The sequence below is a fragment of the Megalopta genalis genome, chromosome 1, assembly GCF_051020955.1.
Source record: "Megalopta genalis isolate 19385.01 chromosome 1, iyMegGena1_principal, whole genome shotgun sequence".
Classification (NCBI taxonomy): Eukaryota; Metazoa; Arthropoda; class Insecta; order Hymenoptera; family Halictidae; genus Megalopta; species Megalopta genalis.
In genome coordinates, this window is record NC_135013.1 from 19,173,335 (window position 1) to 19,461,692 (window position 288,358).

At 41.3% G+C, this 288,358-nt stretch overlaps 1 protein-coding gene and 1 long non-coding RNA gene across 7 annotated transcripts; one reads left to right on the forward strand and one right to left on the reverse strand.

Annotated features, from left to right (window-relative positions):
- Positions 1 to 16,848: 16,848 nt before the first annotated feature.
- klu (zinc finger protein klumpfuss) lies at positions 16,849 to 226,701 on the reverse strand. Of its 5 annotated transcripts, none has more exons than XR_013033684.1 (3): positions 199,683 to 200,943; positions 94,512 to 94,668; positions 16,849 to 18,188 (listed from the first exon to the last, which is right to left on the reverse strand). XR_013033684.1 is itself a non-coding variant. In XM_076522956.1 (2 exons), the coding sequence occupies exon 2, from the start codon at positions 108,783 to 108,785 to the stop codon at positions 107,247 to 107,249; it is 1,539 nt and encodes a 512-aa protein (XP_076379071.1). In that variant the 5' UTR covers positions 108,786 to 108,869; positions 225,774 to 226,701; the 3' UTR covers positions 102,706 to 107,246. The 5 variants fall into 5 exon arrangements, 3 of the variants coding, with proteins under 3 accessions (XP_076379071.1, XP_076379070.1, XP_033323793.1); XR_013033682.1 differs by lacking the exon at positions 16,849 to 18,188 and adding an exon at positions 89,270 to 90,504; XM_076522956.1 differs by lacking the exons at positions 16,849 to 18,188; positions 94,512 to 94,668; positions 199,683 to 200,943 and adding exons at positions 102,706 to 108,869; positions 225,774 to 226,701.
- LOC143259682 (uncharacterized) lies at positions 100,060 to 102,727 on the forward strand. Of its 2 annotated transcripts, none has more exons than XR_013033685.1 (4): positions 100,060 to 100,155; positions 101,350 to 101,468; positions 101,806 to 101,898; positions 101,985 to 102,727. It is a non-coding gene; the product is annotated as an uncharacterized LOC143259682 (long non-coding RNA). The 2 variants fall into 2 exon arrangements; XR_013033686.1 differs by having other exon boundaries at positions 101,350 to 101,454.
- Positions 226,702 to 288,358: the final 61,657 nt, after the last annotated feature.

The following is a 288,358-nucleotide window of genomic DNA, read 5'->3' on the forward strand; positions in this document are numbered from 1 at the left end:
TAGAGTCGTTAGTTTTTCGTTGCGAAAATTAACCGAAAATTAACCTTTTAGGTACGACGCGCCACTATAGTGGATCCGCGGATGTCATCTTTCAGAACGACACGCCACTATAGTGGCTTTCGCGGATGTCATCTCTCTGAACAACGCGCCACTATAGTGGCTTGCTCTAGTAGCTCACTCGCTCATCGTTTGAATCAAATAATCGTCTTCATATGCATTCTTTCACACTTCTTTTATCTTCGCATCGATTTACAACAGTCTACAGGGTGTCCCAAAAATGTCTCGCAATCCGGAAATGGCGGGTTCCTCGGATCATTTGAAGCAACTTCTTCCTTTACAAAAATGTTCTCCGAGGCACCGTTAACGAGTTATTAACGAACAAACAGTGACCAATAAGAATCGAGTACGGCTGACGCGAGGCGGCCCAGCCAACCAGCGCGCGAAGCCCAGTTCCGCTCATTAGCTCGATCGCCTCGCGCCAGCCGAGCTCGCCTCTCATTGGTCACTGTTTTTCGTTAATAACTCGTTAACGGTGCCTCGGAGAAAATTTTTGTAAAGGAAAAACTTGCTTCGAATGGCCCGAGGAACCCGCCATTTTCGGATTGCGAGACATTTTTGGGACATCTTGTATATACAGTATCAGACTCTGCCGTCCAGAGAAATAGCCTCGCGCAGAATTCGGCCGTACCTAAAAGGTTAATCGCAAAAATTCCCCGAAGTCATGGTAATTTAATTAATGAAATTGAAACAAATAAAATTGATCATAGCGAATATAATTTAACTAATTCGCATCCTGAAAATTCTAGTACAATTCAATTCGTTCGAGTGTATTAAGCAAAGGTGAATTTTTGAAACTAATAAAAAATTTGCGTCACCTGTATGCGACGCCAATACGGCACTCGACGCGTGAAATTACCATGTGATCCGAGAATCGCTTGTAATTCGAACGCTGTTACATAATACAATTAAGTGACTTTTCTAAACCGTGCGGCGCACACGGCGTAGGACTTGACGAAATTCCACAGTCGGTTGATTACATTGTCCTGTCGGCGAGCTCGTATCGTCCGCCTAACCACGATCTCGTGTACAGCGGAACAATCGTTTCACACATATCACACAGGTCCGCCGAGCGAACAGCACGCCAGGAGAATAAAGATATCGACTCCCGACAGTTTCATCTTGACATGTTGGTCTTGTTAGAGGTACCTGCGCGCGAGGCCGATGGGACCATTAGGCCCCCGCGCTGCGCCCCGTCCTCGGGTGCACGGGACCGCCAGAAAATAATTTGAGGCGCGCCCTAAATAATTTTATACAATTTCTTGCAGCCCGGAGCAGCACGGCGGCGGTATCAGGGTCCAGGGGGAGCAAATGGAAGACGACTTCTTAGAAGCCCGGGTACAACGTCCTAGCGGGAAACGTTTGAGGCCCACGCTCGGCGCTCGAAGCGGCCGTGTTCCCCGGCCGTCCCCGCGTCGCGACGCCGGTAGATCGAGTACCACGAAGAGCACCATGACCTAGAACCATGAATCACATCGCGGCCGAGAAACTTCAAGATCTCCCGGGTACCTCGGGGAACAACAACCGTCTCTTATCCGCAATGATCTTCGTACGCCGAGGTTTCAAGAAGCGTATAGCAGCGGCCTGCCTCGGGACCAGCGCCATAACACCTGATTTTTCTTATCTGAAGAATTAAGAACAGGCCGATGATGAGGCCCGCGTCGGAATACCCGGTCCGTGGAAGTGATACCCTTCGGCGTGGAGCAAAGGGGCCGACCAGGCCCGGCGAGGGTGTTAAAATCCTCGTTATGGCAGTGCAAAGGGCCGTGAGTAAGTTCAACGACCAACCGGATTCATGATCCCATTCCGGATCGTCGTATCAGATTCTGGGAAGACTCGTTCCCCTCCACCGTCGCCCGTCGACGACGATTACCTCCGCCATGGAAATCTGTTAGAAATTCGACCTTTTCTCACGCTCGTGACAACGAGCGACGCGTCGCCGTCACGTTTCCACGTGGGGATAAATACCGGATGAGTTATAAGGGTTCACAGGACGAAACGGTTGGACGAACTTCGGTTACGATTCCGTTCTTCCACGGGACAAGGATCTCGCGGACGCCAGGAAACTGTTTCCCTTCCGGAATGCGCGGCGCGCTCGATCCGCGAAATTAACTTTCACCTTGAAATTCGGGGTCACATTCTTTTGTTCGCGCCGCGTTCCCCGTACAAAGTTGACTGAGAGCCTTGAAATCAAGTTTTATTGTCGGTAACCCGGCTTTCTTTCGCAAGAACGTTACGTTGATTAGCGTTTCATTAATCTTTTCACCGGGCTCTTTACAATACGTGATTCAGTATTTGCTGCAGATAATGCACTCTTTATCCGTAATTAGTCACGTCCGGCAACGTCACTCAACGAATTGGCCAACTTTTTCATTCGAACGCTGAGAATGTGAAAACGTCGTGCGCATTAATTAGGAACATAAACCGCGTTGTCTCGTCGTAGAACGGGTATCTAAGTATCATGCACGGGTATCGTCGTTCTCTACACGGATCAACGAATTGATTTCTATCGCGATTTGAGCCGTTTATTTTGAAAGTGGCATAAGTCACTTTACCGTAATGAAAAGTGGTGATTTTTTAATGTTTGTACGAAATTATTTATACTGAGAATAATATCGGTATCCTGAGATAACAAATACAAGTAAATCTTCTCGAAAGTTAGCATCCATATTTTGAAACGTGTTAAAACGCAAACCCTTAAATATATCGACTTAAAAACAGAGTGACTTATGCTACTTTTGAAATAATATAATAATATAAATATAATATAATAATATTATATAATAAATATGTTAAAATATTATATAAATAAATTACATAAATATTATTAATTTATTATTATATAAATCTAATCTAATCTAATCTAATCTAATCTATTATAATATAATATAATATAATATAATATAATATAATATAATATAATATAATATAATATAATATAATATAATATAATATAATATAATATAATATAATATAATATAATATAATATAATATAATATAATATAATATAATATAATATAATATAATATAATATAATATAATATAATATAATATAATATAATATAATATAATATAATATAATATAATATAATATAATATAATATAATATAATATAATATAATATAATATAATATAATATAATGTAATATAATATAATATAATATAATGTAATATAATATAGTATAATAATATAAATAATAAAATAATATAATAATAATTTGTTTCAACGAACCATTGAGATCCGTAATCCAAGATCTTCGCGTAAAATAATAATGTTTCGCATCGATTGCAAGAAACGAAGGTTGAATGAGAATTGAATAATTTGAAACTTCAAAAATTTAATAGTATTAACTTCAAGTTCTTGGAACAGTGCCTTGAAACTCTTCTAATTTCTGTATAAGTTGTTATCTTGCATACACATTAACAAATCTAATGAACTTCAAATTACCAGTTACGGTTTCTTCGGCCGAATTTTGACGAACTCTGATTTCGTGGATCTTTCAGAACGATTTAACGGTAACGAACATGGTAGAACTAAACATACTAATCATCGAGACTCTGAAACAAACGCAGACCTAGCTGTTAAATCGGTGTCACAGGTAGAATAACGAAGCTGGTTACTGTGGAATGACCTGTGGAATAAGACAAATCGAAACTTTTTCATTCGTTTATTTTGTTCATTTTTGTATAAAACAGTCAGCGCCGAGGATCGTTGGGGGACAGTTCTGCGCGATCAGGCTCGAAAGTGTCGGCGTTCCGGGTCGCGTCCCGAGTCCCGCGCGAGATTGATAGAACGCGTGGCGTGACGAAATCTTGATAGCGTGTAAATTGATTCCTTAATTACCCGCGAACTGCCCCGCGGAGCCTGCAACGTTTTCCGTGGAGTTAATCGATACGGCTGGTCTAAGGAAGTTCGCCGGTTCGATGCTCACCGGTGAACGTCACGCACCGGTGAGCCGCGAGTATCAGGAACGAGGGACGGTCGAATAAATTCATTTTCGAAGACAGCATCACCTCTCGACCGTGGCTACTCTCGTTCGTAGATCGTATCCGCCGCAGGCGGAACGAGGAGAGCGAGTCGGAGAGAAAGAAAGAGCCGAAGAGACGAAGGGAGACAGAACGGGGGAGCGACGGAGCGGGAGAGACGGAGAGAAAAATTGTAAGGGGAAGCAAGAGAAATAGAACGAAGAGGGAACAACCGATCTGCCTACGCCCACGCGGCTCGCCCACAACCCCCGCGAGCACACGGAATTGCCTGGAAGAGAATTCCTCTCGATAAGCCTTCCGTTCATCGGTCACGTCTTAATCGACGCGGGGCTCTCCGACAGCCGCGGTTGGGGGTCGAGTATCGACATAACCGAATCGTTCGTCGAACCGAACGATGCCCGCCGCTCGTGGCACTCGTGGAATGAACAAAACGAGAGAGAAAGGTATTTAAGAAACGGTCGGAAACGCGGCCCGGACCGGCCAGGGTCGAAGGGCAAGGGCGCTGGCTCCTCCGCTGTTCTACATGCATCGGCCATCAGCTTCGCCGGATACGCGACGACCACCTGTGTGCGTTCGATCAGGCCCAGTCCTCTAATCGACGGGGCCGCTTATTAACTTCGAAGGAGAAAGCAACGCGGTAAATGAATATCCTAACGTCGTTCTAGCCGTTTTACGTATCGCTCTCAGCTGAATTCTTTTTGGAAGCGACATTTCTCTTTTCGATTTTCATGAATGACCTGCGATTCTGCTTTCGGGGTGAACACAACTTCGTAATTCTGCACTAAAAGTTGTAGTTGAGTCTGCTTTTATGTAGTCAAAATGATTGGTTTCTGATTTTGTGTTTATAATTTTTGGTATTATGACAATTTATCTATTGGGAATTTCTGGATAAACTTCGCTATTCAAGTATATACAGGTAACCCTCCTATAACACGGTAGATAGGTTCCTAGAAAATGCCATGTTGTGTTATATGAGACACAGAATCAGTATAAAAAAGGAGGTTACGTACCGAAAACTTATAAAAAACAAACATTTTCTTCAAATTCCATCTAAACAACTTAATTTTTGTTAAAAATATAAATGTATGTATAACACAAAACGAAAGAGAGAACGAAAAATATTATTTTCATTTAATGTAACCTTAATTTAATACATTTCTTCCTCGTCACTACTCAGTTCAATTAAGCAAGAACGTTCATTTTTTTTTGGTTGAACGATATCACCTTCGCTTTCTGAACCTTCTTCTTCATTCAGATTTTTGCACCTTCTATCTTTAAAAAATCTGTAATTTTGGTTTGTTTGCTTACAAGGTCATTGTAGATTTCATGGTACGAAGATAGACAATTGTTCAGCTTCCTTTTTTTATTATATATTTATATACCCTTAATTGTAATGATTATATTTCCATGTAAAGGCACTATAGTTCATTATATTCCTTCCTATCATTATTTTAAGGTAACTTAGTTTTTAAATATGTTAAACAAAAATCATGTTATCCAGTGCTGTAGAAGTACAGTGTCGTGCAAAGGTTTTCGCAATTTTCTTATCGTATATTCTTATATATATTATATATATAATATAATATAATATAATATTCTTATATATATTATATATATAATATAATATAATATAATATTCTTATATATATTATATATATTCTCGTATATATTTCTTATCTTATAAACAATATTATAGGTTGCAGTGCTATACGAGGGTTCCCGCAATTTATCCTATCGTGTTAAAGCGAAATCTTGTTATAATATGCGGAGTTGTAGGGGGCTACCTGTATTATGATAGAAATTGTACAAAATTTGAATAGATCCAATCAAGCTCACGTTTAAGGCTCGGCAGTTCGTGTTAAGCCAATGTCAACATTCCTTTGTGTGTAGTAGATCTGATCTCGTTACCATGGGTTTGAAAAGTATCATAGAATCGTGGTTGCTCTACCTTTGCAATACGAAGTGTTTCCTAAAATCGAGGTATTCAGTGGAATAATAAATGACAGCTAATGAGAAATCGATGCTACGGTGAAACCATAAAAATCATTCCAGCTGTTTGAGTCGCCTCTGGAAGGTTAGGAAGTAATTCCTAATCAGCAATTCTCCGAATGAATGAAAAATCTGTGCATCTTTATAGCCATTGCCAGAGTTCTTAAGACGGTAGCAACAGTAAAGTGAATCATTCTGGAAAAAAAAGGTGACGCCGCTTGATCCAACGCCTCGGGGAAGTGTGTTTGACTTTTTGTTTCCAGCAATACCGTACATCTCGTATTAAGTTGCTCCAACATATAAGATCCTTGATAAACATCCATTAGAATCACGGTCTATACTTATTGGCTTAATATTATACTTGCCGGGCGGTACGGGTGGGAACAGTTCCGCTCCAGGCTGAATGGAATTCTTTCTCTTTATCCAATGGGAAACAGATAGACTGGATTTATGCAGCAACCTGATATTAGCTTCGGCCACCCTTGGAACCAGTTATTCGACTTCTTCCAGTGGTACTTCTGCATCGCTTTTTAATCGCAACTCGAGTCCACTCGAAAACGTACCCTCTCAACGTTTCAAGGCAAAAGCCGGCGTTGCGACAGGTGTGGACCGTAGAAGGGTTGGACACGTCTATGTATGCGTTTGTGCGTGTGCGTGTGCAACCACTTCTGGAGATCTTGATCGGAAGAGACAATTCTCGTTCTTAAGTGTTCTAAATGTCACGACAGAAATTTTTCGTCCGCGCAACACAGGTTAACAGGTTGTTCCCCTGTTCCCTGGTCGTCGTTCGCCGACGCCAGCCGTCTCGTCCCGTAAACGAGGCGAGATTTTACGCGGGATGAAAAAGCGTCGAGTCAGTGAACGTCGGAACAGACTATCGAAGGCGTCCCGGCGAGTGGCAGATGGGAGATTAGCGGGACGAATCGTATTCTCTCGACGGCGTCAATTAACCGATAGCTGCAATCGAGTCCTCCATTCACCGTTTTCATCAAACTATACACATTTTAACAAGAGCATGACCGGGCATAATTTAATAATTGCCCGGTATAGCGGTAGAAAAATTATTCTGTAAATCTTACCTTTTAAATGGCTCATTGTTGTTGGACAGTTACCTGCACCTGCAATGTACGCTTTCATACAGTAAATTGTATATTCTCGATTGTGTATCATCGAGTAATGTCGGACTGGTCGTTCTACATTCAGCAAATTTGGTGTTCAAGGTTTTTCGATCGAATTGAATTTGACGACTGATATCGTGAACCTAGTAACTTAGTAATGACAGAAGTAATTAGAAGAGTAATTTTCTAGAAATTAAACAGGAATTTTATCTGTTAGACGTTCTTGCCAAAAAGATCTTTAGGGAAGTTCCAATTTACGCGGATTGTTTCAATAGCATTGAAATTAGAACAAAGTTTTCTCATTGATCTAAGTTTTTTCATTGATTAAGGATTTCTTTAAATAACAACGAACGAAATAGTATGAAGAATCTTCGCTTAAATACAATGGACAGGCAAACGAGCTGGCCCTTCCACGCGTTATCGTGGATTATCCGCGCGATTGCGTGCTCGATAAGGTTTTCTGTCCTGATCGCCAGGTAGAAGTTGCCCCGTGTTCGTCCATGTTGGTTCGCGGAGCGAGGAAGTCGCGCGGGCGAGCGCGGCAGGCCGACGGTCGTATATTTTCGTCGTTGGATAAGCGTGGGCCCACTCTGGACCACTTATCGCGCCGCACCGGCTCGTATTATTTAATTAATGAATACTCAATCGGCGCCGATTGACACGCAGCGATAACTGTTATTACGATTTTTACACGCACGGGTGCCGGGGACTACGTGTCGCCGCGATATCCCGCGATAACTCACAGCCCCGCACAAATGGAATCGTGGGACCACTTAGGGCCACGAGGAACCGTCCAGACCCTCGGCGATCGGACGGTCCCCCGAATTCATTTTTCCGCTGCTTTCCTCCACCCACCAGGCGATTGCGTTCACGCCACGTCGTGGCTCGCGACGAAACCCTCCGAACGGGGCCCACTAATCCGTGAGGAGAGTCAGTTCGGTGAAAGGCGGCCGTAGGGCCGCTTAATGGCGCGTCCTTTCGCTGCGACTTCGCTCGTTATCTTTACGGGATGTTTCAATTAGCTCCGTCGACGGGAAACGACTCCAATGTAGGTAATGTTTCCGTGGAATGCGGCTTTATGGACTTTAGACGTAATAGATTGGTCGCGGCATCGTCACTGTCGATAGCTTGACGCCGAGGAAATGAAAAGAGAGGCCCCTTCGGGGTCTAGAAGCCTGACAGTCGGCTAGTCTGTGAAAGTCCGAAGGGATCTGATTCTTCATGATCCGATGTCAACAAACATTGCAGGAAAAATGTATTGGGTTGGCAACTAAGTAATTGCCGATTTCGGTTATAGATGAACTTATACTCTAATTTTACAAAATTTTCACCTTACCGACGTGTATTCAATAAATTGTTAAAAATTCAAGTGTGTCATAAGTACATGTTCAATTCTGCGTGCAAAAAGAGAATAAAAATCGAGAAAGAGTATAATTCTTCTAGGTTGAAGATATGTATGTATGTGATATATACATCTGATATATATTGGGTTGGCAACTAAGTAATTGCCGATTTCAGTTATAGATGTCTCTCACTCCCATTTTTATGATATCCGTAAATGTTATATTATAAAATTATTATTATTATTATTATTATGTTATTTTTTATTATCCGTGAATGTTAGCAACTGGACAAATTGAATGCAGCGGTCAAGAAAAAGCGACCAGAATTGGTCGATCGTAAAGGTGTCATTTTCCAGCAGGACAATGCTAGGCCGCACACGTCTTTGTCCACTCGGCAAAAATTCATGGATATTGGTTGGGAATCGATGTTACACCCACCATATAGCCCTGATCTCGCGCCATCGGATTACCACTTATTTCGATCCCTGGACAACTCCCTTCGTGGTAAAACTTTTAATGACGACGACGCTGTAAAATCTCACTTAACTCAGTTTTTGGCCGAAAAGGATCAGACTTTACACGAGCGTGGAATTTTCAAGTTGTCGGAGAGATGGCAAAAGGTCATTGAACAAAATGGAAAATACATTGCAGATTAAACTTCGTTCCAAGTCAAAAGAAAATTTTTTATTTCATTGAACAAATCGGCAATTACTTAGTTGCCAACCCAATACAGCGCAAAAGGTCAGAATATATTGCTTATTTCTCTAATGATTAAAGTTATTGATACCTGTATTACTTTTATCAGGAAAATATTTTTATTCATTCTTGTTCGAAGCTCCCCGTCCGCACCATTGTCCTCTTGGGGCACGTTTCCGAAAACGTAGCCAAAACATAAAAACGACCCGGACTTGATTGGATGTTTATGGTCGGAGGTTCGCATGATCGATGATTACGAGTGCTGGACTGAAAATTTCAGGAAACATTATACAGGTTGTTCCATAATTATGTTAACACCCGGAAAGGGGTGATTCCTGAGGTTATTTGAAGTAACTTTTTCCTTTGCGAAAATGCAATCCGCGGCTTTGTTTACGAGTTATTAACGAAAAACGCTGGCCAATGAGAAGCGAGCTCGGCTGGCGTTAGGCGGCCGTGCCTATGAGCGGAACTAGGCTTCGACCGCGCGTTGAATGGCAAAGAGATGGCAAAAGGTCATCGAACAAAATGGAAAATACATTGCAGATTAAACTTCGTTCCAAGTTAAAAGAAAAATTTTTATTTCATTGAACAAATCGGCAATTACTTAGTTGCCAACCCAATATCATTTGGATACCGCCTGCTCTTTTTTGCATTCCGTCCAACCGGTTGACACTTTCGCGATTCTATGGTTTACATGGAATTCATGACGATTCGAAACGAAAAGCTTACTAACCGAATGCTGTCGAAGATACAAGTACTACACGAATACAGTAGGACACCATTTATACGAACTCGGCGGGATACAACCAGTTCATATAACCGGGTAGGTTCATATAATAGAAGTCCGCCGATCACCCCGACTGCTTGTAACTATTCGTTCAAATAACCGGTGTTCGCGTTCAGGTAAACGGATTTCACCGAACACATAATACATTTCTCAGATGATAACGATGGATGTTCATACAATTGCAGTAACGCTGGTCGATATTTCAGATGCAGTGAATTCTCCCTAATCGACGCTGTGCACAGAAATGGACAATTTGGGAAGAGGAGATACGATTATTCGACTCGTTTTTCTAGTTGTTGACAATTGGTAACTATAAAAACGTGCCGCGAGATTTCTGTGTTCAATCTGAGCGTCAATCAGGGAGAATTTACTGTAATGGAAATTCTGCAGAAGTTCGCAACATCGGGGATTGCCGAAAATTTCGTTCCATTAGATCGAGTTGTACTGTAATTAACAACGCAAGCCACTTCGAATGAAGCGGAATACTGTTCCTTATCGTTTAATTATAATATAAAAGCAAGCACAGTGTCTTGTTTGCAATACGTCGTTTGCAATGCTGGTTTAACTTAAAAAACAAAGTTTCCCTTTTTATGGTAACGTTAGAGCTAACGGATCAGACGAAACCGGCTGCCACAAAATTTCCATTTCGTAATTACTGAAATCGCAAAGGACCTAGCCAGTTTCACAAAGAGTGCCGTAACAGTCGTTCGGCCGTAGAAATCGGCAAGTAAATAAACAATCAATTCCCGTCCGAGCGTTCCCGAGAGCCAGGATCAGCAACGCGGAGGAAGTCAGGTCTTCATCGCTGTGTTCGGCGACGACGTTACCCTAATAAAATCTCGAGAGGGGCTATTGTATGAATAATAATTTGATGAACACATTACAACCCGCTGAAACGCAGTAATAAACAACGAAGAAACCGGCGGTGCATCAGCCCGGCGACTTTTATTAACGATCCGTAGGATCCACGCGGCGGATTTCGACCCGCGGAGTGATTCATTACGAATCCATCGACGGTTCCGACGGGTGCCTCGTGAAATCGATATTCCGTTCGACGCGGGTTTCAACCCCGTGCCGGCCGGTGAAATAATAATCGACAGGCAGCCGACCGGCCGGCGGGAAGGAGGAGGCGGACCGGTGGGGGGGAGATGCGTTCGCGTGTGACTCGCGTTAATTACTCATGACCATTAGCATTTAAATCGTTTTTTAATTGCAAACGCCGGTGCTATCTCGCGCAGCCAGCGCCCATACCTGTTCCCGAGCTGCGAGCAGGATTTCGGGTAGCGTACGCGCCACGGAGAACTGGCCATCCGTCGATTATTTATGGTTCACCGTGAGATATTAAGCACCGTGGGATCTCCGTGGAGTCTGCGTAGAAACTAATCCTCCTCCGGGTGTCACCTTTTCCCTCGCATCCCATTTCTTTTTTCACTCCGTCTCTTACTATCTTCCTTGTCCCTATTACTTGCCGCTTCTCTTCCTCCTCGGCCGCCTTTCTTCCTACGCCTCCCCCCTCTCTTTCTCTCTCTCTTACTTTTTTTCTTTTACCTTTCTCTCTTCTCTTGCTCCGCGCGTCTCTCCGGTTCGCTCGTTCTCCAGCACGATCCTCGGTCGCGTTCAACACCGCGAGACCTTGATGACAAATCCAAGTACGTCGGATAAAGTCGGCAGGTGCTCGAAACGCGGTCCTCGCGAGGTCCGTGGCGTTTTCTAAGGAAACTTTCGAAACCGTGCCGTGACGTAACTCCGTATAATACGCTCGTTTTTATTAATGTATTCTAACGGTCGGAAGGTGTCCGGCGCGGTGAGGAGGCTCGGTTTCGCGCGGGGCCCACCCACCGCCACGTGCGAACGACGGACCCTGGACCGGGGTTTCTCCTGTACCCAGTCAAGCGGACGCTCGATGTATACGCGAATTTCAGACGAGTCCCATTGTATGGTTTCTGTAATACGTATCGGCCGAGAGAATGCCCGGGACCGGAATTCCTTACGGCCAGAACACTCGCGTATAAACGTTTCACAAAGTTCGGTAACCCGAACATTCCGGCTTCCTTTCGAGCTTTGGATGCTTCCAGAGGACGTCGGCGGTAGCATCGATCAATACTCTCTGCTATTTTTCTGCTCCTCGGGGCTTGGAAACACATTTCATGTGTAACTTAATATTCGCTTTCTTAATTACGTTTACTCGCTTTCGAAGCGGAAGTTGAAGAAAATTGGGACGAAGAACGTTCCGAATTTTCCATGTCAGTCAAATGTGCTAGTTGGAGGATAATGATAGTAATTGTACGACGAAGTAATGCTTGTAAAATATTTCGATGCGATTTTGATGAGACTGAAAAATTTATGCGCTTCAAGTAAATTATTGTACCATGAGATTTACCTTTAAATTGCTGGCTTTCGGACTGTGGTAGGCAATTCGTCTAAAATAGATTCTGATTTGAATTCATTATTTTTGATAATTTAGTAGCATTGTCTTTCTAGAGCATTTTCTCTCCACTATGTTATATCGTGTTATATGGTATTGTTGTTATGTTATATATGTTATATAGTATTGTTGTTATGTTATATATGTTATATAGTATTGTTGTTATGTTATATATGTTATATAGTATTGTATTATATATTGTATTATATAGTATTGTTACTATGTTATATAGTATTCATCTTCCATAGATTGATTAAGACCTAGTCGGCGTGATTTATGATGGGATAACCACTCACGGAGTACATATTCAGATAGCCTATATATCCAATAGAAAATACAGAATGAAATCGCTACCGAAGATGAACGAACACGATTAATTATCATCGTCACTTAATTTTTAGTAACAAACTTGGCAACTTCGGGCAAACCGAAACTTGAGCTAATCGTATCATTCTTAACACTAGAACTATCAAACGAGTCGAAACGACTGATCATGGATCACTGTTTAAGAAATTATTAACAAATTGTTTTATAAATTCCCAATCGTAAATTACGTAACTTCAAAGAGAGTTACAAACTTTTATAAATAAATTGATAATTTCCATCAGAAGATTAATATTTCGACGTGAAACGCAAATATGTTGCAGATGGTTAACCCCTCGACATACTTCGACGAGTCTGACACATGATGGAGATTTCTAGTAATAACCTGTTAAATATGAATGCTATTCCGTTCTCTTCAGTCTGAATAAAATTCCTATTTCTTGTAATCGGTATTTAAACATTTAAGTAAATGTAAACACACGATAAATATAAATTATCTTTTTCCTTCTTAGAAGTTATTACAATGTAAAAACTTTTGATCATTGTAATGAATAAAATGACACGACAAGGGGTTAAGGATCGAAGAATAATCAAGAATAATATAATATAATAATAAAGAATGGTTAACCCCTCGCCATACTTCGACGAGTCTGACACATGATGGAGATTTCTAGTAATAACCTGTTAAATATGAATGCTATTTCGTTCTCTTCAGTCTGAATAAAATTCTGATTTCTTGTAATCAGTATTTGAACATTTAAATAAATATAAACACACGATAAATATAAATTATCTTTCTCCTTCTTAGAAATTATTACAATGGAAAAACTTTTGATCATTGTAACTATGAAGAAAATGGTACGGCAAGGGGTTAAGGATCGAAGAATAATCAAGAATAATATAATATAATAATAACATTTCTAGTAATAATCTGTTAAATATGAATACTATTCCGTTCTCTTCAGTCTGAATAAAATTCTGATTTCTTGTAATCAGTATTTAAACATTTAAATAAATGTAAACACACGATAAATATAAATTATCTTTCTCCTTCTTAGAAATTATTACAATGGAAAAACTTTTAACCATTGTAATGAATAAAATGACACGACAAGGGGTTAAGGATCGAATAATATTGGTCCTTTCTTTGTCGATTAGACTGAACGCTCCATGGATCGCGCGGGCTCGGAAATTTGCAGAAGCTGGTGGATGAGTTGTTGCGAGGACCGTGTCACCAGTAGCTGTCGCGTGAAGAAATGAATTACGATTCGTCGTAAAGCGCGTACGTGCGTGACGGCCGACAGATTTTCTCGAGCGGTTAATTAATAGCCAACAACGAGGAGATCGTACGCGTCTTTCTTACCGGCAGCGCCTATTATCCAGGCTCCGGCTCGGATTAACGCGTACGACCGTTTTTGCGACCACGCCGGAACGACCGCCAATCCCTTTCACCGTATTGATTGACCGCACCTGCCGCTCTTACCTGCTTTCCGAAATTCAGCATACGTCTCGGCGACGTATCGGCCGCGTTCTACATCGAGCCGTCGCATCGCGCGTCGCGCCGCGTCGCGTCGGAGCCGCACGGGAAGATTATACTTTTCCGAGCAGGTTAATCGTGAAACGATCAAACTCGAACACCGCTCGAGCGAACGAGCTTTTAATAGAATAATCGCGAAATTTAATTAAACCCGGTCACCGGCCGCTCGAGATTCGCGCGATAAACGCGAAACGATTACACTGACACGATCTTGCTAATAAGTACAAGGATAGCCGATCGATCTAATTTCGACGTGTTTGCGAAATCGACGAGTAATTGAAGCGGGTAATTGAATTACTTCGCGCGACGTATACCCGGAGCTGTGCAAACGTCCCGTCGGCGATCGCCACGAATCACGAGCGAAACGGGCGTATCTCCGCGATTCCTGACTATTTTATGCGACGTTTCCCGATGCTCGAATCGCCCGTCACCCCATTCCGCGGGAATTAATTTCGCGTAACGCAGCTAGCTCGTCACGAATGAACGAGTTAATGCCGCGATAATAACTACGCCGGGCCGACTAAAGTTTGCAACGGCGCGTCGAGCGTGAACGTGTGGACTCGGGACACACCCGATGCACCCGATACAACCGATGCAGCGATGCTTTGCATAAGCCTGCCCATCGGTAGCCGCGATAGAGTGGCCGTTGAGACGCGGTTATTTACGATCGGCATCGATCTAAAGAATCTCAGCGAATGACGGAAACGGGTATTCTAGAATTTGTTGCAGTCTTACGGCACTAAGAGACATTAGGAGGCACGATCGCGTGCCTGTTGCGGTTTATAGTTAAATTTATGGGTAATCGGTTATGGTCGTCGACATCGCTGATTATCATTTTGCTATGATGATAGATCGTTAGATTTATTTTTTTAAAACCTAAGTGTGATTCTACTGGACTGTTCACATACATTCTTTTGAGAAGTTTGAAAGGTTACAAGCACAATGTAAATATTTTTTAAACCCTTGCACGCATCTCGGAGACGACGGGACCAATCGACCGACTTTAATCGACCAATTATATTAATATTATATAATATTATATATAATATTATACATTAAATTAATAATATTAATTAATAATATTAAATAATATTATATATAATATTATACATTAAATTAATAATATTAATTAATAATATTAAATAATATTATATATAATATTATACATTAAATTAATAATATTAATTAATAATATTAAATAATATTATATATAACATATATTAAACAGTTGCATCATACAACACAAACTTAAAGAAATCATACGTTTGAGGGTCGATTCACATCTACGTGCCAGGCTCGGGCCGTGCTCCAAGTCTGAGCAAGGCCGAATCATTCTTACATTTGATTTATTGGGTTGGCAACTAAGTAATTGCCGATTTCAGTTATAGATGTCTCCCACTCCCATTTTTATGATATCCGTAATTGTTATATTATAAAATTATTATTATTATTATTATGTTATTTTTTATTATCCGTGAATGTTAGCAACTGGACAAATTGAATGCAGCGGTCAAAGAAAAGCGACCAGAATTGGTCGATCGTAAAGGTGTCATTTTCCAGCAGGACAATGCTAGGCCGCACACGTCTTTGTCCACTCGGCAAAAATTGATGGATATTGGTTGGGAATCGATGTTACACCCACCATATAGCACCGATCTCGCGCCATCGGATTACCACTTATTTCGATCCCTGGACAACTCCCTTCGTGGTAAAACTTTGAATGACGATGACACTGTAAAATCTCACTTAACTCAGTTCTTGGCCGAAAAAGATCAGATTTTCTACGAGCGTGGAATTTTCAAGTTGTCAGAGAGACGGCAAAAGGTCATGGAACAAAATGGAAAATACATTACAGATTAAGCTTCATTCCAAGTAAAAAGATTTTTTATTTCATTGAACAAATCGGCAATTACTTAGTTGCCAACACAATACATTGGAGCGTTCGCACAACGCGAGCCGTGCTCGCAGCGTGCCAGGCCGTCCTGCACCATCCAAACGTGTTCACACTTGCAGGCAGGACCAGGCTTGCTTCGTCCGTAATCAAAACAAAGCGAGACGAAACTACGGAACTGGTACGATGCGGACAGAGTGCGCAATCTTTCGTTCTAACGTTGCAGGCAATAAACTCGGGAAAGCGTTTCGACTTGACAAAGCATACAAAAAAAAAGGAATCTATGAAGGCTAGATGGTGGCTCGACTTTTGATGACCATCTGTGGGTCATAATTCAATAAAATGTTAAATTCTGAAGAAAGTAACGGCTTTTCAGAGAAACTGGTTTGTATTGTTTGACGAACAAATGCACGACCCGAGCCTAGCACGTAGATGTGTATTGACCCTTACTGTATCTATATAACAAGAAACTGGCTGAATATTTAGCATGAGGGAGATCTGAAGGTTAATTCTGTATAAACGATGAAGACGAATTAATAATAATAATTTATATAATTATGAGTAAATTATAATTATTGATATAATTATAATAAAATAATAATAATATTACAATATAACTATAATATTAACGTTAATTAATTATGAATTATGATTCATTTATAATTTAATAATAATTTTCAATAAACGTGCACGGTTTACTGATATCTGCAGGAATATTTTTATTTGTCCATCGATTTCCTATGTCACAATTTTGCATAAAAATCCGCCCGATTATCATTATTTGACTTCACGTCGCATTTTCCGGTATAACTTAAAACGTCTTCAACAATGAAGGATTTCAATCAACCTTCTCAGCAACGTCTCGGTCACATAGGCCGCGAAACCACCCAAAGAATCATCAATTACCGTGGCTTTGCTCCGAGAGATCATCGAACACCCTTCGATCACAGTTAATCCCTGCTGTTCAGGTGGCAATCTCAGGTGTAACTACAAGGCAGGCGGTAACGGCGCGCGGGGAAAAGGCGGGGAAACAACGCTGCCTGAAATATTAATCCCGATAAAGCGTCTGGGCGCCCGGTCTACAGAAAATTGCCTCAATTTAGTCGCTGAGATAGCTATCGGTGGGTTTTTTCCAGTTTCAAGGTATTCGTATCCTGTTGCTGATTATCCGCGAGGCGCGGTGTTGCGTTGCGTAGAGGCTCGAGACAAGTCGGGTCCCGGGCCGGGCCTGATCGGGGCCCCTCGTGTTCGTTGATCGTCATGCGCGTTGCGGCATCGACGCACGTGCGTTCGTGCGGCGAGCTCGACACGGCGCCGCGGGAAAGGCGCGTGCGGATTACGAAATAACGAATTTAACGAAGCCGGATAGAAAGAACGGGAGACAGAGAGGGGGGAGAGAGAAAGAGAAAGAGAGAGAGAGAGAGATAAAGAGAAAGAGAGAGATAAAGAGAGAGAGAGAGAGAGAGAGAGAGAGAGAGAGAGAGAGAGATAGAGATAAAGAGAACAGATGTACTGGGCACGATATTGGAAACTTGGGCCGGCCGAGCGTCTTTTAATACTGTTTCCAGTCTTCTGGGCCGCCATAGTAACCGAAGACAGGTACCCGGGACACGGAACCGGGTTGGCAAGCCGTACACGCGATTACCCGCGAAATAATCGGCTGTTTTATACGTCCCGCGAACCGGTATTCCGCTGACAGATAAATCGAAACACGAGGCGGCAATGCTCGAGGAAATCGTGGATGTCCTACTGATAATGGTCGTCGAAGTATCGTGATTATCGCGTTGCTGCCCCGCGGGTACCGCTTCGATCGTAACCGGGCGGCCGTTCCCTGAATCATCTAACGGTAGCAACTCGTTCCCTGCTCCAGAATATTGGGTACGCTAACACAGTTCTCCCTCCGTAACGTCGCGTCGCCCAGAGCGGAAGACGCGGCTTGACCTCAGACAGGATATAGGATGATGCTCGTCCACTGCCGCGCGCTGTCCTTGAAAATCATCGTTTAAAGCTCAAGCTCGTCGTAATATCCGCGGCTGTAAAGAAAAACGCCAACGATAACAATTAATATATAATTAGTATACAATTAGTATACGATTAATGTACGACAATACGACAACAACAAAAAGCATGTGACACGCGATGTTCTCCCTTGCAACCACAGATACGTTTAATCAAATTCGTTATTACGGTTTTGATTTCATTAGTTAATTTTCATTTCTGTTGGAAATAATTTCCTTTGAAGCATTTGCATGAAGCATTCGCATGAAGCATTCGCATGAAGAATTATATATTATATGTATATAGTATATATATTATAGTATATATATTATATACTATATATGTATAGTATATTTTAATCATTTATTGTCATATCAGATCGATAGGTTTGCGACCTTTAAAAAACAAATGCACGGTATTACAGACAATTATTGTCAGATTCAGGAGCAGTACCTTGCATGATAACAGATTGAGATTCAATTTCTGGAGTTTGTAATGAGAATTTTTCTTCGGTCGTTGAATGGATAGCATTACAATAGTGGATGATCAAAGTCCTGTTTCGCAACCGCAATGACATTTTGGATCACGATTATTTCTGATGATTTTTCCCGATAAACCAAATCTTGGATTGTTCCTTATACAAGTGTAAAAAAATTGTTCTTTTATTCAGCTAATCGGTCCAAATTAATTAGAACCATACATACATGTATATCAATTTCTATTGTTTGAGTAGCTCTTATCAAACCCAATTACATTCGTTTGAAATAACATGCGTTGTGAGACGATGTGAAAGGAGAAACGCTCTATTAACCCTTTGCCCTACAACCACGTCTGAGAGACGTGGTCGGGCCAGATAATCGGGCCAGAAATGATTATTACGTCTGAAAGACATGGTAAAAAAGATCGCATAACTAGTTAGGTTCGTGTTAGACTAGGAGATACGTGTTTCGTGGTTTTTCATTTTTTCTCATTCAATTGTTTTATTAGTAGCTAAAAGAGGTGACGCAGCAATCAGCTTGACACGAGCTGCGATTTTTGCGATCTTTATCGCAATATATATCGTTCGAATATTAACCGGTGTCACTGTATTTGCATTCTGTAAGACGTGTGCGATTGGCACAACTTCAGACGTTACGTTTCCCGCAACCGTGAAAAGACTCGGCTTGTGACCGACCTTGTTGTTGTTTGTGGCACACTTATTGAAACTTAAATCGTAGGGCAAGCGAAGCAGTTCCTCTCGCGAATCGTTTTCACGAAGCAGAAACACGTACGAGTGAAGAGACTTCGCGAGCATCCGCCGCTATTCGAGGTTGTTTCGCAAAGGGGTGGGGAATACGTAGGCGCCAACGGTAATAGATACGCCCCGCTGGATAATTCTGTCGTATAAATACTGTGATCAGACCGCCGCGCGGTGCGGCGCTTATACGAGCTTCCGGGACAAAAATCAAAGCTTCTAAGCTAATCAATTTTCGACTAAAATGCCTTAATAATTTGTCAGAGAATATACAAAATGCTTCGATCTGCATACAAAAATTGTACGATTCCTTTAAAAAAATTCTTGTTTACATTTTATTGAATAATCAATTATCTTATGTTTCTACAAGTGAACAAAGCTGTTGACTGGCTATGGCTACGTATTTTGTTGGCAACTTATCACAACAAACTTTTAATAGCATCAAAATGTACTATCTGACGAGTATGTCGAAATAAGAATTCCAGAATATTTTGTGTGCTGTTCTTTCTAAACCTTATTTAAAGTGTACGAAAATAAATCGAACTTAACCATTTCGTTTCGTGTTAGTGATTATGTTGCATATAAGCATTTCAAAATTGCTATAGTTCAATTTAATTTAAACTTTTATAAAAATTATCTCGTAAATGTTCTTCTGTTCATAAAGCAAATTAAACAAGCTACTAGATATCAATTAGACAAGCTAGAAGATGTGAACTAACGTGCTATTTGATCCTTCTAATATTCGCTCAGCGGACTCATTTAACCTTTTGATGTGTGATAATAACGATAATAATGATGTGATAATAATGATGTGTGATAACCTGATGTGTACTGTACAGAGTTTGATACTGTATATACAGGGTGTCCCAAAAATGTCTCGCAATCCGAAAGTGGCGGGTTCCTCAGGCCATTTGAAGCAACTTTTTCCTTTACAAAAATTTTCTCCGAGGCGCCGTTAACGAGTTATTAACGAAAAACAGTGACCAATGAGAGGCGAGCTCGGCTGGCGCGAGGCGATCGAGCCAATGAGCGGAACTGGGCTTCGCGCGCTGGTTGGCTGGGCCGCCTCGCGTCAGCCGTACTCGATTCTTATTGGTCACTGTTTTTCGTTAATAACTCGTTAACGGTGCCTCGGAGAACATTTTTGTAAAGGAAGAAGTTGCTTCAAATGATCCGAGGAACCCGCCATTTCCGGATTGCGAGACATTTTTGGGACACCCCGTAGACTGTTGTAAATCGATGTGAAGACAAAAGAAGTGTGAAACAATGCATATGAAGACGATTATTTGGTTCAAACGATGAGCGAGTGAGCTACCAGAGCAAGCCACTATAGCGGCGCGTCGTTCTAAAAGATGATATCCGCGGAAGCCACTATAGTGGCGCGTCGTGCCTAAAAGGTTAAGATGGATCCGCTACTCAATTTTTTGAATATTTTATTGCTAAATACGATTATTTGGATATTTTAACACATCATGCACACAGTTTTTAACAGATATGGAGCAGTGACATATTTTAATCTTGTCCATTGACGTTCGCACTGTGCGCTGCGCGCACGGTCGTTCGATTTTACTGTCCGCGATTTCTCCTTTCTGCCCGAAGAGTACTAGTCTGATTCCCAAGTGGACTGTCCACGTGCTTGAGATTCGAGTTATCACCGCGAACATTGTCGTATCGCGAGGACAGGTAATTATCCTGTTATCGGCGACCGGGCGTTCGTATTTCTAGAAAGCGTTTAGGCGTAGCGGGCCCCGCCTGAACGGGAGAGGAGAGACCGCGAGGCTGATTGATAACCGCCTGGTGCAAATATCGCGATTATCTCGCGTAACCTGAGCACGAACGTCTGTTCGCCACGCTGGTACACGGTCTTCGCGCTGATGTCGGGATTTGTGTAGCTCGGCCCCTCTTCTTTGTTGCTCGTAAGCGAGCCAGTCGGCTGCAGTCGACGAGCCGTGGTCCCAATCGAAGCATTAGCTGTTCACGACGATTTTAGCATTGTTTTAACCCTTTTAGTGCCGGGCGAAAAAGAGGTGCTTATGCGAAGATAACCGGCCGAATTTCACGATTTTACTAGGATTCGGGAAAAGGCTGATAAAAACCAAACGAAAAGGAATATTTAGATAATTCAAAAAGCAGTGTATCAAGGACAAAATAGAGAATAAAACAGTGACGCTAATTTTTCTCTCGTAATGAAATTAGACTATTTATAACGTATTTATTTACTTATAACGCTACAAGGTGCGGGCCGATATATCGGCCTCCGGCACTAAAAGGGTTAAGATTTAAAGACTGCTTTTATATAGGTCGTTGAATTTGTCTCGACGCCAGCTATAACACAATTAAGTAAAAATACATAGTAACAATTTAAAAAATCAATGTCACTTTAATTTTTTATTGAAACAGGATTTTTTTTAACTTTTTATATCGATGGAAGAGTGAGCATTAATTAACTTTTGTTGGAAACATTTTTTCTAAGAGCTTCGGTAATGCCTGAAAAATTGCGATGACATGTGAATAATAAACGATATTGAATATATTATTTAAACAAGTGATGATATTTGAAATCTGTCTTCACTAGTGTATTCCCTATAATTGATTTCGGATCAACAATGGAATACCAATAATATTACAAAAGAATTATATGACAGTCTTAGGATCAACTTAAGGCTTTTCACAATTGCGGCCGCAGAGCCGCTTTAAGCAATAATAATTTTCATTTGTGGACATTTGTGGAAGTGATATTGGTAAAATTATACAGATAAATGTATGTAGAAAATATTCCACTTTAAAAGAAAGCGGGACAAAATATATTCATTGTAAATTATTTAAAACGCCGTCTATTCTCCATGATCGATACAATATTAATTATTATTTTTATATAATTTTATATTATATTATATTATATTTTATTTATATTATTTATATTATTATTATTATTATTTTATTATTATATTTTATATAATATTATTTTAATATTATTATTATTTTTAAATAAATCATTAAAAAAGAATTGGTAAATATTGCTAAATACGCTCTCCAAGGTATCAACAAGAAGATGAGCCATTTTCACGGTAAAAAATGGTACTTACGAAATGTTCACATTTAAACGCCTTTTCTAAGTATATACAATGTTTAAAAAACACCACCACCATTTCATCGTTTTCAAGAATGATGAACATTTGAAAAGTGAAATGTATTTGATAAAAGTCGACATGAGAACAATGATATTTTTTGCAAATGAACAGTTAATTCTTCGATTTGGACCATTGCGAGCCGGGCCGGGATGAATCGAGACGCGCAACTGGCCCGAGCGTGTTCCCCGTTTCATGCAAGCGGGTAAATATCGAGGCGATGAGTCGCAGTAAATTTCCATTTCGTAATTACGCTGCTCCGACCCGGCGTACGCGAGGCGAAAGATCGAGCATCGAGCGATACGCTAATTTGATCGGTCTATTCAGCGGGAACGGTTCGTTAAGGATCGCCACGTTCCTTTTTCCGCGCGCAAGCCCGTTTTTACCGGACGCCACTTTGTCGGCCCGCCGAGCCTCCGTTTCTTCCCCTTTACGTTTATTATGCAGAAGCGGTCCCCGACGCGATCCAATTTTTTCGCGCGCCCTCCGCGATCCGATCCGATCCGATCCGATCCGATCCGATCCCGTCCGATGATCTCGGTTCGGCCGGCTGCCCGTTCCGGTTATGCGCGCCCCTTGCTCGCTCCTCGCGTTTTCATCATTTTACGCTCAGCTCCCGACGATCGCGATCCCTCCGCAAGCAATCGCGGTTTTTGCCCCTTGCTTCTGGAACATTGTGGTTTCCGCGCGGCCCGATATTTCGCCAATTCTAATACCTCCGCGTCGCCATTTTTCCCGGATCTCTATTCTTCTTGCCCTTTTTCCCTCCCCCCCTCCTCCTTTGCCGATGTAGCATCGTGGCGGTTTTTGCCCCATCTCGACAGGGGGGGATTGTTCATGGCCGCAGAAGATATTTGCGTAAAACCGTGAACGCGGATCTCCGCAATCGTCGCGATAATAAAGTCCCGGAACGCTCAGGAATTGGGTTTACCTATCGGATCGAATTGCTCGCTTCCTTCCTCGTGTAATTACGCGTACCCTCGCCCGGATGATGTATAATTCAACGACAAAAGGGTATCACTGCGCTTCCAGGCGAGACCAAGCGGTCTCGGGGAAAGATGGCAGATCTCCTTATATTAATTGGCGCAATTAACGCCGTGATGTATTTCTTGGCGAAAAATTCCCGACGTTCAAACTGTGTTTCAACTTCGCCGAAATACATCTGACGGTCTCTACCCGGGCCTCTTCTTTCGCATCCTTCTTCGATCATTCTTCTCGGATATCTGCGTTTACGTCAATTAATGGCCGAAAGTGTGGAAGTATTCTCGTAATGAATTTTGTGCGATTTTCTTTGCCGCATTTTTTGACGGGAGGGAAAGTATCTATCGGGTGGGCGACGAACTGCAGATCTTGAAAACTGTTTCTTGTTATTTAAGCTTTTAGGCACGACGCGCCACTATAGTGGCTTTCGCGGATGTCATCTCTCTGGACGACGCGCCACTATAGTGGCTTGCTCTAGTAGTTCACTCGCTCATCGTTTGAACCAAATAATCGTCTTCATATGCATTGTTTCACACTTCTTTTGTCTTCGCATCGATTCACAACAGTCAACGGGGTGTCCCAAAAATGTCTCGCAATCCGGAAATGGCAAGTTCCTAGGATCATTTGAAGCAACTTCTTCCTTTACAAAAATGTTCTCCGAGGCACCGTTAACGAGTTATCAACGAAAAACAGTGACCAATAAGAATCGAGTACGGCTGACGCGAGGCGGCCCAGCCAACCAGCGCGCGAAGCCCAGTTCCGCTCATTGGCTCGATCGCCTCGCGTCAGCTGAGCTCGCCTCTCATTGGTCACTGTTTTTCGTTAATAACTCGTTAACGGCGCCTCGGAGAAAATGTTTGTAAAGGAAAAAGTTGCTTCAAATGGCCTGAGGAACCCGCCACTTTCGAATTGCGAGACATTTTTAGGACACCCTGTATATACAGACAGAATATACAGTATCAGACTCTGTACAGTACATATCAGACTCTGCCGTCCAGAGAAATAGCCTCGCGCAGAATTCGGCCGTACCTAAAAGGTTAAAAATATCCTTTTATTGTAAGTGAAATATAAGTGTCGTTGATATTCGTTCAGGTTGTTTGCATACCATACAAATGCATCGAAAACCGCGGTCTACAAGAAAACTTTCATAATGAAAGATTGTCATTGATATTGAACCTATGATCCTAAGGTTAAATTTCCTAAATCAAGCGTAAGTATATCATAATAAAAATGGCGAATAGTTTAAACGAATTCAATCTTCTTATCCTAGTAAAGCACCCGTAGAGTTCGGTAGGTTTAGCGTTGAACTCATTGCAGACGAACGTACAATGAATCTACGCCTACGACGCGCATCTAAAACTCCGTACAGTAAATTCTCCCTAATTTTCTTTCAGCTTGTAAACAAAAATGGACAATTTGAGAAGAGAAGATGTGATCATTCGAGCCTTGCACCTCGTTTTTGTAATTGTTGACAATCGGCAACTATAAAAATGATGAAGGAGAATTAGGGAGAATTTACTGTATTATTGCTGGACACAAATGAGCCGTTTATTTTGAAAGTGGCATAAGTCACATTGTTTTTAAGTCGGTCACATTGTTTTTAAGTCGATATATTAGGGGGACCGGAAAGTTATGTCGTTTGTTTACATTAAATTCAAACACATAAATATGCGCAGAAACGACATTACTTTCCGGTCCCCCTAATATTTAAGGGTTTGCGTTTGAACACGTTTAAAAATATGGATGCTAACTTTCGATAAGATTTACTTGTATTCGTTATCTCAGGATACCGATATTTTTCTCAGTATAAATAATATCGTATAAACATTAAAAAAAACACCGCTTTTCATTACGGTAAAGCGACTTATGCCACTTTCAAAATAAACGGCTGAAATACGGAAAGGAAGAAAGGCCTCTCCGTTGTGTGTTTAGCATTTGAAACGACCGCAGAGCCCTCCGGGCTAATGATTCTATTCCCACAGGAAGCTCTCTAAAAACGCAGCGGCCCTATCACTCCTCTCAATTCCGATCGCTAAACAAGCGAACGAAAAAATCCGACATCAGCTTTTTCTGCATCCCATTATACTCGTTCTCTTCAATCTTGTTTCGCTATAGCGATTACCGGGCGGTGCTGGTCAGCGTGTATACATCGATCTTCTTGCCTTGTTCCGTAGCTGGCTCGATCAACGAGAGATCCGCGTCGATCGAACGAAATCAAACAGCGGATGTAATTCAAGCTGGATACGCGCCGATAAAGAGCATACAGCCGAAGGTTGCGGAGGGCGTTAATAAACCGTGTCGTTAATAAACAACAGGAATCCATTATAGGAAACACTTTCGAGCACAATGTAGTTAATGGCCATAACGATGCAACGATGCCGAGCAAGCGGGCGAGCACACGCGTGCCCCATGATCGTGCGCGCGGCCGTGTCGTAACGCGAGCACCGTGCAAGGGCATGTATGGTAGTTTGTGCACCTTATGCTCAGTCTCGGCTCGCTATCTACACAGCATCGTGCCGTGCCACATACCGGGTGACTTTTTTTTCCCTTACCTTTTCTCTCTCTCTCTCTCTCTCTCTCTCTCGCACCCGAGATGCCGGCCGCCGATAGCCAGCCTCTAATTGCTTCTGCTCTCCGACGCGCGTTCCCATCCAGTTTCATTTAGATTAATTGCGGACCGTTTACACCGGGGGCCTCTAAACATTTATTCCGTGACGCCGTAAAAATACCAGCGCCCGGGACCAAAACCGCGGACGCAGCAGAAAACTCTTGGTTTCGATTGTTTCGTTCGACAAACCGTAGCGAACACGAATCCCTACCCCCAACGCCCATCCCAATTCCCAGGTCTTCGTTTAGTGGACGCGAGTTCGCCTCCCCGTGACTCCCCTTGGGCGCGAGCGAATGGAAGGAAACCGAAATTCGCTGGCGGCTAAAGAACTCGCCCATTGCAAACGACCTCAACGGCACATGCGGATTTTCCCTCGGCCCTTTCCCTTGAACGTGGGGCCGCAGGGGGTAGACGGAAACCTTAGAGATGTGTATGCCCGAAAGGGCGAGGAAACGTATCCGCGTCACCTTCGTGGTGGCCGGATTCGCGCTAAATGCAGCGAACACGACGGGAAGACGGCGGTGTATCGCGAGGACAACGAGTTGGAAGAGGGAGACGGGGTACACCCGTTAGACGGAGCTCTCAATTCTTACGGTACGCGGGTTAGGTGTATCTACCTGTTCAAGGCCCCTCCCAGTTCACCTGTAGTGAAAAAGGGTCAATAGCACACGGAGGCCGAGCACCGCGAAAGTCTGGACCGGGATGCTGCTCCGAAAGCTCAGGCCTGGACACAAACGAAGCCGGACAATACTTACGCCGTGCGCGATCAACGCGGCGGTTCGTGCCGGGAGAAATAATTAAAACAAAACGAAAAGCCGGCCGGTCGGAGAAAAAAATGGAAAGGCAGAAATCCAATCGGGAAATGGCCCCGTCGCTTTTATTCCTCCTCTTCCCCCCCTCCTCATCCTCCTCCTCCTTCTTCTTCTTCTTCTCTTCGTTTCTTCCTCGCCGCACAACGGACGACGACGACGCTTCTATCCGCGCGAGAGCGCGCGCGCGCGCGGCTGTACCCGACAGCGACAAGGTACTCGTGATTTTCGTCGGACAGGTGGGGGAAGCGGCTCGAAAGTCTGTCGAGATGACATCGGCCGATAATCCAACGTGTACTGTGGGAAACGGTGAAATCCGAAAATAATGATATTCATGGATTGCGTAACGGGACGACATTGTAGAAAAAAATGAAACCTTCTGTTTACGCCGGCCACGCGGATTACCATAAACATCGAATTATCTACGTTTCGATTTCGGGACTGCCCTTTGAGATGCCGCGACACGGTCCTTCTTAACTAGCTTTTTTTTCTCTTTGGGAAACTTGGCCGACCCGTGGGCCCCGGCATTCGGACAACTATAGATAATAGTTCTCGCTCCTTCTGGAAATTTATCTAACGAGCTCAAGTTCGACCGTACCCGCGGCCTGCTCGTTGGGTAAGAGCAACCGGCCACGCTGTGCAGGTCCGGGAAATGTAAGAAGTTGCTCTCGAACGTTCGCGCGAATATGATCTTAATAAATTCCGAGACTCGTTAGAATCAATCATATTAATTCGACTGTGTCGAATTTTTCACAATCGCGTGCCCGATGTCCGCGCGGTTCGGTCGTTATCGGATAAATGATTTCCAACGGATTACTTTCGCTGCGCCGAAACGACGATATATAACGGCGATTTTATGCATTAACAGCGTACACGCGCGCGGCAACAAATCAAAACGTAATATCGTCTCGGAAAACCGCACCGAACCGCGAATTAATTCAATTAGCGCGAACGAGTCCGTAATGCAACGGAAAATGCGTTCGAACGGATGCCGTTTCCATATCGCGTGAAATTTGTTAGCATACCGGGATCGTTCGGTGGGAAGAGACACGCTTTCATTGATTTCGATTTCAATCGAACACACTCCGCAAAGAACGTCGAATCGATCGCCGACACTTTCTTCGTGTCCGCGGGGAGTTAAGAAAGCCGGCGCGCCGCGAAGAATCAATAATCGCCGCGTCTACGAAACTATCGTGGCTTGTCAAGCTTTTCTTCCAGCACGACGATTAAACGGAATATCCTGCGTAATTACATAGCCTCCGATTGATGGATACGGTAATTGATTATCGTCTTCGCTAATTGATGTTCCCGGCAGATTTTGCCGTCAACTATCGAGCCAACAGCGGAAACGTGAATTACGCGTTCGAATGGTACACACAAGGCGAATCGTACGGTACCGACGGGTCCTTATTGCCCGATTACTTTTGACGAACGGCTTCATCACCGGTGATCCTTTTATCTCCGCGGGACAATCAGTCGGGGCTGACGTAACGAGAGGTCGTTAAAGTTTCGTCTCGCGTGACCGCGATACGTCCCGCGAGCTAACGGGTCCTCGCGCGCATAATGAGCGGGCCTCGGCGAGAGTATAACGAACCTTGACCGGATAAATAAGGGCCGCGGCAGTTGTCAGATTCGCCACGCTGCAAAGTGGTCCCAAATCCCGGAGACCCGGTCGGGACCCACTAAAAATGAATTTTCTGGTTGGTTCGTTTTAACCGTTTATTAGGATACTTTGTGGCTATGGTAGGACCTGGTAAGAAATTATCAAATTTTTATGTCGGGGTATCGATTACGGTGTACACATCAGTTAACGTTTTAATTGGCGCGTCAATAATCCTAAAAATTTCATCAAATCAAATTATTTTCATTTAATCGAATTGATATTTAAAAGTTGAATTGCGTGATATCCGTTTGCGACGGTCTTACGTTACGCAAATCTGAATCAAATTTGCAAAACATAATAGATTAGCGTAAAAAGTAGTTTTGAAATATGAGTTAAACAGACGAAAATGAATAAAAGTGGGATTTATTCGGTGTAAAGCCTACAAATTCTTTTCGAAAATATGTTATTCGATTCTGTGAGATGGATACTGTTGCTGGAAGCAAGTAGAATGTTTTTTGGTATTGGCGTTGTAAAAATCGTTAACCATGAAACGTGTAAGTTAGTAACAAACCGAGGTACAGTGTGTTACACATGAATTGTAAAGATATAGAAAAAAGTTATACATTTTTATCTTGCAATATTGACGAATTGGCTAATATAGCCATATTGTATAATACAATGTAATCAATGGGTAATAGTTTCACCCATGTTTCTTTCGAATATTATGATAATAATATTCAAAAGTGTCTCAGAGAAGAGTTATACGAGTTTTGCAGAGTTTTCTAAGGCAGACGTATAAACAACATATGAATGTTACATTTCTGTTTAAATAATTTGTATACCTCTTTCAAAATCGTCACATTGTCTTTTACAATCATAAATTCAATTTTTGTGGAAATCAAATAAATTCTACAAGTACAGTAATTTCTCCCGAAAATGTTAAATTTGAGGTCATTTGGAGTAACTTTCACCTTAGCGAAAATGCAATTCGCGGCTTTGTTTACGAGTTATTAACGAAAAACACTGACCAATGAGAGAGGAGCACGGCTGGCGGTAAGCGGCCAAGCCAACGCGCGGTCGAAGCCTAGTTCCGCTCATAGGCACGGCCGCTTAACGCCAGCCGAGCTCGCTTCTCATTGGCCAGCGTTTTTCGTTAATAACTCGTAAACAAAGCCGCGGATTGCATTTTCGCAAAGGAAAAAGTTACTTCAAATAACCTCAGGAATCACCCCTTTCCGGGTGTTAACATAATTATGGAACAACCTGTATAATGTTTCCTGAAATTTTCAGTCCAGCACTCGTAATCATCGATCATGCGAACCTCCGACCATAAACATCCAATCAAGTCCGGGTCGTTTTTATGTTTTGGCTACGTTTTCGGAAACGTGCCCCAAGAGGACAATGGTGCGGACGGGGAGCTTTGAACAAGAATGAATAAAAATATTTTCCTGATAAAAGTAATACAGGTATCAATAACTTTAATCATTAGAGAAATAAGCAATATATTCTGACCTTTCGCGCTGTATTGGGTTGGCAACTAAGTAATTGCCGATTTGTTCAATGAAATAAAAAATTTCTTTTTACTTGGAACGAAGTTTAATCTGTAATGTACTTTCCATTTTGTTCGATGTCCTTTTGCCATCTCTCCGACAACTTGAAAATTCCATGCTCGTAGAAAGTCTGATCCTTTTCGGCCAAAAACTGAGTTAAGTGAGATTTTACAGCGTCGTCGTCGTTGAAAGTTTTACCACGAAGGGAGTTGTCCAGGGATCGAAATAAGTGGTAATCCGATGGCGCGAGATCAGGGCTATATGGTGGGTGAAACATCAATTCCCAACCAATATCCATCAATTTTTGCCGAGTGGACAAAGACGTGTGCGGCCTAGCATTGTCCTGCTGGAAAATGACACCTTTACGATCGACCAATTCTGGTCGCTTTTCCTTGACCGCTGCATTCAGTTTGTCCGGTTGCTAACATTCGCGGATAATAAAAAATAACATAATAATAATAATAATAATAATAATTTTATAATATAACATTTACGGATATCATAAAAATGGAAGTGAGAGACATCTATAACTGAAATCGGCGATTACTTAGTTGCCAACCCAATATATATCAAATGTATATATCACATACATACATATCTTCAACCTAGAAGAATTATACTCTTTCTCGATTTTTATTCCCTTTTTGCACGCAGAATTGAACATGTACTTATGACACACTTGAATTTTTAACAGTTTATTGAATACACGTCGGTAAGGTGAAAATTGTGTAAAATTAGAGTATAAGTTCATCTGTAACTGAAATCGGCAATTACTTAGTTGCCAACCCAATATACAATCGAGTTATATGGTTGTCAATTCTGGAATAATACGCACAACGACAACTGATGCCGTCGCTATTTCGAGATTCATTCGCAACGGGTTAATAACGGGTTAAGAACATCCGAAATAATTCGGCAATTACGCGTTAGCGACGCCCGCCAGCCTCCGCGTTACGTGCCTGGTAAACGTCGTCCGTGATACAATCGATCCTGGCAAAAACTATAATCGCGTCGACACATTCTGGGTCGACGCGAATCGGGTCGGCCCCGCGCGGGCAACGCCGGAGACCGCGATCATTCTTCTTACGCAGGTCCCCGGCTGGAATGTCGTTCAGAATGTAAGCGGTTTATTAATTACAATTGCCAACGTCGATTACCTTCTAATTACGTTAGACACGGTCTTAATGCTGACGCTAACTTCACCGCCTGGACACGCGCATGCTTAATCGCGGTGACGAGATGCAAAATGGATTTGTCGTAACTACCGGTGTGTCTCTTCAGGTCGTACCAATGAGCTGTTAATTGACCGCGCGTTAGTCCTATCGGAATTATCTTTTCGCGGTTGTATGCGCCGGTTACGTAACATTAACATAATTATATGTTTCCAGAACGTCGAGTGAAAATGTAGGTTGGCCGCGGTAATTAGCAATGTTCTGACCATTCGCGGGTACCGTAAATTACTTTTATTATGTCGATAACGTCTCATACTTCGCATTCTGCCAGCAATCATGAACATTCAACGGGATTCGAACCTTTCATTGAATCACTTACGAAACGAAGCCCGAAGGGTTGTTTGTCGCAGTAGTCATTATTTCTGGCAGCGTGCAAATTGCAACTGAACTTGGTGCACTTAACACGTTAATTTAAATGGTTCCCTTTTTAGCGTGACGATAATGAAATATTCAGCCAGCCGAGCTCGCCTCTCATTGGTCACTGTTTTTCGTTAATAACTCGTTAACGGTGCCTCGGAGAAAATTTTTGTAAAGGAAAAAGTTGCTTCAAATGGCCCGAGGAACCCGCCACTTTCGGATTGCGAGACATTTTTGGGACACCATGTATATACAGTATCAGACTCTGTACTGTACACATCGGACTCTGCCGTCCAGAGAAATAGCCTCGCGCAGAATTCAGCCGTACCTAAAAGGTTAAAGCCAATAAGGTGCCCGAGAAGCAGCCAAATATTTTATGAAACCGGAAGTTACATCGTTCGACATACAGGATTGAATTACCGAAGATAATTACGTTCTCGAAAACCGGCGTTTCGCAGCAGTCATACGCGAAGTGACGTGCGCGGACACAAAGGAAAGGACAACGGAGAGCCCGATGACTTCCCATCTCCGTGTCTCCCATTGCCACCCCCGTGTTTCCCGCGAGCCACCTGAAACTCCTCCGTAGGAATCTCTCGGCCCGCGTGCGCGCGTCATAAAGATCCGACGATTCCGGAGAAGTACACCTACGTACCTTCCTCTTAACGACCGTTTCGCATACTCGTCGGCGGGCCAGCCTAACCGAACCGCGCGGCTCGCCGGTGGTTCGCGGGAGAGCCTAATAACAAGCCGAGACGAGCGCACGGAAAGACTAAGGAGAGACGTTAAGCCATGCTCGCCGGATTGTAAAGGCCGTCGTTTAGGGTTTATGGAGGGAAACATAACGGAATCCCGCTGGAACGTGGCCCCGAGTGCCGAAAGTAACGCGCGAGCGCCACGCGGAACGGCGTGTATCCTCTAACGGCACCGTTCGCAACAACCGAGCAGGCCTAGTCGGTCCCGGCGGTCCCCGAACGCGCTGTGGACCCACTTCCCCCCGTCGCGAGACGGAAACAGGAGAAAAAGGGCAGCAGGAAGAAGAAGAAAACCGCGACGAGCAAAAAGAGGAACGGGATCGATCGATTCACCCTCGTCGATACTAATTCGACTCCCCGTTAACAGGCCTGACGTTAACACGGTTCACTTGATCAGGACAACCGGGGCCCTCCACGCCTTTTTTCCCCCCGGCGAGCCGTCCCTGCTCCTTTTTTTCCTCCTCGTCGTTCTCCTCGTCGTCCTCCTCGTCATCCAGAGACGCGGCGAGATGCTATCGATGCCGGTATCGCCTGCCACGCTCGCCGCGAGTCCTTGAACCAGTGGAGGAAGAGAAGGTGGAAGGATGGAGGAGGTGCGTGCTGCACGCAGCGAGAAAACCAGCGTTAATAACGAACGCACGATCCATCTTGATTTCTTCGGCTCCTTTCACTTTCGACAGTGTTCGATTCTGCCCGCGGACGAACACGCCGAAACCGACAGACCAGTCGGATGAGAGCGACCGAGACGCTGAGGACTGGATGCTCAAGGTGGGTCAGCCGAAGTTATCGTACTGATCTACGTCATTATTATTATCCGCGGAGGAAGGGGATGCAAGTTGTTTCAGATAGGGTCGGAAGGTGCTTCGAACGAAATCTCCTTCGCGCAGATGGTTCGGAGATCCGAGGGAAAACTTCTGCTTTCGCAGGTCTAACGAAAGATTAGGTATTTGGATCGAATATCTTGAATATAGTGCAATGTGACTCTGTGCATTACTTAAATGTTAAATACGTAATCCGTGACTATGTGAAGAAATGTACGATTTACCTATGCATTTGTATCGAAAATAGAGCAGACAAAATGTTGAACGTTGGATTTCGTCATATTTAAACGTCGCGTTTATGATATTACAGTGATTTCTTCCTAATTTGCGCACAAAAATGGACACTTTGGGAAGACGAGATTTGATTATTCGAGCCTTGCATCTATCGAAAATAAAGCACACAAAATGGTAAACGTTAGATTTCGTCATATTTAAACGTCGCGTTTATGATATTACAGTGATTTCTTCCTAATTCGCGCACAAAAATGGACACTTTGGGAACAGGAGATACGATTATTCGAGCCTTGCGTCTCGTTTTTATAGTTATTGACAATCGGTAACTATAAAGTCTCGAATAATCAAATCTCCTCTTCCTAAATTGTCCGTTCTCTTGAGTGCAATCTAAGTGTGAATTAGGGAGAAATTACTATATTCTTTCTTATCTATACAAGATACATAGAATTATATCGATCTTCTCTGTGAAAACGATACTTAAAAAGAGCAAAACTAACATTTGAATGTACGATAGTAATTAGTAGAAAATTAAATAAGTGGCAAATATTAAACGTTTCCGTAGCAGATAGCTTGCGATGTTCTCAAAAAAAAAGTTTCGTAATTTCCAAAACTTATGAATAAACCGAAGGTTCAGATTTAAACTTCTAAACGCAGCTAATTATGTTTTATTAAATTTTTCGATGCTTCCGTCGATCCGCCGATGAACAGGATAAAAATGATTTTTCACGCAGTTATCGTTACAACTAATCGATAAACCGTACGTCCGAAAACCATATCGGAATTCCGAGTTGAGAACAATTTACATGCGATTCTTACCGAAAGTCCCGAGCTAGCAATATCAAGTGAAACACGTCGGTGAAAAACACATCGGGTTCATAAGGGGACGAGACGCGAACCGAAGCTGGCTCTAGAAATTGTAGGAGGGGCGGACGGTTTCGTATCCGAGGTACCGCAAAAAGCGCACTGGCTACCAGAAAAAGGGGAATAATTATGGGGTATCGATTCCCAAAGCCGAGAGGCGGTGGCCGGTTGCGTGACTGGGGAACCTGGTGATTCCCCGGACAATTCATTTCGTACACAAATAATGAAAGGAAGACCGGGGATCTCCGGTCGCGAGATGCGTGCACGAGGATAGAAACGGACGGGGGGAAGGAGGGGGGAAGCGAGCCGCGGGAGAGAAATTTCGGGCGAATTTACTCAAAACCGATCGATCTTTCTCGGTCAGCGGGAACGAACACGGCCGATTTTGACTGGCAGACCCGACCACGTGACTGGCCGTGAGATTCGTCTCGGTCCGAATTCAATTCGCCGTTTCCGTTCCGTGCGTGACCGGCAACCACCAAAAGAGTCCCGATTCGTCGTGCTCGTTAAATTATCTCATTATAATTCGAGCGTTCGTTCGATCGCCGAAAGGGAAGCGAGTCCTGTCGCTGGACCGCGCGCGAAATTTGCATACGAATCTACGGTAGTGCTCGCCTAATGGATTCGAGCGCTTTAAAGATCGATTCGGTGCCCCTGATAACGGTCCGCATCCGTGGTTTAATCAACGTTCGTTTCACCTTCTGAACAGCGAAATCGCTAGAACCGGGGAAGCGATTCAAGCGAAACCATCCTGCGGGGATTGTGGTGTGGTACGATGAAAGAGTTATGTTGCGGAAACTGATGGTCGACGGGGGCCCGGTGATCTTGCATTTACATAAATGATTCTTCGAAAACTGCGTTCGCGATCGGAGCCAGTTGTTCTGCCGCGCCGAAGAATACGGCGAAGTAGAAACGGCTGGTAATGCACAGACACTGTAGGCAAACAATAAGTAGAACTAGAATACGCTGGTCAGGCGACGCGTGCAGGATCGTCCGAAGTAGTTTCACTCTCGACATTCAATTCGCCTGTGCCCGTGTACAGGATGTCCCGAAAATGGGAGGTTCCTGGGGTGATTTGAAGCAACTTTTTCCTTTGCGAAAATTGTCTCCGAGCCTTCGTTTACGAGTTATCAACGAAAGACACTGACCAATAAGAGGCGAGCTCGGCTGGCGCGCGGCGGCCCAGCCAACGAGTGCGCGGAGCCCAGTTCCGCTCATTGGCTCGGCCGTCTCGCGCCAGCCGAGCTCGCCTCTCATTGGTCACTGTTTTTCGTTAATAACTCGTTAACGGTGCCTCGGAGAAAATTTTTGTAAAGGAAAAAGTTGCTTCAAATGGCCCGAAGAACCCGCCACTTTCGAATTGCGAAACATTTTTGGGACACCCTGTATATACAGTATCAGACTCTGTACAGTACACATCAGACTCTGCCGTCCAGAGAAATAGCCTCGCGCAGAATTCGGCCGTACCTGAAAGGTTAATAACGAGTGTCTAAAACTACCAAGCCAGTCAAAACGATTGGTTTCTGATATCATAAAAATGTTTCTATGAATACCAAGATAAACATTATAATAAAAATCGTACGAAGTTTAAATAAATCCAACCTCGGCATTGTTATAAAACAATATATTAGGGTGTCCCATAAGTTCTTTCCCCGCCGCGCTATGAATGACTCTAACTGGCTGTGTTTATACAAACACGCAGGCTTATTTCTTGGCTGTTTCAGTTGTCCCAGAGCTCGTTCAAGAGTGCGTTTCGTTGGCGACAAAGTTCCTCAGACAATTTTTTCTGCGCCGTCGTTTTTCATCACGACAACGCGAAACCGCATGTTCCGTTGGTCGTAAAACAAAAATGATTGCAGTTCGATTGGGTCGTTCTACCTCATCCGTCGTACTCCCCGGACATTGCTCCATCCGATTATTACTTGTTCTTCTCGTTAAAAAATTCTCTCCGTGAAAAACGGTCTAAATTCGTGAGCGAAATAAAAACGCACCTTGATCAATATTTTGCAAACAAGCCCCGAAGACATCATAATGAGGCCTCGTGAAAGATGGAAGAAGGTAATAGAACAGAACGGTTCATATATAACTCAATAAATCAACCTTAAACAACAAATATCGTGTAATGATTTCGCATCAGAAAATAGGAAAGAACTTATGGGACACCCTAATATATATCAATTATGTTTATAGTCCGGTAGTTCAGCTCCTGTTCCTTGCAATCGGTACAATTTTAATTTCGCACAAAGATCCGCAGCGCACTTTCTACCCTTATGATAAGAAGAAGATTGTAAAAACATATGCGGCGAGTAAATAAAAATGAAAATAGCGTAACACATCCGCCGTAGCGCAAGTAGATTCCAGTTAAAAGTCACGTTCCCGCTGCCTCGGAACAGCAAATATTTGTGTGATTCACCGGTCGACCGGGACAATTCCCCACCCCCTAATTTGAAAACCGCGCTAATTTCCCGCGCCGAATGATCTCGCCTCTGATTGGTCACTGTTTTCCGTTAATAACTCGTAAACGAAGCCTTGGATCGCATTTTCGCCAAGGAAAAAGTTGCTTCGAATCGCCTCAGGAATCCCCTACTTTCGGATCGCGAGACATTTTTGGGACGCCCTGTATATACCGGCCGGAGTCTATTAAATCGGCGTGTTTGCCATTTCAGAAAACGATTCAATAAGATAACCGCATAGAAACAGTCGGTCCGAGGCAATCTGGTCCGAGGATAGTTGCAGGCGAGCCGATGTTAACTCGGAACGCTCGGTGATTCCGAGCCTGGCATTCTCGTTATTCCGCGAACTCTTTACCTATACTTAGCGGACAGTCACCTGCCGGTTAAGACGGCGAACGGTAAAGTAAAGGAGTAATTTCTGTTTCGTTTCGAGTGGAGTCTTTATTGCTATCTGCCGGTGCCGGATTGCCGAGCCTGCCCCGGCTCGGTGGCAACCTGTCGAAAATCATTATCCGGTCCCCGTCTCGGGCTGGCTCGGGCCCGGCTCCGCTGGAACGAAGTTAGGGCAGAAAAACGCGGTTTCCGATAGGAGCCGGGCGCATAGCGAAGGAGTAACGATCGGTACGATAACAGCGCGCATTACGACAATACCAGTCGTTACGGGCCCGAGCCGGTCCAGGAGAGGTCTTTTGCTTAAGGCGAGCTCTCTCGCGCAGTTTCTTGCCCGACCCCTTCTCGTCCGTTCCAACGGAATCGATTTACGAGCAAACGCGTGCACCGCGCGGCGCGCGTTGCGTCAGTTGCCGTGGAACAGCGACCAACAGCAGCGCGAAACCCCGGCCTGCTCCGCTCCACTCCGCTCGCGCTCCGAAGCGGACGGCACGTGTGCGCACGCACACAGCCGAGAGCAAGGTGCACCCGTGATTCTAGACACGGCCCGTACACGCCGGGGCTGCACGCGTGAGCACCTCTAGACGGGAGGCAAGTGGCCTTACAAGGACGTGCCACGATACGCACGGCCTGCAACGAGCCGCCGCTAACGCCACCGCGCATAGGCGATCCGAGTTAACGGGACGGCGCATGCGCGATCGCTGCCGCCTACTCGCGCACCGGCACATGCGCGCTAGTTCGTAGATCGGCGCGGCTCCAGTCGAACGCTCACCGAACCGGAAGGCTGGATCCGCGGCCGCAAGGACGCGTCTGATGGATCATGGGCATTACGGTGCGTGAGCCACGATGCCGGGCTTTTCTAGCTGAACAGTTTCGTAGGTACAAGGTTGTTTTGAGATCATGCTGCAGGTTTTCCGCTCCGAATTCGTCCTTTTGCAGATCGTTGGCGTTGCTCGGTATCGCGCGGACCGAACGGAAAACTCGTCATGGTCGGGTCGGCTGCGATTGTTTCGGGCCCTCGATGGTCCCAGGAGAACGCGCGTCAGGGGACATACATTTCGCGATTTCTATGAGCGACTCAGCGACAGGCAATTCTGAGAATTCAGATTTATTATCGATAGAGGGTAAGTGTAGGTATTACTGCGGTTTTTCTATGAAGGTGAAGTTTGATGGAGGAGATAAGAACTTTTATGCCGATAAATTGACAAGTTGAACTGTATCTATTATTCTTTAATTTGAATACTTACTTTTATCTAAATATTGGATCTCTGGAAGCACAAATTTCATTAAAAAGCGTAATGTAAAGTGGTTATGTATCTATTACTGCGAGCCAAATACTGCGGACGTTCCAATTCCTAGGATCAAGATATTCTCACTGTAGCACTTAACAAATTAGGTATAGGTACTCTACGGTCAAGCGTGTTCGCACCGCAGTAATGTAGACACATAGTAAAAAACGATGCGCCAAATACTGTGTAAGTAAATAATATCGGATGATAGATGATAGTGATAGTGTACGTCGTTTCTCTTATCAAAGTAATGATTACTTTATCTAAAAATAACGCTAAAATGAATAGTTTTGAATCATCGTTCACAGCTGTTGTTACAAGTATTTCATAAGACTCGACGTTTTCATAAGCTTTCGAATATGAAAAGACAATAAATGAATTAGAACTGTGATTGTCGTTACTTGCATGTTATAAATTATAAATATTAAACACATAAAAAATTTTGAGATACATTTTTTGAAGATTACATGTTATAAAATGTTAGATTTTATTACTTTTATAAAATACCGCAGAGTATTTGGTGCGTTCGCAGTAATACCCACATTAACCCTAGATAGAAAAACATTTCCACTGACAGTTTCCGGTTCTTTTAACTGAACCGATTTCAATCACGTCTATAAACCATTTAGAACATTTGGAAATAACCACCCAAAATTTATCAGCAATCAATCAGAATAAAATTATAAAATCACTTCTTATACTTATTCGCCAGCTTTTCTATAGCTCTAAAGTCCTCGGTAAGTTTTAAGGTACAATATTATTTGATTATTATCAAATGGACAAATCATTCTCATTCGAAACCGCACGTAGGTAAAACCCTGCTGTTAATGTTTCAATAATTAAACATAATCTCGCCACTTTAACAAACGTTTAACAATTAGTTAACCAAACCGATTGACGTGTGTTGCTTTTTAAAAACGATAAACACTGAATTTACCTAGAATCTGTGTCATTTTCAATATAATTACGAATTAAGAATAGTGAAAATGTCTCCATAGTTTCAACAATTTCAAAATGACATACGACACAATAGATACACTCACACCAACAACTTTTCGTCAAAGTACTGATGCAAGTTACACATGCAAATTTATGCTAATAATTTCGCTAATAAGTTCTTGTCGATCCACGATTTTTCCATTAAACTATACCTTCCCCGGATTCCCCTGTATCTCGATGAAAGCAGTCATTATACGACAGCCATTAACACCATTCAATAGCCATCGGCACGTGAAACTAACAATATTGACGCTCTCCGTGTCCGTACAAACAGCACCGGCGGCAGTTTCGAAACTCCGAAAAAACAGTTTTCCCAAACAAACCGCGCGCAGGAATCTTAAAACGCTTTCACCGTACAAACAACGCTGACCGAACACGTTCGACGAAGATATGTACACCCATGGGCGCGCAGTGGATTAGTTCCACGAAACCGAAAACCGCGTAAGAACTGCGAACGCGTGCCAAGAAACCGCCGTTCCGATGACGCAACGCGTATCGCGATGGAACAAATTATAGTAAATTCCCCCCAATTCTCCTTCGGCGTGTAAACGACCCAATTCATAAATTGTACTTGGTGGAATTTAATTGGTGATCCAATTTAGGTAACGCTTAAGTAACACTCGTCAAACCTTGCGATAATATTCATAAAAATTCGAAAACGGTTTGTACGTCTGATATAAAATTACATCTGTTTGCACCGAAAAAAACTCTGCAGAGTTTTGATTTAATACCGTCGACAAGCAGCGTGTCGATTCAATTGCTCTCTAGTCCAGTTCCTATGGCACGGTGCAATTTAGGAACTGCTCCAAATTAGAGAATTACAGTAAATTCTCCCAAATTGACGCTCGGATTGTACACAAAAATGGACAATATGGGAAGGGGAGATACGATTATTCGAGCCTCGCGGCTCGTTTTCATAGTTGCGTATTGTCAACAATTATAAAAACGAGGCGCAGGACTCGAATAATAAATATAGTTGCCTATTGTCAACATATAATAAACATAGTTGCCTATTGTCAACAATTATAAAAACGAGGCGCAGGATTCGAATAATAAACATAATTGCCTATTGTCAACATATAATAAACATAGTTGCCTATTGTCAACAATTATAAAAACGAGGCGCAGGATTTGAATAATAAATATAGTTGCCTATTGTCAACATGTAATAAACATAGTTGCCTATTGTCAACAATTATAAAAACGAAGCGCAGGATTCGAATAATAAACATAATTGCCTATTGTCAACATATAATAAACATAGTTGCCTGTAGTCAACAATTATAAAAACGAGGCGCAGAACTCGAATAATAAGCATAGTTGCCTATTGTCAACATATAATAAACATATATAATAAACATAGTTGCATATAGTTAACAATTATAAAAACGAGGCACAGAACTCGAATAATAAACATAGTTGCCTATTGTCAACATATAATAAACATAGTTGCCTATTGTCAACAATTATAAAAACGAGGCGCAGGATTCGAATAATAAACATAATTGCCTATTGTCAACATATAATAAACATAGTTGCCTGTTGTCAACAATTATAAAAACGAGGCGCAGGACTCGAATAATAAACATAGTTGCCTATTGTCAACAATTATAAAAACGAGGCGCAGGACTCGAATAATCGTATCTCCTCTTCCCAAATTGTCCATCTTTGTTTACAAGCTGAAAGAACATTTTGGAAAATTTACCATATTTCCTTCTAATCAACGTTGCAAAAGGCAGACGATGGCGTCGAAAGCATTATCGCCGGAGCAAAATGTTCTCAGCTTCCATTTGATATAATTGTTCGAATCACTCGCGTGTCCAGCGATGCGGTTGATAGAACGAATCCCGGCGTTGATTGCATTCGTAATTTCAAGCATCAAGTGCAGCAACGTTTTCACGCCGAGCTCGGCCGATTTCTTTCGGGAAGGCCGCGAGCGATTAATAAATTAGTCGATCCGGCGTGAATCATCGTGTCCGTTAAGCGACTCTCGGCCCAGGGACACGAATAATAAAGACTTTTCTCTTTAAACGCGTTTTAACTGCCTCCTGCGTGCGCCTTTCTCTCCCGAGGAGCCCGGCCAGGCCCGAATCAACCGTAACATCATCAGCGAGCTGGCAGAAAATCGTATCCTGACACCGCTCGCTGTGAATACATTCGAGGCGTTTGCGCATAAAACTGTATTTTAATTGAACGAATCAATTTGTGTTGCTCTTTCATCCGCTTCGGGAAATCACGTTCATAAATGTTACGGTCACAATTCTAGGCGGGGTCTTAATTATCGTTCCGCGTAGAATTAAGCGATCCGATTGTTAACTCAAACGGTCCGATCGTAATTGTATAATTGAGCCGTTTATTTTGAAAGTGGCACAAGTCACTTTTTCAAAAAGATCGAGTTAATGGTAACACTAATTACAATTGAACGGTATCTTTTCATTAAAAAAAAAAGAGTGAGTTATGCCACTTTCAAAATAAACGGCTCAATTGAAACTTGCTAGACACGCTAATTCTCTTTACAGTTGACACAAATAGAACTGTTTCGATTCTAATAATTTTTCAGGATAAACGGAAAATTTATATTTATGGTGGAATTATAAAGAATTAATTGAAATGATATTCATAGTTAACAGGTTATTATTGAAATCTCGGTCACGAGATTTATGTTACAATCGACGTGTTATTTTGTTAGGCCAAATTATTTTGCATATTTTGTTAGGCAAAATTATTTTGTATATTTTGTGAGGCAAAATTATTTTGCATATTTTGTTAGGCAAAATTATTTTGTATATTTTGTTAGGCAAAATTATTTTGTATATTTTGTTAGGCAAAATACAAATTGCCTGCATTCATTGAAAAATGCAAAAGCTACGTATACTTTTCTGAATAATTGTAACGTCTCGCAAGTAATATAACAATATTTTCGAATTCTTCAAATGTATTCACTGTTTCACAATTGATCTGCCCACTTTTGTTATAAACGTATGAAAACCGCTGTTTAACGGTGGTCCTTGTTGGTTAATAATGATAACAAGCTTCCAGCTTGCTGTTACAAATCTGTACACTCGAAACTGTGCACGGTAATGGCCAAACGGCTGGTAATTGCCCGTGTAATTACGACTTTGTTGCATTGCATTATATAAAACCATTGGAAAGATCAAACTAAAATCGTTTAAGGTAGCTATCATGTTCGGAATGCATATAAACATCATGTATACCTGAGAAAATTGGTAAGTACTGGTCTAAATGGAACTCTATAGTCGTTTATGCATTACTCGGAAACGTTCGCCTTGCGAACACCAACAACTAATATAGGTATTAACCATGTAGGAAGCAAAATACGGAATAGCTGGAGAAAAAACTCGCAGTTCCTTGCCAAGATTATTACAAAACCATAGAAGCTAACCAAAGGTAAGTAAGTATTAATCACTCTGTGGAACGCAAATACGATTTTACTATTTTTCCTTTTACTTGTAATCTTCACGATCGTAGAAATGCGCTATGCGCTAATCGGCCGTGGGATTCGAAATCGCGGAACCTTATAAAATAGTGGTGTAAAATAAAACTACTAATAAAACTACTACTATATTACTAAATTAAATCGTTCGGTTACATATATTACGTTACTTTGTTTACTGCCGGATATCGGAGCCGCCGTTGCAGAAAACTAAAACGGTACACCGACGTAATATCAATTGTATTTGCTAGAAAACGTTCGCGTTTATACGAACAAGACGCCAAAAGTCTGCTAATTAAACGTTTATGCGATAGATCCTGTAAGTCAATTCAACTTTACAGAGAGAATTCACGAAACATTTAATTTTCTCTAATGCTGCAGATTGTTTGAAACTCTGTTCAAAGTTCGCTGTGCGAATACAGGGTGTCCCAGGTTTTAATGTTCAAACTTTGTCACTATATTCTATAGCACAAAGTAAGAAAAAAATGTTATGTAAACATAGGTTATACAGAGCTTTATTAAGAAGTTATAATTACAGTATTATAATTAATTATAATTATATATATACTATATATACTATAATTGTAATTATAGTATAGAAGTTATATATATATATATATATAATATAATATAATATAATAATAATGATAATAATAAGGATAATATAATATAAATAATGATAATGATAATATAATGATAATATAATATAATAATATATATAGAATATAATAGAATAGAATATAAAAATAAAAAATAAAAAATAAAAAAAATCTTCGATCGATGTCAATCATGTATTGTCAACAACGGTAGGCACATTTCGAAATGTATTAATAAACACAGCTTACATAAACACACGGCATGTGCTGATCTATTCAAGCCAATGCTCGCAGTAACAGCAAGTCGATTGCTATTCCTATCCTGAATTTTTGTTATAACTTCTTAACAAAGCTCTATACGACCTATGTTTACATAACATTTTTTTCTTACTTTGTGCCATAGAATACACTGACAAAGTTTGAACATTAAAACCTGTGACACCCTGTATATCGAGCCGCGTCGACGAGCATTCAACGGAGAAGAGGCACGTCCACAGAATTTAACCGAACATCGACGAATGCTTCTCGACCGATTATAATACCACGTCGCCCGACACGTTTTAATTCCGATTGTAAAATTCCAAATCGCCATAAAAATCCGCGATTTAGTACTAATTAGCGGCACCGTTTCCGACTGACTTTTATACTCCACGGCCTCGAGTGCATCGAATGCGCCGCGCCGCCGCGGTTAATTACAGCGCCGTTACCAAAGATATGGCCGCATTAATTCCGGAGGGTAGAAATCTGCGGACCGGAAGCGGTTTCCGCGATGCCTTGAAAGTTGCGCGGACGGGATCAGTTCGCGCGCGCGCGAGCGAACGCGCGAGCGAGTGTGCGCGCTCGTGCGCGCGAGAGCGCTCGCAGAACCAGGAACGATTTATATCTCGTAATTACTACCCCGCCGCGGCACAATACGATGTGATAAATTAAACGTTTCGCGGTACCAGAGCTGCCAACACGTGAAAGGACGAATGGTAATTCGAGCGGTCCCCGTTATCGCGGCAATCGGGACCACACGCTGGTCGCCCGGACAACCAACCAACCGTCCGTCCCTCAGGCTTTCCTGGTTTTCCAGGGGAAAGTGGCGGATAATTATTAATGTTCCGCCGTTTCGCCGGCGTCGACCAATCGCGGGCGCAACATGCAATTCTGTGCTACCGTTCGTGGCCGGGACGGTGGCTGCGTCCATATTCCGGCACGGAACGGTCGCGGCAAGCGTGAACGTTTCGGAGGCGGTGCGATTTTCAAATTAGGGGGTGGGAAATTGCACTCTGTGTCCTGGTCGACCGGCGAATTACACAAATATTTACTGTTCCGAGGCAGCGGGAACGTGACTTTTAACTGGAATCTACTTGTGCTACGGCAGATGTGTTACGCTATTTTCATTTTTATTTACTCGCCGCATATGTTTTTACAATCTTCTTCTTATTATGAGGGTAGAGAGTGCGCTGCGGATCTTTGTGCGAAATTAAAATTGTACCGATTGCAAGGAACAGGAGATAAACTACCGGACTATAAACATAATTGATATATATTGTTTTATAACGATGTTTATCTTGGTATTCATAGAAACATTTTTATGATATCAGATACCAATCGTTTTGACTGGCTTGGTAGTTTTAGACACTCGTTATTAACCTTTTAGATACGGCTGAATTCTGCGCGAGGCTATTTCTCTGGACGGCAGAGTCTGATGTGTACTGTACAGAGTCTGATACTGTATATACAGGGTGTCCCAAAAATGTCTCGCAATCTGAAAGTGGCGGGTTCCTGAGGCCATTCGAAGCAACTTTTTCCTTTACAAAAATTTTCTCCGTGGCACCGTTAACGAGTTATTAACGAAAAACAGTGACCAATGAGAGGCGAGCTCGGCTGGCGCGAGGCGATCGAGCCAATGAGCGGAACTGGGCTTCGTGCGCTGGTTAGCTGGGTCGCCTCGCGTCAGCCGTACTCGATTCTTATTGGTCACTGTTTCTCGTTAATAACTCGTTAACGGTGCCGCGGAAAACATTTTTGTAAAGGAAGAAGTTGCTTCAAATGATCCGAGGAACCCGCCGTTTCCGGATTGCGAGACATTTTTGGGACACCCTGTAGACTGTTGTAAATCGATGTGAAGACAAAAGAAGTGTGAAACAATGCATATGAAGACGATTATTTGGTTCAAACGATGAGCGAGTGAGCTTCTAGAGCAAGCCACTATAGTGGCGCCAGAGAGATGACATCCGTGAAAGCCACTATAGTGGCGTATCGTGCCAAAAAGTTTAAACTTGATCACTTTTAATACAATAAAAATAGTATAACAACGTTTCTTCTCCTATGTTTTCATCGTTCCGTAGTTCATGATTTAGTTCTGCCAGAAGTGTGTAAAATCTGCAATCTTAGTAACAAATTAATTGTTTCTTGCATCAACTTGCCTCGACACTATCTCCTTTTATTTTCTTGTTACATATGGTAAGTTGATCATGTCTGCAATCACAGTAAATTCTCTCTAATTTTCCTTCAGCTTGTAAACAAAAAAAATGGACAATTTGTGAAGAGGAGATACAATTATTCGAGCCATGCACCTCGTTTATATAATTGTTGACAATCGGCGATAATAAAAATAAGCCGCCATTATTGTTTACAAGCTGAAGGAAAATTAAGGAGAATTTATTGTAATTTGCTTTCAGATCCTTTCAATCGATAATGAACTGTTTTAATCTGTAGAAACTTGTGATCATCGTGCGTAAAAATGTTAATAATCATGATTAATACAGACATAGGTTATCTCTGTTGATTTTACATGCAGGAACACATCGAAAAGAGAGAATAACGTTTCTTCGTCCGGGGCTTTGTTTTCGAGGAAAATCAGTTTAAACATCCACAAGACTAGCATGATCTAGAGATGTGGAAAAAGTTGATGCGGTGGATCATGATCAGACACGTCATCCGATTCCTATTTAAATAGCATGAGTGCTGATTGAATTTCCAAACACGATTTTCTCGTAAAGTAGGCTTCAAACAAAAGAGCGTCGTTTCTTTTTGTTGACCTATTTTTACATGCAGAGTCACCAACAGGCCAGATGGTGCTATGATCTCATTTTACTTTGTTAACCTGCGAATTGGACGTTACCTTAACTCAAACGGAACTATACTGTCTTTTATACAACTTAAAAAGACAAAATATAATGAGCAATTATTACAGCAATATAGTTTTTACTTGACACTGCAAACACCGCAAACTGCATGCGCATCTACGCAATTCTATACGAAATACATTTTTATACTTTCCGATGTAAAAATCACTTCTAAATGAAGACATTAATTGCTCGTCGATCGTAAGTTACAGTTGAACGTAAGAAACGTTTTGTATTGACATTATTGCTTGCAATAATAACCAGTAATAACGCTAATAAAAAGATTAATAGTATTCGTTCGAAGAAGCACGATAAATAAACTGCCCGGCTGTAATTGTTGCATTGTGTATAAGAGCGTTTTATCGGATCGAATGATCGCATAAATCAAGTAATTTTGCCGCGGCAGGCTCCCCGGCAGCGTTCACCAGTGTCAATCGATAAAACAGGGGAAAGCGTTCTAATAAACGCGTCGATCGAAACGATATAGGTTGTTACTTAATTATTGTACGACTTCGTATCGTAACTCATCGTTGAATCGCCGCCTTCGGCGAACCGTGAGTTGGATCCAATCCGTGAACGTTACAGGTCCTGTACAAACATTCGATATTTAATAAACCGGGAACGGTCTACGACCTCGGCCAATCATAAATTACCTATAATTGTCTCGATTTGTGCTTTACGTTAGTCACTTACTCCTCGATATTATTTTTGATAAATATCACCTGACGGCAAGATTATGTTTTCGATAATCGCAAATTACACGCTGCCGATCAATCGGCATTCAACCGATTACAAATTGTTTATAGTCGTCGTATAGTATGTTTTACTTCGATCAATTTTATTCGAGCTCGATTCTCGACAGCTGGCCAGTCGGATTTCTGTTCGCAGATTTTTTGTATCGCGGAGCTTAAAGAAGCTTTAATGATTACTTAGGCGTCTCTGGAGGCACTCGATGATCTCCAGTGAGCCTTAAAGATCCCGGATATATTTAATGGGCAGCTTGTGGCCTAAATTTATAGAGAAATCTCTAACAAATACCTCGGTGAACTCTGGGAGTCCCGAAGAATCTTCGTTGGCGTTTCAGGTTTTACAGAGATCATTTTTTATTCTCCAAATCCTTAGAGAGCAGAGTAACAGCTGTGAAGTGTCTCTTAAGATCCATAAAAGCAACGAAATGGAAAATAATTGCATCGCGATGGTAAAAAATGCGAAACATTTCTAATTTTCTAAATACGCGGTGCAGCGATTTTCTTGGAAGTATAATTCCTTTGAAATACGTTCGCAAGGAGCCGGCTCGGTTGCGTAAACTCGAAAATGAGCCTGAAGACCGTTAATTAATTTATTTCTTGCAACTCGCAGCCGCCGCTGTACATTCACCGGGAAGTACGTTTGCCGATTTTGCGGCAGCGGAACGTTTAAACAAAGTCGGGCATTCCTTCGGTGTATTTCATAAACGCGCAGGCGTACTTGCATACACACAAAGGAATTCTATGCATGTCAATGCTCTTCTCGAACGTACGGTGAAAGTATCAAAAGTTTCGCGAACCTTTCATCATTGATGACGTTCACTGCGGGTGCACACATGCGAGGCTGCGTTACACGATTATAATGTGCATTTCGCAATACATAGTTGAGCGATCGAACACGTTCGTTCCAAATTGCGAACATTTTTTTCTAAAACGAAACGGTCTTTAAAATCGTTTTGCTGTTAATCGAAGCACCGCGTCGAGGAATTTATCACAGAGTGATTTGATAAACCTACATTTAATCACAAATTGATGGCTTGCTCGATATGTACAAATTATTTCCATGAATCACTTAACAGAAGTTTTATCTTCGAATTATCTTCGAATTATCATCGAACAAGAAGAACCGGAATCGATGCGTTCATAAAACTTGCCGCATGCAATATCATTATCGTGATTTCGCTATAATTAAAATAGCCAAGCGGCAGAAACTAAGAATCTGGATATTAATTTCCTATTAAACCAACACATTCGATTTATTTTCTCGTAGAGACCGTTCATAGATTTCGAAAAATCGGATAGATTGAAACTTCGTCGTTAAGTGGCTGTTCTGAACCTTTCATCAACTTTATACGAACACCCATAAAAAGACTTGATCTGCTCATCTAGCAGGATCAAGAGCAAGACCGAGAGTTTCAGAAAACGGGAGTATTGAATTACAGGCTCTAAAACATCTACTGCTACTATTACTATCGATACCACATTCCAGCAACATTAACGTAGCAAATGACAATTTTCTCAGGTAGAAAACTCATCAGGTAGTGGATACCATGAAGATAGGATCCTCTATAAATACCTCGCACAGCACCGAAAAACAAGCAAACACGCTTCCCTTATTATATGCACGTCGATATTCTATGCAGTTTTATTTCTGTTTTCGCCGATCGTTATCTGGAGCATCATTATCATTATCGTAATTACTCTGCTATCGACGTCTGCACTTAAAAACAGCACGCCGCGGCGCATCCCGACTGGAATCATTTCCTCGAAACCGTGTCGTCACTGTGGCCCACTATTTTTCGCACTCGGTTCATGATTCACTCGACGGAGTATGCTGCGAATCTATTGGATTGGCAACTAAGTGATTGCCGATTTGTTCCATGAAGTAAACAATTTTTGTTTACTTGGAACGAAGTTTAATCTGTAATGTATTTTCCATTTTGTTCCATGACCTTTTGCCATCTCTCCGACAACTTGAAAATTCCACGCTCGTAGAAAGTCTGATCCTTTTCGGCCGAAAACTGAGTTAAGTGAGATTTTACAGCGTCATCGTCGTTAAAAGTTTTACCACGAAGGGAGTTGTCCAGGGATCGAAATAAGTGGTAATCCGATGGCGCGAGATCAGGACTATATGGTGGGTGTAACATCAATTCCCAACCAATATCCATCAATTTTTGCCGAGTGGACAAAGACGTGTGCGGCCTAGCATTGTCCTGCTGGAAAATGACACCTTTATGATTGACCAATTCTGGTCGCTTTTCCTTGACCGCTGCATTCAATTTGCCCAGTTGCTAACATTCACGGATAATAAAAAGTAACATAATAATAATAATAATAATTTTATAATATAACATTCACGGATATCATAAAAATGGGAGTGAGAGACATCTATAACTGAAATCGGCAATTACTTAGTTGCCAACCCAATATTATACATATAAAACGTTTAGTGTTTAATGTTGTGTTGAAGAGAAAACCGATATTTGAACGCTAACAAGCGACTAAGCAGAAAGAACTGTTTTATAGTATTTTATGGAATTGTCCTTATAAAATTTTTCTGCTATATAAATTGAAAATCTTTTCTTATTTTATGCAACATTTACACTAAGCAGACTGACTAAGCTGACTGACTAAGCAGAAAGTGCTGTTTTGTAGTATTTTATGGAATTGTCCTTATAAAATTTTTCTGCTATATAAATTGAAAATCTTTTCTTATCTTATGTAACATTTACACTACGTAGACTGACTAAGCTGTCTGACTAAGCAGAAAGATCTGTTTTATAGTATTTTATGGAATTGTCCTTATAAAATTTGTCTGCTATATAAATTGAAAATCTTTTCTTATTTTATGCAACATTTACACTAAGCAGACTGACTAAGCAGAAAGAACTGTTTTATAGTATTTTATGGAATTGTCCTTATAAAATTTGTCTGCTATATAAATTGAAAATCTTTTCTTATTTTATGCAACATTTACACTAAGTAGACTGACTAAGCAGAAAGAACTGTTTTATAGTATTTTATGGAATTATTCTTATAAAAATTTTCTGCTATATAAATTGAAAACCTTTTCTTACTTTATGTAACATTTATGATCTAAGTCAAAGTTACTTGAAATCGTAATGATCATATTGGTTGACAGATGAATCTTCGCCAAATGTGTTGGAAACTTTTCTTCGCTCTTTTGCACCGTTTCTTCTAGCTTGAACGCAAGTGTATTTAAGTAAATAGCTATTTTATCGCGAACAGTTATTAAAGAAGTAATTCTACAAAGAATTCAATGGAGATTACTATCTATACAACCAATATCGCATAATATCACAGATGTCGGCCTAGTCTAATGCTGATTTTTGGACTTTTGATATTTGCTACAGCTACCTTCAACTTCCGGTAAGTAAGCCAGGAAGCGTATCCTAATCATCTGACTCTATATAATAAATTCCGAAAAATTCATTAGAGTCGGTACATCGTACAGACGTTATTCCCGAGGGGATAATAAAATCGCACGAATCCCATAAAATTGAGAACCTCCGAACCAAAAGTCGCAAACCAGAGAGACACTTATTGTTCACAGATCATTTATTCACCCTCGAATGAAAGGACTTCATTTTGTCCAATCGTGCCACCTGAATTCTAACTGTCCAAATAGTTAGCTGTTCACATTCGGTCTCTCTCTCTCTCTCTCTCTCTCTCTCTCTCTCGCGCGCGATCAAGATGATCAAAAAAGGTTGAAAAATACGCGAAACGAAGCCGGTACGCGAGCATCCGAATAAATCTAGTCGGGACTACCGTGAAACCGCGAAAAGAGTCAACACCCAAAATGAGGTGCAGGGTACGAGGTTTCACCGACTGACCTTGGACGTTTCGCCCTAAACACGGTACGCCAATACCGAAAGGTTAATGCACTTATTGGCGGATCGGCCAGGTACAGGCGTGCACGCACGCACGCAAGCAAGCAAGCAAGCAAGCAGGCAAGCAAGAGCAGGCAGGTAAGCAAACGAGCAAGCGAGCAAGCCAGTTGCCAGATAATCTCCAGAGGGAGACGCGGGCTCCGCGAACGGCATCGCAGGTGGTGAAGCTGCGCGAAATTGAAATTGATTCCGCATCGGTAATAAGCGGCTCCCTGCAGCACGGTGATCCGGGCGTTACATGTACGGGCCCCGAGGTCGTCCGACAGTTCACGCCGCGTTGCTCACACGTGAATCACGCGTGTGTGGACACGTGTACCCGGGCTACGTCCGAGGAGTCCGTCGGCGATCCTCTTCGCGCTTGTTTCCCGGCTTGATCCATCTTACGGCATTCATAACCATCGAACTCTCGTCAACGAGGCTCGTGGCTCCCATCGAGCTTGTTGTTCGGCCCTTGTTCGAGGTGCTCGAATCTGTACGAGCCGCCAACAAGCAGCCCTGCGGGTGACACGGCTTGCTCGTCGATTTTTCGAAGATCCCGAGTAATTATTTTACCGATCGTTTCTTTACGTTGCACATTCCTTCGGCACGGTTGGAGATTCAAGGTGAATTGATTTTTTGGGATTCCTTTTTTCATTGTCGTTTGAACTGTCTTTTCTTTCTTAGAGCGATATTTTTCATTGATATTTCTCCAGTCCTTGTTTGTATTGCTCTTTTATAATAGTAAAATCCTGTTATGTGACCATTTTATTATATTGCAAAGTCTTTAATCGAGTGTGACAAATATAATAAATGTTAGAATGCCACTAACTGCATATCGTTGCATCCAATTAATTGTTTCTATCGAACGCTATATAATAGCTTCCTTAAAACTCTGAAGTATACTTTCATTAATTTAATCTATTAAATTATTTTTAATAATTTATTGAAATATCATGAATGGGACGTTACTATTATCTTAAAAATCGTGAATCTTTTCATAATAAAATTCTTGTTGCATATTTCTTTTTGTATGCATTCAATGATTTATTGAAATATCATGAATGTGGACGTTACCATTATCTGAAAAATCGTGAATCTTTCCATAATAAAATTCTTGTTGCATATTTCTTTTTTTGTATGCATTCAATAATTTATTGAAATATCATGAATGGGACGTTACCATTATCTCAAAAATCGTGAATCTTTTCATAACAAAATTATACTTGTTTTGTAACTCTATTGTCATGCATACTGAATGCATACAAAAAATCCGCATACAAAATTGCACGTGCCCAATCAAATGCTAAGAGCTTAATGCGTAACAACCGAATGTAGGCCATGTTATGTGATTGAACAAAGTATTAACGTAGAGCAGGGGTGTCAAACTCAAAAGCTAATTTGGGCCAAATAAACAATGCTTAACTTTAGGTGGGCCGTAAAAAAAACCAAAGTTCATAGAAACAAATATTTTTATTTTGACTAGCACATTGTAATAAACATATATAAAGTTAAATTATTGTTTACGTCCTGATACTTGACATCTCTCACAAAAATGTTCATCTCGGGCCGCGAGTTTGACACCCCTGCCGTACACTCTTTAATCGAGTGTGACAAATATAATTCATGTTAGAATGCGACTAACCGCATATCGTTGCATCCAATTAATTGTTTCTATAGAACGCTACATAATAGCTTCCTTAGAACTCTGGAGTATAGTTTCATTAAGCGATTTATAAGCTAATCTATTAAATTATTTAAAAAAAAATCCGCATACAAAATTGCACGTGCCCAATCAAATGCTAATAGTTTAGTGCGTAACAACCGAATGTAGGCCATGTTACGTGATTGAACAAAATATTAACATAGAGGGTACACTTCACCAATGAAATTACTTGCACTTAACGTGACGCACTCCCAACGGAGCCATCAACGTGTCCGTACACTCTTTAATCGAGTGTGACAAATATAATTCATGTTAGAATGCGACTAACTGCATATCGTTGCATCCAATTAATTTGTTCTGGAGTATGCTTTCATTAAGCGATTTATAAGCTAATCTATTAAATTATTTTAAAAAAAATCCACATACAAAATTGCACGTGCCCAATCAAATGTTAATAGTTTAGTACGTAACAACCGAATGTAGACCATGTTACGTGATTGAACAAAGTATTAACGTAGAGGGTACACTTCACCAATGAAATTACTTGCACTTAACGCGGCGCACTCGTAACGGAGCCATCAACGTGTCCATACAGCCGCAACAATGTACACCGAAGAGCAAACTAGTACTCGTTTTAAAGAGACACGCCGTAATTTATATCGGCTTACGAAAGTGTCGTGCGAAATGGCCGCGCGCAGCAGGTACCCGGCGAAAAAGTCGTGCAAGAGGAACGAGATCTTCCCACGGGGCAGAGAGCGGGCATCCCGGTAAACCATTAACTTCGAAATCTTCGATTTACGGTCGGTTTCTCGCGCGTTTCAACTTTACGCGTGCGAACAATGGCCGCCCACGCTAAGGCATTATATTTATACGCCGGTCCACCGCGGAACGTACGTACTTGCATACATGCATACATATAGGTGGCTCCGGCCAACGGTGCACGCGTCCGCATGCACGCGGCGCAACCCCGTGTACGGAGCGGCCGCGGCACATATCTCCTTCACTTCCTCTACGCGGCCATAAACTTTCGGAGCACCTTTCTTGCCGAGACGCGCCAGAAACGAAGCAGAAAGGACGCGCGTGTCGACCACCGGCCGCCGGCCGACCACTCTCGAACCGTCACCGTCACCGCGCCGAGGAAACCAAACCGCTTTCGCCTCTATGAGCAAATTGCCGGAATGGTTTATGGCCGGCGGAATCGCATCGGGAATCCCAGGAAATGATGGATGCTGGGGAGATTCGAGACGCGAGCATTCCGTTGCACCTTTTCGCCAGGATTCCGTAGATCCGGAAAATAATTTTTCGAATTCTCGTTGATATTTCGGCGGTTTAATGTTGAACCAGCTGATTTATAAAGCGCATGGCAATACATTGTTTATGTTCGTTGATCTGCGGAATTTTGAGTTTCGTTGTTGTTGAAATGAACGTTGCGTCGATCGTACTACGTAAAAAATGCACTTCGTGAACAATGGAGATGTCTTCCATCGATCGCGAGGTGTGACAGTTACGTAAAAATTCATTTCTCCCTTATTAATCATTTTAATTAGTTAAAAATTATATTATATTATATTATATATTATATTATATTATATTATATTATATTATATTATATTATATTATATTATATTATATTATATTATATTATATTATATTATATTATATTATATTATATTATATTATATTATATTATATTATATTATATTATATTATATTATATTATATTATATTATATTATATTATATTATATTATATTATATTATATTATATTATATTATATTATATTATATTATATTATATTATATTATATTATATTATATTATATTATATTATATTATATTATATTATATTATATTATATTTTATTATATTATATATTATATTTTATTATATTATATTATATTATATATTATATTTTATTATATTATATTATATTATATATTATATTTTATTATATTATAATTATATTCTTATATATCCTGACGTTTTTACTGTTCTATTCCTATTCTGAATTTTTGTTATAACTTCTTAATAAAGCTCTGTATGACCTATGTTTACATAACATTTTTTTCTTACTTTGTACCATAGAATATAATGACAATGTTTGAACATTAAAACCTGGAACACCCTGTATTTCGCAGGAATCTTCGAATTTTGAAAAGCAAGCAATAATGTATGAAAACGTATCGTTCGTAATAATCTGAGCAGAACGTAATAAATCTTGACACGTATCGAAACGAAGAAGAGCAGAAACGTCTGTATAAAGACGTTCCTCGATAAAGTGAGAGGAAATTATCGACCTAAGTAGTTCATTACGGAATTGAAGAAATTGAGCTAGTCCAGAAAGGGGACATAAAAGTTGACGTTTTTGAATTTAGTTATTGAGAATTTCTAATTGAATTTGTGTAATAACTTGTACCTTCGGACGATGCGGCAGAATTATAATAAGATTAATAATATGTTAACCCGATCACATAAATTATTTATCTCCCAGATTATGACTTACTCGTTCCAGTCTAATCCGATTAAAGTCTGCAGAACTAAAACATGCTCGACCAGTGTATTAAACACCGTAACGCCGAGGATCATGAAACTTTGAATACGTTTCCCTGAGAACCATGACTTATTCGACTTATTTCATCGGGGAGAACACAATTTCTTAAAACTTACGAATCTTTTCGATCTACACTGTGACGAAAAATAATTCTTTCAATAAAAAGAAACCGAACAAATTTAACACAAAAATTTCTGAATAAAAATATCTTAAGAATTAATGACATAATAAGCGAAAAATGTTTAGGGCACCTTTTACGACGCATGCTTTATTTACCCCTTTATTCTGCAATAATATATAATAAATAAATATAAAATAAATAATAATAAACTTGGTAACAACATTAAAAATTTAACTTGTTAAATTATTAGGGTAAAACAATATATATGTTTACATTCATATATGTCAACATATATATGTTTACATATGTTTACAATATATATATATATATATATATATATATGTAAATATTCTTGAAAAAAAACCTGATCGAATGCAATAAATAAAAATTCTATACAACGTTACGAGAAAAAAGAAATAATATTACTTTCATGCATTAAACAAATGAACTACCTTAGATCTACATAGTTACGTATTACAGTAAATAATGTAAACAAAAGTGGACAATTTGGAAAGAGGAGATACGATTATTCGAGCCTTGCAGCTCGTTTTTATAATTGTTGACAATCGACATAATCGTATCTCCTCTCCCTAAAACATCCATTTTTGTTTACAAGCTGAAGGAAAATTAGGCAGAATTTACTGTAACTGGTAGCGACTTCAAATTAAGTGTGATGACATATGCATGACAATAGATTTACAAAACAAGTATAATTTTACTATGAAAAGATTCACGATTTTTAAGATAATGGTAACGTACCATTCATGATATTTCTCCCCTATGCGAACTTACCCGATTAAATGAATTGGTTGTCTCCCATAGTGTTCATACAAATAAAGTTCTACTCTATTAGGATGCGAAGTACAGCAAATTTTCGCTAATTGACGCTCAAATTATACATAAAACTGGACAATTTGGGAAGAGGAGATACGATTATTCGAGCCTTGCACCTCGTTTTTATAGTTACCGATTGTCAATAATTACAAAAACGAACCGCAAGACTCGAATAATCAAATCTCGCTTCCCAAATTGTCCATTTTTTTGCAGAATCTGAGCGTAATTAGAGAGAATTTACTGTATTAAGAAGAAGTACTGTAAAAAAAAGAAAACAGTTTCCGAAAAATAACGTTCTTATATAAAGCGAAGGGACCGTTTTGCTTTGCTAAATTCGCTTTTTGTGCGAGCTTTATCGAGGACGCCAGTGGACGACGGGGAAAGCCGAAAAGTTCAGAACAATCGTGCAGGATCAAAGGGTTCGCGTGCTGTCGATACGATTATTCTTTTTCTCGAACCTGTCCGACTGGACGAAACTCGTCCTCCACCTGTGGGCCTTGTGTTTCGTCGAACGTGCCGGACGAAGAAGACGTGGCCCCCGATCGTTCCCGACCGCGGAATCCGACCACGGGCTCGTTTGGATTTTTTGCCGGGGTCCGGGTATGCGGGCACACCTACGTCAAATCGTAAATACATTTATTCATGTTAAGGCAGCCGCGAGTATTGTATTCCGCTCGCCGCTAGACAATGAAACGGGGGCGTTTTGGTCGTTCTCGCACCGCCGCCGCCGCCGCCGCCGCCGTTGCATCGGGACACGCGGCTCGCACACCGAGACGATCCTGATCGAACTACTCGAAAATTTATCTCGTCGTCGACGTTTCAACGTGCACTGGAAACGAGACTCGAGTTTTATATTATTACGGGTGCGCCGCTTTTACTCGTCCGCTACGAGCCCGGTCTAACGAGCTTTGTATCGGCCATAGACTGCCACGAAATGAGAAATAGGAGGGAAGAGAATAGGACGACGGCAGTATACGAAATAAGCTGAATTATGTATGATGAATTAGTAGAGAGGGCGAAGTAGGTGGGTGCCCGCTTTTCTCATTGATTCATTCTACCGTGTCATTGATCCCGTATTTTCAGCTGATTAATTCTGCAACTGTTTCGGCGTTCGGTGTTGCTGGAAAGGAAGACTCCTTTCTCTAGTCTGGATGGAAGACTATATCTATATAGTCTGCACATTCTACACCGTGCAGAATTTTTGTTAAAAATAACGTTTCTCGTATGTATTCAAGTGCGAGGAATATGGGATTATTTAGACAAGGTTTCACTGACCTCTAAAATGTTTCTTGAGATTTGGTAAAACAGCTTCCAAGAGACAGAATTACGCTGTTCAATAAATTCTTCCTATTTGACACTCAGATTGTACAGGAAAAATGGACGTTCTTATAGCTGTTGACAGTCGGTAACTATAAGAACGAGCCGCGAGACTCGAATAATCGTATCTCCTAAAATTGAGCCGTTTAGTTTGAAAGTGACATAAGCCACTTTTTTCAAAAAAATCGAGTTAATGGTAACACTAATTACAATTGAACGGTATCTTTTCATTTTAAAAAAAGAGAAAAAAAGTGACTTATGCCACTTTCAAAATAAACGGCTCAATTGTCCATTTTTGTGTACAATTTAAGCGTCAATTACAGAGAATTTGCTGTACTGATTAGTGACTATCTAGTGAACTACCAGTGACTACTAGTGAACTACTAATGAATTGTCAGTTCTAACATTTAATTAAAACTTCTTGGTAGTCCCTATTTGAGATTGTCCGTTGTTTGATGAGTTACACTTCATCGTTCTATACAATGCAACAGGATTTAGTAGCAAGAAGCATTAATGATCCTAATTGCATTGAGAATTAACCTCTGAGCAGTGAACATTTCCAAACAATGGATACACATTTACAGCAAAAATTAATAAATAACATGCAATATAGATGGTAATAACAATATAAATTTTAGTAACAGTATCTTGAACATTTTACATTGATCTTAAGCAATACAAATTATTGGAAATGGATGAACGAAATGTTGATAATGAAGCGGATACGCCGCAATCCGAAATCGCAATTGAAAGACAAAGGTTTAACCCCTTAATGCACAGTTTTCTTGAAAAAGGCCGGCCAAAAAAGATCAATTCTTTTAAATATAAAAAAAACACAATTTAGAACGTTGTCTTGGCAAGAAAATTACAAAAATACAAAAATAATCAAAATTTTTATCGCAATTTTGGATTTTGATAACATTGCAGAAAATAGTCGAATATTGTAATATTACACGCACATCGACTTTTTTTATCTTTCTTTTCGAATTCCCATTTTTCAGAATAAACATTATTATCAGTAAAAATATTTATTTATATTTTGAAAACATAAATAATAACAATACTAGTATTCATAAAATTAATCCAAATTTTCTTTTGTGTGATATATATTTCGAAACAAGGTGCAGCACATAGCCCAACATTGCAACTATTACACATGTAACGACTCTCTTTTCTTTTTCTTTTTCCTTTGCTGTCTCTTTTAGCACAACACACGGCGCAATATCTTGTGGCAATATCTTATAGCAACGTAAAGTACAACGCCGCTCGAATGATCTCGAGTGTGCACAGTTTGGCCAGTTCAGCGCGCTCGAGTTAACTCGAGCGTGCACGTTAAGGGGTTAATAGTTACAACAATAAAGACATCGTTCCATGATACTTTAAATACTATTTAAACGTTTCAAGCGCAATGAAACAAAACTGACTCAGACTCCGTGAAAGCATGGCAAAGGGTTAACAAAAGCGCGTGTGCCTAGAGCGATCTCGAGCAAGTGAGCAAAACGTCTCTGTAACAATGGCGACAGATGCGTTTCCCCGAGGGCGCGTGTAACGAGCATTAGGCTAGAGTTTCCACGAACGTGGGGAAGAAGTCCTCGGCCCACGCGAAATTACGAATCGAGGCGCGGAGAAATACGAAGCCGAGGGAGGCAGGGAGCACAGCCGGGACAGGAAGGATATCCGTGGTCTCGCAACGAGCAGGCTGAACGATCGATGCGCGGGACGTTTAATTGGCAATTATTTGTTGAAGCAGCGAGACCGACACCATAAAGCATTGTAAATCGACGAAGAATAAATCCTCCCTTCAGCGGGACGAACGCCGACGATCGAGCTCACGAGAAGCGCGCGTCCAGGGTACGCGGCCGCGAATCTGCCCCGTTCCTTTTCCCTCCCCCCTCTCGCCGCTCTGCTCCCCTGCCGCAAGCGGAGAGCCGCCGCAAGCGTATTTACGGTCCCGGCATTGTGCGCTCGTTTGCGCGTATTCCAGGCCACGGAGCCGAGAGAAACGCCGGAGTATCGCGGGTCCGAGGAGGTTCGACATATTCGATCCTCGTCCTGGGATCCTGCGTTCCCGGGAAAAAGGTTTCGCGGTGTGATGAATAAAACAGGGACCATCGGCGCTCGAGAGAGAGAACAGCCGGAGCGCGGTCACCCACGGGAACGCACGTACGTTCCGAGAATGCGGCCGGGGTACTCGACCGGCAGGTGTTTGTTCCAAAAATCCACGAAAACGCCGTCCGAACCGCGCTGACCCACCCGATCGATGGAAAATTAATTCCGCGGAACGTTCTAGCCTGACACGCGATCGACTCGGAAGTGAACGGGATACGGGGAACGAATTGCGATCGAAACTCTATCTGGGTCGGGTTCATAGGAAGTGGAAAGAGTCCGGGGTGTTCTAATGGTGTGCGATACTAATACAGTGTTGCTGCGCTCGCGCGGCAGGAACACGTACACGCGTGCGAAAGTTGCAAGAGTTCCAAAAATTTGTAACGTTTGCGTCTTCGGACAGAAACCACTTGTGCTCCTGGGATCCGCCGATTGGGAGACATGGAAAATATGTTATTTCTCTCGTCTTGAAAATTGTTAAAAATTGATTTATCGTCGCTTATGCCTTCAAGATTGTTATCGTAATATTGGTTTTGGTATAAGTAAGAGAATACGTAAGAGATGATGGACTAACTGATTTGTGTTCCTCCAAATGTGTATCAGAAGCTAAAATATAATTTATCGAAGGCAAAGCAATTTTGTAAGAATTGTAAAAATGTAAAAAACTGAGTGAAAAACTAAAATATAATTTATCGAAAGCGATGCAATTCTGTAACAATTGTAAAAATGCAAAAAATCTAAGTGAAAAACTAAAATATAATTTATCGAAGGCGAAGCAATTTTGTAACAATTGTAAAAATGTAAAAGACTAAGTGAAAAACTAAAATATAATTTATCGAAGACGAAGCAATTTTGTAACAATTGTAAAACTGTAAAAAACTAAGTGAAAAACTAAAATATAATTTATCGAAAGCGATGCAATTCTGTAACAATTGTAAAAATGTAAAAGACTAAGTGAAAAACTAAAATATAATTTATCGAAGGCGAAGCAATTTTGTAACAGTTGCAAAAATGTAAAAAACTAAGTGAAAAACTAAAATATAATTTATCGAAGGCGAAGCAATTCTGTAACAATTGTAAAACTGTAAGAAACACATGTGTAAAAACATTCAAGTACCATAATAGAACGCCATGAGTGTACAGTGTCAGACCGAAACAAGAAATTACTTCGACTCACTTATTATATAAATAATAATTATTAATCAGTAGAACTAACTTGAGAAATGAACGTATACTTTTTTATTTACATTACTAATTTCCAAATATATAAATCTACTATTATCGTCAAAGTATTAGCTTTACCTTTTTACTTGACATTCTTTGATCCAAAGTATAAAGAACATCGCAATGGGAGTTATCAATTGTGTTTCTTAGAAGTCGAGAAAAGAAACATCGTCCAAGCATACCACCCATCCAAGCGTGAAACTGCGAACATTACGCATTTAAGAGGAAAATGAGCAGGTGGAACACACAGAAATTATTCGAATCGATTTACGCAAACTAACTTCACTGAAAATATCACAAGCTGCTGTTCAAATTCCTGTGCGCCCAGTGTTACCAACCTTAGCGCGGCAACAATAACAAAATAACAGTTATTAGAGAATATAGATCGATACCATTCGTTTTCATTCTAACAGTAGAACGCGACCACTTCGAAGGCGATCAAGTATCTTCTAGCGGCGATTTGCCGGCGTCTATATTTCATATGTCTCTAAACGCGTTATTATTGTTACGGTTTAGTCGTTGGAAAAAATAATTGGTCGTTTGTGAACTGCGCCTATCCGAGGGAAGGGTCTCGGGAACAGTTTCCTGTTTCCGTCGACTCGCAGAAACGCGAGAGCGCAGTGTCGAGCACGCGTTGCGAAACAGCGGCAAAACCGCGTAACAGGTCTCCGTCTTTATTTGTAAATGGGAGGCCCATTCAGGACGGTAATTATCATGATCGATCGGGAACAACGAGCCGGCTGGACGTATCGGTGAACGTCCCCGATCGGACATCGGGCGGCGAAGGGAGGGGCGGAGAGAAAAAAAAGAGCGCGAGTGGCAGTCTAGAAGCGTGTAACAGGTCGATCGGAACGGACAGACGAGGAGAGCGTTATTAGTTTTGCACGATTTAGCAATAAATCCTGGCGATCCTCCGTCCTGCTCGCTCCGCGGCGGTTTTTGTCCGCGCCAGCCCGTACGCTCCTCTCTCGGTCTGCTTCTCGCCGCGCCGTCGTCGTGAACAGTAATTAATGGGAAAATCCTGGGCGATAGAGCGAGGCCTTCCTTTCCGTCTCTCGCGAACAGAGTTACGAGTCGAACGCTTTTTCTCGCGTCCCGTAAGCTCGCGCTCGAATTGCCCTTTTCGCGGAATCTGACTGGAAACTTGCGCGCCCAGCACGAATCCCTGATAATCGACCAATCGAACGGGCAGAAACCATGCTCGTTACCATCGTGACGCTACCCATCGAGACAATCTTCTTAGAAGCAAGGAGATCAGGTGATCGAGGTTGAGTACGAGTTGCCAAACATATCGATTTCGTGGAATATACAGGGTGTCCCAAAAATGTCTTGAAATCTGGAAATGGCGGGTTCCTCGGATCATTCGAAGCAACTTCTTCCTTTACAAAAATGTTCTCCGAGGCACCGTTAACGAGTTATTAACGAAAAACAGTGACCAATGAGAGGCGAGCTCGGCTGGCGCGAGGCGATCGAACCAATGAGCGGAACTGGGCTTCGCGCGCTGGTTGGCTGGGCCGCCTCGCGTCAGCCGTACTCGATTCTTATTGGTTTTTCGTTAATAACTCGTTAATGGTGCCTCGGAGAACATTTTTGTAAAGGAAAAAAATGCTTCAAATGACCCGAGGAACCCGCCACTTTCGGATTGCGAGATATTTTTGGGACACCCTGTGTTCAAGTAAACGATGTAGTTTCTTCATTTTTTCTGTTCCAAAAACGAAATGGTTCGAATATGTTTCATCTCAAAAGTAGCGAAGAATAGTAACTCTTTCATGCTCTACCATGACCTTTCTGTGATTTGTTATATAGATGAGTTATATAGATTTTTAAATATATATATTTGGCATACAGATATTTGATATATGCTATACAGAGCTTGAGGGAATCCAGCAGAAATTGTTGCAACTAATTTCTTACGACTTAGGTCGTCCAATGTCTTGTCGGGACTATGACTTCTCAGCTATATAATCTAGAACTAATTTTCTGTCATTGAAGCATCGTCGCATTATCTCTGACTTATTGGAATAAATTCTCGCCCTGATATTTTATTGAGCTTTTTATTAAATGTATAATCATTGGTGGCTCTCAGACACCGTCCGATCCTCTTAGAACAATTTCATGGAACACTTTATGTCTTTAACCCTTTCAGTTCTAATGTAGAAAGTATGTAGAAAGTATAATAGACGAAACATCTATTTTGATATCACTTTTCATGATCCTTTATTATATTCGTATTCTATTAATTCAGATTATGTTACTTGTACATACGTTATGCTTTTATTATAAATTATATAAAGATCATAGCATACCAAATTTATAAATATCACAAATTAATCATTGTTGCTCTCGCGCGCGCGACGTACAGACGAAACGCTTATCGAAAAGCTTAGCGAAAATTTCAGTAGACCTGTTTCAACAGAAGTTCCGATGTAACCGCCATTGCGATGCAGCTTGCCACATGTGCGCATAATTCGATGGTAACAATTGCAACACAAATGTAAAACATGGCACGACGAATTCTACAAAGCACGTTTTTCGGAAAGAACTTCAATTGTAGTCAATCGACCATAATCGGTTACGGGCCACGAAAGAGAAACTAGGAAACATCTCCCACAAAGATAAACTCCTCGCGGTTTCAACCGTGGTGTCGGCAGAAATAAAAAAAAAAAGTGCTTTCGCTCGAGTACGCAGCACTTTCTCAGGGAGAGGATACGGTTTACTGGACCGAGACCTCAGCCCGGAGCCTTCCTTTTACCGTCGACTGCCCCGGCCAATTGAGTTACCAGTTCGCAAGCTTCTGATCCTCTTTCTCGGTACTCCTATGAAAGTGACTGCCGCCTACACTAGCTATCTGCCTCGGCGCCAAGCATTTCCTACGCCACCCGCGTACTTCCTCGCTGCCGTTCAAGATCGTGAAAAGATTTCTTCGGCAAGGATCGAGGAAAAAGCATCGCAAGTGCACAGTGGTAACTGCGCCAGCAAACGTTTCTTGCTTGAGGATTTCTCGGTGACGTAACAAAGAACAGAACAAGTCTCGATGATTCTGGCATTAACTCTCTTGCTTTATCGACATCGTAACTTCGTTCTTATTGCTAGAATAATAGAATACCCGTTACGCACGTTCTCTTAAAACCGGATGATTTTGTTGCACGGAGAAGAGAACGTGCTTCGTCGAAGTTCGAAAGTTGGAAAGTGAAACGAACGAGCACCATCGCACAGTTGCCGCCTTATGCACATGTAATCGGAAATGTGCATCACTTTTCGCGTGTATTCAACGAACAGCTAGGAGAATCGCTTCGACTTCCGAACAACGATATGCCCCTAACTATACTCGAGCGAATGTTGTTTCTTTGATATCTTCATTAAATTTATTTCTGTTGGGTATCGGTGCTTATGCATAAGCAAGGAACTCAAACTGTTATTTTAGAGCAAAATAGTATTTTACTTGGTTAACAGAAACAAGGCGAGTAGAAGATGTGTAAGAATAGGATAAGGAGACAACCGAGTAAGTGCAATTACTCTTGCGAAGGCTGCCGTTCGACTGACTAGGCAGCGTAGTTTTTCTTTCTAAAGTTGCCAGGGGCACAGGATAAACACATGCAAGTGATTATCCTTACCCTGCGCATTTATTGCTCTGGCAGCGTCGTCTCCGGCTCGAACGTCGCATCGGTGAGCCGACCTATAAGTGTACGACCCTCCAAGGGTCATACCGCAAGATATAATAAAACTAGAATCTAAGCATGCATTTAACGAATACTTAAAACTATATAGACACTTCAATACTTTGTCGTGCTCGAATCACATCCCGATCAAAGACTTTTACCTAATTAACTATTCGACGATCTGTGGACGCGCATTTGCGTGTAGGTGAGACGATGGACGCATACAGTGTCCCTCAAAAGTGTTCGTATACCTCTTTAAAAGCAATAATTTTTTTTGAATTTTTTCCGGATGGTAGAGGGACTAATCTACTAGACGATGGCTAAAAAGCTTCTTTTTAAATTTTGCTATTACTTGGATTGAAAAGAAGAAATTAATTTTCCTCGTTTCTTAACTTTTCTATCTGAGCCTACAACGAAGATTTAAAAAATGCCTTTCGCAGATCTCGATAACTTATATGCGTGCCGAAAATTTGATCGAAATCGGTTAACTGAGAGTTGAGCTACAGGCGTTGAAGGATTTAAAAAACTGCAGATTTCTTACAGTTTTTGGTCAAAATCGTGATGAAACTGCGATTTTTGCGATCTTGAATTTGTTGTAACATGCCGATTTGTTCAATGAAATAAAAGATTTCTTTTTACTTGGAACGAAGTTTAATCTGTAATGTATTTTCCATTTTGTTCGATGACCTTTTGCCATCTCCCCGACAACTTGAAAATTCCACGCTCGTAGAAAGTCTGATCCTTTTCGGCCAAAAACTGAGTTAAGCGAGATTTTACAGCGTCATCATCGTTCAAAGTTTTACCACGAAGGGAGTTGTCCAGGGATCGAAATAAGTGGTAATCCGATGGCGCGAGATCAGGGCTATGTGGTGGGTGTAACATCGATTCCCAACCAATATCCATCAATTTTTGCCGAGTGGACAAAGACGTGTGCGGCCTAGCATTGTCCTGCTGGAAAATGACACCTTTACGATCGACCAATTCTGGTCGCTTTTCCTTGACGGCTGCATTCAATTTGTCCAGTTGCTAACATTCGCGGATAATAAAAAATAACATAATAATAATAATAATAATAATAATTTTATAATATAACATTTACGGATATCATAAAAATGGAATGATTAAATATTAGTAGCAGGTGAATAAAATTGTATTTCGGTTAAAAAGGAATAATTAAGTATTAATAGTATTAAACGAAGAAATATTAGCTACAAGAGAATGCAATATTATATAAAAGAGAAGTAATTAAATTTTGATAGCAGGGGAATAAAATTGTATTTTGGTCGAAAAGAAATAGCTAAGTCAATACGGTCTAGCATTGTCCTGGTGGAAAATGACACCATTACGATTGACCAATTCTGGTCGCTTTTCCTTGACCGCTGCATTCAATTTGTCCAGTTGCTAACATTCACGGATAATAAAAAATAACATAATAATAATAATAATTTTATAATATAACATTTACGGATATCATAAAAATGGGAGTGAGAGACATCTATAACTGAAATCGGCAATTACTTAGTTGCCAACCCAATACATCAAACAGGTTTGGTACATTTCGCCGAGATATGCACGACTCTTTCGGTCGGCACTACGGTGATTTCTCCCTAATTCGCGCTCAGATCACGCACAAAAATGGACAATTTGGAAATTTCGTTTTTATAATTGTTGGCAATCGACAAAGGCGGCAAAAGGAGGCGCCGCAGTTAATCGAAAAGAAAACAGATGAAAATTTATGTCCGACTGCTCAGGTGATATCATCGTCCGACGTGTCCCGAGTGATCGTGGCTTCGCTACTCTTGATTTCGGCGGTGCCCACGGGTTCGACTGCTCCCGTAGAAATTCGTGTGCGAGGATTTGAAAGGCTTGCGAAAAGAAGGGGCGCACGATAACGAGATTCACGTAGCGAATCGATATCGATCGATCGATCGATCGACTGGCCCGACCACCGTAAACGTTCGCCAACCGCCTCCTCGAACCGTGGCGGATAAAAAGCCGGGGACTTCTTTGCCGAGGTGGTCGTTTCTTGCCGTCTCCGCGGTTGTAAAGGCCAGTTAAACCGCGCGCCACGCACGAGAACGCAGGCCTTGTCCCTCTCCTGCCGTTGGTCGCGAAGCAATACGCTTTCCCTAAAGGGTTATTACGAATATTGTCGAGCGGTATTCCCGGTAGATACGGGTCTCTTTCTTCTACGGTTTTTCTTGTCGGGCCGGTGTCATCGGTGGCGGCGGCGGCGGCGGTTTACGGTGAGGCACGGCAAGAAGCGGGCGCGTTCGAACGCAAAAGCGTTTAGGGCCGTTGATAGAGCGAGCGGATGTTTTATAGATTGGCCAAGGCCTGGCCATTTTAGGCGACCGCCTCGCGTCGCGAGCGTTCAGTTCCACATCTGGACAAAATCAGCAGGCAACTGCCGCGCCGGCGAGCTGAGCCACTCGGGCTCGGGACATTCCGCCGGTGCTCAATAAATGTCGCGGGGTTTGACACACTCCTAATAGGATTGCCGAGCCGGCCAGGTAATAGCGGATGAAGCTGCGTGTGCGTAAGCGGACAGTGTACGCGCGCTGATCCCGGCACCGCAACAGCGTAGCTAGCTAGCTGGCCGTGTCAAGGGAGAATTCCGGATATTATTAAATCAGATGTCTCGATTCGCTTAAATCAATGTGACAACACTTGCTGTTGCTAATGATCCCCCTGATGATGATGTTAGATTTTTCCTTTCAGCTCGAAGCTGCTTTAATCCGAAACCCGCAACACGTATTTGTTCATCTACGGTATTTCTATTCTTTTTTATGGCTCATCGCGTCCTGTATATGTGTAGGAAATTGAACCTGTTTTGGGGATAAAATACCTCGATCTTTAACGATTTTTTAAACTATGAACTTTGATATTGTCAAATTATTTTAAACCGTGATACAGCCATTTTTGACACTTAGAGTGCCGCGTTACCGATATGCGAGTGACAGAATTCTTTTCTCGGAATTGAAAATTAATTTAAATAATATAATAAAATATGATATATAATATAATAATATATAATATATATAATATAATATAATAATAATAATAATATATAATATATATAATATAATATAATAATATAATAATAATATATAATATATATATAATATAATAATATAATAAAATATAATATAATAAATATAATAAAACGCCGATCTATTGCATCATCCTAATTCTATTAGAATTCGCAAAACGTAAGGACGTCGTCAAATTAATTGTTATCATAGAACTGAACTTCTAAATTCTAGGTTGACTAAATGAAATACTTTAATTTTATGAAATTTTCAAGGTTGCTGGCGTGGCAATCGAAGTGTTAATGACGCCTCAGAATCACCACTCGAGATTAATAGTCCTGTACGATGCTCGAAGAAATGTGTAGTACACATTGTCGGATCGATGAGTAGCGATGCTTTTTGATCATCTGTACAAGTTCCAGAATGAAACGAATGAATCGTTGCGCACTGTAAGTGCAGGTTGGAGATAATGTGATCACGGACAATTACCTAAAGTGATAAAGGGTAATCACTTTTTAATGACAGTTCGTTCACGCTTTTTAGATGTTCCGCGTGAACTTGTTGGAGAATTGTTGTGAAGTGGAATGTCCTAACTAAATGAACGTCACCTGAAACAGTCTGTTACACTAAACTTTTCTCCTGTTTAGGCTGAATACTGTTAAGGAATGTAATTAACCTCTTTTTATTTCAGGAATTATAGTTAACTTACGCTCTAACTTAGAAAGGTAAAGAAGCGTACTTTTCTCGGAATCTTTTCAGGCAAACTTATCAATGCGCGATTGGGAATGCTACTCGTTTTATGGAACGTACGTTTAACAAATTCATAAATGACCTCTGATACAGAAAAATATTACAAGATAACATTCAATAGTATTCTTCAGAGAATCCATTTCTTTGAAGTCGTATACGACATACAATTGTTTATGAAGTAACAATTTCAATCGACATAAGTACAGATGAAAGCACAATTAAAACAAAGATTTTGATGAAAAGTCTTTATGTTATAATACATGGTAGCCATAAATCATGCGAGAAACTATGAGTGAACCGATTAGCAATACTTTCTATAAAGTAATGATTGGAAATCATTGAATGGGGAAATCAATTTCGAAGAACAGGAGGAAAGGTCTGTTCACTAAATGCAACGCGCGACAAGAAAACCTGAATGAAGAACCTGCACCACTGTGATATCATCTTGTTTGATGCAGGTACTAGAGATCTTCCCGCAAGAGATGCGAATTTCTTTGCATATTTTGAAATCCAAAAATTCTCTACATCCTACAAATTAACAAGATCGACATTATGATCGTGTCTTTCGATTTTACCATCCAGAAATACAAATGAAAACAAATCGAATGTGCCGACTTCCAATAATTTCCAGCAATCTATTAATTGTCACATAAATTCTTTCTGATTTCAAAACGCTGAAAAAGACGATACGAATATATAGATTGCAACCAATATTTGCAACAATATTCTAAAAATATAATATAAATATTATATATAAATGTAAATATTATATATCAATAATAATAATAATAATAATAATAATAATAATAATAATAATAATAATAATAATAATAATAATAATAATAATATATAAATATTCTAAAATCTTTCAACGTACCAAGTTGTAAAGCATGTAACACATTCGTCTCGTTCTTCGAACAATCTTCAAACAGTGTAAACGAGACGAACTGGAGTTCCAACACAGCCGCATTATCAGACACGCGATTGATTTACGAAATTACCAAGTTCGACGCAGCGAAATCTTTGAAATCCGCTGTGCGACGCCATTGCACGGACAGGCAGGCAAGGGTAATCGGGAAGCAGGAAAGCGTGCAGCGCCCATCGGTGTCCCCATGGGGCGAAGTAAAGAGTGGCCGTGGCGAACGGAAGCGTTGACAGGTACCCCGCAGTCGTAGAACCCGGCGTGCCCTTAGGAGATCGGGTCGTAAGTAAACCTAATCGAAGCGTACAGCCGCGCTAGGGGGGTAGGGCCGCCGCCAACTTGCCAAATAGAGAATCCGGTCTCGACGTAGGCGGTCTCCGAGACGGGCAAGCGCCGCTGACGATCCTCGATCTGCGCGGGAGGAATGATCATCGTCATCCCTCGGGCCGGCTGTCTCGGCCGGTGGACGGCGCGCCGGCGATCGAGTATGACCGATTTACATGGGATCCACGGATGATCGATCGACCGGGCCGCGGCGGACGCGCGGCTGCTCTCGTGCGACGTATCTGTCGGCGCCGATGAAACATCGAAAAAGCACCGGCCAGCTCGCGAGGAATCGTTTCCCGTGGAAGTCACCGACCTCCCTGCGCCGGACAACCTGTTACGCCCGCTCCCCTCGTGAAAAATCGCGGAATCCTTCGATTAATATCACGAGGCTGCGCTACGCGGAGTGGAATGGCGCAGAGACCGGAGCGGAGCGGAATGGCGCAGAGAGCAGAGCGGAGCGGCATCGTGTTCCGCGTCAGCGGGGCTGTCGGGGTGCTAAGACGTCGCGCGGATCAACGCCGAGGCTAAATTATCTTCTCGGGTAATCGGGTCGTTATCTGTTTCCGATAGACGTTTTAGCGAACGGTGTCCCTTCCGCTTCCTACGCGCGCTCGTGAATCGCTTCCAGAAAATCGTTCGCGTGAAATTATATGTCGGATGGTACAGGTGCGAGTATAATGCGATCAATAAAGATGAAGACTCTGTGTTTCTTTTTATTTTGCACGCTTTCGCGTCGGTCTGCTCTAATTTTCAGCCGACTGCTAATGTTTTAACGCGAGCTACGAACACGTTAATAGAAGAGTTATTTGCGCGGCTATTTGATAACGAGCATTTGAGACATTTGAGCCGTTTGTTTCGAAAGTGGCATAAGTCTCTTTTTGTTTTTAAGTCGATATATTTAAGGGTTTGCGTTTTAACAGGTTTAGAAATATGGATGCTAACTTTCGAGAAGATTTACTTGTATTTGTTATCTCAGGATACTGAGATATTTTTCTCGGTATAAATAATTTCGTATAAACGTTAAAAAATCACCACTTTTCATTACGGTAATGACTTATGCCACTTTCAAAATAAACGGCTCATTTATGAAGCGCTTGAGATAACTGTTTATAACAGTGACAATTAACACGTTAAGCAGTCACATATGGGTGACCAATTTTTTACCAATTTTGAAAATATATTTTCATTGCTATATGTTGGAACAAACTGAATTTTACTAAGATGCTTCGGATGTGAAAGATTTCTAATGTGTAGTCGAGCATGATAAATTTTAACTTTTTCTCTAGAATAACTACAAAAAGTTTCATTAAATTCTTTTCTCTTGTTCATTCAAATACTCCTTGTGACAGGTAACGAAGTTAAATATGATAGAAAAGCAGTACTTTTTTAGAATGCACAGTCGAACCCTTTACCTTATTATGATTTCTTTAAGAGCTACGTTGGTTCGAACTTCTATGTCGTTAACAATTTCTTACGAAGATGAGAAGTAAGATCTCATTTCAGTTTAAATTGCATTAATAATATTCATATTTCATAAATTCATAACCAGTCCGTTCCCAAATTATTAAGGTATCCAGACATTTGTTTTTAGATCTGACATTTAGAGATCTCTATTTCACGCGTATCTCATTTTGCACGTGTCAAGTGTGATTAATATATAAGTGTTTGGATTCGTGTAATTTTTAGTGCACGTTATATATAATAACGTTATATATACAATATAGTATAGTATATATATATATAGTATAATATAGTATAATATAGACTTTTATATATGAGACTTTTTCCTACATAAAATAAATACATTAAATAAAATATCGATATATATATATATATTTTGAGACTTTTTCCTACATAAAATAAATACATATATATATTGTATATATATATATATATATATATATATATATATATATATTTATTTTATGTAGGAAAAAGTCTCAAAATTTGCAAATACAGTCGAAAGCGGAATGTGAATTAATCGGAAAACAGAAGTCAAAAATGCAGTATAAATCATGAAAAAACTAGCAATTAAAAAGGTTTTAAATCTGAATATTTATTACATGAAGGAATTCACATTTTATAACCGAAGTGCACAAAATAAATAAAACTGAATTAATCGTTTTTCAATTACCATGTTAACATTCAGAACATAGTGACGAATGATACATGCAATAGCAATGGGAAAGAATATACAAAAAAATTACTCGAATATAGAAAATGAATCGACATTGAATATCGGAAACCGATATCGGATAAGGTTGTCGGAAACCCAAGAGTCAAAGAAATACAATACCGGAAGTTTATCAAGCAAGAAGAAAGGCTTTCTCTCATCAATGTGCACTCACCGTGTACCAAAATACACGAGTACTTACACGTATATCGAAATACACATGTACACCTTTATTAAAAATTATATGGTATGTTACGCATACGTGTAGATGGGTACACATGTATATACATATACATATACTGTCCGTTGCTTAGAAGAAGTCTGTCGTTCTGTGTAGTCCTTCAGTGTAGCCTTCACTTTTCTATGACCTCCCGAAACCCACTTCTATTAGTAAACGAGAAGAGTCACAAGCTAATCGACGCGAGGAGCAGGGGGGGGGGGTCGTCGTCCGCTCCACCCAATCACGTCTCTTGCTCGGCGCATACTTAGCCAATAATAATCAAAGGTCTGAAAATTGGAAGAGGCTAAGTGGAGCTGGCATTGCCTCTTGCATCACTTAGCTTATTCTTTTGTTTCATTTTCTCGTTTCCCGCGATATTACCTTCAGATTCTTAACGTTGTACGTTAACGTAGGCGTGAGATATCCGTAGAAATTCCTATACTCGAATAATACATTGCAAGCTTGCGAGCATGAGAATAATACTGCACGGGCAAAACATGATTATTTCATAAATATTATTTTCTATATTTTTCATATTTTATATTTTTTATATTTTATATCTTTTATATTTTATATTTTATATACTTTTCATATTTTTTATATTTTATATCTTTTATATTTTACATTTTTTTATATTTTTTGTATTTTATAGTTTTTATATTTTATATTTTTGATATTCTTATTTATATTTTCATAACTATTGAACACATATTTAAAACATGTATGATAACCGTTTAAAAAAAATCATATGATACAATATAAATATAAAAAATATGTGTATAGTACAGCACGTTTATTGATTAGTATAGTTAGTAATTACTAATTAGTAGTTAGTGATTACAAATAATCATCTGTTCATCAGAAGAATCTGAATTAAATGGTTTAGGAATAAGTCAACGCTCTTGCATCATGTAATTGTTTCACTTTGTCTCGATTGTTCTACGCCTCCTGACTCGCGTCGCGCGACTCGCTCGCGCGTCTGATGTGCTTCTAGCCGAAAACAGCGACTACGGGGGGTAGCGAGACACGACGGCAATCAGTAGGTGTTGTTTGTTTTTATTCGGTCGAACTCGTTTCGCGGAAATTCGTATGACGACTAATTCGGGGCCGATAGAAAGGTATCGTTGCCTCAGATGTCAATAAAAACAAGAATACCATATGAGTCGTTTATTTTGAAAGTGGCATAAGTCACTTTACCGTAATGAAAAGTGGTGATTTTTTAATGCTTATACGAAATTATTTATACCGAGAAAAATATCAGTATCCTGAGATAACAAATACAAGTAAATCTACTCGAAAGTTAGCATCCATATTTTTAAACGTAAAATTATAATATTATATAATATAATATAATAATATATATTATTATATTATTATATATTATATATTATATTATTATTTATATTATTTATATAATTATTATATATTATTATATTATATATAATTATATATATAATATAATAATATAATATAATATATTAATATTTTTAAAACGCAAACCCTTAAATATATCGACTTAAAAACAAAGTGACTTATGCCACTTTCAAAATAAACAGCTCATATGTAGGAGATCTAGGATTCCCTTTCGTTGCTTTCTCCGATATTTTGTAAAAAATGTATGTTGCATTTAATCGAATATCATTAATATATATAATATAATATAATATAATATAATATAATATAATATATATAATATATATAATATAATATAATATAATATAATATATATAATATATATAATATAATTAACGGTGCTAACGATAGCGTTAAAAATTTAGAGCGTTCCCGAAAGCAACGATCTTAATATTCGGTCGGATCCCAGATAGTTTACGTCAAGCTGAATCGAAGCCGTTGGCTGCTCCCGGGAGCCAGTGCCGGGCGGTTCTGTTAATAATATCCGACGCGAGCTCCCGTCAATCACCTAATTCCTCAATTATTCAAAAGCCAGTTATTCGATTTCCAGGCCGGATCCGCGAGCTTCCCATATTCTTGTCACTCAAACGTCCGTTTGCTTGGTTTCAGCGGCGGATCGACCGGCTGCGAAACAAACCGCGGCGGAGCTCGTCGCCGAATTCTGGTGGAAGGTAACGGGAATAAAGCATCGTCCAGCTCTTCCATTCAACTCGGCCGCCTGAAAATAACAAATCTATCCGCCGTTCCCTCCGGGTTGGTTAATCGCGATCCCGGTCGTTCCGACGACAACCGATCCAGGACCACCGTCGCCGGTTCGTTGACTGACGTCGACGCTCGCTCTCGTCCCGGCAATCTGTCCCTGAATGAACCAGCGTCCAGGATGATCCGAAGAAACGCGAGCGACCGAGCAGAGCTCTTTTAGAACTAACGACCGGTGCCTCTACATTATTTATACCCGGTTCGCCAATGCGATCGAGTCGTTGCTACGAATCGGGAAAACAAAGGGAGGAAACGATCGTGTTTTATTAGCCGGTGCACGTCGCGACGTCCGCGGGATCTGAAGCAGTTTATCGAACAACGGATAGTGACGTTTAAAAGGTCATTTCACGTACTGGGTGTCCCGCTGCATATACGACTGCTGCGCAGGGCTTTGCAAATCTTAACACTACGCCGTCCGGTGGCACCGCGCTAATCGTTAAATAATAGTAGCGTTACTTGCTTCTGTCATACCTTATACTTTCGAACAAAGGTCAACAAAATAGAATGTCTACGAAAATTCGTCAGTTCAATAAATTGAGAAGAAGCGGTGCCTACTAAAGGCGCCGAATGCTTCGAAATACAGAGCGAGTTACAAAGAAATCTCATTCTCTCTAAAATTATTTTAACACTATGCCGTCCGGTGGCACCACGCTGGTGCCATGCAAAAACTATCTGTTGTATGCCGGTGGTACCACTTTGGTGGCATTTTAAGAAACTGAAATAACTTTTGAACTATATCTCTTGGGTGTTAAAAGGCAGCGAACTAACTATAGCATTGTGCTTATTTAACTAGGAATTAAGTATGAAGATTCTTGGATGACATATCTTAATTTTAGGAATTTATATTATCGCCATCTTCGACATTCTTTTTTAAATCTAAAATTTCCAAGCTATTATGCCAGCGTCAAACAAAAGAATCGTATCTGAGATCTGCGGACGGCATAGTGTTAACAGGCTGCCAAATTGAAACTCTAAAGAAACCCGCAACTTCGAAGTAGTAATGACTATTACTATCAACGATTATTATTATCAGGCTATTATCAATGATAATAGCGATCGATTCTTCGATTCTCTTGCACTCTTGGAAATCCGAAGTAATGTACTCGGACATATCGCGTCACAAATTAGTTTTGAAACTTGATCAAAGAATAGTATCACACATCTATAGCAGTCGACGTGATAATATACTGCGATACATTTTTTTAAACTTATTTTATCTTACATCGTGTTATATTACAAATAACTCTGAAAGTTACGATTGTATTTTATTTGAAGGATACTAAACATGTGCTAAAAACAATGGTAGAAGGTTCTAAGACAATAGTAGAAAGTTCAATAAAAATGAATTTTTAATTTCAATGATTTTAATAAGCCTAAAACAACGCGACGATAGTTTAAGTTCTTCTAGTGTCTTCATAGTTGCCTATTTCATTTATTCATTTCTGTCGAAACTGCATGAGATTGGTGCTTCGATCACCGAATACAAATGTATATAATTCGAACACATAATTATACATCTACTTCTCGAATTTTACTTACAAAACGAATCGAGGCGCTTAATATATGTCGCCAAATGTTAATCCACGTAATACCGGTAATAACTAAAATCTCCAAGAAACGTTAAACATTTTCGAACCAAAAAAAAACAAACGCCTAGTATAATATTGTTTACGAGTCCAAAGTATTTTCGTCGGCGAGACGATAAATATTTAAAGGGTCTAGACAGTATAATCGCGTTGCTATACAATTTTCTATCCACGGGAGGTCTGCCCACGGCTTAACTTATCAACCGTGTCAAGTTATTTGCGAGTGAGTCTGTCGCGCTGTCAAGATATAGTTGTATCCTCGATAACTGACACTCGCGGTAATCTAATTAAGTGGACTGATATATTATTGAGAACGACCGCCGCGAGCTGGATCTAAATAAGTGAATCCGTCGGTTACGTCGCCTCGGAATCGGGAACAGGATATTTCCGGGATCAACGGAATTGGATTAATTCTTGATCGCGAACCTGGTTCCGAATCCCGTTTACCCGTGCATTGCCGTCCGCGATCGATACGAGGATCCGCGCCGCAGTTACGGATACGGCGCGACAAATTTCAGGAACCTCGGAAGACGTTCGGACAGTTTCATTAGGGGGATGATCTTCTCGCGTGTAACAGTTGCGGAGATATGATTAACCGGCATGGGAAACGAGCGCCAATTCGTTCCTTCGGATCGTTGTCACTTAAATCTTAAATCTTTACCTTTTAGGTACGGCTGAATTCTGCGCGAGGCTATTTCTCTGGACGGCAGAGTCTGATGTGTACTATACAGAGTCTGATACTGTATATACAGGGTGTCCCAAAAATGTCTCGCAATCCGAAAGTGGCGGGTTCCTCAGGCCATTTGAAGCAACTTTTTCCTTTACAAAAATGTTCTCCGAGGCACCGTTAACGAGTTATCAACGAAAAACAGTGACCAATGAGAGGCGAGCTCGGCTGGCGCGAGGCGATCGAGCCAATGAGCGGAACTGGGCTTCGCGCGCTGGTTGGCTGGGCCGCCTCGCGTCAGCCGTACTCGATTCTTATTGGTCACTGTTTTTCGTTGATAACTCGTTAATGGTGCCTCGGAGAAAATTTTTGTAAAGAAAGAAGTTGCTTCGAATGATCCGAGGAACCCGCCATTTCCGAATACCACTCTCTCTGCAGCAGCAATTTGAATTTTTAACTTTTATAAGTATTTCATTTTTCCTGTGTTTTTCGTTTATTATGTATGTAGCACAAGTTAATGTTAAGTGAATAAGTAAATATTGGGAATAAAATTGTTAATTTTATAAAATAAAACCGCCTCTCCATGACGAGTATACTCGTCAAACACAGCTAACTGGTTAAAGAATGTGACATAACTAAACCTTTTCGTTCTAAAATTTGATTAAATAGAATACTTTAATTTTGTAGGATTTTGGAGGCTCTCTCTCTCTCTCTCTCTCTCTGTGTGTGTGTGTGTGTGTGTGTGCGTGTGTGTGTGTGTGTGTGTGTGTGTAGCGTGGCGGTCAAAGTGTTAATCTGGAACTTGAAGAAGAAGAGACACGGATGTCATTCTTTATTAACCGTTACTCTTTATTAACTGTTAACTCAGTAACTATAAGTATTTGCAAATATAAGACAGTCGTCTCTCTTGCGGCATACAGCCGCTTACTTTCCTTACGGCCGGCAACGTTCGGCTATATTCGGGTCACATATCCTTCTCACACGTACACATGCAACGATCACTTATTCCACACATCCGAAGTACCTTGGAACATTGTCTTAATTAGACCCCTTGAAATGCGAGGCGCAAAAACTGGATCACTTGACACTTTAATAAAATCATGCTTGTTAAAGTTCTGCAGATTTCACAAGAATTCGACAGCTCCTAAAATCTGGCACATCCGCGACGGTTTTTATTTGCAACGACGGGTGAGAAGCAATCAGTCGCGCGATAACATCATCGCCAAGACAAATCCTCTCGCGCCATTAAAAATTTAATGTCTGGATTAACGCTGGACGACTACGATTCAGCATGAAGTTATTAAATAAATTGATTCGTTTATGCGCCCGCAGTAAAAGTCGATTGAAACCTCAATAAACGGAGTTCTGTACTTTGTATAAGAAAAAAAAACAGACCAATCATTCTAATTGCTGCGTTAACATTCTGAGAAACTTGACACCGAAACAAGCGAGCCTGCCTCGATTAACCGGAGCCTATCTACGAGCGATAATTCACGTTCGCATCCAGAAATCATTGGTAGATCCAGCGGCCGAGTGTCGACAGTTTTGCGTCCCGTTTTTGTGGGTGTTGGTTTTATGTTCGTGAGTGTGGATGAGTATCTTTTGTCAGAATCTTTTTTCTAGAATGTTGTCACATAATTTATGGTGTGAATATTAATACATAATATTATATATATAATATTAATAATAATAAATATTAATTAATAAATTAATATATATATAATATGAATAATAATAAATATTAATTAATAAATTAATATATATATATATATATAATATTAAACTCAACTAAATGAGTTGAATTTTTTTTAGATGATAGAGAAATTAGTCTACTAGACGATGATTGAAGTGCCTTTTTTTAATTTTGCTATTACTTGGGATGAAAAAAAATAAAGAACTCTCGTTTTTTAACCTTTTTATCTGAGCCTATAATAAAAATTTAAAAATGCCTTTCATTAACCCAGAGTCTGCAGATTTCTTCCAGTTTTTGGTCTAAATCACGATAAAACTGCGATTTTTAATTTGATGCAACTCGTAACAGCATAAAACCGATTTCAACAAAATTTTCAGCGTGGATAAGTTACCGATATTTACGAGAGAATTACGAGAGAATTTTAAATTTCTGTTATAGGCTCAGATAAAATAGTTAAAAATCGAGAGTTTTTTATCTTTTATTTTGTCATTCCAAGTAATATCAAAATTTAAAACAAGCACTTTGGTCATCGTCCAGTGGACTAGTCCTGCCATTAAAATTGAAGTCACTCAGTCCAGTTTCAAAAAAGTTATTGCAATTTAAGAAAAATTATTTTAAATTTACGACTAAAATAGCTTCGAGTGCAAAGGGCTAACTTAGTGATACGATTATTCGAGCCTCGCGGCTCGTTCTAATAATTGTTGATAATCGGCGACCACAACAACGAGCCGGGAGGCTCGAACAACCGTATCCCCTCTGCCCAAGTTGTCCATTTTTGTTTACAAACTGAGAAGCGATTGGCGAGAATTTACTGTACGCGAAATGCGTCCACGCGTGACACTATATACACAGCGTGACGCGATCTTGATCTGTTTCCAACAAATTCGAAACAATAAACGCACATACACACACACACAGGCTCGCGCTCTTCGAATGTCACATGATTTCACGTGACTTGACATTGAAATGTTTCTGCGATGCGAGTCTTCTTGCGGAAAATATCGGACCGTCTTTATTATAGTATACATTATACATATTTCTATAAACAGTCGTTTCGCGTTCTATTGGGTTGGCAACTAAGTAATTGCCGATTTCAGTTATAGATGTCTCTCGTATTAATTCGTAAATAATTAATTAATCTCATATTATATAGATGTCTCCCATTTTTATGATATCCGTAAATGTTATATTATAAAATTATTATTATTATTATTATTATATTATTATTATATTATATTATATTATATTATATTATATTATATTATATTATATTATATTATATTATATTATATTATATTATATTATATTATATTATATTATATTATATTATATTATATTATATTATATTATATTATATTATATTATATTATATTATATTATATTATATTATATTACGGACCGTCTTTATTATAGTATACATTATACATATTTCTATAAACAGTCGTTTCGCGTTCTATTGGGTTGGCAACTAAGTAATTGCCGATTTCAGTTATAGATGTCTCTCATATTGATTCATAAATAATTAATTAATCTCATATTATAGATGTCTTCCATTTTTATGATATCCGTAAATGTTATATTATAAAATTATTATTATTATTATATTATTATTATTATATTATATTATAGTTATTATTATATTATTATTATTCATGTTAGCAACTGGACAAATTGAATGCAGCGGTCAAGGAAAAGCAACCAGAATTGGTCAATTGTAAAAGTGTCATTTTCCAGCAGGACAATGCTAGGCCGCACACGTCTTTGTCCACTCGGCAAAAATTGATGGATATTGATTGGGAATCGATGTTACACCCACCATATAGCCCTGATCTCGCGCCATCGAATCACCACTTATTTCGATCCCTGGACAACTCCCTTCGTGGTAAAACTTTTAACGACGACGACGCTGTAAAATCTCACTTAACTCAGTTTTTGGCCGAAAAGGATCAGACTTTCTACGAGCGTGGAATTTTCAAGTTGTCGGAGAGACGGCAAAAGGTCATCGAACAAAATGGAAAATACATTACAGATTAAACTTCGTTCCGAGTAAAAAAAAAAATTATCTATTTCATTGAACAAGTCGGCAATTACTTAGTTGCCAACCCAATAATATATCTGCCGAGTGTTCGTGCCTATCGTTTATCATCCTGTTCTACCTACAGTTCTAATTAGTATCGACGCGCCACTTAACGAAATCGTTCCGGGGGAACGAAGAATCATCGGCAACGGGCGGCGTAGGCGGCCGCTCGTTACTGTCGCGCATATAACCGCTACTTTAAAGACTGCCCTCGTGCCCTGCTCCAATCGGTCCCCTAGCGGACCACACAGAGTGTCGAAATCTGGCGGCCTTAATTAATCGGCGTTAATTCTTCCCGGCTCCGTGGCGAGAATCCGGAGATGATCGCCGGGAATCGAAGGCGGGATCGGCTGGGAACAGAAACCGGGGATCGCCGGGGACACACCGTGTTGGCCTGGAGCAAAGCATCGCGTCGGCGAAGCCTAGAAGGCGCGGGCGGGGCGGCGAGGGGGCGAAAGGAAAGGCAGAGTGCAAGGAAGGACCGTAAATTTCCGTTATGGGACTCCTCGTAAAGCCGGCTCCGGCCGGCGCGATAAAAAGGCCAGTCCACAGGTTGCTGCTCCCGAGAACGATTCTTCCTGGCCTTTTTTTATTCCCCCGCCGCGGCCGAGAATCGCCGGGAAAACTGTGCGCGAGTGGAGGCGGCTGTCGTCCTCTCAAAGGTGTTCCTTAAAATTCGTGGGACACCTCGATCGGTAATGGAGACGAAGGGGGGAAAGGAGGAGAGCCGTGCTCGGCCGGACGAGGGACCAGCCGGAGAACCGCTCGTTAAGGCGGCTTCGCTCATCGGCTCGTCCCCGGGGCCCGTAATTGCTGCTGCCGCTCGCCCACGCAAAATCGCGTCAGGCGTAAATACGGCTTAATGCCCTGCTCCACCCATTTCTCTTTTTCCTGTGTCCTTCTTCCCTTCCTGGACCCGAGGAATTTTTCTTTCCTCCGTCCCGGCAATCAACCAGACAAATTGCTCCACTATGACTGCTTCGATTTATCGAATTCCTTCCGGTTCGTCGAATTTATCGAATCGATGGATTTAGTATGGGTTAAATTGTAGACGTATCACGCGTACTAAATTGATAGATCACACGTATGTATGGGTTACAATTATAGTGGTGTAAGTCATATTTTACCGAGCAAATTTATTGTTCAGATAATTCAGAGGTAAGTTAATCTTTAGTAACTTCGTGATTTATTTCATTTGTCTATTTAACATTTCGGCATGGATCGTATTTTAAGACGTAAGTCATACTTTTCGAAGATCTTAATTCACTATGATTCGAACACATTCGTATGTCGGTAGACAATCGCTAGATTTATTTCGAATTAGGCAATTTTGTTAAGTGACTTTAATGGAGGTAACGGTAATAGAGAAATTCGCTTCTATTTCTAATTATTAGAGTGGGATATTTAAATAGAATAAAAATTGCTTGCATTTATTAATATTTTATACAGGAAATATGTTTAATAAATTATTATTAATGAAAAAATAAATCAGTACGTAATTAATTAAAAATTAAATAAAAATTAATTATCTTATTTAAATTAAATCATTAAAATTGGATAAAGAATAATTAAAAAATACTATAAATACTAAATATAATAATAAATTAAAAAGAAATTATTACATAATTAATAAATTATATAATTATACAGAAAATACATAGACATTTATTTCTCTTTTTAATCATTTTAATCAGCTGACAGTGATACAATCATATTTTTGAATTGCATAAACGTTTCTACTATCTTAAATAAGCAGGCTTTTAAGCAGTTTTTTATACCGGTTTTCGATCACAAAACCATAAGACTAGCCTGTTAGCGATGAGTACACTATTCATTTTTATGTAGTTCCCCGTTTTCCTCCGATCGTTTTATAAACGTCAATGGTACCGAGAAGTTTTCTCCGTGACTGTTGCAAACCCGCATATGTCACGAGCGCAGAAAAATCCGCAGTCTAGTAACGAATAACGTACGGCCGACAAAGATACGAATCACGTCCACGTTTTTGTACAAATTGACCATCGCGCGTCGTCGATTAAAAACGCATCTAGCTATCGGTATTTTATTCAGCGTCCACAAACGCGTCGAATTTGTACGTTTTTGTGTTCTCATGCACGTATCCGTCAGCGATTTGTCAATGTCCGCACATTTGGGCAAATCAACCGCCTGCGCTGCGACGATTAAAAACGCATCTAAGAATCGGCGCATCATTTAGCATCGACGGAGGCGCGTCGAATTCGCGCGTTCCTGCGTTTCCACGTATGGATCTGTCAGCCGTCGCCGATGAATACGCTTCGCGGATCGCGGCGCTAATCCTCCCCGCGAGGTTCTTCCGCTCGCATATCCTTATTCGAAGGACAAGAGAGGCGTTATGCGATCGGCGGCGCCGAGCGTCGCCGGCAAAGGGACCCCGGCGTCGATAAATAAGTATCACCGCGTTGAAAAGCGCCGATTGGCCGGCGGAACACGCGTGCTCACCTGCGGCTTCGCGGCGTCGCGTCGTCGCCGCCGCGAAGAAAGGTGTGCGGCGCGCGAGATGCCGCCGATAAATATCTGCGAGCGCGAGCGAGAGCGAGGACGCGCGCGCGCGTGTTCCCGACGCGGCGCGGTGAACGTTCGGCGCGGCGTGCAGCGGTTTTCACGTGTCAACCGTTTGATATATTGGCGACTAATGACTCGAAGGAATAATTATGACTCTCGCCGCGAGAATTTCATCCGTACGGCAATCGTCGCGCCAACGCGACGCGACGAGACGCGCGCGCGCTCGCGCTCTTGGTTCGCGGCGGTTTGAAGCGCCGCGATAACTCAGCTCGACGACCACGATCCGAACTTAATCGGATGCATCGGAGGTAGATTAACGACTGCGACGCGAACGGCCGCGCGTTTCGCTGACTTCTGGAGGATATTGATGTTCCCGGGTCATTTGGCCTCGTCCTTGTTCGGACTAAATGGCAGCGCGATTTTCTTCTTGTTACGTTCGATCCGGTAAAGTTCCATCTCGCAAATGGATCCGGGATTTATGGTCGCATAGAAAAGATTGGATATACGGGATAATATTAGATCCGAGGCGTTGGATATATATATATATTGGTATTCCATTATTATTGTTATTATTAAATATAATACATATTATATATAATATAATTGGTAAATTCCAAAAGCAGCTCACTATATATATATATATATATATATATATATATATATTGAACTGCTTTTGGAATTTCTGCGAACGTATGAGACCCCATTGCGACGAGCCATTATGCGGACGGCTCGCGGAAGCCAATTAGCGTGAATACATTGATCTGAAAGTAGAGGTAAACAAGGATTTTGCAAATTAGCTGTCAAAAAATAATAATGTATATTGCGCTACGCACAAAATAGCAATAATGCAAATCAATTTTTATTATAAACGATTGAAAAAGAAATTAATATGTGTTCCATTATTTTATACTATTTGTTTTACTTGTTTATCAGTTTGTACGAATATAATACAAGAGAAACGAATTTTGGAAACTAGTCAACGCGTTAATTCACGTATTTTTTCTTACAATTCACATTGAGTGAATAATCGAGAAAGTTTTTATTATTTTATTATAAAATATTTATTATTTTATATAAATATTTTATATTTTTATATAAGTATTTATATTATAATATTATATTATATTATATTATATTTAACCCCTTAACGCGCACGCTCGAGTTAACTCGAGCGCGCTAAACTGGCCAAACTGTGCACACTCGAGGTAATTCGAGCGGCGTTGTACTTTATGTTGCTATAATTTTTCACACTCGAATGCGATCGAGAATTGAAAATAACAATGTGAAAGCCAAAAAAGAACAATCGGTTTATTGATATTTATTATTTACATGGGATTGTATGAGCTATAACACTTACTTATTCAAGTATAAAATATATCCTTTTTCTACTTATCGCTTACGACTTATCTCTTCCTTGTGAGCCGCTTTCCGACAGCGTATTCATATTCAGATTCTGATTCGCTCATTTTTCAATATATATTTTACTAAAATATAATGTAAAATAAAATATAATAATAATAATAATAATAATAACAATAATAATAATAATAATAGTAATAATAGTAATATTCTGAAAATTAGAAATCATACCAATTGTATAAATATCCATTATTTTTGTATTTTTGTAATTTTCTTGCCAAGACAACGTTCTAAATTGTTTTTTTTTTACATTATAAAAAATTGATTTCTTTTGGCCGGCCTTTTTAAAAAAAATTGTGCATTAAGGGGTTAATTATTTATGTTATAATATTTTTATATAATTATTATATATTATAATTATTTCAAGAATATCATCGACGTGTCTATTCTTCCGAAGTTTCCTGCCAGATTTTACCGTTTCGTTGATTTATGTTGCGTACATGGTGGCACTGGACCGTTGAGAGTTAAGTTTAGTCTGTCACCGTAACATGCATTCCTTAACTAATGGACTTCATTTCTCCGCAAATAAATAAATAAATAAATAAATAAATGAAGAATGAAGATTATCGGCGTCTCATCAGTGGCGAATGGCCCATAAACCGGTTAAAAATCGGCTTGAAAAATGAAATGCCATAAAGCCAAAGAGAGAGCGATCGATCCTATTCTCGATCGGCGAGGATTCCACCGACGATGTAGTAAACGATAGCGAGAGCCGTGCGAACACAATTCGCGGCCGATGTTCGCGTTCGTTCCTCCTTCGGCGGCGGCGGCGGAATTGAACGGAACGCGATCGGGACCCGAACGGAACAGGTTCCCCGGTAGCGAACGGAAGCGGATTATCGGGCGATCTCACGCGGCGGCGGCGTGCATCGAATGAAATCGAGCCAATTACTCGCGTAGGAAAGTGCGTTCGCGCGGTCGAGCGATAGCGCGATCGGTCCACGCACACGCACCGATAAGGGCGGGGCAGCAGCTTTAAGCCGGACGGTTTCACGCGAGTACGGGCGAAACGGTGCGCGGCCGCTCGCACCTGTCGGGCCGGCGATATTTAAAATTATCGGGCGTTTACATTTTTTATAATTAACGCGCGAGGCACACCACGCTCGAACGAGTTCCCTCTGTAATTTTCAGGCTGCCCCTACCCCCGGCGCCCCTCGGTTCGCCCACCTTTCACGGTGCCCTTATTAACGGCCGCGCCGATTAAGCGGGCTCCGCGACGGACGTGTCGCGCGCGAAATTAATCGGCTAATAGAGACGGAGGAGAGTTCTCTCTGTGCGCGCGCGATGCGACTACTGTTCAGATCGTATCGGCGACGCCCACGCGACGGAAAACCATCGAGCCCGAACCGAAGGCGCGTTGCGACGCCGCGCAACCGGTGGTTCCCGTTTTGGAAAAGTTTCTGGCAACCGATCCGGTTGCGGTTCCCGGCCTGCCGGGGACACGCACACACGCCGCGCGCGCGCGCGCGCCGCGCAGATAAGATCATTGTTCTACAAGCACCGAAATGCGAAAAAGTTTGTAGCCAGATAGCGGAGAACCGAGATCTGGTTATCCCGATCTCTTCCTAGCCGGAGAGACGTATACCAGAGTTTTTCGTCACTGTCCAAGAAGCACACCACCGCGCTGTCCCCCGGCGAAGTGAAACACCGAACGGACACCGGTAACTCGCGATCGCCGCGATAAGATCTCGCTCCTGCCGCCCACGCCGCCGTGAAACGCGCTAATGTCCGGCGGTTTCCTTTCGCGGCGCGAGCTGCGTCAATCGTGCTCCGCCCCGGCATTGGATCCCCTTTGTGCGACTGTGTTTGTTTAATAAGTTCGCCGGCTGCGACCCGGATTAACGCGCTCTGTCGCCCGGGATATTACCGTCGAAAATAATCTGTAGTTGCGGTGAAACTGGTTCGAGAGCACTTTAAATGCGAATTTGAGGAAAGATCGTGTTTTGGGATTATTATTATTTCTTGTATACCGGTGATAAACCCGTTAGACTTAGCAAAAATACAAATTATTACGTTGAGCTAAGACAGTGGGAAAGAAAAAGGTACGTAAAAGGAGAAAAAGAAAGGAAGAAGGATATATATATATTAGGTCTACCGGAAAGTTCTGTCCGTTTTTTAATTGAAATATAACATAATTTTCATAGATTTAATAATATTTATTGTAGAATATACTTTCCATCGTTACTTGTGACTTCTTGCCAGCGTGACGGCAACTTGTAAATGCCATTTTTTAAAAATAGTTGCCGATTGTCAACAATTATAAAAACGAGGTGCACGGCTCAAATCTCCTCTTTCCAAATTGTCCATTTTTGTTTACAAGCTGAAAGAAAATTGGGGAGAATTTACTATATTTGGCAATGTTGCTTTTACTATCCATAATGTTCAAAAGAATGAACGCAAAGTAAGCATTGATCTATAAAAATAACAATTCTTTTCGTATTGTATTTGGCAGAATATTTGATTTGTTGAAGAAAACGTCTCACATGTATTAGGTCTATCGGAAAGTTCTGTCCGTTTTTGAATTGAAAATACTTTCCATCGTTACTTATGACTTCTTGCCAGCGCGATGGCAACTTGTAAATGCCATTTTTAAAAAATGATTTATTTTTAGAGGCAAAGAACTCGACTAGTGCTTGCTTGACATCAGCTTCAGTTTTGAATTTTTTTTCCTGTAAAAAGTTTTGCAAAGAGAGAAACAAGTGATAATCGGAGGGTGCTAGGTCTGGGGAGTATGGTGGATGCGACAGAATTTCCCAGCCTAGCTCTGCGATTTTCTGACGAGTCGCCAAAGCAGCATGTGATCTTGCATTATCATCGATAGCCATGTTTTCACGATCGCGTCTCACTTAATAATGACACGAGACATCTTTGTTTCAGTTTACTTAGGAGAGTACATGTGTGTAAATGCAATGATAAAGAGAGATAGTCATATATGTCTCGAATCAGCATGTGGATATGGATTGAAACTTGAAGTGACACTATCGGACAGAACTTTCCGGTAGACCTAATACATAAATTATTAGGGGTGTGTGCGGCGCAATGGACTTTTGTATAAGGAGTTTTATGGATTGCTCGTCAAAATACAGAATAAATTAATTTTTCGATTCTTTTAGTTAATTGTCGCTTTGTTGGTACCACATCTATGGTTGTTGCTGGAAACTTGATGGTCATAAATTTGTAACATTTTCGATCGTACTAACCAGAATAATCATTCATACTATAAGATGTATGTAGGATTATTTTATAATTGTACAGCCAGTTGGTTTGTAGGCTGTATATTTCTTGGTGGCAACTTAGATTCTATAATATCAAGTAATAAAATAACAATGTTATGTCATGTAATAAAATGACAATGGTATAAATAAAATGTACATGTAAGAACTAGACTGGTTAAATTTTACGTATTTATGATAAAAATGACTGCTGGAAATACAGAGCATTGAAGACATAGAAAAATTTAAGAATATCGTGGAACATTATATTCGATTTATCAAAATTATTAGAGGAAGGAATACGATCTTATCTATTTTCTGTTTTTTTTTTTTGCGATTGATGAAAAACATTTCTATTTTATATATAATTATTATTTTATATTATATTATTTTATATTATAATTATAATTTGCGCATAAATATCGGCAATCTAGTAATAACAAGATGCTAATCAGGAATATGCAATAAATGCAACGATAATAGTAGATAATAATAATCACCATGAAAAGATCAAAGTGAAATGTACGATCAGAAACGTCAGACATTCCGTCAAATTTTGAACAATAAGTTTAAAAAAAGCATCCTCCGAATCGTTACCTTCCGATATCTAGATAGCGAGCCGCAACGAACCGTCAACATTCCACCGCGTGTCACTGTCCGCGCCAGATGACGCAGTAAATCTCGACACGGAAAGAACGCATTCCGCGAGCCGCGTGCATCCCTGCAGAAAGAGCCAAGACGAGCGTATCCTGCGTGCAGAAGCGCAGATATAGCGTGGCCGCGGCAAGAAAATCGGCTGTGTTTGTGCCTGTCATTCTATGTCGAATCTAACGACGAAAAACAGATTCCTCCTTTAATTTCTAGCATTCACGGATAATTGAATGCTCGGATACCCTCGTTCTCCCACTGGAGAAGCTAATCGTGCTGACTTACGTTCCTTTCACCCCTGAAGATGTACTTCCGGAAAAAACGTAGAAATATCTCAGTGCCGGTAGTGGTAAAACTACCAAATCTTTTTTATATATAGAGTATACACACAATACAGCCCCTAATTTTCTCTCCTTCAGCTTATAAACGAAAATGCAAAATTTGGGAAGAGTAGGTACGATTATTCGAGACACTTGCACCTCGTTTTTATGGTTGCCGATTGCTGACGATTATTACAAGGCTCGAATAATCGTATGTCCTCTTCCCAAATTTGTCCATTTTTGTTTACAAGCTGAAGGAAAATTTTGGAGAATTTATTGTATCAAGAATTAGCGTTATTCGGTATCAACGAGTGACTACCATGTTTCATTTAATTTAAGCCCTTGTATAACAATGAGTGATGAAAATATCATACCATGTCTGTTAAATGTTGATCTTATTCATACCTTCCAAATCGAAACAAAATTTGATTCTTCTATTATTAAACTGTAGGAATGGAAACAAATGAAGACGTACAAGAAACCAAAGTTGCTTCGTCCTATTAGGGAAATATTTAGGGAAATTATTATTATATTAATATTATTATTATTATTATTATTATATTATATTAATACTATTATTATTATTATATTATATTATATTATATTATATTATATTATATTATATTATATTATATTATATTATATTATATTATATTATATTAGGGAAATTATTAAAAACGAAGAAGTGCTAATCAACCTAGAGCTGCGAAAGAAATCGTAGTGCAAAAGATCTTGGTGGAGATATAATACATACAATAAAAGTAATAATAAAAGTCAAACTAAAAATCTAAACACATTGAATTTTATCACTTTTATAAAGTAACACATATTATTCGTTTTCAGTGATAGAAATGTTTAGTGTCAAGAAATGAAACTACAGCAAATTCTCCCCAATTGTCCTTCAGCTTGTAAACGAAAATGGACAATTTGGGAAGAGGAAATACGATTATTCAAGGCTCGTTTCTCATTTCCCATCTTCGTATCTCCTCTTCCCAAACTGTCGATTTTCGTTTACCAGCTGATTGGGAAAAATTTACTGTACTTCTGAAACCTGACATCTCATTACCAAGTTACACTGACACCAAATTACAGTAGAATAATAATTCGCATTTGTGAATACATACACTGCAGATATTATGATAAAAACGGATATATGTGCAACTCAAACGGTAACAACATCAAAAAATTTTAACAACTTCTATGTTTGCAACTTATTATGATTACTAAAAGAACGGAACAATCTCTCTGTTCCTTTGTAACCAACGCACACAATTTCCACTTGGCATTTTAATTCACCAATTCGGAATGGAGAACAAAGTTCGCCGATCTAAAATTTCTCAGATGGTCAACAAGCTACAACGGTCTACAGTCCAGAAACTGTAGACGCAAGCATGCCGATTTGTAAACGCAATGTACTATGGCACGTTAACTATCAAGCTCCCCTCCGATCGCCGTGAAACGATTGAACCAGCTATTCCGAGTGTTTCAGGAGGCCGATAGCAGTTTCACGGAAAGCTTTGCAAGTAGCAAGATCCCAGATGCTGCTTGCGACGAGCATCGATTCCATACACAAGTCCGCCGCGATCGCAGGCCGGGCTCCCATTCAAAGCGTGGACCCAATAAATTGTCAGTCATGACAAACTGAGGACAAAGTAAAGGCGCACGGCATCGACGTGGTGTCCACTACCACGGCAGGATTCACGACGAACGCTGGCAATGCCGTGGTGGCCACGACGACGTCGCGGCGTTATGCCGTATCTGCTGGCAATAGATCACCCGCTCGGCGTAATCGAGCGTACGACCGCCGACGTCCCCGACGTCCGCAGGACAACGATTTCTTGGACGTTCTTCTGGACATATTTCCTCCGCGCGTATCCCTACTAATTGAACGATTCGTGGCTGGTTTGCCAAATGGTTGCATTTATAGTGAAATCGCGTTGACCTATGGCGACTTGCAACCAGTGCGATTTTGTATCGTAAGTGGCCAGTAGCGTCCCGTTGTTAGAAATCTTGTCACACTGGAATAAAGTAAATAACCTCGTGTCAATGTATTGTTGTCATATTATAGTGCAATGGTAAATCTTTTTAGTCCTTTCGAATGCCCATTTTGGCTTCGTCTTGTTAACCTTTTCAGGATTGTTGCCATATCTGTAATTTGGGATTCTAGTTGGGAATCTATTTGGGTTCTATTATATATTCTATTATATATTATTATTTTGTATACTATTCTATCATACTATTCTATTATATATTATATTCTAATATTATTCTATTATATAATTCTATTTGGGAATCTAGCCTCTAAAGCTGAAAAGGAATATTTGAATGATTCGAATAGTAAGAAATTCGTACGCATTTTTCTGTTCTTTCGATATTTAACCCTTAAATGCATGATTTTTTGTTTTGAATTGTAAAAAATCGTTTTTTATAGGAATGTAGTCATAGGTTACGTAAAAAATAAATAAAACATCTAGGTGATAATATTGAGTATTTATTTTGAAAAAAAGTTGTATGTAGGCTTTTGGCAACAATATGCGTTTATTACTAAAATTATTGTAGACGTAAACAAATGGTCATGTATTTATATCATCTATTAGTATAGGAATTTTCACATTATTCATAAATGAAATGCAGCAAAGCAATTGCGATTTTTGTTGTGACACAAAGCAACCTTGCATTTCATGCACTCAGTCCGTGAAAATCCTTTGCGACCTGGAAGTTATCACCCACCACATTCAAATGTCAAAAAACATATAACTTACTCGCCAAAAGTAATGTCAAGTCTTTTATTTCACACATGGTTTATTGTCTATTGTTAGCAACGTGTGTTCGAAAACGCACATACTCAGGTTTTTGAATAAAATTAAGTGGAACTGGAATGTAGACAATTGGCAACAATATGCATTTAAGGGTTAAGACTTTGATATTGACCTGGTTCTATGGAGAAAATAAGTTTTCGAACATCTTCGTCCGCAATGAAAAATACGCTATAAGAATCTTTAAAGTATAGTTTCACGAATTTCTTCTGACAAGCTGCGCAAGCAGATCGATTTACTGTTTTGTATAATTAATTTTTATCTATCATAGAGTGTAAAAAAGAATGTTTATCACTTGTCCAAATGTGTATAATTGATCTATTGTTGACTTCTCAAGTGCAAATGACCAGCCTTGTCCGCAAACATTTTCTGTGCCAGATAAATGATGTCAGTCGCATATTTAAATGTTTAAAAACCGTATAAATTTGTTGTAACTGCTGAACGAAAATTACTACGATATTTACAAATTCTCTTGCAATATTAAAAAGGAATATAAATTACCTGTAAATTCCGTTCACGATAATAGCAATTATGCCAAGAACTTCTTCCTTAAATTCATTGCAACTTGAATGCGATATTTTTCAATTTTTATTGGCATTATTGTATTAATCTGTTCTAATACAAATGAAATAGTGTCCACATTTGTATTAGGAGGACCGGAAAGTAATGTCGTTTTTTTACATTAAATTCAAACTGATCAATTTTTAACTAGCTTTTATTTTCAATCAACGATGTAATCACCCTCGTTATCAACAATCTTTTGCATTCTAGCGAGCAAATTTTCAATGCCGAATCGATAAAAACCAATTGGTTTTTGAGAAAAATATCTGGAGATGGCCATTTGGACATCATCCAAATTTTCAAATTTGTTGCCATTTAGAAAATGTTGCAGCGATCGGAATAAATAGAAATCTGATGGCGCAATATCCGGCGAGTATGGTGAGTGAGGCAATACCTCCCACCCTAATTCATTAATTTTATCCATGGTTCGCCGCTGAAGCAATAAGTTGTACGTGGCGGATCGGTTAGCTTTGTTTTCTTTACTTTGCCAGTCTGCTGTAAATGTTAAGATTTAATTATTTACCAGAAAACAAGTCACTCGAACCTTAAAATGTCTTTGGCACGACTTAGAAGTACACGACGAGCTGATAAATGACAAACGAATGTCGACATGCACAGAAACGACGTTACTTTCCGGTCTCTCTAATACAACGCACGTTTCTATGAAAATAAATCGTAAGGCAAGAAATTATTCTAGAGTAGAGAAAGTAGAAGGTCTACGTATATTGCACCAAGTAGAGATTTAACAATGAAACGGTTCCTTCTGCGCTCGTTCAGAATTTCTCCGGCAGCTTTGTTTATTTACCGTGGTATCAACTTTCGAATTGCGATCTACACACAAGCCGCCCAGTCTCGAAATATCTATGATCCGCGACAACTCATTCCCGAGTTACATATCTCGATAGTCGATCGACGTTTCCCGGTAGGAGACGGCCGATCCAAAGACAAAGAGAAAGGGGCTGGCATGGGGAGATGAATAGATCGAAAAAGAGTAAAAGGGGGAGAAAGATCGAGCCTTGGCGGCGAAGGGAGGTGAGGGGGGAGAGATGGGAAGGAAAGGGAGACGGGAGAAGGTGGTCGTGACAAAAAGTTGGACCGGTCCACGGCGTAGAAAGGCGAGCGTGGCGTGGCGTGGGTGGAACGAGGACCAGTGACAAGTACGATCAGCCGGTTCACCGGGCTGATCGAGGGAAGAGCAGAAAGAAAAAGAGCCGGCCGGCGAAGGGAGCCGAAGGTGGGTGGGGGCGTCGCGCGGGGGACGATAAAAAGGAAAGAGAGAAGTCGACGATGTCGGTCGGAGCCGCGTCGACCGGCAGCACTTATAATTTCTAATGGGTAGCGGCGGATTTTTTTTGTTTAGTCCGCGGTCGGGGAACGGGCCCGACCAGGCCCGCAATAATTTATATCCGCGAGGACAGCGACGCGCGCGCGTCGGCGTGCACGCGAGAAAAAGCGAGAAAACGACGGGGCCGGATCGCGAGAATCGCGCCAGTACGCGTCACGCCGCATAGTGGTCTCTTTTCCTGCAAACTTGGCCAAATTGCAATCGCGAAAAGAAGATACTATAGTCGGGGAGAACTCATATAAATCTATAAATATATCATTTTTGCTTAGAACGTGATAGCAAAAAAAAAGGAAACACTAAATGACCTGTCTAATTCTGGTTTTAAACATTCGAGAGATTGGTTCTTTTACTAGAAGTTTCTTCTACGTTTACTTGCGTTATATTTTGAATTTCGTTAAAAAGTGCATTTTATTGGTTGTATCAAATGAGACAGTGTAACAAAATAAAGTAACCTTGGTATTAACACTTAGCCAACCAAATGTGGAGATCTCCCCGTTTTAAATTGAGTCAATTGACCGAATTGGGGAATCTCCCACTTCTAATTTCTAAAAATGAAAAATAATTGCTTCGTTTTATTAAGATTTGCAAGAGGTACGAATATTGAAGAAGTAATTGAATTTGCTTCGCAATCTTTATTTAATTGAATGAAACACTTTGATTTTATGAAATTTTTTAGGTTTTCGACGCGGTCGTGAAAATGTTAATCTTATAAGTACTGCTGTTTTATTCAAATACATAGTGTAATATTAAATACTAATTTCAAATTGCATAAATCTTCTTTGCACCTTTGCAATAACACATTTTTGCGAGTAGTCTTCAAACAAATTGGAAAGGACAATTTTCTTGAGCAATGCTAAATGTAATGCGATTCGTGAAGTTCTACTTAACCCAAAGATGATAAAATTATCTGTCGCTGCACGTTTCTGTGGTCTTTAAATGATAAATTGAGCCGTTTATTTTGAAAGTGGCATAAGTCACTTTTTTTTAATGAAAAGGTACCGTTCAGTTGTAATTAGTGTTACCATTAACTCGATTTTTTGAAAAAGTGACTCATGCCACTTTCAAAATAAACGGTTCAATTAATAATTGCACGGTATTTTGAAAGCACAAAGGAATAAAAATGTTGAATACTCCAGAATGTTTTCATTAGCAGTACAGGTATCTTCGCAGCGACGATGCATAGATTATTTTGTTACAATTTCTGTTTGCTCGCGAGCATCTTGAGGAAACCGATTGTGTTACGTGTTTAGAAAATGTTAAGACGTTTGGGTATCCTTGTTATGCAAAGAAGCGATATAGTTACCGATCTCGAAATTCTGCTGAGAGAAGATTCAAGGTGGATGACCCTCTTCACGGTGGCCCGTCAGCACTTTTCCAAGGCTCCCCGACTCCTACTCCCTAGGATACGGTATCGTCACGTTCTTCCTAAGGTAGCTAGATCGTCTTCTTCCTTAGTATATCTGAGAACGATATCAAAATACTGTAGACGAAAAAGTATCTGTAATCTATGTAACCGGATCGCTGTAAACGGTGAAACGTCATGCGGTATGCTTTGATACGATGAAGAATGAACTCGAACATTGCGATTTCTTACACGAAAAATGCTTCGAATATCTTAATACAATATTAATCGAATAATTAAACGCGAGACCAAACACATTAAATCTTTCGTTACTCGTTAAAATATACGATTACGGGTAATATAAAGATCATGAGATTTCTTTGTAAGTATCATAGATTATGTTATTTACTATAGTGTACTTACTATACTATACTATACTATACTATATTACTATATATTACTATACTGTACTATAGTGTTTACTATAGTGTTATACAATGGTGTACAGCGATTAGGGTCTCGAAAATCTTTATTATCGTAAGTATTGGGTTGGCAACTAAGTAATTGCCGATTTCAGTTATAGATGTCTCTCATATTAATTCATAAATATTTAATTAATCTCATATTATAGATATCTCCCATTTTTATGATATCCGTAAATGTTATATTATAAACTTATTATTATTATTATTATTATTATTATTATTATTATTATTATTATTATTATTATTATTATTATTATTATGTTATTTTTTATTATCCGTGAATGTTAGCAACTGGACAAATTGAATGCAGTAGTCAAGGAAAAGCGAGCAGAATTGATCAATCGTAAAGGTGTCATTTTCCAGCAGGACAATGCTGGGTCGCACACGTCTTTGTCCACTCGACAAAATTTGATGGATATTGGTTGGGAATTGATGTTACACCCACCATATAGTCCTGATCTCGCGCCATCGGATCACCACTTATTTCGATCCCTGGACAACTTCCTTCGTGGTAAAACTTTTAACGATGATGACGCTGTAAAATCTCACTTAACTCAGTTTTTGGCCGAAAAGGATCAGACTTTCTACGAGCGTGGAATTTTCAAGTTGTCAGAGAGATGGCAAAAGGTCATCGAACAAAATGGAAAATACATTACAGATTAAACTTCGTTCCAAGTAAAAAGAAATTTTTTATTATTATAAATTTTTTTGCCAACCCAATGTATTGACTATTTGAAACGATTTTTACCACGGAACCAGTAATATTTAATAAAACATTGATAATCGAAAGGCAAATTTCGTCGCATTCTGAACAAACGAACTGTAATCGAGTGTAGCAATCGGTAGCTACGATCGAAGAATGTTTTAGCAGTGACACGAGACCATTTTAACGGTACTTGTCTGAAATAAAATGAAAATGACACGTGTGCATAATGAGATTAGCCGGGGAGACGTTTCCGGAAATTCGCGGGAACCATGTGCGAGCGCCGATCCGCAATTTTTACCAATAAAGAACTGGGAACACGATTAAGATAAGCTTGACAATGGTCCGTTAATCCAATTACACGGTGTCCCCTCTCCATGTGAACCGGTTCGCGACGGTTCACCGTTCCGATACCGAACGATAGCGGTGGATATTTGAAAAGAGAAAAAAAAATTGTGTCACCGGATATTGTTATGGAGATATCGCGCATCGGATAGCTGATTATCCGAATATCCTTTACACGAAACGTCGATTATTCCATTACCACTTATCCGAGGTATCGATCGCGGGGAACAGGATACGACCGCGTCGATATGCATGTACATGCCTATCCGCGCACACCTAACCGTGTCGCATATAATATCCGTATAATGAGATGTGTATATGTACACACCTGAAATCCCGGGCGCAGCGTAAATCAACCTGAACATTATTATGCATTCGCGCGATAACGACCTTGTACACCCTTTAATGCACCGTCACCTGCATTGCTTTCCGTAAAATTCGAGGATCACACGCCACAGTCCCGGTGCTTCTTCTCGATGTTCGATGCACCACCAGCCTTTCTCTTCCTTTCCTCCCTTTCCTTTTCCGCTTCAGTCGCCCTTCACCATCGACCACTCTGCCAATTAAGACTCGCCGGTACAAAAATTCTCCCCATTCTCTATCTTCGATGGTACGAATTTTGCAAACGAGTATAACAGATTTAAATCTTGATATAAACTAACAAGGAATTCTCAATTTTAAAAAATTGTATTTTATTAAATTTATTTTATTTAATTAAATTAATGTGCAAAATGGAGACGCGTGGACAGCACGAAATAATCTTTTGTGCAACTATTTTTAGAGAGCAAGTAGAGTAGTAAGTTAGTAGTAATAGTAATAGTAATAGTAATAGTAATAGTAATAGTAATAGTAATAGTAATAGTAATAGTAATAGTAATAGTAATAGTAATAGTAATAGTAATAGTAATAGTAATAGTAATAGTAATAGTAATAGTAATAGTAATAGTAATAGTAATAGTAATAGTAATAGTAATAGTAATAGTAATAGTAATAGTAATAGTAATAGTAATAGTAATAGTAATAGTAATAGTAATAGTAATAGTAATAGTAATAGTAATAGTAATAGTAATAGTAATAGTAATAGTAATAGTAATAGTAATAGTAATAGTAATAGTAATAGTAATAGTAATAGTAATAGTAATAGTAATAGTAATAGTAATAGTAATAGTAATAGTAATAGTAATAGTAATAGTAATAGTAATAGTAACAGTAATTAAACTTTCTACGTTACGCTAAACTGTAGATTTCAAACAGCAAAATGATAAAAAAATCAAACGAACTTAACTAACAGTATTAAAAGCAAAATAAACTTCAGTTCGGCTCTTGTTTTATTGCGCTCGACGAAGAAAATTTGTACTTTGCATAGAGATCCGTGCGCTGTTATAATTTTTATTCTCGACTTTCTGAACGAACTTTCTCAATTAAACGATAAGCTTCCCATCCGCGAATCCAACGAATCTAAACGAGCAATTACATTTCAGGTCTGTACGGTTTTTGCTGGCCGCGCGTCAAACTTCATTCGAATCGATATAAATTACATTGTTAACAGGTAGCGGAATGGATGTTAAGTAGTCACGTCTATCAGAGCCAGATCGCGATAAGTGAGACCGCAGCCCGTGATCGGAAAAATCTAGCTGGCAGATCTTTCCATTTCCCCTCGCGCGTTTTACTTTTGTTCGGCGGCGGACGTCAATCTCGATGTTTTTCAACGAGTTTCGGATAGGCGTTCGCCGGCGATATCGATCTGAAATAGAGCGATTGCGGCTCAAGTCGGAAGTCGTGGTCTTGATTTAACGAGAACGGAAAGCCGCTTTGATGAACGAGAGAGCCCAGGGGCCGTTGTATCGATCGAGATATCTCGCGGTGCGGCGGCGCAATCGATCCCATAATTAAACGTATAATCTACCGGCGAGATTTAAGGACGTGGGTCGAAAGGTGAGGGAAGCGCAGGTTCGTGATTGGGCGGAGATTTTGGCGAACTTTTCGGGTCTCTCTCTCTCTCTCTCTCTCCGGCCCGGATTTCTTCCATTCTTCTTCCACGGGATCAATTTAATTACCGCCGACAGAACGGTAATTTACGTTACGCCGGACGATTGCTTGTAATAATACATCAGACTTGATGCTTCTTCCAGAAAGTATACCCCGCGGTTCTGTTACACCCGTGGGAGACTTTAAGCACCGGGAATAAGAATAATATCCCTCATATATATCCGAAATAAGCGTATTCACGCTTCAAAAATTAAGTAATTTTTACGTTTTACGTGAAAAACGTGATTACGTTTTTTAATTTAAACTTTCCATTGTTTGTTTTATAAATCTGGTCGTGATCATTCACCTTGTTTCATTGTACAAGTATGAAATGCTAGAAAAAAGATAAATGTTGACCTATTGATATCAATGTTCGATTCTATTATGTCATTATTGGTATGATTAGACATTTTCATAGAATTTTTCTAAATCCAACTTCATCAAGAATATATATATATATATATATATATATATATATATATATATATATATATTCATTATGAATATTTATATTCATCAATAGAAAATAAAATATCGTTTTACATTAATAATAAGAATTCTTTATCGTTACATCACGTTTCATATTCACTTGGTACTTCTCAAATTATTATAGATCATGTTCAAATAACGACTATGTCATTGTAATTCGCCCCTCCAATTTAACCCTTTGCACGTGAAGTTATTTTATCTCTAAAAATTGTGCCTGTATTGGCTCGAACAATACTTGCGAATTTAACGATTTTCAGAGTGCATAAAAATTGGATAATGTTCAAATTGTTTTGGAACGTCGTACAACAATTTCTACTCGTGCCGCGGCATCGCTACTCGCGTACAAAGGGTTAATTATGGTTCGAGACAAAACGCGTTCTTCGCACTTCGTTTCGAGCACATTATCTTAATAATGGAATGCATCGTGGTATAGGGCCACTGCGGGTACGGACTACGTGATTTTATAGCATTCTGAGAGGATGACTATTTCAGTGATTTCAATTTCGAGTTGGCGAAACGTGACGGAATTAACGATCGGCGTAGTAATCTTATAATACCCGCGGTCCCGTGGCGCGCGCACGCAGATCACGTCGATCGTTCGCAGCGCGATCAGAAAACGTTCGACCTGTGCGATCGCGTGCACCGCGAAAATTAATCATTGGCGGAACGGCCGGAATAATATTTTCGACCCGAGAGCACATCCGGTGCTTCGTTTTATTTCCAACGGACGACCAGCCCGGGAAACGCGTATCGAGTCAGCACGTTGTCGAACGAAGCCTTGCTTGTGTTGCGATCAGTCAATTGCAAAAACCATTTTTGTTGCTGTTCCATACGCTTTCGCGATGATGCTTTCCTTTTTCGTATCGCGGAACAGATGTTTTCAACTGGTACACGAATTCGTATCGTTTCTTCTCGTTATCCGTGAACGGTATCTCGCGTGTGCGTACACGGTCGATTATGCGAGTCGCATTTCGATCGGAACACCGTGGTACTTTATACGAGTTCACAACTAACTTTTGACACACTTATTCCACCGCATTTGACTTCGTTAATATCTTCGTTTTACTCGGTTGGATTATTTATTCGAGGCATCTTCACTCGCGATGAGGACACTGTTGCGAGATAGTTGTTTCTATCATTTTTCAATGAGATTGCAATTCGATTTGAATCGTCTTTCGCAATCTAGTCAACTCTTTCGTAGGCACGGGGATGAGTCTAATGTGATAATTTTGTGAAGAAATTTATATATATATATATATAATTATATATATATATATATATATAATAAAATATTATATATATAAGAAGAAAATATATATTATATATTATATATATATATATATAATAAAAAATATATATATTATGTATGTATTATGTATATATATAAGATATAACTGTACATGGGTGAAAACAATGGACATTGTCATAACAGATATTGACATAAGCGTGTGAGGATTAGTGTCGCGTTGCGAGTGTGCGAACGGTGTTTGTATATCGTTCAGTCTGTAAGAAGCTCCTGAACTGTAAACACGTGCGATTCAAATTGTAATAACAGGTAAAAGCTAATCTTAGTGAAAGTATAAAATCCTGATTCCTAAGTAAAATTATCAACACTATGCCGTCCGGTTGCACCACGCTGGTGCCATGCAAAAACTATCTGTTGTATGCCGGTGGTACCACTTTAGTACCATTTTCAAAAACTGAAATAACGTTTGAACTATATCTCTTGGGTGTTAAAAGGCAGCAAACCAACTATAGCATTGTGCTTATTTAACTAAGAATTAAGTACGAAAATTCTTGGATGACATATCTTAATTTTAAGAATTTATATTATCGCCATCTTCGACATTTTTTTTTAAATCTAAAATTTCCAAGCTATTATGCCGGCGTCGAACAAAAGAATCGTATCTAAGATCTGCGGACGGCATAGTGTTAACACGCTTAGTTTAAACGTCGTTAAGGGTCGCTATCTTATAGATGCTAAATTTATGTCCACACTATCGTAACTTATGGCTACTGTAACACGTTGAAACCAACGCGGTATTGTGCAACGTATTTTCTGCGATTGGCGAGAACGAAAATCTATCGAATTTTGACGACGAGTTTCGAATACCAGTGAAATATCTCCAATACGTAGTAAATATTAACTTACCGTGGCGTCCCAGATGAGATTTTGAGAACCGAGCAAAGTAGCTCGCCGCTTTCAATGAATCGAAACAAAAGATTTACGCGGGGAAGATTCGATCTTTGTTTAAACATACAACACGTGTTTCGAACAGTTTTTCTTCGCGACTTCTGTCCAGGTAGCGGTTCAAGTAGTCCGAACGTGTCCCATCGACGCGGACACATAAAAGAACGTTATTTCGAGGCATGTTTCCACTAATTAATCGACGCTTTATTACAAGCCATCGGCGAGCTCGATAGAGAGACCGTAGGTAGTTCGGTTTACCCGGAGGCCGAGGTGTGCTGCCGTGCACTTGTACTTAATTAACAGTGTCGCGTCCACCTATGCGGCGATATTAACCTTTCCCCGGCGGAGTTAAAGATTATGGTTATAGCGGTGATATAAAATATGACAGCGTCATAACTATAAAAGGACGAGGACCCCGATGCTGTAAATATTCCTTTGGAAATCTATTCCCGTCCGATTTTACGATTATGAATCTGGAATGATTTAGCTCTTGTAAATCATGATCAAAGCCAACGGTTACGTTTCATCTTCGCTAATGACAATGCCCTCCTCCCACAGCGGCTGCCGCGTCTTCGCAGGGATCTTGACCGGCTTGTCTCGCGGCAGAGAGACGTTGTTTGATAGTACAAACAGAATTCGTGCGGACAACGACGACGTAAAACAGTAAGCGTTCTCAGGTATCACAGTCAATTGTAAAAACAATTAATGTGTATATATATTTCCATCATAAGTGTGCAGCAACATACAGATTCGGTTTGTCTTTCGATGTACAGATATAAAGATTATCAACTCGTAATTGTAGAAACGGGTACAAAGGGGACATTACAAGATCTGTTCGAGCCTTTTTCCATCCAAAAAAAGGCCGTGTAGATTTACAATCATAGACGAGTGATTCTCGGGCAGTGTTGTGCATCACGCGGATAATACGATCTCGATTTTATTGTCGCGGAATTAAACCGAATCGATGATTAATCTTCTTTCGACCGTTGAATTTCAATTTTCTTCTTTTCGTAGATTGTATTCGACACGGAAACTATATAGCATGGCTGACCGGAACTGGGGCCAATGTAAAGCGACGCGGCGGCGATCGTGATCCGTAAATCCGTGGTAAGTCTTCGAGGAGAAAACGTTACCGTTCGAACGAGAAAATTCTTTCACCGGGATTAACTATCAAATTTGATTGTTTACGGTAGCTTCGGTCAGCCAGATGACACGAGACGACCGACGATTTGCTTTGCACAACACTGGTCGCAGACATAAACACAGTACATATTTCCCATATATTCGAGAGTGTAAAGAAGCTCCTTCGACAGAGAGTTACATCGGACATGGAAAAATATTCTACCCTCGTGTGTGTGTGTGTGTGTGTGTTACCTTATCCGAATCTTCAGCCTTAAAATGATATGTATTCCAGTTCGTCGCGATTCTCGAAGCTTCACGAAGACGAAGGCACCATATATATATATAATTAACAAACGATCGAACGGATACAATCGCGTGAGAAACGAAATTATGGAGGCCAAAGAAAGCGAAGATGCGGGGGCGGATGGAGGCACGGTGAACTGTGGAAACAGAGAGAGAGAGAGAGAGAGAGAGAGAGAGAGAGAGAGAGAGAAATAGAGAAAGAGAGGAAGAGAGAGAGAGAAACAGAGAGAGAGAGAGAGAGAGAGAAATAGAGAGAGAGAGAAATAGAGAAAGAGAGAGAGAGAGAGAGAGAAATAGAGAGAGAGAGAGAAATAGAGAGAAAGACACAGAGAAAAATAAAGAGAGAGAGGGAGAGAGAGAAAAATAGAGAGAAAGACACAGAGAAAAATAAAGAGAGAGAGAGAGAGAGAGAGAGAGGGAGAGAGAAAAATAGAGAGAAAGACACAGAGAAAAATAAAGAGAGAGAAAAAAAATCAGAAGGCGGCGTGGTTCGTTGAAAAATTATATTTTTGTTCCATTCTGGCACGATTCGTAAACACAACATAATTTATAAATTAACATACACAATCGTCGTCATCAATAATTTACAGAAACTCTCGCGCGAGCGTTCTTGTCTTCTGCCTGTCCGTCGCATCGTTGCGAAACGAAAAACATGAACGTAACGCGTTCTCGCTCGAGGATTCACGAGGGATCGTGTGGGGCCGTTTTCATCGTTCGTTCCGCGCGGACGTCCGATCTTCTTTCACTTCCGGTTTCGAAGCGGGAACGACCGGACGGCTGGAGAAGAAGCTCGGGGCACGAGCAAACGAAAACTGAATATCCTTTTTTATAAATGCATGCGTGCCGTTCGTGCGCGAGCGACAAAGAGGAAGGCGGCGTTCTTCTCCGTCCCCCCGACGATGAAACCGGCCGCGGGTAGTTCGATGAAACGAGGAACAGGGGGTCGAGGGGGGTCGGGACACAATGAATGTAAGAACGGGGGGGTGGGGGGGGGGCGAAAAATAGGAAGCTTGACTTGCGAATAGGATAACAAAATAAATAATAGAAGCATTAAACATGATTAATCACTTAACAACGTAACTAGGACGTAATAATTAATAATAATAATATAATAATAATAATAGAAATAATTATAATAATAATATAATAATAATAGAAATAATTATAATAATATTATAATAATAGATAGAATTATAATAATAGTATTATAATAATAGAGATAATTATAATAATAATATTATAATAATAGAAATAATTGTAATCGTACGAATGTGTTAATAATTACAAGAACAGGTTTTCTGGCACGGCGATCGCATAATTGCCCGAAAGCAAGTCGAGCGTGTTTCGCGTATCGTTCTCCTTCTTCATCTTCTTCAACTCGCGCATTATCCTCTTCGTGTGCCGAACGGATATCTCGCGCGAAGAGAGATTTTCTCCTCCGTCGAGGAACGGGCGTCGGGCCGCAAGGTGTCGACGCGACGGGCGGTTGAATAGGCGAGAGAACGAGTGTTTTGCAAAAGTACTATTTTCAATGTTCCGCGGGACGTGTCGTGAGGGGGGGGGGGCGCGTAGGGAGAAGAAGGAGAAGGGAGAAGAAGGAGAAGGGAAACAGAAATTTCAGGCGTGCGTTAAGAAACGAAGGAATTCTTAAAACGTAGGGAGGCAGGAGGAGGGAGGAGGGAGGAACGGTTAGAAATGGAGTGCGCGTCGCGCGCGGTTCTCCTAAAACGTCGAGACCTTCCGCCCCGAGGTCCCTCCCTTCTTGTCCACCTTGTCTCTCCGACAAGCCACCTTCCGAGTAATCGTTCGATCGACAGAGGCAAGTTAAAATGGCAAGCAGAGAGCGACAGTTTTTCTCCTTAATGGCTAATTACTCGTTCCGTTCCTCCTCGAGAAAACGCTTAAACGGTAGAGACTAATTAGAAAAAAACCTCGGTATACAAAAATACAGATATACATACCACCGGCGTGGGCCACGCACACTATACCCGCCGTCTCTCTATCGCACGCGCAAAACATACACACACGCACTCGCTCTCTTTCTCCCTTTCGATCTCTCTGTACAAACGTGTCCGTTCGTTCGTTCGTCCGTCCGTCCGTCCCGCTGCGCGGACGCGTGTCCATTTACGGGGGCACCGCGGCGCGCGTAAACGCGTGTCTCGAAAAGCCGAATGAAAAATGAAAAGGAAAGAGAAAACGAAAGACAACATTCGGGGAGAGCGGACCACGACGCTCGTGTTGTGTGTGTGTATCACTTTGCCTGCAACCGCGGCCATGAACGGTGGACCCGCCGGACGATCGGCGAGTTATGGCAAGGGAAAAGGCAAACGGTCGAGATTGAGCAAGGTTCAAAGTAGTTGGTGTCACGCGTGGTCGGCTCGCGTGTGTCAGCGAGAATCCTGCCCAACAGATTCGAGTCGAGACGGACTCGCATCTCTTTATGACTATAATAATCGTGCTCCGATCGAACCCACCCCGTGACCCAAAACTCGTACCCCCATAACCCGGTCAAAATCTGCCAACTGCTCGAGATCGCTTTTCCATGGTCTTCCGAAAAAAGAGGGATCCAAGATACAGCAGTATTTATAAGATCGTTGGTGTACCTTAGATCCGTTTCGTTTATCACTTATTCATTCGTTCCTATTCATTCGTGTAGGAACTTTGATTGTCATTTCGTGCGCAGATATCAGAATACAACAGAAATACTTTTATAAGATCTGTCCGTGAATCGAAGTGTTCAATGTTAACCGATCGCGTTGCTTAAGAATTTTCGTGAGGTTCGTACGACAGAGATTACACGGCTATATTTGTCTTTCTTTAGAATCGATTTTCCAACTTCAAACTTCTCGAATTTTTATCACTGTACCTGCGGACTTCAGTGCATTAATGCATAGCGAAAGAACATTATATTCTCGAAAACATAGTTTGCTATTCAATTTCACCGGAAAGAATATTGCGGATCTCGAGCCATCGACCGATTTCGTTGTCGATTTATGGGGACACAAGGGTGCGTCGGTCATCCGAAGCGTCCGAGACCGTGACTGTCCCGTAGATCGAATCGAACCGCGAAACTCCGCACGCGCCTGTGAAGTGAGTATTTTCCGAGGGATCGTCCGAAAGCATCGTGGATCCGAATGTCGTCCGAAATCGACCAGCACTTCGTCGGGATACTCTCACAAATTGATCGATCGCTCTCGATCGATCGAAGAATCGAACGGGTCGCGCGCGAAAGATCCGGAAGGAGAGCGCGAACATGATGCGTGATCCCGAACATCGAGGATCAGAAATTTCAAGACAACAATGAAACTCTACGACGCGCACTGCGCTCAGCGACACTTTCTCGCCGATGTACGTTTCCCCCCTCCCCTCCTGGCTCCCTTCCCGGATCTAATCGCGAAACCTCTTCGACGCCTTGTAAAAAAATATTTCTCTGTTCCACCGCATGTTTCGCAACATTCTCACGCCAACAAATACAATGAGAATAATATTAATAATTAATAATATTAATATTTGTAATAATAAAAACGCAATAATAATATCAATATTACCCACTAATTAACGTTACGTCTAGACGATTTTATTATGCTTTAAGTTTCATTTCATTTTGCAGGTACGATTACGTTCGTTTTTTTTACTCCATTGTTTCTTTCTTTCGCCGCGAGCCGAAGCACGCCCTCAGCTTCTCCTCTTCATCTCCGCGCGTCCTTGGACTCGTTCCCGTGGCTCTCCGGTTTACGTTACAACCGTTCCCGGTCTCTCTCTCGCGAGTAACAATAAATTTCGATATAAATATATCACGACACAGTTCGAGAGGAATTTCACAACGCGCAATAAAAAACAGTCTCTATCCTAGTCGATTAACAATGCCGCCCGATCGAGGCTCGGTATTCACATTCGAACAATTGTCACGAGGACACTTCGGTTCCTTCCGCGTCGAGCGTGTCCCGCCTGGCGGGCCGATAATTTCAATAAATTACGAACGGCGACGACGACGACGAACGGGTTTCAGCGAACAGCGCCGAAGATTCGCGAGTTTTACGCGATGCAAACGTTCGCGGCCCCTTAACAACGGTCGATCGAACAGTAAACGAGTGGATCCAGCAACTACTCGACGGACAAAATTTGGCACAAGGTTCTCCACGGCCGAGTCAGGGAACGACGACGGAACGCTTCGGATCCGAACGATCGATCGATCGATCGCGTTCGAGCATCGTTCTCGCGGACGTTCGCTACAAAGGCTAGTCGGAATGCTTTTCAGATCGTTAACGTTTCCAGTCTGCGCGCGTCGACGAACACGGAGAGACCGTTCGATCGAGAGACCGCGTACCCAAAAAGAGATTCCAACAACGATCGTCCGACGCGCAGCTTCGAAGCCTAACTAATCCCCCCTCCCCCCGCGAAACGCGACGTCCGAAAGCCACAAAAGTTCGCGTTTCCGGAGCCAGTCTACCGCGAAATAGGACGCCGACGCGACGCTCTCTCGGAGATCCCGTCTGAAATAGGAACGACAACGAACTTCCTCGGCTGCAACTAAAACCTGATTCCTGTATAAAAACTGCTCGACCTTGGTTCCCCTTAAAACTGTAAAAACGAAATGCTCGACGGACGGTCGAGCGTTTGCTGGAATTATCTCCGAGTAGCTTGTGCGGTGTGTCCTGGATGCTGCGAAGACCGGCGGCGAAGAACCGCGCGAGTTCGTGGGGAAGCAACGGGGAAGACGAAGAGATACGATAATACTGTGACAAGCTTGAAACGTGCTCGATCGTTTAAAACGGCTCGCATAAAGTTCTTTTTCGACAACAGTTGAAACCAGCGTGGACAGCTCTCTCTCCGATGATAGCCGAAGAAGCTGCGAAGCTAGAAGAGCCTCCGTTGTCTCTTCATCAGCGCCCGTACCGTCGTCGGTGGGAAATGGATACGCCGTCCCTCAGCTCGAAGAGGTTCGGAACCACGTCGAAGATGTTCGGCAACAAGTCCAAGATGCACGGAACCGGACCCTGAAGCGATTTGGTCGCCCCGGTTGGCCGTCGTCATTCGGCCTTGATCGTGGCCGAAGGCGAGGCCATCTCCTGCGGATACGTGGGGCTGTCCTCGCCGGCAAGGAAGCCGGGCTCGCTCTTCGGCGTCTGGGTGTCCGAGCACTTGGCGTGGGTCCTTAGGTGCCTGGTGATCATGTCCCGGCGGCAGGCCGCGTACGCGCATTGGGGACACTTGTACGGTTTCTCGCCGGTGTGCGTCCGCTGGTGAGTGCTCAGGTGATCCGACCTGCTGAATACCTGTCCGCAGGTCTTGCACGTGTACGGTTTGACGCCGGTGTGCAGCCTCATGTGTCTGGTGAGCATGTCGGACCTGGCGAAGCTCCTCTTGCACACGTCGCAGAGGTACGCCTTCGCGGACGCGTCCTGGGGGCCCTGTTTGCGGTGCCTGGAGGCCATGTGCTTGGCCAGCCGGTCGTGCAGGCTGAACATCTGACCGCAGACGGGACAGACGTAGGCGATGTTCGCGCCCGGCGGCATCGTCTCCACCACCGGCGAGACCTTCATGTTGAATCTGTTGGCGGCGCTCTCCTTGGTCGTCGGTGACGCCACGTCGCCTTTGACCACCGGCACGCTCACGGAGCCCCTGGACACGATGCCGGGAGGCAACAGCTGGAGCGCCGGTGGCCTGCCGCCGGGAATCAGGTTCTTCATCGAGAGGTCCAGCGGCGACTCTTGGGGGCTCGTCGTGTCGCTTTCGAGGGAACCGCTCCTCAGCGGATGGTTCACGAAGACGGACGAGGTCGAGAGCGGGGGCTTCTGGTCCCATCCCGGGACCAGGTCCGAGTCGGAGTGGCTGCGGCCTCTGAATATGTCCGGCAGGTACTTGGTGTGCATGTAGTGCTCGAAGGTGTACGACGACAGGGAGCCGGGCGTGAGCGGCGTCAGGCTGAGCGGAGTGAGCGGCGTGAGCGGCGTGAGAGGTGTCAGCGGGGACGTCGGCGAAGGGAGCACCATCGGCGGGGTGGCCGACTGGGCGCAATGGGCGCAGTTGCATCCGGGGTATTTCGGCGCGGACGATCTCTGATGGGAAGGGTGGAGGTGATCGTACACGTGGTTCGCGTTGTTTCTGTGGTGATGCCTGTGCCGGTGACGATGGTGATGAGGGTGATGGTGCGGATGATGGAGATGATGGTTCTGCTGTTGCGACTGGTCGGCGTCGGTCGTGTTCCCCTCCTCCTCGGTGGGCGTCACGGGCTCCTCGCTCTTCAGCCTCAGCGGCAACAAGCTGATGCCCGACGGCGGGTCCACCGCCGATCTCGACGACGATCTCGGCGAACCGAACACGTCCTCCTCCTCCTCGGACGCCGGCCCGCTGCCCTCGAAACGCAACACCTCGCCCTCGGACGGCGAACTTCGATGTTGCAGGATGTCCAGCACCTGGTCCAGTCGTTTCCGTCTACGAAGATTCCGGTGGTTGCGGTTCGCGGTCGCTGCCAGGGTGTTGTTGTTGGTACAGGAGGGCGGTGGCGGCTTCGCTGGACCCGGGGGCGCGGCTGCGGCGTCCTCCACGGCGCTCTCGGCCATCGTCATCGAGGATGCGCGGCACCCGCCGCCTGGGCCCTTTATGCCGCCTACTACACCCTCGGCTACCACCGTACTGCCTCCCACCTCGTCCTGAAACAGCGAAACCAAACGACCGTTCTTACTTCTCTTTCGCTTCCCTGTAATCACGGTTATTGTTAAATTACAGCCCCCATCGGCGCAACCTCATTTCCGATTGCTAACCAAATCGCTTTGGACACGCGTAATTCTATGAATCATCGCTTAGCGACGGGCACAACGATCCCACCGGTGCTCACGGTTACGCGCGAGTTTATCGAGCAGCTTATCTGCTCGAATAGAATCATTACCCGAACTCGGCAACCGTTGCTCTTTCGGATCAAGAGAGCGAACAGGGTTAAACTGTTCCCTGTTATGTGCGACTTGATTCGAGCATTCTTTCGTACATTTCGACTAATTAAGCTTGTCGGACAAATTGGAACGATGGTTAACTTCGTGCTACATGGCAAACGATTCTTTTATTATTCGGCGACAAGTCGAGCAACTGTTCACAAAAGTAATTATACAATATCAAAAATTGTATTTAACCTTTTAGGTACGGCTGAATTCTGCGCGAGGCTATTTCTCTGGACGACAGAGTCTGATCTGTACTGTACAGAGTCTGATACTGTATATACAGGGGGTGTCCCAAAAATGTCTCGCAATCCGAAAGTGGCGGGTTCCTCGGGCCATTCGAAGCAACTTTTTCCTTTACAAAAATTTTCTCCGAGGCACCGTTAACGAGTTATTAACGAAAAACAGTGACCAATGAGAGGCGAGCTCGGCTGACGCGAGGCGATCGAGCCAATGAGCGGAACTGGGCTTCGCGCGCTGGTTGGCTGGGCCGCCTCGCGTCAGCCGTACTCGATTCTTATTGGTCACTGTTTTTCGTTAATAACTCGTTAACGGTGGCTCGGAGAACATTTTTGTAAAGGAAGAAGTTGCTTCGAATGATCCGAGGAACCCGCCATTTCCTGATTGCGAGACATTTTTGGGACACCCTGTAGACTATTGTAAATCGATGTGAAGACAAAAGAAGTGTGAAACAATGCATATGAAGACGATTATTTGATTCAAACGATGAGCGAGTGAGCTATTAGAGCAAGCCACTATAACCTAGAAGGTTATATAGTAAATTCTCTCTAATTTTCCTTCAGCTTGTAAACAAAAATGGACAATTTGGGAAGCGGAGATACGATTATTCGAGCCTTGCACCACGTTTTTATAATTATTGACAATAGGCAACTATAAGAATGAGCTGCGAGGCTCGAACAATTGTATCTCCTCTTCTCAAATTGTCCATTTTTGTTTACCAGCCGAAGGAAAATTAGAGAGAATTTACTGTAATAATTATTATTTATCCTGTCGAGAATATTAGTCTTAAATGGATTCGTTAAGTTTGCCTAAATAAATGTATACACAGCTTGCCAGTAACTCTGAACATGGGATTTTTGGGGTTAAGTTTGCATCGTTGCTTACCGAACGGACAAGAGGAGCGACGAAAAAGCAGCAGTAAGGAGCGAGGATCCTGGATCGAAACGGGTATAGATCGAGACAGCAGGAGACCGGACGTGACGCCGAGCGACGGCGGAAACTAGAATTGCGGTCGCAATAAATCACCATTAGATCGTTCGTTCGATTTCTATGCCGAGGCGGTGTCGGCTGACAATCTGTCATCGAGCTCGGCGCGGCCATTAAATAAAAGGTGAGACGATCGCGTGATCGATTCCGCTTCCGAGATGGCAACGGCGAGTCGAACGCGAGCGCGCGCGCGCGCGCGAGGCGCTGTTGCATCATTGTGCACGCGCGTGTGCGTGCGTCGCCGAGACGATCGCGACCTCGGCGATATTCAACGATTTCTCTGTTCGACTTCTTTTTTTTTTTCTTGCACGTGTTAATTAAAATCGAGGAAAAAATGACTTGTAAAAGTATCGCCGTTGATTTAGTGCCCGGGCAGAGCGAGATATCGGCGACCGTCGAATTCACGAGCCGCGCCGCCACGAGCAAAAATTCGGTCCCGCGACGCGTTGTTCGGTCCTTTTATGTTTGTTCGTTTTAATGCGAACCAAGGGACCACACGGCTCGTCTTGTTCGACGCGACAACGGCACTTTGTCATAAAACCACGTGTAAGCGGAGAGCTGCTATCCGGCGACCATTTGAAATTTAAATCGCCCGCGCGGCGCGCACCGCGAGCGCATGAATCAACGTGTACGAACGATGAATCGAGCTGAATAATCCTCGTTTTTCGGTGTAGGCGACTTTCCGTGGAGAAGTTGTTCGACTCGTCCGAGGACGCCATAAAATTTGTAATGCCGGCTGTCTCCTCAACGCTCTCCCTTCGGGCCGGGTAATTGATCGCCGGGAATTAGCAATTGCGTCACGGGAACTAAATTTTTTCGCCCGACAATTCGAAGATATTAACGACGCCGGGGAGAACGCCGAGTAAATCTTCTGCCTCTAGACCGTGTGATTGGCGTGGTTGGAAATAAATACAAGAAGCGATTTGCGATTCCTTTTCTTGGGTGCTATCTTTCTCGGAATGTGCGTGCGGTGTGCCAGTGGACATAGTAAAACTAACAATTTTAATGCATTAGCCGCGTCGAAAAGATGCCATACTCCTCTCCGCCGATGTAGCATCGGACAAAGAATAATTAACAATGTCAATGATCATTCGTTGACTTTGTTCTTTCTTATTTTAGTTTTATACAGTCTGGTCAAATCTCTATAGTATAGTATATATAGAAATTTGACCTATAATATATATATAATATATAGAGTTTTATACAGTATTTTATATATATATACAGTTTTATACATATATATTATAGGTCAATTATAGGTCAAATTTCTATAGTATAGTATAGTATAGTATATATAATAATTATAATATATATATATATATATATATATATATATATATATATAAATATATATAAATATATAAATATAATAATATAATAGTATAGTATAGTGTAGTATATATAGAAATTTGACCAGACTATAAAACTAAATAAATATATACAGGGTGTCGCAAAAATGTCTCGCAATCCGAAAGTGACGGGTTCCTCAGGTCATTCGAAGCAACTTTTTCCTTTACAAAAATTTTCTCCGAGGCACCATTAACGAGTAATTAAAGAAGTGAAACAGTGACCAATAAGAATCGAGCTCAGCTGGCGCGAGGCGACCGAGCCAATGAGCGGAACTGGGCTTCGTGCGCTGGTTGGCTGGGCCGCCTCGCGTCAGCCGTACTCGATTATTATTGGCCACTGTTTTTCGTTAATAACTCGTTAACAGTGCCTCGGAGAACATTTTTGTAAAGGAAGAAGCTGCTTCAAATGATCCGAGGAACCCGCCATTTCTAGATTGCGAGACATTTTTTTTTTGGGATACCCTGTATATAGTATAGTATAGTACTTGTTAGATATTTATACATTTACCCGCGTACATTTGCGACATGTACGATTATTTATATGTATTAAAAGGCTTTCTTCCGTATATAAATAAATTCGATTAAATTAATCACGTTAACAGAGTATCAACGATCACAAATCATTTAGTAAACCTGAATCAGGTACCTGCGATTGCATTCAAAGAAAAATATTTCGTTCGATTTTTAAATAAACTACGTAACAGCTACAGTACTGTTTCATCTTCGTTACACTGCTTTTGCATAGGAAGTTTCGAATTTTCATTGAATAAAATAAAATACGGATTTACGCTCCAATTATTACGATACGATATTTCACGTTCGACGCGTGTATCATTTGCATGTGGTAGTAAGTATCTGCAACAAAAAGCGGGAACGACATAATTCAGCCCGGGTAGCGTCAAAGTAGTAAATTTCCCGGCGCGTAACGCCTGTGAAATTAATCAGCAGCACCGACGTCTCATAGAGCTCGGACAGTTTTTACGGAGGGCAGTGCGCGCAAGCACGTTCGAAGAAGCAAGAGAAAACGCCGCGACGAGAGAAGCAGCGAGAGCGTCGATTACCTAAATTACCCGCAGTAAATTAGACAGGGACGACGCGCGTTTAAATTTTCGATCGCGATTTATGGCGGCGATTATGCGTAAAATATATTCCCCGGAATTCCGCGCGGATGAAACGCGCCGCCCGCTTTCAACGGCCTCACGGTTGCCAGCGGTTTGCGGGCTCGGCTTGCCGGCGTTGCCGAGTCCCCGCCGTGTAAAACGCTTTCAGGGCCCCGTCGATATCCTCCCGGCGCGAACGCGACGATTTTCCAGGCGGCGACGATTAATCGCATCCGCGGAATAGAAATTCGCGTTCCCGGAAGGCGCGGTCGCGACACAGATGTCTCTCCACGCTTGGGACTTTCCCAGCGGTCCCCGAGACCCATTGCATTCCGAAGCGTGCGCGGGCAGTTACGAGCTCTTTCAAATCGATTTGATACCCGAGTTCCTCTCGCCGACAGGGATCCTTTCATGGCAGAAACGCTCGGATGCTCGAACATTGGACATTGGACATCGACGCGGAAAATGTCCAACCGGAAGCTTTTGCGGCTGCCCCCCGACTGCGACGCAATCCGCGCGGGACCGCGTCTGCGACACGAAGACCTTCGCATCTTCGCGCGCGATAGCTTGGAAACCTCGAAAAAGCAGTGCCTTATAAGGGAAAATGATAAGTAAACTAAACGGATCTTTATGCTTCGTAGAATAACAACTTTCCGCGTGAACTACAAGAGACAGAAGTCGTATATAATAGTCGTGTCGAATAATCGTTTCACTGTCTTAAATTGCACCAACTTTTTCTTCAATAAAATTAATTGGTTCGTAAGATCTTTACTTGGCCACGTGCGCGAATAGATAAATGTATTGTTTTGATCTACCGTTGAAGATTGCAGCCGGAATATTTGGTAACCAACAAGATTCTCTTAACCGTTTGCGTACCACGACCCACTTTTGCGCTCTTCAGATTTTGCGTCGAGAAAAGCCAGGGCATTTGGCCGAAACAGACGACTTACGGCCCACCCGAAATTTGTCGAAACGTGCTCGGTCTTTCGGACGCGTGTATACGTCGCGCGTCGCATCGCTGTCAGTAATCCAATTTGCATTTTGTTGTTACCTATTCTAAATTAATAGTATATATATTTTCATTCGTAACGTTTTATTTTATGTTTTACGGCTTTTTTCGACGCATAATCGAAGGAGCGCTATTGCGCTCTTCGGCTTTTTTGACACATAATCGGAGCGCTATTGCGCTCTTCGGCTCTTTTCGACGCATAATCGAAGGAGCGCTATTGCGCTCTTCGGCTTTTTTTGATACATAATCGGAGCGCTATTGCGCTCTTCGGCTCTTTTCGACGCATAATCGAAGGAGCGCTATTGCGCTCTTCCGCTTTTTCGACGCATAATCGAAGGAGCGCTATTGCACTCTTCGGCTTTTTTCGACGCATAATCGAAGGAGCGCTATTGTGCTCTTCGGCTCTTTTCGACGCATAATCGAAGGAGCGCTATTGCGCTCTTCGGCTTTTTTGACACATAATCGGAGCGCTATTGCGCTCTTCGGCTCTTTTCGACGCATAATCGAAGGAGCGCTATTGCGCTCTTCGGCTTTTTTTGATACATAATCGGAGCGCTATTGCGCTCTTCGGCTCTTTTCGACGCATAATCGGAGCGCTATTGCGCTCTTCGGCTTTTTTTGATACATAATCGGAGCGCTATTGCGCTCTTCGGCTCTTTTCGACGCATAATCGAAGGAGCGCTATTGCGCTCTTCCGCTTTTTCGACGCATAATCGAAGGAGCGCTATTGCACTCTTCGGCTTTTTTCGACGCATAATCGAAGGAGCGCTATTGTGCTCTTCGGCTCTTTTCGACGCATAATCGAAGGAGCGCTATTGCGCTCTTCGACGCTTTTCGATCCTGTTTTTTCAGAACCATCTGGAACGCAAACGGTTAACAAGTGACATACTCTATCTTTCATTGTTTTCTGGGCCAAGGATTTTGTCCGATTAACACTCGGATGGCGGGGAACGGGTTCATTTTGATCCAGAGTACATGTTTGTTTCTGACAATGAATTTAAATTGCGCATGTTTGACGTTCGTACGGAAAGACTAAGTAACATGTCTAGAAGAAGTACATTAAACAAAATATCTTGAGAAACGACAAATGATCCTAAACATACACGATTATATTTTCGTTCCAAAGGTCCGCGCGTTACAACGTTAAAAATAAAACCGTCCATTTAGCCGATCGTCTTATTCGCAATGTTCAGAATGTTTCCCTGCGCTCGCGCCGTCAAGATCGAGCATTTCCCAGGGAAAACTTCGGATATAAATGGTGAAGTACGTAGATAGGTTGCATAGTCGCGCGGCTTGGCGTCCTCAGGGTTAAGCCTTTATCTCTTAAAAGGTGGATGAGTTGAGTTATAAAGTACCGAGTCAGGCTATTAATCTGTGCACATTTGAAAGTGTACTATCTAAACGTTTTTCCACGGAGGTTAGAGCCCCGTCCGCGGCGGTATTTGAAAATCGCTTTTAACATTGTGCAAAAATGATCGCCGGCGACGTATAATAAATCATTGATTCGGTTAGATTGTTTTTCACCAAGCGAAAACCCGCAATTGTGTACGTCAATCTGTTTTCCTCCGAACGGAGTGAAAGTCCGCGAAGAAAAATAGTTTCTGGCGGAGTAATTAGAGGGACGATGCTAAACAATTGTAATTAAGAATATGTCCAGTGAATGTTGGTACATTAGCGTCTACGAGTGATTTTGTTACAACAGTCGCAAAAAGGAGTCACTTGGCACTTGTTTTCACACGAAACAGAACGGCCGAAGCATCGCTCCGAAAAGGTCTACAAAATCGAGTCGATTCAAATTAATAATACCGAGAATTGCAGAGTTCAAGTTTATTTAATCGCTTATTTGATCTCTTATGATTTCCGGCATGAAATTGTTTTCACGCGAACAACGTTACAGAAATTCGATCTTAAAAATGAACGAACAACTGTGTTACCCATGTATGACCGACACGCAACGTGGAAAAGTGTTGAAAATGTTCGCTGCCATTTCGTACTTTCTGTTGCAAGAAGCATAAACAAAGTGTGGCTGATTACGTGAAGAAAAAAAATCCAAATGAACATCGTGAATGTAATTCATTCGAACTATTACGCGAAGCTTCGCGTTCGGAGACTTTCTAATATTTCGGTAACGATACTTGTGCTTATACTGCAAAGGAAGATACGTTTACTGTCCTTCGCTGTTCCAGTTTATCCCGATGCAATAGATGATGGATGATGGAGATGGAGATGGATGATGGAGACAGGGGTGTCAAACTCGCGCCCGAGATGAACATTTTTGCGGCCCAGTCAATATATCCGACGCAAAGTACAAATAAAATAGAAATGTGAATTAGAAATTTTGAGAACCAATAAAATTTCTCCCGAAATAGGAAAGACAGTATCAGAGAAGAGATGTCAAGTATCCGGACGTAAACAATAATTTAACTTTATATATGTTTATTACAATGTACTAGTCGAAATAAAAATAGTTGTTTCTATGAACATTGATTTTTTTTTTGCGGCCCACCTAAAGTTAAGCATTGTTTATTTGGCCCAAGTTAGCTTTTGAATTTGACACCCCTGCTATAAGAGAAATTTCACCCGAAATTACCGTAACCTAACTCGGGGACACGCATTTTGCGTACGACTAGTAAGAAGTATGTCGATAGTAGACCGCGGATCTTTATGCAAAATAAGAATTATTTGTACCAATTTGTCAGCTGCAGGAACTTCATCGACGTTTAATTCATTTTTCAACAACTTGAATTCGTTAACTATTGTTAACATATTATTATATATACATGTTATATTAATTATTATTATATCATTATATTATCATTACATTAATTATACGTGTATAATAATTATTATAATAAATATATATTATAAATTAAATTTATATTATATATATTATATTATTATACATTATTATATATTATTTATATTATATATATTATAGATTAAATATATGTAATAAATATATATTACTATAAATATTATTATACGTGTATAATAATACACATATAATTAATATAATGATAATATAATGATATAATAATAATTAATAACATGTATAATAATACGTTAACAATAGTTAACGAATTCAAGTTATTGAAAAATGAATTAAATGTCAATGAAATTCCAATTGTATAATAATACAACAGCGTCCTCGAATCGTTTAAATGTTTTTCGACATTCTGTTTCAAAACTACGCATTTCTGTCACGAACGCATCAAATCCGCAGTGTAGCTATTATTACGGTAGTGTATCTCGGCGCGAGTGGTGGCTACGAAGTAGTTGAATGAGAAATTCCGTGGAACACTTTCGTTCCAGCTGATCGGAGGAACGGCAGACTGTGCGGCGGGCGCGCTCGGCGAACAAGAGAGCAGCCGAACATCCTATCGATCCAATCTCTCTTTGTATCCCCCGTCGATGGACTTCCATTTTCCTCGGCGGATATTCCTTGGCCATTCGACGCAATATTCGTATCGGGCATCGGGAGATCCGCGGGCGGATAGCGCGAGAGAATCTCACGGCGGTCTTCGGCGTCTCTGTTCTTCCTGGCCGGCCGATGATCGCTTTCTTGTTCCCTCCTCGGCCCTCTCCTCCTTTTCCCTTCTGGGCTGCTCGGCGTGCAACAGAGCCCGTGGTCGGCTGTGTGCACGGCACGTCGGTAGAATCTCGCAGAGAGAAAGGGCCCCGATGATCGGTCGTAAAACGTAAAGGGGACTCGTAAACGGAGTGAAAAGATGTCAGAACGTAAAAGTCGAGAACAGGTCCCCGACGAGGATGTGTGGGCGTACGTGGCTGCCATCCTCTCCTTCTCCTCCGCTGTTTCTTCTTCTATTTCTCCCTTGCCATCCACGCTTCTTCTTCTTCTTCTTCTTCTTCTTCTTTCGCCGGTCCCTTCCTCTCCACCTCGAGAAGAACGTCCTTCTGCTTGCTCCTTTTTGCCTCTTCTCCTCGCGACATCGAGAAGCCGCCCCACCATCGAACGATTATTTCAAGCAGTCCGCCAGCACACGCTCCGAGAGATCGAGAGAGCCTCGTGAAACTCGAGAGCTAAATAGGCCCGCTCCCTTTCTCTCCGCGGGACTTTATCCCCGGGGCCCGGGCACGCTATCGAAGGGCATTTAGGAAAGCTTAATGGCCGGGCCGGTTACGTTTTGAGGCTGATTCGGTCGGACGTGGCCGTTCGTAGAAACCGCTCCGGCGACACGGTCCTCGCTGGCTTTGCGTCATCGATTATGTAACCCGATTACCGCAGTGCGTTTCATTAGAGAGGAGAAACTTAATCGGCTCGTTAGATTCCTCCGCGTCGATGTTCCGTGGGTGCCACACGGCTCCCCTTTGATTTTTCTACCGAGATACCACGGAGAAATGGAACGGGTCTATCTATTTCTCTTCCGCAGCGCCTCTGCCTCTTTCTCCCCCCCTCTCTATTTCTCTCTCGCTTTATTTCTCTATTTCTCTTCCGCAGCGCCTCTGCCTCTTTCTCCCCCCTCTCTATTTCTCTCTCGCTTTATTTCTCTAATTCTCTTCCGCAGCGCCTCTGCCTCTTTCATCCCCCCTCTCTCTCTATTTCTCTCTCTATTTCTCTTCCGCAGTGCCACTGCCTCTTTCTCCCCCCCTCTCTCTATTTCTCTCTCGCTTTATCTCGCTTTATCTCTCTCTCTCTCGCTTTATCTCGCTTTATCTCTCTCTCTCTCGCTTTATCTCGCTTTATCTCTCTCTCTCTCGCTTTATCGCTCTCTCTCTCTCTCTCTCTCTCGCTGTATCTCTCTCTCTCGTTTTCTCTCTCTCTCTCTCTCTCTCTATTTCGCTCGCTTCATCTCCCTTTCTCTCTCACTCCGTCTACTACAGATTGAAATCGTTCGAGTGTCTCGACCGCGGACAAGAATCTTCGAGACGATCTCGATCCGCGTCGGTAAACCGCGACGCGACTACGCCACGAGAGAATTTGCAGGAGGGCCGAGCGGAGATCATCGGTGAAGAATTCCAGCAGGAATGTCCTCGGGGAGGCACCTGTAACCGCGGCCCGACGGCAGAAACAGAACAGGTTGAGACATGGGCGTGGGTGGAGCGCTTGATCTTTCTCTCCCGTGCGATCTGCCCATATACCGGGTGCCCCGGCCGCCTGACGATGGATACGACCCGCTCGTAAATCATTTGCCCGATCCTTGGCCGATTTAATCGGAGCCCTTCGTCTCGCGTCGGCTTTCAGCGAATTCGATCGGAAACGCGAGTCGAACAGTCGGTCTCTCTCTCTCTCTCTCTCTCGTCGTTCGTACTCCTGCTGGTTTCTGGAGACTCGGAAGGTCACGCGCGTCCTCTTGAAATGTCTAATCTGATATGCAAATCGAGTCGCGGTTACATTATTGTCAAAAGACGGAGATTGAGATATATTGAAGACCTTGGGCGTTGGTACCTCTCTCTCTTTCTTTCTCACTTTCTCTGTTATTCTGTACCTCCCGCCTTCTCTCTCTCTCTCTTTCTCTGTCTCTCTCTCTCTCTCTCTCTCTCTCTCTCTCTCTGTCTGTCTGTCTCTCTCTTGGTCATTCCCCAAATTTCTTGGGATTACGTCACTTGCGAGAGTCGCTTCGTCACACGCGACGATCTGCTTGCTCTTCGTCTTGTGAGCTGTCCCATAGATTCTATGGGACGTCGTCCGATCAGTTGCGCGTAGTTTTTATTGTGAGACGATATTACTTGCTGAGGCTCTTTGAGAAAATATTATCTGTTACAGGAATATATTATTACTAGACCGCGAATTTTATGCACAGTGTCGAGATTAAAAGAAATTGGGAATATAAAAATTATCGAAAAAAGAGAAAGAAATGTATCTTATCATGCCGGATAATCGATCGCAGGATTGGAAAGGTTAGTTGCCTGTACGTAATATTTAGCCATGTCGTGTGCTATAATGGCTCAAAACTTTGTTCCTCGGTAGTTAACATTTAACGGTAATTGAATACGTTATACGGACACTACTGTATTTATATTACCAAGTTTTTGCTACAGAATGTCCAGCTGCAACATTTTTTCGTGCACGCACAACACTTGCCCGCATCGTATGATCGGATGCATAAAAACAGCTTCCTGCAAGGTGCGCGCTGCAAATTATGGAAAAAAAAATAATGAAAAAGAACTAAATATGCGTGTTCACATAATTTGTAGATCTTTCTATGCAAGCGTGTCGAAATTTATAGCAAATCAACGAGATAGGATAATTTATAATGACGTTAAAAATAACATTGAAACATATAAAACACACGAAACTAACGTGAATCATTCGGAATAATCGGTGACATGCGAATGAAAATTCACAGGCTCGTGCTTCGTGTTAGTATCAAACAGATGAGCTAACAATTTGATGAAAAACTAACAAAATGAGTTAACAAATGAGCTTTGGGAAAATAATGGTCACTTTTAGCGAAGAATCATCTATCAAATTTTCTGCCCCTTTGATGCCAAATATCCTCCATGTAATCGACGTCGATTTTAGCTTTAGCTGAAAATGAATATTACTTCAACGTAGTCGAAGTGCAGTTTACAAGCTTCACGCATTAACGTGCTTCAAAAATAATTATTGAGTACACAGAAGATTATTTCTAGTAGCTCGAATTTCATGCGCTCGTGACAAAAATGGATAGGAAAAAAACAATGATTAAAATTATAAAAAAATTGTCACATTATCTTCATTCTAATATGAACCTATTAATCCTTTCCGCTCGAATGGCGACTCCAAGACGACGCCATTAAAAATTGTTATATCACGTTTCAAAATAATTTTATAAAGGATAACTGTTGCATCAATCACAAAATTCAATTTCATACGTATAAAATGCATTAGGTTGTATAAAATGGAAATACAGCGGGTCACAAAAATTATATTAAATTTTCCGTTAATTTGGCTTCGAGTGCAAAGGGTTAAGGCAAGAAATCTTCGTTTTCCTCCAGATGTTAACAACTGGCACAGAACATTTGCAATTTGCGTACTAATTACACATTCTCGTAACTGGAATTTTGGTTTTTGTTCTGCCAGCGTGGACTGACCGAGTGCCTGCGCGACGTTCAGAGCCGTCGCTACTGCCCGTCCATCGACCATTCCTCCTTCGGAAGGAAAGAGTGGCCTTAGGGCAGGCAGGCTGGACTCGGTGGCGGTGGGACTCCGGCAAACTGCTACCAAAAAACCAGACGGGCTACCGAAGAGAAGCCGATCGTCGGTATCTACATAGGCAACGGGTAGAGAAACCGTCGGGGTGTCCGTGTTGTCCCATTGCAATGACCGCGGATCAGGAATCGCGGTTGGAAATCTTGAAACAGAAACTGAAACTGCGACGATCTTGTTTTAGTACGGACTATCGATCGTCCGAGTTTAGTCCCCGAGACGTCGCTCAAGGGTTCCCCTGGCCTATTTCCCTTTTCGAGCGAGCAACGCCTTCGGCCGTGAAACGGGGAAGGTGCAACGGCGCCGAGGAAAATTTATAAAACGACGGCGTCGAGACGTCGTCGTTTCTTCGGCAACGTCTTTCGGAGCGGCTGCTAAGATCCGCGGCGCGGCGTCGAGCGAGTCGGCGAACGAGTCGGCGAACGGTGTCGCGCGACAGATTTTATCGTTGCTGGAAAATTACGGGTTATCGGCGGGGTGATTAATGGCCCCCCTTTGGATATCGGACGGTAATTAAACGCGCCGTAATTTGTGCGCCGCGAAAGGGAACGCGCGCCGCACGGCTGACAAGCCAACTAGGGTTGATTTAAGGAGCTATACGACGCGAAACTACACGCACACACGTCCCTCTCTTTCGTTTCCCCCGTTCTGCCGGATATTTTCTCTTTCTCGACGACCGTTTTATCCACGGAAGCAGCAAATACTATTGGGTCGGCAACTAAGTAATTGCCGATTTCAGTTATAGATGTGTCTCACTCCCATTTTTATGATATCCGTAAATGTTATATTAGAAAATTATTATTATTATTATTATGTTATTTTTTATTATATAATAATTTTATAAATATTTTTATATATACCTAATCGAACTCTAGCGACGGCTCGGAGTACAGTGAATCCTCTCTAATTGACGCTAAGATTCTCTTGGGTCGGCAACTAAGTAATTGCCGATTTCAGTTATGGATGTCTCTCACTCCCATTTTTATGATATCCGTAAATGTTATATTATAAACTTATTATTATTATTATTATTATTATTATGTTATTTTTTATTATCCGCGAATGTTAGCAACTGGACAAATTGAATGCAGCGGTCAAGGAAAAGCGACCAGAATTGGTCAATCGTAAAGGTAAATGTTATATTATAAAATTATTATTATTATTATTATTATTATTATATTATTATTATTATTATATTATATTATATTATATTATATTATATTATAGTTATTATTATATTATTATTATTCATGTTAGCAACTGGACAAATTGAATGCAGCGGTGAAGGAAAAGCGACCAGAATTGGTCAATCGTAAAGGTGTCATTTTCCAGCAGAACAATGCTAGGCCGCACACGTCTTTGTCCACTCGGCAAAAATTCATGGATATTGGTTGGGAATCGATGTTACACCCACCATATAGCCTTGATCTCGCGCCATCGGATCACCACTTATTTCGATCCCTGGACAACTCCCTTCGTGGTAAAACTTTTAACGATGATGACGCTGTAAAATCTCACTTAACTCAGTTTTTGGCCGAAAAGGATCAGACTTTCTACGAGCGTGGAATTTTCAAGTTGTCGGAGAGATGGCGAAAGGTCATCGAACAAAATGGAAAATACATTACAGATTAAACTTCATTCCAAGTAAAAAGAAATTTTTTATTTCATTGAACAAATCGGCAATTACTTAGTTGCCAACCCAATACATAGAATATTCGTGCCACGTTCTGGCCACGCGGATAGATGAGCGCCGTTGATGCGGAATGTCAATTAACCCGCGAATTTTCGGTTTCGCATGAGCACGATGAACGGCGACCGTTTTACTGACAAAAATAAACACGATGGGTTGATATTTTTAGAGCCGTCTTTAACCCTTTCAACCCGAGTTCATTATTAACGGTGAGAATAAATATGTATTCTCGGTTCTTTGTCGGTACGATATGTATGTATATGTATTGTACAGATAATATGAACATGGTGCAAGATTCTTATCTCTTTACATCTTTGTAATTGATATTGAAAGAATTTTTGGCATTTTGGAACTAGGAACGAAAACATGTGGTGGGACATATATCTCCCAGAAAACGCTAAAGCAGTCAAAAACGTGAATAGAAAGAAAATAATTTGGAACTTATTTATTCGGAGAAACGAAATTTTTGCTACTGTGACTTTGCAATCAAGAACGAGTTCCAAATGAAAGTTATCCAACATGTGGCTATAATAATAATCGTCATTGCTAGCGATCAAAAATACAGTAGTATTTTTGTGCAATTTTATTCTGACAATCACGAAAGGTCGCTGGGACACGTGCGTCCCGCTAGAGTCGAAAGGGTAATAATAAAGGGTGATAACTCAAAAATTCGGTAATTGAAATTGGAAACTACTGTCAGAGCGCTAGAGAATATCGCGATGGTAATGTCGAATGTCTAATGAATGAGTTGTAGATGATAAAAAAAGATTTGTTGCGATTTACTTCCTAATGTACGCAAATGCAACGTGATTTATGTGACCGCGGGAATCGCAATAGCCATAAATTGCGGAACTTTGTGGCATTTGGAACAACGCAAGAAAAACGGTCAAAGCGTGCCCATTTAAATGATCTCGATAGCAAACTGTGAGGGCACGGTAGGCTAATATTAACAGAGTAAAAAAAAAAGAAAAGATAAATAATATTTTCAGAGCTGTAGGCTGCCACTGTTTGACCACATGTTTATCTACGCGATTATGTATGTACGTGCTTATATGTAAATGTGATAGAATGGCATGCCAGATCCTTTCTGAAACTTAAAGAAAAGAAACGTCTGCGCTCCAATTCTTTCAGAAACAGCAACTATTAGACTGCTGATCCTTATGCAAATTCGCGTTTTTATAGAGTAATCCAGAAAAAAAAAATAGGCATTCAGCGAAAAGTTGCAACATCGGTAAACGTTCGTCCATGCGAAGAATGTTAAGTCCGCGTTTCAACTTTGTCGGAACTTCTATTTTCTTGAGCTTTGCTCTAAATGCCGGCACTCGGATGCAAATTTCTTGCGTTCGTAGCAGAAATAAATGGATGAATTATAAAACTGTCCCTTGCAATTGATGCAACGCATCATTTTATCTTGCGCAAAGATTCGCAGTCTGAGCATTACAATTAATCGTTGGAAAATCATCGATAGAATATTTTTCGTACATTTCGTTGCTTCGAAATACAATAGAAAGAGAGCGCATGAGTAGCATCGGTAGCATAAGTGTACGCAGCGATATTTGAATTATTTTGTGTTAGAAATTAATTCAAATATCGCCGCGTACACTTATGCTACTGATGCTACTTATGCTTATATTACTTAATTACCAACCCAATAGAACGTTTAGAGGAACGTCTGATAAAGAATCTCGGTCGCGAAGGGACAATACTCGATCAGATATCCACCGGCCGATAAACGAGCATCGTCCTGCGAGATGCAAAAAAAAGACAATAATCATACTTAACGTCACCAGTGAATGGTCGTAAGTATTTTATTAGGTTCGCGGACCCTGTCGTCCACGGTGCCAGGATCCCGCTGGTTTTTTCGCGAGGACGTTCTTTCTGCGAGCGACTGGCTTCTTTTCCACGAAAAGCTTTCTTAGTCTTTTTTTCTGGAGCCGGTGCAAGATATCAAGGCTCGGTCCAGAAAATCCTCGCGTGAGCAACAAACGCACACCGGCCAATGCGCTCCGCGACTTCCAGAGCTCCTCTCCGATGCGTTCCGCTCGAAGTTTACGCGCGCGACACGTCGTCACGCTGCACGACGATTATTAATTATCCTCGGTGGCGTGTTAGATCGACACGATAACAAAATCAATTTATCCTATTCCTCGAGAGTGCCTATCTTTCTTCCTCACTCGTTCTCTCTCTCTCTCTCTCTCTCTCTCTCTCTCTCTCTCTCTCTCTCTCTCTCTCTCTCTCTCTCTCGTCAATACTCGGTGGCTAATGGACTGAACCGCAACAATTGATTTCACCGGGCGGAGGGATAGATAACTATCGACAAGAATTATCTTTCCTTGCTTCGTTAAGCCCCGTGATAGATCGGACCTGACCGCGAAGAGCATTGAAGTAGTGACACGCCGCGCTGCGCGCCGATACACGTTGTTAGAGCCAGTACCATAAATGCATCAGCACGCGTTCTTGTCGTAAGTGACGAATCGCCGAGGATTTAGATTCGGAAGATACCGTTCTTCGACTCTGGCTTTTCAAAGTTATTTTATAGTAATAATAACGACGACGATGATAATAATAATGAGAATTTATCTACGGGCAAAAGTCCTTTAATTAACGCTAAGTGAGACGAATATAGAAAGTAATCATAGTGCCGTGAGATGTTTACGTGACAATACTTAGATGGTCGTAAATACATTCTGCCGGAAGGTGTTACATGTGCAATTAAAATTTAATCCATTAAAATATAATTACCAGCGATTCTATTTATACGGTGATTGTTATCGCGACGTGTTCGAGTATCTCGAATTTTGTCAGAATTTTGTTGATGGGAATGATTGAAGTAATAATATGAATAATAATACAACGATTGAAGTAATAATATGAATAGTAATACAATGATTGAAGTAATAATACGAATAATAATACAATGATTGAAGTGAACTATGGGAGAAAAAGCAGGAAGTGAGAAAATGAACGTTGCGTTAAGGAAGATGTAATTATGAAGCGCAATAAAAAGACATGTACTCATAAAGTTCGTATTTCTAAGTCAGTACGCTCAACATTGTGCACAACAGTGTCCATCGCTGATTCCCATGAAAGTTTCGAACTAGTGTTGGAAAATGTCTACCTTGCTAATGGGCTCGTCGCAGTGATTTTCGTAAATATTTATGAGCCGTGCTCGACGGTAACGAGGAGATTTACATCGGAAAAAAGCGGTTGCGCCTACAATCGTCACGGTTAAATTATGGCGAAGCTTTGGCGGTGACCGCCGCGTCAAAGAAATTACGGGAGATTGGTAAATTCCTCCAGCGATCTGGAAACGGTTTGCTTTAGAAACTTTCAGCGAGACGTATATACATATACATATTACAAATAGTTCGAGGATTCGAGGCTCGGACGAATGATGTTTCGAATCCTGTTCCGCGAGCGGCGAGTCATCAAAAAGATCGACCGTCCCCGACGACCGGTCGAGAGGGGACCCGACGACAGCTCGAACTTCATCGGTAGCGGATAAACCGTGATTACAAGCTAGTACGGCATCGATCTTTTACGATCTAGTTAGCGCGATCCGTCGATCCGATTGCCGTGTAATCGATTGGCCGGCGCCGGTATGAAAGGACGCCGGGAATCCGCTGAATCATTTCAGCGTCGGGACACGGACCGCCGATGATAACGGCCGACGCCCTTCGTCTATACTTGTTGATGCCGAACTAGTCAACGTTATCCGTCGCTTAATAAGACGTCAATTCTCTTTCTGGTCGGTTTTAATGACGCGACAACTTCTCATCGTCCTCGCTTTCGCGCGCGCTCGATCGCGCGCCGTCTTGTCTCCTTCCATCGCGAGGCGCGTTAAGTGCACCTAGAACTCACAGTCTATGCACCGCAATAGCAGTCGAAGTCACTTATCAGGCGGCTGATATTGGATTACCTGCTGCCATATCGGCCGATGGAGCAGAAGATTAGTTAGAGGCTCCGATAATAAAATGAACGAGACGCTCGTCACTCGCGGCTTGAAAGGATCGCAAACTATGCTCGGTCCTTCGTTATCTGAAAGGATTGAGATTCCGTTTGGAATCGTACAGGACACGGCGCAGCCACTTTGCAACAACCGGAACGCTCGGATTAGAGTTAAACGTATATTAAAATTATATGAAATATTCACGAAGATTGCTGCGACGAGCCTGTTAACAAGATAAACATTTTCCAACGATAGTTTAAAGCTTTCACGGGAATTAGTAATGGACACTGTTACGTGTCACGTTGCGCATACTGACTTAGAAATATGTACTTAGTATTAGAAATAATATTAGAAATATAAATAATATATATATAATATATTTTATATAATATATTAGAAATATATATAATATATTTTATATAATATATTAGAAATATATAAATATATAAATATATAAATATATTTCTAATATTAGTATTAGAAACATGTACTTAGAAATATGTACATGTATTCATTACATAAATAAATGCGTATTTTTTTATTGCGCTTCATAATATTTCTATATTAACGCTAAACCTACCACAGTCAAAATGACCGATTTTTTATTTTACGATACTACGAACTTCGGAGACTTCTTCGTGGAAAATGATCGAAGAAATTATATTATCGAAACAAGTCTAATAATTAAAACTTTACAAAATCCAAATGAATTCTATCTTTTCACTCTTACGAGTCAATGCACGCTAATCATAATTACAGGTCGGTTGCTTTAGTGTTAAAAGTATGAATCGTCCATCGTACAACAATATAATCGAAAAAGTAAAAATACCTAAAATCGACAAAGAATGCTCTAACAATTATAAAGACGCAGTAAAAGTATGTCCTACTTAGAAGAAACCGAATCGCTTAGCGATATTATCCAGCAATTTTTGAGGAACCTAGATTAAGACGATAATGTTGAAGCCAGAGTGTTCAATGTAGATAATCTAATGTAGAAACTATTACACACACACATATATACACACATTACATCCACATGTAATTCTACAGATTGGAATTCCACAAATGGTCGCTAATTGCTATTAAGCAGAACCGACAATAAATAAATAAAAAAAAACCAATCATTTGTGCACTACCGTTTTATGATAATAACTTTGCTAATCTAAAGACAGTATTTAGATACCAATCTTCGGGACACGCGTGATGTTGTTCTGCGCGATAAGCACAGCGTATTTTAATATTTTTTGTAGATTAAGCTGTACAGACGAGCATTCAGACAGCAACGATGGGGATCTTGAATTACGATATTCTTTCATCATACCACATCCGAATAAACATCGTTAACATTTACTTATTGCTACTCTCGACAATGTGAAAATATTATTTATAGTATCGATGACTAAAATAAAACGGCTGTTAATGTGACTTTGATACTAGAAATTAATTATCACGTACATATATAAATTTATACAACGTGACACACCTAGATCTTTCGAAAAATGTCATCGGTATATATCGAAGTTCTTTCAGATATTATTTATGGTATCGATGACTAAAATAAAATGGCTGTTAACGTGACTTTAATACTAGAAATTAATTAATTTTATACAACGTGACACACCTAGATCTTTCGAGAAATGTCATCGGTATATATCGAAGTTCTATCAGCTACATATTTTTAGCCTATAAAGTTCATACGTTTGAGAAAACTTACAGAAATGTCACACTTGTAATTATCTCCGTTTACCAAGGTTTATAAGAGATCGTCGAAATAATACCGATAATGGTGAAACAGAAAATAAATATGTATAAAGTTCCAGATAAAATACGGTAAAATGAATTAATTTACGATTTAGTAACCGTTTGCGTGCCAGATGATTCCGAAAAAAACAGGATCGAAAAGCGCCGAAGGGCGCAATAGCGCTCCTTCGATTATGTGTCGAAAAAAGCCGTAAAACATATATAGTATATAATAGTAGTATAGTATATAAAATATATATACTATTAATTTAGAATAGGTAACAACAAAATGCAAATTGGATTACTGACAGCGATGCGACGCGCGACGTACACACGCGTCCGAAAGACTGAGCACGTTTCGACAAATTTCGGGTGGGCCGTAAGTCGTCTGTTTCGGCCAAATGCCCTGGCTTTTCTCGACACGAAATCTGTAGAGCGTAAAAGTGGCTCGCGGTACGCAAACGGTTAATTAAATTACGAGAGCCGTAAACTAAAATTTCAGTAAAATCGCGGGATGTCTATCCGCAGAACTGGGCGCCGCGGGTAGTCAATCGAAAAGCGATTTCCTGTCGCTCTGCCGGTAAACGACGAGACCGTTCCCCGATCGACTTCTAAATCGGCTCATTTGCCGACCAGGTGTTATTAACTTGCTCCCGTCTCTGTTTCTCATTCCTCGGCATTTCCGTAAGCCCCGGTGCAGCGCGGTGCAGCGCGGCGTTGAAGCGCGCGCGCGCGTGCGCGTCACGCCGCGGCAGTTCACGCGTTAATATTTAACGCGTCATTTCGTTCGCCGCCATGCAAGATAGACGAGCCTCGATACGACGTTCTTATTTAAATGCCGGGACGCTGAACCGCGGCGTAATTATTTAACCGGCGCTCCCTGCCATTAGAGAACGAAGGATGGTAGGAAGGAGCCGCGCGTCAGCCCGGAGCTGCCGCGGCGCCATTGAAAACGCGCTCCTGAAACGATCGTTATCGGTTGGTGAATCTCTCCCCCCCTTCAAGCTCTCTCTCTCTCTCTCTCTCTCTTTCTCTCCCTACCATCTCTCGTCGGATAGCCGAGAGTCGTTAGTCGGTCGGCCACGGTTGACATCCTCCGTGACGCGAGCCGGCCTCTGGTAATTAAACTCTCGCGATTTCCCCCGTCGCGTCGGTGTAACCGGCTTTTTACGGGGCCCGAGCCGCCATCCACCCTCCGTCAGCTCGTTTCTGACGCAGTCTGGCCCCGGCACGGGGAGAGCGGAGAATCATTAGCGATCCGCCACTCGACGGAATCTAAAAAGGAGCCGGTGAGAGAAACGCCAGCTGGGAGAGAGAGAGCCGCCGGTCGCACACGCGACTCCGATCCGCCAGCCCTTTTCGTCCGAGGAATCACCTGTGCCCGCGACAAGAGTGATTAATGCGGGTGGACCTCGCCGTCATTCCGCGCGCGATCCGCCGTCCACGGCGTTCGGTATTCTCGACAGGCCTGCGGTACCAGCTGGGTCGATAGCGATCTACCAAGAAACGATTGCCGTTCGATGCGGGCGCACGCTCCTCTCGCCATCGCGATTTCATCCCTTGTTTATGCGCGACGATGCGCATTGCTTAGCTGGATAATATTATATTATTTTATATTTATTATTATTATTTTATTTTATTTATATATATTATTATTAGTATATATTAGTATATATTATATAGCATATTATAGTATATATTAGTATATATCATTAGTATATATTATTATTATATATGTATAATAATGGTCGAGTTTCGCGTGAATCTCTACGCAAAATTATGCGTTTTTAGAATAAGTGCGCATATGCTTCTAAAAATGTTGTCGGATGCGATACTTTCGCAGTGCAGTGCAACCGTATAATTCTATTCACAATAACCGTAAGAGGAATGTCAAAAAACTTACAGTGGTCCACAAAAGTGTTCGTACACCTTTTAAGATGCAATAGGTATTTTAAAACTGAATAAAATGACTTGAATTTTTTTAGATGATAGAGGGACTAGTCTACTAGACAATTACTGAAATGATTTTACTTTTTAATTTTGCTGTTACTTGGAATGACAAAAAAATGAAAATCTTTTGTTTTGTAACTCTTTTTATCTGAGCCTGTAACGAAAATTTAAAAAATGTCTTTCGTAGATCTCGGTAACTTATATGCATGTTAAAAAGTTTATTAGAGTTCGTTGAAATTTCGAGTTTAGTTTTGAAAAAGTTATTGTACGTACTTAATACTAATACGAATACTTTTGTGGATAACTGTATGTCTGCCACTGAATCTTGCTCTACCGCTGGAGAAGTCATCGATGACTTTTCATCGGACGAGTCTAACAAGATTGATTGAAAAAAGCCGCAAAAATAAACGTACAAGAGGAAAGAAAATACGGAAAGAATTGTGCTCGGCAGTGAGCGGAAAAGTGAAATCGAGACAATGACTCGGATTGCGGATTTTATGCATTTATGACAAAAATGCGTAGGTGGAACATAAAACAGTGGAAGCATTAGAAGACTTTGAGAATACTGTTACGTGATTTTCAACCTATGGGATCTATTAAGAATGAGGAACAAACTTTTATTTTACTTTAATTCGTTGCGATTGAGGTAGACAACTTTTATTTAAACGAACAATCTAGTCATAAGACACTACGGCGCATCATTGCGAGGTCAACCCTTTGCGCTCTTGAGTCGAGTCAGACTCGACATTGATTTTTGCGGTAATAAGTACAGTGGTGCCTCGGTGGACGTCCTTAACACAACAATCAACCGACAATCAACCACTAAAATTCCCACAAAAGTCAGAACAATTTAACCACAATGAAACCGAAACTAATAAATTAAAATTTATCATAGTGGATGACATTAGAACTCTTTCGCATTCGAGACATCCTAGTCAAATTGAGTTCGTTCGAATATATTTCAATGGAAATGAATTCTCAAAATTGGTCAAAAATTAGTATCACCCATATGTGAACGACGAGGCGCTCGACGTATTAATTCGTTCCAGTCGTATCGCAAACAAAGATCGTATGCAAGATTTATCGCGTTCAATCTTTCATTCGTCTATTCTACCGATTCACATTATATTCGTGATAATGCCGCAATTAACGCGAATTGATATAATTGAATTCTACCGACTCACATTATATTCGTGATAATGCCGCAATTAACGCGAATTGATATAATATAATTGAATTCTATCGATTCACATTATATTCGTGATAATGCCGCAATTAACGCGAATTGATATAATATAATTGAATTCTATCGATTCACATTATACTCGTGATAATGCCGCAATTAACGCGAATTGATATAATTGAATTCTACCGATTCACATTATATTCGTGATAATGCCGCAATTAACGCGTCCCTTATCACACGATAAACGAACTTCTTACCAAAATAATATTTTTCTGTATACTTAAATTAAACCTTACAAGCGAGTCCCGTGTCAGGTACGCAGAGCATGGTAATGACACTTCGTCAAATGCTGTTCGGCAGGAACATGTTAAATGGTATGTAGGAATAATTGTAGTATTTCTCAACGGTCCTAATTAGGCTGCGGCGTTACATACGGGAGTACACTTGAATTGCGTAACGTTGCAGCAAGTTCTGAATTAAAAGGAGAGAAATAGAATGGAGCGCGAAGGGTTCGGGCAGAGAGTTTAGAATCAATAAGGAACGCATAAAGTGATTTCCAAAAAGCGCAAGAAAAGTCGATAGAATGACTCGCGTCGATACGCAAGGCTCGTTAAACCTGCGAAGCATATTATTTTCGCTGTTCGATCGGGAGACCCGTTTTCATTTTCTTAGCCGTTATACCCAAATTTAGTAACCGGCAATTGCTGGCGTCCAATTCAGGTAAGCGTCGGGACACTGAATGTCGCATAGAGAGAGAGAGAGAGAGAGAGAGAGAGAGAGAGAGGCATGTTACGAATTAAAAAGTTATCCGAAGCGTGAATGTTATTATTAGAGACCGGGGAACAGGTCCCATAATACGACACTGTTAACGCGGATCAAGGTGTTTATAGGACGGAATTTTTCCAGCAGGACGCGAGAACGAGCTTGGACACCGAAAGCCCCACGTCGTTTTCTTTAACTAGACGCGAGGGGACAGCGACGCTGCTCGAGTTGCAAATAAATAGCGCGTTCGTTTAACATTTGCTCCTGCTCGCCTCTATTTGCTCCTGATTCTTTGCGTCACCAGGCCGCGGCGTTCCGCGAACTAATAACATTGACCGCGTAACAAGCCAGCATCGTTTGCAAGCGTTTACATCGTGCGCGAACGTTTGATAATGCGATCGCGCTCGTAAAATCCTCGGTCGCGAGCCGATCGCGCGCGCCTTAATAAGCGGAAAGCGAAGCTTGACGGCGCGGCGGGCCGTTTCCAGACGTGTGCGGATTTTCGAAAAAAAATAGTTGCCGCGAAGAGCCAGCGAACCACGCGAGGAGAACCACGAGAGAAGTTCGCAGTTTACGAGGACAAGCGACCGCTTCAAGCGAAGCCGCTGCAACGAGGAAGTTGCTTTAATTAGAAATGTGATGCGCGCGCGAAACTCTCGCAAAACTTGATAACACGTCGAGACTGGCTTTTTGCGCGGAGTTTCCACGAAAAAGAACCAATCGGAGGGACTGTTCGGCATTCGAGAATGGTTCGAGAATGTCTCCTTAGAGCGAGAACAAACTTGGAGGCATATGATCATGCACGATTCGTAGTTTATCTTAAAGACCGATTACTTTAAATTCCCTAATTATTTAGTAAAATCTGATGCCCCGATCGATTATGCTTCATCGATTTATGCGGACGTTCGTTACCAACTATGTAACCGAGGGACGATTAAATAAATTACAATCGGCTCGATGTTCAGCGTCGCCGTTGCTTGCCCAGCAATTTCGAAACATAGTACCGCCGTATTCCGAATCGACGCGAGATCCTCGCGTATAGGAAGTCAGAAAGTACGGATTTTATATTCGTAAGCCAAGCATTTTCTGGCCAGAATTTACAGCAAACGCATAATAGAATTGCTTGTTGCATAAGGCCGCGCGCATACGCAAGCAACTCCGTTGACTACGGATAATCGCGCGGCGGAGTCGACGCGTCGCAGCGTCCGCAGCAATGTTCAGCCGCGGACCAGGATCGGCCTTAGAATTCCTCGTGGAAATAAAGATTTTTTTCACCGGAGGGGTAGGGAGGGGGGAGGGGAACGTTACGAAGCGGTTTGCTAGTAATGCGGCGCGCCGCAGAAAGCTGTCTTCGGGCCGCATCGGAAGAATCATGGCACCGCAGTGCAGCAGGACTGCGGATAGAAAGAAGACTATGGTGGTGGCTTGCGCGAGGCTGTGCACAGGAAGGATCGAGGATCGCGCGGGAAATTCGTGAAAAATAGGGAGAAAGCTACCGGGAGATCGTGAGCGTCTCGATCGTAGGAGAATCGAACGAGAAAACCAGCCCGCGGCGACGTCGGAAACGATCAACCGCTACCGAACCGAGAGAGGTAAGCACTTCGAGTAACTCGTCCGATCCGTGACGAAGTGAATAACCTACTTCGACGTATGATGTTCGACTGGCTCGAGATTCCAGTATTCAAGAAGTCTTGGGATGTTCGCCGGGAACCGACAGCGAAGTGAGAACATTCGTGGAAGCTGATCTACGAGCGAACGTTCTGCCTTCGAATGGCACATTTCGATTCCGGTAACTTCGTTTCTTGACAACCCAGATCTCTGCGCGGAGCTTGGCACCGCACGGTCACAATGGAACACCGTGAAAATTCATAAACGCGCGGTTCCTAATCCGTATTTATGATAACAATAGAAGACTGCAATAGAAGACTTGGAGATTTCTCTGCTAGCGTCTTTGTTCGAGGATCACTTTCAAGACTAAAAATTTTTTTAAGTAATTCATTCTTAATCGTCGATGACCGATTTTCTACGATCTACGTTATTTATTACATGACTGTTTCATTCTACCGTTGAATTCCACTTTTACGCAATTTAGATAATTTATTTCTTTATTTATTCGCGAGAGGAACCTTACATGGGTTAATAGAAATAATTATTGTACAATATGCTGCACCGATAGTTTGGACGTCTTAACCGTTTGCGTACCAGATGGTTCTGAAAAAACAGAATCGAAAAAAGCCGAAGAGCTCAATAGCGCTCCTTCGATTATGCGTCGAAAAAAGCCGAAGAGCGCAATAGCGCTCCTTCGATTATGCGTCGAAAAAAACCGAAGAGCGCAATAGCGCTCCTTCGATTATGCGACGAAAAAAGCCGTAAAACATAAAATAAAACGTTACGAATGGAAATATATATACTATTAATTTAGAATAGGTAACAACAAAATGCAAATTGGATTACTGACAGCGATGCGACGCGCCTGTTTCGGCCAAATGCCCTGGCTTTTCTAGACACAAAATCTGAAGAGCGCAAAAGTGGCTCGCGATACGCAAACGGTTAAGGATCGTTCAGTTACATCGACCTTTAGGTGTACGATTAATCATTCTGTTTATACAATTTTGAGATCCATATGTTGTACAGAGTGAAATAGATTTCTTGGATAGTTTCATGGTACATACAGAGTGAATGATCGAATAATTGCTAATCAAATTGTTGCCAATGCACACACGCTATCACAACCTCGTGATTATTTAATACGTTCAGTGCCGCGTGAGTCACATATAGGTGACACTAATTTTTAACTAGGTTTTCGAAATTCATTTTCATTGTAGTATATTGATCAAATTTAATGTTACTAGAATTTGTGGAATACGAAATAGCTGAACCAATATCTCCTGTGGTAAATTTTCACTTTCTAGTTTCGGTGTCAATCATTAAGTGACTTTGATATTCTGTGAATTTTTCGAGTTAATATTCGGCACTTAATGTGTTACAGTAAAGTCTCCCTAATTGACGCTCAGATTGTGCACAAAAGTGGACAATGTGGGAAGAGCAGATACGATCGATCGAGCTTTGCGGCTCGTTTTTATAACTGTTGGCAATCGATAACTATAAAAACGAGCTACAATTCTCGAACAATCGTATCTCCTCTTCCCAAACTGTCCACTCTTGTGTACAATCTAAGCGTCAATTAGGGGGAGACTTCGCTGTAAATGCTCATAGCGAAATTAGACATCGATGTCGGCGATAAAGGGAAACAAAAATCAACTAAAAAAAATAGAACACAGAGCGGATTTTAGATCGTGCATGGGGGATTAACTGTATGCGGATTGGAACGCACGAGAGAAGAATCGGAAGAATCTGGCAGACGAGCGTTCGCGGAGGAACGTTATCGCGTAATTGCGGGTTAATTCGAGGCTGGCGGCCGGCAGTTCGCGCGTGGGCGATTCCTTGACTCTCGTATTGTCGGCGATCATCGTCGCACGCGACGACGTTCCACCGATCTCTGACGCAGCGATGTTCGCTCGACGGACAACGTTTTTCAAGCGGATGCTCCACGTAACCGTATTTTCCCGAGGTAAGTCCGGGGTCACGCGGGATAACTGGCCGACGTATGAAAATCGTTAATAACGACGCGAAACGTAACGCGTTGCGGTTAATCATTCGGCTACCATGCCGTTAGACAACGTCATTTATTACACGCTCGGTCCGTCTCTTTCCGTCCGCCTCGGCCGCTCGGTCGCCGCGTAATTTCCTCCGCCGTTACCGATAAATGACTGATTTAAGTTAACTCCGGAGAGGCATTAGCCTAATAACTTATCCGCAAGGCGCGAGCGCGCGCGCGATCGGTCGCGCGAGACAGAAACCATTTCTGGTGGATCGGGATAATAACAATCGACGGGGAAACGAACGAGGAAAATGGGAGAGCGACGGGAGAGGAAACTTCGGGGCACTTTCCAATTGATCAGCGTGCCCGGTGCGAAGACAATCATCGGCTGGAAGGCAGCCGGAAGTCGAGCGCGAGATCTCGGGAACATGTGTCGCAATTCGAATATGGGTGCTGCGAAAATTGTGCAGCATGCTGCCGTAGCTGCAGAAGAGTAGAATTACGCGGATGCAGGCTTGTTCCGAGCTTTATGGAACAACCTACTCGCGGAGGAGGTGTAGACAGTGTACAAAGAAGCTTTATTCGTCGAGCTAGCAAATTCTTTTTATACTATTGTCAGCTTTCCATTTACTTCGATATTCGTGCCGAGTATTTATTTATTCTCTGGTAATTGTTTCGCGAGATTTTAAACGTCTTATTGTCAGTCCTAATCTTTAGTACCGGCTCTTAGGCTGAGTCTACATACTCTTTTAACACTTAGCCAACCGAATGGGGAGATCTCCCCATTTTAAATTCACTCGATCGATGACCGATCGTGGAAATCTTCCACGTGTAATTAAAAATGACTGCTTAATTTTATTAAGATTTGTAAGAGGTACGAATGTTGAAGAAGTAATCGATATCATATAAGTTTGCTTCGTAATTTTTGTTTAATTAATCGAAATACTTTAATTTTAGGAAATTTTTGAGCTTTCTGGCGCGGTCGTGGAAGTGTTAATAATTTCCTAACTTCTTGCGTGGCAAATGGTTTTCCCATTGAATTCGGCAAATAAATAAATCACTAAAAAAGATTATATGGACTGCCTAATACGTTAGCAGTCGTAGATAGTGGCGTGGAATCAAATATGAACATTATTCATATCTTTCAAATCGATCTTCCGTTATCGAAGCTTAGAAAACGAAAGTAAATCCCCGATAAATCGTTGTATCGATTCATCGCGATTTTGTCGGCGATGATGAGCGATTATTTCTCTTATTTTTAAACAAGTGTTTAATTAAGATTGTATCTAGTGCCTGGAATGGTGTCTCTAAATAATAGAAGGCGTTATATAATATTTATTATCGTATTACTATATACGTTAGTTTTATGAACTCGCCATGGCGTCACCTTATTTTATACAACTCGAACATAATTTCGGCATTGCTTTGAAATATTATCTGCAAACTTTCTTGCTCTTATCTACGCGTACACTGAACACTGGTAATTGGACGAACACTGGTCAACGGATCTTTATGCAAAATAAAGATTCTCCATCTCGTTTACAATAAACAGAAGTCGAGTAAAAATATATTTTCTCTGTTAAAAAAAGATTAATAAGTTGAACGTGACATGATAGTATTTCTAAAATCTTGAACTGTTCCATCGCCCTGCGTTTCATCTACTAATTTTTCTCATAAATGCATGAAAACCGCTTACAACAGTTACCGAGATTTTCTCGGCTGTTCGTAACTGTATGCAGTTACACACCAGTTCGAGACGGTTATTTTCGGAACGTTTTCAATCCTCGATAAAAAGCGAACTGTTAGCAGCGAAAGGGGCGTAGGAAGGGAAAGTCGGAAACGGGGATGAGGGAACAAATGGAGGAACAGAGAGATCCGAGACTCGGATAGGGCGAGTTCGCCGGTGCAGGGTCCGGCCGCGCGCCTTAATAGAAACACCCACGCCCTCATTATGCGGATATCGTAAACATTCCCCTCATATGCGGGGCTCCGATCTCCCGTATGCAAATCCCTCGGCTTGCCGGCCCTTCGCGTTTCCCCGTTTCCCTCGTAGCGGTGGAGCCGTTTGCACGCCATCGCGTAAAGCAGTCGGCTCTTCTGTGTATCGGTGGTTGGCCCCTTCGCCTGCCGGCGCAAAGTGTTCCGGAGAACGGTCATTTTCTGTCGAAAGTCAGGATTTCGTCAAATCTCTCTGGAATTTTGTAATTTAGGAATTTCGAGGCCGACATTCAAAATACCGACTTCGATATTACGATTGTATAGCAGCCTAGAAGGCGATTCATATTCTTTTCGCAACACTATGCCGTCCGCAGATTCTAGATACGATTCTTTTGTTCGACGCCGACATAATAGCTTGGAAATTTTAGATTTTAACACTTTATCGACCGCTAGCCTATTTATCGGCTTTTCGATTGCCAATGCTTATCGACCGATAGCCTATTAATCGACTTTTAGCTATCGACGGTTTTCGCTTCTTTACTGTTTTGTTAGTAGCTGACCTCCTGTATGCTGACCTCCCCATATCCTTATGAATTATAATTATAATAATTATATTATTATTTATTATTATTTTTAAAGGAATAAGCACAACACAATGAATAGCGAAAATTTAGCCGGTACTGGGAGCAAATGCGCGCGCGACTAAGCCAGTCCTTACTGAGTGGCAGCCTCAACCACGACCGGACGATAAAGTGTTAAGCAAAATTTTTACGGACACGTTCGGACTACTTGAACCGCTACCTGGACAGAAGTCGCGAAGAAAAACTGTTCGAAACACGTGCTGTATGTTTAAACAAAGATCGAATCTTCCCCGCGTAAATCTTTTGTTTCGATTCATTGAAAGCGGCGAGCTACTTTGCTCGGTTCTCAAAATCTCATCTGGGACGCCACGGTAAGTTAATATTTACTACGTATTGGAGATATTTCACTGGTATTCGAAACTCGTCGTCAAAATTCGATAGATTTTCATTCTCGCCAATCGCAGAAAATACGTTGCACAATACCGCGTCGGTTTCAACGTGTTACAGTAGCCATAAGTTACGATAGTGTGGACATAAATTTAGCATCTATAAGATAGCGACCCTTAACGACGTTTAAACTAAGCGTGTTAACACTATGCCGTCCGCAGATCTCAGATACGATTCTTTTGTTTGACGCCGGCATAATAGCTTGGAAATTTTAGATTTAAAAAAAAATGTCGAAGATGGCGGTAATATCAATTCCTAAAATTAAGATATGTCATCCAAGATTTTTCGTACTTAATTCTTAGTTAAATAAGCACAATGCTATAGTTGGTTCGCTGCCTTTTAACGCCCAAGAGATATAGTTCAAACGTTATTTCAGTTTTTGAAAATGGTACCAAAGTGGTACCACCGGCACACAACAGATAGATTTTGCATGGCACCAGCGTGGTGCCACCGGACGGCATAGTGTTAACATATGTATTTAGTTGCGACGATTGGTCTTAAATAAATACATTTGTAGCGACGTTTATATCAGTAGTAGCCAAGGTAGAAAACTGAAGAAATACAACTAGGAACAGTAAATCACTATCTATGATTCGTTTGAACGATGCATGTGGAACAATAAAATGACTCCTACTCACGAACATTTACATAGAATTGAAGTTCTTGTTCAGAACTGTATAAGTTTTCATATAAAATAAGTCCGAAATCGATTATTTTCAAACATTCTGGTATAAGCCTTATCAAAATTTGATGCGTCGTAATCCTCGAACTATTTGTATGTGCCTCGCAAATCGCTTTTATACTTTAACACTAAACCTACCGAGCACTAAAAGCGACGAATTTCTGTTGCTCTGTAAGAACGAGAAAACCGAATCTATTTATACCTCCCATAATTTGTATTACAACGAATACTTGGACTGTGAAATTCATTTAATAATTTCCAATGAAAAAGTCTCTCTAATTTCAGCAATTTTAAGATACAAAATGTAAAACCGGTCATTCTGACCGGCTTGGTAGGTTTAGTATTAATGAAACAACTAAAATGAAAGTGCTCGCATACATGAGAATACAGAGCCCAACCTTCCAGTTTTATGATTAATAACAAATAATGAAAGTAATTAGTTTCACTTTCAATACAATAAAGTCTTCGTAACGCTATATATTATATTTCGTCGTAAAGTTGTCCGACCAACTAAATACTCTGGATTTCAAAGGGTTGTCAGTTTCGAGGATAAACCTTGAAACATCAAAGTCGGAAAAATCGATCTTTGCCCGAAAATTACCGACCCTCGGGGCCACTGTGCAGCCGACCGGCCACAGTTTAGCGGCCGATGGCCCCCTTCTTTGATGTCTGCCCCCGCACTTAACGAGCCGAGCCACCTAGGCGAAGCCTCGTCGCGACACGCTTTTCCCCGCGCGAAAATAATCGACCCGCTATGATCCGCGAAACGTACCGCGACGACGAGGGATCGCGACGCGACGACCACAGACGCTCCTCCGCGAGGATGAATTACGACCAGCTGGGATCCGCGCCGCGATTAGGACGCAGATTTATAGGATTCTCGCGACGCGGCTGCTGAACGCCTCGGGGAGACGGATGAGCGGACGACCACCGGAGATTGATCACCACCACCGTCACTGGAATTTCGATGGTTTCGGATACACTTCGATCCGCCGTTTTCTTCCTGCTAGTGCGCGTAATGCTCCGTCGACGATTTCCTTCGCCATTGGGTAAATAAGGATTTTCGTTTAATGATAGAACAACCGAGCCCTAAGCGCGACTGTACAGTCAATTCCCGTGTAATACGAGTTTCCGCAACACAAATTCCTGTAACGCGCAACTAATTTTCTGTTAGAAATAGAAAAATAATGCGCGCGAAAGAAGCGTGATAAGCAGAAATAAAGCGAAAAGTCGAAAGAGAGCGCATGAGTAGCATCAGTAGCATAAGTGTACGCGGCGATATTTGGATTATTTTGTGTTAGAAATTAATTCAAATATCGCCGCGTACACTTATGCTACTGATGCTACTCATGCGCTCTCTTTCGACTTTTCGCTTTATTTCTGCTTATCACGCTTCTTTCGCGCGCATTATTTTTCTATTGTGAAACCTACACGCGTGGGTAGAATATATGTTAATAGTTTAAAAAACGTGCAGTCGTTCATAAGTTGCATCTCCGTCGATCCATGCCTAAAGAGTCAACATTTTGCGGCCACTGTTTTCATGTAACGCGATTTCTCATACAACAGAGGCTACACAATTAACCCTTTGCAGTCGAAGCTACTTGAATTCGAAATCCTAAACATGATTTCTGATCTACAGTATTTCTATTTTATATAATTTATTGCGATTCGTGCGTATGAAATTGAGCCTATTGGCAAGTACAATGCAATTTTAATAGTTTTTTTTCTAAGTATAAAAGAGTCTGATGCTCTTAGAATGATTTTGAAAAATAGTATACCAATATGTAGTGGCGCCTCAGAGTCGCCATTCGAGTGCAAAGGGTTAAATTAAAATAGACAAATTACATAGAGAATTAGTACGTAACAATATTAGTACGGTTTCGTTTAAATAAATTATGACTACTACTATTCCAAGCTGATTGGAAGAAACGGAAATGAAATAAGAACAAACTCTTTCTTCTAACAATCTAGACAAGTTGAAGATAGCGTGACAACATTATCATAATCATCTTATATTTTCACGCTTTCATATTTCAGCTACCGATTCTTGAAATAAATACATAAAATCCGCAGTCAAGTAATCGCCCACATTTTTTCGAAACACTGAAATCCGCAGTTTTTATCGATAACAACGACAACAAGAATATTAGATACAAATTCTTTCTGGTCGCTCGGATAGAAGCTACGAAACAGGTGGCTGAAAATTCCGAAATCTCTCCTCTAGCGTAGCAATAATTCGGCCGACCAACCGCGCGGGCTCTACCACGGGGAAAGTTACGGGCTCCGTCCGTCATCGATACCACCTGCTGGTTTCCAGGTTCGGCCGGCTAAGTTACGGCCGCGCGTATCCACGGATTTTTCATCATCGGTCCCCAATTTTCGTTCGGTAAAGATCGTGTTCGGCCTAGCCCCAACGAGCCCGAGATAAAACTCGCCGCTTTACACAACACTCGCCGGAGAGCCTGGCGGCTTTTTTTCTCTTCGTTCTCTCCTCGGCGTTACGGTGCTTTTTTTCCGTCACGCGTGAAGTGTCGTTTAATCGGCGAGTAAACGCACCCATGCCCATTAGCATTCGCACGTAAATAGGAAAATGCGGTCTAATTGCTGTACCGATGGAAGTTTACATAAACACACCCATTATTATCGACAGACGGCCGAAGACATACGGCCGACCAGTAAATCAGCGAGGCGGCGGCGGCGCACGGCCAGCCCGAATCCCGTCCCATCGAAACTCAATTAAGCGCCGCGGTGACTCGGGCCACGTCTAATCCCGCTCATTTAATATCCATCGGCCGCGGGGCGGCGCGCTTACAAGCCCATTACGCGTTATTTAGTGTCGCGCCGCGCCGCGCCGCGCCGGTGAAACTTTCCGTCGACGGAGCGAGCTCGTCGCGATTAGCCGCACCACCGTCTCAGACGGCCGCCTATCCTCGTCGACGATTTAGTAGCATCTGCCCGGTAATCGCTGTCGGATATAAACTTGTTCGCGCGATGACGAAGAGGGAGCCGAGCATACTTCGCGCGCGACCCGCTTCGGAACCCTTCCCGCTCGCTCGCTCGCGCTTGAAAGTCAAACTCTCGAAAGTTGCTCCGTTGCCTCGGTCTCTCGGTTAGTGCTGTAACCATCGATACCGTTTTCGATAAGTATCGATGATATCGACACGTTATCGATCATTCGACGTGTCGACAGTATCGTCTAAGACGGGGGTGTCGAACTCCAAAGCTAACTTGGGCCAAATAAACAATGCTTGACTTTAGGTGGGCCGCTTGTTAATATATAATATATAATATATTGTTAATATATAATATAATATTAATAATTATGATTCCAATGTGTGACAATTTTAGATAGAAAAAGGGGCAGGGGAATGTGCAAATATCATAATAATTTTTTGTAACATACAGAAGAAATTTGTATGGTATATAAACATTTAAATATACGGCGATAAAATTCGGCTAAACAAAATTTTTAATAGTTTAAGACAGGGGTGTCAAACTCAAAAGCTAACTTGGGCCAAATAAACAATGCTTGACTTTAGGTGGGCCGCTTGTTAATATATAATATATAATATATTGCTAATATATAATATAATATTAATAATTATGATTCCAATGTGTGACAATTTTAGATAGAAAAAGGGGCAGGGGAATGTGCAAATATCATAATAATTTTTTGTAACATACAGAAGAAGTTTGTATGGTATATAAACATTTAAATATGCGGCGATAAAATTCGGCTAAACAAAATTTTTAATAGTTTAAGACAGGGGTGTCAAACTCAAAAGCTAACTTGGGCCAAATAAACAATGCTTAACTTTAGGTGGGCCGCAGAAAAAATATCAATGTCCATAGAAACAAATATTTTTATTTTGACTAGTACATTGTAATAAACATATATAGAGTTAAATTATTGTTTACGTCGTGATACTTGACATCTCTTCTCTGATACTATCTTTCCTATTTTGGGAGAAATTTTATTGGCCGAGACTACTTTCAAAATTTCTAATTCACATTTCTATTTTATTTTTACTGGGCCGCAAAAATGTTCATCTCGGGCCGCGAGTTTGACACCCCTGGTGTACGAGATACCTGGGACACCCTGTACCTCGAACGAAACTAAACTTGCTCACGCTGCTAGGGCGAGCATTACTCTTATCTACACCCCTCTCTTATCGACACCCCTAGTCTAAGATGTTGTAGGAAAAGTAAAAGCTCCGAAACTTAGGCCAACGAAGTACGGTAAATTATTCCCAATTGTCGGTCAACTTGTAAACAGAAATGGATAAGCAAAGGGAAGGGGGGATACCACATTATTCGAGCTCCGCGCGCCTTATTTTTATAGTTGTTGACAATCTACAACGATAAAAACGAGCCGCGAAGCTTGAATAATCGTATCCCCTCTTCCGAAGTTGTACATTTTTGTTTACAAGCCGAGCGACAATTGGGGAGAATTTACTGTACATTTTATTTTTATCTGTATCGATTACAGGTAGCATATTTGTAAATTCTGCCCGAGGTCGCGGTTTTGAACGTGTATTAAAATACACGGGTACAAAGGCGTGGGGGAAGGGGGGACACTAATGCACGTGTACCGTACATTAAGAAATTAGAAATTCGTATTTCTAATACACGTATACATGAATAGTTAAACAAAAATATTTTGTTAATGAAAAGACTTTATTCGAAGATCGAATAACTTAACCAGCTCGAATAAACGGGTTGCCGAGCGTAGAGCATCATACATCAAAGACTCAGCGACCGACCAACGGCATACAATATAGGCATATTGAGAAGCTATTCCCGATAAAAATGGGTTCAAACGCGACGTCATTCGTACTTTCTGCAATAATCTAACTTTTTCATAACATTAGGTATCAATAAAAAAATCTTCAATTACACAGAAGTTTCTCTACTGCTGGAAATGTTACAAAGAAAAAGCGTAATACAAAATACACGTGTAATAGAAATATGCGTGTAAACATTTACATGTAATATAGAAATACACGGGTACCCATGAATTAAGAATTACTTAATTAGTTACTTAAGGATTACTTAATTACTTAATAATGAATGAATGAATTAATATCCGAAACTGTTAATTACACGTGTACACATGTGCATAAATATACGTGAAATAGGAACCACCAAACAACGTACATCTTCATGGTTGTGTGCGACTTTTCATGTTCAAAGAACAAATTTATTCTTCTTCGCTAAAATGAAAATAAACTTCATATTCATTACATGCACATTCTACGCGAATTACAATAACAAATACAAAGATGTCTAAACGTTCTTGTAAAGTCTTGCAATTCTTCTGAAACCACACATGTCAGATAACTTTAATGCTCGATAGGTACAGCGTTAACGCCGCGCGCGCGCGCGCTGTTCAAAAAGAAAGGAATCCTGAAGAACGGGAACGTCTTCGCGTCGGAATAAGAAAAGCGACGTCGGAAGGAGAATAGTAGATGGAGCCGGGTAATAAGCAGGGTCGACGATGATGAGTGGCCGGTGCAAATTAGCCGGCGCGTAAAGTAACCACCCCCGTCGAAACGACGGTGAATAGCGGCCGGGAACGAGGGGCGAGGGGGAGAGGGGATCAGGGGAAGTTATACTACGTGGACCGCTATTCCAGCCTCGAGTGAAAAAGGCCACATCGTCGGTCGACCTTGGTAGGCTTAATGAACGTCGCGTGCCGCGCGGCAGATCTGTCTCTCGGCGGGTAACAGAGGGTGGGTTCGTACGTGTGGGTGAATTCGCTATTAATTTTCGGGACCGGCTGTATTGGTTTCGGGCCCTGCAGGAATGCCTTTGAGGGCGACAAGGCCTCGGGAATGTCGGTATTCTGTGATGGATGGCGGAGTCGCGGGCAAGTGTTACAAACTGCTTGAAATCTTCATTACTACGGACAGCCCGAGGTTTCGTCGCGATGCAGTAAATTCAAACGTCTTGCGTCCTTACGCGGACTCCCAGTTTCTAAGATCGTTTTATAAACGGGATAGAGTAAGAATTTTATTCGCACGAATGTTTATTAACCGTTTGCAGGATCGAAGAGCGCCGAAGAGCGCAATAGCGCTCCTTCGATTATGCGTCGAAAAGCGCCGAAGAGCGCAATAGCGCTCCTTCGATTATGCGTCGAAAAGCGCCGAAGAGCGCAATAGCGCTCCTTCGATTATGCGTCGAAAAAAGCCGAAGAGCGCAATAGTTCTCCTTCGATTATGCGTCGAAAAGCGCCGAAGAGGGCAATAGCGCTCCTTCGATTATGCGTCGAAAAAAGCCAAAGAGCGCAATAGCGCTCCTTCGATTATGCGTCGAAAAGCGCCGAAGAGCGCAATAGCGCTCCTTCGATTATGCGTCGAAAAGCGCCGAAGAGCGCAATAGCGCTCCTTCGATTATGCGTCGAAAAAAGCCGAAGAGCGCAATAGCGCTCCTTCGATTATGCGTCGAAAAAAGCCGTAAAACATAAAATAAATCGTTACGAATGAAAATATATATACTATTAATTTAGAATAGGTAACAACAAAATGCGAATTGGATTACTGACAGCGATGCGACGCGCGACGTGTACACGCGTCCGAAAGACCGAGCACGTTTCGACAGATTTCGGGTGGGCCGTAAGTCGTCTGTTTCGGCCAAATGCCCTGGGCTTTTCTCGACAAAAAATCTGAAGAGCGCAAAAGTGGCTCGCGGTACGCAAACGGTTAACCCCTTGACATACAAATAAAACGGAATTTGATGCGTCCGAAAAATACGATTTAATTTGGCTCGACTGAACTCTGCTAGCTGAGAATTTTATTTTTCTACTTTGAAATTTGGATTATTGATTTGTGGATGCAACTGTGTTATCGGTACTGTCGAGGAGGTGGGAGGGTGGAGGGCATCTCGAGCATTGTAAACAAAGCAGAATCGACGCACCAGTGAAGCAACTGAGTGATCTAATAATATACTGCACGACGTCCGCCGAAAACAGCTCTTGACGAGTTAGACTCGTCGAAGTCTACAGTGGCGCATGAAACGAATGGCAACCTCAACTCGTCGTTACATGTCAAGGGGTTAAACTGAATCTTCCTTCGTGAGTGTAATACGCGCATAGATTTGTATGTACCGTGAATGTGAATATAATGAGTCTAATAGTTGAGCTGTTGATGACAATAGAACGCTAAAAAATGAAAGGATATAATCCTTAAATAAAGTATAAGGAGTATAGATCAAAGTCTCTATTGAACAGTACAAATAAAATAATGAAAAGCTATAATTACGTTCTTTTCAAATTTGACGATAAGTATACATTTTAGAAGAATAAGACTTTCCTCTATTGACGAGCTTTCTAATCATGAGTCTAATAGTTGAGCTGTTGATGACAATAGAACGCTAAACAATGAAAGGATATAATCCTTAAATAAAATATAAGGAGTATAGATCAAAGTCTCTATTGAACAGTATAAATAAAATATTGAAGACCTAATTACGTTCTTTTCAAATTTGACGATAAGTATACATTTTAGAAGAATGCGTCTTTCCTCTATTGACGAGCTTTCTAATCATGACAAAACAAAGCAATCTCAACACTTCTAAAATATGGCTAGACTGTGTATCTTTATCCCTTAACTACTACACCCGTTAAAGCTTTCGTAACCACTACTAACATTCTCACAGACCTGTTTATTGGGTTATTATTAGCATAAAAGTGCTAAGTAAACAATCAAAATCAATCGTTCTTACTTCGCGCGTCAATAATGAAGAGGTCCAAGTTTAATTAAAGATACAAGTTTCCTTACAATTATGAGCAAGAATTATAAATACAAATGCGGTCTCGCTGATCGACGATAGAGTAACAAAGGATTGAACAAAGTAAAAATAATCCAGGACGATTCTAAAAAGCGGAAGATCAATGAAAATGTGTTTCTTTGTTGAATAATTCTAATCAATTCCACGTAATATCTTCGCGGTTTTCTGTTTAATGTCATAAATGCGTAATATCTGATTACGGTGATAAATCATTGAAACGACAACGCTGTCAAGTTTCGAATCTTGATCTTCGATAACGACTAACCGTTTCCGTGATCGAGACCCGGCCCCGTCGACAATACGGACGCGATAGATCCACGAGTGACTAAATTGTCGCCCGGAGGAACGCAGGTGCAATTTCATTTAGACTCCCGCATGCCTGACGGTTGTTTCCGTGTTTGTATTTTGCAGGAATGTAAATATCGTCGGATACGTGGAATCGTTGCCGATCGTTTGCAAACACCGTCAAGGCTGCGAGACACAAAAGTGCACCCGGCACAAGAGTCCGCCTCTCCCGCCAATTTAGCCGAACGATGAAATCGCGGACACGTAGCCGCCACCTCGCCAATCCTGTCGACGCTGAAACGCGCCGGGAATCGCAGAGTCAAGTGCACAGGCTCGTAGGAAAATGGAAATTTCCAATTAGAGGCGATCTAAAACGGGGCCGATTAATTAACGCGACGGAAACCGGTGATCCCGGCCCTTTAAACGGCTGCTCGGACTTTGAGCGCTCCTTCTTTTTTTTCTTCTCGCGCAGGAAATAAAAAGGCAGAGCCGTAGTGGAAGAAAAAGAAAATGTAACGAGCTCGGAATAGAACCCGAGTGCCTCTGGCCACGAAATTGTCCTTTTCAATTGCCTGCACGTGTCTCGATCTGTAAATTTTGATGTCTACACCATATTTAGCACCCGATTTCGTGCTCCGAGAGACGTTGTTTTCACCCTTAAATGCGTGATTTTTTGTTTTGAATTTTAAAAGATCGTTTTTTATACGAATGTAGTCGTAGGTTACGTAAAAAATAAATAAAAAAATCTAGGTAATAATATTGAGTATTTATTTTGAAAAAAAGTTGTACGCAGACTTTTGGCAACAATATGCGTTTATTACTAAAATTATTGTAGACGCAAACAAATGGTCATGTATTTATATTATCTATTGGTATAGGAATTTTCGCATTATTTATAAATGATATGCAGCAAAGCAATTGCGATTTTTGTTGCGACACGAAGCAACCTTGCATTTGATGCACTCGGTCCGTGAAAATCCTTTGCAACCTGGAAGTTATCACCCACCACGTTCGAATGTCAAAAAACATATAACTCACTCGCCAAAAGTAATGTCAAGTCTTTTATTTCACACATGGTCTATCGTCTATTGTTATCAACGTGTGTTAGGAAACGCGCGTACTCAGGTTTTTAAATAAAATTAAGTGGAACTGGAACGTAGACAATTGGCAACAATATGCATTTAAGGGTTGAGAAAGGAGAACAGATAGGTCCAACCGATAATCGTTCTGTGTCAGGCAACAAACGGAGGGCAGAAGCAGCGATTCAAAGTAAATGCAATTGAAACTTTTCGTTATCTTCCATCTAATTTTTCGTGATGCTAATATTTCGCGTAGCTTCTGCAGCGAGAGTGAGACATTTGCGATTTATATAAACTGTAATAAACACAATTTGAAACCGTCAAAATGATCGGATTTCACATTTTTTTGTTTTAAAACCTTTGACTTTATGGGGACAGTTTCGTGGGAAGTAATTGAATTTTCTTAAGTCGAACGTACACTGTAACAATAACGCAAGAAGTTTGTATTTATCAACTAAGACAAATTACGTTTTTTTATGTTGTTTATTTGAGGACAAAAAGATTAGATTAAAATTAAATGATTATTATAATTAATATTATTTATTATATTAAATAATTATGCCCAAGAACAAACTAAAGACACAGCAATTAGTCACCCTGCTCAGGTTTTTGAATAAAATTAAGTGGAACAGCGGCCTGGTTTTATCTGTTATGCGAATGCAGCTTAAGAATTAGATTGTTTCTCGCTCTATAGCGAGAAACAAACAGAAATGAAACAATCATTTTTAATTTATAACTGTATAAAAGTATCCTTGGCCAGGCATTCTCTTCTCAGCTATCGATTCCTTTAAAATTCAGCTTATTTTTGCTTTCACCATAATTTCGACATCCCCGTCTGATGCGATAATCCTTGTGGTCAGATGCAGAAACGAAACTCAATTTTATTTCCGCAACGCCAGAAACGCTATGCCGGAATTGCAGAACATGTTACGCGAATTCGCGGGAAGATCCGTTGATGCCACGTCATCATGTGCGTGCCACGTCAAGATATAACGCGTACCATCAGCGTGTACGCATTTCCGGAATTTTGTTATTGTTGCATTCTACCTACCGAGCACGCACAAGCCACCTCGAAACGTCGAATCATCGTTTTTTCTTTCAACGTCGATTGAATCACGAATTTCAGGGACACGCAATTATTTCCTTCAAAAGCTCAATATTTACCATCGCCACTGTTTGCCGTGAAAAAAGGCAAGTAAAAATCGTGATTTTTAACTCCGTTAACCGTTCGATTCGTTAACTTTATTACGGAACAATGTATGGAATCGCACGAACATTTTTCATCAGAACTGTTTATTTATCCGGACAGGTTTCGCTGCATTAACAAAGCAAATTATTTGCAAACTCGGAAAAGGGGAAACGTTTCTACGCGATACACTGTGACAATACTTCGTAAACGATTTGAATGGAATTTATTGAAATAATGTCGAGACAGTGTGCATTACAAAATTAAACTCTGATGTCTCTATTCTAACGTGTACACACTCGAATGTACAACTTTAATTTTTCCGCGTCTGACAGTTAAGAACGAAAAATCCTGAAAATAAGAGTTTAATTGACGGAAATATTACAGGTTACTATTTAAAGGCTGTCTAGAGTTGTTAAAAATATTTCGAAAGCAGAATATTTCTAATCTAGATAATAATATTATTTAATTTATAAATATTATTTATTTCTATTTATATTATATATTATTATATATTATATTATTTAAGTTTAATATATTTTATTATTATAATATAATATATTATAATATAATATATTTCATTTTAATATATTATATTATTTAATTATATATTATTTTAATTTATAAATATTACTATATAATAATATTTCTAATCTAGATAATAATATTATTTAATTTATAAATATTATTTATTTTAATTTATATTATATATTATTATATATTATATTATTTAATTATATATTATTTTAATTTATAAATATTATTATATAATAATATTTCTAATCTAGATGTCAAATAATAAAACACGGTGAATGAAGAAAAAAAAAAGGAAAAGCAATTACTGTTTAGCAGTAGTCTAACCTTTCCGCGATTATTCAGATAATGAGTGTAAGAGCGTACACGCAATTACCATTGGGGGAAACGGGTGTTAAAAAAAAGCACGACAGGAAAGGAACTCCCCTGCAATCCCGCGCAAATCAGTAAACGAGACAAGGTTGCCATTCGAACCGAGTCCAAGCAGCCACTTTGTGCGATTACCTTGATTGATCTGTGTTACACTGTGTTAAGTTTCCATTTACTAGTTCTTTGGAATCGATTTTAGTCGCCGACGCCGTCGACGATGGTACACGTTAGTTCGCTCTGTATGTAAATTTCGCGCAGCAGGTGTTACAGATATTTCGTTATTGCAACTATCCGCGTCGATCGTACAAAAACGATACGTAAGCGTTATCGAATCATACTAATGTCGCTCGCATGTTCGAACATAGATCGGAAGCCATAAAAATCCGCAATCAATTAATGACGCTAAAAGCGACGGAGAATCTCGTTTAGCATCGGTGGCATCGATTCCAGACCTGATTCCAGAGAACCAGTAAATGGAATCGTAACAGACCTAACACGTGATAATCAATGAACGGCTAAGTGGATAAGAGTAATGTTCGCCCTAGCGGCGTGAGCAAGTTTAGTTTCGTGCGAGGTACAGGGTGTCCCAGGTATCTCGTACACCAAGGGGTGTCAAACTCGCGGCCCGAGAAGAGCATTTTTGCGGCCCAGTCAATATATCCGACGCAAAGTAAAAATAAAATAGAAATGTGAATTAGAAACGAAACCGGCATACAAAATTATAATATACTTTATTTATAAACTATACGGACTCAAATTTGAAGGCAAAATTCATCAATTTCATATAATATAATATAATAATATGAAATTATTATATAATAATAATTTCATATAATATAATATAATAATATGAAATTATTAATACGAATTTTATTATTGAAAATGATTAATATGAAATTATTAATATGAAATAATATAATATAATAATATGAAATTATTTCCATGTTTGGAAGTACTTATCAGTGCGAGCAATTATTTTCTATTATGAATGGAAATAAATCTCCTGTCCGAAACTGTATTAATAACGCTCACGTTGGGTCAATTTTGAAAGTAGTCTCGGCCAATCAAATTTCTCCCGAAATAGGAAAGACAGCATCAGAGAAGAGACGTCAAGTATCAGGACGTAAACAATAATTTAACTTAATACATGTTTATTACAATGTACTAGTCAAAATAAAAATATTTGTTTCTATGAACATTGATATATTTTTGCGGCCCACCTAAAGTTAAGCATTGTTTATTTGGCCCAAGTCAGCTTTTTAGTTTGACACCCCTGTCGTACACGTTTCCCCCGCAAAATCGATCGGCCTGTTCCTCGTGCAAAAACCGTTACGCGAACACCGGCGTAAATAATTACGTAAATAATTTATTAGTCGGATAATAACTTTGTAACGAAGCGTTTACACAACCATCTCCTTTTTTTCTAGATAACGCCAAGCAGAGCGCGCCGCCGCCACCGCCGCCGCCGCGCGACGGCGTGTTAGGCCGGAAAACCCGAGGCACCCTGTGCGCATTATGCAGATTAACTCGTCTCTGAAAGACGCTGGTTTCCAGCGAGTCGCGGCCGATCCGATCTCTAATCGTCGCCGGATCTCGGGGAAGCGGATCCGAGAGGACGCATTGAAAACGCCGAGGCAGAACGGGGAACGGCCGCGACGACGCTTTTTCCCCGGTGCCCCATGCTAATCGATGCGGTATGATTTACTCGGCCCGCGGAAAGAAAACGTTCAATGGTACGATAAATATTTGTCGATCCGGTAAAACGGAACGGGGCGGCGTCGGGAGCGGCAGCGGGGACCGTAAACGTGAAATATACTAGAGTTTATGGGATTATCCGCGGCGGAATCGGCCGGCAGAGCACACAGCTCGCTCGTCGACTGCCGCAGTTTCTGTATACCGCAACACGCGACGCGTCCTACATAAATCACCGGCGGACATCGAAAGAGCCTTTTGAAATTATATGGCTCTCGACCGGCCGAGTATCTCTCTCTCTATCTTCCCTCTCGCTCTCCCGCTCTCTCTCGCTCTCCCGCTCTCTTTTGCTCTTTCTCTCGCTCTCTTTTGCTCTCACTCTCGCTCTCTTTTGCTCTCTCTCATTCTCTCTCCCTCTTCCTCTCTCTCGATCTCCCTCTCTCTTTCTCTCTCGCTCTCTTTTGCTCTCTCTCATTCTCTCTCCCTCTTCCTCTCTCTCGATCTCCCTCTCTCTTTCTCTCTCGCTCTCTTTCTCTCTCTCTCTTCCTCTCTCTCTCGCTCCCTCTCTCTCGCTCCCTCTCTTTCTCGATCTCCCTCTCTCTCTCTCTCTTCCTCTCTCTCTAGCTCCCTCTCTTTCTCTCTCTCTCTCTCTCTCTCACGCTCCCTTGCTCGGTCCCGCGGATTTTCAAACCTCCGAGCGATATCACCGTATCTAGATATCAGATCGCACCGAGTCATTGACTGCGACCGGTGCACCTTCCTTCCTTCGTCGATGCGCCGCGATTTTCTTCGCCAGGTTACTCGCATTTTTCAGCGACCCGCAACGCAGCCGATCCCACTGGACCGGAAACGCGTTCGACGGGGCGCTTCCTGGGCTGCAAAACTTTCCGTCATTATCGAAACAACTTTCGCGCCTTCGCACGCTCCCTGAACAGCCGCGGAAAGGAACGAAAGGTCTTTTCGGGCACGCAGAACTTTCCAAGATTTCTGGTAAACGCGCGATCGCTCGGCGAACAATGAATTCATCGGTGTTCGTTAATACACTGGTTGATTCGCTTTAACTGCCGCAGGTTCTAACTCTGTTTCGAACGAAGTTGCACGATCCGTTTTAATGGAAGGTACAAGCTCATTGGAAAAGCTGTACCGCGTTCCGTTCGTAAAAATTTTGTGTTCTAGTTTTTATATTAAAATCGAAACTGACCCGTGTTAACCCAAAAGCGTTTCCACGATGTTCGATAACATTGTAGTCGTTACGCTTCGTGGTTTTAGTGCATGTTTCCATGCCACGAATCAATTTGTGATTTTTCAGGAAAGTAGAGATACATAACGATTGTATTGTTCGCGATCAAGTACCTACACACAAAGTTTTAATATATAAGATATATTACACATTATAATTAAATTGCATCAACCCTTATCTATTATAGATAATTATTATATAATATTATATATTATATATATTATAATATTATTATATATATATAATATTATGTAATAATTATCTATAATAGATAAGGGTTGATGCAATTTAATTGTAATAGTACAAGGTGCATCAGAAATTGAACAATTTTCAGTGGCAATTTTCATCCCCTTCGTGTAGCACGGTCACTGTAATTCGTAGTATGCTATAACAAATTGAAATTCCTTGCATCAGAAATTCCACACGCAACAATTCAAATAATCTGGATTAATTGCAAAATTGCAATAACTGCGTAGACATCTATTCCTTTCCTGAATATAATTCGAGTTGAACCTAATACAACAGTATATTTAAATTCTTTGGACGTTTACGCTGGTTGTAAATTGATTTCGTTATGTTTGTCATATATACATAAAATCTAATGATCTAATGATCGAGCTCAACCCTTGCGCTAGCAATGAAATAAATAAGTAATTTTGAAACTTTAGCTTTGGCCAAATAACGATTTTCTGACGTTTTTAGTGGAACACGACACGTGAATAAAGGAATTACAGTAATTTCTCCCTAATTCGCGCTCAGATCGCGCACGACAATTTTGAAAGAGGAGATACGATTATTTGAGCTTTATGTCTCGCTTTTATAGTTGTTGACAATCGCTAACTATAAAAACGAGACGCAAGACCCGAATAATCGTATCTCCTCTTTCCAAATTGTCCATTTTTGTGCACAATCTGAGCGCGAATTAGAAAGAAATTACTGTACCGCGGTTTCTCAATGAAGGCGAACTTTGACAGAGAAAAACACCGCAGGATTTATAAAATAAAAATACCGCAGCATTTAGGACGTCCACAGTAATACCCACACTTACCCTAACTGCATAAGAAATCCTAGAATAATTCGTCGAGTTTTGTTTGTTCGTTTATAATGTCAGATCATTTTTGTGCGCAATCCGAGCGCGAATTGGGGAGAAATTACTGAACTGCGGTTTCTCAATGAAGGCGAACTTTGACAGAGAAAAACACCCCGCAGCATTTATAAAATAAAAATACCGCAGCAATTAGGATGTCCACAGTAATACCCACACTTACCCTAACTGCATAAGAGATCCTAGAATAATTCGTCGAGTTTTGTTTGTTCGTTTATAATGCCAGATCATTTTTGTGCGCAATCCGAGCGCGAATTGGGGAGAAATTACTGAACTGCGGTTTCTCAATGAAGGCGAACTTTGACAGAGAAAAACACCGCAGGATTTATAAAATAAAAATACCGCAGCATTTAGGACGTCCACAGTAATACCCACACTTACCCTAACTGCATAAGAGATCCTAGAATAATTCGTCGAGTTTTGTTTGTTCGTTTATACTATCAGATCATTTTATTATAGTACAGCAATTGTATAAAAGGAACCTCCGGTTAGAATATGCACCGATTTACCAAGGAAGGAATCGTGTTACATTCGTGACAGCGGTTCTTACTATTATTCTGACATCTTCCAGGACTTCGATTGAGCTGTCCCGGTCGCTAAGATCAACCCCGTGCACATTCGTTACGATTGTGTCGCGGAATCGAATCGAACACGAGCGCACGTAACGTGTAGACGGACTCTGGTCAGGAGGAGCGTAAATCAATACGAGATAATCTTCGCTCGGACATTCAATACAGACGGCGTGGGCGTTCAAGGCGTCGTCGAGCGTATCCTTTCCGTCTATGAGAACAACATCGTCTCGGCCGATACAGTTCGCCGGGATCTCGACATCTCGAGGAAGCGCTTCTTACGCTGTCCCATAAAGTTACGAAATTAAATCTCACGGCGGGGGCAAGAAATCATCCCGGGGCGGCCGGGACAAAAAGGTACCGTCGAATGGAGTGTTGATTAACCGAGCGACAGTGTTTCTCAAACTTGCTGTTGTAATGGCGCCGGGGTGCTACGATGCACGGCTCGTGGATTCGGATCGTTGCTACTCGCGCGTACGTTCTTTATACACGGAGAGAGATTGAGATTCGAGATTGAATACGCGGGTTCTGAACTTCTAAACCGAGCAAAGTGATTCCGATAAACGCCATTTCCTCTAGAAACTTCGTTTTTAGGAACAGCATCCGCATTAACTCTGCGATACGCTGACAGAGTCTGTGAGATCCGTGAAAGAGACTGTCATTTATTTGACGAATTCGTAAGTAGTTATATATGTATATGTTATACATGCATAGTTATATATGCATAAGTTATATATGTATATTCGTAAGTATTGGGTTGGCAACTAAGTAATTGCCGATTTCACAGTTACAGATGTCTCTCACTCCCATTTTTATGATATCCGTAAATGTTATATTATAAAATTATTATTATTATGTTAACCATAACATCCTAGTCGAGATAACCGCTCCGATTGTAAAAGATAATGAAGAAATTGCTTGTAACAATCATATTCCTATTTTCGCTTTTGTAATTTGGATACACAAAAATACAATGCGTTCACGATTATTGTATACCGATTTGTACGGTCTTCTACTGGAAATAGTATAATAGTTATGCAAACTCAGTTACACATTTTTAACACACGTATCTAGAATTGAATGTTCGTTCATCTCTCTTTTTCGTCCTTTACGTTTACACAAGAAGCATAATTTCTAAATATTTTAGAACACTCGTGTGAATTTAGCTAATTGAGTGTAAATATATTAGAATTGTTATTCGAGATCAAAGTAAACAGTTTATTCTATCAAAGATGTGAGGAAGTGTTCAATTGAAATATTGTAACCATAACATCCTAGGCGAGATAACCGCTCCGATTGTAAAAGATAATGAAGAAATTGCTTGTAACAATCATATTCCTATTTTCGCTTTTGTAATTTGGATACGCAAAAATACAATGCGTTCACGATTATTGCATACCGATTTGTACGGTCTTCTACTGGAAATAGTATAATGCTTATGCAAACTCAGTTACACATTTTTAACACACGTATCTAGAATTGAATGTTCGTTCATCTCTCTTTTTCGTCCTTTACGTTTACACAAGAAGCATAATTTCTAAATATTTTAGAACACTCGTGTGAATTTAGCTAATTGAGTGTAAATATATTAGAATTGTTATTCGAGATCAAAGTAAACAGTTTATTCTATCAAAGATGTGAGGAAGTGTTCAATTGAAATATTGTAACCATAACATCCTAGGCGAGATAACCGCTCCGATTGTAAAAAATAATGAAGAAATTGCTTGTAACAATCATATTCCTATTTTCGCTTTTGTAATTTGGATACACAAAAATACAACGCGTTCACGATTATTGTATACCGATTTGTACGGTCTTCTACTGGAAATAGTATAATGCTTATGCAAACTCAGTTACACATTTTTAACATACGTATCTATTGGGTTGGCAACTAAGTAATTGCCGATTTCAGTTATAGATGTCTCTCACTCCTATTTTTATGATATCCGTAAATGTTATGGCAGCTTGGATTACCGAGTGTATTCCGATAATAGAGGTTCACTAGTTATCCCCACCACCGTGTTTCTATTCATTCGGATAATCGAGAGAGCAGATACCGTTACCATTTTACCGTTTAACGTCTGTAATCTAACAACACATCCATTGAATTGGCACGAAACGATTTTCGTAATTTTCAATATTATTACCAAGAGTTAACCCTTTGCAGTCGAAGTTATTTGAATCCGAAATCCAAAACATGATTTCTGATCTACATTATTTCTATTTTATACAATTTATTGCGATTTATGCGCATGGAATTGAGCCTATTGGCAAGTACAATGCAATTTTAATAGTTTTGTATAAAACATAAGCGAGTCTGATGCTTTTAGAATGATTTTGAAAAATACTATACCAATTTTTAGTAGCGCTTCAGAGTCGCCACGCGAGTGCAAAAAGGGTTAATCATGTTGTTTATTGCTCTTAAACATTATTTTATGTTATTACGAACGAATTATTTTGTTAATTGTTCCGATTTGCGATTTAATTGTACAAGAAAATGCATTCGTATAACCGAGGATATGCTCGGGACAGCAGTTCGGATAATAAAGGCTGAATGACGAGTTCGTACACCTGAGATAGAACATTGATTCGTTCGTATAAACAAAGTGCGCATAAACGAGCTTCTACCGTAATACGATTTCAGCATTTTGTAAGCGTACATTCAACGTCGCACAGTAACGATGTTTCCGAATCGAACTCCATTCGTTCGAAATCTTGAAAAAGAAAAAAACGACCAATACTCGGGGATTAATTGACCATGGATCGCTATCTGTGAAGCGGCTAGGCTAAAATCGGCGAAGTCGAACCAAAGGAAGATAACCATCGGCATTTTTCTCGGTGTCGATCGGGTTCGCACCTGTGTTCGTGCTCGTAGAAACCGAGAGGGTTACCGTTAGACAAGAATAGGGATCGTTGCGCCCGAACAAATCAATCTTATTACCAGCGGAGTTATTGGAACATGATAAATGAAGGACCAGCCGCGATGTCGAGAGGCCTCCGTTAAAACGCCAGAAGCAGGGGAGAGAGCGAGGGCGAGATCGAGCGAGACGAAAGGGGGGGAGAAGGAGGGAAAGATAGTAAGACAGAGAAGAACGAGCAAGAAGGGCGAAAGAAGGAGGGAGGAGGGGGGAGGCGAAGAGAAAGACACGTAAGGATGGATGGACGCGGATGGAGAAGGTATTATATGTATGGCGAGTATGGTCGCGGTGAGGCGAGTTTTTATCGTGGCCGCCATCTGCCGACCGATCGTCATTACCGCGCTAAGTAATCCTTCGTACGATTGTATGTGCCACGCCAGGAGCATGCTACGGCCGCGCCACTGCACCTCGTTACGAACGCGTATCCTCCATTTTTTCGCGAGTAAACGCGTCGATTCGTTCTTGCTCGGGCTCTTGCCCGCTCGAGACCGCGAGAGAGGAGCGTCGCCGCGGCTACCACCACGTAGATCGCGATTTACGAGGCGAAGCCGGACGCTCGCCGAAATGAGCTGCTGCTGCCGGTGATCGATTCGAGGAAACTCGGATATCGGGGAACGTAATCAGAAATCGACGACAAAAACTTCCGATCAGCGGAACGACTACACCACCATGGTAATTGATGATTATCCGTCGCCCGTTTTCGAGGCGCGTTTTCTGCTTCCGCCTTGTTCTGATCTGGGAAACTTCCATGCTCGGCAAATCTTGTAATCACGTGCCGAGCGGAAAATGTCACGGAACGAAATTGTTTTTCTCATCGGACAGTGGACGGTAGAAGTCGTTGCTTCTTTTTACGCCGCGAAATAGATCTTGGAGATACGGTAAATTCTCACTAATTGACCCTCGGCTTTTTAATAAAAATGAACAATTTTGGAAGAAGAGACGCGATTATTCGAGCCCTGCGACTTATTTTTATAGTTTTTGTAATCAAGAACTATAAAGACTCGAATAATTGTACCTCTTCTTCTCATGTTGTCCATTTTTGTTTCCGAGTTCGTAAGAAATTAGTTGCAATAATGGACCAATAATTACCTTTACAATATTACCTAATTACCAATATTACCAATATATTATTAATAATATTACCAATATTACCTAATTATCAATTCGTCTAAATATTTTTGGACGATAAATCTGCTCACGAAAAGCCCGTATTCTCAGAAAAGAGAAAGAATAAGAAACTGCTGAAATAAGAGATCGACCCAGGAACGGATTAAGACATTTGAATGGGTTAGAGTTAGGATTATAGGGGTGTTAGTGTCACATTTTCGAAAATTTTGAATTATGTCTTAATAATAAAGCGTTTAAAAAGATAAGTGACATAAATTATAAAGTTACTACAAATTAGCTTAACAATAAATTTGGTCAAGAAACAATATACATGTCAGTAAGCAATAACTCTCGATGTTTCTTACAATGAGGAAAGTGTGACTTAAGCCAATATGATTCTAACTCACTCATTTGGACATACAACCTAACTAATATTTTTCAGTATGCCATGCCGTAATTAAAGTTATTTTTAATATCGACCTGAATTGCATACGAAGAAAACTCATCATACAAAAGTAAATAAGATGATAATCTGTGATTTTCGACATTTTCTTATGTCTTTCGGGTATACCAAAAATTATATAATTTTTTATTCGTCGAAAAATTCATTTCGAACGATGAGGTGTTTGACTCCTCGACTGTAACCAATTACAGTAATTTCTCTCAGTAATTGATGCTCAGATTATCGTAAAAAATGGACAATTTAGGAAGAGAAGATATAATACGATTATTCGATCTTATATATAATATATATAAGATCGAATAATCGTATTATATCCATATATATATATATGGATCTTCCAAAAAATGGACAATTTAGGAAGAGAAGATACGATTATTCGATCTTATATATATATATATATATATCTTATATATAAATTGTCCATTTTTTAATATATCTTATTATCTATATAAATATATTATAATATTATTTGAAATATATTATATTGAACTATATTATCAAGGACGCTTTTAGTTTCCCTCTTAACCGTATATTCTTGGAGCACCAAAGACAGTGAAAAACTCAAGAAAAATGCAGTTGTTCAAAGTTCTAGACTGGAACCTCCCCATAAATGGTCCACTGGGATCGCGCAAAGCCACATAAATAGTCGAAGAATATCAGAAAATTGATGTATGTACACACTTGCGCAGCTACCGCTTCGCGGGAACGGCCGAGAGACAGTGAACGAAACACGCGTGGAGGTTTAGGGGCGAGTTGCGGGAACCGCGATTTATCTAACATCGTGTCGCTCGGTGAACGTGGTGTTCGGCCCGTACAGGCAGTATTAACCTTTCTCTGGGCATCTCGATCTCGGCTCCCGTTTTACGGTTTTATCGCGCGACGGATTAACCGATCCTTTTCGCCGCTCGTAAGTTTCCGCGCGAAGAAACGCGGTTTGATTGCCGCAATAAAAGCGTTTCGCGTGGTTTCCTTTCGTGCTCGGTGTACAAGGCGCGCAGGGAGAGAGAGAGAGAGAGAGAGAGAGAGAGAGAGAGAGAGAGAGAAAAAGGAGAGGATCGGTCGTACAAGAACGAAGGGGAATCGAATACCCGCGATTCCCCGTCAAGGATCGGTTGGCCAACCCGGCAGAGGCGGCACGGAATTCTGGGCTGCGCCCACGACGACCGATACAATGCGGCGGGAAAAACGGACCGATCGACGCGCCGGGCTCGGTGCGGTGACCGCGGTTACGCCGCAATGCGCGAAATTTTTGCCACGATAAAAATCAAGCGAACAAGACACTTCCTCGAACCTCCCAGCGGGACGAACCGCAAAGCGAGATACGCTGACGGATCTTCGGCGCGACTCGCCTCTAAAGGCTTGAGATCGCGCTTCGATTTTTATGTTGCATTCGTCGCCCCGGGGGCTGTAATTGCAGTGGCTTCGGTTAGCTCTGTTCGATGGGGGGGAACACCGATTCGTGAAAGTCGGGACGAGATTCGAAAATCGCGCTGCGAAATCGACGAACGAAATTGCTGCTTAACAAGAACAGTTGCTGCTTAATCGAATTGCATTTTTGGTCTGATGTTCAAACAGTTAGCTGTTGCAATCTCGATGAAAAGTGTGTAAGCTACTGTAATCGTGCCGTATACGTTTGATTTTCATCGTATTTGGTTTAAATACAACAATTTTATGAAATATATCATTTCATCGAGAATATCAAGTGTACATATTCTTGTTAATCGGTTGGCTGTTTTTGATGAGTATACTTGCCATGAAGAAATAGCAATATTTTCTATTATGGCTGGGATTTTGTATACTCGTCAAAAGCAACTAGCTTATTAACGTAGGATTGTATCGTATGGGACTCTTAGTTGTTCAGAATATTTTAGTATTCCGATGAGAGAGAGAGAGTGCATAAGAAGAAAATGAGTTAGATTAGAGAAGAATTATACAGTGTTAGATTAAATCTTTAAGCTGAAATTTAAATTAAAATTAAGCTCTTTTAAGCTACAAAAAAATTAAATTAAGCTCTTTTTAAGCTGAAAAAAATTTAAATTAAGCTCTTTTTAAGCTGAAATTCAGATAATCAAGAGTTCACTTAAATCTGCAATGACGAGAATGACGAGTGATCAAATCATCTACCACAAGTTTCGAATCAAAAATAGCTAACTAACGTTGGCTATCAGAATCAGAAATACTTCCGTATCTCACCGAGCTCTACGAAATAAAAATTCATTTATCTATTATTCTGTTTTTTCCTATCGTAGTGAATTCTATCTATAGTCACTATAATCACTACAGTGACTATAGTTGGCTATTTTTTATTTGAAACTCGTGGTAGAAGATGACTCGATGACACATCGTTCTCGTCATTGCAGATTTAATCCGAATTTCAGCTTAAATAGTAAAGATTTAATTTAACACTGTATAATTTTCTCTAATCTAACTCATTTTCCTCTTATGCACTCATCAGAATGCTAAAACAGTCACTATAGTGACTACAGTGACTATACATGTCACTTACTCGTCTGTTCGGCAGTTATCACTTTTAATATTTTCTTTCCGACACAAAGACCTCGTTTCGTTGAAAAATAGAATAAGAATAAGAATATATATAATTATATATAATAGAATAAGAAAATGAAATGAAAATAAAGCGTTAACGATGATATCGAGCGGGAAACTTGACAAAGTTCGTCGATCGAATAACAACGACTCCCTCGAAGAAAAGTAAAACACGGCGATTTTTCTGCGCTATCGCTATACCCAATTTTTCGATACACCGTAATTCCGACACGCGAATTCATCGGCCACGGTGATTCGAACAGTAGACCATATCAAAGCGATAATTACGGGCTCGATAACAGCCCGAGCCCGGTAATTGACCGGGGCTTCCCGCCGTGTAACGTTCCAACGAACTTATTGTGCCCAGACACGCGGTGCCACTTTAATTCCGCAATATTCATCCCGGCACAACGTAGATACGCGCGCGTAGCAACAGCCGGCTTAATGAGAACCTCGGTGTTTAATTTGTTGCGGGCGAGAGTGTTGCAGGTGCTGGGGCCACCGATGTATGAAACGAGGATCCGCGTAGGACCGCGTTTCCACGAAACTTCTGGTGACAAGCGCTTTTATCATTGTCTGCCTCGATGATGATTCGCGACGAAAGGCAAACGCAACATTCGAACTTCCATAAACTTAGCGATATAGTAAAGTTTCCCCGATTTTTGTTCAATTTTTAAACAAAAATAGACAATTTGGAAAGAAGAGATAGGATTATTATTATCATTTTTATAGTTGCCGATCGTCAACAATTATAAAAACTAGGGTGCAAGGCTCGAATAATCGTATCTCCCCTTCCCAAATTGTCCATTTTTGTTTACAAGCTGAAGGAAAATTAGGGACAACAATTATAAAAACTAGGGTGCAAGGCTCGAATAATCGTATCTGCCCTTCCCAAATTGTCCACTTTTGTTTGCAACCTGAAGGAAAATTAGGGACAACAATTATAAAAACTAGGGTGCAAGGCTCGAATAATCGTATCTCCCCTTCCCAAATTGTCCATTTTTGTTTACAACCTGAAGGGAAATTAGGGAGAATTTACTGTATCTGTTTGACATTGTGTTCTTTATTATTTATTACTCGATGTTATTATATATTATAGTATATATTATAATACTCGATTATTTATTACTCGATGACGCAAATTGTCGTCAATTCCAGAAACATTTCTTTCCTCCGGTAACAGTTGCAACGGAAGGCTAGAGCGAAGATTACATTGCAACCGTTACCGTAACCACGACTTTTCTTTGTATATTTTCAAATGTTCGCTAATCCAATCCGTCAACACATTGAATGCGACGAGGATCACCTATGACCGGCTATATTGAACTTATTAAAAATATTCGCCTAAATGTTGAGTAATTAACAGTAAATCTGCCATGGGCGCCATTTTGACTCATTCCACAAAATTCCTTATTTGAAAATTGTTGACATTTTATAGCGTAAATTATAGTATTTTAAAATTCCTTATTTTAAAATTGTTGACATTTTATAGCGTAAATTATAGTATTTTAAAATTCCTTATTTTAAAATTGTTGACATTTTATAGCGTAAATTATAGTATTTTAAAATTCCTTATTTTAAAATTTTTGACATTTTATAGCGTAAATTATAGTATAATTATAGTATAATATAGTATAATATAATATATAATATAGTATAATTATAGTATAAATGGCGAAGCGTCTAAACAAATTCATTGCTGTTATTCTTATAAAACACCACACGTGAAACACTTTTAGTGTTCGGTAGGTTTGACGTTAATAACGATTAATAATACCTAGGCTGCGGATTTGTATGCAAAACAACAATTGTCCGTATTAATTGCATACGTAGACATTAATTTCTTTTCTTAACACTATGCCGTCCGGTGGCACCACGCTGGTGCCATGCAAAAACTATCTGTTGTATGCCGGTGGTACCACTTTGGTGGCATTTTCAAAAACTGAAATAAGCGAACTAACTATAGCATTGTGCTTATTTAACTAAGAATTAAGTACGAAAATTCTTGGATGACTTATCTTAATTTTAGGAATTTATATCACCGCCATCTTCGACATTTTTAAGTCTAAAATTTCCAAGCTATTACGCCGATGTCAAACAAAAGAATCATATCTAAGATCTGCGGACGGCATAGTGTTAATAATGTAGCCGTAAGTCATCCTAAACCGAAAGACAAAGATTATAATAAAAACTAATTAAAGAATGTACGATTATCAAATTTCGTAAACAATATATCTGACTAACTTTCCAAAATAGTCAACAACGTGAAACGAGAATAAATTTTTCAAATGTCTAGGAACATAAGGGAAAGGCTTTGATCGCTTTGACGTATCGATAGCGCTGGGTCAGCAAGCAGCCAATATCGAATCGGTTCGAAGATACAGGTAAGTTCGAGCCGATTCGAAGTGATCGCTGGCCCATCGCTAGCTAACGAACAATCCGATCATGGACAACTCTTAACGATCATTAACATTCTCCCGCGTATCCTTCGCCCGGCGTTTCTTTTGTTCCCGCATCGCGAGAAGCAGCGCCGCAGGAGTCAGCGGAGGAAAGAAATTAGCGCGCGCGGTTATCTGATAATTAGTCGCAGCATTTAACTCACCGGTCGGCGATTCGATACTTTGTCGAGCGTGCGCCGCAACGGCGCGGCAGGAGGAATTTTAAAAATACACGAACACCGATAAATATCGTGCCGTGAAGTAGCAACGAAGTTCGCGGCAGCGCCGGTTAAAAATAATTCCGTTCGCAGGATCGATCGATATAATTCCGCCGGACGATTTCAGAGGGGGGGGGGGGGAGGAGGAGGAGGAAGAGGAGGAGGACGACGGAAAAGGATCAAAAAAGAAATCGGCGACTCGTCGGAGGAAGCGACACGACGCGACGGGGCGGAGGCGCAACGCAGTCTCGGTCGACGTGTAATTAAAACACGTTAATTCGAGTCAATTAAACTGAACGCTTACGAAATCACGGCCGCCGCAGCACGCTGGCCCGTATTCTTAATTACCTACGCCCACGAACGTATTTCTTCTTCGCCGGCCGGCCGTTCTCTCTGCCTTTCTTCTTCCCCCGCGACCGGCAACGCGACGATCAAAAAGTCGTCCGCGATAATTAAACACCGGCCGGGCTCCGGTTATCGTGGCTTTATCGTTGAAGACCGTGCGAACGGAATTTCGTCGACTTTTCATGTTTCGAATGAAGAGCGCTGCCACGCACCAACCCCCTTTTCAAAATGATCGAAACAATCCTGGTAACAATCCCGATGGCAGCAATCGATAAATAAACTGTACGAGTTGAAACATTAACCCTTTGCACTCGAAGCTATTTTAATTATATTTGAAACATATTTTTTGATCTACGGTGTTTCTATTTTATACGATTTATTGCGATTTATGCATACGAAAGCCTATTGGCGAGTACAAAACTCGCAATTTTCAGAGTCTTTTAGATATAAACGAGTCCGATGCTATTGGGTTGGCAACTAAGTAATTGCCGATTTCAGTTATAGATGACTCTCACTCCCATTTTTATGATATCCGTAAATGTTATATTATAAAATTATTATTATTATTATTATGTTATTTTTTATTATATAATAATTTTATAAATATTTTTATATATACCTAACCGAACTCTAGCGACGGCTCGGAGTACAGTGAATCCTCTCTAATTGACGCTAAGATTCTCTTGGGTCGGCAACTAAGTAATTGCCGATTTTAGTTATAGATGTCTCTCACTCCCATTTTTATGATATCCGGAAATGTTATATTATAAACTTATTATTATTATTATTATTATGTTATTTTTTATTATCCGCGAATGTTAGCAACCGGACAAATTGAATGCAGCGGTCAAGGAAAAGCGACCAGAATTGGTCGATCGTGAAGGTGTCATTTTCCAGCAGGACAATGCTAGGCCGCACACGTCTTTGTCCAGTCGGCAAAAATTGATGGATATTGGTTGGGAATCGATGTTACACCCACCATATAGCCCTGATCTCGCGCCATCGGATCACCACTTATTTCGATCCCTGTACAACTCCCTTCGTGGTAAAACTTTTAATGACGATGACGCTGTAAATCTCACTTAACTCAGTTTTTGGCCGAAAAGGATCAGACTTTCTACGAGCGTGGAATTTTCAAGTTGTCGGGGAGATGGCAAAAGGTCATCGAACAAAATGGAAAATACATTACAAATTAACCCCTTAATGCACAATTTAAAAAAAAAAACCGACCAAAAAAAATCAATTTTTTTTATCTAAGAAAATACATATTTGGACCTTAATTTCAATAAATATGTAAAAAAAATGCAAAAATTACTAAAAATTCAATAAAAATAGTGGATAAATAATTATAGTGAATATTGAATCGCATTGCAGATCGAATTTTGTACCCATCGTACTGTTTTTCAATTAATATAGGTAACATAACATAAGTTGCGACGCCGACCGTATATATACGGGTCTGCACATTTTGGCCGGTTTTGCACGCCCGTGTTAATACGTTTCTGCGCGTTAAGGGGTTAAACTTCGTTCCAAGTAAAAAAAATTTTTTATTTCATCGAACAAATCGGCAATTACTTAGTTGCCAACCCAATAAAAACGTTGTCGGGTACATCTGACAAATATACAATAATTATCCTTCTACATGTAGGACTTGCTGGACGAATGAGTGCGTGAATCCTTGAGAATTCGACGAGCGAGAGAAACAAAGAGAGCGTGCGAGAAACAAATGAGCCGGACGATCGCGGAGTTGATGCGTGCGAGGTCTGGAGGACACGGCCGAATTGTAAACACATAACAGAACGCGAGAATTTCTTTTCTCTCTTTCCAAATAAACATCTTCTTTTACGCACAGTTCCTTTTCGTTATATCTGAGACTCGATCATTTCACCCGACCCTCATGCTTCATACAATTCCTCACAAAGTAGAGCGTAGACTTAATTATGGCAACGATGATTAGTGGAAAAATAAACAGAAAGGGACATTTTTAAAAGTAAAAACACAATGTATAAGCTTTATTTGGATATTTCAACAGTTAATTCTTTGAAAGGCTTTTTTGAAAAATGAACTATTTATCCGTATTTCACGCTAAACGTAAAAATGCTCTTATTTCGTCGTCACAAAATTAAGCGTACAGTTAATCGAGTATTAGAAAAACTGAGTTTTTTGTTAAACTTGTTGTGTATTTTTTTTTATTTCGAATTTATTCGCCCGCCTCTAGGTCACGTTGTTGCGTTGCTATGTTACGCTCAAACATCATTGGTCACTGTTTATTAGTAAAAGTTGGCACCGTGTCTTCTAAAAGATCAGAGACCGATATTTCCGTACGAAAAATTGCAGTAAAAAGTGAGAGTTAAGACAAATTGGTCAAATAATAGGAAGGACTCGTTTCTAAAGAGCAGAAGATTATATAATTAATAATATGATATAATAATTATATAGATACAGAGTGGAACCCTTCGTAATAAAGTAGGACGTGGTAGAAAAAAAATAATGAGTGAAGCCAATGAACGGTACATAGCGAGACAAATTAAAATCGATCTCGAAAATCCAAAAAAACTCTAAAATTAACAAAGGACGTGTCTTCAAGAATTAAACAAACCATCTCTGCGGAAATTGTCCACAGAGTCCTACGTGATAACCTCTATTGAGTCTTCTAGTCGAAATTTAAACAATTAATCTTAATCTTAATTAATCTTAATCTTATACAATTAAGACCGATAACGTTTGTGTATGCACTACGGGGTCGACTCTGACCCATCACTCCGGATCATTCAGTTTTACAGTAAAGACATGCCTTGTTCGTTCTCTAGAATTCAGTCGTAATTAGATTGAAAAGTATTCCACGGAGTTTTATTTAATAGCCCGATTTCCAATAAACGTGCATGCGAAAAATCGGGAATAGTCATTCTTCTAGGAAGCGATAGAGCCCGGTATCTTCAACTGCTTAAACCGTTAGCGATAAATTGCGGATGCTTATGCTTTTACAACGTTTTCTGGCATTACGGTGCAGTAAACTAACGATTTCAAGGAAACCGTGCATTATATATAATCTTTATGCAACGTAGTCCGCGCGGTACAACAAAAAATCGAATCGTTCCTATTTTCCATAGTTCGAAATGTATATCTACAATAATAGCGGAGAACATTCTTAGATTCGCGGCGTAGTTAACGATGCTACAGGAAGTATGGCAGCTTCTTCTCTATTGCGTTACGAAGGATTTTAATTTCAGCTCCGCTCCTCCGAAACACCGAGGCCGGCTTCAGAAACGCGTGACGCTCATAATTCTCCCGTTTACATGATAAGACAGAGCCGGAGTTGCGCGGAGTCAATTAATTAAGAGCACAATGTGTAACATTATGTTCGGAGAATTTGCTGCGCCTCTGAACTTCCTTCCGCGCGAGGGATCACGAATCTCGCAACGGAATCCTAAAACATTAACGCAGCCTAATGCTAGATATACATATATATGGGAGTAAATTCACGGATAGAAAGTAGTCGTAATATCGTTTTCAGCTTTTGAAACAGTCATGAGAACCGAGAAAATGCTTCGGATACGATTCTTCAGAACCGATATAGTATCGTTTTATATTGGCTCTATAACAGTTATTTCTTTCAGTTCTGTAATAATTAGTAGGTAAGCTGCAAAATAAAAATTACGATATTTGTTGTTGTTGCAGTCAAATATATGTTGACCGTTTTGAGTAGGATATTAAATACAGTTAATATTAGACTGCAACAACAACAAATATCGTAATTTTATTATATATATATAATTATTATATATAATAATATAATATAATATAATATAATATAATATAATATAATATAATATAATATAATATAATATAATATATAATAATTATTATATATATACAGGGTGTCCCAAAAATGTATCGCAATCCGAAAGTAGGGAATTCCTGAGGTCATTTGAAGCAACTTTTTCCTTAGCGAAAATGCAATCCGCGGCTTCGTTTACGAGTTATCAACGAAAAACAGTGACCAGTCAGAGACGAGATCATTTGGCGCGAGACGGCCGAGCCAATGAGCGAAACTGGGCTCCGCGCACTCGTTGGCTGGGCAGCCGCGCGCCAGCCGAGCTCGCCTCTTATTGGTCAGTGTTTTTCGTTAATAACTCGTAAACGAAGCCTCGGAGAAAATTTTCGAAAAGGAAAAAGTTGCTTCAAATGACCTCGGGAATATATATACACCCTATATATATATATAACATTTTGACAAATTCGGTAAGAACCGCAATGAAATCGATATAATAATGCGCACAGAACCAAACCGTGATCGAAACGGAAAAGAATAATAACCGTAATAACATAACCGATATATCTCCATGACAGCTATAACATTTCTTCGGTTCTCATAACTGTTTCAATTTAGAATCGATACCCGCATTTTTCTGCACACACTTCGAGAGTGTGTTCCACAAGCAAAAGTAAGACTAAAATGTTACGTAACAAAAGAAATCCATAAATGCTTCGTTGAGATATTATGGGAGCTATTTCCAGGACCGTTTCAACCCCTGCGAGTAATTGCTCGGTTTCCACGGGAATCGCGGCGCGAGACGCTGGCGCGCCGTTGTTCTTGAGAGAGGATCCCTAGGTCGGAGGAAGGAGGATGCGTCGGGCATCTAAAACACTAGGGTCCAAGGAAGAGCCAAGGGCGGGTTGAAGCCAGCACCACGCAGTAGACACACAATTCCGGACAGGTGCCACACGCTGGGGCGCCCACCATACCCGCGGTTAATGGGATCTCGCCGGTTTCGCCGTCTTTCTGCACCACGAGCCGTTCCGATAACCGTCGCATAAAGTCGGCACATTATTGCGTTATAGGTTTCCGCGGCGTATCGCGCGATATTACGGCTGTTCCACGGAGCCACGTAATGGTGGCCCCACGCGACGTCCTCCTCGCGCCGTTCCCCATGGAATGCCTGGCCCCCGCCGACGACTCTCCTTCGATTCGTGGCTCGCCAAATTGGCAGAAATAAACAAGCACGAACGAGGAAAAAAACCTTGGAGAGGACGGCTTAGAATAATATCCCTCACCGATCGGCCCTGCGAGGGGCCCGCATACTCGCCACCCACCTCCCGAATAGGCACACCGTAATTTATGGCTAATCATCGGGAGGAATTGTCTGCCTCTCGTGACGAGTTTCTGGATTTAGACGGTGCTGGACGGAACCCAAATTCAAGATGCATACCAGAATTGGATATCGCGCGAATTGTTTCGAATAAATGTTTATCTATGATAATCGTTCGAACGAATACTTCTTCGACGAATATTTTTATTCGAATAATACTGCAGTCGACGTAAATTATTCTGTCGATTTATTCGAATAGGTTGTTCGAATAGAGATTGTAGAGTTATTAGAATAATAATAGAATAAATAATAGATATATAAATAATAATAATAATAATTTTTTCTACGCGTTATGCCTGAAATTGAACCGATCCTGAATATATTCGTAAAAATATATTCTTATAAAATTACATAAGAACAAAAATAGTCAACAATTATTCGCATTATTGTTCTAATATTTATTCTATTATTATTATTATTATTATTATTATTATTATTATTATTATTTATATATCTATTATTTATTCTATTATTATTCTAATAATTCTACAATCTCTATTTATCTATATATCAATAAACAATCTACTCAATCTACGCAAAACTTAAAATTTAAAACAAAATGTACAATAATACATAATCCTATATCTTCTTCCCGATAACATAACCTCCTCGTGCGGATATGACGGCTGAAACGTTTTTTTCATTTCCCAGATAAATAGTTCAACAGATAAGTATACACAGCAAAAATCAGCGGTAAAATTAGTTCGAACAGCTATGTCTATATTCTAATAATCATTTTCCTCAAAATAAGTGAACGATCGGAGAATGTATTGCAAAACTCGTGGTACAACCAAGAAGCAATTGCAACGAAAAGAAACCTCGGTGTCTCTTCCAACCAGTTCTTCCAACCAAAAATGGTAAATCTTAAAGGGATAAACGTCTCGAACGCAGCCTTAGGTCCATTTCACGCCAGTATTTTGGCGCGGAATTTGAGATACCGGCGAGTCTCGATAAGATAGCATCGTGCCGCCGCTTAATAATCGGTCGAATGAAACATGCGAACGTAGCCCGATAAACGTTATCTGGATGTGTCCGAATTTCTCGTGGAAATAGAAACGTGTGTCTGTCGATTCGTAGATCGATCGAGATAATTGCCGGTGGTATCGGATAAGAGAGGACACAGACGATGACCCAGGAAATCGGAACGTGCCGCGAGCGGGCACAATGCTTTCGCGCCGATAATTGCGGTGATAACCTGTCCGCGGATTTCGGAATGTTAAGTAGCATCGTGGGAGTCTTGCCGACGACCGTCTCACCATCGTCCCGAAGAGTTCGGTTCGGCTGGTCGGTTTCGGCAGGACATCAGAGAGAAGGCACCGCGGGCGGACGCGTAGGACGAGACTTTATCTCGGGGATCGCGTACGGGGTTTCGCGCGTTGGCGGACACCGCTTTCTAAATCACTCACTGCCACTCGATGGCAGTGCCGGCTTTCTCTCTTTTTCCTCGGCTCGTCTCCGTCTCGCTCTCTCTCTCTCTCTCTCTCTCTCTCTCTCTCTCTTTATCTCTCTCTCTTTCTCTCTTTATCTCTCTCACTGTGGCTGACAGGCGCACGAAGAGACGGCTCGCGACAATATCCCAAATGACGGTCTATTTTCGAGTGGAGACATCGACCTCCCGGCGGATCGTAAAACCGTCAAAATGAATCCATTAAATCCGGAACAGGTACGACACGAGTTGACTGGCGTCCATCGCAAACGAGCTTCTCGCGGCGGAATACCGTAGGAATGCGAGGCGAATAAATTCTCGCGTCGCGGGGCTTCTGTATTCTATAATTGTATCCGGAAGTGCTGGTCGCGGCAGGATGGAATTCTGGACAAAGGAGACGCGTCAACAGCGGGCGAATTTGTTTCCGGGGCGACGCGGCATCGTCGCCGTGTGGCGAACGTGGTGGACGCCTCCTTTGTGCGACCGTGAAAGCATCGTGGGACGAGAGAGGCTGCTTATCTGCCAATAACGAATGGGACAAGCCTCCGCCGGCCTCCTAGATGGACTTTCGTCGTAAACGGGGACTCCAGGAATTTAGGAATTCGGAGGTAAGAGACGATCGCGGAGGGAACAAGGGGGCACCGGGGGTTGGGATTGAAAGGTAGAACCACCGGAGATGATAGCGCGACGCTCCGCGCGCCGGCTCCCGCCTCCTGACTCGTGTAATTAACCGGCGAACGATTCTAGGCGGCAGGTGAATCGACGCGATGGTTCTCAGGTGAAATATCCGAGCCGCCGATTAATGCGTGTTCTCTGTTACGATTTGAATATTTCCTGATAACGCTCCGCCTTATCCGGATTGGGAGGGGGGGAAGCCAATACCGATTTCCCGAGCATCCGAGATTTATTACTTTCCGAGGAAGAAATCAGCGTCAGAAAGTGCGTCAACAGCGCGCGCAGAATATTCATAAAAATTCCGGCCAGTTGACACATTTTTCTACACCTACGAAATCTATCGTATATCAACGTACTTCCGTATCTGGTTAGCCGCTTCCCTTGACGATTACGCTTAATTCCTTGCGTAAGGCGCTGTTATCGAGGGAGGACGTGGTCAGAAGGCGTCCGGGAGTACAGAAGACCTTTTCATCCGCTTCTCGTTTCGATCAATGGGCGAAACGAGAGTCCGCAAACATCGAGGAGCTATCCAAACGCGAGGACTCAAAGGACATATTCCACAGCGGCGATTCTTTCTTTTTCTTTTTTTTCTTTCCCCGGCGACGCGATAACGATCTCGGAGCTCCGCGAAATTGCAATTCCAACGGGGCCGCTTTTGGCCCCGCAAGTTCTCGCTTTGAAGAACGTGAACCAGATTGAGAACCCCTAAGAAGAAGGGTCTCCAAGGATTCCGATGACGGCGTGGCTTCAGGAGGAAGACGACCTACTTCGCTCGTTTGCATCAGACCAGAGGCGGTACCTTTTTTCCCCGTTCCCTTCGAGACTGCAGGTAGTCCGAGATGACGTAATGGAACGGGCCAATCGTTGCAAAAGCCGAAGGAGTCCCGTGTACAGGCGACTTTTCTTATTTCGCGGGGAACGAGTCCGGATCGGGCGAAAAAGAAAAAACGAGGAAAGGGGAACACGAAGGAAGAGGTGGTCGATGTAAAAGGACGAGCCAGCGAAAATCAACCACCGTCGACGAGGCCCTAACACGTTGCTTCGCTTGAAATCTCAATCGCGAGTTCTCTCGTCGCGGGAAGAATCGAGAACCGCGACGAAATTGTCACCGCCGCCGTGTATCGATCGCTGACAAAAGCGACGCGCGATCATCCGTCGTCCTCTCGGTTAATCCACGGCTCGGTGGAACGACTTATTTAAGAAGACCCGATTAACACTAAACCTATCAAGCAGTAATACTAACTGGCATGTACTGCTTCACAAAAGTGAGAAGATCGAATTTATTTAGAATTTATAAAGTTTTTATTATTATTATATATATAGTATTAGTATTATACTAGCATTATTATAGTAGTATTAGTATTATTATAGTATTAGTATTATATTAGTATTATTATAGTATTAGTATTATATTAGTATTATTATAGTAGTATTAGTATTATATTAGTATTATTATAGTAGTATTAGTATTACTATAGTATTAGTATTATTATAGTATTAGTATTATTATAGTAGTATTAGTATTATTATAGTAGTATTAGCATTATTATAGTATTAGTATTATAGTAGTATTATTATAGTATTATTATATATACAGTATTTATTATTTTTAAATTTGCTACAATAATATAACTTATTCAAGTGTTTTCCACGAAAGAGTCTCGGAACTTTGGAGAATTGCAAAATAAGAAAGCGGTCACTTTGACCGCGATAGATTTAGTGTTAAAGGAGTATTTTAGCCTAGTGTCTTCTAAAAATCGACTTTTTTTATCGCATTTTCTGAACGCATATGTATTCTTTCGAAAACATCTCTGCCGAACGAGATTTTTGAATTCGAGAAATTGATGAAATTACACGTATTTGTTTGAACAGTTCGACCGGACCGTTTGAAATAGAATACGATATAGTGCGTAGGGCATAAAAAAGGAACAAAGACATCCTGATCAATGCAGATCGACGTAAGAAGAGAAAACTCGGAGCCTCTTTTTCTATTAAGAGAAAGGCCCTCTATATGGTATTGGGCTGGAAAATTAGCTGTATGTTTTTTAAATTGGTTCCCTTCTCCGATATCGTTCATATTTGGTGTGTATATTCAGTGCATGTACTGTTATAGTCCGACGATGAAGTCAAAATCATTATTATTTTTATATCTTGTTAGCCTGTTAACACTAAACCTACCACGATCAAAGTGACCAATTTTTTATTTTACGATACTACGAACTTCGGAGACTTCTTCGTAGGAAATGATTGAACAAATCATATTATCGAAACAAGTCTCATAATTAAAACTTTACAAAATCCAAATGAATTCTATCTTTCCACTCTTACGAGTCAGTGCATGCTAATCGTCATTACAGCTCGGTTGGTTTAGTGTTCAAGGTAAAAAAGGACGACACAAATCGATATTTCAACTTCAAAATTCAACCATTCTTTTAATTATCAATTTCTTCTTCCCTCGTAGCTTCTGCGACATCCGAATGCATCCTGATTAAGAATCTTCCTTTCTTTTTTTGTTCCAGACAAAAAGAACAGCTGAAACTATGGCAGTCATAAGGGTTCCGTTTTGATACACGATTGCTCACGAGACACTGTACTGCCACCAATTTTGAATATTTCTCCTTGCAAAAATTTCTAACTATTGGAGCAAAAGTAACAAATATATATGAAGAACGCCGATGCAAGTTGCACTGCTCGGGCAGCGTAAGTCCGCCAATTAACACGTTGAATGCCACGCCGGTTTTACAGAAATTGTACGTGGCGCCACCATGAATTTTCTTTTATGTGGTACATATAATGCTGAAATATTATCTGCAATAGATAAGTTATAGTGTATAACCATGTTTGACATGTTAATTGCGACAGGGGTCACTGTTTGAATCGACGATGGTAATAATACAAAATTTTAGATATTGACATTTGTTTTAACCCTTTTAGTGCCGGGGGCCGATATATCGGCCCTCGCTGCACCGGCGAAAAGTGCCAGAGCCGATATATCGGCCCGCACCTTGTAGCGTTATAAGTAAATAAATACGTTATAAATAGTCTAATTTCATTACGAGAGAAAAATTAGCGTCACTGTTTTATTCTCTATTTTGTCCTTAATACACTGCTTTTTGAATTATGTAAATATTGCTTTTCGCTTGGTTTTTATCAGCCTTTTTCCAAATCCTAGTAAAATCGTAAAATTCGGCCGGTTATCTTCGCATAAGCACCTCTTTTTCGTCCGGCACTAAAAGGGTTAAATTATATATTGGGTCGGCAACTAAGTAATTGCCGATTTCAGTTATAGATGTCTCTTACTCCCATTTTTATGATATCCGTAAATGTTATATTATAAAATTATTATTATTATTATTATTATGTTATTTTTTATTATCCGTGAATGTTAGCAACTGGACAAATTGAATGCAGCGGTCAAGGAAAAGCGACCAGAATTGGTCAATCGTGAAGGTGTCATTTTCCAGCAGGACAATGCTAGGCCGCACACGTCTTTGTCCACTCGGCAAAAATTGATGGATATTGGTTGGGAATTGATGTTACACCCACCATATAGTCCTGATCTCGCGCCATCGGATCACCACTTATTTCGATCCCTGGACAACTCCCTTCGTGGTAAAACTTTTAACGATGATGACGCTGTAAAATCTCACTTAACTCAGTTTTTGGCCGAAAAGGATCAGACTTTCTACGAGCGTGGAATTTTCAAGTTGTCGGAGAGATGGAAAAAGGTCGTCGAACAAAATGGAAAATACATTACGGATGAAACTTCATTCCAAGTAAAAAAAATTTTTTATTGCATTGAACAAATCGGCAATTATTTAGTTGCCAACCCAATATATTTCTATCAATTCGGGCGCGCCGGTCACCGATGGCCCCCATGGCGTCACCGCCAAGTTAAGTGCCGGTCACCGGTGCCCCCCGTAACATTCAACGTGTTAATCGCGGCAGTCGAAAGAAACTCAAACTCGGGACGGTTTCGTCGATCCGTCTTTTCACAGGCTTCGGCGACGGTATTCCCTGGCGCCGATTAGCCCAATGAGTAATTCCGGGCAGAATTAATGCGCGGGCGCTGGATGCACGCGAAGGCGCCGATCGAATTTAACCACAAAAACCGCGTGTGTAATGAGTGGAACGCTGCGAGCCAGTCGAATACAAGCCGCGGCCCGGTTTTTGCCCGCTTTTTACCGCTGAATTTTCGCAAAAAGTTTACACGTGATTTTCATCTAATGTCCGGCGTTTCCTCTGTTTCTCAACCACCGAGAATTCCTCGTTCTCGCTCGGCCGATGCGCGGAGCCAGTTCGCTATCTCCGACGATTCAGTTTTCCCACGCATAACTGGGCAACCATGTCGAAGAACACACTCGCATACGTTCGTTACGTATCATCGGTACAAATTAGCCGATGAAAGGAAAGATTAAGACTCCTGCAAATCTTTATTTTGCAAAAAGAACCGCAGTCGTGTATCTACAAAGACTAGCCAACATTTTCGTTATAATTACTTCATCACATCCATTTCGCGAGACACGGTCGTATTATTCAGTGCGGACGTTCGCGCAGATTCTTTTGCAATTTAATCGAGTTTCGAATTAGTAAACGGTAATGTATCGAGTGAAAGAATGGTCGATGAATTTTTATTCCGCGGTATCGAGTAGACCGTCGCATTCCTAAATAATGCAAATATTTCGCGTGCTCGAACGAAACGTGGCACGACGATTAATTCCAACTAGCCGAGCTACTCGCGATCGGTAGCGCACGAAATCGAGCTCTCCTCGTAATTACGATATTAGGCGCAAAACGAAAGTCCGAGTCGCGCGCGCGCGCGCGCGCCGCGAGAATTTCCACGATGACCGCGCGCTGTCGTCGCGATTTGCTCTCGCATTAGCGCGAACCCGCGACACCGCCGATGGCTAGATTAATCGACCGAAAGTTCATTGGAGCAGCATTTATATAATAACCGGTTGCAATTGGCGTCATTAGCGGATCTACGAACGGACTTAATCAACGGCCGACAGGCGCTGCCGCCTTCGCCATCAAAACCCGTTGTCAAGCCAAATTGATATTCGTTCATTTATGACGTCGGCCAATAGCGCTAAACGCTTTGCTTCGCGCGCGTCGACGGCGTGAAACTGTGACGGCCAATCGATCGCGCCGATAATCTCGATCTCTCTATCTTTCTCCGCGGGGCTCCGCGGGGAACCGTCGAGAGGAAATCGGCAAAAGCGAGCTAAAAAGAGGGGAAGCGAAACAGAAATCATCGAGCCCGGCAATTAATTCTTATCGGTGCAGTCCGGGGCTGACTGTGATTAGGCCAGAATACAGATTATTTTCGCGCGATTCCGATATTTAACGCGTATCTCGCGCGCTATCGATAACGGCGATCTCCTATCGGCGCCCGGCAGCCTCTAACAGATAATTATCGGCTAACTCGTTACCCGGGAGTACGTCGCTGATTCGAACGACCGGGTATAAAACGCTGCGGCGCTGACCGACTATCGAACTTAAGCGTGCTATGAATTATTGTTGACAGGCCGGATCGAACCGTGACTATCGGCGCCCCATCAACGGTGGCTCGCCGTTAATCGGTTACAAAACATTAGGAACGCTCTTATGGGAAACTGTCGAACAACATCGATACCATACGGGAGCAGAAGCTGCACGAAAGTACCTTTAAAGGCGGCGCAGCACAATGGAGAGTCGCGGAGACGGAATATAAGGCGAAGAAAAACTGTCGGTAGAATATGGAGGCCCCGTATCTGGAGAAGGAGGAGGCGGCGGAGGAGGAGGAGGAGGAGGAGGAGGAGGAGGAGGAGGAGGAGGAGGAGGAGGAGGAACGAGGCGAAGAAGTAGCAGCGAAGAGAATTTATTACCGGGCGAGACGCGGGTCCCCGAAGAGGGAAGAGCGAGCATAAGCAGTTAGGGTACCTGCACGAACAAATAACGGAGAGGTGGGAGGGCCACGATACCTACAAATGAGGGGCGCGCGAGCGAGAGAGAAAGAAAGAGAGAGAGATAGAGAGAGAGAGAGAGGAGAAGGAGGAGCAGAGAGAGAGAGAGAGAGGCAAAGAGAAAGAGAAATCTCTGGAGAGGTCCAGCCTCGTAACAGGTGTACGGGGCTCCGCGGAGAATTGCCCTCCGCAGCTGAGCCACGTGAAACTCGGATTTACGCCTGACAGTTAATGGCATAATTTTTTCGACTGCCAGCTGAAGATAAGGATTAATTAAAAGAACGTGCGGGCCCGCGCGACGCGTGTGTTACATTGCAACCAATCGGGAGGGATTCGGAGGGACACGCGAACCGCACGATCTTAATAACATAAAGCGGACCCGGGATACATTGTAGTAGTACGCGTTTGCCCGATTTTAAATACGGAGCGCGCCCGCAGCTGGGAGCGACTACCCGCGCGTAATTGCCGGCTATACGCTCGCGGGACAGCTGTGGCCGCCGGGGCGAACCAACGGAGACGCGTATCAACGCGGATCGCCTCGAAAATAACTTGTCAAAAAATATTTTCCGCGAGGTGTACCGGTTGGCCGCAAGGACGACCGCCGGGCTTCATGGGAACCACTGGCGAAACGGCGCGCCTCGCCGCGGGAACGCCGCGCGCAAAGCCTGACTCTGGGGTACCGGCGAACGCAGATCCGATCGCCGATAACACTCTCTCTCTCTCTCTCTCTCTCTCTCTCTCTCTCTCTCTCTCTCTCTCTCTCTCTCTCTCTCTCTCCGGGTGCATGCGGTGCATCGGGGATAAGGTGGGGTCGTACCTCATTTTCGGCCGAGGGCGCGTGGTCGGTTATCGATATCTCAATGCGTCTCTGCCCCCGACCACCACCAACATCCTTCGACGATGCCTACACCAGAGTTTTCTCTTCCGAACTCTTCCGAATAAATAATTGTCTATGACAATTATCCGAATGAACTTCTGTTATTTTATTCGAATAATTCTGTATTCGATATAAATTGTTTTATCTATATCTATTCGAATAATTCTTTATTCGATTAGTTCTGTATTCGACATAAATTGTTCTACCTATATTTATTCGAATAATTCTTTACTCGATTAATTTTATATTCGACATAAATTGTTTTGTCTAAATTTATTCGAATAATTCTTTATTCGATTAATGCTGTATTCGACGTAAATTGTTCTATTCTGTATTTATTCGATTAATTTTTTACTCGATTAATGCTGTATTCAACATAAATTGTTCTATCTATATTTATTTGATTAATTCTGTATTCGACATAAATCGTTCTATCTATATTTATTCGATTAATTCTGTATTCGACATAAATTGTTCTGTCTAAATTTATTCGGATAATTCTTTATTCGATGAATTCATTATTCGTGCAAGAATTACATCATAAGCGTCAATATGAGAAGTCTCGCAACTAAAATACAAATCGTAATACAATAATGTCTTTCTAATTAACGCCCAGATTGACCACGAAAAATGGACAATTTGGGAAGAGGAGATACGATTATTCGAGCCTTGTGGTTTATTTTTATAGTTATAAATTGTCCACAATTATAAAAACAAGCCGCAAGGCTCGAATAATCGTATCTCCTCTTCCCAAATTATCCATTTTAGTGGACAATCGGAGCGTCAGTAAGGGAGACATTACTGTAGTTACACTGTCTCCCTAATTGACGCTCAGATTATCCACGAAAATGGACAATTTTGGAAGAGCAGATACGATTATTCGATTTACTGTATATGTAAAATGTACTATTATTAGTATTATTATGGTATTCATGCATCGTCTTATAATAATTTGTGTGCAATTTGTATAGCCTTTCCATGTCCATTCGGGACACAGCCTCGATTGCAAAGGATAATGAACGCGAAAATGACTTCGAATTAGAATCGTCAACATCTAAAAGAAGCAGCCAAATTTCTGACGATGCAGAATTGATATATAATATACAGTATATTTTAAAAGAGAGCATCTACTGATACGACCTGTATATTTTGGCTCTAACGCGCAAACGAATTCTTATTCGAATAAAACTTCGTTCGAATGAATTTTTGTCTATGGATAAATTCTCTTATTCGATCGGACGCTAATTCGATAAGGTCGATCGAAATTCTATCTATTCGCGCCGAATAAAATTCGATCCATTAAGTCGGGGGTGTCAAACTCGCGGCCCGAGATGAACATTATTGACGTCAAGTATCAGGACGTAAACAATAATTTAGCTTTATATATGTGTTTATTACAATATACTAGTCAAAATAAAAATATTTATTCCTATGAACATTGATTTTGTTTGCGACCCACCAAGCATTGTTTATTTATTATTATGGCCCAGGTTAGCTTTCGAGTGTGACACCCCTGCATCAAGTCTTTATCTTTTATCCGTCACCCGAACGAATCTGCGACCAACTCTGGTACTCTACTATGTACCCAGACGCGCGCGCGCGCGAGCGCACGCTCGCGGACGAGGCGAAATACCTGTTGGCGCACCGGATCGGGTAAAAAGGAAAAGAGAGCAGCGATGACGAAGAGCGAAGGATGGGAGAGGAGAACGATGAGACGAGCCACGACGCCGAAGAGACTCGTTAACTCCGGTAGCCAGGCTCTTTGGCGACTTTGCGATCGCGGCAGGTATGTACACCTACTTAACGACCCGGCCCAACCCAGCTACCTGTTCGACCATAGAGAATGATCGTTTTCCTAGCGCCGGCGCGGCAATCGTTCTCAGCGGGCCGTTACGGAAGCGAGGTAACCGCAACCAAGAACCGCCGAGCGCCGCCTGGAATAACCGGACGAAGGATGAGCCTCGGCCAGCGCGCAGTCCAGATTCAACACCCAGATTACGATTAACGATCGGAAAACTCCGGCTTATCGGGCTCGGCTTTCACCATTGCTCCATCAGTTTCCCCCGGGTTCCCCGTTGCTGCTGCTCCTTTTTTCCCCCTCGATTACACACGTTCGCCCGTTCGCCGCCGCACAGTTCCGACGTTCGAACGCGCGCGCTGTCGCAGCGGACAGCAACCGCGAGGAACACTGTTGTGTGCCCGACGCGACGCGGCTCCGAGTTGTTTAGCCGGGTATGCGCAAGCCGGCTACCGGACCAGGGGTTCCCGGGATCGCACGTGTGCCAGCCGCCCGGCGCAGCCTCTGAAACGAGATGCGCGACCTTGAACTCGAACCCGGGGGTCGATCGATAGGCGCCACGCGCCTCTCTCTCCTGACCTATAAACACTGGGAATTTCGGGAGAACACGGTAGTCTCGGGACGAACGCGTGGCCTGCTTCTGCGATCCCAGGACGTCCGCACGCTCCCCATTGTCAACCCTCGAGGGTTCCTTGATGACCGCTAATTAGATCAAGCTACGTATTCATTCTCGTATCATCGGATCGTATCGAATCGCGTATTTTTATGCCCAACGATGAAATGTCTATTGGCTCTTTCAATGCGGATAGTTCTTAAATGTGCATTTCTCGTCTATATTTAATGTCGGCTATTTATTTTACATCTGGCAAAATTATTCTTTTACATTTTTGCTACGTTTTTATTATCATGTATTTATCATTGTTACTGTACTTGTTTCGTTTTATCTTATAATTTGACCTCGTAAATAAAATAAAATAAAATAAAATAAAATAAAATAAAATACAATTTTTCTTTGTTCTGTTTTATGTTTTTCTAGCATTTTATAAACGTAGGAGAAGTCAGTCAATTAGGAAATTAATTTACCTATCATTCAATACTTAATGTCTGTAAATTGGTAATGTTGGTTTATACAACGATACTCTCGCACACACACATGCGACTTCACATACAGTTACTTTTCTTTACATAAAGTACATTTTATATCCGCTAGGTGCTTTTTTGATCACTGTATTATATTTGTATTGCATTATTAGCAAATAAACAATGACAAATTCTAACAGGTAATACGAAATTAAGTAAATTTGCAAACTACCCTTTACTGCTTTTTGCTCAAGAATGCACGTACGTTGCATTTGGAATGCTGTGGAATAACTAAACTTATGCGATAATAAGAATGAAGTTTACAGATCCATAGACTAGCATATAGATAAAAATGAAGGTCCGCTTTGTGGTGAGAGAAGGTCGTCGAAACCCGGAGAAATAAGGGATGCGTACTCCTAGGTATGTATAATACTACCTAACAGCAATAAAAATATTAATATGTTATTTGTCTCTCTAAGAACGATATTGAGACATCACATTCATTTCGGGCAGTGTAAATATCTCGAAACGACGCGCCATATGGCGTTGTGCTAAAAGTCGGAGAACACTTTAATACATTGATTGTTGATCACTTAATGCAATTGTCGCGAAACTGTACCCTGATCTTGTAAATTGCGTTTAAAGCTTTAAGCGGATCTGAAAGTTTTTTCACTGATATACGTTCTTAGCAGTAATTGACAGATAAGTAAGTATATTAACGCTATTTTAATTTTAAGGAATATATCATGCATAAAACTGTTGTATAACCTCAATAGTACGCATATATTAATTTCTGCTTTATATTAAAAATGTGGTCGGCGTCTCCCGTAATTCTGGTATAGACCAATCATACTAATCCAAGAGAGTTCAACCATGGTAATTCTTCTATCCGGTTTTCTCCAAATGGAATTTGCTTTCTTTTCAAGTTGCAAATAGCTTAATTTCCAAAGCATTCCGTTCGGCTTAGCGAGACAATACCCGTATTTCCACAAACAAGCGTAACTGTCGTGGTCAGAAAACGCGGTGGACAACTTGCAAACATTATAAATAGTTCAGAGAACATGAAGACAGAGAAGAACAAGGGAACTATAAAGGAACGCTTCAACAACTAGAAAGCAACTAGAACGATCGTCCGACTCAAGCAGAGATAATCCACTTTTACAAGAAAGTGACGCGTTATTGAAAGAATGGAATCAAAATGAATGCGTGAGATGCAGAAGAGACTATTTCGAAACCACAAAAAGTGACGACTGGCGTAAATGTGTGAGGTATAATCGTTGGTATAACGAGAGGTGCTCCAAATATGAGAATTTTTGTGATTTATGCAGAAAGCTGGGGAAAAATTGACGTAAGAATTAGTTTCTTTATTTATAATACTTTTTATAAGCTACAGTCAAGGTTATTTTTCGAGATCGCTCTCATCCGTAGTAAGTGGACGCTCTAACCCGGTGATGCGGATGAGAACGTCCACTTGCAGTATTTTTGTCTTTTGCTTGAAAATGGTAGTATATATTTTAAATTGACACAAAATATTATATATATATATATTTATATATTTAATAAATAAAATTTTATTGTATTAACAGCAATATCTAAGCAATATCTAAGCAATATCACTTAGATATTGCTGTTAATACAATAAAATTTTGAAAAACCACAGCAATGCGATACTTTTCTCAAAAACTAGTCGGACTCTCTCGAACTTACACTACACAATTTCAGCAAATATAATCAAAAACAACAGAACAAGTCGCTGAGCGGCAAAAGTTCGAATCCTTCCGATGCTGCATTTTTTGATTTCTTGCGTTTTCACGACGATGCATTTTCACCCGAGAAGCATTTAAGCCCGATGTATTTTCCGTAGATTTTCATAGACGCAGCGCTCGAACGGTTAACGTTCGGAAGTCGACCGTTGGATATTTACGCGCGTGGGAGGATAACAGTCCCGGCGACTTCTATTTCACACCGTGCCGAGTCCTTGATAAGATTTTTCCCGGCGGGAAAAGTGGTCGCGTAATCGAGAAAACCGGGACAAATGGCCGAGACAAATCTTCCTGCCGCGAGAGCGAAGTCAATCGCGCCTGACTTTGCCGAAGCGGTCGCGTGGGCGTTAATTACTCCGTTAAAACCAGCTCGCGTTAGTGGGAGTATTACACGAGAGACGTGGGCACGGAACGTCGGACAGATACGAGCGGCTATCGCTCGGCTCGTTGTAAGTATGTTACACCGGCTCGCCCGCCGATAGACACGGTTCGCGATCATTTTTCTCTTCCTCGTTTTAAGCCGATCAAAAACCACCCAAGTAAGTGTCTCGGCTGACCGATAGACACATAACGATACGCAGCTGCTAAGCGGTCTTTAGGCGTCACGTTGCTGAACACTGATTTACCGCGGATCGCGACGTGAATCACGGGCGGAAACCTAACATTTCTGTCGGATATTTCGCGATAGATTCGAATCGGCGCGATCGCATCGCTACCGTCGTTTCGTCGTTGCAAGCGAAATTCGAGACATCGCGTGAAAGTCAAAAAATTGTACGTCTTGAGACGTTTCCCATGTCGATAAGATAAATTACGTGGGGGAGGGGGGAGGGGGGACTTCGATCGTAAGCCGAAGTCCGAACAACGATTAATTAAATCGCTAAGTCCGAACTGCCCTCGTTAAAAATAGGCGCTCATTAACTGGAAACAACGCTCGCCATAAAATCTGCATAATAACATAACCGACTGAAATACCGTTTCGTCGGTCAGCGTTCACGTTGAAACATGGCTCTCGCTCGTAACCATTCCTGGCAACGTTCGCAAAACGTTCCTCCCAGATTTGTTTTTCGAAAAAAGAAACTTAACGCGCGACCGGTGCGATGCAGTTTTTCCCCGGGATGTGGTAGACAACATTAACAGCCCATTAACTGTCTAGTTCTCGTTGGAAACGTTTATACATTATGGTTTACGGTATATAATGATAGTGTTAATTACTTCCCTATGTATAGCAGTAGCGCTACCCTCTCAGATTTATTGTTCTGTAATTGTCGAACACGTGATTCGGCGTTGATGTTAGAAAGACCGCGGATTTTATGTAATTAGACCAAAATTCAGACCCTTATTCTGTTATTTCTGACTATATGACTATTATTATATATAATAATATATATAATAACATATATAATAATATATATATAATAATATATATAATAATATATATAATAACATATATAATAATATATATAATAATATATATAATAATATATATAATAACATATATAATAATATATATAATAATATATATAATAATATATAGTATTCTTATATGGTTTTTCAAAATTTTAACAGCAATTTAGACCAAAAGACTCGAATTCAAAGCAACAGATAGGCTAACAGAGCTTATCAAAATGACTGAACGAAGAAAATAGATTTTTAGTTGGTTGCTGCTCCCTGTGGCAGATATTAAAATTTTTGTTTCACACGAAAATCCGCAGTCTGCTCGTTAGTCTAAGGTCAAAATGATTCGCCGCAGCTTTAAAAAAAACGGATTAACTCGACAAGCTTTATTCTTAAATCCTTTTCATGTTTGTATCGAAGAGTTAAATTATGTTGACGAGTTTGCGAACTGCTGCTTTAAGAATAGATTTATGATCGAATGCATTGAATGCATTGAACCAGTCGAAGCGCATCCGATGCGAACACCATGGCATATACGGTTCAGTTTTTAACGTTTGTTACACTCGCCGCGGAAAGTATGTTGACAGCTTTTCAAACGGAATAACGTTTTTAAAATTGGTCCAAATCACTTTATTTTCTTTTAGATGACGCAGGGACAAAGTTTCCTAGGCACTGACTAGACTACTTTCTTTTTATTTTGCTATTCCTTGAAATGACAAAAAAAAAATAAAAAACTCATGATTTTTTAACTATTTTATCTGAGCCCGTAACAAAAATTTAGAAAATGCCTTTTGTAGACTCTCATAACTTATACGCGTACTGAAAATTTCATCGAGGTTGATTAAAGCAGAGTCAAGCTGCAAGTTTTTGGCAGATTTTTAAAAAACTGCAGATTTTTGACAGTTCGAAAGAGTCGAAAGAGTGACAAATCGGGACAAAACTGTGACCCTCGCCGATCTTTAATCGTTTACAGCATATTTCATGGTCAACCGATTTCTATGAAATGTCCAATACTCTGGAAAGTTAAAAAACAAGAGACTTTTTATTGTTCTTCTGTCATTCCAAGAAATAGTAAAATAAAAAGAAAGGTGGTACAGTCATTGTCTAGGAAATTAGTCCCTCTGTCATCTCAACAAAATTCAGGTCATTTGCACCAATTTCACAAAAGCTATTCCGTTCGAAAAGCTGTCAACATATACTTTCTGCGGCGAGTCTACATCTCTATATTCACTGCAACAAATGCAAGTAAATATTCTTCACGCAATAATACCTCAAATTCTTGACCCACCTACACACAACAAATCGGCAGTCCACCTTATTTCTAGGTCCCCGCGGAATGCTTCCCGCAATTCATCATGGTGTGTTATTACACCTCATTCGTCTAATAATAGCGAGCGCGCGTTGGATTGAAAATTTACCCTGGCAGTGGAGTAGCACGCGTCCCAGACCCGAGATCGGTCGGTTCCGAGGGTGGCACAGTTTCTGCCACCGGCGGAGAGAGCAATATCGATTTCCAGTGGGGTAACGCGGCGACGAGATAGTCCACGGTGTGCATCCCAGCGTGCAACTCAGCCAACCTGCTGGCCGGCATGAGGCGCGCGCGCGCGAGCGAACGCACGGGGGTGAGATTCACGGTCAAGGACGCCGCTACAACCCCTCCGGCGTCATTTCTCTCTCGGGCAACCCTCGCTTTCACCCACCAGTGTTGCCCAGCCGATCCGTGCGGTAACGCTTCACGGTACGGTTAACAACTCTATCCTCTGGCTGCGCGTTATCGCCGGCTTCTATCTCCTCGAAACTCCAACTCTATCGCGGCCGTGCTTGCGCCCCTGTGAAATGCGCATGCAAGCGAGCCGCGAGATCGGTGCGGTCCGATAAAAATGAAAATATTTTATCGAGGCGCCGATGGCTCCTCCGTTTCTGTTTGTATTTTAGAGGGACCGGAAAGTTATGTCGTTTGTTTACATCGAATTCGAACAGATAAATTTTTAACTAGTTTTTATTTTCAATCAATGATGTAATCACCCTCGTTATCGACAACCTTTTTTCATTTAGTACGCAAATTTATAGTATGCAAAGAAAAGGAATACTGACATGCGCAGAAACGACATTACTTTCCGGTCCCCCTAATATTTTAATCGACGCGTGCACGCGCGTGGGAAAAGAGGACATCGCGTTAGCATAACGCGCGAGCAACGCTCGAATAAAAATTGATGGCAAGACGATTCTGCAGGACAATGTGCTGTTCGATGAGGTTTTTACGCAACCACGACGCACTCTCCTCGATCCTCTCTCGCCGGGGATCGGCCGTGAACGGACGAAATATTGTCCGAGGGGATCGGGAACGCGAGCCAGCGTTACACCTGCGAGTCGATGAAGAAACAGACCGTGAGCAGCCCACCTACGCATCGCTCCGTTCGGTCCCATTATAGTCCGCTCGACGAATTAAACGAAGATTCGCACGGGTTCGCTCGATAGCCTTGCCGCGGCCGCTTCTTCGCGCGCGCATAATTTCGTGCGAGAGAGGCTGTTGTCATCGCGGCGTTATGTCCCGTTTATAAATGTTATTCGACGAACGTCCCGAGGCAGGTTCGCCCGCTTGAAATGCCGAATATTTTATTCGATTCGGAGGCCGCCGCCGTTAACGCGGTTAAACACGAACGGATCGGATGGCGCTAACGAGACGCGGAGGAACGTTACGTGATCCACGCGGGCCGGGCAAAAGAGGCGGAACACAATGATCGCGGCAAGAGTTAACGTCTAATCGGGCGCCGGTACCGTTCGTAACCTAAATTCTTTCCTAGCCGCGTTATTTTTCATCGGCACCCTGTCCACGCCATTTTCGTCGGAGCGAAACGTATCATTCGCGGAGCTTTTCTTCGGAGCGACAACGTTCGTCCGGTTCATTAGACCATTAGACTAACAATGCCGTGTGTCCTTTCTGGAACGTTTACATTTCCGGGCGTAATAGCCACTAGCGCAAACTACGAGCCCGTCCGAGCCGGCAATTTGCATGATATATATCCGTGTACGAAATGCGTGTACGCTCTTTGTACGCGCAGGTGACAATTCACGGCGTGGTATCGCCGCGCGCGAAATTTACCCTCCGGTAACATTAGCATAATGGCCGATCATTACCGACGGCGTCATCCGATTTCCGTGGGCGTACGCTCGAAATCCGCGTGAACCGCGGTCGAAGTTCACCGGCGAACGAAACCATTCCGCTGCAACGTCCAGGAAACCCGGAGGACGAACGTGCTGGACGATGCAAACGGAGCATAAAGTACAAAATACGTTTGATTTTTCTGACAGTACTAAGCAGATCGATATTGCAGATCAATATTGCAGATTAATATTGATATATTCTGAGCATTTCAATTGGAACAGCGCTTCTGTGGCATATTTTTGACACTAATTTTTAGTGTTAAAACAATACACACAGGGAGTAATTGAACAAGTTCCGTATAATTTCAGCCTACGTTATAATGAAAATGAAAAATCTACGTAATTTCGATCTTTTCGTTTCTATGAAGTAACTTATATAAATTACTTTTACTTTTCGATAGGTGTAGTATTAACCCTTTGTCGCTCCCAATTAAAGGTCTAGGATAGGATGACCGCGTTTCTGTAAATGTTCAATTAAATTTAACGAGCCCGAGTGGAATCTTATGTTTAGCCAAAGAATAAGATCATCAAAAATAAACTATAAGAGTTATCGCTAAAATTACTTTTTTATCTGACTCCTAATAAAATCTGCCTAAAATAATTTATTCGCCCAATTGTTTCATTTAGTGTCTCAAGCAAATACAAGAACGCAATACAAATTTCATATTTGTATATTTTTATATCAAATTCTTAATAGATTTAAGTTTCAAATAGGCTACGTATTGTGGACTAAAAATTTACTTAAATCCGACGATTACTTGATATATTAACACCCGAACTATGAACGCAATATGAACGCAATACAAATTTCATATTTGTATATTTTTATATCAAATTCTTAATAGATTTAAGTTTCAAATAATCTACGTATTGTGGATTAAAAATTTACTTAAATCCGACGATTACTCGATATATTAACACCCGAACTATGAACGCAATATGAACGCAATATAAATTTCATATTTGTATATTTTTATATCAAATTCTTAATAGATTTAAGTTTCAAATAATCTACGTATTGTGGATTAAAAATTTACTTAAATCCGACGATTACTCGATACATTAATACCCGAACAATCGGACCACTTGAAATTGCATATTGCAGACCGATCGATGCGAAAGATGTTGAAACGATCGAAGCGCTGCCATAGAAAAATATTAGACAAACGATTTATCCTGCCCTTCAACTCGCGCCATCGAATTTCCCGAGATTACAGTGCGACCAGCAACGAACGACGAAACGTGAGAACAGATCATGCACGAACAGCGGCCGCAAACAGAACTTTCGATGGCCGTCTATAAGCACCTTTAGAATGCGCGAGTTTAAAGCCGTGATCACGTCGAGCGAGTGTGCACGTCGAGCGACTATAGCCGCCACCGCCAAGCGAAAGAGTTAATTTCGAGGCGATTCGAAACAGCGGGTGAATAATAATTTCCTTTTAAGAGCATGAAACTGGAAATGGAGTCGTCGTCGCGTATAGCCTCGCATCACGCTCGATCCAGTTGCCCGCGCGAGGATCCAGTCTACGGATCGAGCGCGCCTACAATTTATTCGTCTGGTATCGAACGTGGATCGTTAAATCGTTAATCGGAGGCCATTACGATCGTCAACGATCAATACCGTCATCTTTGTTATCGTCTCTGTCCTTCGCGGAGCACCGGGCCGTCGATTGGCTGCGCGGGACGAGAAATGGGAATGACGCGGATCCGGGGCTCGATCTCATCGAATCGGCGATGGGGATCACGCGGCGAAGAAGCTCGATGCGTATCTCGGGACCAAAGTGTATTGGTGGCTGCTGGCGAGGCGAACAGGTACGCGGGCATGGTCGTGGCGTGTCGGCCCCCCTCGATATCGGTCTATAGGTATAGGTAAATGGCCAACTGGATGACTACGGGCGTTTGATTAAGCGCGGTAGCTGCGGAGCGGCGAGCTACCGGCGAGCGCGATCGTTCGCGCAATTACGCCAAATGGATTTCCTAATTGCGGCGCCGTGCCACAAGAGATTGCTCATGTTCGAACATCCCGCACGAACGAATCGGCACCACCGAGGAGAGAAGAGGCCCTCCGATGATACCGGTCCTGGACGCGTTCCTCCGGTCTTCTCTCCTTCGTTTCTTGCCGCGTGTGCTTCGCTCGCGTGGGTTTGCGGCCGCCGAGGAAGACGTCCATCTCGCCCCGTGGATCCGGTTCAATCAGCCGCGCGGATCGATTTATCGACACCGCGCGAACCCGCCGCGCTGGAAATCCGAGGAACGAATTTACGGGAGTTACAGTGTGGTCCGTTTCGATCATGGAACGGCGGGAGGGAATTAATGAAGCCGGGCCCGCTCTTCGACGAACGCTATTATAGAACGGCCGTTGTCGAGTCCTGCTGTGGAGATCGGTCGATCTGCTGCCAGCCGAGCAAGACGGTCGTTTCGAATGGAACGGGCGAGGATCCTACGATTTGAAAGACGGAAAATCGCGTAGCCGGAATCTGATGCTGGAATCGGCGAAAGCGAGTTATAGCAGGGTGATGGAGCCGGTTACTGTGGGTTCACCAGTTTCTACACCTTTGACTTGTTTTCGGGCATTATTCTATGGTAAGAAGAACGCCGCGCGTCACGTGCTCCCACTTCCGAGATATTGTCGCTCAACCTTTTAGGTACGGCTGAATTCTGCGCGAGGCTATTTCTCTGGACGGCAGAGTCTGATATGTACTGTATAGAGTGTCTATATATTCTCTCTGTATATTGTTAAGATACAGTTATATTGTTAACAGTTATATCGTTAAGATAAGTCTGTATATTGTAAATCGATGCGAAGACAAAAGAAGTGTGAAACGATGCATATGAAGACGATTATTTGATTCAAACGATGACCGAGTGAGCTACTAGAGTAAATCACTATAGTGGTGCGTCGTTCAGAGAGATGACATCCGCGAAAGCCACTATAGTGGCGCGTCGTTCAGAGAGACGACATCCACGGATGCCACTATAGTGGCGCGTCGTGCCTAAAAGGTTAACCCTTTCGGTACGAGCGCCGGATATATCCGGCATCCATCCGGTGACCAATATGGACGAGTGCCGAATACATCTGGCATCCATGTAAGCCATATTTCTGTAGGCCCTTTACAACATGTTTACAGGAAACATTTACAGAAAGATTTAGAAACGGATTAAGCACAGTCATTGCTTAACGCTTAAGAAAATCTTCGTACAAAAGTGGACCGACCCTGCGTTATGTGCGCATTTTCGCGTTCGTACCGAAAGGGTTAATTGTGCCTAGAAACAAACGAAAGTCTCAGGAGTTGGTAACACCACGGTAACCGGCCCCGCTACCTCATAGGTCGGGCCTCGCCGGCCAGGAGAGAAGAATACGCGCGCGGACGACAAGCCGTGTAATCGTGGTTCGGGTCCGAGTATAATCTTATCGAGTAGATAGCGCATACTTTAATCCTCGCTTATTCTATTTCTGTACGGCGGTTGTCCCCGGTCTGTGGCGAGAGTAAGACGACCCGCGAGAACGATGGAAAAGGGCGGCAAGGGCGGCAGAGGGAGGAAGGGAGGGCGGGAGGGAGCAGCGAGATTGCAGGGGCTGCGTCAAGGAGCCCAGCACCGAAAGGCCTTGGATCTGCATAGCAAATTGGCGATCGATATACGGTCACCGCACGGTGAATCGCGCGAGCCTCGAATTAAAGCTTATAACTTTCATGTCCGGCGCAATGTATCATTATGCGCGGGGCGGCCCTGGGTTCTTGATGCAGCTGCCCGCATGCGGTGCGCGCGAGCGGGCCGCGGCTGCACGCTCGGCGACCGGCGGGCGAGAATACGTGCATAAAGCACGATAAATCGTCCTGCATACGTAGATACGGATCGACGAATGACAAGTCGCCCGATAGGCGGTGCTTCGCGATCTTTTTCGATCGCGACCTCCGGGAAAAGATCGGCCGCCGCGCGAATTGTGCAACCGGTGGGAAACCGTGAGGCCGGTGCGTAGCCGCGTAAAGAGACGAGGTGGCGATCACCAGCCTATCCGGCGAGACCATTAGACCAATGGAATCGTGCTCGACATCTAGTCACGCCTGCCTCATAGGTCAAACGTCGTTTGTCGCGCGCAAAACCCTCTCTCTCTCTCTCTTTCTCTCTCTCTCGCTCTCTTTCTGTCGCGCAATCCTGGCTACTCTCCTTGCTTCGTTCCTTGATACACTTATCGGCGACGCAACGATTCCCGGTATGCGGCAGAAAAAAACAGAACGACGGGACTAAGCGAGTCCGATCTGGCGTTTCATAAAGTCAATACGCAAAAACAATGTCTCCGCGCGACGCTCACGGGCACACGCGGATGGAACCACCTGGAAGATCGCTCGGGAAGGATCGGCAAGAAACGTTTTTGTTGTCCGGCGTGCTTGCAAACGAAACCGGACAGCCGTGACACCTGACACCGGTGCACTCTCTCGAGCTGTCTCTTTTTCACGCACGGCGACGCCGACTTATTCGCTTATCGCCGTATGTAGGACCGATTAAGACAATGGAGGTTCGCACGACCGGCGCGACGTGCTGGTAGCGACAATGAACTCCGGTTATGTTCGAGCACGCCGAACTTGCTACATACTTTATGCATCGCTTCTGTTCAACGCGGCGCGATATCAAGTACGAACACATCGTCCGATAGGTACTTCCCCTTTAACCCTTTGACCGCGGCGCGCTCACCTCGACACCATAAGCAATTTGCGGCATTCGATTAACAATCGATACGGCGGCAGACATCGTTCGCGGTCGTAGCAATGGGTAACATTGAAACAATGCGGTAACTACGAGGCGGTTCTCGAATTTCATTATTTCACCCCCGACCGTACACGGCTCCTTGCATCGACGATGCACTTCTTACGGATAGAAGTCTGATGCGGTCAATTGAATTCGTATGGCGTGACGATAAGATTGAAGGTATGTGCGAGGCTCTCCTTGTTTTTCTAATGAATAAAAAAACGAGAAAGATTCGTCCTTGTTTTTAACTAGGAAAACAAGGAGAGACGATCGACGCGCGTGTTTTCGATGTCCAAAGTGACTTTGGCCTAAATTCGCGGCGACGGTGCGCGGTAAAAGTTTGATTGCTTCGAAACTCATTATTGAAAGAATGTCTGGGAAAGTGTACCATTTCGGTGTTTAACGCTGAAACTATCGAGCAGTAATAGTAATTAGTGTGTATTACCCTCGTAAAAGAGAGACGATCGAATTCATCAAGATTTTGAAAAGTTTTTGTATCATAATGTAATATTTGTTACAATAATGTAGTTTATCCAAGCATTCTCTGTGCAATACAGTGACGTATTCTACAACAAACGATGCTACAGCGAACATTTTCTCTCATTAAATCAGAGTGCTACAAGGAACGAATATGCTACAATAAATGCATGGAAATACAACAAAAGGTAGAATTTATGACTCCTCCCCTTCCTCTTCCTTATCATTTTTTATAAATTTGTAGATAAATATAGTAAATTAAAATAATATGTATATTTGTAGATGTGGCCAATGAATCAACCCTTAAATATAATAAATTAAAATAATATGTATATTTGTAGATGTGGCCAATAAATCAACCCTTAAATATAATAAATTAAAATAATATGTATATTTATATGTTAATAAATATACATATTATTAAATATGTAAATATATATATATATATATTTTATTTCACATTAAATTTATCCTATTTTGTGCGAAGCCATCGTATTCAGTAATAACTGCGTTGCAAATACGATAACAATTTTCGACAATATTTCTATCAATATCAATCAATGTAACAGATTTAGCGTTGAGACGAAAATTTGGTGATTCTTCGGGAAGGTGAACGATTGGCAAACGACGCCATCGTTATCGGAGGGCTACGAGGGCAAATAGGGAGCACGACGGAAGCGGAGTGAAGAGGAGAAGGAAGAAATTTAGGTCTGTTCTGCGACGCGCGGGAAATTCGTTTACACGAGGGAATTTTTAGTCGAACGGACACGCGCGATGCTCGTATACGTTGGCAACATCAACACAAAGGATTAGCACGCGCACGTCATGCCTAGCACGCGCATCAAAGTCACGAGCCGTGAAGGGACACGCGTAAAAGAGATTGGTCGTAGCAGATCGTTCTACGTGGCTGGCCTGACGCGCGTGTTCGCTCCACTTCCGACATTAAGCCACCCTCGCACGTGACGCAGCAGGTCGGAGCGACAGAGATTTTTCCGAGTGCTCGTGTTAAAAAGTTCGGAAAGCAATGGCTCGAGAAATTACAGACCACCATATCGTGCGACACGTCGACAACGGCAGTCGTTACTCCGCTGCGAAAACGAACGCGCGAATTTCAAGGAATTTTGTGCCAAACGAAATATGAGCCGTTTATTTTGAAAGCGGCGTAAGTCACTTTACCGTGATGATAAGTGGTGATTTTTTTAATGTTTATACGAAATTGTTTATACCGAGAAAAATATCAGTATCCTGAGATAACGAATACAAGTAAATCTTCTCGAAAGTTAGCATCCATATTTTGAAACGTGTTAAAACGCAAACCCTTGAATATATCGACTTAAAAACAAAGTGACTTGTGCCACTTTCAAAATAAACGGCTCATATGCTAACATAAACCACAAGAACTTGATTGTCAGTGTATTGATTTATGTACTTTCATTTACGTAATACTTATATTTATATATATATATATATATATATATATAATATAAGTTTAATATTAATATCTAAGTTTAATATTGTGTATATAATTTAATATTATGTATATACCAAAAGCTCATATGTAGCTTGGTATCTGCTAACGCGGTCGTGATATCTAAAACATCTTCTTTCTCTGGGGATGTGAAAATGTCGTCGTTCCGAAATCGTATTAAACGGATTTTCATCGGACATAATATTTTTAATTTCATTCAATTCTCACGCTTGATTCTTCAATAGTCTTCCCTTTGAGAAAGCATTGACTTCGGTATGATCGATTTTAGCTGGTGTATAATGAATTCATTGAATGCAAAAAATGAAGTTATATTTGATACTGCTTCATTTTGTACTTTATAACACTTTGGAAATTTGTATGTACTCGGACACTAAAAGTTATGGTTGATAGACAAAAGGAAAAGGATCTAACAGCAACATTTCGATTAGTATGTATGTATCGTTCCATTTTAGACAATTCGCGCGTATGTTTACTTTACGTATGAAAATTAGAATACGTGCAATCTTTTTTCATAAGATTGAATAACTCCGAGGTCTAACAATGTACCCGAAAAGCACATTTGTTGGGCCATTAAATTATGATCGAGGTGGCGCATCACTGTTTCATTAAACTGATACAACGAATATTGCATAACCGAATGCTGGCTCGACGTTTCTTGCTCATAATAATGTGAATCGGTCTTAGTTTCAATGCTGCTATTATCGAATCGTGAATAATCTCCTATATTCGCATCAATTTTCAATGCTAATCGCTTTCGGAATGTAGCATGCCATTCGATTTTCCAAACATGTTAACTTTTTTAATCGTCGGGTCGTCGCATATAAATTTTAATACAAGTCAAATATCGAAAAGATAGAAACCGTCTGTATAATTCGCGCTTATACGTCAACCTTAACCCTTTTAGTGCCGGGCGAGAAAGAGGTGCTTATGCGAAAATAACCGGCCGAATTTCACGATTTTACTAGGATTTGGAAAAAGGCTGATAAAAACCAAACGAAAAGCAATATTTACATAATTCAAAAGGCAGTGTATCAAGGACAAAATAGAGAATAAAACAGTGACGCTAATTTTTCTCTCGTAATGAAATTAGACTATTTATAACGTATTTATTTACTTATAACGCTACAAGGTGCGGGCCGATATATCGGCTCTGGCACTTTTCGCCGGTGCAGCGAGGGCCGATATATCGGCCTCCGGCACTGAAAGGGTTAAAATCTAATTCTTTCATTATACGGACTGCTTCCTTGCAAAACCGACGTTGTAACCAACCAAAATGCATCGAATTCGATACGAAGGGAAAGCCGTGAATGGAACCGCGATGGAAGAACGGTTCGTCGCATGGAGGTATCAATTTGGTCTGTCGACGATAATATCGGACGAGTTTATAAATTTGTTACGACGTCGTAGAAGAGAAAAGGTCGAGCGTGAAAAGAGATGATCACACGCGTCCACCCTAACGCGCGCATCCGCTCTACTTCCGACGCTTAGCGCCGCGACGCTTCAATGATCTCGGGGGCTCTCGGTGCTAAACCGCCCTCGCACGCGACGATGGGTGCAGAATTGTGTGACACGGATTATGAATGCACTCCGGTGTTCATGGAACGTGAAAAATGGAGCTCTTTTAACATCGCTAACTCATTATTATCATCATCAGAAAATCAGTTCCCCGCGACGACCGCTTCAATCGCTAAATGTATAATTACAAGCTCTTTGGTTCGTTCGATCGATAATATTGCATTTCCCATGACGGATTAATAAACTATTTGAGAAACATCTTGCGATCAATTTTTTGAATTCGTACGATTTCATTGGGAAACATTAGTTATGGTTTTAAAATGAACATCGTGTATAACAGTCGAAGAAATCCACGTCGTTCGTACATTTGTTTTAAAATAGCAATTGTTCAGGGCTAAATTTGTACAATGAACTTAAACCTTAGAGCTCTATGGACGCATATATGCGTTTGGCGAAAGTCATCCGTGTAGCCTAAGGCCACATTTACGTGTTTTCTCTAAGTCATCGGCCCGGACTAAGGGCGCATATATGCGTTTGTCGATTTTTTCAATCGATATGCAGTTATTTTCGCGTGAAATTAATACAGGGGCACTCGTTAGTAATTTGCCTTCCTTAGGTAGCGATTGGGCGATATTAGGGTCATAAAAATCCCCGGGAATTTCCGAAACGGAAATCCCATTTTATGTGCCACTCTCTAACCAATTAGATTTCAAAATAATTACCTGCACTGTCACCTTTTCGCGACTCGAAGCACTCAAAACGATTCGGTCAGCAGTATCGTCTTGCGAATGTAAGATCCTCACGGTCTCGCTCGCGTCAACAACGATAGTGCGGAATATAACTTGTTCGATTATTTCTTTTTTATTCGTGACACCCTACAAAATGTCAAATTTTGAGGAATATTTCACAAGGGACGACAGTGAAATAGAATATAGTGAATCACTATCATCGGACATTGAATCAGAAGATTAATTATTTAACCTTCTGCAAAAGAATCGCTATAATTGATTACTGTTTGCGCCTTGAATAGTCACTTCGGTGTGGCAAAAAAGTATTCCGCCCCCAGCGATGGTCAGCGATAGCCGCGCTTCGTCTCTACGAACCGTTTCGGCCAGGAGTATTCAGAGCTCAAAAGGTTAATCCTACGAAACTAACGAAGCGATAGTTAAAGTACTTAATATAACCGTCGTTAATCAAAGTTAAAGCAAGGCATTATTTCTCGGCGCTACCCGTTTGCTACATATACGCGGAAGATTCGATATTTAGAGGAACACTTTTCGATTCGTAATTCGGCGATTTGAAACGCGCATAAACGCGCATGCGCGGGTCTCGTGAACAGGGAACATCGACTTTTTCAAGCCGAGGCGGAAAACGGTCCGAGGAACGGTTCGATGGTCCCGCGGTAAATACGATCGGCGCGGATCGTACCGATAATTAACCTTTTAGGCACGGCTGAATTTTGCGCGAGGCTATTTCTCTGGACGGCAGAGTCTGATGTGTACTGTACAGAGTGTCTGTATATCCTGTCTGTATATTGTTAAGATACAGTTATATTGTTAACAGTTATATCGTTAAGATAAGTCTGAATATTGTAAATCGATGCGAAGACAAAAGAAGTGTGAAACAATGCGTATGAAGACGATTATTTGATTCAAACGATGACCGAGTGAGCTACTAGAGCAAGCCACTATAGTGGCGCGTCGTTCAGAGAGATAACATCCGCGGAAGCCACTATAGTGGCGCGTCGTCCAGAGATATGACATCCGCGAAAGCCACTATAGTGGCGCGTCGTGCCTAAAAGGTTAAAGTTCTGATCGCTAATGCTTCGTGTTAGTAGCGTTTCGAAGCGCATAATTTTTTGAATTGTACAGAATTTGCTTTCACGATGTTTTTTTTGTGAATACATAAATACGGTACGATCTACAGCACGATCAATGCAATAACTTAAATCTGTCGAAATTGCGGCATGCGGCGTTCTCCTTGCAGCAGTCACAGAATTAACTTCATATTTATCGAATAAGATATATTCAATTTGTTCATTCTTTCATTTCGTTGATTTCTTCGTAAAAACCTGTAGCATGTCATATACGATAAATATAAAGTTAACCTTTCAGGTACGACTGAATTCTGCGCGAGGCTATTTCTCTGGACGGCAGAGTCCGATGTGTACTGTACAGGGTGTCTGTATATTCTGTCTGTATATTGTTAAGATACAGTTATATTGTTCAGATAAGTCTGTATATTGTAAATCGATGTGAAGACAAAAGAAGTGTGAAACAATGCATATGAAGACGATTATTTAATTCGATGACCGAGTGAGCTACTAGAGTAAGCCACTATATTGGCGCGTCGTTCGGAGAGATGACATCCGCGAAAGCTAATATAGTGGCGCGTCGTTCAGAGAGATGGCATCCGCGAAAGCCACTATAGTGGCGCGTCGTTCAGAGAGATGGCATCCGCGAAAGCCACTATAGTGGCGCGTCGTTCAGAGAGATGGCATCCGCGAAAGCCACTATAGTGGCGCGTCGTTCGGAGAGACGACATCCGCGGAAGCCAACTATAGTGGCGCGTCGTTCATAGAGACGACATCCGCGGAAGCCACTATAATGGCGCGTCGTGCCTAAAAGGTTAACGTTGCGAACCGCGAACAGAGCAGACTCGAAGCAGCATTGCCAGAGAGAGCACTTGACTCGTAGATAACGCGTAACATCTCGAACGCGGCGAATCGACGCCCGACACACACGTGAACGTGTTGCGAGGCAAAAGAAAGTCGCCTTTTAATGGCTTACCCGGTGGTCGTTAAAGGCGGCCCCGCATCCGATGCTCGCGAAACTCAACTCCTTCCAGCGTATGACACTTAAGCTGTCTCGGCGACGCTCTCGCGGTAACTTCCGACGGCGATATTGTCACGAATCACAGTGTGGCAGGCACTAAAAAAAAGAACTGACTTGGTCGAGTATCGTTCGTTATCACAGCAGCGATCGTCTCTCCGGGCCGTCGCGTCGCAACGAGTTTCGTCCGCGGGCGGCGACACGACCAGAGAGAGAGATAATTATACGATTTTATCATTAAACAACAATCAACACCAACAAATCCTGTTGATCGATGGCGGGCCGGATCTATCACACACAATACACGCCGCGCGGTCTGCTCGTCATCCGCCTCGTATTCGAGGCGACCCGCGGCAGCAGGTACGTGTCACATGAACTCTCTTCGGTCTCTCTCTCTCACTACCGAAAATCTACTTAGAGGGTCGTAGAAAATGGCACCACGGAACAACAGAGGCAAGAGTACCCTCGACGATTCTCAACAACGTCACAGAGAGCGTATCCTTCGCTCGGTGAACACACGCGTTCGTGCGAACGCACTCATTCACCAGTCCTGCGGTGCGAGCCCTGTAGTACACAACAAGCACGCTGCGGAACCGATACGTTTCGTAAATATATCTAGAACCAGGCACATCGAAATCACAGACTTCTTCGGTCCCGTCGGTGTCCCACCGATCGTGCGCTTTTTCTCTTCCAATCACGCCGCTGCTTCTCTCCCCGGGTAAACAACAATTGTGCCGCGACCGACGACGAGTCTTCCGACTTCGATCGCGCGTAGCCGAGACGATGATCCTTTTCGACGCGTTCACGCTATACACACGTCCGGTGTCTCCTCTACTGTCGAACCGACAAAAAGGAAACCGTGTCTCTCTCTCTCGTCCCCGGTGACTCGCCCCGAGCGGGAAGGTGTATGGCTGTCGCGAGCGGACCACGTCGTCGTCGTCGTCGTCGTCGTCGTCGTCTCTTCTTGGACTCGCTCGTGTCTCGCTCTAAACAGCTCGCTGTCGTCGAACGGTTTTTAATTTTGTTCTTGTTGGTTGTCTCGTGCGGGCGATGCGACCGACTGCGAGGCGAGAGCGGCGGAAAGAGAGTATATCTGAGAAGTGGCGTTGCGTACATTCACATCAACGACAACACACCGACCCTTCCAGTAGCGCGGTCTCGCGCCGACTGCGAGGCTACGGCGACTCGCAGGTTTCACCTTCGGCCGTGCTCGGCTCCCTCCGCCCCTCTCTCGCGCCGTCTCGCTCGCTAGACTCTCTACACGTGCGCAGGCCGCGTCCCCACCGATTCCCGTGTGTGCGAACCTTAATTCCCCTTCTCTCCCCACTGCGCAGCCCGTGCCGGCTGCCCCCACCAGCGGCGGTACTCGGCGAGACTCGCCCCTCTACCTGCGCTCGCCGGCCTAACCGAGCTCAGTAGGCGCGAGGTGGGCGCACGAACACTATCGTTACCGAGTGCACCTACGAGAATCGAACCACGCCTATCCCCCTACCATCGTTCGCGCGACCGACCACCTCGTGCTGTTTTTACCGGCAAGGTAAACCGAGAGCGAGAGACAGAGACGCAGGATCCGCACCGGATTCGGTCGCCGTCGCCGGAAGAGAACGAACGAGAGAGGACAGAGAGGGAACTTTTCTTACTGGTTTCTCGACGGCTCGGGCCTGCCCACGCGCCCAGGCTGCGTGCTTGCGCGCGCAAAAGCTCTTCGATAAGGAGCGAAACTTGCCTGGGATGCACGAGATGCTGCCACGGGAATCCCAGGAATCAATCGGGATCCGGCGATCTCCAGACTGGTCGCGCGCGCGCGCGAGATTCACTGTTTAGATCGCGACGTCCATTTTTGCCTGCTTCGCGCTTCCTTGCCTGTGCGCAACAAGTGCGCGTCGACCCGGCCACGTGACCGGCTACTCGATTTCGATTCGAATTCGAAAGAGCGTCATTAACGGTTCCGCTGGAAATCTTCTCGCCATTTTCCCCGACTACCGTCTGTTATTCACATTTACGACTTTTCTAAAAAAGTTGTTCCATTGTTTCGTCGATTAGTCTTTCCGCGAACTTTCCAACGTGTATTCGTGGCCGCCGGACGATTTAACCCTTACGCTACTACGGGTGACTGTAGTCACCCGCCACAAAACGACACCCGCCACAAAACGACACCCGCATACGATGGGTGACTATAGTCACCGGCCACAAGATGCCACCTATACACGACGGGTGACTATAGTCACCGGTCATAACAATGGAGCCAAAAGTTCAAACAAGGGCTGTCGCCTCGCTTATGTGTGTATCCGTGTTTTGAGAAGTTTCATATAGAATATAATTATGAAAAAATTATTGCTCGCGATAATATGTTATGATTATAGTTACTATTTTGTTGTGCAATGTAAAAATATTAATTGTATCGTTGAATTAAAAAAATACGTTCATGGAAAATCATGAACGAATTGTTATGAACAGAAATCATTCTGCTTCTAAAAGCAGTGTCACAACGTCGTTTTTCAAGCAAAAGACTTGGCCCCGAATGCTGAAGACTGCGCGCGCTTAATGTTCCTGCTTTCGGCAGGGTGCTCCGTTCTGCACGAGGGACTCCGCGGCGAGGCCCGCCGTAGCGAAAGGGTTAAAAACTTCGTGAATGATCACGTTGACGGTTCGAGAATAGTAGTGGGTTCGAGAATAGTAGTGTGTTCGAGTGTTGACCCTAGTTGAGACAGTACATCCGGTAGGCGTAGTAAGTGCACGACCACGCTTTTTCACGACGCCTTCGTGAAAAATGTCGGACGCGTCTCGTCTCCTGTATGACTTTCGTCAACAAACGTCCCTTAAGATATTGACACGTGGTCGAGGCCCCGGCCACGCTTTAGACACGTGTTCACTGTGCCCGAGAGTACTCGCTAAGTGGCCGCTCGACCATTTGAATTTTTTCTAGACGCCGGCTATTTACCTTCTTCTTATTTTTTAACGGGAGAATACCGGCACACCGTGTGCCCGCCCAACGCCACGCGGAAGAACCGTAAAATGCAGAATACCCCGAGTCGATTTATTTTAGGCGCTCGCGCGCCATGAATATATTCAACGGTTGTCTACTTCCGTTTAAGTGTTACGCAGTCCATTTGTGACGTATTAACTTTTTAGGTACGGCTGAATTCTGCGCGAGGCTATTTCACTGGACGGCAGAGTCTGATATGTACTGTACAGAGTGTCTGTATATTTTGTCTGTATATTGTTAAGATACAGTTATATTGTTAAGATAAGTCTGTATATTGTAAATCGATGCGAAGACAAAAGAAGTGTGAAACGATGCGTATGAAGACGATTATTTGATTCAAACGATGACCGAGTGAGCTACTAGAGCAAGCCACTATAGTGGCGCGTCGTTCAGAGAGATGACATCCGCGAAAGCCACTATAGTGGCGCGTCGTGTCTAAAAGGTTAACAAACGCGTGCCTATATTAATGCGCGAAGTCTCGCGCACGCTTTCTCCCTCGGCTGAAGAACGTTGATGAACCGGGCCCTCTCTTCGCAGGCAAGGACTTAGGGGATTTGAAATCGCCTTGTCGGAGATTTGATCGCTGGATCGCAATATCGTGTTTGTGACAACCTTTGCTAATATACGGTGTTTACCGAGGAATCCGATTGTATAATATTTATGGGCAGAAGATTAATACACGCATAAATATACTTGTAGGTACACCTAGCGATCCCAGTGTCCCTTCACCGACTACAAAAATATTGATAAAATTTTACTGTAGTACTGTGTGGATTTGTGAAGTATTGGGGGGACTGGAAAGTGTTATGTCGTTTGTTTACATTAAATTCAAACAGATAAATATGCGCAGAAACGACATTACTTTCCGGTTCCCCTAATAATTGGCAGCTTGTTACGCTTGATCGCAATCCTTCGAACGAAAATACTTTTACAATAATTGAGAAAGATGTGTTCCCGCTTGTGTCGGCAGTTAACACGGTGAATGCCGCGCTGCTGAATGCCAATTTACAGAAATTGTCCGTGGCGTCGCGATGAATTTTCTTTTATGTGATACGTATAATGTTGAAATATTATCTGCAATAGATAAGTTACAGTGTACAACCATGTTTGACATGTTAATTGCGACAGGGTTCACTGTTCGAATCGACGATGGTAATAATACAAAATTTTAGATATTCACATTTGTTTTAACCCTTTTAGTGTCGGAGGCCGATATATCGGCCCTCGCTGCACCGGCGAAAAGTGCCAGAGCCGATATATCGGCCCGCACCTTGTAGCGTTATAAATAAATAAATACGTTATAAATAGTCTAATTTCATTACGAGAGAAAAATTAGCGACACTGTTTTATTCTCTATTTTGTCCTTGATACACTGCTTTTTGAATTATGTAAATATTGCTTTTCGTCTGGTTTTTATCAGCCTTTTTCCAAATCCTAGTAAAATCGTAAAATTCGGCCTGTTATCTTCGCATGAGCATCTCTTCTTCGTCGGGCACTAAAAGGATTAAATTATATATATTTCTATCAATTTGGGCGCGCCGGTCACCGGTGGCCGCCATGGCGTCACCGCCAAGTTAAGTGCCGGTCACCGGTGACCCCGGTGGCATTCAACGCGTTAAAGCGAACACATCTTTCTTCGTTATTGTAAAAGTTGTGTTACTGTGAATACGTGTAGGAAGCTGCCAATTATGTACTTCACATATCCATACTCCATTTATTGGAACAAAATTTTGGTCAATGCCCGATCTAGTGAACTATTATCTAAGTTGATGTCCTATTATAATCTAAGCTTTTATCGAGCGTTATTTCAGTTATTGAACACCTATTGTCGTCATCTGAGAAATGGATTAAGCGTTTGGTTGAATCCATTTATCTGAACGCGACTCAGGCTATTTGAACGACAAGTCACAAGCAGCGACGTTGTGAACTGGTTGTCTCCCGTCGTGTTCATATAAATGGAGTTCCACTGTATTCAGAGCATGTGTTATATTTATTGTAGTAGGGTAAGTATAGGTATTACTGCGGTTTCTCAATGAAGGCGAACTTTAACAAAGAAAATAAGACCTTTTACGCCAATAAATTGACAACTTGAGCTATACTTATTGCTCCTTAACTTGAATATTACCGCAGTAATGTACACACGAAGTAAATAACTATGCGCCAAATACTGTGTTTGTAAATAATATCTGAGGATAGATGATAGCGACAGTGTTCGTCGAGTTTTATTAAATTTTTATCTAAAAATAACGCTAAATCGAATGGTTCATTATTAATTACCAAAATATAAATGCCTTTCGAATCAACGTTTACAGCTGCCATTACGAGTATTTCGTCAGACTTCAGACTTCATTCAGAATATACAAAAGTCAATAAATTAATTAAAACTGTGATTGCTGTTACTTGTACGTCATAAATTATCAATATTAAACATATAAAGAATTATGACATTCATTTCTAGAAGATTACGCACTATAAAATTATTATTACTTTTATAAAATACCGCAGTTTTTGGGGCGTCCGCAGTAATACCCATAATTACCCTATGCTCTTTACAAGCTGTACCTATCAAAAATCATTGACAAACGAAGCGTCTACCGATAACCAATTGAGCAACGAACCCGTAAATTTCTACGTTAGGAATTGCTCGAAACAAAAATTAAACTCTCTGCCTGATGCAAGGGATTAAATCATCGAGTCATTTGCGATGAAAGATATTCGCTCGAAGTCGAAGCGTGCTGAAGATTGGATCAGCCAGCGTATCGTTGTTTTCGTTGCGGCGTGGCGCGTGGACACGGGGAGAATGTTATCTACCGTTGAAAAACGAAACCGTAAGTATTTCCCTTTTCTTCCGGGCGACTTTCATGTCACGAGAAATCCCATACGCGCGTACACGCATTGTCACGCACGCCTTCCAGGGTTCCCGAGGTTGCACCTGGGTCTCGAGCGCGTACCCACCTTTTTCCGCAAGAAAAAGATCCTTACCCAAACGCGCGCACGCACGAGATGATCCAGCTGTTTGATCTCCGCCACGTGCTCCCTTTTTATTACGTATCTTGGGCGCTGGGGTGGCTCCTTAACGGCATCTGCGTTTACACAATCTTCGCGCGATTGTTCAACGTCTCTTGATCGCTGCGCTCGATCGATCTTTCTGCCACCGGATGTTTACATAAGGAGCTTGGCGAAAGTCACAAGTCCTCGAGGATGTGAAATTCAAACGGTGAGAAGAGGATTTTGTTAAAAAAGCTCTTCCATTTGGAGCAACGGAGTGCCTCTACCATCGGACCGAGTTACCCTTTCGTTATTAAAAAAAAAGAAAAAAAACAGCATGGCGTATCGTAAACATCCCACTTCGAATGGCAGCCTAATCACGTATATCGAACGGCGCAGTTTATGATAACGGTGAAACTTTGAGATGTTCGGTTATTATGGAACCGGGCGCGACGCGTAGGCAGACCGACGAAAGACTCGTTCGCATAGGATACAGCGTGGAGAGAAAAGGGCCACGGCGACCCGTACAAATCCCAAAATAAATGTCATCGTGTATCATCGTGGTAACGTAATCCTGGATCGCGAAGACAAATGGCGGCAGAATACGATACGATACACCGCGGTCGGTCGTCCGAGATGAGGAGCCTTCTCGGTCCACGTATTTACATACCGCGACGAACGAGGCCCGTAGGACGTAGGTCCGTCCTTCTCTGAACCGAGAGTAGGTACGAAAGAGCACGCGCTGCTGGTGCGAGATCGACGAAGGACGGACGATGACTCTACTCCAGGAAAACTGACAGGAACGGAGTCCGTCCGATCCGGAGACGATCTCAATCAGCCTCGGAGAAAAAGTCATTTTAGGAAATCTTGTCGAGAAGCTGTGAGAGGTAACAATCACTTTATTCAACCGATTTCTTCGATTCACATTTGTTAGAATTATTATATATTATTATATATATATTATTATTATTATTGTAAACTAGCCAAAAATTAGTGCCATTGCATATATAATAACAATAATATATATAATATATTATATATATATAATAATAATAATAATAATATATATATTATATATGTAGTGGCACTACTTTTTGGCTAGTTTACAAAACACATTTTTATCGCAATATAATCGATGAGACTGAATTATATTAAGATATTTAGAACACGAAAGAATTAAGAAATCTTTGTATATATTAGGTCTACCCGAAACTTCTGTCCGTTTTTGAATTGAATATAACACAATTTTCATACATTTAATGATATTTATTGTAGAATATACTTTCCATCGTTACTTATGACTTCTTGCCAGCGTGACGGCAACTTGTAAATGCCATTTTTAAAAAATAGTTGCCGATTGTCAACAATTATAAAAACGAGGTGCAAGGCTCAAATCTCCTCTTTCCAAATTGTCCATTTTCATTTACAAGCTGAAAGAAAATTGGGGAGAATTTACTATATTTGGCAATGTTGCTTTTACTATCCATAATGTTCAAAAGAATGAACGCAAAGTAAGCATTGATCTATAAAAATAACAATTCTTTTCGTATTGTATTTGGCAGAATATTTGATTTGTTGAAGAGAACGTCTCACATGTATTAGGTCTACCCGAAAGTTCTGTCCGTTTTTGAATTGAAATATAACACAATTTTCATACGTTTAATAATATTTATTGTAGAATATACTTTCCATCGTTACTTATGACTTCTTGCCAGCGTGATGGCAACTTGTAAATGCCATTTTTAAAAAATGATTTATTTTTAGAAGCGAAAAACTCGACTAGTGCTTGCTTGACATCAGCTTCAGTTTTGAATTTTTTTCCTGTAAAAAGTTTTGCAAAGGGAGAAACAAGTGATAATCGGAGGGTGCTAGGTCTGGGGAGTATGGTGGATGCGACAGAATTTCCCAGCCTAGCTCTGCGATTTTCCGACGAGTCGCCAAAGCAGCATGTGGTCTGGCATTATCATCGGTAGCCATGTTTTCACGATCGCGTCTCGCTTAATAATGACATGAGACATCTTTGTTTCAGTTTATTTAGGAGAGTAGATGTGTGTAAATGCAATGATAAAGAGAGATAGTCATATATGTCTCGAATCAACATGTGCCTAATACATATGTCATTTCTTTTTCACACGATTCGCGTTACATTTTCAGAATTAATTTGTATTAGCTTCAGTTCTTCCGATATCTCAGCTTTCTCGTTGATTTCAATTCGGACGAAATTATCACCGTTTAACAGTACCGCAATCCGTAGTTGAGACATCAGAGAGTTTCGAGTGATCGAGGCTCAAGGTTCAAACGATGCGCTTTGAGAAAACGAAACGAAATAGTGAAGACGAACGAAGCTCTGCTCGTCAAATAAGATAGAGCCGAACCCGATGCTTAGGTTCAGGCACGAGTAGTAGCCCCGTCCCTGGAAATGGGGAAACAAATCAGTCGGCTGTGCGTCAAGATTTTAAGCAAACACGTAGTGCGTCCGCACGTTCATGGGTTGGACACGCAACATCGGCGAGAGCGAGCCGCGTATTCTAAAAAGCGCGCGCGTTTGTTCTGTCTCGGAGGCCACTTCACGGCCACGTATATACTCTAGAAGAGAAGTCTAGCTCTGAGAACTCTCTTCCCGATATAGCCGGCCGTGTCGCGGTGTCTACTCACCTTGAGAAGGTCTTCCACCAAGGTTGAGAAGTCTAACGACCGGCAACGGGCGGACGTGCAAATATATAATACCAGCATCAGTCATGCGGATGCCGTTGCGATATCCTTACAACCGTTCTCCATTGACGGGTAGCAGCCGCGATGCCACTAAGTTGAAAATCAAGTTCTAATCGATTGCCGCGCGCGTGGAGTGCGGCGGGTTTGTGGAAGCGAAGGCACGGGATTAACCAACACCGGCGAGAACTCTTGTCCTCGAGGATCGCGGACGCGGCGATGCCGCTAACGAAGACGCCAAGCCGCGTCTCTCGCGTTGAGAAATTAATCCGAAATTACGGCGCCGGCTATGTTTGATACGCGTTAATGTGATCGACTCGCGAGCCGCGCGGCCCGTCGAATCAGGACGAATCAGGACGGCATAAGAATAATTTGTCGGCCGCTCGGCCGACTTTGGTGCTGTATCAAGAACCACTTTTCCGCCGATGCTATCCGCTAGCCGGCGAGGCAAAAAAAAAAGAAGAAAAAAGAAACGAAAGAAGACGCTCGGGCAACCTGTGTAGAAGACAAGAACAAGTGGAAAGCGTAGGCGGGGCGCATACCAGAGGCACCTGCTCATTTACTTTGCGGCGGTCGGTCGGTCGGCCGGCAGCCCGTGGTAGGGGATCCTCATTAGGGTTTGCCCCTACCAACCTATCGCCACTACCACAACCCGATCGTGTTTGTACACGCAACGACTAACAAGTGGAGACGCGGTCGTGCCGCTGCCGCCGCCGCCGCCGTTAACATTTTCTCCTCGAAGAAGAGCCAATTAATGAATCTCTCTTCTCGCGGTATTCTCGAGACGGACTAGTGGGAGTTCGACGGGATTATCGGTACCGTTCAAAAAGAAGACACAAGTATCCGGGTCGAGGGGACGTGTAGCTACAAGATCGTTAATGACCGAAGATCGTGTCAATTGTCAACCGTGAGAGATTGTGAATGAGAGGAACGGTCGCTCGTAAAGGCCGCGAGGGGTCACTCGTCGCATGATCGATCTCGCTTTTTACGACAGACCGGTTCGTTTCTTTTAACGATTTCGGATGACAACGTGTCTACGAAGCTGCTCGGCCAGTTATCCGTTACCGCGTGACAGCATCGCGGTGCTCGACCGGTGCAGAGTAATCGTAATTCCCCGGGCAAATAACCGAATCCTGCAGCAGAGATCGATGCAGAGATGAGGAGAAAGGACTCGCCGCGACGCAACTGGTTTCCACGTACGCTCGCGGACTCCTATTCTTTGCCACCTGTTGCTGCTTTCGCTCACGGGACCCCTGCCGGCGCGATTTCCCCGTGAACTAGACGATTTAAGCCCACACCTTGCTGCCGGAATGGAAATGCGATTCCATACCGATTACGTTCACCTCTGGGCGAAATTTCTAGTAAGTTCAACTTGCCAATTGAACAGCTACCGATGTTGATGTAGAGGCGACGAAGGTGGAATAAACATATTCTATTAGACGTTGACGATTTCGAGGAAGACGAAACTCTGTGCGCATTCGACACACCTTCACGTTTTAATAAATACAGGGTGTCCCAGGTTTTAATGTTCAAACTTTGTTAATGTATTCTATGGCACATGTTATGTAAACATAGGTCGTATAGAGCTTTATTAAGAAGTTATAACAAAAATTCAGAATAGGAATAGTAATGAACTTGCTGTTACTGCGAGCATTGGCTTGAATAGATCAGCGCATGCCGTGCGTTTATGTAAGCTGTGTTTATTAATACATTTCGAAATGTGTATTAATAACCGTTGTTGACAATACATGATTGACATCGATCGAAGATTTTTTGTTATTTTTTATTTTTTTTTTTAGTTGATTACTATTCCTATTCTGAATTTTTGTTATAACTTCTTAATAAAGCTCTATATGACCTACGTTTACATATCATTTTTTTCTTACTTTGTGCCATAGAATATACTGACAAAGTTTGAACATTAACACCTGGGACAGCCTGTATAAAGCATACATATCAGTACGAAAGAAAGAAATTGCACTCTGCTATTTCAAACAATTAATAATTACTATTTTAATAATTTTAATAATTACTGTTTTAATAATTTTAATAATTACTATTGTAATCATTTTAATCATTACTATTTTATAATTTTAATAATTACTATTTTAATAATTTCACTAATTACTATTTTAATAATTTCAATAATTACTATTTTAATAATTTTAATAATTACTATTTTAATAATTTCAATAATTACTATTCTAATAATTTCAATAATTACTATTTTAATAATTTCAATAATTACTATTTTAATAATTTCAATAATTACTATTTCAATCAATAATTTTTTCTTTACCACAACACAAACAACGTGTAACTATTTTTAACACATATACTTATCAGTGCGACGTCAAATAAATCTTGACACATTATTTCACGCGAACAAGAGTATTTCATTAACAACTTCCAACACATTTTCAACTATTTTCACCAGATCACCCCGCAGTAACCGGCTCCGTTGCTCTAGTCCTGTCAAGCGACAATAGCGATTTCGCCGCGGTTGCTTTCCGTTTGCAACCCGAACGTTGATTTCCGAGGTGTCCCGCCCCGTGGCATAGAGCCCGTCCTTCCTTCAAATGTTTCAACACCTAAACTGATTTACGAGGCGGCAAAAGGGGATGGAGGGCAAGCGAGAGAGAAACACGTTGGAGATGTGGCGAAGGGGCAAGGAGAAAGATTAAAGGTGCTTTCGAAGGAGGAAGCAGGAGAGGCTGAGAAATAGTGAAACCGCCGCCACCCTCCGCTGCATGGGCGTGCGCCGCAAGGACCCCATGGGTCTCCGTGCAAGATCCTACATAAAGATCGTCGTCTGTACACAATAATGGCCTGGCTGCCCGTCCTGTCGCCTGTATTCCCCATAACCTCGTCGACGACCGTTATGACAAGGCTCGCTGTTGCAGCTTGCCTTGTACTGCTCCCTACGTTTGTGTGGAACGGGCCTCTATATACGCGCCTGTTAGGCTCCGGACGGTGTCGGGCGTATCCACGAAACAATGGCGCGGGTATAACGAAAGCCGTGGGGGTGCGATGTAACCCTGTGGTGTCTCTATTTGTTCTCTTTCGCTCGGAAGAATAATGGAGCGGGCGGTATATTAAGTTACTTCTTCGCGGGAGCCTTCGGGTACTCGAGGATCTTTGAACGATGCCGCTCTAAGATTTCGTGCGAAAAACGGTTTCAGTTCGTAAGCGAAATAAAAACGCGCCTCGATCAATATTTCGCAAATAAGCCTCGACAATCTTGGAAAGACGGCATAATGAGGCTTCTTGACAGATGGAAGAAGGTGATAGAGCAGAACGGTTCATATGTAACTTGATAAATCAACCTCAAACAACAAATATCGTGTAATCGTTTCGCATCAGAAAAAAGGAAAGAACTTATCGGACACCCTAATATTTATGGGCAGAAAATTAATACACGCATAAATACACTTGTAGGTACACTTAACGATCCCAGAGTCTCTTCACCGACTTCAAAAATATTGATAAAATTTTACTGCAGTACCGTACGGATTTGTGAAATATTAGGGGGACCGGAAAGTTATGTCGTTCGTTTACATTAAATTCAAACAGATAAATACGCGCAGAAACGACATTACTTTCCGGTTCCCCTAATAATTGGCAGCTTGTTACGCTTGATCGCAATCCTTCGAACGAAAATACTTTTACAATAATTGAGAAAGATGTGTTCCCGCTTGTGTCGGCAGTTAACACGGTGAATGCCACGCTGCTGAATGCCAATTTACAGAAATTGTCCGTGGCGTCGCGATGAATTTTCTTTTATGTGATACGTATAATGTTGAAATATTATCTGCAATAGATAAGTTACAGTGTACAACCATGTTCGACATGTTAATTGCGACAGGGTTCACTGTTCGAATCGACGATCGTAATAATACAAAATTTTAGATATTCACATTTGTTTTAACCCTTTTAGTGCCGGAGGCCGATATATCGGCCCTCGCTGCACCGGCGAAAAGTGCCAGAGCCGATATATCGGCTCGCACCTTGTAGCGTTATAAGTAAATAAATACGTTACAAATAGTCTAATTTCATTACGAGAGAAAAATTAGCGTCACTGTTTTATTCTCTATTTTGTCCTTGATACACTGCCTTTTGAATTATGTAAATATTGCTTTTCGTTTGGTTTTTATCAGCCTTTTTCCAAATCCTAGTAAAATCGTAAAATTCGGCCTGTTATCTGTTAACCTCTCCGAGACATTTTCGAATGCTACCTTTCGATCAGAAAACGTCCTCTCTCCCTCCCTCTCTCTCTCTATTTCACACACGGAAAATTGAAAACTGAATTTGCTTTATTTTCCGCACGGAGCGGTTCGAGGTTTCCACGGCAATGCGAGTCGCGTAGCTAGGAAAGCCTTCGGCAGAGGCTGAGGTCGGCGAGCGAGCAATAAATAGAGGTGTCGAGGAAGAACGGTCGTATGCCTTTTTGGTCACACCGATGGCATCCAGCGGCGTGACGAAACGCGTTGACGGAATTGACGCGTAATTGCACGCTGCACACTGATTCCGCGGCTCATAATACACTCTCATTATTACCGATCGCCCGCAGCATCGTTTCGATGATTTCGCAACCGGAGAGAGCTTCCCTTTCAGCGCGACAGCACAAAACGCTTCTCGCCCTTCTGAAAGGGACCCCGGCGATCCGTTCGAGACAGCATGAAAAGAAGTCGACGGCATTAAAAGGGAACGTGAACTTTTCTGCCGTTGCGTTACGCGCGCGGCAACGTGTCCAATAAACGTTATTATCGGCAGGCTTGATCGTGGCTGGACATCTCGCGCGGTGTCTAGGACGGACACGCGGAAGTTCATCGTCGTTACCGCTTATCGTCGGAACGGGTCTCGGCGATACGCCGCGAGAACGGACGAAGTTAATATTCCGCCGTGTAATAAGTAGGGACTGTTATCGTTCTGCACGTTGATGTTACACGATTTTTCTTGGCGCGGCGCGATTGAATAATTACAGTCGATCACCGGTGCCTCCTTAGAAAGCCTTGCGCGAAGTTGCCTTATAATTGCCGCGATATTCACGGGGCCCGATTACACGCGAGTTTTTGCGCAGGCTTTTCCATGCCGAGGTCTCGAAATCGTATCAGAAATTACAGGCCTGCCGCGAATAAGGAACGACGGTTCGTAACAGATTAGATGGTCATTCCTCCGAGCGCGCGCCTCCGGGCGAAACGGTCGCAGGAATGACCCCGACCCGGTCCCGTATGTTTTCTTCCTCCTTCTGCTCGCCTCCTTGGGCCGGACAATGGCCAGCGGCATCGGTGTTCGTTACGTTTTCGAGGCGTGTTTGCATTGTGCCGGTCTTAAATGGGGCAAACAACATCGGCGGGTGGCTGAGTCGTCGACAAAGCCGTCCCTGCGGTAGCCACCTTCGAAGAAGTCGAAAGCATTGCGAAAACCAATGTTCCGCGGCGTACGCTCTTTCGGGAAAGAGGCTCGTAAACGGAGCCCCGTGAACTCTGAAGGGCGTGTAAATGGCCTAACTATCCGAAACTTCCCGTGATTTATGGCGCCGCAAAGGAGTGCGGTACCGTTCGCCACGGGACAAATTGCCCGATTAGTATGCGGCGTCCTTCACGAACGGACCCTTCGGACTTCCGTTCCGACGACCCCGCGCCAAGGACGTGGCCAACTCTTTACGATCTTTTTCCACCGTCATTAGTAAATAGAGGCAGGCAGGTACCCGAAAATTCGAAACGTCGAAGTCAAATAATGCTTGGTCGAAGTGGCCGGGTATACGAAAATATCAATCGGACTTTTCCGCTGATCTCTCTTCAAACTTTATTGGATCCAGTTGCGTGTAATTACGATATTGCTGCCATTGTTCATGACAAACAAAAGCAGTTGCGCTAGGAGTGTTCAAACCACGTTTACTCAACGACGTAATTAATGCAGTACGATTCTGTTAAACGAATACTTGAATTACGATTTTTGATTGGTTGTAAATTGTAAATTATATTACCTTTTTTCGGTAAGGTATGTTCTATGATTATAAGTTTGCGTTTCTTCATTTATGCGGAATAGGAAAAATTGTCGGTTTTGTTGAGCCACGCAGCTACAACGTACAGTAGTTTCTCCTGGAAATGCCGAATTTCGGATTGCTGTGAATTTCTCTGTTTAGGAAAAACTATCGGTTTTGTTGAGTTACGCAGCTACAACGTAGAGTAGTTTCTCCTGGAAAGGCCGAATTTCGGATTGCTGTGAACTTCTCTGATTAATTCTAAACCTGTGTGATTTATTGCTACGTCGATGCTAAGGGTCGACGGAGTCGGTCAAGGCGACGTTCGTGTGCCACGAACGTAGTTTCTTTCACTCGAAGATAATATAAAATGGTCTGCTTGGACGTGAGTCAAGTAAGAAAGTCAGAAGCTACAAGGTACGTGGTAGGTACAGTAATTTCTCCGTAATTCGCTCTCAGATTGTGCACAAAAATAGACAATTTGGGAAGGAGATACGATTATTTGAGCCGTTTATTTTGAAAGTGGCACAAGTCACTTCGTTTTGAAGTCGATATATTCAAGGGTTTGCGTTTTAACACGTTTAACCCTAGAAAGATAACCATATGACAACGTACGTAAAAGATAACCATACGCTTCAGAGGCGCATGCTTTTCTAAGGCGTCAATTTTATACTAACAATGGATATTTATTTAAGTTAATCTAGTCATTTTAAAGGTTTGGCATTATTGTAAAAATAAAATGCATTTATATTATATTTTTTTATATTTTAAGTAATTTTAAACTTAAATCACTAGACCTCCATGAAAAATTAACAAAAATCAACAGTCTTCGCAGGCGCCTCTGCGACGTAGGTTATCTTTCTCGGGTTAAAAATATGGATGCTAACTTTCGAGAAGATTTACTTGTATTTGTTATCTCAGGATACTGATATTTTTCTCAGTATAAATAATTTCGTATAAACATTAAAAAATCACCGCTTTTCATTACGGTCAAGTGACTTGTGCCACTTTCAAAATAAACGGCTCATTCGAGGCTTGCGGCTCGTTTTCAAGGCTCGAATAATCGTATCACCTCTTCCAAAATTGTCCATTTTTGTATGCGATCTCAGCGCGAATTAGGGAGAAATTACTGTACCAGGTACGTGACCGTCCCAATCGTGGCATGTGGCTTCCGAATTGTCTTCGAATCGTGACACGCGGCCTCCGAATTGGCCTCCGAGTGGCAAAAAATTAGAAATAAAAAACTTAAGTCGTCGTTTTTATTCTAGCATTACTATGTATGCATATTAATGTACACCGGCATCCAGGCCGCTACCTCTTTTTGCCGACTGCCCCGAGTTTCTATAAAAACGAGCCGCGAGGCTCGAAGAATCGTGTCTGGCGATTAACGTTTTCAATTCCGAGCACCGGGGCCTTCTAGAGAGAATTTATGTGTATCACGAAAATGCTACATCGTCAGCAAACACGAGCAGGCTTGAGTGGTTTTCGACGAAAAGTTCGGAGACAAAATGAGGACAGTTTTTCTAATTTAGCGAAATTGAAGACGTGACGACGTTTGCAAATATTTTTAGTTCCGCAATTGTGAATAACACCACAATCGTTCATACATAATATGAGAAATATATATACTTACTATCGTTCAAAACGTTCCACTGTGCAGACATATTGTCAAATTAAGTGAAATAAAATTCTATCAGTCATTAAAATGTCGGTCGGTGATATTGAAGATATTCAGACGGCGTTACAAAATGATAGTGACACTTCGTTACGATAGCAACGAAATAGAAGTTTAGTGTGGACAAATTGCAGAAATTTTGCAGACGAATTGTACTTCATTACGATAGCAACAAAATAGAAGTTTAGTATGGAAAAATTGCAGAAAAATCGATCGTTCCGAAGCTCGATGTATTTCGTATAGCCGAGTATCACAAACTTTCGAGACCCGTACCCAACCCGAGAAAAATATCCGACTGGACCCGAACCCGAAATGTCGGGTACCCGCCCACTTCTATTAATTAATAATTACACAAACCCCGGAATTATCGATCAACGATCGTGTCGTCCGAGCTGGAAATATTTGTCGCGAGAAAACGACCGTGTCGCGATTCGTTCTTCGCTTACGGCCAACTTTCTGTGTTTCACTCTAATTGGCCGTCTGAATTCGAGAATCAAAAGCCAGAACCTCGAAGGGCAGACGTTATAACTTCCTGATGCGTGGCGCGATAAAAAAGTGAGAAACCTGGGGGAAGGTGAAAAGGAACGAGGACGGAGAGACGGTTGAATCGCAACGTTCTCAGATTGAACCCTGAGTGACAAAGGAGCTTGCCTCGTCACGGTCTGAATAGCCACGGCAAGGAGGTTGGATTAGGTTAGGTTAAGTTACGAGGGTGGTTCCCCTCCACGGTGTCTTGAATGGGGCACGTGCTGACGGCGTCGTAATCTTTTGGACAACCAGGATCTTCCGCCTGTCAATCTCTCTTTCCGTTTGTCTGTCTGCCCTGCCCCGTCGTCTTTTTTTCTCTCCAGGCGGATCTAGGTTTAAATGTCCTAGGATAGTTTCGACGAGGCTCCTTCCAAGCCAGCTGCTCCCGGATCATCGAATTTGCAAGTCCGCCCTGTCGCACGTGCCGCGAGCGCGCGTATTTTTTAGCCGAAGATCCTACGAGATAGCAGCGGAGTAGTCGTTAGACGCTGTTACATTATCCGTTGATGGTGACGATTAACTTTCTCGATACCAGGAAATCTGGTCCAGTTTCTGTTAGAAAACACTGTGCACACAATATGTTATGCACACAATGTATTATCATCAAATGTTTCGGAGCTGAACCCCGATACTTCGTAAACATCCCCTCAGCTAGCGATCGATGTCTATAAAGTGTAATTCCCGTGCTTCGTTATTGAGCATTCGCGCTAATAAACCGACCACTTGGTGCCCTTCAACCTTTTAGGTACGGCTGAATTCTGCGCGAGGCTATTTCTCTGGACGGCAGAGACTAATATGTACTGTACAGAGTCCGATACTGTATATACAGAGTGTCCCAAAAATGTTTCGCAATCCGAAAGTAGCGGGTTCTTCAGGCCATTCGAAGCAACTTTTTCCTTTACAAAAATTTTCTCCGAAGCACCGTTAACCTGTTATTAACGAAAAACAGTGACCAATGAGAGGCGAGCTCGGCTGGCGCGAGGCGATCGAACCAACGAGCGGAACTGGGCTTCGCGCGCTGGTTGGCTGGGCCGCCTCGCGTCAGCCGTACTCGATTCTTATTGGTCACTGTTTTTCGTTAATAACTCGTTAACGGTGCCTCGGAGAACATTTTTGTAAAGGAAGAAGTTGCTTCAAATGATCCGAGGAACCCGCCATTTCCGGATTGCGAGACATTTTTGGGACACCCTGTAGACTGTTGTAAATCGATGCGAAGACAAAAGAAGTGTGGAACGATGCATATGAAGACGATTATTTGGTTCAAACGATGAGCGAGTGAGCTACTAGAGCAAGTCACTATAGTGGCGCGTCGTCCAGAGAGACGACATCCGCGAAAGCCACTATAGTGGCGTGTCGTTCTGAAAGATGACATCCGCGAAAGCCGCTATAGTGGCGCGTCGTGCCGAAAAGGTTAACCATTAATCCCGAAGGGAAGAGGAATAGTTCGTTTCTTCTTTTTTTGCTGTTTTTGATAGAGTTTGGGGAATAATACGGGCAGAGATCGATCGAGACCGCAGCGGTCCTGCGGCGCACAAAAGTCTCGTCGCCTCGGGAACCTCGATGACCCACGCAAGACGATCCTCGAGGACGGAACAATGGGGCCAGGCTGATTGTAGAATCGAGCCAGACGCGAGTCGACGAGAAAAGAGAGCCGAGGGGTCTCGCGTGTCGAGATGTAAATGCGTGCGCGCTATGCATCTGTCTCCTCTAGGGGTACGCGTGTACACGCACACGCGTGTCGCAGCCTCGCGCGCTATTTACACGCGGGACGCGCGTACGTAAGCGCGGGACGCGGGCCGGGGCTGCGCTCGTGTTCGCGCACTGGCACGACACAACCAACAAGTTCGCGCACGCAACAGAGGCGCATAGTGATATACGGGGGGGATATACAGGGTGTTCTAGAAACGGCGCCAGGTTACAAGGGGTGGTTATTAGAGGCTGCGATTTCGTGTATACGGTGATTTCTCCCTAATTCGCGCTCAGATTGCGCACAAAAATGATCTGACATTGTAAACGAACAAACAAAACTCGACGAATTATTCGAGAATCTCTTATGCAGTTAGGGTAAGTGTGGGTATTACTGTGGACGTGTTCCAAATGTTGCGGTATCATTTTTTTTATAAATGCTGCGGTGCTTTTCTCTGTCAAAGTTCGCCTTCATTGAGAAACCGCAGTATAGTTATTTTTCTCTAATTCGCGCTCAGATTGTGCACAAAAATGGACAATTTGGGAAGAGGAGATATAATTATTCGAGCCGTGCGTCTCGTTTTTATAGTTGTTGACAATCGGTAACAATTGCGGAGAAATTACTCTACTTAACACTAGATTTACGGAATATCGGAATATATATCTTCATATCGTGAAGATACATTTATGAGTTATCTATTCAATTTATATGTTACTTACAGCAAATGTTACGATGACACTTGTTAAAAATCAGAATAAATGTCTTATTGTTACTTTTATAAACGAATATAAAACAGTTTTTAAAACAGCTGTTTTTTGTGCTCCGTAAATCTAACGTTGAATACACATGTACACGTGAAGTCATATTAAGATACACGAGCATTTAAACATACGTGAAATAACTCACGGGTACACGTGTCCTTATTATGACAAGTACATCGGCACGTGTATACGAAGTGAATAATACACGCTCGAAACCACGATGTTTAGTAATTATTCTAGGCCAAAGTCGACAATCTGGAATAAGATGTTCCAACAATAGCGCTTCGGTTGTGCAGTCAATTCCAAGTGGGAACGTCAGCAATAAACAAACGTTCGGACGAGCGCCGCTCGATGTTTGTCTTGATATTTAAATTTAGTCTCATAGGGAATAAAAATTCTACAAGTTTTTAACTACTTTCGCGGAGATAGTTTCTGGCGATTAAGTTTGACGTACGGTAATAAACATTAATCCAAATAAATAACCTAAATAAATAAGAAAATAACCTAAATTTAAAAAAATAACCTGATCTTCGTTAAAATCTGAAACAAATTTTGCGCATGTACAGCGATACTAACACGCCAATAAAATATACCACACCGTAATTTAAAATTACTTTTACACGATCAAATTCGCTAATATTTAATAAACTGTTAAAAATTCAAGCGTGTCACGGTTTCATGTTCAATCGTATACGCCGAGGACAAAAATCGAATGCTATCGTTAAAATACTTACTCGAGTGCAAAGATTGGATCGGTAATTAGATAAAGTATGCTCAGTAAAATCGCAAAATTGCGGATTCTGGAGTTGGTCGGTTTAAACGGACACGTGCGCGCAGCTCGATTAACTCGACAATGAACGATGGAAGACCGAAGGTATCCTAACAGTAACTGCATTTAGATCGCTGCAGCGGCGACTCGATTCGTCGCGTAAGTTCTCGAACGACGATCGCGTCGGACTTCGTGCAACTGGTCACCGAAGTCACCCTATATAAGATCGAACACGTTCAGTCGGCGGCCGCATCAAAACTACCGGTAGAGGAAGCATCGCCGGGGTTACGACGAGCGAGGAGGAATTTCTTTATGACACGCTGCCGGCGAAATTCCGGCCGCGCGTTTACGCTTCGTCACCGAATGTCAATATTTCAAGAACGCTTAATGGTCGCCGCGAAGAGAACGACCGTGCCGCTGGTCGCGGTCTAATCGCGCGGCACCGTGTTTACGGTTTCGTTCAGGGAAGAACGCGCTTTGTTTTTTTTTTTTTTAAAACGCGTGCACGCGACCAATGGAAATTCGTCGAGCGGCGGCCGTAATTACAGTGGTTGCCACTCGGACGCCGCACGAACACGAGATTTTCAGGAAGTCGTCGATACCGTGTACACCATCCGACGATCTTCCTTTTCTTTTTTTCTTCTCTCCCCGCTGCTTTGGCCGAGGATCGAAACGAGGAAGAAACGACGATCCTTCTAACGTTGGTGCCCTTCGAATCGGGCGAGACCATTTGTCTCGATCGGAACAGGAAGTCGGTCCGCGGAACGGCCCCGGCCGCGTGTTCCGGAGACGACTGTTATTAGCTGATTTTTCATGAAACTGGCACATTCTTCGGGTAATTATTCGCTTTAGATGCCGGCCGGTCTGCCATCATTTCGCCAGTTTGCATGTAAAACTATAGGACGCGCGTGCGTAAACCGGCGAACGACTTTGGGCACGCGAGACGATTCTGTGCGTTACATATACCGAGATCGTAATAAATGCTGCCGGCACGCCGCTCGCTACTAGTTGCTATGCTACCGGAATACCAACCGGGGTTACAATGCCGCCGAGTTATGTCAGGACCTGGAATTTCTTTGCGACGGTACGTAAAATGTCGCTGACCGTTCCCCGATTTATTTTCATTCCGTTACGACCGACCTGTCTGCAAGGATGTCTGCGGTGAAGGATCGACTCGTGATGTCACCGCCGAATGGTCGCGAAATGGTAGGCCACGATTTTCAGCCGACTCTCGAACTGATCGACGATTTTATTTGTTTAATCATCGCGGATTACGCAAATCAATTTACACGAATTTATTACGTGGATTTGTTTCACGCGAACGAGAAACCGCGGAAATAGCGTTTGTAAGTACGAAAGAAAAGATATTGGAAATAAAAGCTTGCATAAGTTTTAGAAATACGTATTTATTTTATATAGCTTAACAAAAATAATAACGATGACATTTCAGAAAGCAAAAGTAAACTTTTTACGACGTCACTGTCGCTGCTGTAATTTCAAGCAATCAATCTTTACTTTTTAATTGGCACGGTCACGTCATCTTAATCGCTTGAAATATTTGGGAGTTCGATTTCATTTTCATTGTTAATGTAAATTTTTCGGATGATTTTTTAATTTTCACAAATCTGTTCTTATTAAATTTGGTCGAAGTTTGAAGGCTTGTCGAATCGTTTGGATCAATGTCTAATCGCACTCTCCTATTTTTTGACTAATTCAAGAGCTTTGCGAAGATTCGCATACAAAATACCGCGTGAGAAGTGTTATAATTTGTCGCGTAAAAAAAGTGCCGTGTATACAAAAAAAGGACGGAAGTAATATGACTGTTCTGTTCCGAAATGTCTTTTTGTATTTTTTCAATTTGTAGAAAACATTGAGATTGTGTATGTTGATAGCGAAGCGTAAGGAGCAAAGCTAAAAAGAAACTTCGACTTGATCTATGCCCACTTCGTTAACAGAACTTTCTAAACTGAAAGCGTGTTCGCTGATTTTCCTAAATCAGTATTTCCCCCCGCGCCGCGCTCTCCCGATAAGTAACGCCTATGTTTTACCATAAATTTATCACCACTTAAAGTTTTTGGCAAAGCGAGCGACTAACTAACCGAACCAATGACATTTCACTTTCCGAACCTTCGGGATGGCTCGTATACTGTCATCGTGCCAAATATTACAAATATCTTTAAAATCCGGGTGATGAACCGATCTTCATCTTTCGATGACCTTAGATTAGTGCGTGCATTTCGAGTTATCCGACACACCTCTTCACTTAACGGCGAAGCATTCGCCGAACAATCGGAAGCAAACAACCTACTCTCGTCTCGATTTCGATCGAAATCAAAGTCAAACTGGAAATTCGGCCGAATTATTCATGGTCGTCGACTCGATGGTCGTCATGCGAGGGTTGACTCGTTTAACGTGCATTCTTCCACCCGTGATTACGAAACTGCTTATTACGGCGCACGCATTACCCAGATATAGGCCAATTAATCGGACTTATTAATGGTAAGATAATAATATAGAATCGCTAATGGAAAGTACCAATTACATTTTGGAGGGAAATAAAAGCACGTGGCCGACGCGATTCTGAAGAAACTGCGGCGCGCCGCTCGCGAGATAATATTTTCTTCGTTTCTGCTAGTTCGCGGCCATGTATTGTGTTGGCAACTAAGTAATTGCCGATTTTAGTTATAGATGCCTCTCACTCCCATTTTTATGATATCCGTAAATGTTATATTAGAAAATTATTATTGTTATTATTATTATGTTATATTTTATTATCCTTATTATATATGTTATTTTTTTATTATAAACTCAGTTGCACCAGTTGTATTTTCAACACCGCCTCCATCATAAATTACGCCGTAGTCTAACGCAAACCTGGAAACGCGTACAATCGAAATCGAACGTCGCCAAGCATCGTCGAACGCAAGCTACGAATTGTTTACTATTGGGTTGGCAACTAAGTAATTGCCGATTTCAGTTATAGATGTTTCTCACTCCCATTTTTATGATATCCGTAAATGTTATATTAGAAAATTATTATTATTATTATGTTATTTTTTATTATCCTTATTATATATGTTATTTTTTTATTATAAACTCAGTTGCACCAGTTGCATTTTCAACACCGCCTCCATCATAAATTACGCCATAGTCTAACGCAAACCTGGAAACGCGTACAATCGAAATCGAACGTCGCCAAGCATCGTCGAACGCAAGCTACGAATTGTTTACTATTGGGTTGGCAACTAAGTAATTGCCGATTTCAGTTATAGATGTCTCTCACTCCCATTTTTATGATATCCGTAAATGTTATATTAGAAAATTATTATTATTATTATGTTATTTTTTATTATCCGCGAATGTTAGCAACTGGACAAATTGAATGCAGCGGTCAAGGAAAAGCGACCAGAATTGGTCGATCGTAAAGGTGTCATTTTCCAGCAGAACAATGCTAGGCCGCACACGTCTTTGTCCACTCGGCAAAAATTCATGGATATTGGTTGGGAATCGATGTTACACCCACCATATAGCCCCGATCTCGCGCCATCGGATCACCACTTATTTCGATCCCTGGACAACTCCCTTCGTGGTAGAACTTTTAACGACGATGACGCTGTAAAATCTCACTTAACTCAGTTTTTGGCCGAAAAGGATCAGACTTTCTACGAGCGCGGAATTTTCAAGTTGTCGGAGAGATGGCAAAAGGTCATCGAACAAAATGGAAAATACATTACAGATTAAACTTCGTTCCAAGTAAAAAAAATTGTTTATTTCATCGAACAAATCGGCAATTACTTAGTTGCCAACCCAATACAAGCTTAGAATCCCTATAGGCATAGCATCTCATCAGCTTTTCTGTCTCAGCATAAACTTAGGATCCGTACAGATTGTAAATCTTATGGTTTTTTATATCTCTGGTTTGAGACCTTATCATTTCGGTGTCATAAAAATGGGAATGAGAGACATCTATAACTGAAATCGGCAATTACTTAGTTGCCAACCCAATAACTCGTGTTGTTGTAGGACATCGGCATGGCCAGTGGTTTGCTTACGAGAGAAGAAAACCGTCGAATCTCGCGGCTCGACGACCAAGAGTCTAGTGCCGTTCCGCGTGTCGTTCGCGCGGATGTTTGTTGTGCTCGCCCGGCTTGCGAAATCGTCTGAATCGCGCGGGTTACACGTGAATTATGAAAGTACAACGTGATTACGCGCGGCTTCTGGCTCGCGTATCTGCATTGTACATCGACCGTTCGCTGCGTTTTACCCTCATTTCGCCGAGCATTTCTGCGCGGCGCGTACGCGTGATTTACGCGATCGTTCGTCTACAGTGACTGTTTAATGAAGTGTCTTCAAGAGTGTACAATTTTTTCTTCTCCCGCCGCGAATTTATTCGTTCGGTACACGTACTACCACTCCTCTTAGGAAGTTCCGTGTTGCAGCCACGCTAATGAAAAGACGGGAATCGACCGTAGATTACGGTTTTACGATAATACTTAACGGTAATACTTTAAATGTAATTGCCAGCACGATCGGGCTACCATTAATACCATCGCGTGTATTAATTATTTTCTCAGTAGCTTATTAGATATTTTCATTGCTGCTCGTTAAACTCTCCGTAGAACGTTCTCCGCGAATGATATCACCCGAAAGGTATTCTCTGTCTCTATTCCTTCCTCCCCTCCTGCCGCCCCCTCGTCGCTCCTCCTCTTCCTCCTTTTCCCGCCCAACCGAATGCGTTTTGCGGAAAGGTGTCGTAAAGTTAACGCTCTTATCTCGCTGACAGTTTTACGTTGCACCACGTCCTACCGCGGGGGGTTGCGCGGAATGTAATAGAACAAAGAGTGATTTAATTACCCGGACGGAAAAGGGGGCGCGCGCGCGCGCGCGCTCACCATAAATACCTATCGACGATCGAAAGCGAGATATCGCGACGACCGTGCTGGTAATTAGCGATCGCTCGATAAGCAAAACAATTGTTTGTCTTAATGACGACTTTACTCGTTAAAACCGCGGCGTACCACCCCCGTCCTGGAGCAATTAGTACGCTACATCTTCCGATACAGGGCCCCAGATAAGCCACTGACGCATCCAACGGTGCTTACACGTCAACGACATCGGTTACCGTGGATTTACGACGATCCTATCTGGAACGACGTCTCCGGACGAGCACCGGTTTCATTACGATTATTTTATAACGAGTTAATTAAGACGAAGTGATTGATTAACGCGCCGAGCGCCGCTTCAGCCGTTTCTATAATTTACTGTCCGATGTACGTCTCTAATTATATATATATATATATCTATATCTATATCTATATCTATATCTATATATAGATATCTGTAATAGAATATATATATATTCTATTACAGCAACTATGCGTTTTATTCTACAGTGTTTGTTCTCCGATACGTCTTCATCTTACCAATTATTATTTTTCTGCTCGTATAACATTAGGTTGTCCTGGAGTAGATCTTTCGCAATGCTCGCGCTCGTTGCTGTTGGTAAACGCGAGCATACACAAAAACCTCTCACAGAATCGATTGCTTGCTTGACACGCGAAGCGACGAATATCAACCCAAAAAGTGTTCCCACAATATTAAAGTCATGTAATTAATAAAACCGAAACCGAAAAGATTAAGCTAGGAAATATTAGTTTAACGCTACCGCATTCTAAAAATTCTAGCAGCATTCAATTTGTTCAATCTATCACAATGAAATAAATAAATTTCAAAAACCTAGTTAAAAGTAAACGCGACATTGACCGTGTGAGACGATTATTCCGAGTTCGAAATCAACCTAACGTCGTATCATGCGAACGTGCGTCACGGAGGGGTCTATGGACAGTACCTATTGCAAGAGATAAGTGTTACGCGAATTTAACGCGTTTCATTCCGAAACCGAAGGGCCGCAACGAGGGAATCACGGCCCCGTTTTCAGGGGTGGGTTTTTAGGCTCTCACCTCTCGTGCAGACGGCAGCGTGGATCTGCTTGTCGACGGTCGTTCAATCGTGACGACGAGGGACGCGCTCGACCAGGCACACGTCACTTCCAGCACTTCACTTCACTCGTTTCATCAAAAACTTGTTCCCGTCTTTTGTTCCCGCGATCACATCTCCGGAATTTCTTTGGTCGGCCAAGAAACGCGCGACTTTCTCAACGACTTTCGGCCGGCCGTGCGTGCACCGATACGCGCATCTAAGGGTAGCTTCGAAGATGGCCGACGTTCCGTTTGTTCCCTACGAACGAGCATCGAGCGTCGATCTCTGATTCAGAGCCGTGATCACACGGTGCGGTCCCTTTCACAGTTCTCATAATATTGTCGGTCACTGTGTCACGGTAGGCTTAGCCAAGCGATCGACCAAATTCCACAAGTCTATTGACTCCGCGCGCGCGACATAACACACCGACGCTTCCCGGCGAAAATTTGACCGTGCCCCGATCGCAACTGTTGTCAATATCCCTGACCTTCCTTCTAGTCGCCGTTTTCGATGTCATCCGAATTATTTCGCTTTCGTTGCCGCGGACATCCTCCCCGATCTCGGGTCTTCGTTCCCCGTATCCTTGTTCCCCGCGGCGTCTTCGGGGCCCTCGGGACTCCTCCGTCCGTTCACTGTCCCAGGAATCGATCGGTCCACCCGTAGGGGTATCCAATTTTTTTCGCGGGAGTTTCGGTAGGCACGGCGAGGGCGTCGCGTGGCCGACCGGCGCGGGACACCGAAAATCGCGGATTAAAGAAACGCGCCGCAACAGGTGAGAGAGACACGCGGAGCGAGAGAACGGAAAAGGAAGAGGCGAGCCGACTGCACGGGATAGAGAAAGACGGAGAACGATGACGATGGCGTAACACCGCGCGTAGTAGCGGACAGTCGGCAACTAAAGCCCCGAGGAGAGTCACCTCTCTCTCCTTCGTCTCTTCTCTCGTCCTCTCTTCTGGTCTCTCGTGTCTCTCTCTCTCTAACCACACGTGTGGCCGCCAACACACGAGTGCGTGCCTGCACCTCGAAACACGTACGATGTTCCTTCTCCCCCTCCCCTGTCCTGGTTACCCTCGGCTGCTCTGCTCTCCACTCTTCGCCTCTTTCTTCACCCCTCCACCCTTAACCCACCTACAGTACCCTCCCCTTTTTTTTCTTTCTCTCTCATCACCGGCGTCCTTGTCCCACCCGGCCGTGGAACACCACGCACCAACTGCAACCGTTTGCAGATGCACATCGGCTCGCTCCTACGGCCCAGCCGTGTGCACGTGTCGCCGTCTCTCTCTCTCTCCCACTCTCTCTCTCCCTCTCCCACTCTCTCTGTCTCCCACTCTCTCTCTCTCTCCCTCTCCCACTCTCTCTCTCTCTTTTTCGCTGTCTCTGCACGTGTGTGTGCGCGTTTCGCCGATTCCCGTCGATGCGGTACGTGTGGTAGGAGGAGTGGGAGGTAGGACACGCGACACGAGCCCTGGTGGGGGAGAGAGAGGGTCAACGAAAGAGGGGATGACCTCCCCTCGTTCCTCTTTCTCCTACTCCTCGCGCGGTTCACGCGGGGCTACTCTTCCCCGCGACCGCTTTCCTGCTCACCCCTCCCACCCCCCTCTCTCGCTCTCCTTCACTCTCTTGTTCTCTCTCTCTCTCTCTCTCTCTCTCCCGGTCTCTCTCTATGTCTCTTCTCTATTCCCCACGCGTCACCCGCCGATCACACCCGCCGATCTCTTAACCGCGGATTTTCGTTCAGATGTGAAGCTATTTTGCATTGATTTGTTTTTTATAATATATAATTGATATATTATTTAAATTGTGCATTGATTTATGCAGAATTTTTAGGGCTATGTTCTTTTGATCTGACGTCGACATGATGCTTCAGTTTTCCAAATAGAAGTGCAAGTTCTTGCGCTTCTCGATCGATCATGGTTCGTGCAATTGTATACGTTGATTGTTTCTTTGGGCGAAATTTTCTAATGCTGCTAGGCTAAAAGACAGATTTCACGATCATGTGCTGGTTCCTTGTGATTTTTTATCGATCACGGTTCGTGCTACTGAACTTCTTTATGTATTTACCACGGAAATACGGAGATTTCTACACTCGATTGTGTACTTTCGGGATAGTTAAGGACAGAGCTAGGCAGTATAGTAAATTCTTCCTCATTTTCCTACAGCTTGCGAAGAAAAGTGTACAATTTGTGAAGCTCAGATACGATTATTCGAGCCTCGCGCCTCGTTTTTATAATTGTTGACAAACCGGCAACTATAAAAATTGGCACGATCGTACGAAGAAGACTAATGCATTATTTTCGTAGGAATAGATAGAATAAACAGAATTTCGACAGAAATATCTTTCACGATTATATAAAAGATCGGTAAAATATACAATAAATTTAAATAGTTTTCCTTCAATTTCTAAACAAAAATGGACAATTTGGGAAGAGGAGATACTATTATTCGAGTCTCGCGGCTCGTTTTCATAGTTGTCGATTGTCAACAAATATAAAAACGAGGTGCAACGTTCGAATAATCGTAAAAAATTATACAGTTTTGTTTACAAGCTGAAGGAAAATTGAGGAGAATTTACTGTGATCGAATATTTTGCGATTACTTTTGTAATCGATTACAAGAAGTAATTCATCATTGATCAATTAGTCGTTACTAGAATAAATCAGTAATCATTAGTGTATTCGGTAACATATAATCATTAATCAGCAATCTTTAATCGTGAACGAATGATTAATTTATCTTTTCTCGTCACTTGCTATCAGGTCTGAATAAGGGGCTCAAATAAATAAATAAAAAATAATAAATAGATGCAGATTTTCTAAAAACTGTTCAGAATTATTGTTATCTAACATGATACCAAACTTCGCAGTCAATCACAATGAGAAACGTAATCATCGCACGATTAATGTGTTAAGCATGGTTAATGTGTATTTAACCCTTTGCACTCGAGTGGCGACCCTGAGGTGCCATCAAAAACTGTTATATCACGTTTCAAAATAATTTTAACATTATCGAAGTTGTTTATATTTATAAAAAAATATTACGAAGTGTAATTGTTGCTTGAGCTGTATGCATAAAATGCAGTAAGTTGTATGAATTGAAAATATTACAGAACAAAGAAATTATTTTACATTTCGAGTTAAAGTTGCTCCGAGTGCAAAGCGTTAATAACGATTACTGTATTAAACATAACCAACGAGTACATTTGCTCCGATTATTTAAGTGAATCACTAATCGAATTACTTTCTGCTGAACTTTGCTTAAAGGTTAGAACTATTATAGAACATCTAACGTTCATCTCTATTTCCATTTGTTTTAATATCTTTCTATAATTCGTTTTTTTCTTAGTTTCACTACGAACTCGGAAATGTCGCGTTCATCGGCTAAGGAGATGCGATTGTTTTTCGTGGTGAAATAACATGTTTCTTAGAAGTTAGAAGAAAGTAGCTATGACGCAGGTAGAATATGTTCCATAACGTTAAATTGAACCTTACCGATGAACGAGCTCTTTGTCTATAGAATCGATTCCTCCAAAAGCAATAAAAATTTACGCAATATATTCCCGAATTAGCACCCGTTTAGATACAGGGTGTCCCAGGTTTTAATGTTCAAACTTTGTCAGTATATTCTATGGCACAAAGTAAGACAAAAATGTTATGTAAACATAGGTCATATAGAGCTTTATATTAAGAAGTTACAATAAAAATTCAGAATAGGAATAGTAATCAACTAAAAAAAAAAATAAAAAATAAAAAGAAATATTCGATCGATGTCAATCGTGTATTGTCAACAACGGTTATTAATACATTTTGAAATGTATTAATAAACACAGCTTATGCCAAGCCAATGCTCGCAGTAATAGCATTACTATTACTATTCCTATTACTATTAATTACTATTACTATTCCTATTACTATTAATTACTATTACTATTCCTATTACTATTAATTACTATTACTATTCCTATTACTATTAATTACTATTACTATTCCTATTACTATTAATTACTATTACTATTACTATTACTATTAATTACTATTACTATTCCTATTACTATTAATTACTATTACTATTCCTATTACTGTTAATTACTATTACTATTCCTATTACTATTAATTACTATTACTATTCCTATTACTATTAATTACTATTACTATTCCTATTACTATTAATTACTATTACTATTCCTATTACTATTAATTACTATTACTATTCCTATTACTATTAATTACTATTACTATTACTATTACTATTAATTACTATTACTATTCCTATTACTATTAATTACTATTACTATTCCTATTACTGTTAATTACTATTACTATTCCTATTACTATTAATTACTATTACTATTCCTATTACTATTAATTACTATTACTATTCCTATTACTATTAATTACTATTACTATTCCTATTACTATTACTATTACTATTACTATTACTATTACTATTACTATTATTATTACTGTTACTATTACTATTTCATTACTATTCCTATTCTGAATTTTTGTTATAACTTCTTAACAAAGCTCTATATAACCTACGTTTACATAACATTTTTTTCTTACTTTGTGCCATAGAATACACTAACAAAGTTTGAACATTAAAAAACCTGGGACACCCTGTACAACAATCCCTCGCCAATGAAAGATTTGGATACATATTACGAAATTTACTTACCACCTTGGTTCCCGTGTCTTGATTCTCGACGGGGTACGTCAGTTCAACCATTCTAACACTTTGTCCATGGTACTGGTCGAGATGTGTCAGCGACCAGTCGACAATTCTTCACAAACCTCACTGTCGATTCAACAACGAAGCTCCTCGATCCTTGCGAGCGCGATCACATTGTTCCATGCACAACGCGAAACCGCTCGAAATTTCGGGTCACTCAACCTCGATTCTTCGCGCGAACGATTCACCGGGCGTCCTCGAATTGAACGGGAAAAACGCGTTCGATCCGCCGATCGATGGCTCGATAAACAAAGCGGCGACGTAGCACCGATAGCGAACGCGATGGTCGACTACGCAGCAACAGTGATTATCGTCGTCGGCAACTGCGTCTCCAGGTTGCAAATCTCGCCCCCTGAAGGGGCTCCTGAAAGAGGGGTGGCGAGGCGGTCTCTCCCTTCTGATTCCCACGCCGCGTTGTGATTCCTCTCCTCCCCTTTGCCTCTCCTCCTCCTCCACTTCCTCATCGACGTCACCAATGCGGACTCCTCCCTTGCAAAAGGTACTCCAGCGGAGGAGCAAGGACGACCCCCTTGTTTCATTTCGCCCCTCTCCCTCGCTCCAAGTGCGCGTGTTTCTCTTTCGAGCTCGGAGCAACAGAGTTCCGCGCCACCCCTGTTCGAACGACCGCTATTCGAGACGTATTATTCCACGCGGAGGCATTGCTGCACTCGAGCACGATACTAGCTGGATATGCAACTGGTTGCATCGTCGGCTCCCGGGACGACTAACGGCCACCGATGCACCCACCGTCCACGTTGCGTCGCGCCGACACACGCGCTCGCCTAATCTCGTGAAATCGCTAACCGAGCTTGGGGAAAAAATGTTTGAAGAAGCATTGGGAATACTCTTATTGTTATTGTCATTAGTTTATGAAATACTCTTGTTTGTGTGAAATAATATTTAAAGATTTATTTTTGAGGTCATAGAGGGAAATTATTAATCGAAATAGCACTGTCTTGAAATGGACGGTAAATAATTATTTGAAACAGTATTTCATGCGTCTAAATTTCCTTTCATTCATTGTCTGGCATTCCATTTCTTGCGATTAATATTTATGAGAGAATATAAACCTATCAGAAATGTACAAACACGTATTGTTCTGAAAAATGAGCTGTTTCTTGTATTTCTCTTAATTAACGAATGTGATCTTAATTTATGAATGTGTCTTAATTAATAATGTTTGTTTTCAGTGTTTTTATGTTCTTCTTATTCTATCATTTTCTACAGCTCTTATTAAATCTTCCCGTTTTGCACTTCGTTTCTGTGTTTCTTGTACAATTTCGTGGCATCTGAAAACAATTAAGCAAATTCGTAACACAGCCAAGAAAGTATATCGATATACGTTTCAGGGTAATAGCGAACGTTCGAGACTGTCTCGTCCAATTCATTCGCGATTACCTCACGACGTAATGAGACTAAAACATAATTTATTTTCGAAATTGTGAAACGAAACATTTGTCAATGCTAAAGTCTCGTTTAAATTGTGTCTATTACAGCTTATATAAATCGCAAATGACTCACTCTCGCTGCAGAAGCTACATGAAATATTAGCATCACGAAAAATTAGATGGAAGATAACTAAAAGTTTCAATTGCATTTACTTTGAATCGCTGCTTCTGCCCTCCGTTTGTTGCCTGACACAGAACGATTATCGGTTGGACCTATCTGTTCTCTTTTCTTAACCCTTAAATGCGTATTGTTGCCAATTGTCTACATTCCAGTTCCACTTAATTTTATTCGAAAACCTGAGTATGTGCGTTTCCGAACACACGTTGACAACAATAGACAATATACCATGTGTGAAATAAAAGACTTGACATTACTTTTGGCGAGTAAGTTATATGTTTCTTGACATTCGAATATGGTGGGTGATAACTTCCAGGTTGCAAAGGATTTTCACGGACCGAGTGCATCAAATGCAAGGTTGCTTCGTGTCGCAACAAAAATCGCAATTGCTTTGCTGCGTTTCATTTATAAATAATGTGAAAATTCCTATACTAATAGATAATATGAATACATGACCATTTGTTTACGTCTACAATAATTTTAGTAATAAACGCATGTTGTTGCCAAAAGTCTGCGTACAACTTTTTTTCAAAATAAATACTCAATATTATTACCTAGATTTTTTTATTTATCTTTTACGTAACCTATGACTACATTCCTACAAAAAAAAACGATTTTTTAAAATTCGAAACAAAAAATCATGCATTTAAGGGTTAACAGACTGAAATAACTGCGTTCGCGATTACCTCATTCCCCTCTATACTTTCTCGATCCTTCGGAGATGATTCGTTGATTCGACTGAGTCCACTCGAGACCAGCGACTTCTCGAGAATCGAGCCAACATCTCTGTTTTGCTCCCGTTTGTAACACGCGTGGCGCGTCGCCGGCCTTTTCTAGGAGCGTCATTACACGTGCGATTGACCTCGAAAGGGTTAATCGAATCGGGGACGATTCCCAAGACGAGACGATATCACGACGGCCGCGGTTCCCGCGGAGCCTTCGTGATTAATTCACGCGGAAGACGCGCGCGATTATCGTACACGAGCTGCGCGCGGAACGCGAGCGAACGAAGCGGGTAAGTCGGCTGTGGGAGAAACAAAAATTGACGCGGAGCAGGAAAAAAGGGCCGGGCCCTGCGAAGGGTGGAGGACTGAAAAACAAAAAGTTATATTCGGCCGATCGAGGCTGGGCGTGAGCGCGCTGTCAGCCGCGTCCGTGTAACGATGTTTTAATTAATGTATTGATAGCGGCCCGGCACACGGATATATCGAGGTTCTCCCGCCTCGATATGTAAGCAGCCACGATGCCCACGCAACGGTCCTCCGATAATAATTAGGAATCACGTAGGCTCGCACCGGCGCCATTTCCACGCGGACGAACCTCGGCCGGCCCGAGATGTTTTGCCCTTGCTGGTTACCGGACCCACGGGCTGAACGCGCGACCGCTCGGCGACCGATTAATTACACCCGAAGTAAATATAATATGTTAATCGAGTGTATATTGCAGGTGGTAATTGACTGCTCGATAGCAGAAGGCGATTCGCGAGACGATGCGCGGAGCACGCGATCGGCACGCGATGATCACTCGACGAGTTGTCGAATTTCGTGTAAGGGTCGCGCAGACGCTCAACTCCCTGATGAGATACACGTTGTTGACTCGACCAGCTCTCTTCTTTATTCTCGCGAATTTTTCTTTTTTTAGGGAACGTCATCCGTGATATATATATGATGACGGATGACGTTTCCTAAAAAAATTATATATATATATATAATATTATATTATTTATTATATATTATTTTTATTTATATACTATATTTTTATATATATTATTTATTATAATATTATATTATAATATAATTATTAATACTAATTATATATATAAATATATATATATATAATATTATATATATTATATTATATTATTATAATATATAATATATAATTATAATTATATTATATATATATATTTCTATACAAAGTTCTATGTGTTGTATTAAAATAATACATAGAATTGAAATGAACTAGCAAAAAATGAATAGAAACATATTCTCTTTTAGTGTATTATAAGTACCTATCTGTAACACAAAAATTCCTGCTTGTTTTATAAGGGTACAACAATTTTATGGTACGACAACATTTTTCTTCAAAAAGGTACCATAAGATTATTGTACCCTTATAAAACAAGCAGGAATTTTCGTGTTACAGATAGGTACTTATAACATACTAAAAGAGAATATGTTTCTATTCATTTTGCTAGTTCATTTCAATTCTATGTATTATTTTAATACAACGCATAGAACTTTGTATAGAAATGCCATGCTGCAGATAAGTTTTGGATTAAATTTTGTATCCAAATTATTACTACGATAACCTGTATTAATCTTATATTTTCTCACACTTGCGACTCTTACGTTTCTCACATTTTCTTAACGCTTCTAGTACTATAATTTGTTTCAAACCTGCGTCGATTAGCACTTTTTCGTCCTTAATAATTCCCCGATCGAACGAGACTTTTTTCTGTACGTCGTCATTTACTTTCACTCATGGTTTCGATGAAGAGAATAATCAAATTTCGTTTCGATTTAGAAGAAGTATTTAATATTCATATTTCGTAGATCACGTACGAGATCTTCATCGCAGGGGTTAAAGTAATTAACGATAAACCTGCCAAGCATTGATGAAAGCGAGAAGATCGAACTCATTTTTGTAAAATTTTTCTTAGAAAACTTGCTCCAATAATGTAACTTATTCGAGCATTTTCCACGAACGAGTCTCCAAAGTTTGTAGAATTGCAAAATAAGAAAACGATCATTTTGACCGCGGTTGGTTTAGTTTCAAAATTCGAAAAACTAAGGAAGAGAAACAGTGATAACATTGTATGTAGTTCGATTATTCGCGATTATTTCGTAATATTTTCTAGCGTAAATTTGATCTCGCGGTCCATGCAGAAATCGTCGTTAGATCTTTCGACGGCCGTGCTCGAAAGAAATTTACGCGTTCAAACGAACCAACGAGAACCAAACAACTAGTCCACCGTCGTTCGTTTCCGCACAAAGAAGTAGATCTCCTTTGTCCGCGACGGAAACCGGTGCGAGTCGATCATAGAGAAGGTTTAAACCAGCCGTCTGACCGATTTATAAATACATGCCGATAAGCAGGGATTATCGTTGTTTGCGTAACTTTCAGCGTGGGCGTCTCAGACGTTGTCCATTGATTGCGCTACATTAGCGGGGCTCGATATCAGAGGACAGGGGAAACAATTCTTTTCGCGCCGCACTGTGGGAACATTCCTTCTCAATTATCCCAGTCTAATCTAATTTACATGCTGGCTGAGAAACGTTCTGCACAAAGCGTGTTCGACTTAATTGTACGCTCAATCGTATCGCGATAAACTAGAAACACAAACATTCTCCTATTTACGACGATAACTTCTTAGATCAGAGTGTCGTCACGATGTTTTCCTGCCACTGCCACCCACTGCGAAAACATTTGCTACGGCCATCGATTTCGACCGTCGCGGATAGGCTCCGGATCTCTGACCAAATATATACTCTCGTGTGCTCATATTCGGTTAACAAGAATCGAACGAGAAACTCGCGTGCTTTATAAAGGACTGTCCCGAGTTTCGAGTAAGAAGCAAAACCGATTGATTCTTCGTACGTGGAATTTCGATTATTGCGTCGATCAGGTTCCACCTCATTAAATGGTTTCGGAATTAAATTGAAAATAATGTTAGAATATTTTAAAATAATATTATTATAATAATAATATAATTATATATTATAATATTATTATAATAATAATATAATTATATATTATAATATTATTATATAATATTATTATATAATATTATTATGATAATATATAATATTTAAATTATATTTAAATAGACATCTTCCGATATCTTTTATGTTTCGTATATCAATTATGCACCTATTTTTACTACAAATGCATCATATTCACTATTATAATATAGTCTATTTATAAACCGATATAAACCGATTGATTCTTCGTATATAGAATTTTGATTATTGCGTCGATCAGGTTCCACCTCATTAAATGGTTTCATAATTAAACTGAAAATAATGTTAGAATATTTTTAAATAATATTATAATAATAATACAATTATATATTATAATATTATTATGATAATAATATTTAAATTATATTTAAATAGACATCTTCCGATATCTTTTATGTTTCGTATATCACTTATGCGCCTATTTTTACCATAAATGCATCATATTCACTATTATAATATAGTCCATTTATTCTATTGTTCAGATGTTACTTTAATTTATTCATTTTTATATCAATGTTACAGCAAACTACGTTGCTCAAACGTAATCTCTTCTTCGTACTGTGCGAATTACATTTTTCGTTCATAATTTTATTATCACGTTCGACACTGCGAAAGTCCGCGCTCACGAAATAAAGCCCGGCGGTGTACGCTACGATAACACATGCTCGTTATTTCATTGATAAAATGATTACAAACACAAGAAAACATCTTGACATACTACAACGTATACCACTGAAAATCTATTTACGTACATCCTCGCTGATCCGCACGTAATTTGTCGAATCGCGTGCCAGAAATGCATAAAATCCGTCCAACCGATCCGCGACGCTGTTGCCTTCGTGGAAAGTTTTGCTATCGTTTCTTCGAATATCAAGATCATGGGACGGGAGCGCGTCAACGGACACTTACGCACACCACGTACCCCCTTCGTCGCCTCTGTTATCAGCGTTCTAGTTTGTACAGCTCGAGCTCGCGCGGGCTCGCGCGGGCGCGCTTAGAGTGCACCGTGGATTTTTCTCGACCCTGGTAATTTTTTTCCGGGAAAAATTCAACGAGAGAAAGAGCGAGAGGGAGAGAGAGAGACGCGAGTGGATTCGGCGACGGATAAACACGCCGTGCTTTGGCAAATATTTTTCATCCGCACGATGACCCACGCTTGACCCGAGCGTGCGACTCGACGAACGATCTCTTCGCCGGGCGTCTATCACGTCGCGCGGACAACAAAGGCTCCGATTTTCGGCCAGTGGAATATTTCTGTTCGGCGATACCGCCGACACTTGCATTATCGTGCGTGGGCGTAACGCCCGTTCGCGATAACCGCGCGAATCTCGCGAATACACGGGCCGACCGGCGAGCTCCGAGACAAGTGTCGGCCGCGGGGTGAGTCACTCTGACCGATCATCTTGGATCATTTAGTCGTTTTCTGCGTTGCTCAACGCCAGGCTTTCGCTAGTCATTTGTTTTTTCAGTCTATCTATTTTGCATCGGAGGCGCCCGGTTTCGTTACCGGTCGCCGCCGCTTCGCCGAGGATCGATTGTCGGGGATCAATGAGTGATCGAATAAGTGAGTGGGGCAGAGTACAGTCTCGGTTTCACCGTGAAGATGAGGCAGGGATATTTAATAAAAATGTAACGGTGATTCAGCAGCTGCGGTGGTAGTTGGTAGTCGCGTTTTGTTTGTACGCGTAATGAACGACTTGTTCTTTTTAGGCGTGTATTGTTCGCGGTTCTGCATTGTATCCGGAAGAGGTTTTATTTTGATCTATTGACTCGTGTGTCGAAGTAACGTGTTCATATGCTTAATTGAATATTGATAGGAGTATAATATGGTTTTAGTATAGTATAGTATAATTTTAGTATAATTATAAGTATAATTGTAGTATAATTATAAGTATAATTATAGTATAATCATAAGTATAATTGTAGTATAATTATAAGTATAATTATAGTATAATCATAAGTATAATTATAGTATAATTATAAGTATAATTATAGTATAATTATAAGTATAATTATAGTATAATTATAAGTATAATTATAGTATAATTATAAGTATAATTATAAGTATAATTATAGTATAATTATAAGTATAATTATAAGTATAATTATAGTATAATTATAAGTATAATTATAAGTATAATTATAGTATAATTATAGTATAATTTGGTATCCGGAAGAGGTTTTATTTTGTTCTATTGACTCGTGTGTCGAAGTAACGTGTTCATATGCTTAATTGAATATTGATAGGAGTATAATATGATTTTAGTATAGTATAGTATAATTATACAGTATAAATACAGTATAATCACAGTAACTTATACACTTTTCAAAGAGACGGCAACAGCTGATTGGTTAATAATGTTAACAGGTCGAAAATGGAACATTGCCGCTGTTCAAACATATTAATTTGTCCATCGTTTTTAATTCTTCCTACTTCTTCCTATTTCCTCGTCACAAATGTATAAAATCCGCAGTCCAGTAATCGTACGCAAGATTCAGATTTAAACAGAATTAGAACTTTCAAGGTCGATAGAACGACAGAAATTGATGGGAAAGACGAGGGCGAGGATAATCGCGGCAGTTCAATAAAATTATTGCAAAGTTTTCGTCGAGGCATCGACTAGGCACGGCTAGGCGGTTTTATAACAACGAGACGGTTCGGAGCACTCCTAACTAAGGGTCGACTAACTTTAAATCCGATAATGAATGTAATCAACGGAAATAACATGGAATCTACGCTAGTCTCGGTTAGGCTGTGGCCAGGTATATATTCTCTGACCACAGCGTGACTAATAATTATACTCGTTGAGGGACCCTCGTCTCCTACGCCATCGTCTCTCTCTCTCTCTCTCTCTCTCTCTCTTTCTCTTTCTCTCTCGACGAGAGCGAGAGTTAAGGTCACGCGGATGAAACGTAGAAACGATACTTCTCTCGTACTGCATCGTCTTTACGTTTTGTACCTCTTTAGAAATCAACAGGTTTTCAACGGGTGAAAGAACATTGTAAGTATTCAATACTCGGTAAAGGAGACACGTATTGAATCTTTGTTAACCACTTTGTTTATCCGTTTTCAGTTCCATTCCAGTCGAAAACAATTTACAGCTGACGTATAAATAACACGCTTTTCTCAATATAACGATTTATTGTATAGTATATTATATATAGGATATATTTTTCCCTATATATATTTATAAATTTTTTGTGTTACTATTCTTTACCCTTAATCTATTTCACAATATTCGCTATGTCTGTTGCTGATTCATATTTATATCATATTATGATAATAATATTAATAATAATATAATAATATGTAATAATAATATAATAATATATAATAATAATATAATAACATGTAATAATAATATAATAATATGTAATAATAATATAATAATATATAATGATAACACTATCGTATTTATATCATATTCATAGTTACATCGATTCGAATACTACAATATTTACGCCTCGTGAGCCGCATTGTTCAGACTCATTGTCAAACATCGTCAAACAGGAGCTGTGAACAAATCTGTTAATTCTTTAGTATATCTATTCCATTGTTATTAAACCGTAGATGTTTATACAAAATAAAAATTGTCAACAACGATTGCAAGAAAAAGCATTTAATTTCGTCTTTTTTCTCTTCTTCTCTCTTTCGAGAAGAAAGAGAGAATTATTTTGGAAATTCTATACACAGGACAGTTGTCTAAACTCAGTTGCACCAGTTGTATTTTCAACATCGCCTCCACCATAAATTACGCCATAGTCTAACGCAAACCTGGAAACGCGTACAATCGAAATCGAACGTCGTCAAGCATCGTCGAACGCAAGCTACGAATTGTTTACTATTGGGTTTGGCAACTAAGTAATAGCCGATTTCAGTTATAGATGTCTCTCACTCCCATTTTTATGATATCCGTAAATGTTATATTAGAAAATTATTATTGTTATTATTATTATTATTATGTTATATTTTATTATCCTTATTTTTATTATCCTTATTATATATGTTATTTTTTTATTATAAACTCAGTTGCACCAGTTGTATTTTCAACACCGCCTCCATCATAAATTACGCCGTAGTCTAACGCAAACCTGGAAACGCGTACAATCGAAATCGAACGTCGTCAAGCATCGTCGAACGCAAGCTACGAATTGTTTACTATTGGGTTGCCAACTAAGTAATTGCCGATTTTAGTTACTCTCGCTCCCATCTTTATGATATCCGTAAATGTTATATTATAAAATTATTATTATTATTATGTTATTTTTTATTATCCGTGAATGTTAGCAACTGGACAAATTGAATGCAGCGGTCAAGAAAAAGCGACCAGAATTGGTCAATCGTAAAGGTGTCATTTTCCAGCAGGACAATGCTAGGCCGCACACGTCTTTGTCCACTCGGCAAAAATTGATGGATATTGCTTGGGAATCGATGTTACACCCACCATATAGCCCTGATCTCGCGCCATCTGATTGCCACTTATTTCGATCCCTGGACAACTTCCTTCATGGTAAAACTTTTAACGATGATGACGCTGTAAAATCTCACTTAACTCAGTTTTTGGCCGAAAAGGATCAGACTTTCTACGAGCGTGGAATTTTCAAGTTGTCGGAGAGATGGCAAAAGGTCATCGAACAAAATGGAAAATACATCACAGATTAAACTTCATTACAACTAAAAAAAAAATTTGTTATTTCATTGAACAAATCGGCAATTACTTAGTTGCCAACCCAATAGATTCTCCGCGCATGATACGTTTTTAGATATCGGGGCGCCGCTTCCGGGACACCACCCCCGGCATAAATTATGCGAGCGTCGTTCCGCATCTATTACATCGGCGCAACAATAAACGAACCGGCCGGCCGTACGCGGTGCAATATATAACGGAAAGAGCCGTGTCGAGGCGCGACTGGCGGTAGTCTTAACTGAATTATTGTTTCAGTTAACATCGGGCATTCATCATAGATGCGCGGGCTCGCGGCCCGATGGAACACGCGTCCCGCCCAGGGAGCGAGTTCGCGAAAGCGTGGAGCATTCATCTTCCGTCGGTGTCGCGTTGTCGAGCCGCGACCAACGACACTGTGTAATCTTCCTGTTGCGTCGCTCTCGCCGCCGGAAAGAGAGACAAAGAGAGAAAGAGAGAGCGAGAAAGAGGGGGGAGAAAGAGAGCGACAGAGAGGCAGAGACAACTAGATCGCGAGCATGGCAGGCACGCGTGAAATCCATAGAATCGTCCCGGGGCGGACAACGCTCCGCGCCGCGCCGACTGGTACGTTCGCGGAATATTAATCCAATTTGCCCGATATAAACAAACGGACCTGTCACGCGTGTCACTCGGTCGCGCAGTCGTTCGTTTCACTCGTCGACACCCTGAATAGGAGTCTCCTTTGACTGCTGCGTTTCCCTCTTCTCTACAGGGATTTCTATGGGTTCCAAAGACGACCGTGTACGCAGGCATTCAGTCCGCAGAATCGCAGACGCGAGTGAAATTCGCGAATCCGCGGAACTCGAACTCGAAAGTTCGAAACGGTTCTTCTCGAGGCGTTTCTTTCCGCGCGCGTCGGTCCCGTTGACCTCGAGAGGACAGGACAGTTTGACGAGTCTAAAGATGACTAATACACTCTGTAGGAGTATTATATAAATATTATTTTAATTATAAATGTTATATGAATTAATATTAAATTTATACATAATATTAAACTTAGATATTAATATTAAACTTGTATTAAATATAAGTATCATGTAAATAAAAGTACATAAATCAATACACTGATTGACATAAGTTCTTGTGGTTTATGTTAGCATATTTCGAAATACCGAAAGCAATGCTAAGAAAGAAAGAAACGGCTGTTATTTAACTTTTTGACAGCATCCTTCCTCGTAACATTTTTTTAAATTACTTGTCGATGTGCATGATTTCAGCCAAACAGGATCAGTCGCAATGAAAAATTGGAAGAGATTTAAATGTACACGGTGGCCTCTATTCATTGACGATCTAACATTTCTATTCTTGTGAAAATTATGAAAATAGCAGCTATTTGTTGATCTACGGAAAAAATTAATCGTCGATGTCTAATAAACGTTACACTGAAGATATGTACAAAATTTAATAGGAGTCGGTTGATTAGATTCTGAGACATCTTGCTCACCGTTTCGAAAAACCTAGTTTCGAGAAAAACGCGCTTGTATTGAGTTGGCAACTAAGTAATTGCCGATTTGTTCAATGAAATAAAAAATTTCTTTTACTTGGAACGAAGTTTAATCTGTAATGTATTTTCCATTTTGTTCGATGACCTTTTGCCATCTCTCTGACGACTTGAAAATTCCACGCTCGTAGAAAGTCTGATCCTTTTCGGCCAAAAACTGAGTTAAGTGAGATTTTACAGCGTCGTCGTCGTTAAAAGTTTTACCACGAAGGGAGTTGTCCAGGGATCGAAATAAGTGGTAATCCGATGGCGCGAGATCAGGGCTAATATGGTGGGTGTAACATCGATTCCCAACCAATATCCATCAATTTTTGCCGAGTGGACAAAGACCTGTGCGGCCTAGCATTGTCCTGCTGGAAAATGGCACCTTTACGATTGACCAATTCTGGTCTCTTTTCCTTCACCGCTGCATTCAATTTGTCCAGTTGCTAACATGAATAATAATAATATAATAATAACTATAATATAATATAATATAATATAATATAATATAATATAATATAATATAATATAATATAATAATAATAATATAATAATAATAATAATTTTATAATATAACATTTACGGATATCATAAAAATGGAAGACATCTATAATATGAGATTAATTAATCGGCAATTACTTAGATGCCAACCCAATAGTTTGGGAACGTCATTTTTCATACGTATCCTTCACTTATCTAGTAGATTATATATTATATATTACATTCAAAATAAGTTATTTTAAAGGCCGGAATGTTTTGAATCTTACTTCCCCATCGTTTCAAGCTATTTAAAAAATAAGAGGATCGATTTGTGCAAAATTTCAAACTGTCCCGGCACCTTAAATCACGCGGCGGCGAAACGCGCGTGTACGAGAGGGATCCTTCGTCACGGGCTGGAAGTTTATTTCTCATTCATTTGCTGGCTCCCCGGTTAATTAACCACAGCGTCAAGGGGGCCGGTAAGCTCTTCCCCCATCGACACGACCGGAGAAAGGAACGGCCGCGGCCGCGAGAGCAGCCGGATGGAGACCGCTTCCTCGAGCCGCTCGATGATGGCAATTAAATTAAAGCGAGATCTCGCCCCGCCGATAGAGACTCGATTAATCAGCATCGCGACAATCGGACGTTTCATTAACGGGTCCGCGGCCGAGGCGGCGACCGTAGAGAGGCCGAGCTCTCCCGGAATCGGAATCCACCTGCCTCCGCGGCCAGCAAATTCATTAACGATCTCGTTAACGGTGCGCCGCAAGCCGTTTCCTAACCTCGATCCTTAAGCCGCGTGGGAGACGCTCGTCCATCGAAATCTTCCGGATAGGTCTCGGTTAGCTTTCTAGCGGCCGCTAAGGTAAAAGTGCCTGTCATGGAACTCTTTACAGGGGGTATAAGATTATGATCGATTTTATTACAACTGAAACGTGTTACTGATGAATATTTGTACTACTGTTCGATAGATTGATGCTTCTAGGTAACGTGATAAGCTACTGAAATATTTATTTAACCCCTTCACGACTAAGGGAAATATTTTTCCCGTTTTAAAATTGATGATCGTCGAATTTAATTATCGGTTATTTTTGGTACAAAACGCAATTTGCCAGCACGCAACATGCAAAAAGCGGCAAAAATGAAAATATATGCAAATTGTGCTAAACGCTGCATAGAAAATAGAACGCATAATATATGTACCGTGTGCAATGTTTATCTTTGCTTCACAAACAAAAGAAAATCATAATTGGCACATCATTTTGTATAGTAATTTTATTTCATAATTTTGTAGTATGTTAGTTAACATTTGATTATAATGAACCAATAAATAAAAGACATTGCATAATAAGCCTAACCATAATTTGTGTTACCTTTATAGTCCATTGGGAAAAAATATTTTCCATAGAATTCCGAAGAAGCTACACATTGTTATGTATTTTTCTTGTGATTTTTATTTATTTTACGTCTAAACAAACTAAAATAAACAGTTACATACTAATATTTACTCGTAACAACCTTATGATCCTGTAAGGGTTAATGGGATTAAAAAATTATACGAACAAAATAGTACCATGTCCGCCGTACCATGTCCCCGTGGTTTCATAATAAATAAGAACAACCATGAAAAGATTGAAGTACGCAATATGGAACAGTATGTTCCCGCTGCGAAACACATGTATTCGAATAAACATTTTTTTTTACAGCTGACCGTTACGTAATAGTATTTACGTAAGTGCGTTCGTAAAGAACAATGTTCCAAAATACGAGTAGAATTTTTACATCCATTATTTATATTATATAATATATAATAATATAATATTATATTATATATGATATATAATAATATATAATATATATTATATAATATATAATAATATAATATTATATTATATATGATATATAATAATATATAATATATATTATATTATATAACAGCACAATATAATAGCAGAAATAATACGCTAGAAAAATAGATGGAAGTAAATATTATATTATATATTATATTATATAATATATATAATATAATATGATATTATATTATATAATATATATTATATTATAATATTATATTATATTATATAATATAATAGATATTTTTTACTTTACTTCCATCTATTTTCCTAGCGTATTATTTGTGCTACCGTTTCAAGAGGATTCCCAATCGAGCCGTGTTTCACAATAGGTACCTTTACCTTAATGAATTTAAACTCGATTGGATCGCGCGTATCCGCCGCCGCGATGACTGTCGATATTCCGAGTAACCTACGCGGCCAGATCGTGATCGATGATCCAGGATTTATCGCGCCAGATGTTTCGGAGGCTCGCGAATTTGATAGACGGCCGCTTCATCTACCAGTCAAAGTAGGTCCTTGACCGTCTGACGAGCCGTCTGGGTCAGCCGTGAGACGCTCCATGGAAATTCTAGCGACTTCGATGCCGGACAACGCTTCGGCGACCGATGCTGCGCGTTCGTGACTCCGTTTAGCCGTCGATTGATGGCTGGTGTCACGTTCGTATGACTTCGCTTGTGTCGCTTCTTGTAACAGTGTCTCTTAGGCATTTCATTCGATCGCTTACCTTTGATGACCGTTCCTCATTAAGCCTGAAGGTAGCCGATGACTTCACTGCCTTCAGAATATCAAATACAAAAGATTGATATTAGTCTTTAAATGGATGAAATATGGTTTCGTATTTTTCTTTTCCTCGACGTTTCTTCAAATTTTACAGCTTAGCTAACGATTGTAACCGAATGAACGTTGTTCTAAATCCAGGTGCGATAAATTTTTGAACGTTGCGACATGAAATTGTTACGTGTCGATGTCATTTTGCTGGACAATACTTCTCTTGCGATTTTTATTACGATATGTATGTAGTCGTGGAAGAGACGCGAGAAGGAACTTCTGATAATAAACAAAATCAATAAACGCGATAATGATCAATTACAGTTAAGTGAACTTTACAACTGCCAATTCGACTTGTGGCTGAGCAGATGGGCGCGCTTGATGCGAGCTGAAAGTCATAATTTCCATTCACCCTAGGACCACTACGATTCCAATGTCTGCGCTGGAATTTCCGAACCACATTGATATTCCAGAAATACGCATTAACCCGTTAATTGCCATGTTCCCCATCTGTGGATTTTGGAATTTTACGTACACCACTTGGCGCGAAGGATACGTATATCATGTGCGTTTGACAGTTTAATGTCATTTTATACACATCAGTCGATATTGTTTATAGCAGACGGTGTGTATTTTGTGTTTCGTTTCTTTTCAACAAGTGAACAAATTTGGAAACCATCTGTAAGTTGAACACAACAAAATTATCATATTTGAAGCATGATATTTTTGGTTTGGTTTTTATATTATAATTAATGATAAATAATTTAATATAAATAATATAAATAAAAATAAATAATTTAATATAAATAGTACCAATAAATAATTAATTTAATATAAATAAAATACCAATAAATAATTAATTTAATATAAATAGTACCAATAGATAATTAATTTAACATAAATAATATAAATAAATAATTAATTTAATATAAATAATTAAAATACCATACATAGATATGTAATTTAGAGGTTATAGTGACTATGTGTTATTCAGTCTTTTGTTTTTCATACAATAAAAAGAAATTTTTTCTTTTTCTTTATTCATGCAACCTGCCACAATCTCCATTTGGGAATTTTTAAAAAATATAAAATATTTTAACAAACGAAACATAATTTGAATATAATTATATTGTTATATAACTTTTTGTGCATACACATAACTTCTCCCGTCAAAAATTAAAAAAAAGAATTTAGCAGTTAATGGGTTAATAGTAAACCTTGAAAACCATCTGTTTCGGTCGTCAATGGCTTCGGCATAGCATACGGATCAAAGGTTAACACTGAACCTACTCTGTCGATTAAAATGAGCGATTTCATGTCTTTCATTTAAAAGCTGTTAAAATTGTAAAGACTCTTTCATAGGATACGAGTGAATCTCAATTCAAACACGCACGTTATAATAAAAATATAATTCTTCTAAAGCGCAACGCAAGTTTTTCTGTTCGAGTCCTCGGGCAGACAAGTTGCGTGCACATCTCTCTAATAACTCAAGAACCCGAATAAAAAGATCGGCTAACGAGCCGTGTAATGAAAGAATTTCGAGAGTTTGTAAACGCTACAAAAAAAGAAAAAGAACGTTAAATTGAATTGTTCGCAAGTCTGTCCGAGATCCGTGGAATTCCAGCCGGCAGAAGAATGAATTTCACCGGAACAAAAATGCGTTTAATTACAATCGATTTATTGTGCCAGTATTAAGCAGTACGAAAACCATAAAACCTCATAATGACGGCTGCTTCCTGCAGCTCGCGGCAGAAGGATTACATTAGACGAACGGAATTAACGATCCTATCTTGTCTGATAAACAGCATCGCGGCGATGTATCGCGCGGCGACCGGTAAAAATCCCGATACCGTTCCTCCCGATAAATGATTACCGGGCCGGCAACATAGTTGCTGACACCTGCAATAATTATTGCCCTCCGCGTGTTGTGGCCGCCGCAGCAATTAACCGTTTTTCGCGTTGCGGTAATCCGCCACGGTTAGAGAGCGGCTTTAATATGCATGGGATATTGCGGCTCCGCGCCTTCTCTCTCTCTCGTGACATTTTACGAGCCTTGGTCAAGATCGATCGATCGATCGGCATCGGCCCGGCGCTCTCGAGCCTGTCCGACATTATGTTTTTCGACCGGTGCAACAGAGAATTCGATAACAGTGGCCGCGGAAAAAAAACTGGACTGTTAGGGGCGAACGAGATCAATCCGGGAAAAAAGGACGGAAACTGTCTTGACCGGTGTCCGCGGCGATTAATTTATCGCCAACGATCTCGGCGAAATGTCATGCATACGTATGAGCTACAAAGAATTTCTATTACAGGTGTAAAATCGATAATTTGTCTCTTTGTCTGTAAACGGCATTTCCAAACGTCGCGTCGCGTCCGCTTCGAGCGAGCTGCATTTAAATCAGTTCTAGGCGAACGCGATTGCAACAGGACCATTTCTCGGCTCCGTACACGCACGACGAGTGCTCGGAGACATACATTATCTAAAAAGAAGTATATCCAGGATTCGTAAATAAAATACGAATATACGCGCGTCTTTCAATTTAGACGCGGTAAATTATAACACTATTTACGCGTATTTTTCTTATACGCGATTCGAATTTACGCGGCCAGTATATCTCGGTAAAGCGTTGGAATTACCTAACAAATTGGAAAGCGCCGTTAATTATTGCGCGCAACGTACAGATTTATTTATTTATTTCTCACGCGATAACCTTTTTCTATTAAGTAGATGTATTAACCCATTTGCATCGTATGGAAATATGAAAAAAGGCCCGTATCACCGGAAAATTTTTATTTTATATTTAGGTGTAAAATTGTGTAAAAGTAAAAAAGAAATCATTTTTCAGCATTATTCGTTAGAAATTTTGTTCAGTGTGGTAATATTTGAAATGTGGGATGCACTTCGCAATCACTATCACTATCATCGCTATCGGATCTTATTTCTCTAATTCGTCTTCTTTTTAGCGGCATAATTTTGTCTGCACTACAATCAGAAAAACTGCTTTCAGATTCCAGAATTCCAACCGTTTCTATTTTGAAGGTGACGAATAACTTTAGTGACTAACAAATTTCAGTATGTGCACAGCACCGGCGACAGCGATTGCAGAGATAACAAAGAGAAGCAAAATAACAAAGAGCAAAATAAGCAAAATAAGAAATATTGATCATGAAAATCGCCAAAGGAATGTTATTGTTATTAGTTAAGGTAATTGAACCTTTTGCCTTTTTACAATATATTTTCAACGAAACACGAGTATGCAGACGATTTCATTTAGCGCACAGCCTTATGCGAGAAATTATATCACAAGATAAAACTAAAATATTTCTGTTTCTATTTAAGACGTTTACATAAATGCTTGTAACACAGAACAGACGAATAAAGTAACGCTATTGTTAATATATAATATAATATTAATAATTATGATTCCAATGTGTGACAATTTTGGATAGAAAAAGAGGCAGGGGAATGTGCAAATATCATGATAATATTTTGTAAGATCTAGAAGAAATTTGTACGGCATATAAACATTTAAATATGCGGCGATATAAAATGCGGCTGAACAAAATTTTTAATAGTGTAAGAAATTGCGAAGTTGACGATCTATTAAGAAGTCGAAGGACTGTGAGTTCAAAAGATTGGAAGCCGAGAAAGTGTAAGAACTAGACACGGTTTCGAAAATTGCGGAGGTGAAAGCGATTGACGTGTTTGAAGGAAACCGATTCGGAGACCTTCGAAGGTGCGACATTTATTAAAAGGGAAAGCTCGATAGACCGATGCGACGTGACTTCATTATCACATTAGAGTCATGTTCTGGCTTTTCGTTGGAGCGCGTGATTAAAATCAATCGCGAGACCGTCACGGAAAATGGACACCGATTTACACGTACGGCCGGCCGAAAGCAATTAATTCTGCCGGCGACAGGCGACAAGCCAGCGTCCCTTTTTCCGAGCGCGAGCACAGCACACGCATGTTGCTAAGCAAGGATCTAGGCCCCATCCGCGCCGATAGAAACTGCACTCTCGACGACAGCCCCGCAAAATATCGAAATTCATTTATTCGGCCGCGCCGATCGGCGCAGTCCGATTTCCGCAAACGATGCTAATGCCGATGGATCGGAGCATACCCAATTCGCCGGTTTGCAATTGCCTCCCACTCCCCGAGCTTCCTACGAATTCGAGATTCCTGTGAAAAATATTCTACGCGTCTCCGAACATCCGGCTCGCCGAATTCCGATTCGATTCGTCGTATACATTGTGTAAAAGAAAAAGTAGCCGGAATTTTTCTCGTTCCAAGGTACCGCGGTGCATGTATCGAAACAATTGAGTCTCTTAGTTAACGAATGGCGCGAGTCCCGTTTCTTAGCATCGTGGAAATTGGACATTTGCGTAACACTTCGTGCAAAATTAACCCTTTGCACTCGAGTGGTGACTCTGAGGCACCACTGGAATTTGTTATATCGCGTTCTAAGATGATCATTACATTAACAAAGTTTAGATTTAAAAACGATTGTTAACAGTGCAACCGTTGTGTAAGTCGCAAGACTCAATTTCGCATGCATAAAATGCACTTCGTCATATAAAATGAAAATACTATGAATCAGAAAAATTAGTTTAGATTTACTGGAATTAGAATTCTGGAATTATAATAATATAATATAATTCTGGAATTAGAATTCTGGAATTAGAATTCTGGAATCTGAAAGCAGTTTTTCTGATTGTAGTGCAGACAAAATTATGCCGCTAAAAAGAAGACGAATTAGGGAAATAAGATCCGATAGCGATGATAGTGATAGTGATTGTGAAGTGCCTATAAGCATCCCACATTTCAAATATTACCACACTGAACAAAATTTCTAACAAATAATGCTGAAAAATGATCTTTTTTTACTTTTATACAATTTTACACCTAAATATAACATAAAAATTTTCCGGTGATATGGGCCTGTTTTTCATATTTCCATACGATGCAAATGGGTTAATACATCTACTTAATAGAAAAAGGTTATCGCGTGAGAAATAAATAAATAAATCTGTATATTGCGTGCGATAATTAACTGCGCTTTCCTATTCGTTGGGTAATTCCAAAGCTTTACTAACATACACTGGCCGCGTAAATTCGAATCGCGTATAAAAAAATACGCGTAAATAGTGTTATAATTTACCGCAAAAATAGCGATATAATTTACCGCGCCTAAATTGAAAGACGCGCGTATATTTGAATTTCATTGCTTTCAAATACCCTACAATAAACACTGCCACTATTTCCTCATGCACTGTGCAGTGTTTCGTAGCTTGGCGAACAAATCTTTCCAAATATATGATCTACCATTCTGAGAAGTTTGCAACGTCTCGAGAAAGATCGAACCCGCTGGAGGTTGAGTGCTAGACGCTGGGGGTTCTAGGTCAGCAAGATCGCGACGCGCAGGAAAGAAGAGAGGAAAAATGAGACAAGGAAGAGAGATCGATGCATAAAGAGAGACTGCGGATCGAGTCTGTTGGATTTTGCATAATTCATTCGGTTAGCCGGCGAATGCATATTACCTCAGGATATCTAGCCGAGCCAAACGGAGGAATCAGGATGCAAGGACCTGCGCTCTGAATATGAGACCAAACCGCCGAATCGTCTGGAGATAGTTCGGTATCGATAAACACCGGGCTGCCGTCCGGCCGCCTTGATCAGGATCCAGATCCTGGATCGGAGAGGAACAGAAACGGCCTCTAGAAACGCGTTGCCTACAAAACGAATCACGGCAGAATATTCCGCAATGCGTTCGGTAATCCTGACTTGAGATCGCCTCGCGAATAATACGACGATTCGGCGATATCCATTTATGGAGCAGCGGCTTAGAATTTTCCTTAGAAACACTCGTCGTCTTCAAATTGCTGGGTTACTCTGAATTAAGTGTGTCGCGGCTTTCGAGCACTTGGCATTAACCCTTAAATGCATATTGTTGCCAATTGTCTACATTCCAGTTCCACTTAATTTTATTCAAAAACCTGAGTATGTGCGTTTCCGAACACACGTTGATAACAATAGACAATAGATCATGTGTGAAATAAAAGACTTGACGTTACTTTCGGCGAGTAAGTTATATGTTTTTTGACATTCGAATGCGGTGGGTGATAACCTTCAATGTGTTACTTGGAGAGATATTTTCTTTTCTCGAATTTCCTATAAAGGAATGATTCATCTAATTGCTTTGTGTCACAACAAAAATCGTAATTGCTTTGCTGCATTTCATTTATAAATAATGTGAAAATTCCTATACTAATAGATAATATAAATACATGACCATTTGTTTACGTCTACAATCATTTTAGTAATAAACGCATATTCTTGCCAAAAGTCTACATACAACTTTTTTTCAAAATAAATACTCAATATTATTACCTAGATTTTTTTATTTATTTTTTACGTAACCTATGACTACATTCCTATAAAAAACGATTTTTTAAAATTCAAAACAAAAAATCATGCATTTAAGGGTTAAATATTGAACCGCAGAGCATTAATACAGAGAGCATTAACAACTTCGACAATCATAAATTCTATATTCGTTGCATATAATCTGCAGTGTAATATTTCCAGAGACGTCAGGAACCAAGATTTATTTATTTATTTATTTTTAGTATCAGATTTATTGTCAATTTTCGAACGCATTTGTTTACGCAAGTTATGTACAATAAAGAGAGTAAATTCTCTCTAATTGTCCTTCAGCTTGTGGACAAAAAAATGGAGAATTTGGGAAGAAGATATACGATTATTCGAGGCTTGCGCCTCGTTTTTATAGTTGTTAACAATTGACAACTATAAAAATGAGCCGCGGGGCTCGAATAGACGGTGTGCATAGGATATTTCCTCTTATTATTAATAATAGGAATAATAATTATAGAATATATAAGAATAATAATTATCATAATTTATGAGAAATAATATTTCTCTCTTATTCTCTCCCCCTTGTTATTATTTTTTCCTCTTCCCTAATTCTCCATTTTTGTTTTCAAGCTGAAAGACAATAGGGGAGAGTTTACTGTATTTAGTCCTCGTATTATAAATCGCAGAGACCGTGTATGAAGCTTCATGCTTCCGAGAATCAGGTTACAGAAACAGATATTAGCTACTGTATTCAGTAAATTGAGTAACAATGTTAATAATTGCACTGTGAATTTTTTACATTTATGACAAAACTGAGCGGGCGACATTTAATACAGAAATAGATTGAAATGTTTTAAGCCGTAGAAAAATATTCTGACATTTTAATGAATATCGTAAATTTTATTTTAACAGTATATTTTAATCTCTGCTAACAAAATTCGTAAAAACGGAACGACGAAGTTTATTCACTTAGAATGGAAGGCTTTATAAGTGTAACAACTGTACAAATACTGCTATGCATTCGTAAGATGTGATGCATATACGACGTTAATATCGAAAAAAATAAGAAATGAATACAGACCTTAAACCTAGAAAATCTCTACTAATGAAAACAATTTAATTCAAATTGTATACGTTAATCATCTCCTCAAAGCAATATACTTAAGCGCACGGAGCAACACTTAACAACAACAACAACAAATTAAAGATCTCCCTAATTAATATGGACAAAATTTTGGGCAGCATCCAGCTATTAATCAAATAAATCACAGAATTCACTTCTTCACCTACGGTCGAAGAATAATGGTACTTATAAATAGACTGCGGATTTCATGCACTTATGACAAAAATTAGCAGACACCATGTAAAACAGTAGACAGATTAAAATTGCCTACGAATGTCAATATGTGAGCCGTTTATTTTGAAAATGGCATAAGTCACTTTACCGTAATGAAAAGTGGTGATTTTTTAATGTTTATACGAAATTAAATAATATATAATTATATAATAATAATAATAATAATAATATATAATATAATAATAATAATAATATATAATATAATAATAATAATAATAATATATAATATAATAATAATAATAATATATAATATAATAATAATATTATTATATAATAATATATAATTAAATTAAATATCAGTATCCTGAGATAACAAATACAAGTAAATCTTCTCGAAAGTTAGCATCGATATTTTCAAACCGATATTTTCATATTAAAAACAAAGTGACTTATGCCACTTTCAAAATAAACGGCTCATGTATTGGTTTCGGTTCATTCAAATAATTCATGCAAGAAAGAAAATGTCTTTCATTGCAACTGATGGAATAAATGCTCATTCTAGCAGCAGTCTAGCAATGCATTGTTTCAACGTCTTAAAAACTCGCACGAAAGATCCTTTGCAGCATCGATCATTTAGCTGGAGTCTCCGGTGTTTCTCGGAAAACATTGCCGCGGATCGGCTGTCTCCCCTGAAAATCTTCTCATGGCTCTTGCACCCGACCAGATGATCAAGAACATCATCTGTCTGTAAATCGTCGACAATAAGGTCTTCCACCTAGAAGAAGCATTAAAGTCGCCGCGCGGCGCGCGTGAAGGGCGACGCTCTGATTACATCTGCGCCACCTGTCTATCGATTTTTCCGGAAGCGGGAGGGAGACCGTTTCCGCGCGTGGAAGGAACATAGGTGCGTGCTCATATGGGTGGACCTTCTTTTCTCTTCCTCTCCTCCTTCTTCTTTCGCGTACATGCTTCGAACAAGGGGGAGAGAATAAGAGAGATTAAGAGGGAGTAAGAGGGAGTAAAAGAGAAAGAGAGAGATAGAGAGAGAGAGAGAGAGGGATGGAGAGAAAGAGAGAGAGAGAGAGAGAGGGGGGGAGAGAAAGAGTAAGAAAGAGAAAAGGAGGGAGACACCCCGGGCGAACCGGAATCAAGTTCAATTGTCTCGCGGTGGCTTTTGGGCGCGTGAGAAATCGCGAGCAGCTGTTCCACGTAGTGGGGTGGTTTTGCTTGCTGCGGCTCGGTGACGTCACGTCACGTTTACTCGTCGTTTACTCGGCGAGAAAGGAGGAGGAGTAGGACGGAGGAGAGGAGAGCTACACGTGCGAGAGCAAGAAGGCCCCGATTGTGCCCTGCGAATGCAAATTAGAGACGTCCGCGTCTCGAAGGGGTCGCGGCGGCCGGCGTGCAGAGGTAAAGGGTTCCCGCGACCCTCGCACATTCAGAACTGTTGCTACGTGTCCTACGCGGCGAGGTCGGAGGAAGAAGCAGAACGAGAGACGGAAGAAAAAAGAAGCAGCAGTAGCAGCAGCAGCAGCGTTTCTCGATATCCTTTTTCGAAAATCCCTCTCGCCGGTTCCCACGACCGCCCCCCGACTCTGCCGCGTTCCGTGTATTTTAATTAAGTTCCAATATTGTCGCTCCTCGAGCAGGAACAATGCGATTGTGAGCTGTCGGGCCCGGCCAGTTGTAATTGTTCCCACTTATAAAAGATTCCAGAGTGGTCGTGCCACTGATCCTTAATTCAAGAACGCTTTTCTGCTACGAACGAGCCAGGCCTGGGCCGGTTCGCCGCGCGTCGCACCGAACAAATCATCGTTCCTCTCTTGTTTCCATTCGGCGTATCGGAGGAAAACAGTGTTCGCTCGTGATGAAATCCGTTACGAGCCGAGACACACGCCGCGCGCAGATTGGCCACGATGTCGTAATACAGCCGGCTGATTGGCAACAAGAAAGTTTGCGGGCCGCGACGACGACGACGGTGGCACGCCGCCGGGACTCCCGCATAAAGGCGGACGTGCTCGGTACGCCGTCTCGGCCGTCGTCTTCGTGGCATTTTGAATTGCAGATAATCAAGCACGATCGACGAGGACGATAATCGTACGGCGCTTAGACATGCAGTGACTTATCTCCGGCCACGGGAGGGTTACCTGTCTCGGGTACCTTTCCCCGTGCAACGAGAGAGTCGACAGGCCCGATAACGATCCGGATGAGTCAGAACCCCGTGACCTCCGATTGTCGTTCGACCATGCACGAAATATAGAGATTCCGGGACCGTTCTCGACGATATCCTATCCACGACGGTGCATTAGAATCTCGATTTTTCTTGTCTCCAGGTTACGGTTGGCCTGAAACGATGCGCACGCATGCGAGAATAATCGCGACTTCCGCGCTGCACGAATTGTAAGTAACGATCGTGCAATTTCACCGACACGTAATATCGTTCTTATTATTGTAAGTTCGAGAGAAATTTATTATATTAATATATATTAATTAATATTATGAAAATTTAATGTTATATTATAATTTTATATATTTATTTTTATATAAAATTAATTTATATTTTTATATATATATTATATATTTATTTTTTTTAATATATTATATTAGAATAATATATTAATATTATATTATATTAATATATATTAATATATATATATATTATTATTTTATATATTATTGTAAGTTCGAGGTGTTGCACGACGAAGCTGCGCCGAGAAAAAGTGACGATAGTTGTCGTTATCGCGGTTGAAGAGCGTTACTTTTTATTCGGGAGGTGGAAATGTCCAACGAAGTTGAATTTTCAAACCGTAATCGATGATTAAACTGAAGATCTCTATGGAAAATCTCAAATTGTAAGAAACTAGGATTTTACTATTTTGCGCTTCTCCTATTCATTTTTGATACACATGCATCAAAATTCGCGGTTCATTCATCAACCCTTTGGCAGCATAAACCCAATGCTTGCATCCATTTTCGGCCTTGCTTTGATGTTAGAAAATACCAACTCAGGATTTATGCAGAAAATAGTAACACGATCGTGTCTAGTGCTTCTGTTACGTCAGTTAAATAATTGAATTATTTAGCATTTATTTTAATATACAATACAGACCATACTGGAATGTTCGCGAAAATGTATGGAGTCGTTTATAACAGAAAGGAAGAAACTGTCGTCAACTGCGACGGGTAATTAGTTAGCTCTATAATTAGTTTCAACTTTAACATTACAAATTTTCCACGTCGATTATCGCATAAAACAGAAATTAGGTGACAAAGTATATCTTGTCTTAACAATGTTAATACAGTGAAAGTAATGCGACAGGATTTTTAAACTCTTCTTACGTCCTCTCTGCTCTCTGCTTTGCTTATCCATTTTCGCCACAAACGCATCAAATCCGCAGTCTAGTTACAATGCATAGCATTTCCTTGTTATTATATTTGTATTGGGTTGGGGAATAAGTTCGTAGCGTTTTTATCAAGGACGATTTTCTTCGTTATTTTCGTTAAGCTCGCGAGGCACCCAAGCTCCCAATTTTTCGGCAAATCCCATTGAAGGAAGATGATCGAGAATCGTCTTATGATCGCAGTTCATTTTTTCGGCCAATTCACGACTTGTTTGGTGACCGTCCTCCTTCAAAAGTGCTTTGAGGCGCTCTTCGTCGAATTCAGAAGGTCTTCCGCTGCGGGCCGTGTCGTCGACGTCAAAATCGCCATTTTTGAACTTCGCAAACCATTTCCGCGCTGTAGACTCGCCTATGACACCTTCTCCGTATACGTTGCAAATGTCCCGGGCTGCTTCAGCAGCTTTTCGGCCTCGATGAAAAGCGAAGAAGAGAAGGTGTCGAAAATGTTGCTTTTTTACCTTCTGGACATTCCATTTCTAAGCCTCAAAAATAATTAAAAAAATTAAATTACTCAAAAAGACGATTAGCACAGTTTTGTAGAGCAGAAAGAGCTCTGTCGAATGAATATCATACACTTTGTCAAACAGCAAAAGATCGTTGTAAAATAAAAGAAAATATAAAAACGCCACGAACTTATTCCTCAACCTAATAGAATACAAAATACGAGATAATTCTGTTATTCGAATCTGTTCTTTAACCTTTTAGACACGACGCGTCACTATAGTGACTTTCGCGGATGTCATCTCTCTGAACGACGCGCCACTATAGTGGCTTTCGCGGATGTCATCTCTCTGAACGACGCGCCACTATAGTGGCTTTCGCGGATGTCATCTCTCTGAACGACGCGCCACTATAGTGGCTTTCGCGGATGTCATCTCTCTGAACGACGCGCCACTATAGTGGCTTACTCTAGTAGCTCACTCGGTCACTCTTTACATCGATTTACAATATACAAACTCATCTTAACAATATAACTGTATCTTAACAATATACAGACACTCTGTACAGTACATATCAGACTCTGCCGTCCAGAGAAATAGCCTCGCGCAGGATTCAGCCGTACCTAAAAGATTAAGTCTCTTGTGTGGCGTCGTTTATTGCGATAAGAATATTCGAAACATAGTACACACGATAGAAAACTATGTCATAAAGTTTCTGTAACAATAAGAAACCCTCATCCGTCCCAAATAACGTTACGAACGCGCTCCGCATCGAGGCAGAGCTTGTAGACTCACGTAGTAGTCCGCACACGCAACGCCCGAAGTATTCAAACTTCCGCAACCTGACATTTAACAGAAATTCCACGGGCGAACGTGTAGAGTTCGTAGAGCGCGCGAGGTTTTTGTTTGGGGTGGCATAGGTGTGGAGCTCCCACGTTGAAGCGCACGGTGCCTCCAGGTGGTAACTGGCAATCTCCTTCCAGTCAGCATCCCCCTCCCGAAGAACACGAGAAGCGGTCCCTCTATTGTCGCGGAGGGAGTTATTAACGAGGAACGACCAGGGGGATCTCGGGGCATGCAGCCTCCTCGTGTGGGAATCGTGCAAGCTGGCCGGCTGTGCTCCCGAACCGGGACACCTTATTCCTTCCCGCCAAAAAGCCGGTGGAGGCCCTATTTACGTCATCGTTCCTCGTTACACACTTTGCGTCCGCGTCATCGTCTACGCCCGGACAATGGGGCGGATCCGTCTTGTTGGATCCATTAAGGTCGAGGGTGCGCAAGGGTGCACGAGGGTGCCCGTTTTTCCCGCCGAAAATCTGGCCGGTTGGAACCCGACGTCGAACACTGTTGCAAGACCCGGGGATCGATGATCCTTAAGAGATAAAATCGCGAAGGTACGGTACGCGTTTCGGATTACTTCGCGTCCGATAAGGACACCGAGCGTCGTCGGGTCCAGACAATAGACAAGATCTCTAGCCGTCGGGGTACTTGAAAAATACTTTCGTAATCCCGGGATGCCCGGAGGCTCTTATGGGAATTCAGGTTTTCGCGCTCAAACAATGCATAACTGAACGCGTTACGCGGAGGACAATGATATTTCTTTGGATCCAGGCCCGTGGGGGAACGAGTATTGTGAGGAAATTTTTCAAGCATGCACTCCCACGTGGGGTATGTCGCTACCCCCAGCATATTCCGCAGAAGGGCAAGCACACATGTGGGAATGCAAGTAAGCTGCCTCGGCGGTGCACGCGAGGAACGGTGCCGACAGAGCCGTCTTTTTTCACGGCACACCCTCGTTGCGACGAGGTACGTCACGACCCCACCTTGCGAGGCGGGGAGCCGCTGAGAAATCTGTCGGTCCTGTCGTTTAATTTCACCGGATTCTGTTTGCACGACGCGCGTCCGTCGTTACGGTGAACGACTCCTCGGAACACCTGGACTCTTTTTTTCTCTCTTTCCTTTTTCTCGCTCGATTAATGGCCGATAAAGGTGATTTGCGGAGGTATAAACATCGATTCGGCTGTTTATTCCCGCGGTCTCCGAAAGTCTTCGGATCAACAACGATAATTTATTCCTTAATAATTCGGTGTTTACATTTTCTGAGAGGGCTTAGCTTTTTATGGGGTACCCACGGTGGATATTAATTCCGCTTACCTGCGCGAACTTCTTCTGTTGTATGTATAATAGTTTGTGACCTGAGCAAGTGGGTAACACTGTAGCGATATTATGGAAGTAGGGAGTCAAGTATGCTAAAGTTGTGATAAGGGGGGGAAATGGGATTTTTCATTTAAATAAAATTTATTTTATTGTATTTATTATTGTATTTATTGTACTTATTTACTTATTGTATTGTATTTATTATTGTATTTATTGTATTTATTTACTTATTGTATTTTATTTATTGTACTTATTTACTTATTGTATTTTATTTATTGTATTCATTTACTTATTGTATTTTATTTATTGTGCTTATTTACTTATTGTATTTTATTTATTGTGCTTATTTACTTATTGTATTTTATTCATTGTATTTATTTATTTACTTATTGTATTTTATTCATTGTATTTATTTATTTACTGTATTTTATTTATTGTATTTATTTATTGATATTGCACAAGGTTCGGGCTAGCTTTGAAAATATAATGCTCGAAATTATAAGATTTAAGTGTACTTTATGCTTCATGCTATTAGTTCGTGCCTAACTTTAGCTATTTATTGGACGTTGCTAGTTTTTATACTCTTGTGGTAGACAATTTAATATTTTTCGATCGAATTTGTCTTGACTAAAAAATACAGATAACAGAAATCGTTGATCTGCATAAAAAAATAGTCAGGACAGTTTTCTTTAATACTGCTACAGCACCCACACGTGATGGAATTATTTGGTCAGATTTGAAAATGAATTTGCACGTCAATCTATCGCATCTCTATAATTTTATCAGGATCCTCGAAACGTAAGTCCCTTAAAAACGTAATCGATGTCGTGCAACTTAACTTTTCAATTGTAATTTAATTAAATAAAATCCCTTAGTTTCGTGAAATTTTCGAGGTTCTCGGTGATTCCTTCGAAAACTATTAGGTCTACCGGAAAGTTCTGTCCGTTTAAGAAATGAAAGGAAATATATGATATTATATAATAAAAATATATAAAATTATATATATAAAAATATATAAAATTTTTCTCGTAAATTTAGTAATATTTATTAATATTTATTAAATATATATAATAAAAATATATAAAATTATATATATAAAAATATATAAAATTCTTTTCATAAATTTAGTAATATTTATTGTACAACATAATTTCCGTCGTTACACATGACCTCTTGCCAGCGTGATGGCAATTCGTGAGCAACATTTTCCAAAAATATATGTCTCAAATGAACATGTGCACACCTATCGAAATTTGCAATGACATTATCGAACAAGACCTTCCGCTAGACCTAATATCAGCTGGGTCGCATCAAGCAGCCAGCAGAACAAACGAATTTCCAGGCTGAATTTTTTCGCGCGTCGAAATTGATTCGCAATTTCATCCCACCGCGAAAACCGAGTCCTGCGGCTCGTTCCAGGAACACTGCATACTAAACAGCAAGTATCATCATTGACAGGCGCTCGAAGGAGCAAAAACGAAGAAGTGCCATGCCATTTATGTGACGCGTCAATTCGGTATAAGTCGCAGATTAAATTAACAAGCCTAACAGGCGGTTCTCGCGGCGCGGTCTCTCTCTCTCTCTCTTTCTCGCGAGGGTCTGGTGGGACTGGCGTGGGTGGCTGACAACGCTTGGGACACAATGGCGCGTCTGCCACGCACCGGTGTCTCCTTACGAAAGGACGCGAGAGTAAAAGAACTCTGTTTGCCCACGGCCGAAGGTGTCTAACCGGCGGTGTACACGGCGTGTCGCCAGCGCCATTGTTCTAGTAAGAGGTCCCATTACTCCGCCGTTACGACGTGGTAACGCTGCTCGTTACAACGAGAGTTACACGCGTACGCGCGCGAATTGACGAGCCCCGGGCTGATCGTGTGGATCGAGCTCTGCGTGCCTCGAGAGGCCGAAACCGGGGCCGGTTCTATCTTAGCTAGACGTCGTTGTCGTCGAGACGTCGTTCCCCAATATACGAACGATCGCCGAACGCCACGGGAACGATCGGCGTGGATTAAGATAGCAAGGTGCCGAGGCTCTCTTCAATTGCCGAGATAAGCTAATTGGAGGTGAACGCTGGCCCCGTCTCGACCGGCCCGCGAGGATCGTTCGGGCGGTCGTGAAACTCAACTACGATCTAGAGCGAGTACAGGGCTTATCGGGTCCGCGGTGATGAACATTGATAATGCTGTTCACCCGGTCCGTTAATTGAGATTTGTGGCCGGCCGGGGCCCGTCGAACAGAAAAATACTGGCGCCGATATCCCTGCCGATGAGAGAAAGAGAGAGAGAGAGAGAGAGAGAGCGAGAGAGAAGGCCGGCGCGAACGATTCCGCGCGGTATCTCACGACCGCTTCGTCCCCTGTCCACCGTTAAGATTCCACCGACGCTGAAACCGGCGAACGATGGATGTAAAATTCCTTAACGTCCTGTACTCTCGCCCGGCGGACTCGCGTCCTCTCGCGTTCTACCTGTCCGCGACGGAGAGAAAGGGACGGTCTCGCGCGGCGCTTCTGTTTTCCATTTACGAGTGTGCCGTATTCCCGCGATGGGAAAAAATGCCAAATTTTACCATCGCCTCTCTCTCGGCTCTCGTCGAAGAGGCGTCGCGTGAATCATCCCGAGAGCCGCGTGGGCAGCTGAAGAGCGGCTACACGACGCGCCGCGGCGACTCGCTTTGCAACAGGACCTATTTCGCGGAGTTGTCGACGGCGCGGAACAACTATTAGCGTGCCTGATGGCGCATTATGTTCGAGCGTGCACGCGCATTAACGAGCTCCCGCGTTTATATCGCGCTAGGCCGCCGGCGAAAAATATAAATGATCCTCGTAAAACGCCCACAGCCCGGATTTTTCCGTACGCGCGCGCGTACGCTCGCGAACCGAGCCGAGCCAAGCCAGCACGCTCGACGCTTCGACGAGACGAGGAACGAAGCTCTTCTTCTTATCTTCTCGCATCGATTCCATACTACGTGTACGTCGGCTTTGTCCTTCCCGGAGATCGTCCGCCGTCAATATTCACTTTCCGATGCTTGCATTATTCAAGCGTCCCCCTGGCCGAGACACGAAGGACCTTCGAAGGTAGACAAGTGTCTTCGACGAGGTCAGCCATCGACGCGCGACTGCACCGTATGCCTCAATTATCGTCGCTTTGGTTTTGCAGCCTACCTTTGGGCCCGGCTTTATCCTAATGGGCCGGCTTCGTCGGGTTCCGGTGAATTATGGACGTGATTTGCTCGTTTCGTTTCACGGACCTCGTGGCGCTAGGGATGATCTACGAATATTGGGAACAATGAAGTCGAGGTACAGAAAAGTCTAATTAAATAATTGTCTCGTGAACGCGTACGAATTGTTTTTAGGAATCGTACGAGGATCTATGGATTCTGAGTTTCGATTGTACTTTGTAATTGGAGGACGTTCAAAAATTTATTGACAATTTATTTACAGTAAAAATTTATTTATTTATTGTGTACGTGACTAAGATAACTTAATCAGTTAGTTATGGAGAAGTGGCAGTATTTTGTGCCATGACGAGTACACTCGTCGCGCGTAAAAAGTAGCGACCATTGGCTATTTAGATTGTAATTTCAGTGAAAACAGAAACATAGTCTGAAATTTCAAGATGTTTGGAATATTTTGAGGCTAATCCTGCACGAAGGTGTTTGCATCGTTATAAAAATAAGATCAGGAAAGAATACAGACAGCAAATTGGAAATTTATGCAAATATATTGCATTATATTGTAAATATAAAGTTACAGCAGCAAACTGAATTTTTAATTTCTGTTTTTCCTGCGTTTTTCGTTTGTTACGTATGTAGCATATGTTAATATTAACCGAATAAGTGAATATTATTAATAAAATTGTTAACTTAATGAAATAAAACCGTCTTTTGATCCAATATTTTAACAGCGATACTTCGCTGTGTTTGACACATACAGATACGAGCTCTGAAAAGGAGGCACCACAGCAAAATGGTTAATAAACATCATGATGGTTTAAAAGGATCGGGACTCTAACTAAGAAGAGGACGGTCAAAAATCATTTTAATTTATCATGAAGAGTAATCCTCGTTTTATAGACTGTGAATTTAGATCAGTCATGATGAGAATTGCCTGAGAAACATTAATCACAGTTTTTCTACGAATAATTGTACCGTTACTTGCTTCTGTCATACCTTATCCTTTCGAGCAAAGGTCAGCAAAATTCATCCTTTCATAAAAAGGTACGAAAATTCATCAGTTAAATAAATTGAGAAGAAGCGGTGCGTACCAAAGGCACCGAATGCTTTGAAATACAGAGCGAGAAATCTCATTCTGTCTAAAATTATTTTAACACCATTTAAAAATTATTATATTATTAATATTAATAAATTATTATACAATATTATTATTAATATTATTAAAAATTATTTTAACGCCATGCAAATGGCATCTGTTGCATGCCGGTGGCATTTTAAAAAACTGAAATAACATTTGAACTATATTTCTTGGGTGTTAAAAGATAGCAAACTAACTATAGCATTGTACTTATTTAACTAAGAATTAAGTACGAAAATTCTTGGATGACATATCTTAATTTTAGGAATTTATATTACCGCCATCTTCGACATTTTTTTTTAAATCTAAAATTTCCAAGCAATTATGCCGGCGTCAAACAAAAGAATCGTATCTAAGATCTGCGGACGGCATAGTGTTAAGAAAAGAATATGAATCGCCTTTTAGGCTGCTATACAATCGTAATATCGAATTTTGAATGTCGGCCTCGAAATTCCTAAATTACAAAATTTCAGAGAAGTTTGACGAAATCCTGACTTTCGACAAAAAATGACCGTTCTCCGGACGGCATAGATCTGCGGACGGCATAGCGTTAATAAAGACTTCACGTGGTACGAAAACGTTGTCCCATAACCGTACTTTTCTATTTTGCTGGTATTATTTGTTATTCGTATTGGATGAATATTTCAAAGTGCATTACCTAGGAACATCAATCTATCTTCACATGTATGTATAAATATTGAACGACAACACTTTTAACACGTTGACTGCCGCGTCACCCGTATTCGGGTGACGCTGATTCGACTACTTACAAAGGATTTCCGAAAATATTTCGACAAATATTCTACAGGAGCTAATGAAACTATCGAATTCTTATAAAAATGGTTTATTAAAAAAATTATTCGCAGTGTATAACATTAAAACATTCTCTGCAAAGTTGAGATTGATCAGGACAGCTTGGACATAAAGTTGTTTGTTTTTTCAGATATGCTCGTGCCTCTGATCGGTCCATTTCGTATCTTTTATTTGAACTGTAGCTTCCTCGGTATCATCAACATTTCTTTCTTCTTCCATGACCAATTCTCGTAAAATCTCGTCAATAGTATCTTCATAACATTCATTATCACTAAGATTATATTTATCAGTATCCAAATCAGAATCTGACGATGTAATTTTATTTATGCTTCTCCTTCCGGGCAATCCGATCTCTTTTCATCATTGAAGAAAAATAAGGGCAGAGATTTTAAGTTACACCATTCGGTACTCGGCAAAGATTCCAACTGATCATGCAGGAACAGAAACAGATATGAATTAACAGCGCACGCTTCCTACAGCGGCACGGGCGGCCTGTAGGAGATTTTGTTGTAAATATGCGTGGCAGTCAACGTGTTAACACTTTATCGACCGCTAGCCTATTTATCGGCTTTTCGATTGCCAATGTTTATCGATCGCTAGCCTATTAATCGGCTTTTCGATTGCCAATGCTTATCGACCGATAGCCTATTAATCGACTTTTAGCTATCGACGGTTTTCGCTTCTTTACTGTTTTGCTAGTAGCTGACCTCCTGTATGCTGACCTCCCCATATCCTTATGAATTATAATTATAATAATTATTATTATTTATTATTATTTTTAAAGGAATAAGCACAACACAATGAATAGCGAAAATTTAGCCGGTACTGGGAGCAAATGCGCGCGCGACTAAGCCAGTCCTTACTGAGTGGCAGCCTCAACCACGACCGGACGATAAAGTGTTAAGCATTGTTTATTTGGCCCAAGTTAGCTTTTGAGTTTGACACCCCTGCTTTATAAGAACGACACAAAATTGATTTAATTTTTTCGACACTTTTATTATAATGTATGCTTGTCTACGTAATTCTGACAATTTTTAAATGAGAAATGTGCTTAGCGTTAATCTTTTAGGTACGGATTAATTCTCCGCGAGGATATTTCTCTGGACGGCAGAGTCTGATATGTACTGTACAGAGTGTCTATATATTCTGTCTGTATATTGTTAAGATACAGTTATATTGTTAAGATATTCCTATTCTGAATTTTTGTTACAACTTCTTAATAAAGCTCTATACGACCTATGTTTACATAACATTTTTTTCTTACTTTGTGCCATAGAATATACTGACAAAGTTTGAACATTAAAACCTGGGACACCCTGTATAATGCGTTGCCATATCAGCGAATGTCAGTACGTTTTTCAAGGTTTCGCGCGAAAGCTTGGTAGTCAAGTTTTTCCGTACGGAGCTTAGAGAGATGAATTATGTGCCGTCAACTTTACGATACTACGCAAACGGGTGAAAGGAAAAAGTGTTAAGTCGTAACAAAATCGGTGATAATCTTATAGCAGTTGAAAGGTGTTCCATAATAGAGATAGTTTCACGTTACAGGTGACCCAGAGGGCGGGTCACGCGGCCGCGAACGTGTTAATTGGCCGCGAAGGGGGGAAACGAGAGTGACGGTTATGGAACGCGGCAGACGCATCAATTCGCGGCGCTAGAAAAACCGAATTCTGCTGTTATTCTTATTGCCGCGGCAGGTTCTAACATAAGTTGCGCGGCGGTCGCGTCGTCCGGTAGTCACGTTCGGTAATCGTTCGATTCCTCTTCTCCCTGGACGATTTCTTCGGCGTACTCGTCGCTTCGCCGAACGACATTCCGCTTCGTACGAACACTCGGACGTGCAAACACTTGCCGGCTTTCTTGCGGCCGCCGCGACGCTCCGCCAACCCCGTTCCGTCGTTCGCTATCGCGATTTAAAAGCTGCAAAAACCCTGGCACTGCCTGCACCCGGCCCCGCCACACCCCGCTGGACACCACCCGCTTCGACCCGTACGGTACCAAGGATAAGAAATGGTAATCGCTTTCGGGGAAGATGAACAATTTGGACGTTTCGGGCAGCCGGGAGCTGTTTCTTCATATATGGTCGCGGACGAGAGCTCCGAGGGTTGCTCCCGGCACCGGTCTCCCTTTCCTCCTGACGTCATCATAAAGGGACCCGTTACCTGGTGCACGTCAGATTACGTCACGGAAGCAGATGAAGCTCCGAAGGAATTTCTGAACAGATGTGCCGCGCGTTCCTGGCACGCCCGGCCCTTTCGGGATCGTCGTGACCTTCTAATCGATAACTTTGAAATTTCGCTGGAGACGATTCGCTGCGGTGCAACGGCACTGCCAGCATCGATCCGTCGGCATCTCGAGCAACGTACCGGGCATTGAAAGGCGACCGGTCATGCGTCGCTTTATAAAAATTGCGGTACCAAATTTACTTTGAAATCGTTAACAGTCTTCGGAATAATGTTTGATCGAATGAAGAAACTTATTCAATAACTTCCAGTGAAAGAGTTAACGATTAAGCTATTACAACCCCTTCCGGTGGTTGATGTTGCTTATCTCGATGAATCAAGTGTTTGTTTAATTCAGGTGTGTTAATTTATACTCTTTAAATCTTTCCCACTTTTTCACTGTAACTTCCCTTTCATATTAAAATTATAGTTTTATTATTTTATTATTTTTTAATTTTATTATAATTATTATCATTATTACAATTATATTATTATTATATTATACATATTATTATATATTATATATATTATATATTATATTACATTATTATATTATATAATATAATATATTATATTATACATATTATTATATTATTATTATATTATTATTATATATGTAGTATATAAAATAAATATAATATTACAATATAATATTATAAAATAATATATAACATATTATAATGTATAATCGTCTTTGTAATATCAATAATTTTATGAAAGCTTCGAATAAGGATTTATAATTGTAGTTAAAGTAAATTCGATGTAGACTCTCTTATTCCTGTCATCTCGAACAGTTCTGAAGCAAGCGAAGATGATTTGATACAAAACCGAGTTTTATAGGTAAAATATGAAATACAGCGGAGCCTCGATTATCCGAACTTCTGATAATCGATCGCTCTGTTATTCGAACACGTTACGTTCCTTTCAATAGGCCGGATAAACGAGGTTCTGCTGTAACAAGACTAGAATTCAAAAAGTTATTTGGTAATATAGTAACATTCAGTAATATAGAATTCAGTAATAGAAAAATAGAAAAATTCAGTAACATAGAAATGATATTTTCTTCTAACGGAACTTTTAATTTTGCAGAAATACCCGTAGTTAGATTAGGCGAGACAGTTCGGTATGTGCTTACAATGTTGGCTGAACAATTCGCAGCAACATAAAAAGTTGTGGATACCGTTAATTCTCTAGTATGTGGAACACAATGGGCGATACTTTCTTGCTATCATCAATGTTCAACGCCATTGATAAATAGAGGCGCACAATGCAACGATAAAACAAGCACCGACGCCGGCGACAAGCAAGGGAAAAGAATGCCGTGTCAAAGGGTTAATAACGTCCCATACCTGCATACGTCGATCGAAATAGGTCAGTCCGTGTTACACGCGCTAATAACATAAAATCCACGGCGCGTTTCGCAACGCGCGAATAGATTACCCGTGCACACCATGAATCTGTTATTATTGACCGGCCAGTCCATTCGGAATAATTTATCACACCCACACGCGACAGATATCTCTCTTCAATTATCAATCCGCAACCCCGTGCGACGGGAAAGAGAACGGGCCCGCGAGACTCGTTTGATAAACGAGCCGCTTGAAATATCGTTCGTAACCGATGGTAAAACGATCGACGATAATTAACCGTCCGTTAATGACTGAAATTAATACCAGAAGCTTCGATCGCTGGCGTTACAATCACGATCGACTTCGGCTACCAATTAATTCCTGCATTGTCATTAAACTTGCGCTCCGATACCCCACGATTGTTCCGTTAACGGTTGCTATACAAGTGACGCGCGTGTTTAATCATTTCACGATCCGTCCCAGAACATTTGTGTCATTTTCTTCGCGATTTCGCTTTGGGATGAAATTTATCATGCCTGCCGCGCAAAAATCGGTTGATTTATTAGTTGAACCTTGCACAGTGTTCTATTACACGCATTTATCATTCGGAATTACATAGGTTTCTTCGGGATAATTTTCTTTGGAAGTGTAGACTGTGCAGCTGTTCGATCATGAGTCATTTAGGTAATGTCGAGGACGGACGAATAAAAATATAATTCGTTTCGCTGGCGTTAAAATTAAGGATTCTTGTGTATTGGATGCCGCGGAATTTTTAATTGTGTTTGTAAGTTGGTGTATTTGTTTCTCCGTTAGACGAGGGCCATGAGAAGATTTCTTGTGCAAGTATTTTTGGACAGCGTACGAGGCTTGAAGGGGTTGAAGGATAGATTTGGTCTTTTGGTATGTAAAGCGCAGATCTGTATTGAAAAGAAAAATTATCCGAAATAATTACAAGATACAGGTGCTACGTACACGTTTATTTCTATTTTTAACCATTATTATGATATAAAAGTAATGCAACCCCTTGGCAAAATGTATTCGAACACCTTTCGAAACGCAATAACATTTTAAAAATTCGACGTTTTTGCTTGAAATTGCTTGAAATTTTATTTAATGTTATGAGGTCTAGTATACTGTACAAGGACTAAAATATTCTTTTTTTTTACCTCTGCTATTACTTGCAATGTCAAAAAAGACTCTTGTTCCTTAACTTGTCATCTGAAGCTGGAACAAAAATTGAAAAAAATTCAGTTTCTGGATCTCGGTAATTTATGCGCATACTGAAAATTTAATTGAAATCAGTTTGGCCCAGTTTTAAAACAAGTTATCGCGTTTTAAAAGGTGTTCGAATACTTTTTGCCTGGGCGGTACCACGGTTTTACATGCATAAAATGCACCGTCTACATTGTAAAAGAAGCATTAATCACGGCCGCGCAAGTGGCCCGAATTAAGTTTGATTACCCTCTGGTGCAAAAAGAAAAAGTTCAAAATTGTCAGCAGTTTGACGAAACTGTAGCAAACCACACATCTGGCGACGACGATCCCAGCTTCTCCGAACCGGTCGTGCGCGGCCGTTCAAGTTTCAGTGCGAGCCAGAAGGCGCACCAGCTCGGGTCCTTTGTGGAATATTTCATCGTTTGATTAACGCACTGACTCTAATCACTCACACGCGTGTTTCTTCTTAACGGGGTCCGGTTCGCGGCTTAAAGCCCGGTTCCCAGAGGTTCCACGGTGCAAAGGGAGCGCGCGTCTGGCACTCTTCGGTGCCCGCGAGCTCCGTCGCGCAACACTTGTCACGCCGCGATAATCTGACACTGAATAATGAACTGTGAATAATTACGCGAGGCGAAAGGCGCGCCACCGGCTCGTCTGGTTGTCCCCGACGCGCACGGTCCCGATCTTCATCGTGCCCGCGCGGGAACCATCGGGTTTGTGGGTGAGCCTTCAAAGCCGAGGCCATCGGGCGACCTTCCAAGGTAACGAAGAAATTACTGGGAAAGAAGTATTAGGTCTACCGGAAAGTTCTGTCCGATAGTGTCACTTCGAGTTTCAATCCATACGCACATGTTGATTTGAGACATGTATGACTGTCTCTCTTTATCATTGCATTTACACACATGTACTATGCATGGATCAGTATGTGTATGTGTTTTGTGACCCCTTTTTATGCCCTATGCACTATGTTGCACTCTACTGCTAACGATTCGATCGGAGCGTTCGAACAGCTGCGTATAATTTCATCAATTTTTCGAATCCAACAATTTCCTATGGTAAAAATATTTTCGAAAGCATATATTAGGTCTACCGGAAAGTTCTGTCCGATAGTGTCACTTCAAGTTTCAATCCAAATGCACATGTTGATTCGAGACATATACGACTATCTCTCTTTATCATTGCATTTACACACATGTGCTCTCCTAAATAAACTGAAACAAAGATGACTCATGTCATTATTAAGCGAGACGCGATCGTGAAAACATGGCTACCGATGATAATGCCGGACCACATGCTGCTTTGGCGACTCGTCAGAAAATCGCAGAGCTAGGCTGGGAAATTCTGTCGCATTCACCACACTCCCCAGACCTAGCACCCTCCGATTATCACTTGTTTCTCTCTTTGCTAAACTTTTTACAGGAAAACAAATTCAAAACTGAAGCTGATGTCAACCAAGCACTAGTTGAGTTCTTCGCCTCTAAAAATAAATCATTTTTTAATAATGGCATTTACAAGTTGCCATCGCGCTGGCAGGAAGTCATAAGTAACGATGGAAAGTATATTCTACGATAAATATCATTAAATGTATGGAAATTGTGTTATATTTCAATTCAAAAACGGACGGAACTTTCCGGTAGACCTAATATATGTGAGACGTTCTCTTCAACAAACCAAATATTCTGCCAAATACAATACGAAAAGAATTGTTATTTTTATAGATCAATGCTTACTTTGCGTTCATTCTTTTGAACATTATGGATAGTAAAAGCAACATTGCGAAATATAGTAAATTCTCCCCAATTTTCTTTCAGCTTGTAAACAAAAATGGACAATTTGGAAAGAGGAGATTTGAGCTTTGCACCTCGATTTTATAATTGTTGACAATCGGCAACTATTTTTTAAAAATGGCATTTACAAGTTGTCGTCACGCTGGCAAGAAGTCATAAGTAACGATGGAAAGTATATTCTACAATAAATATTATTAAATGTATGAAAATTGTGTTATATTTCAATTAAAAAACGGACAGAACTTTCCGGTAGACCTAATACATAGTAACCAGCGAAAATGAACATTTGGTTGGAGCTCGATACGACGCGCAGTTTTGGAAAACTTTGTTTCCTCAATTTTGCTCGCTTGGAATGTTCTAAACGAGAGTATGGGAGAACCTTCCTGGGATCTGGTTAAGTTGGGGTGCGCGTTTCGTCGGTCAGAATTAATTGTGACGCGTGTCACGCAAATATCATTTCACTTACATCGTTTATATCACCAAATACAGTAAATTAGGACGTGCCTGCGCGACGACGTAAGTTCTTTCGATCCTCGGGTTTCAGCGATGATCGATTGTTGATTGATAATTCAGCGATGATCGATTGTTGATTGATAATTCTAATAATTCTAATTCTAATAATAATTAGTCTAATTCTGATAATAATTAGTCTCAAGCTGTTTTTCATGAAGGAATCGAGGGTTGCCATTTTAGTATCTGGATGCAAGCAGTTGCTGAATATTGAATTCGCGTAAACCTGTATCATTATTATTGCATTATTGTTGAATCTGGGTGGATCTCACGCTATACAGCAAATTCACCTTAATTTTCCTTCGGCTTGTAAAATGGACAATTTGGGAAGAAGAGATACGATTATTTGAGCCTTGCACCTCGTTTTTATAATTGTTGACAATCGGCAACTATAAAACTGAGCCATAAGGCTCGAATAATCGTATCTGTTCTTTAAAAATGCTCCACTTTTGTGCACAATCTGAGCATCAATTAGAGAGAATTTACCGAATGGTGGAATCTCGAATATTCGGGAACCCTATCATGTTAAAAAGAGAATGAAGAGATACGGAAAATAATATTAAATAAATAGGAAAATAATAATAAATTAACTCTAGATCGAATGGTCGATAAGGTGAGTAACTTTTTTGTATAGTTCTGTCGAATATGTATACTGTTGATAATTTTTGAAATACTTTTCACTTTACGCATATATTCAGAACTAAGAATTGTTTAAATTATTGCTTCGAAAATGTCTTAGCCACAAATGTCTTAAAACAAGTTTTGTACTGTCGGTAACACCGATATCTAACAAAGAATCTGGAAATGTGAAACGATAAATCGCCGTGGAACCGTTTTTTTGGTTGACATTGAATTGGTAAGCAATATTTATTCGCACAAGTGAAGTAATTAAAGCAAAAATTATTTGTACATGTAACGGAAGAAGGAACACGATTATATGCATGAGAGAAGCAGGAGGAGTAGCTCCAGATCGATTTAAATACTTTCTTATCTTTGCGGAACGCAGGATGATTGATTGTTGGTAGAAACTTTGTTCCGGCTCGTGAAACTAATTACCATTGCCCTTGCAACATTAAATCCAACATGGACTTTATACACACGCCACGGAAAGTATGTTGACAACTTTTCAAACGGAATAACTTTTTTAAAATGGGTCGAAATGACTTGAATTTTTTTTAGATGACGGAGGGTCCAATTTCCTAGAAAATGATTATAATACCTCCTTCTTTTTTATTTTGCTATTTCTTGGAATGAAAAAAAGACAATTAAAAAACTCTTGTTTATTAACTTTTTTATCTGAGCTTATAACGAAAATTTAATAAATGCGTTTGGTAGATCTCGGTGAAATATACGCGTACTGAAAATTTCATGGAAATCGGTTGACCACGAAATAAGCTATAATCAATTAAAGATCGCGAGAATTGCAGTTTTGTCCCGATTTTTGACTCTTCAGACTAATAATAACCGTCAAAAATCTGCAGCTTTTTAAAATATCTACCAACACTTAAAGCTTAACTCTGCGTTAATCAATCTCGATGAAAAAGGCATTTTTAAAATTTTTGTTACTTGCTCGGATAAAATAGTTAAAAAGTTTTTTAGTAGCTTTTTATTTTTTTTTGTCATTTCAAGAAATAAAAAATAAAATAAAAATAAAGTAGTATAGACAATGTCTAGGAAACTTGTTCCTCTGTCATCTGAAAGAAAATGAAGTAATTTGGACCAATTTTAAAAAAGTTACTCCGTTTGAAAAGCTGTCAACATACATTCCGCGGCGAGTGTAACTGTTGAAATTATGTGCGTATCTAACGCGGATCAGAATTTATAGTGCAATCAAGAGCGAGAGAGAGAGAGAGAGAGAGAGAGATAGATAGATAGAGATAGATAGATAGATAGATAGATAGATAGATAGATAGATAGATAGATAGATAGATAGAGAGAGAGAGAGAGAGAGAGAGAGAGAGAGAGAGAGCGAGAGAGAGGGGAGTGAAAGTTTTGCAGCTCTCGAATAGAACGAAACGAAACAATTTCGTTAACTCGATATCTGCGATTAAAATTGTCTTTTATCGAAAGCTGTTCCTTCGGTTTAAAACGAAACGAAACGAAACACTCGTTCGAATGAACGTGCTGGCACTCGGCGAACCATGAATGAATCCACGGGAGGAGAGGTCGAATAAATCCGTTCCGTTTGAAAGAAGGATCGGTGGAGGCGCGAACGCCGATGATTTATTTGTGAATCAACACGCGCGCTTAGTCGGGAGGCACGTCGAAACCGCGCGGGACAAAGACGAAGCGAGTCGGTACCACCGGCTCATTAATTTTCTCTATTAATGACTGCAATCAGCGGCGCGAGTGTGCTCCGTGAGCGCTTAATTCTGTTCTCGATTACGAATGATCCCCGGGACGCGATGTTGACGCCTGACGACTATCGAAAGCAGGCAATCATCGAGCCGAGTCAGACACGATCTCTATATCAGCGTAATATGCTCGCTAAGCAGCCCGCGGAGATCGATGGGGAATAATTGATTCGAGCGTGTCGCGTCGGCACGCACGCAAAAACTTTCATGCCGATCGTGACTTCGTGCTTTTACCCTATCACTGTCCCCCGTCGACTATGCGTTTTACGTATTACTTATTTTTAAATGTCATTTTATGTTATTAATCATCATCCGAAACTCGCGCAAGATTCATTTTAACCGAACACGTGTAGGAGGAAACATTGTCTCCGCGAAGCGCGCAACAAATTCTCAAGTGCAGTTTTTTGGAAACGTGTGAATACACGAGCAAGCAGCAATATTTGGTTTCGCGATTAACGTGTCTACATCGCAGGCTAACTGAAGTTTATAGTTCTCTAGCTGTTTGACAACCATGGTTTACCTGTTACCGAGGGATGAGAAAAATGTGCTAATTGAAAATAAGTACCTGAGAGTAAGTACAGATAAGTACTTGTGCCCGAGACCATTCAGCGTGCCAAAGATTAGAATTGAATGCGGATTTAATATTAGAAGATATTATTAGAAGAATATCGATAATAATATAAAATAATATTAGAAGAATTATCAGAATATTGTTATACAGTATTCACAATATTTTCAGCTTCTCAAATGCATGAATGGAAAATGCATACTTTTATTTTATTTTCGTTTTTATTTTATTTTATTTATAATTAATTTAGTTTTTGGAATTTCCCTGGTTGAAATTATGCGATCAACCTGGTTTATGCGAAGAGAATTCTGCCATACTTTCCAATCCTCGCGGATGCTAATGGGTTGTTCGGAGTGTAATTTTTAGTTTTTCAACAAAATTTTCGTCTTGTAAGAGCGTTAAAAAAGCACTTGATTCAGTATCTTGCCAAGAAAAAACACGACCTCTACGAGCATAAAATTCCAAAGCTACCAGAAAAATGTCAAAAAGTTATAGAACAATACGTCATTGGATAATATTTACTCTAAGCATCAAAAATTCGTCTTTAATTTTCTCGCGAAAGAACAAAATTATTTCCTGAATACGTTGCTCCAAATGTTTACGCATCAATCTCTTTTCCAAATTTCTGAACCTAATTCGCCAAGATGATTTGAACCGAATTCTGACGAATTCGAATCTCTGTTATCAAGCTATTCAAGAGTTAACGAACGTGTATCGATACACGTGAAGTTCCAAGAAACCAGACTGATCGATCGCAAAATTGAAGCAAAAAACAAACGAAGTATTTTCTGTTTCCACAAGACGAGCCAATGCGTCGATGTTCGTCGGCTTGCCCTCGATAAAATTACGTTTCGAGGGGCGGAACCGCCCCCTGATATTTTCAGCGCTGCCAGCAGGCAGATAATCTTAGCACGAAGGGATGGCAGAACTTTCTTTCGCAGGAGACTCGTCCCTCTTCCTTCCGTGCTTCCTCGACGCCTTGCCCTCAGCTGTCCGCGTTTCCCACAGTTCGCCCCGAAGGGGTGACCGTTGTTTTGGATACGGATAAATTTCGCCTCCTCTCGACCCCGGCGCTTTTCCCCTCCGAGGTGCCATTGTCGGTTTCCGTTTTCACGTAGCGCAATTTATCGAGGACGAGTCGTAAAAGTGCGCGATTGTGCCTGCGTCCGGTTCACGCAGCGGTCGGTGCAGCCTCAAGGGCGGACGGAAAAGCGGCACCCTTCTCCCCGGACAGTTCGCCCCCTTGATCGAGCGAGAAACTACGTGATCTATCATGCACCGGACTTGCGTCACGATGCTCAACGACGAAATCGCATTCTTCGCCGATCCGTGGCACCGTAAAATTAATCGTTTGTTCGCTGTTCGAAGAAGGCCACACTGTTCGATGCGCGCTTTGCACCGATCGATAAATGAGCCGTTTATTTTGAAAGTTCTTCCATGCTCGATCAGATTTTTAACGCTCCGCAAATAATAAATTTAATAATCCCGCCCGACTGATCGAATTTCAAGAATTTTAAATACATCCTTCTACGCTGTCGGTCTATCATTACTGCATAATATGGATATTTATGCATTTATACGGAAACCTAATGCCAAGAACACAAAATACAGGTTCAATAAAGTAAAGTTTGTTTACTATCAAACATTGTAAGGCATTCCGAAAAGCGTATAAACTCGTCGACGCGAATTAATAACCATTTTCCTGTTATTCAATATTTTTGTTCAACGGAGCATTACTTGACCGGAATAATTTCTTCTATGCTTAATTAGATTTTTAACGCTCCGCAAATAATAAATTTAATAATCTCGCCCGACTAATCGAATTTCAAGAATTTTAAATACATACTTCCACGCTGTCGGTCTATCATTACTGCATAATATTAGCACTGGATATTTATGCATTTGTACGGGAACCTAATGCCAAGAACACAAAATACAGGTTCAATAAAGTTTGTTTACTTTCAACATTGTGAGACATTCCGAGAAACTTTTATTTTCCGTGAGTGCGTTCTAAAAATACATTACGTAGGTATTTTATAGAGTTTACATTCTACACATTTCCCAAGCGTGTCGGTGGTATAAATGAGTCGTTTATTTTGAAAGCGGCTTCTTTCTTTTGAAATTCTCCCTAATTTTCATTCAGCTAGTAAACCATGGTTAAATTAAATGGTTAATTTGAGGAAAGGAGATACAATCATTATTTTTTACAATTGTTGACAATCGGCAACTGTAAAAACGAGCCACGAGGCGCCGCCCTGAGTAATCGTTTTTCCCTTTCTGAAATTGTCCATTTTTGTTTACAAGCTGAAGGAAAATCGGGGAGAATTTACTGCATTTTTATAATTATTAAGCCTATATACAACGTAACAATCATTTAGTTTGCATTATATTTAAAATTAGTGTCTCATGTTGGGAATATTATGCTGCAAAAAAAGTTTGATTTCTCGTAAAGAACGCGTTACAGTACTACGAGTATGAAATGAGCCGTTTATTTTGAAAGTGGCATAAATCACTTTGTTTTTAAGTCGATAAATTTAAGGGTTTGCGTTTTAACACGTTTAAGAATATGGATGCTAACTTTCGAGAAGATTTACTTGTATTTGTTATCTCGGGATACTGATATTTTTCTCGGTATAAATAATTTCGTATAAACATTAAAAAATCACCACTTTTCATTACGGTAAAGGGACTTATGCCACTTTCAAAATAAACGGCTCATATGCCTTTTGTGACAGTTACGAGTAGATCGCGGACTTTATACATTTATCACAAAAGTGAGGAGGTGCAATTTAAAGCGGTAAAAGCGTTGAGATCATTGCAAAATATCGATACACTAGATTTATTAACAATTAACATTATGAAACAGAGAACAATTTTAAATGTTCTTTCAATTCCTTACAATCGATGCAAGAAATTTTTACTGCATTCTAGTTACGAGACTTTTTCGATTCTTCGTAATTATTTCCTAACTAGATTTCAGATCTTTTCGCAATGAAAATCGTCTACCTAAATTTGCAAGATTTAGGAGCCAAGCACAAGATTTTTGTTACATTCTTTAATAATTTTAACAAGTTCAAACTGATACATCAACATTTTTAGTTTCATTTAATATTTTCATTTTTACCATGAATGCAGATTATGCATTCATATGCTGTCCAATTATAACTGTTTTCGACCCCCTGCCAACTAAAAGTTATTAGTTCTCTAATAACAGTTCTCTTACAGTCGAGATACAAGTTAAGAACTTGCGTACGATCCTTATTATACCAACATAACATAATTTGAAGTATCATCACTGACGTACGAACGGTACGAAAAATATTGATTTCTCGCAGGGAAATGACGCGATCGGGCCGAGTCAATTCGTCGAATGAGCAGGGAGTTTATTGCTCAATAAGCGTGGACGCTTGTCAATTAAAGCAGAATGTACGAACCATTTAAATAAGGACCCGCGATATTTCTCTGGACGGCGGGGAAGGGGAGGTCGTATCGATCGGGGACCTAAGTGGAGGGACCGAAGGAACGTTTTTGGCTCGCGAGCGGAACAGAAACGGTCGAGACCACCCCGCACACGCGTCCGGTATCAACAGGTGTTGGTTTATGACGGCGCGGTGGGAAACGTGGGCATCGACATCGATTCCGATGCAATTTAGATAACTGAAAGCGATTCAACAACCCTGAAAACCTGAACGCGCCGCGATAAAGGCACCGGCGGGCACACCGGACCGGCGACGCCGACGATTCCTGTATAAATCCGGCGCTCCCTCGCACGGCATAACTCGCGAGTGTGCGGCGGTTGAATCATGCCCGGAACGATCCGCGGGAGTTAAAGGCTGACTCATCCGCCGACGGAGACCCGTAATTTAATTACAAACGGGAGAGGCGAGCTTTTAATGCGGCAATTTCACTCTCGTTCGGTCGCCCCGATCGTCCCGCGCCGCGCGCGCCCGAACCTGCCACCGGTATTTCATTAATAATAATTAACGCGGTTTCGTTTGAACACAGTTCCCCCGTGAGGACGGAAAAAAAACTCGTCCCGCGACGCGTTCCTTTCGCGATTTTGCGGACGAACCTCGCCTTCCAGTTCGGTTTAAAAACGACGCCTCCCGTTCCGGCGCGAGGTATGGCGAAACAGGACCGAACATGGCTGCAACGAGCCATTACGCTTGCTCGGGAAAAACGTATCGGCAATTAAACTCGGGATAGGAGACGATCTCGAATTGTTGTTAAAAATCGGAATTCTGGGATACGTGTGTCGCGCTATTGGGGATCGAGATTCTTAACGAAAAACGATGAAATATGATTTTTCAGAGACATACGTATCTTTTGAACGTCTATAAACATTGACTCTGGTTCTAATGTCAATTTAGCGATCGAGAACGGAAAATCTAAGGAGAATTTACAATATGTACCTAGAATTTGTTTGAATTTTATAAATTGACTGTATTTAGCTCTAAGGCGAGCTATAGAGTGAATTCTCCCTAATTGACCCTAAGCTTGGTAACAGAAATGGGCAATTTGGGGAGAGGAGGTACGATTATTCGAGCCTTGTGGCTCGTTTTTATTGTTGTTAACAATCGGTAACTATAAAAACGAGCCGCGAAGCTCGAATAATCGTAGCTCCGCTTCACAAATTGTCTATTTTTGTGCGCAATCTGAGCGCGAGTTAGGGAGAAATTACTGTATACACAAAAATGGACAATATGGGAATTCTATAAAGTGATCGAATAAAAATCCTCAATATACCACGTAGCACTACCGGACCATGAGTCATTAGGATGATAAATGCGTGGCTAGATTTTATTCCCAGAAACTGACATTATCTATGACTCTGTCTATAATAACTATCAATTTGTCGTGTCCATTTTCACGTTACTACAGTGTGCAATAAATTCTCCCCAATTTTTCTTCAGCTTGTAAACGAAAATGTACAATTTGAGAAGAGGAGATACGATTATTCGAGGTTTGTAGCTCATTTGTATAGTTTCCGATTGTCAACGATTATAATTAAAACGAGCCGCGAGGCTCGAATAATCGTATCTCCTCTTCCCAAATTGTCTATTTTTGTGCTCAATCTGAGCGCGAGTTAGGGAGAAATTACTGTATACACAAAAATGGACAATATGGGAAGAGGTAAACGATTATTCGAGGCTTGTAGCTCATTTTTATAGTTGCCGATTGTCAACGATTATAATCAAAACGAGGTACGAGGCTCGAATAATCGTATTTTCTCTACCCAAATTTTCCATTTTTGTGCACAATCTGAGCGCGAATTACGGAGAAATTACTGTAGCTATAGATTGTCCATTTTTGTGTACAATCTGAGGGTCAATTAGGGAGAATTTACTGTACTTGGATTTAGAAGGAAAATGGCCGGTTCCACATTTTTTATTTAAACATTTTTGGTATTCTAGAGCCATTTTCGTAGGAAATGATGGAATACATTTCTCAATTCAAGCACACATTATTATAAACATGGTAACATGTCTAAATAAATTCAGTCTTGTAATTCTTATAAAACAACACACATCAGTCGCTTTTAGCGTCCGGTAGGTTTAATTGTTAAGATTTTTAATACGTTAAGCGCCGATTTCTAACCCCCAGAATTCCCACAATATTAAAACAATTTCCAATTTAGTTATTATTAAAGTAACTTCTAATTCAATATATTCAAATATGTTACAATAAAAATTAATGTCGTCCAAATCTGATGCGGCACACAACGTGTTCGAAAGGAAAACTTACGAGAACCCACTGTGCGATGATCTCATTCATACACACATATGATGTATGTATAGGCGAATAGTTTGAGACACCTCGTGCACGTATATTGTGGTCACTAATATACCGAAACGGGGATGCGATATTGTCTAAATGAAAACAAAAAAAATGTCCGGTCAGGTATCACCGTGGCAAGGTAGAGGCTACGCCCGGCCACGACGTATCGATCGATAGTTTTAATCGAGGGTTCGGCCATCGAAGCCTATCTGGTGCGACGGAGTTTATGCGAACAAGAGGATCGCCAACGCAAGACGCATAAAAGAGCACGGGCATTGTCGTTCCGGCGCAGATATACCCTCCCTATCCTCTTTATTCCTGCGGCTCCATTGTCAGGCCGGCGCGTATACCCCTCCTCCTTTCTTCACCCCAACTTCTCCTTTCTCTCGTAACTTTCGATCTTCGTTGTCTTCAAGGGCCGTTTGATCAACCAGCCTTCAGCTGTACTAAACATTAACCCCATATCGTTCCTTTATTTCGTGTTCCAAGTAGAATGATTTGAGCCGTTTATTTTGAAAGTGGCATAAGTCACTTTACCGCAATAAAAAGTGGTGGTTTTTTAATGTTTATACGAAATTATAAATGCTGAGAAAAATATCAGTATCCTGAGATAACAAATACAAGTAAATCTTCTCGAAAGTTAGCATCCATATTTTTAACCTTTTAGGTACGGCTGAATTCTGCGCGAGGCTATTTCTCTGCACGGCAGAGTTTGATGTGTACTTTACAGAGTCTGATACTGTATATACAGGGTGTCCCAAAAATGTCTCGCAATCCGAAAGTGGCGGGTTCCTCAGGCCATTTGAAGCAACTTCTTCCTTTACAAAAATGTTCTCCGAGGCACCGTTAACGAGTTATTAACGAAAAATAGTGACCAATGAGAGGCGAGCTTAGCTGGCGCGAGGCGATCGAGCCAATGAGCGGAACTGGGCTTCGCGCGCTGGTTGGCTGGGCCGCCTCGCGTCAGCCGTACTCGATTCTTATTGGTCACTGTTTTTCGTTGATAACTCGTTAACGGTGCCTCGGAGAACATTTTTGTAAAGGAAGAAGTTGCTTCAAATGATCCGAGGAACCCGCCATTTCCGGATTGCGAGACATTTTTGGGACACCCTGTAGACTGTTGTAAATCGATGCGAAGACGAAAGAAGTGTGAAACAATGCATATGAAGACGATTATTTGATTCAAACGATGAGCAAGTGAGCTACCAGAGCAAGCCACTATAGTGGCGCGTCGTGCCTAAAAGGTTAAACGTGTTAAAACGCAAACCCTTAAATATATCGACTTAAAAACAAAGTGACTTGTGCCACTTTCAAAATAAACGGCTCATTTATACCACCGACACGCTTGGGAAATGTGTAGAATGTAAACTCTATAAAATACCTACGTAACGTATTTTTGGAACGCACTCACGTCAAATAAAAGTTTCTCGGAATGCCTCACAATGTTGAAAGTAAACAAACTTTATTGAACCTGTATTTTGTGTTCTTGGCATTAGGTTCCCGTACAAATGCATAAATATCCAGTGCCAATATTATGCAGTAATGATAGACCGACAGCGTGGAAGGATGTATTTAAAATTCTTGAAATTCGATTAGTCGGGCGGGATTATTAAATTTATTATTTGCGGAGCGTTAAAAATCTAATCGAGCATAGAAGAAATCATTCCGGTCAAGTAATGCTCCGTTGAACAAAGATATTGAATAACAGGAAAATGGTAATTCATTCGCGTCGACGAGTTTCTACTAACCCGCGTATAATTGTATCTATACCGGAGCGAAAATAGAACTCGGTTGAATTAAAATGAATTAGAACAGATAAGAATTTGATGTATAATACCGATGTAAATTATACGTCATAAAATTACAGTCATTACATACCTACAAGGAAAGTCACCGGCCATTTGTTCCCCATTAACTTAATACTAATTACTAGTTTGTAAGCTTCCACGCGAATTTACATTTTCGCGGAGTAATTTCCGGCTGAGGGCATTTGTTGAAAAATCTACCCGCTCCATTAACGAGTCCGTTCGTTTAAGAACACTGTTAGAAAAATTCCCGGATGGAGCTTTATAAATTCCGTCTGGCCGTAACTAGCATAAAAAACGTACAAGGCCCGCCGATGATCCTCGGTTATGAATATTACAAGCATCCGCCCACATCGCCTCGACAAATAACGAAGAAAAATTCCTCGGCCGTTTCACCGTTCACGGTTCGATCGGGCCGGGGCAGAAAAAAAGGTTTCCTCGTTTCTGGGATTTAGTATGATAATGTCATCCGGATGAGGCGTTTAATATTCATCGAATACTGGACGGTTAATCGGCGAGAGACAACCAGAGAGGCATCCCGGCTAATTAAGAAGCTTCAATTTCAGCGGCGCGGCGCGGCGCGGCGCGACGCGGAGCAGCGTGACGCGGAGCGGCGACGAGTCTACGGTCCGCGGTATCGCTTGCAGGACAACTTCGCGCGATATTTATTGCCGTTCACGTCGCGACTGTCGAAAGAGCGAGCAGCGAACGTGACGTGTGGGTGGAAACGGAAAGTCACCCACGTGCCCCACCCTCGGCACGCACGTGTAAAGCACGCACGGTTTACACATGTGTTTACCGATGTACCTGCACGCATTCGTCACCGGACCACACGTGTAAGCGCGCCTTTATACGGTCCTCAACGGCCTCTATAGCTGCCCCGTTGCATATTCATACCGGCACGGCCGCAGTCGATGCTCCACTTCGCCATTCGGGAGGTGTAGGAGGACGGGCGTGCATAATTTTTCGAGTGCCTTGAACTCGACGTTAATCGATTCCGCGAGACACCGTCGAGCTACTTGCGACGCGGAACTCTGCTCTAGGAAAAGAGGCCTGGTGCTGCTGCTGTTACTCGCTTCTAATCCGATCTGGAGCCGCCGAACTTGAGGTAAATCCATCGGATCGGTCCGTAAGTTCGCGCGGTTTTAATTTCGACTTCGATTTCCTATATAATAATTGCCTAACTATTACGGCAGTCGAGCCGGTTTCTACGAGGGTAACAAATTGCTGTGCCGTTGCTCTGTCATCTCGGCTTAATTAACTCTGCATTTATCGAATAAGACGAATTAAACTTTCTATTGAAAATAAGCAAGATAAAGGAATTAGAAATAGAGAAGAAAAATAACCGACTCCGCTACCCTATGTCTCATACGTCGTGTAAAGTAATTCTATGTATCGTACGTGGGGTAATTAATTTTTTAAAAACTCCAGAGTGCCGAGTTAACGAGTATGGTCATTTACGAAAGTGCAATTGTAGATTTCAGCAATAGTATACTTCACCTAAGATTTACACCTGAAATATCGCCACTGCTTTCAATGATACGTGAAAGTGCAGCAATTACCGTAATTGAAGCGATCCGTTTCTAAGGACGATCACGTTTCCCGAAATTTCAGGGCCATTGTCGTCTTTTTTCAACGGAACGACGTGCTCTGATTGGTGAATCGATGTGTAACAGTGTAACAGTTAACGAGAGATTCAGACGACCTTCGCGACGAAAATCTGAGACGATTGAAAAGGTGTTCGCACGAAGCAACATCACAATTTTAGTTTTTCAAAATTGTATAAATTGCTTGGGGCGACGGTCAAAGGCGTCGAAGATCCATCGGGAACGGAATCAAAAGATTCGTTCTCGCGGTCCGGTGACATTGAAGTCCCGGCCAAACGAAATCGAGCTCGATCACGGGCCGGAGATCCGAAGGTGTGCGCGCAGGCTATTAAAATTCGACTCTCCATTGCGGACCATCTCGTACGTTCCTCCCACGCGCGTCGAGCATCGTTCCACCTCTCGAACAGAAAAGAAAAAGCGACGAGAACGATGGGGAAAAAAGACCGAGACACAGAAAGAAAGAGAAAGGAAAGAGCGTGGTGGGGGGAAGGGTGGGGGCTAATCGAAAAACTCGAGCAACCACGAGACCCTGCTTGCACATGCCGAGAAGCATGTAGACTCTATCGGTGGCCGCCCACGCGATGGCCACGAACCTTTAACGCGCTTGCAATAAATGCCTATAGTTCCCCTCCGGGACATGCTTATAATCTCTTAGAAATCACTCTCGTCCTTGGCTAGCTGTTCGTCGCGCGGGTACCTGTAAATCCGAAGCTTTTATCGGTGCCCCGGCGTCATAGCGGAACACACCCTCGATAAAAACTCGACACAAACTTCTCCATCGTCATTAGTTTTATTAATTGATCCTTCGAGAACTGGTTTCTCAGCCGAGCGCGGAAAAAACGAACAGGCCGAAACGAAAATATATAAATTACTTCCAATAATAAGGCTGCATCGGTGAAAGTCGTCCCGAAATCGGGAGGAAAAAATGAAGAGAAAGAGAACGATGACCGTAAAACATCGTCGACGATTAGTAGTGATAACGACGTCTTGTTATTATTTCCTGTTGGCCCGCGGAGGCACGTACGCAGTTTATCTGGAACGATCCGAAAACGGCCGAAATTGCGCAATATACCCGATTTCGCAACGATATAACGAAGATAACCCCGGATACCTTAATTGCGGCTGTATCTCGGGCCGCATCGGAGATAATGCAGCCGGGATTACACGCCGGCCTAAATCCGTTCATTAATTAACCCCGCCGCGGGCTGCGTTAACATGAACGCGTTTTTATCGCTCCGTGGGATTGCGCGTCGTTATCCTCGATTCCGCCATCCGAGGAAACTGAAAACCGCAAAAGCAGCTGATCTCCTCGCCTCGCCCTGCCTCGTCTCACCACGCCGCGCCGCGTCTCGCCTCGGCCCGTTGGTTCACGCGGCGCGAGTCATCATCATCGCACGGTAGTTTCGTGGCCGTTCCGGCGCCCACCAGCAGGGCAGCCTCGTTACAGCCTCTGGATATAAAACTTAATTTCACTTCGCCGAAAAATAAATCCCAGGTGAGAGAGCTGCCCTCGAGCTACGAGCGGGATTCGGGAGGCGAGCGGGGGGAGAACAGGGGCCGCGTCAGGAAGCGCCGTTTCTTCGCGCCGACCGAGGAAACCAGCTGCGCTCGTTCTTCTTGTCTTCTTTTTCTCTTCTTGTTTTTTGTTTTCGCCGGTTTGTTCGCAACGGTTCCGCACTGCAACTTTTCTTTCCAGGATCGTTCGTTCCCGGCGTTACCGGCAATTTCGCGGACCGCATCCCTTAAAATCCGCTGGCCTCGTTCCGATTACGCGATACGAGAACGCTCGGGCGTCGACGAAAACGAACGACGATGCCCGTTTCTCGAGTGAAATCCTCTCGAAGCACGTAACTCGACCGAGGGAGGCTCTCGAGATCCGCGCCGAACACGTTCGCAGCTTTTCTCACGCCACGGCCAGTTCAACGCTTAACCCTTCTATTGTGCTCGCCTAATTGATACCTTCGTATCGTATTTGGAGCACTGCGTACAGGGGAAACAAAATCATTTGGAATATTTATCAACCTGTAATTGCGTGCACGATATGAGCTAATGGAATGCTTGTGTCGCACCTTCGAAGGGGCACGTTGACTCGGGCGTAATAACAGGATTAAATAACGGACTTCTCTTTTGTTCAGTTACGTTGAATATTTATTCGAGAATCGTTTGCCTCTGTTGTACTACGAATGTACTAAATGACATGTGAGCCGTTCATTTTGAAAGTGGCATAAGTCATTTTATCGTAATGAAAAGTGGTGAATTTTTTAATGTTTATACGAAATTATTTATACCGAGAAAATTTTTCATTCGAAGTAACCTTTTCTTTAGCGAAAATTCCAACTAATAACTTTTAGTTGGCAGGGGGTCGAAAACAGTTATAATTGGACAGCATATGAATGCATAAACTGCATTCATGGTAAAAATGAAGATATTAAATGAAACTAAAAATATTGATGTATCAGTTTGAACTTATTAAAATTATTAAAGAGTGTAACAAAAATCTTGTGCTTGGCTCCTAAATCTTGCAAATTTAGGTAGACGATTTTCATTGCGAAAAGATCTGAAATCTAGTTAGGAAATAATTACGAAGAATCGAAAAAGTCTCGTAACTAGAATGCAGTAAAAATTTCTTGCATCGATTGTAAGGAATTGAAAGAACATTTAAAATTGTTCTCTGTTTCATAATGTTAATTGTTGATAAATCTAGTGTATTGATATTTTTCAATGATCTCAACGCTTTCACCGCTTTAAATTGCACCTTCTCACTTTTGTGATAAATGTATAAAGTCCGCGATCTACTCGTAACTGTCACAAAAGGCATATGAGCCGTTTATTTTGAAAGTGGCATAAGTCACTTTACCGTAATGAAAAGTGGTGATTTTTTAATGTTTATACGAAATTATTTATACTGAGAAAAATATCAGTATCCCGAGATAACAAATACAAGTAAATCTTCTCGAAAGTTAGCATCCATATTTTTAAACGTGTTAAAACACAAACCCTTAAATATATCGACTTAAAAACAAAGTGACTTATGCCACTTTCAAAATAAACGGCTCATGCAACACAAAAAGTATAAATAGGACAGTGTAGCAATCCATACGAAGTAGGCTAATGCATATTTTCGTGGGAATAGATTGAATAAATAGGATTTCGACAGAGAAATATGTAAATTCTCCCTAATCTTCCTTCAACCTCTAAACAAAAATGGACACTTCGGAAAGAGGGGGTACGATTATTCCAGCCTCATTTTTATAGTTGTCGATTCCAAAATTTTTGTATGCAAATTAATAGAAAATTAGGGAGAATTTACTGTATCGTTCATTTTGCTTAGTTTGCATATATCTTGCGTATTCTGCATATTTCTTGCATATATACAATTTGTAGTAATGTTGTATAATAATAATAATAATATAATTATATTAATATATAATAATATTGTGTAATAATAATATAATTTGTTGTGTACCTATACAGTTACACAATAAGGGTATCATAGTATAATACTTTACACAATAGCTCATAATTCATAGAATTCTGAAAAAGTATTATTTACAAAGTCATCTTACAATGTTATAAAGGTTACAATTTTATAGTATAAAAATTATATTTCACCTTAATTTTTCTACCAACTTTCTGTTCCTTTTACATACTGCTAGGTGCACGATTCTTTGTATTTATTACACATATATTTTATATGCATACGTCCTGCATGTAAATACTTCGAACATTCGCTGCATATTATTCCTGCGTAAAATTCCGCAGTTTAATAATAATATGCAGCAGATTAGTGAAGAGATCGAGAAGGAAAGGACCCACGCGAGTGAACGGATTAAGTCAGCTTTGTCAATCATGCGCGATTAGAGCAACAGAGCGAAAGTATTCAGAAAACTTAGTCCTAAGAAAGTGAACAAAAGAGTATTAGTTGCCTAATAAAAAAGAAAAAGAAAAAGTGCAAAACATAATGTAACGCGGAACGTGGATGTATTCGTGTGTGACCCTCCTTCTACCAGCTGCAGGCTACAATTTAGCTGTTAGGTTAGCTCTCTGCCCGTCGTTGAAGTCACCAGCGTTGCAGACAACCCGCGCGTTAAAGTTACCGATGCATCATGCTCGATCGGGTGTACTGATCTCGTTTGTCCGCTGTATTATCATTCCCCGGTTTAATTAACCGACGCTTAATTGGCGAATGGCGAAATTAAATTGATACGTATCTCGCTGAGCATTGATTGAGCGGTTCGTGATCGTATTTCTTTGCGATCTGGTTCATAAATCTCGAAATAATCGCGGCACGATTTGTTCAGCGAATATGTAAAGTATATTGAATGGCATAACATTTTCATCCTTAAATCTCATCGTCTCCGTACGATCTCATTTGCCGAACTCGTTGCAGCGATAAATGTTAAAGAAGCCGAAGCTCTATTTTACTTTGTAAGCCAGGGGTGGCAAACTCGCGGCCCGAGATGAACACTTTTGCGGCCCAGTCAATATATCCGACGCAAAGTAAAAATAAAATAGAAATGTGAATTAGAAACGAAACCGGCGTACAAAATTATAATATACTTTATTTATAAACTATACGGACTCAAATTTGAAGGCAAAATTCATTGAAGCGGGTGTGCCTGAATTTTACAAATATTTACCGGCAAGATTTAAAAATACTCGAAAATTCGCATATGAAATCATTTCCATGTTTGGAAGTACTTATCAGTGCGAGCAATTATTTTCTGTTATGAATGGAAATGAATCTCCTGTCCGAAACTGTATTAATAACGCTCGCGTTGGGTCAATTTTGAAAGTAGTTTCGGCCAATCAAATTTCTCCCGAAATAGGAGAGATAGTATCAGAGAAGAGACGTCAAGTATCAGGACGTAAACAATAATTTAACTTTATATATGTGTTTATTACAATGTACTAGTCAAAATAAAGATATTTGTTTCTATGAACATTGACTTTTTTTTTGCGGCCCACCTAAAGTTAACACGTTCCGTGCCACGTGTACCATCGATGGTACACGCTTGCATGTTTACTTAGTGAACTGAACAAATTGTTTACAAGAAATTTAGAACCGAAGAATCAATTTCCACCGCAAGAATGGGCGTTGATAAGTTTTTGTTACGTTGTTATGTGTACGAGAATTAATAATTGCACGTAATACATCAAGTTTTAGTAAAATATCAAAGTGTGAAGATTCGAGTAAAAAAAGCTCGGCACGGAACGTGTTAAGCATTGTTTATTTGGCCCAAGTTAGCTT